The 251,656-nt window shown below is 56.9% G+C and overlaps 7 protein-coding genes and 1 long non-coding RNA gene across 14 annotated transcripts; 3 read left to right on the top strand and 5 right to left on the bottom strand.

The window, feature by feature from the left end:
- Nucleotides 1–10,916: 10,916 nt before the first annotated feature.
- CDT1 (chromatin licensing and DNA replication factor 1) lies at nt 10,917–15,370 on the top strand. Its single transcript, XM_020911714.2, has 10 exons — nt 10,917–11,333; nt 11,811–11,936; nt 12,015–12,166; nt 12,640–12,837; nt 12,927–13,072; nt 13,218–13,318; nt 13,675–13,863; nt 14,144–14,284; nt 14,375–14,576; nt 14,815–15,370. Exons 1-10 carry the CDS (start codon nt 11,103–11,105, stop codon nt 14,976–14,978), a joined length of 1,650 nt encoding a protein of 549 aa, XP_020767373.2. The 5' UTR covers nt 10,917–11,102; the 3' UTR covers nt 14,979–15,370.
- A 159-nt stretch (nt 15,371–15,529) lies between these two features.
- APRT (adenine phosphoribosyltransferase) lies at nt 15,530–17,945 on the bottom strand. Its single transcript, XM_070451407.1, has 5 exons — nt 17,800–17,945; nt 17,587–17,693; nt 16,400–16,533; nt 16,069–16,147; nt 15,530–15,951 (listed from the first exon to the last, which is right to left on the bottom strand). Exons 1-5 carry the CDS (start codon nt 17,877–17,879, stop codon nt 15,809–15,811), a joined length of 543 nt encoding a protein of 180 aa, XP_070307508.1. The 5' UTR covers nt 17,880–17,945; the 3' UTR covers nt 15,530–15,808.
- Nucleotides 17,946–18,591: 646 nt separating this feature from the next.
- On the bottom strand, nt 18,592–34,606 carry GALNS (galactosamine (N-acetyl)-6-sulfatase). 3 transcript variants are annotated; one of them, XM_020911717.2, is made up of 15 exons: nt 34,386–34,474; nt 33,944–34,084; nt 31,073–31,196; nt 30,413–30,487; nt 30,033–30,135; nt 28,040–28,183; nt 27,353–27,419; nt 27,039–27,166; nt 26,617–26,756; nt 25,404–25,507; nt 25,027–25,163; nt 24,391–24,493; nt 22,700–22,821; nt 21,250–21,367; nt 18,592–19,453 (listed from the first exon to the last, which is right to left on the bottom strand). In XM_020911717.2, exons 3-15 carry the CDS (start codon nt 31,194–31,196, stop codon nt 19,367–19,369), a joined length of 1,452 nt encoding a protein of 483 aa, XP_020767376.2. In that variant the 5' UTR covers nt 33,944–34,084; nt 34,386–34,474; the 3' UTR covers nt 18,592–19,366. The 3 variants fall into 3 exon arrangements, with proteins under 3 accessions (XP_020767376.2, XP_020767375.2, XP_070307507.1); XM_020911716.2 differs by lacking the exon at nt 33,944–34,084 and having other exon boundaries at nt 34,386–34,606; XM_070451406.1 differs by lacking the exons at nt 30,033–30,135; nt 33,944–34,084; nt 34,386–34,474 and having other exon boundaries at nt 31,073–31,080.
- Nucleotides 34,607–34,748: 142 nt separating this feature from the next.
- TRAPPC2L (trafficking protein particle complex subunit 2L) lies at nt 34,749–40,003 on the top strand. Its single transcript, XM_020911723.2, has 5 exons — nt 34,749–34,857; nt 36,026–36,198; nt 37,130–37,217; nt 37,334–37,413; nt 38,214–40,003. The coding sequence occupies exons 1-5, from the start codon at nt 34,825–34,827 to the stop codon at nt 38,257–38,259; spliced, it is 420 nt and encodes a 139-aa protein (XP_020767382.1). The 5' UTR covers nt 34,749–34,824; the 3' UTR covers nt 38,260–40,003.
- Nucleotides 40,004–42,114: 2,111 nt separating this feature from the next.
- PABPN1L (PABPN1 like, cytoplasmic) lies at nt 42,115–45,158 on the bottom strand. Its single transcript, XM_020911730.2, has 7 exons — nt 44,888–45,158; nt 44,395–44,533; nt 44,013–44,065; nt 43,362–43,468; nt 43,167–43,254; nt 42,607–42,749; nt 42,115–42,485 (listed from the first exon to the last, which is right to left on the bottom strand). Exons 1-7 carry the CDS (start codon nt 45,134–45,136, stop codon nt 42,446–42,448), a joined length of 819 nt encoding a protein of 272 aa, XP_020767389.1. The 5' UTR covers nt 45,137–45,158; the 3' UTR covers nt 42,115–42,445.
- Nucleotides 45,159–45,401: 243 nt separating this feature from the next.
- Nucleotides 45,402–128,477, bottom strand: CBFA2T3 (CBFA2/RUNX1 partner transcriptional co-repressor 3). Of its 5 annotated transcripts, none has more exons than XM_070451405.1 (12): nt 128,151–128,477; nt 71,742–71,888; nt 68,691–68,768; nt 64,197–64,438; nt 64,013–64,102; nt 59,565–59,746; nt 58,728–58,951; nt 56,103–56,188; nt 55,327–55,525; nt 54,811–54,879; nt 54,373–54,563; nt 45,402–45,551 (listed from the first exon to the last, which is right to left on the bottom strand). In XM_070451405.1, exons 1-12 carry the CDS (start codon nt 128,236–128,238, stop codon nt 45,498–45,500), a joined length of 1,650 nt encoding a protein of 549 aa, XP_070307506.1. In that variant the 5' UTR covers nt 128,239–128,477; the 3' UTR covers nt 45,402–45,497. The 5 variants fall into 5 exon arrangements, with proteins under 5 accessions (XP_070307506.1, XP_070307504.1, XP_020767388.1 ...); XM_070451403.1 differs by lacking the exon at nt 45,402–45,551 and adding an exon at nt 52,494–53,144; XM_020911729.2 differs by lacking the exons at nt 45,402–45,551; nt 128,151–128,477 and adding exons at nt 52,494–53,144; nt 102,349–102,797.
- Nucleotides 128,478–170,344: 41,867 nt separating this feature from the next.
- LOC139029934 (uncharacterized) lies at nt 170,345–182,109 on the bottom strand. Its single transcript, XR_011482263.1, has 2 exons — nt 181,560–182,109; nt 170,345–175,111 (listed from the first exon to the last, which is right to left on the bottom strand). It is a non-coding gene; the product is annotated as an uncharacterized lncRNA (long non-coding RNA).
- A 22,653-nt stretch (nt 182,110–204,762) lies between these two features.
- On the top strand, nt 204,763–244,927 carry ACSF3 (acyl-CoA synthetase family member 3). Its single transcript, XM_070451402.1, has 10 exons — nt 204,763–204,867; nt 211,261–211,957; nt 213,060–213,215; nt 215,731–215,885; nt 216,701–216,846; nt 220,497–220,609; nt 234,692–234,818; nt 241,847–241,981; nt 242,316–242,427; nt 244,603–244,927. Exons 2-10 carry the CDS (start codon nt 211,289–211,291, stop codon nt 244,748–244,750), a joined length of 1,761 nt encoding a protein of 586 aa, XP_070307503.1. The 5' UTR covers nt 204,763–204,867; nt 211,261–211,288; the 3' UTR covers nt 244,751–244,927.
- The last annotated feature ends 6,729 nt before the right edge of the window (nt 244,928–251,656 follow it).

Here is a 251,656-nt window from a genome sequence, read left to right as displayed (position 1 = left end):
AGGTGGCAGGACTCAGGGCCTGAGGCCACCTGAGGAAGCCGGTGCTGCCTGACCAGCTCCAACACAGGCCCAGACTCTCCCACTCTTCAAGTCAGAAACTTTCAGTGGACTTGCATGAAATCTAGGATTTCAGTGCTGATCGCATTTCTCCCTGCCTCTCTGCTTGCTCCTTCCTAGAGTCATGTCTGACCCTGGACTCTTTCTGGACCCCTTGAGACTTTAGCCTCAGGGTTCCTCCCCAGGTCAGAACCCCAAGGAATTTGGGGACATGGTGCTGAGCTAACTGAGAGTGCCAGGCCTGCCTGTAAGTGCTACCTATTCCCAGCCTCTAGAGATGGCTGGAACCTGGCCACCAGAGCCGTCCCTTAGCAAGGAGGTGGCCAGCGTCTCTGAGCAGCACCAGCATCAACAGAGAAAACTGAAGGACAGCCCACAGCAGCTCCCCTGGGTGCCAGCCTTCTGCCCAGAAGGCCACCGGCCTCTCCAAGTCTCAGGGGACATCCGTGAGCTGGGGTGGGGGCTCAGCTGCAAAACTGTGAAGATTTCAGACAAGGCCACGTAAAAGTGATGTGAAGTGACACACACCCCTGAGGGGTCACCAACAGCCCCCAGGTGACCTTCCATCATCCTTCTTTCCTGGGGTATGGGGTGGAGAGAAGGGGGCAGAGGGAGTGGGGCTTGCCCAGAGAAATGGGCAGAACAGACTCAGCATCAGGGTCAGGGCTCCCCGAGCCCTGTCCTCTGCCTGGCCTGCCCTCAGCATGACCAGGGGCCGCAAAGGGCCCCTCTCAGGACCTGGGAAACAGGGCCTTGTCTGCATAAAGGGTTTAAATGCGAAAACAACAAAAAGTTTAAAAATCAATCCCTTAAGCTGAGTCCATCTAAGGCCTGGGGTACAAGGTTCTAGACTCTGTCCCAAGAGCAAAGCCTGAGAGAGAAGCAGGAGGACTCAGAAAATGAAGATAAGGGGAGGAGAGCCCTGGGCGAGCAGGCCCCCAGACCTACCACGGCTTCAGAGACCTGGCTCACAGCACTTCCCACCTTCCAGTCTGGCTCCAGAACAGAGCGATAACTCTCCCTGCAAAGGAGCACAAGGTATGCTTCCAAGAATTGTGAGCAGCAAGATTGGGAAAAAACTAACTGTTCTGGCCAAGTTAGGAGCCCTTAAAGAAATCACAGTGTATCCTGCAGTGGAGGCTTCAAAGCAGTTAAAGACCCAAGCGATTCTCTGTGTATCAACATGGAACAATCCCTAAGATACAGTGTTACAACTGGGGAAAGCAGCGGCCTTGGACCCAGCCTGCAGCAGATATTCCACTCTCCGGGAGGCATACAAGCCTTAACCAAGCTTGGGGGGTTGCTATCAGATAGGAGGAACAAAGATTGCTGAAATGCCCTTTTGTGTGTTTCTTTTTTTTTTTTTGCTGCACACATGTATCATCTATTCACACAATAAATTTTATATGAGCACAGTGGGGACAGATTCTCAGCAGAAGAACTTCCCCACCTGCCAACTTGCCAAGTATCAGGTGGGGGGAATACTGGCTGTTCAGTAACACAGGTTCTAATCTTTTGCAGAGGAGGACACAGGGGCCTGACAGGGGGACGTCAGCTGCTAAAGGCCATGCCGGGCCTTGAGGGTTCCTAATTCCAAGTCCAAAGCCATTTCTGCCCCACCACCCCATGGCTTGGGGTCCTACCACACTTGTTAATTAAAACAGAAATTTAACCACTATGGAGAAAATTATAAAGGTTCCTTAAAATCTAAAAATAGAGCTACCATATGATCTAGCAATCTCACTCCTGGGCGTATGTCCAGAGAAAACCACAATTCAAAAAGATACAGGCACCCCAATGTTCACTGCAGCACTATTCACAATAGCCAAGACATGGAAGCAACCTAAATGTCCATCAACAGAGAAATGGATAAAGAAGATGTGGTACATATATACAGTGGAATACTACTCAGCCATAAAAAGAGTGAGATAATGCCATTTGCAGCAACATGAATGGACCTAGAGATTATCATACCAAGACAGAGAAAGACAAATATCATATGGTATCACTTAAAAAATACAACTGAACTTATTTAAATTAAGTCACAACTTATTTACAAAGACTATTTGAAGAAACAGACTTACAGACTTTGAAAACAAACTCATGGTAACCAAAGGGGAAACACAGTAGGGGGGATAAATTTGAAGAGTTTGGGATTAACATATACACACTGCTATATGTAAAATAGATAAACAATAAGGACCGACTGTATAGGAGAGGGAACTCTACTCAAAATTCTGTAATAACCTATATGGGAAAAGAACATGGAAAAGAATGGGTATATGTAGGTATAACTGACAACTGTATACCTGAGACTAACACAACATTGTAAATCAACTACACTCCAATATAAAATAAAAATTAAACTTAAAAAATAGTACTTAAGTCGTGGAAGAGCAGGAACTGTCAGGTCCCCCATGGAGAGAGGAAGGTCCAGGGCAAGAGCGTCATCAGAGGGGATTTTATCATTCAGGCCTAACTTTTCCCCAAGGAGATCACAGTTATCCTTACCTGTCTCTATACTTACAAATTATTTCTGAAAGAACCCAGATACTCATGAACAGATGAATGAGTAAACCAAATGTGATCCCTCCACACAATGAAACATTATTTGGCCATAAAAAGGAAAGTCCTATTGCTACTACAACCTGGATAAACTCTGGGTTTATCCTCAGTGAGCAGTGGTTCTGCTCAGTGAAAGAAGTCAGATACAAATGGACAAGTATTACACAGTCCCACTTATATCTAAAATAGACAAATTCATAAAAGCAGGAGCTAGATTAAGGGTTCCTGGGGCTGAGGGGAGGAGGGAATGGGGAGTTATTACTTAACGGGTATGGTCCTTCCTTTTGGGATGATGAGGAAGTTCAGGAAATAGGGGTGGTAATTACACAACAATGTGAATGTACTTGACGCCACTCAATTGCATGCTTAAAAATGGTTAAAATAATACATCTTGTATTATGGATTTTTCGCACTTTAAACAACTAATGTGGGGGATTTGCATGTAGCTAAGAAGGTTTCCCTGTAGCCTACACCGAGGCTTCCTCCACCAGGAGCTTCTCTAGAGGCTACCAAGTTGTCTGTTTCTTCTGGATGTGGTTTTCCTGATTCCTGCCCAGAGACTTGATGAGATTGGGGATTATTTTTTAATTTCCCCAAGTACATTCCCACTGAATCTCCCCAGACCCCTTTCCTGGAAACAAGACCAGGAATTGATCAGCAGAAAATAAACCTTAGTCGTGCTCCTGTCAGTGGATCCCAGGCCAGGCTCCTTCTTCAGGACACGTCCCCCCAGAGCCCCCTCCCATCCACCTGCCCACCTGGAACTGGTCAAAACCCCATTTCCCTGCTCCCCAAAGGCCTAGCCCATGGCTCAGGACATGACTGGACCAGAGTCAGCACTGGTGCTTGGTTCTGAACTCAATGCTCCCAGCTGGTCTGGAATCTGCCTGCCGACCGCACGGGCCAGCTGAGTCCAGAGGCTGGAAATCGGCGCCTACAACACAGAAACGTGCCTATGGGGCCTGTGGCCACAAGCCCTTCACGAGCCACCACCAGGAATTGCGTGGGCACTAAACCCGCACTGTGGGAAAGGTGGCCTGGTGAGTAACTGCGTTTTCCATGTGAAGCCAACTTTCAGAAGTTGGTCAGTGGTTTCCCTACCCCCATCTCAGCAGCCAAACAAGACTCCAGCTGGACAGGATGACAGAGGGACCGGGCCAGAATGGCCTGGTGGTGCTGATGGCCCGGCCCCAGGAGGCAGATACTGCCCAGCTGCAGTGACAAACCGGGCCAGCGCCCAGCATCCTGTGGCTGACAGGCCAACAGGGACAGTAGGCTGAGGGGCCTCACAGAGGTGACAGGCACGGCTGAGACTCACGGCTCTGCCCAGACCCCTGCTCTGCCTGGGAGGGTGGTGGACGGGGACTATGCAGACAGCAGGGGACACTGGCAAAGGAGAGGGGGCGGCCAGGGGCAGAGGCGAGGCTGAAGCACAGCCCTTCACATGAACTGAGGTCATTTCCACCATCCCCATGAACTGGGGTCATTTCCACCATCAGATAGTTCTTGGGATTATGAGAATAAGGATGCTGTGAAAAATGTCCAGCATCAAACTTGCACAAAGCAGGTGACTGAGGAAACAGAGGAGGCAGGTGACTGTGGGGCAAGAGTGAGATGGCCTGTCACCCCTTCACTGATTAGCACCTGGGGGCCTGGGGTCAACATTGCACCTGTGGTTCTAAAGAAAACTGGGGACTCCCTGGTGGTCCAATGGCTGAGTCCACACTCCCAATGCAGGAGGGGCATGTTCAACTCTGGTCTGGGAACGCGATCCCACATGTCCCAACTAAAGATTACACAGGTCACAACTAAGACCTGGCACAGCTGAATAAATAAATCTTAAAAAAAAAAAATCAGTAACACAAGTGTTTCTAACACCTGAAGAAACTGAGCTCAGGTAAGGGGTTGCTGGGCCCCAGGACAGTCCACACTGACCTGCCCCCCACTGCCAGGTCCCAGATGCAGCAGAGGCTCGGGCTGGCTTTGAGGATTCCAGGGCCTCTCTGAGCAGAGGACTCTTGCCCCCTCAGGTCCCACTCAGGCTGTGCTGAGTAAGGCGTGAACAGGTAGAGGACAGTATCTCTCACTACTTCTGCGTCTTCTTCACCCTGGTTGTTCGGGAGATGGTGGTGTGTTCTGAGCTCTCATTGCCCCATCAACATGCTGAAGGGACCCAGGGCAGACCACCAGGGTGTCTCAGGGCAGCTCCCCCGCCCCTGGGCAAAGCAGCAGGCAGGGGCTGCCCAGGATGCGGCAGCCTCAGCGACCAGGCACTCCAACCCGAGCCTGGCAGGACGAGGTGGGCGTCACCAGGTGAGCAGGTCAGCTGGAGGTCCTGCTGGGTCACACTCACCCCTCCTCCCTTCCCACGCTGTCCAAGCTCAGTAGCCAGGCTGCCGCAGCCTCCTCCAGGCCTCTCACCCCACAACGTCCTCTGCACGGCAATGGAATGGTCTATTGTTAACATGGATCTGCCTGCTGCTTTCCTCCCCACCAGCCTTGGAAGAAGTTCAAACTTGTTCACAGTATTCTGCATCCTCTGTGGGCTGGTGGTCACACCTGCCCTGGCTACACTGTCTGTCCCGCCTTCAACTCCCGAAGTCGTGGGCCGGGCCCTCCTCATACAGTCTTTGGATGTGCCAGCTTTGTCCCGTGCTGGTGACCAACCAGTTCTCGCACCTGAGCACAGCCCTAGAGGCAGCACCCTGCCTGCCGGCCCCGCGGACACACAGGATGTCCTCCTGGGCAGTGCACTCAACCACCCGAGGGCACACAGCATCACGTGGGAGAGTCGGCCTGTGGCCTGATCTTGGGCTGCCCACTCCTCTAAGCCAGGGGCTTGTGCCCAGGTGCCTGCAGCAACCCCTGCCTGGCATCAGTCCACCCAGGCTTCCTGCCCAGCCAGGACAGTGTCTGAAAATCCTGCCAGCACGCGGTTTCCACTGCCCTCAGGAGAGACCAGATGCCCTCTGAAGCCAAGCCTGCCCCCTCCCACCAGCACCTCGCCCTCACTGCCTGAGCTCCGGGGGCCCCCAGCCCAGTCAGAGCCCATGGCGGCGGCACCCCCGGTGTCACTGCACCCAGTCCACCTCGGCTGGGTCCGCCTCTCCCAGGGGCCCCTTTATACACTTGTTCAAGGTATGTTTCTGCACTGGCGGCTCCCCAAGGTCCCCTGGGCTCGGTACCCCGAGCACAGTCGGCGCTCCGCGAATGCTGGACAGACGGTAGCCTCACTCCAGCCCCAGTTCTCAGCACCAGCTCACCTTCCACTCGGCCGGACTTGAGCTCTCAGAGTTAGGACAACCCCCTGCTCACCTGGGGGGCGGCGGGCGGCAGGCCTTCAAAGCGTCAGAGGAGGGACGTTTACAGCTCCTCGGGGGTAGTCCACGGGCCGCGGCTACCTCAGGAGGGGTGCCCACCACCACCCTCCGGGGGAGGGAAGGATCCACGCTGGGCAGACGCTGGGGTCATCTGGCTTCCGGAGACAAGCCCTTCGGTCTCAGGAACATCTCTGTTGTCTCAGGTTGTTCACGCAGGTTTAGGACGTCTTGCCACGTGGGGCCACCCTGGTGGGCAAACGGTGCACCGGGAGGGCAGCAGGTGACAGGACACGGGGTGGTCAGGGGAGGCAAGCCGGAGCGTGACAGGACCCTGGGGCTGCGGTGACCAGGTAGCCTGGCGCCCCCTGGCGGCCGGCGCCGCGGCTGAGGTACTCTGTCAGGCGGCAACTGGAAGCTCCTGGAACTGTCCCGCTTTGGCGCGCGGCCCCGCCCCTGGAGGCAGCCACGCCCCTGCGGGCTCGCCCCTCCCATCACGTGGTTCCCACCGCCTGGGTGGGCAACGCCACATGACGGACAACCAGGCCCCGCCCCTAGCCTAGCCCCCACTAGTCCCGCGCCTGCGAGATTGGCAGCTCCAGAGTGCGTACCTCTCCTGTCCCGGGTGGTGCGCGTCCACTCGAGGGCTGCACCCGGGATTGGCCCTCGCCTCCGGCCACCTCTTCTTGCGTCGCAGGGCCCTCGCACTGTCTCTTCCTTGTATCAGGCCCCTGGGCGTCCACACCGCTCTTGCCTGCTGCTGGCTCCCCAGGCCGGTGCGCAGTGGGGGGCCGCTGGCCTGCTCTTGCATTTGCTTTTAGCTAGGTTTTGACACTTTTTGCCCTTATTGGAAAAATTTAAGTCTACTTACAATAACTTGGGCACGTGATTCCACTCTTCCAGTTTCATGATTTCAAAATATAGAGTATTTCCATGATAATTTAGCATTCTCCAAATTGAGATGTGCTGTCAGTGTAAAATACAGGCTTCACTTTATATGATTGGTACTAGTGGTTAGTACTTCGTGATGATGATGATGGTAATAGTAAATTTTATATTGACTTGTTGAAATAACATCTTGGAAATACGGGCAAAGTAAAAATTTATCTCACAACTGTCACCTTATCTTTTATACTTTTTTAATGCAGCTACTAAAAAAGTTAGACTACACTTGTGGCTCCGGCTACATTTCTTTTGGACAGCACTGTGGTAGACAGTTGACATCTGAGCAAGAGTCCCCCACCCCCACCCCGACCTGCTCTGAAACCAAGTGTGCTGGTGACAGTATCTGTCCTCATCACGTGAGAGTCTCAGGCTCAGTTCCCTTTTCCATGATTCTCACGGTAGCCTTCTGACACCAGGTTCCCTTTAGGTCGCCCTGGTATGGATGAGGAGACCCAGGTCTGGGGAGGGGGGAAGGGGAGACTTCTTGGGTCACTCACCCTGGAGCCAGTGGCTCCCACTTTGTCCCATCCTGTTATGGAGCCCAAGGTTGCCTGGTGGACAGTGAGCCAAGTGCCAATGGATCCTGGCTGAGAGCCAAATGTCTTCACTGAAGGTGAAAACTGCCTCCATACTTGGCCACGGACCTTGGGTGGCAAGCCAAGACCACTAAAAGCACCCTGGTGGCTGCCAGTGGGGGCTTTTGGCCAGGTCCATGGGAGTCCCCAGAAGCCTGAATTCCACCACGAGTCTCTGACTGCAGAAGAAAGAGCAGCAGACTGAGAGGCAGAGGTAGGGATACATACACAGCTCCCCAGTGCACCTTCTGTGTGCTGGGAGAGTCAGTTTCTTCACCCAAAACGGGATTCCACTTGTAGGGTGAGACAGATAAGGCATTGCAGTCACAGGGACCAGGGCCTGCACACAGCACACCTCAGCAGATGCCAGCTAGTTTTCTTTTCTGAAACTGGTAAAATCCATAAGTGGCTACACACCCCAGGTAGTTGTTGTGATGTGTAAATGGTGCCAAGGCAGAGCACTGGGGATCCGAGACGCAGGTAGTGAGGCGGCAAGATTGGCAGGAGCAGCAGTGGGGCTGGGTGGATCCTAGGGAGGTCAGACATGGCCGTGGTCCAAACTCGGAACCTACTGCAACTCTTCGTATTTTGGTGTGTGGCTAAAGTGATGGTAGTGATGGTGATGATGGCAAGCCCCATCTGCTTGAACTGGCTGTGGTCCGAGCGCTGTGCTGAGCACTTCACTCACACTAATCCTCATGGGCCAAGTAGTATTACCATCCCTTGTTACAGATAAGAAGACTGAGGCTTGGGTGGTGCAGCCACTTGTGTGGAGTCACATAGCCAGATTCCACTTGGGCTGTTTGACTGCAGATCCTTCACCCATTCAGACCCCAGCTGTACACCTCTAAAAATTACTGAGGACCCCTAGGGGCTTTTGTCGATGTGGGTTATAGCTATCAATATTTGCCATATTAAAAATTAAAATAGAGGCTTTAAAAGCCTATGTATTAGATCATTAAAAATAACATGGACCCACACTTTAAAAAAATGAAAATGAGTTGTACTTTCCAAGACAAAAAATGTTAGTGGAAGAGTAGCATTCTTTTACTTTTTGCCAGTCACTTTAAAGTCTGGTTGAATAGGAGGTGGCTGGATTCTTACAGCTGCTCCACATCCAATTTGCTGTGATGAGCTGTTTTGGTCAGAGCATATGAAGAAAATCCAGCCTCACATTGGGGATGCTGTCTGAGACCAGGGCACAGTGACAGAGGGAGTGACAGCACCAGATTGCCCGAGTCTGTAAACTTCAGCTGTGGCATGATGAAACCAAACCCTGGGCTGAGGAATTCTTCAGGAAAAGCAAATTGGAGACCATGACAGTCCCCCTGGACAACCTCCAGGTTGAAAGTTTAGGTCAGCCCACAACTAGTGATGTTCCTGTATGTAGATCCAGAACAGGCCTGGCTGACAGAGCTTAAGTCCACAGGCCTCTTAAGGAGCTGGTGGAGGGACTAAACTAGGTCACTCCAGTCAGGGAATGGGGGTCACCTGGGTGGGCACGGGCTCTGGCTCACCTCAGATGGGTGGGCTGGCCAGCAGTGGGGGCATGGGTTTGAATTTCAGCTTGGTCTCTTGCAGGGTCTGTGACCTGAAACAAGTGGCTCAACCTCTCTGACCTCAGTCTTCATATCGATGAAATGGGCATATCTGTAGAATCTATGTCCTAGTTAGCTGTGTGCATCAGATGCAGCAGTATGTATAAAGCTCTCAGGACTAGACCCAGCACATGGTAAGCACACACACTTTGGTCATTAATATTCAATGCCTGAGTCTCTTCTCCTTGTGGTCCTTCTTCACTCAGTAAACACTGGTTGATCAAATGACTGAAGGCACAGTTCCAGATCTCCAAGTTTCTGCAGGGAAAACATCCACAGACAAGGACCCTGGCCCCTCTGCCATCTGGTTTCTCTCCTGTCCAAGCATTTCAGCCAGACTGTCCTCTCTGAGCATTCCACACCTACAAACTAACCTGACATGTCAGGTGGAAACTTGTCACAGAAGGGGATCTTCCTAACCCAGGGATTGAACCTGCATCTCCTACATTGGCAGGTGGATTCTTTACCACTGCATCACTTGGGAAGCCCCAAGATTCCTTGGGTGGGGAGAAACAGAAATCCACCCAGGCACTTTAAGCAAAAGAGGCAGATGTGTGGGACGGAATCAAGGCTACCTCATAAAAATGTGGGCCTCACAAGAGACCAAAATGGAAAGTATTAACAACAATCTGAATTAGCTCTTCTATGGGGTCACAAGGCCCTTACTCTGTCTCTATACACACGGTGAAGGCGGCGGTCCTCCTCCATCTCACTTTTTGTCATCAGAGGAGACAGAGGGGATTCCAACTACAGAGTCCTGGGTCCCAGAAGTTCTGATTGGCTCAGCTGCCCCTCAGACCAGAGGGCCATGTGGGGGAGGGCTGACACTCCATCACTGAGGGGGGTGGGCAGTTCTCTTGTGAAGGAGCTGGCCCCAGGGTTGAAGTCACCCCGAAATGCCTACTCTCCAGGGTGTGTATATATATATATGTGTGTGTGTGTGTGTGTGTGTGTGTAAAATATCACTGTGCTATACAGCAGACATTAACTCAACACTGTAAAGCAACTATATTTCAATAAAATAAATTTAGAAATTTTTACTGGGTGGCTCAAGCGTACACACACCAAAACAAAACTGTAGCAAAATGTAGCCTTATAGTCTCGGCCCACGAATAGCTTGCTCCTGTCTGTTAACAAAATATGGACCTAGTTGTGGACACCCTTTATTACATATGGGAAACGATGCTTCTATACCACCTGTCTCAGTGGCTCCCAACTTTCTCACTCTTGTCATTTTGCAAACAGCAGCCCGACAGCTGTTCCTGTTCCTTTAACTTTTCTAAAGGCACAATTCACACTCTTTATACAAAGCTTAGCAAAGATGGCAAAGTAAAACGCCAGTGTAGTCTGTTTTCACCCCCTCCCAAAGACAACCCTTGTGATTTAGTTTCCTCCAAGACCTGCGGTCAGACTTCAGGACCGGGCTAACTGCATTCTTCTGTGAAGGGAATTCCACAGACACTGAACCTGCCAAATAGCCCGATAATCACGTTCACCCTTAAAGAAGTGTGCAATTCAGTGGTTTCGGTCCGAGAGGCACACCCCCCTGCCTCAGTGTCCGGGTCCACACTGAGCCTCAGGCTTGGCCCAGGACGCGCCCCCCACGTGCACAGCGCCCTCCAGGTCCGAGCAGCCTGACGCCAGCTTTACTGCACCGTATTAGCACAAATTTCCGCTGGAAGCAGCGTACCATTTCCCTCTTTGCCAAGACAGCACTGGCTTGGCGCCCACCCGGATCTGCGCCGCCTAGCGCAGACCCCGCCAGGGCCTGGAAGATAGCGGAGGGACCGCCAATGTCCCCAGGTCCTCTCAGCGGCGCATGCGCGGCAGAGGCAGCCCGAGCCAGAGCGGCGCGAGAGGACCAGAGCGCACGCGCCCGGGAGCGTCCATTTCGCGCCAACTCCCCTGGACTAGGTGCCCATGGTCCCGCCCATGGCGGGGGCGGAGCCAGAGCGCGGCGCGAAAATCCGAGGGAAGCGCGGCTGCATTTCCGCCCGCCGGCCCACCAAGGTGCTCCTGCTGCTCCTGATCCCGCCGCTCCCGCCATGGCGCAGCGCCGCCTCACTGACTTCTTTGCGCGCCGCCGTCCCGGGGTCAGCGCCACGCTGCCGCGCGCCAAGCCGGCGTGGCGCACCCCGAGCCCTGCCAAATCCGCGCCCTGCGCCGCGGCTCCGGGTCCCGGCAGCAGCCGCAAGCGCGCCCGCCCGCCTGCCAAGCCCACGCGCGACGAGCCTGTGCCGCCCGCGCGCAAGAGACTGAGGCTGCCGGCTGACGCGGTGAGAGCGCGGGGCGCGGAGGGGAGGGGGAAACTGAGGCCGGGGTGACGGACAGACGGGAGGGAACCCGTGGAGAGGGGAGCGGTACCGGGCGAGGAGGAGGCGGGGCTGCTGGAGGGACCTGCCCTGGAGGAGGGCACCGAGAGGGGGTCTGGAAGCCCGGGGTGAACCTAAATCCACCCCCAGTGGGAGGAGGGGCTGGGCCAGGTCAAGTGCACCTGGTAGGCGGGGTCCTCCCTTCCAGAGGACCTCAGAGACGGCGGGGATGCCGGGTCTGACCGGTGTTGGAAGAGGGCCAGGGGGCTGGTTAACACCAGGCTCGTCTTCAAGACTGGGCGAGGCGTCGGGCCTGGATGACTCGACCTGGCTGTGAGTGGGCGTCTCCTAGTTAATCGAGGGGACTGGAGAGACGCTTTCTGGGAGACGGTGCACCCCAGGGTCTTGTGGTTTCATCACCTTTGGGGTCCTTCCCATCAGGTGTCTGGCCCCGGTTCCCCGGCTGCCCCTGGCTCCCCAGAGCACCCTTCTCTCCAGAGCAAGGAGACAAAGAAGGCTGCTGGCTCAGCTGGTGGGCGACCCTGCCTGGCAGCCCAGGAGAACAAGGTGAGGAGGCTGGACCAAGGGCAGGGTAGGTGGACTGGAGTGGGGTGACAGGTGGGCTGACGCACCCTGTGTCCACAGGTCCCTTCAAAGGTCACGCCATCTGAGCTCAAGTCGTGCCTGCAGCGGGCACAAGAGCTGGGGGCGCGGGTCCAGGAGCTGAAAGCAAGTGCGCAGAAGGATGCTGGGGAATCCAGCGCACCAGAGGATGAGGGACGCCTGGAGGGGCCGTGGTGAGGCCTGGGTGGCTAGGCTCCCCGGGAAAGGCTCAGTTGGTGGGAGGCCTGATGAGGCTGGGCTGAGCTGGGTGTAAGGGGACAGGATCGCTCCTTCCAAAGGGTCAGCATAGTCCACAGGTCTCAGCCTCTGTCTGTGAGAGGGGCCAGTTACTGGGTACCTTTTGCCCGGCTGCATATTGGTCTCCCACCCCCAGGTCATGTGGTTATCATATGCCTCTTAGAGGCAAGATAGCCAGGGCTGGAGGTGGTTGCAGACCCCCCTGGGTGACAGCTGGGTTTGAAGCCATGCTTTTGTCTCTGTCCCTTAGTCGTGCCAGGGAGGCATGTTGGGGCTTTGCAAACTGGAGTATAGTGTATCCTGGAGCAGAACTCCCAGCTCTGGGGTCTCCCCCGCCACTCTGCCCGCTGTTGAGTGCTGGAGGGGGTGGGTCTGGTGCTTCTCTCACAGCCCTGCTCCCTCCCTGCAGTGGAAAGCAGATGCCAGCCTACCAGCGCTTCCATGCCCTGGCCCAGCCGGGGCCCCCGGGCCTTGTGCTGCCCTACAAGTACCAGGTGCTGGCTGAGATGTTCCGCAGCATGGACACCATCGTGGGCATGCTCTACAACCGCTCCGAGACTGTGACCTTTGCCAAAGTCAAGCAGGGCGTCCAGGACATGATGCGCAAGTGAGCAGGAAGCCAGGGCCTCGCCCTGCCCTTGAAGTCTGTGTGCCCTCTGGCACCGGCTTTCTGACCCCTGCACCCTCGTCCCACAGACGCTTTGAGGAGCGCAACGTGGGCCAGATCAAAACCGTATACCCCGGCTCCTACCACTTCCGCCAGGAGCGCTTCATCCCCACTTTCAAGGATGGCATCAAAAGGTCCGATTACCAGCTCACCATTGAGCCACTGCTGGACCACCGTGAGTGTACCAGGCCTCGGGTTCCTGCCCAGTTTGAGCATGGGTGTGAGGCGGTGGGCAGTGGGCCTCATCTGAGACCTGCAGGTGTGGGCTGGGTGACTGGGTAGGCCTGGCCCCGGGGCTCAGGCCCTGACTCTTCCTGCAGAGGCTGGCAGTGCGGCCCCCCAGCTTACGGCATCATGCCTGCTGCAGCGGCGCCAGGTCTTCAGCCAGAACCTGGTGGCCCGAGTCCAGGAGCATCACAGGGTGAGCAGGTGCCCCAGCCTCAGTGCTTAGTTGTCCCTGCTATTGCAGTCCCATCGGATCCACAGGAAATGGGCTCCTCTTAAGGCTGAATCCTAGAGTTCTTTTAACTGCTTTCCCTGGTCGTCTTCTACACGTGGGTGGCTGTAGGGCTGGGCAAACTGGGAACTCAGGGCTGCAGCCTCTGGCCCCCGGAGGCTTAGGAGGAGTCCCATAGATGCTTCTGGGTGCTCTTTGCTTTGCCCCCAGCCTAGCTGAGCCCCTGCGGCTCAGAGGTGAAGTAACTTGCCCATTGCTTAACTGAGACAGGAACTGGGCAGATGTGCCCAGGGTCACTGGGTGCCCCCCTTCTCACATAGGCTTTCCTGGCCTCCCTGAACCCCCCCATGGAGGTGCCAGAGGACCAGCTAACACGCTGGCATCCCCGCTTCAACGTGGATGGGGTGCCTGACATCGAGCCGGCCGAGCTGCCCCAGCCGCCCGCTGTGGAGAAGCTGACCACCGCCCAGGAGGTCCTGGCCCGTGCCCGCAGCCTGATGTCACCCAGGGTAAGGCTGGGGTGGAATGGCCTGACCCCCATGTTGGTGTCTGACAGGCTCCCCCTTTGGCCATCGGCCTCAAGAGTGGGTGGACGTGCCCTTCCCACCGTGGAGCACCACCCACCAGCAGGCACTGCCCTGGGCAGGCAAGCATGGGCCCTGGATGTGCTGAAATGAACCTGGGCTGGATACAGGGCTCCTGGGGGCTCCATACAGATGGGATGAGGGGCCTCCCCTGCAGCTGGATGGGGGAGGCTTCTCCTGACCTCTCTCTTCTTACCTGTCCCAGATGGAGAAGGCCCTGAGTGACCTGGCCCAGCGCACAGCCGAGCCTAGCAGCCCCAGGTCCCCCAGCCTGGCACAGCCAGCCACTCCACCTGCTGCCCCGCCTTCTGCCCTGAAGGGGGTGTCCCAGGCCCTGCTGGAGCGAGTGAGTGTTCAGCGTCTCCATGGTGGGTGGGTGTGTGTGTGCGTGTGTGTAAGAGAGAGACAGGCCCCTGAGCACCCATGCCCACCGCAGATCCGGGCCAAGGAAGCGCAGAAGCAGCTAGCACAGATGACACGGCGCCCAGAGCAGGAGCAGCGGCTGCAGCGACTTGAGCGGCTGCCCGAGCTGGCTCGGGTGCTGCGCAGCGTGTTTGTGTCAGAGCGCAAGCCTGCACTCACCATGGAGGTGGCCTGTGCCAGGATGGTGGGCAGCTACCGAGCAGCCATGAGCCCTGGTGAGTGCAGAGTGAGGGTGGGCACCGCACCCTTGGGGTCACCACCTGAGGCCCCACGGGACTTGCCTGTTCTCTCAAGGCCTCTGGTCCCTTGAGGCAGGGCAGCCCATGGTGGGGTCTCTGTGGGAGTGGGAGCTGCTGGGCAAGGCTGCGAGGTCACTGCCAGCATCTTTTCCTGTCTTGTTATGGGAGGCTCGACAGGGTCCTGGTGCCCAGCCTCACACTCCCCTCTCTGCAGGGGAGATGGAGAAGCACCTGCAGCTCCTCTCTGAGCTACTGCCTGACTGGCTCAGCCTCCACCACATCCGCACAGACACCTACGTCAAGCTGGACAAGGCCGCCGACCTGGCAGGTGTCATGGAGCAGCTAGCCCGCCTGGCCCGTGCGGAGGAGACACTGTGAGCCCGGTGGACACGTGCCAGGCTTGTGTCTTACTCCCTTTTGGAAAATGATGCACTTTGATCTCCCTGTCCTGAGTCTCATGAGGGCCAGGCTGGCCTGGACTTGGGCTGCTGAGCTAGAGGGTCTCTGGTGGAAGGCCCCCTACCTTGTATATAGGATGCAGGGAAAAGGGGGGGGTGGGGGAGGGTAGTGTAGCAGCTAGAGTTAACCTCTCAGGGGCCCACAGGAGCTCCTGGAGGACCCAGTATCACACACGTTCCCCACAAAGGGAGGCCAATGCAGAATCTGAGATTGAGTCTCCCTAGAGCCTCCAGAAGGAAGCAGCTGTGCCCACCCACCCCCTGGATCTTGTATTTGGTCTCTAGACTGTCAGATAAAGTTGTTGGAAGTCAGCATGTTTGTGTGATGAGTTACAGCAACAGGGGAAGGCAAGTTGGGCTGCCCCTGTGTGTGCAGACAGCTCACGGGGCTTGAGAACCACAGACTACTAATGTCAGAAAGTGCTCAGCCTGCCTAGTGGGCCCTTTCACCCACTAGTGGGAAGAAGACTCTGCTCTAGAAAGTAATTTATTCTCATTCCATTATCAACCAGCTGGCAGCTCCTGGCCACAGGGCTTCCAGAGCCCCAGCAGGGCCTCAGGGGCAGCCCTACCCTGAAGAAAGTCACTCAGCCACAGACACAGAGCAAGTCCAGGTGGGCAGCCAGTGCCCCCTGGTAGCCAGTGGAGGTTGCTCCACCTGCCCACGCTGGTCCTCTCTTCCAGGTAGCCAGTGGGGGTTGCTCCATCTGCCCATGCTGGTCCTCTCTTCCAGGTGGCTTAGGGCTGGGGTCACTCGTACTGCAGGAGGGAGAAGAAGGGCACAGCCCCCAGCTTCTCCCTGCCCTTCAGTGAGGTCAGCTCCACCAGGCTTACACACTCCAGCACCTCAGCCCGCAGCTGGCCCAGCAGCTCACAGGCTGCGCACATGGTTCCTGGTGGGGGAAGAAAGGTACCATGGAGACGGCCCCTAGGAAACTAGAGCTGAAGCCTGTTCCCACCCCCACACCAGGCCCCGCACCAGGCCCACTCTGCTGGGGAAAGACCCTCACCACCAGTGGCGAGCAGATCGTCCACAACCACCACCTTCTGCCCTGGTTCCAAGGCATCTCTCTGGATCTCCAGTTCAGCCTGCAAAGGAAAGTGGACATGTAACCTCTAAGTGTCCCCAAAACGGCCTTAGGACACACAGCTGGGGAACTAACAAGGGCCACCTCCTAGGCCCAGTTCTGACCCACCCTGTCTCCTGGCTGTGTCAGCCTGGCCCGGCTCCTCAGCCTCTCTGAGCTCCCATGTCCACTCCAACCATGGCGGCTCCACTGGAGTCCATGGCTTTCCTTTTGGGAATGCACGGTCCACGGAGGCAGCCCCCAGCCTTCTCACCTTCCCATATTCCAATGCATAAGAGGCGCACACGGTGGGGCCCGGCAGCTTCCCTCGCTTGCGGATAAGAATGCAGCCCAAGCCCAGCTCCTGGGCCAGGGACGGACCAAACAGGAAACCACGTGAGTCTAGGCCTGTAGGCGAGACCTGGGGTGTTGGGGGAAGCCGTGTGCTACAGCAGCATTGGGGTCCCTATAGGTTAGGGCTGGACTGTGACATGTAACCATCCTGACACAGGACATATGGCCTTATTGGCTCCAGGCGAAAGCCCAACAATACCCATCAACTTCAGGGATGTTAACAGATTCCCCTATCACCCCAGGACTGCTCTTTGCTGGAGAGTAAGAAGTCAGGAGTTGGGCAGGTGCCACTCCACACAGCCGTGTAAATAGCCATGTGGCCTGGGGAAGTCACCTGACCTCTCTGCAAAGTTCAGCTGCTCACCACTGGTTGGTGGTACCTGAAAAGCCCTTTGCAGATGGCTCAGCATCTGCTCTGGGAACTTCAAGTCCAGAAGGAGAGGTTGTGACTGCACCGGCCACCTTGGGGATGGACTGAGCCCTTCTGGGGGAGCTCAGGGTCTCCTCCCCACCTGGGAGTTTTGGCTAGGGAGGGAGGCTTCTGGAGGAAAGACTCCACCTCTGCTAGCTGGAGCCCCTCCCAGTCCCAAGGCCCAGCAGTGGCCCCTTAGGGTGTTCAGGAGTCAAGAGAGGGTCAGGGATGGGGCTCTCAAGGAGACATGACCTGCCAGAGTCCTCTCGGATCTCCTGGGTTTTCCTAAAACCCTCCACTGGGTACAAGGCCTGGCACAGGGCAGGCGCTCTATACGCAGCAGTAAAAGAACAAGGAAGTTGGTCAGAAACCCCCTGGGGAAAGTCAGCCCGGGAGCCCCATCTGTCCAGGGCTGGGGCAGGAAACCGGGGTGCCTGTCCTCAGCCCGCCGCCGGCTGCCACCGAAGAAGCTGTTCCCAGGCCAATGAAGGGGCCTATTGCCCCACTTGGGATTGTGAAGTCGGGGTAGGGCAACGGGTCTGTTCTTAAAACTTCATTGGGGGCGTCCGGCAGGTCCCCCCCCCCGCCAAAACCCTCCCTAGAGTAAAGAGCCCTCGACACTGCGCCCTCGTGGCGGATGCGCGCAGCCTCGGGGAGGGTCCGGGAACCCAGCGGACACCCGCCGCTCCACTTGCCCGCAATGTAGTCGATCCTGCCGCCGTGGGTCTTTTTCAGGTGATCCGCCAAGAGGCTGATCGAGGCGCGGAAGGAGGCGGGGTCCTTCAGGATGGGCGAGATGTCCCTGGCACGCGAGGATAGGCCTGGTGACTGCCGGACCCACGCAGAGCCCACCGCGCCCCGACAGCCCTGGCCGCGAGGCCCCGTCAGTCCCTCCCGCCGCCCGTTACCTAAACAGCACGCCCGGGATGGGGAAGTCGGGGAAACTGCGGATGCGCCGCGCCACCAGCTGCAGCTCAGGATCCGCCATCGCCACTTCCGCGCGTGTCGCGGGCACGAGGGACTGGCTTGGTGGCTCCGCGCCTGCGCGGGGTCGGAGCCGAGTCCAGGGGGCGGGGTCGTACGCTAGGGGCTGGCTCAGCAGCTCCGCGTTGGCGCGGGAGGGGAGGGGCAGCGGGGCGGGGCCCCAAGGAGCTTGGCCGCCTCCGCCCGCAGGAGGTACCGTATTTCATCGAGTGTTAAGTACAGTCAGTTTTAAGACGCTCGCTTGTTTCTTGTGCCCAGAACACAGGCGTCCCCGCCTCAAGGACGTTCGCGCAGGGCCCAGATGTGAGTCCGGGTTGATGGAGTACACCGTCTACGCAGGCCCAACCAGAGTTTCGGGGAAATCCTTGCCCGGTTTCGGCCGAGCCGAGAGTGCCCGCAGGTCTTCGGCTCAGCTGTGGCCGCACCGACCGGCCTTGCCCACTCTCCTTTCCTCCCAGCGAGTCTCGGCTGAGCTCCGGCAGCACCATACAAGGGGGCCTTACCCCCAGGACCACCCCCCTCCCCCCGCCCCCGGTGCCTGGGGACCGGAGCAAGAAGGGGTTCGGATCAGGGCCTGAAGGGGAGCAGTTCAGAAGACTCAGGGCTGAGGGAGGGGCTAGCCAGAGGTGGAAGTCCAGGCATTTGGCCCATTCCAGCCTCGACCTTGGCACCCAGGGGGCAACCTTCTCTAAATAGAATTTGTTTTTTAAAAAAGCTAAATGCCTGTTACTTTATTCTAAACCCGTTTTCTTCACCATTCCCCAAGTCTTAACAGTAGAGTTGGCAGGGTAGTCTGCAGACCGGAAACCACCCATTGGGAGCAGCCCACAGGCCCTTAGGGCGGGAAGCTATGCACAGGCTGGCTCAGGCTCATCTTCAAGCTTTGCCACCCTGGACTCCACGAAGGGAGGGCGGGGAACCTCTGAGGCACAGACAAGCCCCAGAGTGTCTAAGATGTCTAAGGGAGGTGCTGGCATCAGCAGTCCCCACTGGACTAGGGAGGCTCTGGGTTAGAAAGGCCCTTGGCCGCTCCCATCGTGTTCACACCACATCTCTGCACCATGGGGATGGGGAACGCGGGGGAGGCACTGGGAAGGCCCTGTGCAGGAGCCAAGGGGCAACACAGGATGGGCAGGTGGCCTCAACACCAGGACCGCAGTCCTCGAGGGGCTGCATCGTGGCCTCCGGGTCCAGGGACAGAACTCAGGCCCTGGACGAGGCGGCCACAAGGTAGCTGGAGCAGGGTGGGAACATGAGGCGGGTAGCCTCCAGTTCAGGGGCTGCTGTGGGCCCCAGGCAGCAGTCAGGCGGGCCAGGCCGGCTGGCGAGAGACTCCAGGGCTGGGCTCGGGCAGGTCCTGCTGCCGGCTACAGGCGACGTCCGTCTGGCAGGCAGGCAGGGCAGAGGGAGTTGGTGCTCTTCCAGCCGAGGGCCCTGAGACCAGAGGCTTCCTAGCCCGGGGCTTGGGCCTGGCCTGAACACAGGCTGTCTCTAGTGGGGCCAGGAGCACTTCTCCGGGACAGACTCCGGGGGTGTCAGGCACTTCCCTAACTTTTCACAGCCTGGGGGCGCCCAGTTCTAGGTAATGAAAGTTCAGAAAGAGGACATACAGTTACTCCAAGCACTTCCAGACTCAGGTACTGTCTAGACTCATGCCCTGCCCAGGTCTATGACCTGCCCTACCCTGACAGATGGACGCCACAGTGTGGAACCACCTGTCTCATCTCTACCTGGCCTGGAAGCAGCTCTGTGCCCGAGGCTGGCACAGGAGACACTGCCCTGCGGCAACCCAGTATTAACAGGGCCCGCTTGTCACTGAAGGGGACAGTCTGCTAACTGCCTGGCACCATGGCCTCTGTAGGCCCCCGGGTGGTGGCGGCGTGGCTGGGACAGACTCCTCCCTCCCCATAAGCTATGTAGGCGGTGGCCTTGGTGCCTCTGCAGGCTTGCCTGGCTGCACCTTCGTGTGCAGACTTGCTTTGTGCAGCCATGATTTCCTGGCAACAGGACACTCACATCCCTGAGAGGGAGCCTTCGTGGCTTTGCCGGGTCCCCTGACACAGGAAGTGTGCCCTCCCTAGAGTCACTCCACCCACTCTCGCCCCCCTCAGACCCTGAGTCTGAATTGGAGCATCAGTGCCAGTGAGAACCGCAGCTCAAGCCTCCCCTGCCCTGAACACCTTCAGGTAGCCCCTCTGGATGCACGGTCACCTGGCAGGGCCAGGTTTAGGAAAGGGAGCAGTTCCCAACCTTTGAGGAAGGGCAGAGAAAGGGGTCGGGTGCACGCAAAAGCAGATTCTGGCCCCGGCCTGTGTGCTTGGGGGTCAGGGAGAGTGTCTGATGAGGCCCTAGGGAGATAGGCTGCGAGCTGCTTGTCCTGAAAGCAGAGGACACATCCAGAGTCTACTCGCTGGTCCAGAGGAGCTTGGTGGAGCAAAGCGTGGAGGGTGGGGAGTGCTTTGCACACGGGTGCGCACATGCACGTGCCCACGTGTGTAAGCCGCTGAACCCCTCGTGGCAGTGCAGGCTTCAGAGTCCGAGCCCAACCCCCACTGTTCACTCACTTGGGAGCCATGGCAGTTCTGGCCGCGCCCGGGAGGTGGCGGCAGCGCCCCTCAGGTTGGCCCCTCCCCATCTCCGGTACTGTCACCAAGAACCCTTAGTCTCTGAGCCACCTGGCAACTGCCGCTACCTGGAGACCTGGCCCACAGGAGACGGTGTGCTGGGGTGGGGACAGCACCATGTGCAAGACGACGAGACGGGCTTGGAGGGGGCACCAGGGGCTCCACCCCGGGTAGGGGTCTCTGAGCCACTGGGACCTGAGGGATCTCGGTGGTCCTGAGACGAGGCTCTTCTGCTCCATTGCTGAGTCCAGGGACTAGGATGCCAGCCTGGTGTCCTTCCAAGGGACGGGGAGGCCCTGCTGGCCCCTGCACTGAATCTTTCCCTGTGAGCCCTGGATGTTGGACCACAGTGACCAGGCCACCGCCAAGGCCAGCTGCCCCAGGTACTCCTCACCACTAGGGAATATATTCAACATCCTTTAGCTCTCGTCCCCCTCCCCAACCCAGCTCAAGGCAGTAGCTTGAGCTGCACATCCATCCTCACAACTCCAGCAGGGTTTGGTGGGGGTGGGCGAGGAGTGGGGCTCACAGCCTGGCCGCACCCCAGGCCATCCACTCAGCCTGTCCACACCCACATCCCACACGGGTTTGGCTCGTCTTGCACCTGCAGAGAGGCCAAGAGACCCCATGCCGCTCCTGTGAGGTTGGGGCCAGAGCAGCAGGAGGGAAGCGGGGCTCATGTCTGAGGCAGACAGCACAGCACGCATGCGGCCCTGGGCCGCCCCCACAGTCAATGTACAGACCACTCACCATGACTGCCCGGTTGCACACATTGAGCTGGGGCTGTCCAGGGACCAAGGCCTCCTGGTGCTGCTGGACGACCGGGGTGATCCTGCGAAGGGCATCCAGGTACTCGATGCTGGCAATGCTGCAGGCAAGAGGCACCAGGTCACGAGGTGGGGGAAGGGCAGAGCGAGCTTTGTAGCCCACTCAGGTAGATCAGGGTGTGGGGAGACCAAGGGGACAGCCCTGCTCCAGGTGCCACCATCCGGCAACCTGCCAGGAAGACAGGCTGGGGCTGTGGCCCCACCTTGTCCTGCCTGCCCTCCCTGAGAGGTGGGCATCCAGGGAACCGCCCCACAAATGAGGGTTCGGGCAGAGCCAGGGGCCCAGGACAGTGGCCGCAACTCTTCAACCTGCTCCTCAGTTGGAAGCCCGGGAGTGCTGCCCAGAATCGGGGGGCTCTTTCCTCTCTCAGGGTCTCTTTTAATCCTCTGGCCCAAACTCCTTTTTCTTGGGGCAACTGGTCCTGCCTGACAGGACCGAGCCCACATGGCTCCTGGGCCCTCGGAGTCCTGCTCTGCTGGCTGCACTCGTCCCGCCAGCTCGTCTCCCCAGGATCCTGTGTGACAGCATCGGGGGCAATGCCTGGGAGACCACGCGCTCAGCCCTGCACACTTTCCGGCCAGGCGGCAGCTCCAAGGGCTTCTTGCCCAGAGCTCTGTCCCCCAAGTCACCCCATGCAAGTCATGTGGTCTCCCCACTGGGGGAGCCTGGTATCCATGCTGGGCCCTCTGCTTGGGCCAGTGACCCTGACAGTGATGGTGGGGTCTCCTGGGGGCACAGTGGCAGGTGTGTTCCCTGGGACCTCAAATTTCAGGGGACACCATCTGGCCAGCTCAGAGCCAGGAAGGGGCAGGGCTCGCTGCTGCTGCCACCATCTAATAGGCACTTGTATTGGAAGTCACGTATCTCCCTCTCTCTCTCTCACACACACACACAGACACACACACAGACACACACACACACACACGTCTGCCATCCAGGGCGGGGCTCAGATGATGTCTCTCCTTATATCCCACCTGGAGACCTGGAGGCCCACACTACTCATCTGTGAGGCGGGCTAAAGGCCTGGGGGCTGCCGGGGGTGGGATCGTGTGCCCCACCCCTGCCATGGCCTGGCTGGAACAAACATCGGGAACAACAAGTGGGTGCTGGGATGTGACTCAGGGGAAAGCCCAGTGGATGGAAAACTATGGGGTGCAAGAGAGCAGGGCCAGTGACTCACTGACCTTGACCTCTGGGTGGCCCCAGAGGGCAGTCAGGCTGCCGGAGGCCCCGTAGGCACAGGGCTTGCCGTCTGCTCTTGCCGGGTCTCAGCTCCATACTGACTCCGAGGCCACCTCAGCCTGGTTTTAACCTCCAGCCTTGGTCTCCCTACCTGTGCGAGCGTCCTGGGCCCCACAAGCCCCTGGCTTACCTGAGGGGGAACCTCTCTCCGGGGTCTCGGCCCAGGTGGAAGATGAGGGGCAGCTTTGTGTGCTCCTCTTGTGAGTGGGTGGTGACCCCTGAGACGTTCTGCCCGGGACAGAAATCAATGCCCTGAAACGAGAGGTTGGGGGGAGCATGCAGGTGAGTGCTCTGTCTATGGGGCTCCTTGAAGTGGAGCAGGTCACAGGATAGCAGCAGCCAGTGAGAACCGCAGACAGAGCCTTCCCACACCCGGCCCAGAGGTGCACCACCTGCCCCGGGCACCGTCCCTTGGGACCTTGGTACTTTTCTGTGGGGAGGGATGAGTCTCTTAAAAATATTTTAGTCCACATTCTAATTTCTAGAGCAAAGAATCTCATGTCCACCCTATGGGCCTTGTAGCGATGAGGTACATGGCAGCCACAAGACCCCTTGGCTGGCTGAGGAGGAGGGACTATAGACCTGAAGCCAGAGGAAACACAGGTGATCCCGACGCCTGCCTTTAACAGGAGTTGGAGCATCTGCTCCACCAGGCTTAGGGTCCAGCCCTGCTCCACACCCTCCAGGTGGCCTCTGCCCTTGGGTTCAGCCTTTGATGCTCGTGTGAGATGGAGTTCCTATGCCAGCGAGTCCCCCAGGCTGGAAGGCTGCCCCCCGGGGCTCCCTGACTTGGGAGCCACCTGCTGCTATCCTGGGTGAGTCAGGTGAGGCCAGGGCAACCCTCCAGAAGGACTGGGGACCCCGGGGCCCCGTAAGCAGCTGGACAGTGGTCTCCAGCCACTGTTGGACATCGTTTACAGATCTGGAGTAGAGTCCTGACTGGGCATGTTAATCCTGAAACAGGGCTGGGGACACAGTGGTGCTCCCTGCTGCTTCTGACAGGTGATCCTCCCAGCACCCATGTGTCTCTCCTGGCCAGCCAGTCAGCAAGTATTCTGCGGTTCAGTAAAGCAGGAGCCCAGGAGCCTAAGAAATTCCACTGTCTGTACCAAGCCATAGACCCGAGTCTGTCTAAGCTGCTGACGGCGGTGGGCATGGACACCCAGGTGGGTCCTGAATGGGTGACCCTCTGACCTTCCGGGAGCAGATCAGCTGGAAAACAAAAATGGATTTAATGGTGGGAGAAACAACCACGTTCAGCGTAAAAAAGCTGAGCAGTTAATGGAGAAGAATCCAAGTCTAGACAGAAAACACAAATTATAATTTGGATGCAAATCAAATAAGCTATTTAATTAAGAGCCCACTAATTAGCATTGGATTTTTCTCTTACGACTGCTCATGGGAGGGAGGCCTTGCCCAGGGGCCATTGCAGCTGAGCACTGCCACCACCGAAGCCCAGCCAGGCAGAGAGGGGTGTGGGGAGACCCACCCAGCACAGCACTGGCTTCTGGACGGCAGGGTGGAGGGAGGGAGGGATAGAGCAGAACTTTGCCCTTGAGCTGACCTTGTGGGTTTAGTCCATAAATGCAGAAGATCCTGTGAATACACAGACCCTCCCTCCTGCCTCAACCCCCAGGCATCAAACACCCTAGGAGGGGAGGTCACGGGCTTGGTGGGGACTGGCTTGGCACAGCCCGTCTCCTCCTCCATCAGCCCGGCACCCAGTACCTGACCCAGGATACCCTCAGGTGGCTCCCAGGACACCATGCCAGGGGTACGGAGCCCTCCCCAAGATGGCTCCATGGGGCCGAGACCTCTCACCTGTTTGAACTCCTCCCAGGAATTAGTCCAGGTCCAGAAGTGGGCCTTGTACTGGCCAAGCGTCACCGCCATCAGTGTGTTGCCGCGGTAATAGAATATCGGTCTGAAAAAAAAAACAAAAACAACAACAACAACAAAAAAAGAATATCAGTCTGTTGGGGGACCGGCAGGGTCAGGAGAAATGGTCCCTGGGCTTCGGGGGAGGTCCCCCGGGCAGGCCCATGATCCTTGGTTCTGGGGAGGCCAGCAGCGGAGCGAGGGGGTGGTGCCTGGGCTTGGCAGGTAGCCTGGCCAGGAGGACCATTGCGGCTGGCACCCCCACCCCCTGCTCCTGCGGTAACAAGCTCTCATGGCAGGTTTTTAAGACAGAGAAAAGGCAGCAAGCTGTCCACTCCGGGCCGTAAACCTGCTCCAACTATGCTTGTTCACAGCAGCCAGGAGAACTGATTTTGTTTGAGCACAACAGTAGCTGGTCTTGAGCTGGAGAAAATGACTTTGGACAGTGCCCAGGAGGAGGTGGACATGAGCAGAGGGTGGTGAGGGATACCGCGGGGAGGAGCAAGGCCTCTCGGCCCCACCACACATTGCATGCCCAAGTCCCCTGGATCTCACCTCCCTCTGGGCAAGGATACCTACCTATCTGTCAGGTGGCCCTGTAGCATGGCGGGGAGGAGGTCCAGGCCGTCAATGGCCCTGTCCCTGGGCGGCTCTAGGCCTGCGAGGGACAGGCTGGTGGTGAAGAGGTCCATGATGCTGCCCAGCTGGTGGCTCACCTGCAAAGCACACGGCCCTATGCTGCCCGGATGTGCACAATGAGATGCACACATACGTGTGCACACACACAGACCCATGTGGTCACATCCTGCATCGTGTCCACACATGGAGAACAGAGGCAGTCCCTGCCCGATGACATGGATGTGTGGCCTGGTGAGCACAAGGAGCAGGCCAGGAGGCGACAGAGCCTTCTTGCCCAGGATGACCGCAGGCCTGGCACGAGGCCTGCTCTGACTCACCTGGCCGGCAGGGATGTGTCCAGGCCACCAGGCGATCGCAGGCTCCCGCATCCCACCTTCAAACGTGGTCTGCTTCCCACACAGGAAGGGCCCGTTGCTGCCACCTTGGGAGACAGCTGCCCATCAGCCCATGTGCCTGAGTCCCCAGGGCCACACACACCCTTCCAGGCACTTGACCTTGGGATTTGACTGTGTCCATCTGGTTCCCTGTCTGGCCTTCAGAGGTAACACAGCTGAAGCACCAATGTCACCTTGGAGATACAGGACCAGCCCTGGGGTTCAGGCCTCAAGTTCAAGGTCAGAATGCCTGGAGATGGCTGTGACCTAGAGCTGTGGTTGTAAGGTTGTGCCCCTGTGGACAGCAACCATGGATGCACAGAGCATGTAGACTGTTGGTGAGAGGTGAAATGTGAAACAGTCAGACCCCCAAGCCTGGCAGGTGCTGGATCCTTAAACGCCAGTGTGTACAAGCAGCTCCTGTGCTCTGGGCTCTAGGGGTACAGACCCCATGTTTCTGACATACCCCACTCTGAGCAGGTGGTCCTTGAACCTCTGGGCAGAGGGCAGTCAGCCCAGCCCTGGCTAACAGTGCCCGTGACAGAGGGAGGCTCCTGCCTCCCCAGGGATGGGGAGATGAAGGCAGTAGTGCAGCATCTTCCAGCAGCGAGCCCGTGGTTCAGCCCTTCCCTGCAGCCCAAAGCCCACCTCACTGGTTGGCACAGGGCCAGCAAGGGTCACTGGCCAGTGGCTGATGAGGGCCGTTCCTCGTGTTTCTCTAGCTGCGGGTGGGTACATGGGTTGTCACTGTATTGTCCTCCCTCCGCAGTTCCTTCTCGGCCAGTTGCTCTGGTGCCATCCCTGAAGATCCCCAGACCCCTCTCTGCCCAGGACTCACAGCTGCAGGGTCTCCCAGGGCCTCCCCACGCAGGCCCAGCCCTGGAGGGTTTCCTGCTGTCTGGGGCCTTCCTTACAGAGCTGAATGACTCAGGTCCTCCTGGGGCCTCCAGTGTTTTTTAAAAAAAGGACAGAGAGACACGTCACCACGGGGGTGTGAAACCCTCATGGGACTGTGAAAAGCCAGGTGTAACAACCTCCCTCCACGATGTGGAAAAGCCTCAGACTTGAGCGGCCTGGAAGGCAGGTGTCTGAGCAGGCCTGCAGTGGGCCAGGAGCTGAGGGGCCCCAAGTGGACCCCGTCTGCTGGGGCACCTGCCTTGTCTGGGTGCAGAAATGAGGGCAGCACCATTGTCAGATGTGAAGAAAACAAAGGTGTTCTCTGCGATGCCCAGGTCCCGGAGGAGATGCAGGATTCTCCCAACACTGTCGTCCAACTCACGGATGGCATCCCCATACCTGCGGGAAGGATGGGGCGGTCAGTGGGGGCTAGCGGCATCGGGAACATAGGGCGGTCGGAGCCTAACCTCAGGGGTGGAGGGGAAGGGGCACACAGGTCAGTCTCAGGTGGAATCGGGGTAGCGCCAAGCCCTCCGTCCACCCCCTGGAAGAGGCACAGATGCTTCACCATCCACAGCTGATGGTCACTTGTGACAGTGACTCTGCCCTGCAGGTGATCAGACATGGCTAACCCTCCCCACTCCCGCCCTGGAGGTCCAGGTCTCTGGGGCAAGGGCTCACCGCCCTCGCTGGCTGGTGCCCAGGAAAGGCTTGGAGGCATAAACGGGTGCATGTGTAGCATCGACAGCCCAGTAGAGAAAGAAGGGGCGGTGGGCTGCCTGCTGCCTCTGAATGAACTCCAGCGCCTCCTGAGGAGAAGGACGATGGTCATCCCCATCCGAGACCACCCTGCTCCCTGGCCCGGAGCCCACCCAGCCCTGTCGTCCCTGCCCAAGACCACCCCTATCCCCAGCCCAGAGCCCACCCAGTCCCGTCATCCCGCCCAAGACCACCCCTCCTGGGCCCAGAGCCCGTGCAGCACTGGCGGCCATCACCTGCAGATAGATCTGGGTGAGGTTGGCTTCTCCGGTCTTCAGGTTAATTGGAAATTCTTCATAAAATCTGAAAACAGTACAGACCCAGACAGAGATCAGCCTTCAGTGCAGGGAAGCCCCATCCCTGATCTCCTGGAGGAAGTCAGAGCCTGGAAGGTCCCAGATCCTGGAAGGTCCCAGATCCTGGGGTACCAGGTCCAGGCGGGGCTGAGGCTGCACCTCTGCCTGGCAGACAGGCAGGACTGGGAGAGGAAGGGGTGGGGGGGTTGTGGAGGGCGCAGGGCCTCTCTCTGGGGTGCAGGGGGGCGGTGCTGGGTGAGCTGCCCAGTTGTGTGGTGCACTGACGTGTACTGAGCTCCAACAAGATACAAATAATAAAAAGGAACAAAGAAAGGGAAGTTAACCCAAACCCCGCCCCGTAGCCGCCCGATGGTCAGAACAGGTGGTCCTGCAGCTGATGGCCCCTGGACAGTGGCTTGGAACGAGGCTGACCATCTGGAACGCAGCCCCCTGGCCACTTCAGGGGTTGGGCCTGAACTCTAGAAGCCGAGTAAAGTGTCTGGGGCTCCCAACACATTTCCTGAGACTGTTAGAAGCCCTCTGAGGTGGCGAGCTTATCAGTCAAAGCTCACAGGACAAGTCTGTGCGTGTGGAGGAGCTGGTGGAGTGGAGACCAGGGCTCGATACCTGCCAACCATCTCCTGATCCCGGTACACAGGGATGTTGGGCCTCGCCTTGTCGTCGTAAGGTCCGAAGTGACAGTTGGGGGATCCAAACCACTCGTCGAATCCGTGCCTCAGGGGGTGGAACTGAGGCCGGTGGCCCAGGTGCCTGGAGACAGTAACCCAGGGCACTTCAGGGAGCTCCACAGAGCAACCACCCTGGCCTTCGGAGAACAGCTCAGCAGACAAGGTCCAGCCAGCCCAGGGCGAACTGAGCCTGGCGTCCTGAGGCCGCAGCCCCTCCCTGCTTGGCCACCCAGGAACAGCAGAGGGGAGCACACCCTGGGGCTGCCTGGACCAGGTCTGGTGATTGTGCTCGATGCCGGGGCAGGAGCCAGTGGGGACAACAAGAGAACATGGCGAGATGCCTGCAGGGCGACGGCCCAGCTGTTTCCTGAGGCTGTGCTCAGACCCACCCCCTGCTCCCACCCAGGGGCCCCTTCCCACGTCAGGTCCTTCTGCCAGAGAAACGTTACGGCTTAGGGAAGCAGTGTCGGGGCAAGGTGCCCCCACCCTGGGAAGTGGACAGGTCTCCTAGAGTCATGTCTGCAGGGTCGCTGGCACAGGCCGACCCCAGGTGACCATGAGCTCACCGCACTGCTTGGTCACTCGGCCAGGATGGATGTGGCTGGGGCACCAGGGCAGGACAGGGCCAGAGCTGAGTTGGCTGGCAGCGGAATCTGCGTGCCTATAAGCAAACCTCTCGGTCCCCCACTGTGGGTCCTGACCCGCTCTGCCTCCAAGAGACGGCTGCCAGCCTCTGCAGCCCTTGTGCGGGGTGGGGTGGGGGACACTCACACTGGCTCCGCCCTGAGCTCTCTGCAGAGGTGTTTCCTCTCTGGGCCGCAGCTACTCAGCAGGGCTGGGCCTGAGTCCTTCAGCCCAAATGGACTTCACAGAACAGAAACAACCCTGAAGGTCCAGCTCATGTGAAGCTGTTGATTCAAAGAGCTGGTCCCGAAGCAGCTGTGGGGTCAGCACTGTCTGCAGAGCCCATCCTCACACTGGCCAGGGCCATCCTGACCCCAGCCTGTCCACCTCCCCAAGTCCATGCCAGCTGCTTCTCCAGGCCCTGCCTCCTCCAGAGTCCGCCTGCCTCCAGAGCTCATGGGGACAGGTTCCCCCTCCAGCTGGGGCGGCCCAGAGTCACTGACCATGAGCGGAAGACTGCTGGACCAGGGTGGAGCTGCCGGGCTGTGCAGGGAGCAGCAGTCATCACAGGGACTCCCCTACTGTGGGTTCAGCCCTGGCACGGCCCAGCCACCATTGCCCCAGGCCTTCCCGTCTCTGCCAGGGCTATGCAGGCTCCTACAACCCTTGTGCCCTCTTCAGCTCCGCGCTGCAGCCACCACCCTCTCCCAGCTCGTCAGCTCAGCAGGATGGCTTCCACCTGGTCTCAGGAGTGAGGAAGTGCTCCTGCAGCTTCCAGACTCCCCGACTCGCTGAGTCTCCTTTCCTGGCTTTTGCAGACTCCCCCGCCACCATAACAACTGGGTGGAGCAGGGGCCCCCAAGAGGGGCAGATGAGGTGCTTGAGAAGGTGCGTGCCAGGGGGCTGAAGGGGAGAGGGTCTGAAGCACAGCAGCAGGAAAGGAGACAGTTAGGTCTGGAAAATCAAGGGAGGCTTCCTGTAGGAAGGCAGGCCTGGTCTCTGAGGGGTCCAACAATCAGGGGAGGGTAGAGAGGACATCCGACCTCTGCACCAACCTCCAGGGCCACGCATGGGGGCGTCCCTGGGGAGCAGGAGAGGAGACACCTCACAGCCACTTAATCATCACCCAATGACCCAACCACATGACCCTCCACCCCTGCCTGCTTCCTGGTTTCACCACGAGACGGAGCCTCCTGACGTGTCCTCCGTGATGGCATGTGTGTGCAACGATGGGGCTGCTTCGGTGGTGCTGTGCAGCTGACACCGCAGCCTTGCCACGGAGCTGGCTGTTGGGGCCTGGGACTCACCACTTGCCCACGATCTTGCTGACATAGCCGGCCCCCTTCAGCAGCGCTGGCAGCAGGAGCTCTGAGTCCGGGATGCCCCCCACTATCTCCTGCGGAGTGTAGGCTGTGGAGCAACGTAGCCCTTGAGCCGTGCACAAGGGAGGCCATGCACTGAGAGGATCGAGGGGCAGAGCCCTGGTGGGGGTGGCACCGCCCAGGCACTTTTCAGGTCCTCCAGCTACGCCTTACTGTCAGCACTGTTACCAGGGTGGAATGGGCAAACGTCTGGGGGTGGGGTCCGGACCTCAGGAGAGGACCCACCCCTGGGGTCTCTGGAACACACCCTCCTCCAAGGACCAGGTGAAACCCCAATGGGTAAGGGAGCCTGCCCTGGAGCCTACCGTTCCTGGCGTGCCCGTTGGTGGTATAGAAGCCGCTGCGGATGGGCAGACGTCCGGTGAGCAGAGCTGCCCTGGCTACGCAGAAGGGACACAAGAGAAACATGTGTTACACGTCCAGCCTGAGGCTGGCCCTGCAGTGCCTGAGTCCCAGAAGCCCCTGGAGAGCCAGGTGGGCACACAGCCTCCCGCCTTGTGCTCTCCAGCTCCTGAGACAGCCTGTGGGTCATGGCCAACACCCCCAGGATTACTTCTCATCCTGAGATCAGAGATTCTCCTCACCTATAGGGCCCCCACACCTCTGGCTGACAACCACTTCCCCAGCCCAGTGCCTCCTCTGAACGAGCCACTGAACTCAGCTTCATGAATGAACAGCCACTGCCAAGGTCCCCACAGGTTCCAAACCCTTGGTGACCTCTGACAGCTCCAGTGGCCCCGTGTCCCCCATGGGGTGGATCCTGGGAGCTCCCCAGTGCCAGGATCTGATGGACGCCTGAGTCAAGGCTGCCCCTCTACACCCCTGCCCCATCCCCATGCCTGCCCGCTGTGTCCCGTCTCCTGGTCTGCGGGTCCCCCTGCCCTGCCTCACCTCACTGCTGTCTCCCTGCTCCATGCGTGCCCCCTGCCCCCACGCCCCAGTGGCCTGAGCCAGCCCTGACTTACACGGGGAGCACAGGGGGTTGGCTGTGTAGAAGTTCGGGAAGAGCATTCCCTCCGCAGCCATCCGGTCCAAATTCGGGGTCTCTCTGGAAGGTTCTCCATACACCCCCAGGTCGCCCCACCCCATCTGCAGGAAGGAGCATGTGGAGGTCAGGTGAGAACACAGCCAAAGCTGCAGCCCCTGGTGTCCCGAGTGTGGCCAGGACACGGTCTGATGCTTCCCTGGTGCAGATGTCAGCCCACACACTCACGGGGCACTAGCATCAAGACTCCCCTGCCCTCCACAGAGACACGGAGGCCGTCCTACTCCATGGGGCAAACAGATTTGAAAACAGCGGTGAGGGCCCACAATGCCAACCCAGTGAGGCCCTGAGACCCGCAGTCCCTCCTGAGCTTGCCACCCAGAGAACCGAGCCGGCCTGCACCTAGACACGGGGCAGATGTCCACAGCAGCAGGACTCCCGACAGCCCTAAGGAAACGCCCGAGTCCATCACTGATCAACAGTGGACAGAACATGGTCTGTCCACCCAGTACTGGGGTGAACAGAGGCCCCCCTCAAGTTTCTTTCCATTGAGAACCTGTGAACATAATCATATCTGGAACACAGATGTATCAGCCTGCCTACACCTGTGCAGAAGTCAACCAGACTCCGGCCCTGCGGTTCCCTTCCTGCCCTCCACCTTGTTTTCCTTAGCGGGACGTTCAGGGCTTCTGGGCAGGGGCCACACGCGGCTATGAGGAATGATCATGCGTGTACATGTGTGTGTCCACATCAACACACATGGGAGGAGGCCCTGGAGATTCAGGATACTGTGGGGACGCAGAGCCGGTGTTTGTACAGCCCAGCCTCACACTTTCCAGGAGTCATGGGGGCCTCCTTAATCCTGTTTTACAAGTAAAGAACAGACACACACACAGCGCTAGGGTCCAGGTGGGCAAGAGGGAGCTCTGTGCCCCCATGCCCCGCCCCGGCCCACCAGCCACAGAGAACAGAGGTGAGCCAGCACCACTGAAAAAAGCTACTCAGCATCTTCTGAGGGCTTCCACGAGCTGACGCCTACTGGGCCTGCGCCGAGTCTGAGGACCTGCTGGGGGGCACCCCCAGGCCTGATGACTGGAGGGGTGAGGCCGGGTGAGGATACAGGACTGCGAGGGGCCTGAAGCCTGTCTGGTCTGGAGAGCCGTGTTCCCCACTAATGCTCAAGTTGCTTTGAATGTGTTTTCTAACATTCGCTGACCAGGACAGAGATCTCCCCAACTTCTCCAGGCTTCAGCTGCCAGAGTCACAGGAGATGACACAGGAGAGGTGGGGGTCACCAGGGTCTTTTGGCCTGCTGTTCCTGGTTCCTGGGGCCCACCCTGGGCACCCAGGTTGATAGTCCCCCGGTCAGCCCCCTTGAGTTAAGACGTGCCCAGCATCGGTCCCCCTCCACCACTCAAGGAATGCAAGAGAGACCAGGAAGCCACCCGCTAGGCCTGTCACCCAGCAGCCCCGGTAACAAGCAAAGAGAAACAGTCGGTGTGGGCGCAGGTTCTGTTTGGTTGTTTTAGCTGAGCGGGGCCTTAGTTGCTGTACATGGGATCTTCCATCTTTGTTGCATAATTTGAAATCTTTAAAAAAAAACAGACTTTATTTGGCTGTGCCGAGTCTTAGTTGCAGCACACAGGGTCTTCATTCTTTGTTGTGGCATGTGAACTCTTAGTTGCGGCATATGAGATCTAGTTCTCTGACCAGAGAATGAACCCCGGGCCCCCTGCATTGGGAGTGCAGAATCTTAGCCACTGGACCACCAGGGAAGTTTCTAGGTTCTTTTTTTAGCCCCATAAATCCAGGAAACGACCATCTCAACAAGCCTGCAGTGTCAGTCTTCACTAATGAAAGTTGGGGAAGGAAGAGGCAGAAGTGGGAGAGACTAAGGGCTCAGCTTGGTTCAGCCTCGATGACTTAAGTACTTAAACAGCCTTCCTGCCTGGGAACCTGAGCTCTGAGAAGGCTGACCGCAACACAGCAAGCATTTCCAAGATCCACGGATCGGTTATGAAGCAAAGTTTCCTAACCAGTCATCAAACGGGCTCCCAAGGAGAGGAGCTTTGGGGCCCCTTCGGGAGCCAAGGTGTCTGAACACCTGTGACTAAACCGAAACACATTCTACCTCACCTCTGAGAGGAGCCACTACATATTGGTGGCTCTGCAATCTTTTCTAGCTTATCTGAATGTTGTTAGCTTTTTGTAATAAAGAATTAGGGTAGTGGCTCTGCAATCTTTTCTAGCTTATCTGAATGTTGTTAGCTTTTTGTAATAAAGAATTAGGGATCCCCTGATAGCTCAGCTGGTAAAGGATCCGCCTGCAATGCAGGAGATCCTGGTTTGATTCCTGGGTTGGGAAGATCCACAGTGGAAGGGATAAGCTACACACTCCAAAGAATTACTTTGATAATAAAAAATGTTGCATGATATATATTTTATGTCTTTTTCTTGTACTAGATGTTTGAAATCTGAGCATTTCACACACACAGCACCTTGCAAATCCCACAAACCAGGCGCGGGCGTCCAGCAGCAATGTGAGGCTCGTGGCCTCAGCCCGGACTACTAGGAGTGTCTTTGCTGGCCTTTTGGGGGAACTTTGAGATATTTTTACTCGTGACTCTTCTGACACTAAATATGTGTGGGAACCTCCATTTCACTCACCCAAAATACATTCCTGGCTTTCCTGGAAAGGAGGACAGGGACCGAGTCATAAAGAAGCTGGGAACGGCTCGGTTTAACCCCAGAGTTGGCTCACCAGAGTGACCAGGGTGACCTGGGGCCACACACATGCTCAACGGGGGACATTCCTCTGGTTCAGTTCTTTACCACCCTACAAAGACCTGACCTTTGGCCAGAAATCCCAGCAGAGGCAGGGCAGCCAGACCAAGCAACGCTGGTCCAGTAAGGCAAAGACAGCAGAAGGGACTTTCAGGGCAGTCAGGACAGGATCTCAGTCAGCTCTGCACTCTTTTTCTGCCACCAACGCCTGGAGAATTGGAGGGCAACAGGTGAGCATAGGTCCTGGAGACCTGGTCCTCACGTGGCCAGCATCACAGTTGGTCTGGGCTGCCGCTCAGAACTTCCAGCGCGGTGTGGGGCAGGGATGGGGCAGTGGAGGCGCAGGGCAGAAAGGTCTTCTGGTTCGGCCCGCAAACGATCACCTCACTTCAGTTTCACTCATGAAGAGCCAGGCATGACCACCACACCGCTGGCCGCCCTTCCCCTGCCTCCTACCCCGCGCCGAGCGCAGCAGCCCTCCCCGGAGCCCGGCTCGCGCGGACACTCACGTCGTCCATGAGCAAGAGCAGGATGTTGGGGGGCTGAGGGGCGCCCTTGACCCGCAGCTCCGCGGCGCTTAGCACCAGAAGCAGCCACCACCTGGTCGCCACAGCAACCGCCGCCATAGCAACCAGGCCAAGTGCCACAGACCCGGGAAGCTGCAGGAGCCAGACCCACTAAGCGAGAGGTCCTTCCGGCCTGGCGATGGGGCGAGGCCACGCTATCTGAGTGACAGGAGGGGCGGGGTCAAGACTCTTGGACTAGAGGCGGGGGGGGGGGGTAGGGCGGGGTCCGGCCCACTGAATACCAGAAGAGGCGGGGCAAGGTCGGCTGAGTGACAGGAAAGGCGGGGTCACGGCTGACCGAAAGACAGGCGAGCGGGGCGGGGCCTGGCCGGCTTCGTGACCGTCGTCGTCGTCACGTGACGCGGCCGGTCGGGCTCCCAAGATGGCGGTGTGCGTAGCGGTGATCGCCAAGGAGGTGCGTACGCGGGCTGCAAGGCCCGCTCCAGCGTCACCTTCTTTCTCCGCCTTCCCTCCTTCCCTGCCTCGGGGACTCCAGAGGGTGGGCTCTGGGACTTTGCCGAGCCTAAGTGGCCGGGGCGGGCCCGGGGTAGGCGCCGCGCAGACCTACACCTGCTGCTGCCGGAGCGTCACAAACCGCTTCCGTTCCGGGCCCCGCTCCGCCCAACCATCGTCGGCGGCTCTGTGGTTTCCTGCTCCGGAGTCTAGCCGTCCACTTCGGTCCGTCGTGCTCCGCCGCGCGCTTCCACCGGCCGGGCCATCGCTCACCCTCCACCCCAGACGACTGACTCGGGTTTTCTCCGCTCGGCAGCCACAAATGTACCGTGGCACACCCCTGCCTAAAATCTCAACAGTGGTTTCTCATTAGGATCACGTCTGAATAACCTTCCTCCCATACCAGTGACATCCTTCACTCCAAGCAACGGAATTACTTGCAGCTCCCCTGGCAGGCTGTGCTCTCTCACTGGGTCTTTACACGTGGGACCCCTCCCTCCCTCTCTTCCACTCCCGTTCTCTCCACTGGCCACCATAGATTTCACTTTGTGTATAAAGCTCTTTCTAAATCCTACGATTGAGCTGCGTGGCCATTCACCCGCCCCTACTACAGGGAACCTTGGTAGCCTCACAACCTTTTGTTAAGACCAGGCTTCTACGAAAAAAAAAAAAAAAAAAAAAGACCAGGCTTCTGAGGCTGGTCTCCCGTGAAGCTCCTGTTACGCTGGGTTCTGTGTTAGCACGTGCTGCATTATTTGTTGGTGGGTCTGTGGACTGTCTCCTTCACCCGATGTCATCCCTATCAATCAGGGTAGAGGCAGTGTTGTGCACACTGTATCTGTGTAGCACCAGGCCTGTGGCAGCCTGGGAAGATGCTGTTTAAACTCCAGGGTTAGGTTGCTCCAAAATGGCTCTGCAGAGATGGAGGTCTGAGCTGAGCCTTAAAGGGTCGAGAATGAGTCTGCCAGCGCCTCTGCCCAGGTGACATTTGCAGGAGTTGGCATTTTGGGAAACAGCCAGTATCATGGGATTAGGAGAAAGGCACCTGCTAGGGTGGGGCCTTGTTTTCTGGGCCTGTGCACCCAGGGTGGATCTTCGTCATTTCAGCCACCATCATCCTTTTCTTGCAGAATTATCCTCTTTACATCCGCAGCGTCCCCACGGAGAATGAGCTCAAGTTCCACTACATGGTGCACACATCCCTGGACGTGGTGGATGAGAAGATCTCTGCCATGGGGAAGGCCTTGGTGGACCAGAGGGAGCTCTACCTGGGCCTGCTCTATCCTACAGAAGACTACAAGGTGTATCCTTGTGTCTGTCAGCGATTTCCAAGTCTGGGGATTTCCTGCAGTCACGGGGTGCACTGTAGCATCAGGTTCCCTTGAAAAGTATCTTATAACATCACTTGGAAAGGAAAAAAGATGTGGGCTTTTGACCAATGGAGAATTAGAGCAGCTTGAGACCAATTAGGACTTCATACCCTTTTTTCTTTAGTTAAGAGGATGATGTGGGAACAGCCAGGCTTGAGTTGCCTGGAGAATTGTGACAGTCCTCACTTGTCCCTGGAGTTTGTGGAGGGACTGGGGACTCTCTAGCGTCATGCCTGCAAGGACGCCTTCCTGTGCCGTCCCAGCAGGACCACCGCCTCCTGAGCCAGGGGTCATTGTTCACTCATCTCTTTTTCAGGCTCAGCCCCACCTGTCTCTCTAAGATCTTGACCAGGACAAATTACTCCAAAACCCATGGAGTTCAAAGACATTCCAACAAGTATTTAATAGTAATGAGTTTTCCCAGTGTCACTGCCTGGGAGCCACTGGTCCACAAGACAAAGTGGCCTTTAGAGGTGTGGGTACCTTAGGCAGTCTGCACCTTGTTTGTGCAACCTCTGGTTTTGCAGTTAACTCTCTGGGGCTGGGAATTGATGCACAGAGAGGGCGTGGTGCCCCAGGGTTTGGGCAGGACTTGAGTTGTGACAGGCCTTAGTTGCCTGCCCTCTGCTCCTCCATCAAACACTGAAAACTGTATAAGGAAGTGTCCGGTCACACCCGGCGTGGCCCTGTGTCCTCCTGGCACTGCGAGACAGGCCCAGCCCAGGGCTGGTATTGTGATGCAGGTTGTCATGCACCTCCAGAGCAGCTGAGGAGCTGGGGGACATGTGCAGATGGCCCTGCGCTCACAGACTCTGCAGTTATGAGTCCCTGTGTTATGAGCAAATTCCCTAACCAGCTGTGCAGATACGGCTATGTGACCAACTCCAAGGTGAAGTTTGTCATGGTAGTGGATTCCTCCAACACAGCACTCAGAGACAACGAGATCCGCAGTGTGAGTGTGGGGACTGGTGACTTGATTTTCCGTGTTTCTTTAGAAATGCTGAAAAGCCCCCAGCGTGGTGGCAGCTGTGCGTCTGTGTGAAGTAAACATGTTGTTGCTTGTTTCAGATGTTCCGGAAGCTGCACAACTCCTACACAGATGTAATGTGCAACCCCTTCTATAACCCTGGGGACCGCATTCAGTCCAGGTGGGCGTGGCGCCTTCTCTGGTAACCCCTGCCCTGCTGAGAGGCAGCAATTCTGAGAGGGATGGAGAGAGGGAAGGTCTTTTTAAGCAACAGGCACTGTGCCTCTAAGGCAGCTGTTCTGAAATGGCATAACCCTGTTTTCCCAAACAAACGCTTACATGGATCTCCAACATGTGAAACAGAAGGGGAGTTCGGGAGCAGGGCGGGGGCAGAGCTCATCCATCTGGTCTTCCAGGTGCGCCCAGCAGGTACTGGGGCGCCTCCCCAGATCCCAGTGAGGGCCCAGGCATGTGGACAGGAGCCTTCTGCGAGAAAATGTTCTCTTGCCAGTGCTGATTTTGTCTTTGACATTGAACTTGGATGATTAGAAAATTAAATTACAGATATCTTCCAAATAGCCTTCAGGTAAACACAGACAAAACACTGGAACGTCAAAAAAGATGTTTCCCAAAGAAGCATTCATGTGTATGTGCTCCAGAACTGCTCCTGGGAATTCCCTGCATTCCCAACAGGTGACTCTAGCCAGACCCTTCCTGTGGCACCTCCCCTCAGTGGTGACACTGTGTCTTGGGTCATCCGGGGTCCCACCCCTGACTGGAGACCCAGCCAGGGCAGCTCTGTGGAAAGTCACGCAGGAGTGAGGCAGGAGACTCAGATTCTCACCACCCAGTGTGGGAGGATGCACATTCGGGCTTCAGCCAGCTTCACTTACCTGGACCTGGGAGACTGACGTCTCTGCCAGCCAGGGATGGAGGGCGGGTGTAGGTCTGCCTCTTTGATTGGTCTATTTCTTTCTACAGGGCCTTCGATGGCATGGTGACTTCCATGATGATCCAGGTCTGCTGAGCAGAGCTCTGCAGCCCCTGGCTGGAAGGAATGGTTCTGTACATAACCGCATTATCCAGTTGTCTGTTCATCTCACTTGCCTCTCCTGGGGGTCGCTGGGGGCAGGGCCTCATGCTTGGGGCATGTTGACTAAAGGTCTTGTGGGATCAGCTTTGGGTTTTTTCTTCTGAGACAGCAGAGGCTTTAATTAAAGAGAGTTTAGGGACTCCCCTAGTGGTCCAGTGATTAGGACTCTGAGCATCCACTGCAGGGAGCCCAGGTTTGATCCCTGGTGGGGAAACTAAGATCCTGCAATTTGTGTACTACACCCCAAAAAAAGAGTTTATGTGGGACTTTACAGGGGACAGAGCTGATCAGGGACCAGATGGAACAGGAACTCTTGTTCCCACCAGGGACGAAGGGGCAGGGAGAGCCTGGTGGCAAGAGCTCCTGGAGCTTGGAGCCCTGTAGAGGCTTCAAAGGGAGGGCAGAAGACCTGTAGACCAGCCACCCTGCTGCGTCTATGCCCTGGCTGCACACCCCCCCCCAGTGACTGAGAAGGTGGGCTTGTCTGGAGGGGTCAGCCTCCTGTGCCCAGAGCCCAGAGCCTAGTTAGAGGGGCACGTGGGATGGCCTGCACACCTTCCCCTAGGGGTGGGGCTTCCCCTTTCTGGTCTTGCTCCACCCTGGAAGGCTGCCTTCTTGAGACCATGTAGCTATCATCTTATCAACTGCTGGTGGACATCAAATGAGCAAACTCTTTGAGAGTCCCCTTCTGCCTCCTCAGTTACTCTGGAGGGGGTCTCTGGCCAGGAGAAAGGTGGCTTAGACTCATTGGGAGTGCGGAAGCTGTGATCTGTGTGTTGGCAGCCCAGGGCTAGATCTGGGGTGTATTCTGCTCCACTTATGAAATTTTTTTTATAATTACAGAAATTAAAAAAAAAAAGCTCAGAGTGTATGTGAAAGGCACAAGTCCCAGGTTCCCCACCACCACCAGCCTACACACACACACACACACACACACACACACACACACACACACACGGAATCACAAGACCTAGACGAGGACCAACACACACACACACACACACACACACACACACACAGAATCACAGGACCTAGACGAGGGCCAACACACACACACACACACACACAGAATCACAGGACCTAGACGAGGGCCAACACACACACACACACACACACACACACGGAATCACAGGACCTAGACGAGGGCCAGGAAGTGTGATCAGCAGATATGGGGCTGATGCAGCCATCTTCACATGGGCTTTCTCCCCAGTCCATCCTCAGATCTCTGGTTGAGCTGTTACTAGTAATCTCTCCTGCCTGAGAAAATGACTGAAGCAGGGATTGCAGTTTGCTAAGCTGACATCCATTCTGCCTTGTTTCTTTACTAATAGATCCCCAGTGTTATTGGAGACAGTTGGCCAGACAAAATATACTTCCTTATCCTCACATGGGTAGGTCATTGTGGCATATAAGTGGATGATGTTGGGAAACACTTGCAGGAAAGAGACTTAAAAGAGGGATTTAGCTGGCAGTACCTTCACCTTTTCCCTTCTTCTGTCCTGGAACTTGGATGTGATGGCTGGAGCTTAGGAAGCTATCTTGACAGCATGCAGACAAGATTCATCCTCTAAGGATGGGGAGCAGAAAACTAGGCTAAGTCTGGGTCTTTGCTGACATACCAGTCCTGAATGTTCAGCATTTTTTTAAAATGAAAAAATAAAACCCTTATCTTGTTGAAGCCACTGTTGTTTGGGTTTTCCTGTAGGTGGAGCCAGACCAACCCATAAATGGCTTTACATTTAAGGGTTTTCACATGCATTTCCATTTTCAGCCTGAGAAAATAAGGGTTAGAAGTAATATGCTTGCCTTTGCCAACAGAACTCTCAGATAGCACTTTCACCTTAACTTCTATTTTCTTCATACCATGAGGCTGGCCTCAATGAAGGCCACCTGCCTGTGTCCCCTGCCACCTCAGGCCCATCCTCCCTCCAGGGCTGAGCCCTATCAGATGCAGCTCCTACTCAGCCCTTGGCTGTTGCACCAGTGATTTCTGTTGAAGTTGGTCTTCCCTCCCCATCAGCATTCCTTCTCCCTTCTGTGTCAGGCCAGATGGGCCAAGAGGATGCTGCGTGTCTTGGCTTCCTCTGGGTACAGCTAAGGAAGTGTGGGTCGGAGCTCTGGCTGCCCATGTGGGCTGCTCAGACCTGAAATCCAAGGGAAAGGAGTGCCTCCCAGGTCCATTCTCCTTGAAGTGGCCATACAGAAGGGATTAAGAAGGTACTTCTGAAAAGGGACCAGTTCCTTGGGGTAGATGCCTGTCAGCAGGTTACTTACAGAAAAGCAACTTGCAGGGACTTCCCTGGTGGTCCCAGTGGCTAAGGTTCCGCACTCCCAGTGCAGGGGGCTGAGGTTCAATACCTGGTCAGGGAACTAGATCCCACACACTGCAACTGAGAGTTCACATGCCATAACTAAAGATCCTGCAAGTTGCAACTAACAGATCCCACATGCCACAACTGAGACCCAGCACAGCCAAAGAAATACACGTTTTCTAAAAAGAAAAGCAATGTGCACAGTGACAGTGTGTAGCCTGCTTGCCAAGGAGGGCACTGACCTGAAGCGTGGAGCCGCAGGAGATGGTGCTTCATGAAATTCAGCTCCAGGGTGTGGTGCAGGCAGCCTGTCTCTTCTGCAGCCCCATAAATGCACAGGGTCCTGGCAAGGGCCCTGCCACTCAGCCCCTCACACCCATCTCCAGGGGTGAGGAGTGGTGTGTATGTGTGAGCGTGCTGGTGCATGTGTAGAAATAGAATCTATTCTCTCACATGGTTCTGGGGGCCAGAGTCGGAGACCGAGGGGTTGGCAGGGCTGGTTCATCCTGGAGGCTCTGAGGGAGGGTCTTTTCAGCCTCTCCAGCTTCCAATGATGGCCACAGCCATCGTGGCTCCTTGGTTTATGGACACATCACTGCAACTTCTACTGTCTCCACATTGCTTTCTCCATGTGTCTCATACCCAGTTTGTGTCACTGGGTTTAGGGCCACGAAGCTGATGCTTAGTTGCATCTGCAACGACCTCTTTTCCAAATAAGATCACATCTATAAGCACTGGAGATTATGATGCAGACATAATTTTGGGGGGTTGTCATTCATGCCTCTGTAAGGACCACTGTGATCCCAGATCAGTAGGGGAATGTGAACCTGGCCTGATGGACACGTGGATGGAGAGCAGAGGCCTACTTGCCCTGCCGAGAGAATGCTGCCTTTACTGGTGCTGTAAAGGGGACACTGGGGACTGGGGACCTTTGGGGCTTGGAGCCCCAGAGCAGCTGTGTTTGAAACTTGAGTAGATGGTAACTGAAAGGTTACAAGGCAAAGAGGGTTTCTTTAGAGAAGCCCAGGGAGAGGTTTTTTTAGTTACTTAAGGCCGTGACCGAGTGTGTCTGCAGCCCAGACCCACAGCTTCCTTCCTCAGCTCTGAGCTGAGCATAATCAGTGCACACTGCCCCTTTAGGGAGAGAGTGGGGCATCTGTCTTGGCGGGGAGGTTCAGGGCACAGGCAAGGGACCCGGCATGGAAACCTCTGCATTCAGGTCTCACCAGGGCCGGGCCTGTGCCAGGTGCACCCTCCCTCTGTCACTCGTCATGGGCCGAGCATGTGTCCCGGAGGCCACCAGACCTGGGGTGAAGACACAGCAACAGCTTGCCCCTACGGTGTGAGGGGGCTGCCCATTGGCTGTTAGCGTGCGTCTCAGATTGAGTCACCCATCAACTGCTTTCTCTGCACCTGAGGAAACAGCGTCCAAGTGAGGCGAATAAAGGGGACACTGTTGCCATGTGCCTTTAAAAAATATTCAAGTTTAATAATTTATACTTTACCAATAAGACACATATTTCTACTTTTCTATAAAAGGCGTTAGTGGAACATCCCTGAGTAAGTCGAGCCGGCGCTGACCCCGTGGTGCCCGGACCTCACCTGCCCACAGCTTCGTCCCATGCCCTCCACAGCCCTGACTGGTGTCCGCGCCAGACCCACCCTGTGCCCCGCTCCGTGCACGGTGGCCTCGGTGGGGTCCGGCAGTCTTCCAGCGGAATGAAGGGGGCGGGGAAGTTATTCTTAGGAGCACCGCTGTTGATTCCTGACCAAGTGGCAAACTCCACTCTCAAAATCCGGTTCTCGCTTCAATACGGAGAAAACCACGGTGAGAATCTTCCGCGTCCCCTGCGGGAAGGAGAATGGGAGATAAGCGGCCTCCAGAGTTCTGCCCACAGGGCCCCGCCCCCGCCCACAGGGCCCCCGCCCCCGCCCCAATAGGATCCCGCCCTCCCAGGGCCCCGCCCACCGGCTCCGCCCTCGTGGTCTGAAACGGGCCCCGCCTTGGAGGCCGCTGTGGGGGAAGGATCCCACTCTGGCTCCTGGGTGTCCTCGAAGGCCTCCGCGGTCCGTGGAACTGATCCCTGGTAAATTGGTCCTTTTGGGCAGCACCTGGAAACAAAGGCCAAGTCCGCCTGAGACTCTGTTCTCATATCCTCCTCCCCACCCCTAGCCAAGACGAAGACTAAAGCTGCCTTCTGGGGTTTCCCTGCTGAAGGCTCTTAAGCAGGTGACCATTGGCCCCAGCACCCAACAGGCCCTGGCGGCCCCAGGGCATGAGACTGCCTGAGACATCAGACCCTAGCCTGGTCCCAGTCATCTCAAGATCCCCACTTAGGCCACAACAGTCCAGCCACAGCCTCAGTCAAGCCAGCATCTCCCCCTGCAGGTGGAGTCTGGGTCAGGAAGGAAGCCGCAGTTCAGCAGATGTGCCCAAACACCAGAGACTGGCAAAGGGCCAGGCTGGGGCAGCTGTGTGTCCTTGCCACTTGCCCCACCCCCACCCCCTCGTCTTGCAGTGACACACACCTTGATGACCCGGCCTCGAAAGATGCTCTTGTCCAGCTCCACAGCGGCCTGGGCCGAACTCTCGGTGGCAAACTCTATGTAGGCATAGCTGGGATGGAGCAGGGGCCAGTGAGGGCAATGCTTACCCAGGCATAGCTGTCCTCCCCGGGCACCGGACCCTTCTTCGAGGTCACCTCCCCAAGGCCCCACACTGACCCCTTGGGGTGTCCAGAGAACTTGTCGCACAGGATGGTGACCCGGTGGATCTCCCCGCAGTGGTTGAAATAGGCCTCCAGCTCCTGGGCCGTGCCCCCATAGTCCACCTGCCAGGCACGGGCAATGGTGGGAGGCCTTGTGCACCGGCCTCCCCATCCCAGGGGCTCCTGCAGCACGTTTGCTTGGTAGAGAGGGGTTGATTGGGCCCCGGGGTGGGGGGTAGAAGCTTGGGCCTCTGTCTCCCACCCCTTTTGGAGGAGGGGACTGGCTACCCAGAGGAACGTTCCCCAAGTTCACTGGCCTAGGCAGGGGTTGTGGTTTTTCTGAGTGGAATTTGTTGCCAGTGATCTGCTCACCCGGAGACTGCACGTAGAAACCCTGAATCCCAGGCTACAGTGGGTCTGACCACAAAGAGTCCGCACTCCCTCTTGGGGATGCCCCTTCATTGGACTCCCAACCCAGGCCACAGTGGGTCTGACCACAGAGGGTCTCCGTTCCCTCTTGGAGATGCCCCTTCATCAGACGCCCCTCCTGTTTCTCCTTTTCAGGCCTGTGTGGCTTTGGAGTCTGCCCCTGAAACATGGCCCTTCGCCCTTCCTTTAATCCTCTCAGCCAGGAGGGGGCTGCAGTTGCCCTTCTCCCCTCACTCACATTGCCCACATAGACGGATCTGTGGTCAGCCGCTGCCTTCTCCAGGGGGCTGTCTGTGGAGAGAGGGGCTTCAGGACCAGGGGCTTGTCCTGGGCAGGGGGCTCCCGGCAGCTGCTAAGGGCAGGCACCCCACCTGGGTGGCTCAGTCCTCATTCCTCCGGGAAGAGGTGTGCCCGTATCTCTCAGGGACTCTTGGGGAAGGCCACCCCTTGGGGCTTATCCAGAAGGCCCCACTGCCAGGCTGGGCCTCATGGAAACCCCAGCCTCTCCCTGGGAGTTTGCAGTCATCCCAATTTACCAGGAAAGGGGGCTCAGAGCCATGCAACTGAGGACTCAGGCCCGCGGCCCAGGACAGTGGTCGGCCTGGTCTGCTGGCTCCTACCTGTCTCGGGACTCAGTAACTGCCTGGCCAGCAAGGCCCCAGCAGCTTCCTCTTCTTCATCCAGTTCCTGCACCCTGGGCGGCTCCGGCCCCTGGGCCTGCTCCATGGCCCACAGCTTCAGTTTGATGGCCTCCAGCTCCTGCCAGCACATGGCCCAGGCTGAGCCTCGAGGTGGGACGGCCCCAGGCTTCCCTGGAGTGAGGACAGAGGGGATGGGCCTGCCTGTCCTCAGGTCATGCTGGTGGCTCCCCAGAGGGGTGAGGGAAGTGGTAAGGACCCAGGCCTGCAGGAAGCCCCTTTTATCCACCCCAACACACAGAGGTCTCTCCAGCCTGTGTGTGGCGGGTGTCCATCCCTACACTCTCCTCCAGGCGGGGGACAGTGGCCCTCTGACCCCTGGAGGCAGAGCTACAGCAGTCTATCCTCTGGCCCCAGGTTCTTCCGGTTCCCAAGATCCCACTGGCTTCCCCCAGGTGTTCTGCTCAGTGGTTACCTGGTCAGGCACTGGGCACTCAGCCAGGCCCTCCCTCTCCAAGAGAGACAGCAGGAAGCCGGCATCTTCCTCATCGTCTTCCTCAGCTTCCCCCGTCTCCTCCTCCTCCCCGCCAGCCCCCAGGCCCAGACGGGCCTTCTCAGCCGGGCTCCAGGCCCCCCAGCCCTGGGCCTCGGGGTCTGAGGAAGCCCTCTGGAGCCAGGCCTCAGTAGGGGGAGGGAAGAGGGCGCGGCTGAGGAAGGGCCACATGGCAGCAGGGGTATGGGGCAGGCCAGGCTTCCGGGCTCACTCCACGCCAGCACCTGCCTGCGCCCTCCTGGGTTTTAAGCCCGCCCTCCCAGGCCAGGTGTTCCCACTAGAGGCTTCAGCAGTCTCCTGTCTGGGGCCAAGCCTCCACTCTGGCTTCTGGGCCCTGAGGGATCAGAGGCCAGACCCCCACCCTGGGCCCTTCTTCCTTGCAGGGTGGCCCCTCCATGACACTCAAGATGGAGAGGGTGCAGCTGAGGTGGGGCTCAGAGGTCTAGTCCCCCACAGCTCAGCCTCACCCGCCAGGATGCAGGAGTTGTCCACGGGGTTGTCTATGGGGTTGTTGTCCACACGCCTTGCTATGTCATGCTTCCAGTGGTCGACCACCGTTAGGATGACACCGGCACGAGCAAGTTACCTGAGTATGCAGAAGCGAAAGTGGGGCATGGGGGTCAGAGCAGGCTTCCCGGAGGAGGTGGCGTTTGAGCCAGCCTTCACAGATTGGGTCAGGCAGAGCCGAGGTGAGCGTGGCCTGGGTGGAGGGAACAGCTTGAACAAAGGTCTGGAGGTGGGGGTTGGGTACCACGGGGTCAGAGGTCTTGCAGAGTGGGGTACTGGGCCAGAGGAGAGATGTCCCTCCTCTTGACCCCCGTGGATCCCCCACAGACCCTCCCCCCTCAACCCTAGCTCTTAGGTTGGAACCCTTGAGGAAACCGCAGGCCTGTGCAGATCAGGCCTGGATACCGGGGGCTTGACGGCAGCTTGTCAAATCTTGGCCTCTTCCCCTCATTCTCCTCAAGGGCGGCTGCAGGCCTGTGTCCGTGGGTGCCTTGGTTTCCGGTCTCCCCTCCCAGCAGCTGCTCTGGCCTTTTTGCGCCCTGGTATGGCATCCTCCTGAGTGTTTGCTCACCCAGCACGTATCGCACCCTCCAGGCTGTAGCTGGTAGGTGCCCATTGGACCTCTTGGGGTCTCTTTCCTGGGATGTGGAGCTGGGTGATGGGAGAGCTGAAGCCTGTGGACCTTGGGGGCCAGGGGTGGGAGGACGAGGCATGTGCTGTAGGGCCCGCAGTGGCTGCCTTTTTCCTCTTGGCTCTGTTCTTACCTCTGGAGAAGCTGAACTAAGCCTGTGTTGTCCCCCCTTCACCCCCCGGGCCCTGGAGGGAAAGGAGCGGGCCTGAGCTGGCTGTCAGCCTATAGGCATGGCCTCCTAGCTCCCAGCCCTCCTGCTTGTGACAGCACTTCTCCCCTTGGCTGCACATGACTTCATGCACCTGCATGTCTGAGGCCCCCGGGGCACTACTGCCAGTGTGCTGCTGCTTCCAGGAAGCCCTCCTGATTGCTCCCTCTTGTGGCCGCAGTGCCCAGGTCTCTGTTGGTCCTGTGTAAGGCACATGTCCCCAGGTTCCCCCCACCGCGGCTGGCCAGAGTGTCTCAAGGGCAGCACTGAGGACATGGCCCCGGCCCAAGGCTGGTGGATGAGGACAGAAGTGTGGCTGCCGCAGGTCTCTCATAGCTCAGGTCAGTCAGCTCCCCTCACTTGAGGGCCAAGACTCCATGAAGGGGCTCTGGCCCGGGCGCCTCCTTCTACCTCCACATGGGTGAGGGACAGCATGGCGGCTGTGTCCAAGCCAAGGGCCGGCTGGACTCTGGCCTGGCTCGGCAGGCTCCTCTGAGCTCAGACCTCTGCAATGGAAAATTGCTGTCATCCCCTCTGTGCCGGCACTGCTGACACACCAGGCCTGCTGGGGCTCCCGCCAGCCGCCTGGCGTGGGGACAGGCTCGCCCCCACGCTGGCCTTTCCAGTGACGCCGTTCAGAATACACCATGTTCCAGGCTGGGCTGGAGTATTAATAACAGCCTCCTCCCAGGACCGCCCCCAATCCCAGAGCCCTAGCCTGGGACACCCACTCTGGGCAGGACCTGCCCTGTGAGCCGGGATACTATGGCAGGGACACCCCGGCTCTTTGGGGTCAAGGTGTCCCTTCCCTCGGCGTCCACCCTCAGAGCTTGTGGATGGTGCCTACACGGCCACAGGGAGGGGTGCTCGGGCCCTTGAAGCCTTGAAGTTGAGGTTGTCCCAACCAACTCGAGGACACACCTTTGAGCGTTCACCATCCCTCACCACCACCACCTCCGCGCCCCTTGGCCAGAACTCAGGAGGCAAGTCATCTGCCCCATCTGGCTGACACTCCCACCCTGCGTCACATGTTCGTCCACCCTCATGGGGCAGGGTCTTGTCCTCTTGCCTGGCCCTGAGAAGGCCCCCACACGAATCTGTGTGAAGTGGGGGTAGACGGAGTCGCCGGACACTCAAGGAGACATGGAACCCGTGTTGGCGAACGGCGGCTTTATTCCATGACACAGAACCCACGGGGCCTCGAACAGAGAGATGGGGGGTGTGGGAGGGTGGCTGCCAGGACCCCGCCCAGCACGGAGGAAGACGGCCCAGCCCCTTTGGGAGAATTAAAACATAGCGTGAGATATAAAGAAGAGGACATGGACAGTCAGTCTGTCCCCACCAAGCTGTGTGTGGCTGTGCCCGGCCCGGCTCCCACTGCCCGAGCCCCTCACCCACGGAGGCCGGCCTGGTTGGGCCCCTAGCCCTACATTCAGACGTTTAAGGTCGGGCTCCCATTGAGCCCGCTATGTTGCGAAACTGCTGTAGGGGGTCTCTGGTGAGGCGCCCCAGGGGCCAACTTAATTGAAATGAAAAGGAAAGGAAGCAGGCAGACAAGAGTTTTCTGAACACTTCAGACCATATGGGTTGCTCCAGACAGCCCGCTCCCCAGGCCTCCTCCGTGTGGGCTGTCCAGGCCCCTCAACTCTGCCACCTCCTACTTGGCCAGCAGGATGAATCTGGTGGGGGGAGGGGGGACTGGAAGATACCTGTGGGCCGTGGGGGCCTGGAGGCAGTTGTGCGGCCACAGGGGCCAGGGAGAGATGAGGTGGGGGCTGCACTAGGCCTCCAGGATCCTGGGAATGCCGGCCTCATCAGCCTGGGTGGGGCTCCTTCTCTGCTCTCCAGCTCTGAGGGGCTGACACCCAGCTCTGGGACCCCCAGATGGAAGACAGGCGAGGAGGGAAGGTAGAGCCAACAATGAGTACCCGGAGAAGGGGCTCTGGGAGCCCTGGTGTCTGGTGCCAGCCAGCTTGGGGCTCTGTCTCCCTCCCTTCCTGGGAACGCCTCTGGGCAGTGACCCCTGGTGACAAGGAAAGCAGCAGGCATTGCGCCCGACTCCCCCAGTCCGCCCTCAGCAGTGTCCAAGTCTTGCCAGGGAATGTGCCTCCCTGACGGATGGCCCTGGTCACAGGGCCCCTGAGCAGCTGTGTGGGCCGCCTCCAGCACCTCTCCTGGCCCAAGGCCACCACACTTGCCAGGCGGGCCCAGACTGGCCAGAGCTGTTGCTACAGTGTAGGTCCAATCTGCCTACAATGCCTATAGTGGAACTTGCTCTGTCCCTGGAGCAGGCCTGGATTCAAGGGAGGGGCACTGGGAGGGGATGGCCAAGGTGGCTTTGGGTCACTGAGGGTGTTGGTGCTACACTGGGTCCTGGCTGGGGATGGGCTGAGGCATGGTTGTGTGGGTTAGATGGAGACACATGCATGGCGTGCAGACAGGCAGATGGTGGAAGGATGAATGGGGGACCAGGTGACAAAGAGTAATGGACAGACAGACAGATGGATGGACGGATAAGTGAGAGACTGGATGGCCAGAGAGGTGACCAGATTGGTCAGAAGGATGAACTGATAAAAGAATCAATAGATAATTTACAGATAGCCTGAAGAGATGGGCAAAACAATGGGCAGACACATGTGCTATAGAACTGGGTCAGGCAAGGTGGGTGGACTCTGGTGTCCTTTTGAAGATGTATCTGGAAGAACTGGTGAACAGGAGGGAGTCAGGGCTGGTCCTGACCTCTCTCCACAGTGTCATTGGGATGAAACCAGGAGGAAGGCCCCGCTCCTGGCCCCTTCCCAGAAGGCCGGCTCCTCCGTCTTACAGCCTGTACCCTCCTGGCCCTGAGGCTTTCTCCAGCTCTCCTCTCTGCCCTGTAGTACCCAAGGCTTTCCTTTGGTCCTGGTGGGCCATAGGGATAGGAAGCCTCCTAATTCCGACAGGGTCTGGGGTGTGCCAGCCTGTCCACACAGGGAATGGGGGGCACTGGTCTTTGCCAACAGAATACCCCCAGACACCACGTGGGGACAGTGACACATCCTAGGAGAACAGCCAGAGAGCACAGTGGGTGGGCAAGGTCGAAGGGCCTCACACCAGGGGCTTTCCACGGGAGTCAGGGGGCCCGGGCCAGCATCTGCCACCCTAGTCTTTCCATCCTCCCTGGTGTGGTCTGGTGGGCTGGCAGCTGTGGCTGCCACCCACCTCTCTCTGTCCTCCTATCCTTACTTTGGCCTCAGAATGGGGGTAAAGCTGCTGTTTCGGCCTGACTTGTGGGGAGGGAGGCTCTGCCAGCAGCCACATCTAACAGAGCTTTGGGGTCACCAGCATGTCGAAGATGGGCCTCCTGGGAGGAGATCCCCACACATGCACCAACTGCCACAGAGCCCAAGGGCAGGACAGCCTCGGGGCAGAGAGAAGAGGCGGGAACCCTTCTGTCCAGACATCCTCTTTGCTTAAGGAAGGCAGCTGCCGCAGATGCAAACTGTGGGAAAACACGGACCCCCAGTCCCCTTCCCACCAGGGCTACTCATTCTGAGTTTGCCTCTTCAAGCAGGGCCTGAATGCAGTGACTAACAGAAACAGGCTCCAAGGGCACGGAGGAGGCCTGCCTAGTGTGACCCGGCTCGCACCTTTGGGATCTGCTGACACGGCGCCTGCGGGGACGCCCCCTCCCTCCCATTCTGGGCCTCAGCCTTCGACTGTGCTGCCCACCCGGCCACCACCCTCTGACCCTGTGGACACTCTCTGGCGGCAGGGGCTCTGTCTGTTGGTCTGTGGCCGGCCCCTCACGTGAGGCTTCGGCAGCCCTGGCCAGCGGCAGGTCTTGGTGTATGAGATACAGGTGTGGAGGGTCACACCAGGAAGACAGCTTTTCCTGAGGGGCTTGCAGCAACCTCTTCCCAACAACTGGGGTGGGAGGGACTGCCCCACCTCAGACCCTCAGCCTGTGGTCTGGCCCTGCAGGCTGGTCTGGACTGACGCCACCAGCTGGCCAATATGCTACCACCCCTGGTGTGCCCACCTGTCCTTGAAGAGGAGCAGAGGCCAGCCAAGCCCACCCGTGGGGCTGCAGTAGTCCTGACATCAGGGCCTTGGACCACCCCCTTGCCCCACCAGACCCCGGGCTGCCCTGGGCACCACCCGCGCCCGCCTACCAGCAACCTCATAGGAACAGAGGCCAAGGGGAGGTGGGCCTACATCACAGCATGTGCAAAACTGCCATTCCAACAGGTTCAGCGCTTGTAAGAGAACAGACTGCACGTGCGACAGGTGCCTCATGAAAGCCTGAATCCCACGTGGCCCCTGCTCTTCTGAAACCCACAGAAGTGAGCCTCTGAGAGGCTGGCAGCCCTGTGCAGCCCACAGGCTTTCTGGAGGGTGAGAGGTCTAGCTGGACGGTCAGAGTTAGGACTCCTGCCAGGTGGGGTTTGAACAGCACCTCGTCTGTGGCGACCAGATGGAGTCCTTCCTCTCAGTACTCAAAGGATAAGTTCTCACAACTCTGGAAAGTAACAGTGATCAACACACACATTGCTGCCTGGAAGACCACAGTTCGGATTTCTCTGAAAACCTAGTTCCTATGCTTTACATACCTCCATGGTTTCTCTTAATTTTTTATTTGGCAAACATCTCTTCTTTATTATCATCATCATGAATATCATCATTTGGACCTCTGCAAGGACTATATACATTCACATTATCATATACCATTGACTTCTTGCCTCTTGGCAGGCCCCTGGGCTCTCGGTTTCAGTAGCTGGTCACTATTGCACTCCAGTCCTGGAACTTCTTACAGCCATGCAGTAAAACCCCGATCAGAGACCGTGTCTGCTGTTTGTTCTCCCACTGAGTACAGATCAGAATTTCCTTATTCCTTTATTTCCTCCTTGAGATCGCTGGGGGAGCGAGTGGGATGGGGGGTCAGGGTGAGGCGTGGGGCGGGGACTTCAGAGAGACCATCCCCTGAGGAAGAGCTGGACAAAAATGCAGGGTTATATACAGCTGGTCAAGTCTCCAGAAGGTGCAGGGAGGGCAAATTGCTTTTCTTTGTGGGTTTTTTTTTTTCCTTTTTCTGCAAAAGTGTGACGACAGGAGAGGGGCTGCAGGAAACACAGGGGCTGGGATGGAGAGACGAGCTGGGCGGCAGGCTCGTGTAGCGGGCGGCAGAGGTAGAGGAGGACGAGGAGAAGCAGCAGTGGAAGGCGTGGTGGCTGTCTCCTCGAGCTCGGAAAAGCAGTCGAGAATCAACCCGAAAGATTGTCACAGTTTTGTCTCGGAATTATATTCTCTCTCGGAAGGACACATTAGCACTTTTTTTTACAAGTGGAAAGGATGAAATGTGATGGAAATTCACAGAGGGTGTGAGGACGGACAAGATTACCCTTCCTGCGCGTGTGCAGATGCATGCTGGGTGTGTCCCAGCACACATGCACACACACACTTGCACACACGTGTGGGTGCCAAGGGCCTCACTGCCCACCCCACCCAGCCACAGTGGAGGCGCTGCCATGGAGTTGAAAAGAAAGAAGTTGCTTCCTGTTGGACAAAACACTCCAAACCCCAATACCCCATTGCCCCCCAAACAGAATCAAAGCAAGAGAAAAGACGGACATTGGAACAAGCCCAGGTGTGGAGGGAAAACAGTGAAAAACATCCTTTGGCAGTGACAAAAAAATTTTGGATTTTGACTTCTTGTGTATGTTTTTTGGATTTCCTTTGGAGCAGAGGTGTGTCCGGCGTCCTTGGCTAGCTAGCTGGCAAGGTAGTTTACAGGTATGCTTCCTTTCAGTTCAGTTCATTTCCGTCGCTCAGTCGTACCCGACTCTTTGCGACCCCATGGACTGCAGCATGCTTCCTTTACCTTTTTTTTTTCTTTTTTTTTAAAAACTTTTTGGATTTCTACTTAAAGCCAAAGAATTTGACATTAAAGGAGAAAAAATTCTGAAATGAAAAATTACAACTTGAGTCTGACATCTTTCTCACCAGCCTCACCACATTGGCCACACACCCCTGGGGCGGTTTCCGTGAACTGGCGGCTCGGATCTCTGGCTATGAAAGAACAGTTTTCCTTTTCCCTTTTGAATCAGGCAAGGGGAGAAAACCTCAGTTTTCTTTGTCCATTTCTGAGTAGCTCTCTTGCCACAAAGTCCCCCAAAATTCTTCAATGAAAATATAAGCCACCAAACAATTCTATTTTTTCATTGAAGAGAAAGTATGTGAAAGTCATAAAGAGAGAAAAACAAGACAGAGAGCAAGACAGGGAGGGAGAGGTGGGTGTGGACGAGCCGATCACCTCTGGCCGGCGTCCACCTGCCGCCTCAAGTTCAGCGGGCGGTTTCTGAGGATTCGGAAGAGGTCGAGGCGTGATCATCAGGTAGCTGAGGAAGTCGTGTGGATGCAGTCTTGTTGGTTCTGTTTTCTTTTGGAGAGAAGCAGTAGCAGCGGTGACTCCCATGGTCGGCTCCCAGGGCTGGGTGTGCGTCCTGTGAGCCGGGCGGGGCTGGGCAGTTCGATGGGCATCAGGTCCTGGCGGGTCAGCGGGGCGCTGCGTCCAGGGGGCCGGGTGGGCCAGGAGAGCCAGGGCGGGAAGGCCCAGTGGAGCCTGCCTCGCTGGGGCTGGCAGCGGCTGGGGGCAGGCAGGGGCCCAGGCCTGTGGCAGTGTCGGACTGTCCGGGCACAGGCTCGGCTACGGCAGCCGTGGGACCCTGCAGGCTCTGTCCGCACACGTGGTGGTGCTTCTCCCAGTCCTTGTGCTGGCAGAAGGAGCCGCAATAGCGGGCCGCGTTGCAACCGCTGCATGTCTCGCTGGCCTTGCGCCCACAATTCCAGCAGCTCTGGAGGTGAGGGGGGACGATCAGGGTGGCCCAGATTCGCCCCCTGTTTCCCCCGAGCACCCACCCAGCTGCAGACCAGGCACGCGCTCCAAACATACGGGCTCAAACCCAGCCACAGCATCACAGAGCAAAAAGAGAAGAAAACTCAATGCTCCCAGGTTTGCAGGTGACCCTCTGCAGACATGGCCCCTTGCCTGGGCCACTCTGGGGGGACAGGCTCCCACCACCCCAGCCCACTCCAGACAGGTTCATGGTGTGCCATGGCCCCTTCCCTCTTTTTCAGGAATCCCTCCTGGCACTGCCAGGGCTTTGATACCAGAATGTCACAGCCTGGGCAGAGTAAAGGGGTGGTGAGTGCCCACAGCTGCTGAAGTCCTTTCCCTACCTCTGGGCCTCTGCTCCTTTTTTGTGGAACAGGCAATGACCCCAGCCACCCACGTGAGCAGAAGGTAGGCAGGGATTCTACCTTCCAAAGGCTGGAGGCAGCAGCGTGGGCTGTGGGGTGGGGAAGCCAAGCCTCCCTGGCAGGAAGGCCCACCTGCCCAGGTAGCCTCCCCGCCATGTGCATCCATGGCCTGAAGCTGCACAGGCCATCCTCCTGCGTCCCCGCTCCCTTGGTCCCTCAGACCGTCAGGTCTGTCTGCTCCAGCTGACAGCGCAGTGGAAAAGAGATGCACATGGGCATCACCTGACCGGGAGTCATCTCCTCATTCCCTCCCAGGGCCGGCCCAGCACAGACAGGCCCAGGGGATTTTGGAGAAGTGCCCTCCTTAAAGACAGTCTAGGGGCTCCTGGAGAGGGCTGCACCCTCCTCTTCACCTCTCTGCTGTCTGAGCCATTCTCAGACAAGGAGAGAATGTATGTGGTCACCCAGGGTTCCCACCTGCCCCACCAGACCGGTCCAGCCCCCAGACACACGGGTGCCAGCATGGTGACTTGCACACCCTTCTGCTTTCAGGGGTCAGAGAGGTCGTGGGCTTTGGTGTCAGCCAGCCTGGGTTTGAACAACAGTCCCACCACTTCCTGGGGAGTGACCTGGGGTGAGCCAGCCACTCTCTGGAGGCCTCAGTTTCCATATCTGTACAGTCGGGACACCCACAGGATCCAGCTCACCAGGCCACGTGGGGTCAAGAGGCCCCGGGCGGGGCTGCACAAGGTCACGTGGCTGGGAGGTGGTAGAGCCAGGGTGGCGCCCTGGACTGGGGGCGGGGGAGGGGGGCGGCCCTACCTCGCTGGAGTCCTCCTGCTGGTTGACCACAGTGAGGGCGTCCTCGGAGGCCTGCCGCCGTGCCTCGGCCAGGGCCCGCTCCATCTTGGCCCGCTCTGTGCTGATGAGCTCATGGGCCTTGCGCTCAGCGTCAGACACGGCTTTCTGCAGCTCTGACATTGCCTGCCGCTTCACCTCGTTCACCGCCTCCTCTGAAAAGGACACCTCGGGCTGTTCATCTCGTGGGCCATCCCAGCTGGATCTCCCCTGCCCACAACCCCGGAGCAGGCAGCCAGGCATGGTTGTGGGGGGATCTCCAAAGCCTACCCTCTACTGTGTGCAGAGTGCCACACCCTGGAGGGTGGAGGGTGGGTCAGCAGGCCTGGGAAGGCCCTGCTGGGCCCCTTCAGCATACGGGGAGGGTGGGAGAGTCTGGGGCCCCAGGCCGTCCCCACTCACCCGCCTTTCTCCAGATCTCCTCGGGCATGTAGCCAGACAGGGTCCGAGGCATGAACTCCCGGTGGACGTCTGAAACACAGGGACACCAGCGTCACACACAAGATGGGGCCTCGCCTGGTTGGGCCCTGGGGGCAGGGCGTGGGGGTGACCTTGGGGGTCCCTGAGGTGCACAAGGGGGAAACCCTGTCTCTGCAGCTGGTGGAGGGGGGAACAGTGCAGTGTCATGAAGGGAGACTGTCGGGGGCAATGGGCCTTGGATTTGACTGGGAGCTGGGCCAAAGTGGCCTCTCTCAGGTTCCACGGTCATCAGGCCCCCGGGGGCCTCCCAGTGCCGAGCCCCTGTCCCATCGGAACCAAGAACTGGGCCTCCCCGCAGGTCAGGCAGTGTCTGTGCAGCAGCAGACCCTTCTTTTCCAGGTGGGGCGGTTTGGGTGCTATTTCCTTGCAGGGTCATGATCAGTGATGGCTTGGCCCCTGGTCCCCCTGCATTGGCCCCACACGTGCCCCCCAGCACACCTAGCTGAGCGCCCTCTGTGCCTGTGGAGCTGCCGAGGGGCCGGGCGGTCGGCCCAGGGCCCTTCTTGCTGTCCTCTGCCACGTCGCTGCAGCGCCGGATCCAGTGGTTGAGCTCCTCGCGGTCAGCCTCCTGGCAGCGGCGCAGCACAGTCAGCGACCGCCGCGTCTTCTCGGCCATGTCCATGATGCAGTTTAGGAGCTGTGGGCACCCAGGGTGGGTGAGTCGCGCGCAGAGGAGGACAGCTGGGACACTGTCCCACACTCCTGCCCCGTCTACCCGACCGTGTGGCCTGCCCTCAGCTCTTGAGGCGTTGGCTAGAAAACCCATTTCTGCTGCTGCGAAAGATCCTCAAGCACCTGCGCAAGGACTGGGGAGGCACCCAGGGCTCCCACTGGTGGGGAGACTGTCCAGGACCCAGAGCTGGAGCTCTCCTTGCAGTCCTGGAGTTGTGGTCTGCCCCGTGGAGCAGAGGGGTCAGCGCTGCTCTGTGGACCACCCTTCTCTTGGGCTCCCCTCCCCAAAAGGACATGGGGTGGGCATGACCTGAAAATGGTGTTGAAGGGGTCCAACCTTCATGGCCAAGGGACCTTCCTCAGGGAGACCGTCCATGGCGGCCCAGGGGGGAGTGTTCTGAGGGTTGGCCAGGAGTGCAGAAGCAGAGGCTTCGGCACAGGGCTGAGGGAGGGCACAGCGGCCGGCCCCGGCAGCCTCTGCAGGTTGGGCAGCGCGCCTGGCAGTGGCTGCGGCACCCCGTGGCCTGAGCCTGGACACTCACGTTATTGAGGTGCTTCCACTCTTCCGCCCACTCGCGCTCCGTGAGCCTGTGGTCAATCACTTCCTCATTCCGGGATCCATGCATTGCTGCGGAGGGAGCGTAAGCTCAGGCCCCGCCCCTGTCAATCAAGCCTCACCCCTGCTCATGCCCCCACCCAGGCCCCGCCCATAGGCTGTGCCCTCTTAGGGTAAGTGGGGAGGTGAGGAAGGGAACCCAGGGCTCTGACCCTCTCTTTGCCCACCGCCCTGGGTGGAGTGGGTCAGGAACAGGCCTCTCCTCTACTCATGCTTGAGAGGAAGAAACCAGTGTCCCCATTCCTCGCTTTGACTACTCCTTCTCCTCCCCCAAATTCAGCCACTCTCTCTTTCTGCCCCCTGCTGCCAGAGAAATGGCACTGGACCTCACTTAAGGGGCGTCTCCACTGCTCAGGGTCTCCTTGTGGCTGCCTGGCTTCAACTCACACTTTACTGCCTTTCTTGAGCTAGCTGAACTCCTATGCACCCTCCAAAGCCCAGGTGGCAGACTCCTTACTCCTCAGCAGCCTTGGGCTCCCAGATTCCCTTAAGCCCTGTATATCTCTGGTTGTTTAGTAATCACAGGTGCTTCCTTGCTTATTCTCAATCACCCAGCAGACTGTGTCAGTCCACAGGGCAAGGCTGGCAAGGCCTGTTCCCCTCTGTGGGCTGAGCTCCCAGGCTGAGCTCCCGCTTGGTAAGAGGGGTGCATGGCTTAATCTGCTGGGTCTCAAATAAGCAGCTCCAAGTGTGGTCTCCTGGGAAACAGTGGGGCTTGAAAAGGTCAAAAGCCCTGGCACTCATTCCCCATGGAGCCTGGGCCCCTTGTCTTACCTGTGGCCTCAGTTTCCCAGCCTCTCTGCCTCCCAAGTGGGAGGGGAGAGCCCCTGGTGTAGATGGAGGAGGGCTCTGTACTTAGTGCTTTACCCATTCACCCCTGCTTCATCCTCTAGGGGAGGGGGTCATGTCGTTATTTCCATTTTACAGATGAGGAAACTGAGGCTGGTTAAGGGGACAGGTTGACCAAGGTCAAGCAAGGTCATCTGGTGCTGGGGCTGTGCTCTCAGCCACTGGCTGGTACAGCTCCAGGGACTGAAACAATGGGATGCCCCCACCCCCTAAACAGAAGCAAAACAACCATGAGCTGAGAAATTCATGCCAGAGGGGCAGCATCTGGCGTTCTCATAGCTTCTCCTCTTATACTGCTTGAAATACCGAACACGATCACCCTCACTGTGACCCAGCATGTTCCATGCTTCCTGGGCTGGGGTCTACCTAGGCCTTTCTTGGTCCCCAAACCTGAAACACCTCCTCAAATTGCAGCCAAGGTGGGAGGTGGTAGCCACAGCCCGCTGTCCACCCACCGCCCTGCCCTGCTGCTCGTGGAGCTGGGGCCCGCGCCAACGCCCCAACCAAAATAGTGGCTGAGATCTGCCTGACAGCTGGCGTTTATTTTTGCGTTAGCAGAAGCGGATGGGAATTAGCACCTGCCTGACCCGGCTGTGGGGAGCCAGACGCTGTCACCTGCTGCCTGGGCCCAGGCCCTGGCAGCTCCCGTAGGGAGGAGGTGGGGAGATGGCCTGATAAGGGGCAAGGTCTCTGCTGACCCTGCCTCTGGGCCCCCGGTTGGTGTCCTGGGCCTCCGTCTCAGGGGTAGCCTTTGCAGGCTGGTCTTATTCATCTCTTTGACCAGCACAGAAGAGGCTCAGAAGGCCGGTTGTCATTGCTAGACGACTTTGGGCATGTCCATTACCCCTCTGGGCCTCAGTCTGCCCATCTGTGATATGGGTGGGCTAACACATCACACAGGTGTATCAGAACACAGTGGGGGTGCCGCATTCTGGAGCCCAGTAAAGCATACAGTGCCAACCAGACTTCCACCAAGAGCTGTCACCCTGCCACCAGCAAAGCTGGGCCTGATGGCACCCACTCTGGACCCAGCCCTCTATTAACCCCTCATGCCCCAAGGGCAGGACTGCTCATAGACCAATCAGCAGAGAGGCTGCAGGTGTGCGGGAGCCGGGGGGGGGGCCGTGACTTGCCCAGGGGTACACCTGAGGAATCTCAGAGTTCAGGCAGTCCTGCCCCCAGGGGTATGGCTCCAGCACCCAGTCTCTCTCATCTCCTGCCTCTGCTCAGGGACCACCTCCTAAGGATCTGGCATTTTGGTGTTGATGCCCGTTCCGTTAGAGGGCAGAACTGGCCATGTGTGATCAGCGGTGCATTCCGCTGATCCCTTGGGGCACCCCAGGTCTTAGAGGCGAGGCCACAGGTCCTATGACTTGGGGACCCCCACGTGCCAGGTGTTTCCTGGCTACCATGCACCCCAAGAGGCTCTAAGTCCCCCAGGACAGGTACCTCTGCAGCCATGGTGCCCCTCCCTCCATGGGGAGGGGTCTTTCTGGGCCTGGGGGATGTCGGGTTGCCCCCCAGGACAGAGTCTCAAAAGATGACTGTCCCTCAGGCTTCCGGCACAGCCCAGCTGGGGTGGGGTGCAGATCCTTCCTCTGCATCGTGTTCTCAGGTCCATCCTTCCAGATAGTTGTGTCCAGGCGGTACCTGCCTGCAGGTACACACAGCTGCCCTGGCCAACCCTGCCCACACCACTCACCCAGCTGCCGATGGCGCTCCCGTAGCTCCCGAGGGTCAAGGTGGCGGTAGGAGTCCCGGAAGTGGTGGGCCATGGCCATGTCCTCCAGGCGGTAGTGTGGGGGTGGTGGCGGGTGGGGCAGCCCGTTGCTGGGGCTGTAGCGCTGGGCGGGGCTCAGGGTGCATGGCCGTTTGCTGAGGTGGTCTGGGTGCAGTGGGTCCCGGTCTGACCCATTCTCTTTGGTCCTGGTCCAGAGAGCAGGTGGGGACAGTGGTCAAGGGACCACGAGCCATGGACCAAGGGGAGAGAGGGAGGCAGGGGCGTGGACAGAGTGAGCGAGTGGGAGACAGACCTGCCCGCTGGGGGTCTGGCGCCCCCTTTCCCCTCCTTCTCAGGGGTGCGGGCTCCTGGGGCTTGGAGGTCAGGGTGCTTGGGTCTTTTTGGAGAGAGTGGGGAGAGACAGCCTTCCCTGGCAGCAGGACACACACCCGCACTGTGACCCAGCAGTGGGCGTCAGCCCAGCACCTGGGGACCTCGGGCCACTGGACACTCAGGCACACCTGTGGGGAACTCCTGTCGGGCAGACTCTCTCCTGCCTCCTCCCTTGTCCTCCTGGGGTGGGGTGATGGGCATCTGAGTCCTCAAGAGGCCTTGCCACGGCCAGAGAGGGTGGCCTCCCAGTGATCAGCCTGTGTGGTTAAGGCTGAACTTGACCAGCCCAGTGGAGGCAGCCACGGAACACAACACGGTTTCCACCTGAATTCTCAGCCCTGGCACTGGGTGCCTGCTGAGCCTCAGCAGGAGGGCAGCTCTCAGGAATCAGAAGGGGAGGGCGCTGCCTGTTGCGCCCTTAGGTACCTGTCGGGGGTCCTCCTCTTGCCGTTGTCGTTAACCTCCAGCAGGAGCTCCGAGGAGTCGACAGGGGAAGAGGCATCAGCATCCAGCAGGGCTTGCTCGTGCTGGGCCAGGTACTGTGCAGGGCTCTGCTTGGCCAGGCGGGCGCAGTGCAGGAGCTCCCGCTGCAGCAGGGGCAGGTTAGCCTGCGGGGAGGGCGGGAAGGGCTTGGACTGTCTGCCGCCTGAGGTCAGGGCACAAGGGTGCTCAGATGTGAGGCAGGGAGGCTAATGGCCAGCATTGCTCTGTGACTTTGGGCAAGATGCACAACTTCTCTGGGCCTCGAATTCCTCTGCTACAGCTTGGGAATGAGGGCAAGACCATGCCCCCAGGGGATTTGGGGTTTTTTCCCATCACTAAACTCCCTTCTGCTCTGGCATCAGGAGAAGGCGAGGAGGGTTCCTCCTCAGGACCCACTGCCTGCATCCATGGGAGCAGGCCTTGGGTGAACCCCTCTCAGAAGAGAGGGTGAGGCTCAGAGCAGAGGGGCGGTCCCTACACTCAGCTTGCACCATGGAGGAGCAGGACCCCAGCACACCTGCCCTGGATGGCTGGCCCCTGCCTTCCCACGTCCTGTGGGTCCCCAGCCCGGCCTGGAAGGAAGGCTCTGTGTGCCCACATCACTGAGCTGACACGTGGTCACCTCCCGGGGGAGGGGGGTGGTCTGGACACGACCACTCGGCTCCACATTTGTGGGTTAGGGCACCACAGCACAGGAGGGTGTGGTGTGTGTGGGGTGGGTACAGGATTCGAATGCAGATCTGGCCTACAACAACCGGACGTGACCGCTGTGTCCTCCAGCCTCCGCCCTCACCAGGCTCTGGGCCTGCCAGCTGGGCTGCAGGGGGCTCTGTGGTCTTCCCAGAACCACCGCTGGGCAAGGGGTGCAGGCTGGATGGGGGCCCAGCGGCAGGCCACTCGGGACAGCCAGAGTTCTGAGTATTTGTAAATAAATGCAGTTCCTCAACTTTCTCATGGTGTTTCCAAGCTGCCTCGCAGCCCCTCCCACCTCCGCCTCCCCAGCCCCCGCCTGCCATCCACCCGGATGGATCAAGCAGCCGATGCATTTTTGTGAAGCAGCACCGGCTGCCAGGCCTGTTTTTCTATTTGGATAGCTGAACAAGGGCCAGCCCGCCATCTGTTGAACACGTTAGGAGCATGAGCTGGGAAAGGAGGTCCCGGGAGATCGGAAGACGCCAAACATCCTCCCTCCCCCTCCTCTCTCGGCACAGCAGGGCGGGGACAGCACGGCTGGCCGCTGTCCGCCCGCCACCCATGGAAACATCTGGATTCCTGGCCAGCTGGGGCCAGCTGGGAGCGGGGCCCCTGGGCAGAGGGCCGGCCGGGTGGGTGGCATGTCCCAGCTCCTGGAAAGCCCACCACACAGCCACGCACAGTGTTGGGCTCAGGAGAGGATGCAGGGCTGTTGCGGCCCTGGGCTGGGGGAATGGGGACCCCCAGGCTGGAAGAAATGGGTAGAAACTGGGGGGGCCTCATGTCCCTCCAAGACAGCAGCCTGAGTGCTGTCTCCAGGACTCAGGGTGCCTGGGATGCCTCACCACTGAGATGTGAACCCTGCTCTGCTGCTTGATCAAAGGCTCCACCCTGCCCTCTTCCCAGAGGGGAACTGAGGCTGGAGGGTGACGGTGTCAGTGGAGCAGGTGTCTCTCATGTAATGAGGGTTTATGATGTTTCTATCATCTCCACTGCACACACAGCCTGCATGACAGGGGGCCCTGTGTCAGCCCACGCTGGCTATGCTGTGTGACTGTGGGCAGGTCACCTAACTTCTCTGACTCCTGCCTCACCTGCAGCTGGAGCTGCAAGAAGCTGTGGCTCCTCCCATTCCTCCTGTGAGTTTACTGGTCCAGTCCCACCTGGGGAGGTGGTGGTCACACCCCAAGGACCCGAGAGGGGACTGGGAAATGGGGGTTTCAATTACCCGAGGGCAGAGCTGGGTGTGAGCCTGGTGGACCGGATGCAGCTCCTGCCTCTTTCATAGGAGATGGCCCAGGGGGCCACCACGCAGGTGCACCATGGTGGGCCTGGGGGGGGGCCATCAATTCACTGGAAGGCACTGTCCTTGTGGCTCCCAGGTCACAGGTGGGAAAACCGAGCCCCTCCCCCGCCACCAGCAGGCCGGCACACCCTGCAGGCTCCCCGCAGTGCTCTGCATTCTGAAGAGGCCAGGGTCCTACAGTGAACGGGGGGGGGGGGTGGGGGGGGGTGGGGGGGGGGGGGGTGGGGGGGGGTGGGGGGTGGGGGGTGGGGGGTGGGGGGGGCAGGGGAGGGGCACTCCCCGGGCAGGGCTCTGGCCGGTACCTTGTCCACAAGACCGGGGAATAGGCCTGACCTGCCCAGAAGCCCCATGTCAGGCAGGCGAATGGACTCTATCCCTGACAGCACCTCGGTCTAGGGCCCTGGGCAGGGCCATGGGCATTCAGTGTGGCCAGCACGTCCCTCACCCCAGCTGCCTGCTACCGGGAGGGCAGTCAGGGCACCAGAGTCCTGACAGCACCATGGCCGTGCTGAGGGCAGATGGGACACCAAGGCAGGCGGTGCCAGGTTGGGTGTGCCCCTGAGAGGAGGCAGGGGGTGGCCGAGCTCAAGGGGCAGGGGGCTGCAGGCCTGGTTGGGTGAAAGCAGGGATGTGTCGTGTTTTCCCTACTCCTGGGTAAACATGGGCAGCTGACACGGGGAGCGGCGTCTGCTGTAAATATCTGATCTGACAGAAGAAGCAGGCGCACGGTGTCCCCAAAGATGGGGAGCGAGGAGTCAGCAGTAAGTTGAAAGGAGGAGCGGGAAGGGCTCCTGATGAATGCAAACAACTGCCAGATGGGGAAGCCTGGGCCCAGCTCAGCGTGAGCTCAGCAGAGTGTGGGCGGAGGGCAGGAAGGCAAGAAGAGGCAGCGGATGTGGGGGCGTGATGTGGGGTCCCCTCGGAGGAAGGTGCGGGCCTGGGGCACACCCTGTGCGGGCCGGGGGGCTTGGAGTCAATGGATTCTGGTACCCCTCCACGGGTGGGGTCCACAGTTTCCCTGCCCGTTAACTGGACACAGTGGCAGTGTCTGTGCCGCCCCCTGAGGGCTGCTGGGTGCTCGGTGGGGACAGCTGCAGAAGAGCTTTTCAGGGGATACCTGTCTGTGGAACCCCTGAAATCCCCAGATGAATGGAGCACATGCCAAATTCTTTGCCTGATCACTCCCTGCAACCTTCCCAACAGCCCGAGAATGGCTCCCAAGTTACAGCTGCAGACATGGAGGCATTCTGTAAGTGGGACTCTCCTGGCCCAGGACCACAGGGGCTAAGTAGCAAAGTCAGGGCTTGAACCTGAGCACATTTGCTCTGGCCTGTCCCCTGGAAGGCAGGCCCCACTGGCACACAGCACGCATGGAGGGATGAACCCACAGCTGTGAGCATCACTGTGGCCCAGAAAACAAGAGCCCGAGTGGGGGATGTCAGCCACATTCAGGGTGGGGGCTTCCCAAGTGCACTGTGGAACCTGACCTGGGGAGGTGAGAGAGCAGAGGTGCCTGTGGTCAAATACGTTTGGGGAGCACCTTGTCTCCACCCGCTCTGGGAGATGTGCGGTGCTCACAGGGGAGCGAAGGCCCTGAGAAGTCCTGCAGGGCAGACTCGGGTCTGAGGCTGTCTGCACCTACACTCCTCCCGGTTTTGTGCCGAAGCTTTGCTCGGTGCTTTGTTCAATGCAGATTCTGACTCCGGGGGTCTGGGTGGGGGGCCCGGAAGCCTGCATTGCTCACACGCCCTGGTGTAGCTGCCACCAACCCAACATCAACTGCTCCTGCCGAGAGGCCCTGGTCCACTGTTCATCTTCCATGATGACCACATGAGGTGGCTTCCCAACTGACACCCACTCACCCATCTGTCTGCTCACTTACGAATCGGTGGTCTGTCCACTGTCCCAATCCCCTCACTCTGTTCCAGGCACAGGGCCGCAACACAGCAGGCACACACACACCCCACAGCCCCCACCTCAGTGCCTCTGCAGGCCCACCCCTGCCTCAGGGCCTTTGCAGGCATGCTCCCTGCTGCCTGGAAGGTTCTGCTCCTCGCTCTCCTTTTTCATTGAAATGCCCCCTGCCCGCAGCTCCACAAAATCTATGACAGGTCGGCTGGCACATAGCAGGGGCTCAGAACATAGCTGTTAAAGGGCTGAGTGTCCTGGCCACTAACCACAGGACTGGTCCTGGGAGCTGCATGTCAGAGCCTGGGGTCAGGAGAGGACGGCTCTGGCCCAGCAGAGGGTTTGTAGCAATCAGCCGATGGGTCAGCACTGCTCTCCCAGGGGGTGGGAGATTACAGTTTTGAGGATGGGGCTGATCTAAGCTGGCAGAGGATAGACTCAGGCCTCCTGGGGCCTCAGGGTAGGGAAGGGGGTTGGTCCGTACCTTCAGGAAAGGGATGACAAATGGCCGCAGTGGGAAGTTGGTGGCCTCCTGGAGCTTGGAGTGAAACTCCTCGATGGTCAGCGTGGAGTTCTGGGGAAGAAGACACTTGGCTTCAGCCTGGGGAGGGGAGGGCAGAGGCCGAGGCTGGCCCGGCCTGGGGTCACCGCGTCCCCACCCGACTCACCACGAGCCCCAGCACCAGCGTGCGCACACGCTCCCCGATCTCTGGGGAGATGTCGCTGCCGAACTGCTGCAGGGTGGCCAGGAAGCGCTTGAGCTTGCTGAGCTGCCGGGCCCCACAGGCTGGGGGCAGCTGCTGTGTGGACAGTGCGGCCGTGCATGAGGTGGCCGGGCCATTGCTGAAGCCGTTGGGCGTGGACGGAGCGCCGCCGATGGCCGTGGGCGAGTGGCTGCTGCCGTTCATCACTGCGGGGGGAGGGGTGAGGATGCAGCAGAGCACCATGGGCCCCACAGACACCCTTTACATACATGCAGACTGAGGCCCCGGTGCAGGGAGGAGCTGAGCGTGGCCACCCTCCAGATGTGCCCCCGCTCAGCTGTCCTTCGGCCTTGCTCTGGGTTGTGCAGTCAGGCCCTCCACACCCAGAGACACCTGGGCCCTCCAGCTGCCTGGCACCCATGCATCTCCTGTGAACAGGTGGAGGGGCTTCCCTTCCATCGGGATCTGCTGGCCCATCTTCTCATTCCCCTGAAGGTCAGTGACCCTCACACCCGTCATGATGGCCCCAGGCTGTGTCGCAATGCCTACACAGACCCCACTGCCTGCATGAGGGCCCCAGTGCCAGGCTGACGGGGCTCAGGGTGGGCCAAGGGAGCCTGGACCCCAGGACAAGCTGGGCTGGATGCTGGCAGGGTCTGCTGCACGGCGGACATGTGTGCCCATGGGGCCTGCTGTGTGTAGAGGATAGGCTGGTGACCCAAGGGGTCTTAGATGAGCTTGTGCAGGGCCTCAGGAGCAGCACAGTGGGTCCCAGGGTGACAGACACTGGGGTGCTGTGAAGTGGTCCTGGGACAGGACCTTAACCTCAGGGGAGCCCATCCCCAGGGGCAGGGAGTCCTCCCATGCCTGGCCACCTGCAACCTGCCTCCTGGCCTCAGAGCCTGCACAGAGGTCAGGGGTAGAGGGCTTCCAGGGTCCTTGATGACAGGCGAGGGGGCTCTGGACATGGACACCTCTGGGAGTCCCGCAGCGCAGCCCCAAAACCCAGCAGTCATTCACACCTCCGCAACCTGCTCCTTCAAGTTCGCATACTCGGCCTGTGTGTGCTTGCCTGCCAGCTCCTCCCTACATGACCCTCCCCCTTACACACGCCCTTCATTCCCCACGCCTTCCCTCCCTTAGCATCTTTGCACGCACACTCATACAACATACCAAATACATGTGCACTCATGCTCATATACATATGAATACATGTACACACAACACACACATGCTTGCACACAGGCCCATATGCATCACACACATGCACACAGGTAAGTGCACGTGGACAGACTGCACACCCCACGTGCACAAAGATGTATGTATGTTCCCACACATGCACACAGACACCACAAACATACTCCCCCATACATACCTGCACATGTGTACACCCGTGTGTGCACACAGACACGATGCAGTGCAGCCCCACAGCACACACGCGTGCTCTCCCACCCATAGCACACACCTGGGCACACCCGCACAGTGAACATGTGCAGGTCAGCATGGTGCACACATACACGTACCAACACGGTGTACACGCACCCACATGGTGCACACACAGGCACCAACACCGTATACACGCACCCGCACGGTGCACACGCACATACATGCCCACAGAGCGCACATGTGTGCGTGCCTACACAGCACACATGTATGTGCACACACATACCTCTCACTCACTCTGCTGTGGTTCCCAGGCCTGGCCCTGCCCCCATTCCCCTCCACCCCGCCAGGCCTTGTCTGGCTGGGTCTGTGCAGAGGCTGTGAGCTCACATCTCGTGGTGGGGATTCTGAGGGTGCTCAGAGCCACTGCTCCCTCAGGGCTGCATTTCTCTGAGGCTCCAGCATCCCCTGGTTATGAGGGAGCAGGAACCCTTTTCTCCATGATTGGGACGTTGCCGGGCTGGGCTCTGGGAAGTGGCCCCTACAGAATAGCTTCCTATAATCACTGTTTACTTGGCCACCTTGGACAGCGGGCGTTCAGTTTGCCCCTGCAGACCACACAGACCTGTCATCCTGCCCTGGCTCTGGGGGTGACCTCTGCGGACTGTCTTGGCCTTGCCAGCATGGAAGGGCAGGAGCACGTGAGGTGGGACCACACGCCTGCCCCTCTGCCCTGGGCCTCGGCTCTCTCAGGGCTTAGCTTTCCAGGTCCCGGTTACCGGCTCTGTCTGCCCCTGCAGGCCCAGGGGACACAGCTCCTGCTGTCTCTAGCCCCATTCCCTGGGCTCTGGAACTGGCCCACCCTGTTAACCCCAAGTCCGCTGTCTGGTTGGCTCTGCCCACATCTCCAGCTTCCATAACCCCTCGCCTGCAGCGACACCTGCAAACACTCTCTTCCCCTCACTGAGCAGCAGGTCAGGGACCACCCCCCTAATCCACGGACGGTGGGCCTCACAGTCCCTGCGCCCTGCATGCAGTGTTCAAGGTTGCCTTCTGCCCCTAGATGCCCTGGCACCATGACGCTCCTCAGTGGCAGGCTGACACAGCCCTGCCCCCCAAGTGCCCTGGTCAGGAGTGGACGTCCCAAACCAGCCAGACGTGCTGTGGGGGTGAGACTTGGTCCTGGCCTCAGTTTCTTCATCTGCAAATGGCCCTTGGCCTGAGCCAGAGGTGGGGTCTCAGGGCCGGGAGGACAGTTCCTGGCTCCCTGCGTCTCACGCCCCTGCTTGTAGAACACAGGTCATGCTTCTCCTACCAGAAGGGGCTGAAAATGCTTGACCTGACTGCTTTCACGCGCTGGGTGATCGCTTGTCCAGAACTGGCCCCCACTTGACAGACGTCTGGGAACCACTGATTGAAGGCCAGGGTCAGCACCAAAGCAGACGTGCCCCCTGCGTGTCCTGAGGAGGGCCGGCTGCAGGCGGGGGGCCTGCTGGGCCCCTCGCCCCGTCCTCCATTGGGCCCTTGGCGCTGCCGCTCCCTCCCCTGGAGACGCGGTGCAGGTTGAACTCTGTTTGCTCCCTCTGGGCTGAGGGACCCTAGGAACTCTTTCTAGAACCCACAGGTGACGCCCTGGCTCGGGGACAACCCTGAGGACAATGTGCCTCATTCTGGGGACTCCCTCTTTCCCGGGGAGGGGTAAGCTCCAGACACAGACAAGAAGGGCCCTGTCCCTCCGATCTGTGTCCCAGGATTCGGGGACCAGAAGACCCCACAGTTGTGCTACTTTTCTCTGTCACTGCGGAGCTCCACTGATCCCTCGGTGGACACCAACACACACACACACACACCCCGACTGGGACTGATGACAGCCACTGGCGGTCACCCAGACAGGCTGGAGGTGGCCTGCTGCATGGGGACCTCACCACAGCAGGGCCTCCTGGCCAGCTGCAGCAGAGCTGGGCCATCACTTGGGGTCTGGCCTTCCAGGGGCTTCAAAGACCTGTGGCTGTCCCTGCTGCCTGGGCCCCCGCCCGGCGGCCCCTGGCCCGGCCTCCCTGTGGCGCCCTTACCCGCTGGCCCTCGGTGCCTGGTCCTCCCGCGGCTGGCCTGCCCTCGCTCGCAGAGTTCCCTCCCGGGCTGCCGGGCAGTCTCAGCAGCTTGCTAAAGTGACGCCGAAAATAACCCCCGGCCACAAGTGCTTTCATTCCCACAACAGGTGTGTTACTAAGATAGACCACACGTGTCCCAGCCGAGGTTTTTGGGGGCACGGAGCAGCACCCCCACGGCTCCCCCAGGCCCGGAGCCTGGGCGGGGTGGGGGGAGCTTAGGATGAGGCATCGAAAACAGCCCCTCCTGCCAGCCCCCAGCCCGCCCTCGGGCACCATCCTCCTGGCCACACAAAGCACCCAGGCCTGGCAGTACCGCAGCTCCATGGACACACGGGGCCCCAGACGAGGCCACACACCTGGGCTTACATTGCTGCGCGTGCAGGCTGACATACTCCCAGCATCGCCCTGCAAGAGCCTCCCCTATGGCACCAGCTGCAGCCCGAGCACTGTGCTGGGAATGTCCACTGGTGACCAATGCCTGTGGAGCACCCTGCATGTGCCGGGGACTCCCATGACGTGACCAGCAGCACCCTGGGGCTCCGTGTCGTTGCCTTCAGCGCTGGGCCCGTGACTGCTTTTCTACAGGTGGGGTTCCCTGCCTGAGGAGAGAGTGCCTGCAAGGGTAAGAGCAGGGTCTGCCCTGGGAGAGGCTGCGGACTTGCTACTGGCATTCTACCATCCTGCAACTCTGGGACCTGCCTGCTTTGCCCAGTTCTGAGGTGGGGAGATGGAGGCTCAGAGAGGCCATCCACCTGCCCAAGGTCACAGTGTGTGGGCGGCAGGGCTGGGTATGAACCCGGTCTGTGGGCTGGGGACCCCACCGCTCAGTCCTCCTGGTCAGCCCCTGGGCCCTTGTTCCCTAAGGGAGGCCGGCCTAGCATGGCAGATGCAGGGGGCGCAGACAGGGCAGTAGGCACTGGGCCAGGACCTCTGGGAGAACAGTGGTTTTTGTTATTTTACTTACAGAGACAGACCATAGACCATTTTAAGCAGCCATGAAAACGGCCATGGGGCAGAGACATCGCAGGCCCGTCCTCTCGATCTGTAAGCAAAATAAGAAAAACACGCTGTGAGGAAGGAGGCTGGGCTCCGGACCCCACCCGGGGGGGTGTCTGCAGCCGGCCCCTCCCCTGCCTCTCGACAGCGTTTTGGGGGTTGGGCCTCTGTCACCATCTAGGCCCAGTCCACTCCCTTCTCTGGGCCTTGGCTTCCTCGTCTGTGAAATGGGCGGGTCAGGGATCTCTTGGGGCCACTTCTGGTGGGAACTTCTGGGGCTCAACCGGAATTCTGGCTCCTCGTGGGCATGAGTGGGACACCTTGGCTCTTAAACAGCTGTTTCTGGAAGGTGCCTGGTGATCCCACTTGGCACCATCCTCAGGGCCCAAGCTGAGGGGCTGGGGATTTTCATCGACAGACAAGCCAATGATGGTTCCAAAACAAAGGCCAGGTCTGAGCTGCCGTGATGGGTGGAAGCACCAAACAGGAGGAGAGCTTTGATTTGTCTGAGCTGAGGTCAGTGGACAAAAGCCACAAGGAGAAAAGCCGTACCACCGAAAACAGAGTGTGTGCCCCCTGTCGCAGGGGGTAAGAGCAAGATGGAGTGTTTGCTCCTTAAGGGTCCTCCCAGCTGCAGAACAGCTCCTCACATCCCTCCCCAGAGTTCTCCTGGCACTCCTGTCACCTTCCTGTGGCCACGCCACAGCTTCAACTCCAAAATAAATTTGTGCCCAGGGCAGTCACCGGGCAAGAAAAAAACCACAGCCCTCAAGCCGTGGCTCCCAGTCAGTCCCTGGTCAGCTTGGCTCGCAGGTCGGTCCTGGGGCAGCGGGGGAGGTTCCTGGCAGGAATCCATGGGCACTGCAGAGGATCCGTCTACTCTGGGCACCACCAGCCAGGTGCACAGATGAGATGAGATGTTAACCTCATGTTAACACCCTGCTTTCAGGGAATTCCGAGGGTTAGTGAACAAACCTGAGGCCACCCCAGAGGCAGCCTGACACTCAGACAAAAGCTCCCAGCGGCCAGAGGGAACTAGGTGTCGGCTTAGAGAAGAAAGACCCATTCTCTCATAACTTCCATGCTCTGAATAGAGCTGGGACCCTGGCCAGAGGGAATGGACCCCACACCACACATGGCCCTGCCACCACACATCTGTTCACCAGGCCCGGTGGCATCTGACCCCAGCCTCATCCACAACCTGGAACATCTGTTTCCCAGACCAGTGCCTTCCGGAACACGGGCTCCTGGACTGAGAAGAAAGGCAGGCCACGGAGCCACGCCCACGAGAATCAGAGACCCTGGCTCGGAGCCTTGGCCAGGTCCTCCGAGGGTCCACTGGTCTCTCCTGCTTGGAACTGCTTGGACAACAGAGTGGGGGCGTCATCATCCCAGGGGGACCTGCTGCTGCCCCGTCAGGAAAATTCTTTTTCCCACGTGGGCAGCACGGACACCCTGGGCTGCACGGACACCCAGGGCTGCACGGATGTGGGTGAAACTCAGCTAGGCCGGAGCCTTCCCTCTCTACTGGTGAGGATGGATGGGGCAGCTGCAGTCAGTGGACAGAGATCGGCCTGCAGTTCAGCCCGAGGTGAGGGCTGACTCTTCCGGAGAAGAGGGAGGGGTAACCGGCTGGCCAGAGTCCCCAGGAGAACAGTGAGTGAGCAAACGGGCCACCTCTGGCCCCTCCTGTGTGGCAAGTGCAGGCCGGGCACTCAGGAGTGGACGGCAGGGCCCCGTCTTGAGGCAGGAGGCAAGTGTGGGGACACGGGCTCATCCCAGTGTCCATCATGTGTGGGGACCCTGGCTCAGACTGACCCCGCTGGGGAGAGGTACTGGAACTGTTTGTGCCAGACAGTCCTGTGTTCAGGTGGCCGCACCTGGGAGCAGGTGACATTTCCCTGTTTACCAGCAGAGACCAGCATCCTGCAGAAAGGGACCTAGCTGGACCCCTCCTCCAGATGGGGGCCAGTGCCTAGCCTCTGATGGCAGCACCAGCATCATTTACAACCAGGAACAGACAGAGCCAGGCTGGGGCCTGGGCTCTGGGAAGAGACATGGACCCCGGTGAGCAGGGTGGGGCCTGAGGAACTTGGGGGCGGCCAGGGGCTGCCAGGCTGAGGAACTAAGGTTCCTGCTCCACAGAGGGCCTTCATTTGGGTCCGAAGCCTGGGGAAGGGAGCCCTAGTGTGGGGCTTTCTGACCTCTGAATGTGCGGATGGTGAGGCACGTGGATCGCCCAGAAACACTTAGGACACATTGCTGAGCCCCTGGTCTTAGGGACAGGGAATACTGTCTCCCACACAAGCACAAGCTGGGGGTCTCCTTCCCAACTGCTCCGACTCAAAGGCCCAGGGCTCCAGGGGTGGCTGTGGACTCCGCAAGCCTACCTACACTCGCTGTGTGCACCAAGATGCTCAACTGTGGCCCAGTGCCCGTGAGGCACCACCTTGGGGTATGGTCTGCCTACCTTGTTGCTGGCAGCTAAGGGCCTGTGGACCCAGTTCCTGGCCCACCCACACACCTGGCTCAGGACTGGCCGCAGGGCTCTTCCAAGGGCAGAAACGCCTCCAACTGCCCCTTCATGGGGTTCAGGCCAAACAGGATTTGCCCACATGCAAGTAGCCTGCTGTGTGACCATGCAGAAGTCCTCGTCCCTCTCTGAGCTCCAGTATAGCACCTGACCTTGATGGAAGGCTCACCATGTGCTCGCCCCGCTGAGAATTATTAACTCATTCGTCCTCACAGCAGCTCTGTGAGGCAGGGCCATGGCCAGCCCCGCTTTCCCAGTGAGAAACGCCAGGCCCAGAGAGGTTAAGAACTTTCCCCAAAGTCACACAGCTACCAAGTAGAAGAGCTGGGGTCTGAACCATAATGAGATCCTCCCTCTCAAAGGCCCAATGCGGGGTCGTTTACAGGTCCAGGTGAAAGTTCGGACCTCAAACGGCTTGAGGGACACCCCCACCCAGAGGTGACTCTTCCCACCGCCCCCTTGAGACCCAGCCCTGGGGTTACTCACTTGTGTGGGGTGTGAAGGAGGGGTGTCGTGTGGCCCCCTGGGATGCGGCAGGTGGTGGGGGTGGCATGCTGGGGGGCGTGGCCCGGGGCTGCGTCTTCACCTCAGCTGGGGAGTCGGGCATCGCGGTGGCCTTCTCCTTTCTGTCTGCTGTGGACACCACCGGGGTGGGGAACGGGAGAAAGAGACAGAGAGCAGGTGAGTCAGGCCAAGGGGTAGAGGGATTGGCACTGCCCAGGCCCACTTGCTTCCTGGGCGAGGCCCCAAGCAGCTGGAGCCCAGGTGGGGGACACAGCCCACAGCCCGCCACGGAGAAGCCCCAGGTTTGCTCACAGGTGGCTGGCATCCCACCCACCTGGGATCAGACAGCAGGATGGGTCAGCCCATTTCCGGTACACTGGAGGGCGTAGCTTTGAGAACCTGGGCCGCCAGAACAGGCCTGGGGTTCTCATTGTGGGGGTGACCCTGGGGAGCTTGGGTTTTCTCAACTGCAGACCAGGGAGTCAGGGAGCACCCCCTGAGGCTGTGGTGCCCCCACTTCCTTAATCAGCAGCTTCTGGAGGGCCTGTATGGATGACCTCCCCACCCCCATTTCTTATTCTGCAGGTGCGGGGCTGGCCTGAGACTCTGCATTTCTAATGGGATCCCAGGGGAAGCTCTCGCTCAGAGACACCCTAGCATTATCCATCCTAGAGCAGATGCTAAAAGGCACATCTGGGGGTGTTCCCCAGGGAAACTGGGAGGCGAGAACCTGTATTTTCACCGTTTCCTGGCCCAGGCGACACCTGGGACCAGCCAGGCCAAGGACACATTCGATTTCAGGCCATTTTAGGCCTGGCCATCCAAGTGTGATCCACAGAGCAGCAGGTCCTGCCCCGGATTCTATGTCAAAGATTCCACAGAATCCCGCTGTGTCAAGGATTCTGATGCTCTGCTAGGAGCCAGGGTGTGGAGACAGGGTGGAGATGGGAAGGAGAGACCCCAGCCTGACATGCACCAGAGCCCCTGGGCCCACAGAGCAGGCCCTGGGAAAAGGTCTCTGGGTGACTGACTGTCCACGTGAACCTGAGGCAGCAGCTGCCCAGGTATTCAGCTGGGGGAGGGAGTGAGCCTCTGGGCCACCCCTGACCCCTACCCACTTGGCCCCAGCTCAGCGTCAGCCAGCATCCAGCGACCGCAGAGACCTGGGAGGGCGGCTGCGACTACAGGTGGGCGTCCCCGCCTGTTACAAACTGGCCCAGCCTGTGCTGCCTGCCCGCTCCCCACCCCCACCACTGCCCATCCTGTTAACCCTGATGGGGTCTCACCGGGGGCCAGGGGGTGATGGGGCTGGGCTGGACACCTGTCAACACATTCACTTCTTCCCCTCCTCCTCCCAGGGGCCCCACGTGATCTGGGCCACCTGCCTCCATGGACCATGACAGCGACAATAAAGTGTTTGTGTCCCAGACTGAGCAGACCTCCTTCCTTGCCCCCACGGCCTCCATACTGGGAGGAGACGCCTGCAGCACCCCAGGGCCCCTGAGGTGGGAGCAGAAAGCCCCCTCCTCACTGTCCCCACGGAGGGGGAAGCAGCCAGTCTCCGGCAGCCACCGGGCCGCACAGCACCTGCTGTGCCCTCAGCTGTGGCCGCCCCCGCCCCCCCTCGCCGGGCGCCCTGCCCCCTGCCGCCGCCTGTCAGGAGCTGACGGCCGGGCACACGTGCACTGCAGCTGTGGGGGCCTGTCAACACCATGCCTGGCTGCAGGGCCGGTGGCCAGTCCCCACTGACAACCAAAGAAGGCAAACGTGGCCAGCGCCACGGGCCCTGGGCCACCCCTGTGGGGTGCAGTCCTGCCTGTCCTGGCCAGCCCTTCATCTGACCAGGCCACCCTAGGGCAGGCGGTCCCGCCAGCAGGCTGTCCAGGGAGGGTACTCAGGACGCCAGGCTGGGACGCTGGGGACATGGCCTGTTTTGACCTTTCCAAGTCCTTCCATGCAGGGGCTTTGCTGGAGTGTCACAGGTGGAGCAGACCAGAGACCCCGGCTAAGGGGGCATAGGGGAGGGGTGGACCAAGTGTGCCTGCATCGCATGGAGCCTCTCACCCATCCCTCGGGTGTCTACAGGCCCTGAGGGCAGAGCTCCAGGCTGCCCACCTATGGAGGAGACATGCATGCACTTGGTAGATGAGTCATGGCTCCTGTTATCGTCAGGAAACCCAGCACAGGGAATGCTGCTTCCAGCCCCGTTTTACAGGCACAGAGAGGTGCAGCCATCTGCCAAGGGCACGCAGCACGTATGGATGCGTCCCCACAGGGCACACGAGTCCACAGGGTTTCAAGGACTGGTTTGCATCAATGAGAACTCTCCTTGCAGGAGAGGAATCAGACCCAGGTGGATGGAGGCTGCGGGTTAGTGGGGGTGCATCCCCACCTCCTACGCTGGGTCTTGGGTCCCTGGGCTGCACATGGTGGGGCCACGGGTGCAGGAAGCCTCACATATGTTGAATCTTGTTTGAGTCTGGCTCTATTGCCTGATGGCTGTGTGACGTAGGGCAAGTCACTTCACCTCTCTGAGCCTTTCTACTCCTCTGTAATGGGTGATGGTGAGCTCTCAGTGCAATCAGGAACGGTTTATGAAGCAATGTGAGGGCTGGGACCCTGCTCTTGAGGTTGCCCTCAGCCCAGATCCAAAGCAGAGCATGACGGAGGCCCTCAGGAAAGAGCAAGGGTGGTGTGAAGATGGCCAGGAACAGCACAAACGCCAGCAGGAGCGCATGGGCCTCTCTCTAGTCATGCAAAGAATCCGGACAAAGCTGGCAGGCAGTAGGGAGCCCATCAGGGTGTGCACAGGCATCACCTCTGCTGCCTGAAACCCTCAGCAGTTTCCACTGCACATGGGGCTCCCCGGGGCCTCCCCCCAACTCCCCTTCCCTCCTGGGGCTTCAGCTCTGACCTCACGTCCTCAGGAGAGGTGCCCCATGTGAGGGTCTTTGGCTCCCCTGGCATGTGATCCCCTCTGAGACGACCCTGCTTCCTGACTGCCACCACCTCCCCCACCTCAGGGTCTCTGGCTGGGCTGGCACTTCCCGAAGGCCACCTGTGCACATGCTGGAGGCCAGGGCAGGACCCAAGAGTGAGGTCACTGCTGGGCAGCCCTCTGAGAGGAGGGGGCTCCATGCTCAGTGCCTGGAGGGGGCAGGTCAAGGGTCCTGGCTGCCCCAGCCCCAAGGTGGGCAGACCCAGGGGGCTGTGGATGCAACCACAGCTCACCCTGGACACTTGCCCTCCTCAGGGCTGGCCAAGCGAGGACAGTAGGGTGTGAGGGGGCTAGAGGCCCACCCTCCAGATAAGTGGCCACCTCTAAGCCGGGCTCCCTGTGTCTACATGGGCACACTTGTCACCCACCTCCCGGGGTGCAGCATGGGTCAAAGGAGACGGAAAAGAGTGCTTAGCGGAGGGCAGGGCACCCACCATGGTCGTACCATCATGGTGGCAGCTGTTAATTGCTGTTATTAATTACTGCTCTCTCTCTCCACCTCTGCAGCCCTGAGCTGTGTGTGGAGGGGCCAAGCCTGCCCGTCTGCTGGCCTGCATGGTCTGAGGGCACATGGCTAACAAGCTGCCAGATGGGCAGCCTCAGTCTCTTGAGTGCTGGACTCCTGACCTGCCCCTAGCCCCTTCCAAGGCCCAAGACCCCCAAGGGCTCTGGCACAACCTGAGTGCCTGTCTGGCCGCCCCATAGGGCCACCCAGGGGGGACCCTGAGCCCACAAACCAGCGTGAGCAGGAGCTGGCCAGGTCGTGAGGGCTGGGTAGGGGTCCACTGCGGGGTGCTGAGGGCCAGGAGGGCGGCAGCTCCCACTGCCGTGAAGACTCCTGAGGGTGCCAACGTGGTTGGCAGGGCACAGCTCCCAGTGAGGTCCAGACTCCACCCAGAAGCCTGAGCCGGCCGCGTGGCCGCTCTTTCCCCTCCCCCACTCTCAGGTCCTCCACCCTCTGGGGTCCACTCCCAAGAGTCCCAGCCCCGGGGGAGCCGGGTCCTGTGCCCTGCACGTCCATGCAGCCTCTCGTTGCACCCTCATGCCCTCCCCAGAAAGTGCCATCAGTCCCTGTGCCTGCCTGTGAGAGACACTGGACATGTCCGTGGGACACCCTCCCGGCTTGAACTGTCCCCCCATACCCACTCTGGGTCTGTTTCCCCACTTCTGACTCTGAAGTCGTTGGGGACCCTCAGCCCCACAGACACCCCCACCCAAAGTCAGGATATCCCCTGCACAAGCCCCCTTTAAGGGAGCTCTGACTTAGCAGGTCAGTGAGGGGCCCTGGCAGCTGGACCTATGTCTAGCTTTAAGTTCCTTCACTTTTATAAGATTAACATATAAATAACAGCTCCCCAGGCAAGGGCTTGGCACGTGTCCCATGCACATCAGCGTGACCAGTGAGAGTCCCAGGGACGACTGTGACCCGGAATGCCACACCCTGCAGGAGGACTCAATGCGTCTCCACAGGGGCCCCCATCAGGCCCACTTGTGGATGGGGAAACTGAGGCTCGGGGAGGGCAAGTGTCTTGTTCAGGGTCTCAGAGCCTGACAGACAGCAGGGCCTGAGCCTGGGGCTCTCCAGGGGTGGCTCAAGCCCCAGGTTCCACCACTGCCTGGGAGATCAGAAAGTTCTGCAGCCACCTCGTGCTCCCTGGGGAACATCATGTGGGCCGACCAGACACAGAAAGGCTGGCTGCCTGGGTTTGGGGCTGGGGTGGGTTTGCTGCTCCAAGTCAGTGGGTGACACCCCAGGTGCCCCAGCTTTGTGGCAGGTTAAGTGCGAGGACCATCTTCCCAACTCTCTTAGGCTCTTCCTAGGTGTCAGAGCTCCGGGAAGGAAGAATAGGGGCGGCCTCAGCATCCCTGGGCCTGCACTGGCCCCATCAGCAGTCAGGGGCCATGGCGGCCACAGGACCCCATAGAGAAAAAAGTGGGAGGTGGGGTGGAATTGGAGAAGACACGTCTGGGCTTCTCCCTGACCAGGGTCCCTGTCAGCTCCCCAGGAGCCCGGAACAGCGGCCCTTATGCTGGTGTGTGTTGGGGGGAACTCTTGGGGTGCCGGCCCCTCCTCCAGGGTCCCCTCCCCGTGTGCTCAGGGGGCAGGGATGCGCCAGGGGTCCAGCCAGGAGTCTGACCCTCGCACAATGTGGGAGGCAGCCTAGCTCTGCTCCATCTGACAGACAGGAAACTGAGGCACAGAGAGGGTGGGTGACCTGCCGAGTTCACACAGCCGACATGGGCTGGAGGTGGCCCCAGAGTCCTACCCACCCGAGACCTGCTGCTCCCTCTTTCACTCCTCTTTGAACTGTCCGTCCCTCAATCCCGGAGGGTGGGGGCCCCCCTGGTGTCCTGATGTCCTGATGTCCGGCTGCGGTGCAGGAGTCAGAGGGTGAGAGGGGACGGCCTACTTGGTTGCAGCCCCACCCACGGCCCCGGCTCTGAGCCCTCGAGAACATTCCCAGACCCGGGCGGTGCTCCCCAGGCCCCTGGGGACCCTGTGTGTTTCCCAGACAGTGGCTCCAGTTCCCACTAAATGTCACCAACCCGTCGACAGAGGAAGCCGCTCTCCAGGGCCGAGCGGAGCTGGTGGGAAAGAACACAGAATGTGCCGGAACAAGCCACCCCATCCATCATTTTCCCTGTTCGCCTGTGTTCCCAGCCCGCCCTGCCCGGCTGAGAACTGGCCACAGCCCCGCGCTCCCAGCCCTGGGGTTCTAGAACCCTCCACGGGAGGGGGCCCTTAGCATCAGCACAGCCCAACCCCCACAGGTCCTGTTGCAGAAGCAGGGCTCGCTTTGGCCTCTCGTGGTCTGACTCTGCCATCACCTCATCTGACCCTCACAGAAGCGGCAGGAAGTGGGCAGGTGGGCCCAGTACCGACAGGTAACTCCGCTCCGGGGGCAGGGCCCTGACTGTGAGCCCGGCCTCAACCTGAGCACTCCACGCAGCCCCCAGCCTGCGAGGCGGCCGATGAGGAAGCCCAGGGCCCAGAGGCCACTCTCTGCGGAGTCTTGGGCTATGACCTGTGACGTGCCCAGACCCCGTTCCAGGCACCGACCCACAGGCAGGCAGGGTTCCCCAGGCCCATGGAGGCTTGGCGGGGAGCCCTGTACCCTGAGGAGGGGTCCTGCTCCCCGGCCCCAGTGTGCCCCTCGGCAAATTGCCCGGCCGCAGCCTCCACCGCTGCAGGAGGGGACAGGGACAGAACACCAGCGGTCCAAGCCCTGAAATCCTGGCCTCCGCCCTGCGCTGGGGAGCAGGCCGAGGTCCGGACACTCCTGCCAAGGTGTGCTGAACGCTGGACTTTGCTGGAGGCAGAGGGGTGAGTTGACCCCTAAGACACGTCACCTGAGACCATTACCAGGTAGCCCCTGCCTCTTGGCGGGCATCCTGAGTGCCCTCATGGACCTTTGTGACTGGCCGTTTCCTCTCTGCCCTCACCTCCCATGTCTTTGCCTGAATGTGACTATCTTCCTCAGTGAACCAGTGTGCAGGGCAGGGCCAGGCACACAGCAGGTGCTGCATAAATGCTCTGGAGTCAGGACCAAGAAGGGAGATGGCCCATGGACAGCAGGACGTTCCCGCCTCCCAGCCCCACAGGCGCTCTTTCACCGAGGACAGCCCCAATTCCTCTGCCCAGCGCATCAGCCAGGGACTGGAGGGAACCTCCCCGCTCAGGTCAGGTGTCCCCTGGAGCCCCGTCCCTGTCCTCCAAAGGTCCGGAGGCGGGACAGCAGCGGGCTGGTGTCAGGTGTCCCGAGCGAGGGCAGGCGGCCACCTGTCCCCGGCGCCTCCGGGTACACTCTGTCCTGCTCAGGCCAGACTCCTGGGAGGATCGTGGCGTCCCGGCCCGCAGACACTCTGCCCGGGGCAGGGTACAGCTGCCCGTGGGAGGTGCCCCTCCGTGAAGGCGGCACCTGGGCTTCCGGGATCCTGACCATGATCAGGGACTCCTCTGGCAGCCCTCGCCGGTCCTGGAGGAAGACGCCGCTATCACCGGGCTTACAGACGGGGACCCCGACACCCAGAGTTGCAGAGAGCAAGGGGCCTCCAGGGTCCAGAGACCACCGTGGCTCCCACAGTGTTCCAGCTCCTTGTGTGGCACTCGGGGCCTCACACAGCCCCACCTCGTGTCCTCCACGATGGCCTCCAGTGCCAGCACCTTCCCAGGCTCCTCCGTGGGCCCAAGCCCCAGGCCAGGTGGGCATCACCACCCGTTGAAGCAGTGAGGAGATCGAGGGGGCAGGGGGCAGAGGTCAGGCTTCCTTCAAGACCACAGCTCAGTGAGGCTGCAAAGCCCTGACTACAGATTTCCTCCTTTCTCCCTCTCTTTCTTCCTAGACCTTCTATTATAGCACCACCGTGAGCCCCAGAGCCCCGTCCTAACTATGACAGCCCCCGTACCTCCAGAAGCCCGATGCCACACTCATGGAAGAGGCAGAAGGTGGGTGTGTCTGAGGGGACGCAAGCCTCACAGCGCTCGGGGAGGGTGTAGCTTCAGGGCATCCCTGCTGGGCAGGACCCACTGGGAGACAGCCCCACGAGTCAGGGGTGGACCCCGTGAGGCCCTCGGACCCCAGCGCAGTGCGCTCCAGCACAGGCGTAGTCCCCCGGCAGTGATGGCGCGTGGAGGCAGGAGCCGGCTCCCCTGGCTCGCGGGTGGCCCTCCTGAGCTCTGAGCGTCAATGGGATCCTCCTGCATCCACATGAGGGGTGGACACTGTAATCGCACGTGGACCCAGGCAGGTTTCTGGCCGTGTAACTGTCGGGCCAACCTTGGAAGTCATGAGCAACACGGCGGATGTGGGTGGTGCTGCAAGTCTTTCCTGAAGGCCAGCCCAGCCCAAGTACCTCCCTACACTGCCTCCACCCCTACCCCCGGTGACAGATTCACCTCCTCTGAGCCACTGACCACTGCACACCAGCCATTGAGGGGCCTGGGCAAGGTGGGACAGGTCCACTGCCACCACACACAGGGGCTAGCAGAAGGGTGAGGGCAGATATTTCTGGGGGGTACCTGAGCCTCCACACCACTGCTTGGGGAGGACCTGCCCCCAGAACACCCTCCGTCACCCTCAAGGCTTCCTGGAGGGTGGATGGGGGCATGTACTCCTGGACCTTGGGGGTTCTGGAGCAAGCCAGGCAATCTCCCAACTGAGGGCCAACTTCCTGGGACAAAGAGGGGCATGGACTCTCCTGGAGCCTCCCAGTGGGTGTGTTGGGGATGGAGGGAAAAGCCAGGCATGCAACCCCAGGAAGCAGCCATTTCTCAGAAGGGACGGACAGGGCTCCCAGGCTGAAGCAGAGGACATGGGGCTGACCCCCACATCGAGATGGGTGGGTCTGACCAGGAGGCTGACCCCTCCCTCTCCCTCCAAGGCCAAGGTCAGGGATGGCTTGTCTTTGATCCCCAGTGCTCTGCAAAGCAATGAGAATTTTCAGGGGGGCCGCAGCCCTAACGAGTTCCAGGCGCTGGAACTTGGGCCGCTGCCCACATCTGGTTTCAATCACAGCCTCCACCGCCTGATGAATCAGTGATAATACACACAAGGATTAGTGTTTCCCTCCCTTGGTCCGGGCGGCTCTTCCACCCCCACGAGTGCCCCAGCCACATCCACTGGATCCTCTGCCCAGCCCTTTCCAGTCCTGGGGTCTGACCGGGCTGCTGTTCCTCTGCCCGTTAACGCTGTGACCCTTCCTGCTACACAGTGCTAGGCCACCCTGGCCCTCCTGCCCCCAGGGACCCCGTGATCCCCTGGGCCTGTGGGTGACAACACCAAGGATGTCAGTCGCCGTGGCAACAGCACTGGACCAAAAGCCAGGAAACCTGCTCTGTGACAGATTGTGAACTGGGGAAATCACCCCAGCATGGCCCCAAGCCTCAGTTTACCCACTGATAAAATGGGCTCGTAACTCCTGCATCTCAAGGTCAGGGGGAGGTGACAGGGGTAGTCTTAGACAATGGACCAGAAGGGGAAAGGCCACCATGGTGTCTACGACAGAGAGGTTCTGACTGGCCTCCCTCCACCCTGTCTCAGCCTCTTGGCCTGAATGTCACTGACTTTTCTACCCAGGATTCAGTTTTCTCACCTGTGAGATGGGGACAAGAGCAGAGCCCCTGCAGAGGCACAGAGGGATGGGACGAGCCAGCGAGAGGCTCCTCCGAAAGACCTGGGTGCTGAGCAGGGCTCAGCTCTGATTGAGATGGGCTGCCTTCTGCTGGGAGCGGTGTATATGCCTGGGTGCTAAGACCCCTCATCCTGACAAAGCCCAGATGTGTCCAGTGCTCCAGCTGATGACGCTGCTAGGCTCAGGCACGGTCATCACTGTGGACCCTCAGAGCCTCCCCAGAGGGGTGGCCAAGAAGGTCCATAAGATGATGTCCCACTTCACAGGGAAGACCCTCGCAGCCCCAGAGGGGACACCATGGTGGCTAGGCTGCCCCCTGCATCAGCAGGGGATCGAGAATCCCGCCAGTGCTGGGAGGGAGCCACACCCCTGGACAGGAAGGTCCCTTCTACCACCGAGATGCCACCGAGGTGCAGTGAAAGCGAGCCAGACCCAGTCTCACCACCGTCCTCCAGTCCAGGGTTCCCTCAGGAGGGGCCCATTCTCTCCTGACCTGACTGTGCCTCCAGGCTGGGAGACCCAGCTAGACTTTCCCGGGCGGCCGCAGGGCGTTTCCACCTGGTGGGATGCTCCCCTGCTCTCCACAAGGCTGTTCCCTCCTCACTCAGGGTCGAGCTCAAATGTTCCCCCTCACAGGACCCCTGCCCTTCCCACTGCATCACCCACTTAATTTCTTGGGGAGCACTTGTCAGCACCCGCGATCGTGGTCTGTGCGGGTCCTGTCTCCACGAGGACACAGCCTTGTCTTTCTGTGCATTGCGAACCCCAGACCAGCGCCAACACCTGGTGGTCAGCAAGATGCTGCAGGCAAGTGTGCTGACCAGCCTGTGAGAAACCCAGAGAGGCCCTGCCTGCCCTTGTGCCATCTGGGACCCCGGCCTGTCAGCTTGGAGGCTGTGGCGGGGAGCCTGGGCGGAGCTTGGGTCAGGACTGCTCCCTGCCCGGTGGCCTCAGTGGGCAGCTCCCCCATGTGTAAGGGGTGGGGACCAAGGGGCTATTCTGAGCCTACCCATCAGCAGTAAAGTTCAGTTATGGCAACTTAAGATGCCCTCCACCTGGGGGTGGATGCATCAGAAAATGTCCTCAATTCTCCCCCCTAGAAGTTCTTCACACCCATTCCAATGTGACTGCAGCTCCTCCCACCCAGACATGGGCTCAATTCCCTGCCCTTGGATCTGGGCTGGCCAGGGACTTGCTCTGGCCATTAGGATGAGGCGGGAGTGATGGCAGTCAGCTCTGAGCTGGACATGAGGCAGTCAGTACCTCTGGCTGTCCTGCTGAACCTGCTGGAGGGGAAGGCTCACTTGGGTGAGTTGGCCCAGCTGCCTCAGCTGGGGATCCAGGCGTGTGAGGGCCTGGCCACACTCAGCAGAACTGCCGACCTCAACCCAAGAGCAAGCCCTGCTGGGACTGCCCAGATGAGCCACACAGTGGGACCCTACGGAGCCTGAAATCACATGGTGAGTACCTTCGCTTTGGAAACCGTTTTTCAGCACCCACCAGCCTGAAATATCGCACACCCGTGGCTCAGCGGTTTGCTCTCAGGCAGGGAATCAACAGAAGAGCAAAGAGCCAAGCGTCGGCAGCAAAGGATAAGAATACTCACTGGTCACTGTCACAGAGGTCCACTGGGAGGTCGAGGGGCAGATCCACACAGCAGAATACTACACATCAAGGAAAAAGCACACACACAACCCCACGCACCAGTCAAATGTCACCAACACGTGGCTGAGTGAATGACACCAGACCCCAAAAAGGATGGGCCAAGTGTCTCCACTTACAGGAAGTTCAGAACCTGGCATTACAGTCAGGGTGGCGGGCCCGCGACAGGCAGTGACCGGGGAGGGGGGCTCAGGGCCTGGGGCAGGTCAGGGAACGTTGTCTGTTACCTGCACACTCTGAACGTTCATGCACACAACACTTTTCTGTGTGTGTGTTGTACTTCAAATAAAAACCAAAAGAAGTAGAAACACATGTAACTCCATCTTGTAAACAAACATACATGCAGAAAAATGACAAGAAACAAAAGGTGACCACAGCTCCTGGTAGAAGGCCGGTCAGAGCCATTATGTCTGTGTCTGTGTTTGCAGAAGGGGTCTGAGGGTTTGGTTAGGTGAAGAAGCCCAGAGCTGCAGCCACGTACAGACGCTCCAAACAAGTGGGGCAGGGGTGGGACTTCCTTCTCAGACAAGCTGGGATGGTCGTGGAGCTGGGTCCAGGATGCCCTGGCGCTGAGCAGAGTTCCGAGGTGGGGAGGGTGGAGCGTGCTTAGCGGCTGGAATGGAAACCCTCCCTGCTCTCCGCCGGCCGCAAACGTGATCCAGATGTCCCCTGCTTGCCCCGCGGCTGGCGCACGGAGGGAGCACATTCCTCACCCAGCTGCTGGGGCTGTGCTGCCAAGAGCGGCTCCTGAGAGCTGGGGGGGCATCCACCATCTGGGCTGCCCGCCGTGTGTGTGTGTGGGGGGGATGCCAGTGGAGGGGAGGGCCCCCCTCTCCCAGCACCTGGGCCCGGCACTCTGGGGTCCTCTCCTGCCCACCATGCACACCTGCCACCAAGGGGGTGTGGCTCAACTGCAGGCTGGCACACCCAGTGAGTGTGAATGGGCTGTGGCGAGAAACACAGTGGAGCCTGGGTGGGCTTGAGGGGTGTGGGCATGTGGACAGAGAGTGTCACGGGTGGCTGAGCGGGAAGAGGGTGGACGGTGGATGGGTAGGTGGATGAGTTGGAGGGCGGTGACGTCCTGACCAGAGCTCATGGCAGTGGGGGTGGTGGACACACAGGCCAGCCCATGAGGTCGAGCAGTAGTGGGGAGAGCCCAGCTTTGGGGTCAGGCAGGCCTGAGTCCAGCCGTGGCCTCATCACTGGGATGGCCTTGGCCAGGCTTCCTCCTCTGAGTCTCTTCAACTGTACACGCGGGCCTATGTCATAGTCAGGATCAGGCTGGAGCCTGTTAAGCCAGCTCACATACACACCTGGCAGGGATGTGAGGGGTGGGGGACCCTGAGACCCCAGGAGGCACCCCGGTGCTTGGGGGAAAGTCCTCCTAGAGCCAAGGACCACCTACACTTAGTCTGAACAGAAGACGTGTCCCCCAAGGGGTTGTGGCAACACGGGGCAGAATGTGGGCACATGCATTTCCTAGGGGAGGGATGCGACCCCAAAAAAGACTGCAGGAGCCCCTGGAATACAAGATGATCCAATATGTACAGAGTGTCTCTAGAAGGAAACAGAAGCTGCCCCTGGGGAGTGGCAGCAGGACCCTCTCCTCTCTGCCTGCCTCTTGTACCAGCGACACTTAAAGTAATTCCTGATTTATTCTTAAACTGCCTGCTGCCCACCAGCACTGTGCCCACCCCAACTCTGACCAAGATAGACAACTACAAAGTTTCACTTAACAGATACACTCATCCAGATCACTTGTTTTCAAGAAGGAATTGACAAAACTCAAGGAACTGCTCAGCCAGGACACCTCTGAGGCCAATCGGTGCTCAGATTTGCATGAAGCGCAAAGTCCTGCGTCGGCGCTCACACATCTGGATCGGGTGCTTGGGAGTCAGGGAGGCTCCTGAGAGGAGAACCTGCACCTGTGTGCACGCCTGAAGCCAGGAAGGGCGTCTGGCAGAGGCACAGCTTGGGGAAGTCGGGGCAGTGGGAACTCCGTGCACGAAGGTGGGCAGCGGTCGGGGAGGCTGGGGGCTCTGGAGACCCAGGCTGCACGGTTAGGGGTTCCCCTGCTGGCATCGAGGCACCACAGAAGGCTGACCTGAGTCCCAGAGCATTTTCATTGTTGGAAAGCATGTAGACTGGCTGCACGTCACCTTGAACTCCCCAGAGGAATGTTGCCAAAATATAAACTTCCTGCCCACAAGCCAGAGGGACCCCAAGTGGTGACAGGCACCAGCTGGAGCAGGTTTGAAGTGGGAGCTGAGGAGGTGGTCTGGGCAGGCTTTGCTCAGGGGACCAGGGGAGTCTCCGACTCTCACGCCCCGCTTTCATAAGGATGACCTGAGAGCTGGTGCGGCTCAGCTGTGATGAGTGTCAGCCCGACGGGGTGCGTCTCGGTGCCCACTGCAGAGCCCCCGTGGATCTGGCGCGATGCCCAGAGACACCTAACCCCTCTTCTGTGCTCTCCGTTCCCGGACATGGAAGGCCCTGCCCAGAGCCCTCCCAACCCGCACACCCAGGGACCAAGGCTGGCCCAGCAAAGACTTCATCACTGCAGGGCCCCAGACCCTCCCATCCTCCTGCCTCTGTCTTCATGGGCGAGACTGGGGCCCCTGAAAAATGTGCGCTTCTTTTGGCAGAGAACTCGGTAAAGGCGGGAGGGGAGGCTGCAGGGGTGCTTACATTTATGTCATTGTCATAATTGTGGTCAAAGCTCACAACACTGGGGAGACCATCACTGCCTCCCTTCCCGGATGCTCAGAGAGGCTGAGGTCTGCACCTGAGGTCACACAGCACTAGTACAGGCCGGAGCTCCTGAGAATACCACCGGCACCTCTGGCTGCAACAACTCTGTCTACTGCTCACCTCAGATACCTGCGGTTACTCTTATGACTGAACCACAGCAATGCCGGAGAGGCCTGGCAACGCGGAAGGAGAATACTGAGCCTCAGCCTCTCTGGAGTCCTGGGTGTGGAGCTCTGGGCGCCAAACTCTGGGCACCCGTCTTCCCAGGGCCCTTCTCCTTGAAGGATTCCAAACAAATCCATATTCTTGCCCCCAGGAACCGTCAAAATGTTCCAGAAATTCCAATCGTATGTCACCCCAACGGCATGGCCCAGACCCTCCCCTGCAGAGGGGGCCAGGAGCCTCTGGGGCCCCATGCAGCCCGTTTTCACTGCAGAGAGTTTCTGTATGTTTGTTCAGTTCCACAGGCCACGTGTTTCACCCCATCACCTCACACAGCTCCTGGAACCCCACTATTTCCTACTTTCAGAGTCAGCGACGTGCCCTCTGGTGAGCGTGGCAGCTGGCTCAGCTTGGGGTTTTAGTCACGCGGGCAAGGCCTACTCCCACCCCCCCAGCCCCCACCCACGGTAACCACTGTTGACGGGTCTGTGGACCCCTCTAGATATTTCCGTGTGGATATAACCCTTGGTGTGTGTACTCGCAAGGAAGGGGCAGCCACAGCGCCTACACATCAGCTCCACAAGCTGCGAGTTCTTCTGACGAGACCTGGAGGCTGTGTGCTCAGTCCAGCCTCAGGCTCCTCACCTGTGAAATGGGGAGATGAGCCCTGCCCCCAGAGTTAACAGGAGCCAGAGAGTAATAACCAGCATAGACAGCAGTCAGGCATACAGCAAGTGCCAAATTAGTGCCAATCTATAGACAGGAGTCACCCTGAGCACTCGCTTCTTGGAGGTCCTCCTTGGAGCCCTCTATGAGGCTGACTCTGCTCTTCCACCTGGGGACCCCACCTCGCAATGGCCAAAGGGTTGGACTCCAGGAAGACAGGGCCTGCTGGCCGACACCACAGTCCCCAGGCTGGCCATGTGATGGAGGAACACGGAACTGCCACAAATGCAGGTGGAAAGGAAGCCCCCCTCCCTGCCCAGAGGAGCCCCCGGCTTGGCTGGACGGGGTCCCCTGCTATTTCCCAGCCCTGCCTCCCATCCTGCTGGGTGGTCTCCCCAGCCTTGGCCCACCCACCCAGGAGGTCAGAGCCCCCTTGGGCCCTGGGGATGACACCACAGCGACCCCCTGGAGAGGCATCCCTCTGAGCTGGTGTCCTTACAACCTGGGAACAACCTCCTTCCTCTGGATATAAGGCAAACAGAGTCCTCTGGAAGCAAACCTTTTAAGCAGATGTTTCCTCTTGGCACGCACCTCCCGGGCGGGGCCTACCGCTCTCACACGGAGGCGCAGGGGAGACCGAGTGATTTCAATTCTTCTTTTTAGGAAGGGGGAGGAAAATATTTTAAAAAATGTGTTTTACAAGCCTGCTTTTGCCATTGTTTATGTAAACAGGTAAATTGTTTCCTGCCTCAATTAAAAACATCTGCCACATAAATGAATACCAATTAACTCATCCTGTTTTTAATTACTCTGTTAATTACACGCAGGCAGCAGAAAGGATGGCTGGGAGTAGGCAAAGCTGAGTGCATGCCCTCCCCCCAGTTGGCAAGGATCCGGGCTGTGTCTGGCTCCTGGTGGATGAGGGTGGCAGGGAGGTGGTGGCACAGTGCCAGCCGGGATTCCCTGATCTGGGGCTGCCGGGTGGGCACCTCCTCCCAGGGCCCTGGATGGGGGTCGGCTGGGGCTCCCAGCTCACTCCAGGGAGTGAGAAGCCCCCTCCTGCAGGCCCTTCTGCCCTCCCCTTCCCACTCTCACCTCCTCCAGCCACTCCCCGCCCCCCATCACTGGAGAGGAAGGAGGGGCCTTAAGGGGGTCCATCATGTCTTGGCCATATCTTGCTAGGGGAGGGGGGCAGGTGGAGATGGAGGCCTGCACCCCCTCCAGGAAGGCCTGCCTGGGGTTAGGGGAGGGGAATACTGCTCCAACAGATGCTGCATGGCGGCACCCTGAGCACCAGGACCGGGAATCACCCCCGGAGTACTCCTCGCCCACCTGTCACCCGGCGGCTCGTCCACAGCCTTCACTATGGGTTGTAATTTCTCTGCCCTCTCCTGCTTGCTTCCCTGAACCCGGCCTGGAGCAGGCAGGCAGGAGGCACCCGAACAAGTCTCCGAGTGAACCTTATCCAGGGATGCTCACAGAGGAGGTGTCACTATTCCCACGCACAGGGTTCACTTGGGAGAGGACCCTCTGAGGTGTCATATGGTCACACCAGCCCTCGTGAGGGGCTGGACTTGAACCCAGAAGGAGCCCCACTTCCAGGATGTGTTTACTGCACTGTCTGCATCACCAAGGCCAAGCTAGGGAGTCATGCCGTCTCCAGGGGCTGGAGCTGCTGGGCGCTGGGGTGCCCCCTCCACCTCCCACAGATGCTCTCCCCACCCCCTCCCAGGTTACACGGCTTAAGAAGCAGAGGTGATCAGAGCTGGCTGGCCCTCACAGCTGCCCAGCTGGTGTGGTTGGTGGGCTTCTCCTTGGCCCACCAGAGGTAGGCAGCAGAGCATCTCGGTGAGAATGATGCCACTGCCTCAGGTGGGCTGAAAGGGAAAGGTGTGCCTGACGTTGATTGGTGATGTCTGCCACAGCCACTGGAGTGTGCAGATTGATTCGCCATGTCTGCCAGTCGCAGCACATATGGAGTAATGGGGAGGTACCAGGATCCAGTCCACGTTCACAAACAGTGCTCCAGAACAGAGAACAGTCTGCCTCTCCTACTCCCTGTGGGCACCTGCTCAGGGGGCTGCCTGCACCAGCCTTCTCTGAGACATGGGTCAACAGTCCACAGATGGACAGGCCAGAGTTCAGGGGCCAACCCCTTCTAAGGCCGGGTCCCAGCTCATAGTCCCCACCTCGGAATCCTGTCCCAACCTCGGAGCAGGGCTGGGGAACAGCAAGTACCAAGAGATCCAAAGTTTATTAGCTCATTTAATCCTTCCAACAGCCCCATGAAGCTCTTCTGTTATTTAATAGTAACAGTGAAAGGTAAAACATGTTATTACACCCAAGTTACAGGTGGGAAAACTCACAAGTTCAGTAACCACGGGGCACACAGCTGGAAAGGGCAGGGCTGTGGGTCCGACTCCACCATGCAGATGTGCACAGGCCTGGCTTGAACTCACCCTGCTGCCCGGACCCAACTCACTCCCTCCAGATTTCCAGTCTCCCAGACAAGAGACCAGGGGCAGGCATAGCCTCCAGGTTTGAGTTGGGTGTTGTTCAGTTTCTGGCCATAGGCTGTGAGCGAGTCCCTCCACTTGGCTTGGTCTCAGCATTTTCCCCGGGAAGAGCAGGGACGCTCACCCTGCCTCGCAGCACTGGCATAAGCATACTGGGGCTTTCCTGCCAGCCTCTCTGCCCACTGCTCCCCTCCTGCCTCCCCTTCCAGGCAGGCCACCTGGCTGAACACCAGCATGTAGCTGGGAAGTTTCCTGAGCTGCTGGAGGCCTGAGCTGTGTGGGTCAGGGCCTGCCCTGCAGGCTGTTGGGGAGCCTGCACCTCAGCCTTGCCCAGTGGGGGTCCCTTTCAACATCCATTGGTCATCCAGATTCTGGGCCATTCTCTCTGGGGCCTTTTCGCCACTTTGAGCCATAAGGGAAGTGAAGTGAAGTCGCTCGGTTGTGTCTGACTCTTTGCGACCCCATGGACTGTAGCCTACCACGCTCCTCTGTCCATGGGATTTTCCAGGCAAGAGTACTGGAGTGGGTTGCCATTTCCTTCTCCAGAGGATCTTCCCAACCCAGGGATCAAACTCGGGTCTCCTGCGTTGTAGGCAGACGCTTTACCATCTGAGCCACAAAACATGTCTAATAGCAGCTCCTGCAGCGTGCTGGGCAGCTGGGCCTGGTGTGGGGAGCCCCATGCTGGCCCACCTGACCACGTCTCCACACCTGGGGCTCGCTGAGGAGCAGCCAGGAGCAAAGCCAGCTGCAGAGATCCTTGGCAGCCCCATGTGGTGCAGAGGGCCCGCCAGGCTGTGGGGAGGAGCCCAGACTCACTGGTCAGGACTTTAGAAGGGTGGTGGCCACAGGGAAAGGGCCACAGGAACCCTCAGGCACAGCCCCCACCCCAGGTCTGTGGCAAGGGCACACAATGACCAGAGTCAAGGGCAGGGACCCTGCACCCCGGAGGCCATATCTGCCCAGGGAGGGCTGCACCTCAGAGTTTAAACCTCACGGACCTCCTCTCTGTGCAAACGGAGGACCCACCCCCTCAGAGGTGACACAGGCCATGAGCAGCAGTTATCCCCTTGTTAGGGGCAGTCCTGCAGAAACCAGAAACCACCGGCTAGCTCACTGGTCAATCAAGTCCAAGGTTCAGAGTGTCCACATGCAACACCAGCCCCAAGGGGGAATCACTGTGCTGCTTCTAAGGGGCGCAGAGAGGGCAGGAGCCTGCCCGGGGTCACACAGCAGTGGAGTCACACAGTGTCAGCCTCGCCTGCCAGCCCTCAGCCCTGACCCCGGGAATGTGCTGTGTCCCTGGTGAACAGAGGGTCTGCTTCCAGCCCCTCCTCCCCGCCTTGGACGGCCTCAGGCAGGCAGATGGGCCGGCGCTGGTACAGCCGCGGTGGCAGCTGCTCTGGGGGAGGCGAGCGGGAAGCCGGCTCCATGCTTCCCTCCCCGGCGGAACCTTCTGGATGTTTTGACTCATTCCACCACATGGTCTCACAGAACCCCAAGGAGATCTGGGGGTGGGGCCCTGCTGAGTCAAAACAGCCCTGGGGGTTTTCAGCAGAGGGGCGTGGCGTCCGCCTGCTCTGCCCGGAGGCTCCCGTCCTGTCTGTGAGAAGGCTGCAAGGCATCTCCCCATTTGACGGCAGGGAAAACCGAGGCCACTGCTGGCCCCTGGGATTTCCCCTCTGACCCAGGGAGGCTCGATCAGGCCTGTCCTGAGCCCTGGGGCACACATGGAGTCCACAGCACTTCATCCAGGGCTGTGCCCTCATCTCCTGTGTTCCCCTCGGGGGACCTTCCTGAGGCGGAGAAGTGGGGAGACCGTGGTGGCCTCAGAGGCTGTGGGGAGTGCCCAAAGTCACATGACACCTTCTGCCTGTGCAGTGTGAACATTTTCACGAGGACATTTATTTCAAAACAGAGAGACTAAGGAGGCCCTGGTGCCTTGGATGGAAAACCTCTCCATGTCCACAGGCCTCACCCCAACCACACCCTCAAGCTGTGGGCGGCCTCTGTGTGCCCGGCGCTGGGCACACGAGTGTGCGGGACTCGCTCGCTCCTCTTTGACTGGGGACACCCCACGGCGGTGCAGGTGCGTGAGCTCGGGCAGTTCAGACCTGCAACTCTCCAGCACAGCAAGCTTCCAGGGAGCCAGCAGACTTGACCCGAGTGGCAACCAAGCTCAGTTCTGGGCTATTCTGGCTCCACCCCCTTGGTTGCCAAACCCCTCAGGATGCCCACGGGGCTTCCTGGTCTCGGAAATGTCCATCTTCTGACCCTCTCTGGGTAGCACAGGGTTCAGGGGACAAGCAACTCTCCTTCCTCTCCTTCCACATGATGGACCCCCAAGGTCTCGGGACAGATGGAGCTGGAGCGCCGGCGGTCAGCTTGATCAGGAGGATGGAGCGAGCGCCAAGCCCACCAGTGGTGGGACCACAGAATAGCAGGCAAAACGGGAGGACCGGTTTTGGGTCCCTCACCCTGGGCTCCCACATGAAGGCTTTGGCTACTGGCTACAAAGTCACAGCTCTGGGCAGGGATCTCCCCCAGGGACAAACTGGCCACTGCCGTGCAGTCATGAGGGGGCATCAGGCAGACCCCGGGGGAAGCCAGGATGCCTGTTGGATCAGCTGTACGAGTCTTCAGTGCAAACCTCCGGTGCACAGGAAATGTTCGACTTTTTCATGCCTTAGTATTTATGTCACCACCTCCACCAGCTGAAGCCCTCAAGGCCCACAGGCGGCTCCCAGGCCATCCTCCATCCCCTTGCCCTCCTCCCTTGTGCTTCTCCTCTCCAGCTGCAAGGCCACCTTGCTGACCCGCAAATGTGCCAGGCATGCTCCTGCCCCAGGGCCTTTGCACTGGCTGTCCCCTATACTAGAGGGCTGTGCCCTGGTGGCCCCCTGGCTGCCTCCCTTCCAGGCCTCAGCTCAATGTCACCTACTCAGAAAAGCTGCATCTGGCAAGGACAGACACCACCTCCCAGCCCCAGGCCCTGCCCATTCCTTGTTCCCTTCGTTTATTGTCCATCTCTCCCCAAAGAGAGTAGCAGCCACACCAGGGCGGGTCCATCTGCTGGATTCTGGAATACGGGCCGACACATGGCAGGCCCTCAGTCGCTATTTGTCAAAGGAACAAGCGCCTAAACCAACTGTGTTCTCATCAACAGCTTATCTCATTTAAGTGTCACCCAGCTCTGAGCTGGTGCCTCACAGCCGCTGGGCGTGCACTGTGCCAGGCAGCAATGACCCTTACTCTGGGGTCAGCCTCCTGGGCTTTATCCAGGAAGGAAACAAAGTTGGAAAGGAGGGTCATCCTGGAAGGGGCGCCCGTGGGCAGATGTGAGCCGGGTGGGGAGTGGCCGGTGCCTCTGGAGTCTGAAGGCAGGCCCCCTAGCCCCTTTGCAGCTGGGGGTCGTGTGCCTTCCATTAGTCCCACCCCAGCAGGGAGCTCAGAGGAAGAGAGGAACTGAATTTCTGCCATACATCGAGAGATACATGGTCTTCTGATGTGCAGAAAAATGGAATATAATTATTTCACATATCCTCACCAGCACCTGGGTATTCGAATTCTGCCCTGTGTCCAGACAGGCTGGGGGAGAGGTGGGTCTACCTATCCTTCTCCAGGGACCTCCCTACCTGGTCCCCTGCCCCCCTGTGAGGTGACAGCTGAGATGCCCAGGGGGACAGCAGCTGTGTCAGCTGATGGGGGATGGGCACACCACCAGGTGTTAACCTGTTCCCGTTCAGGTTCAGCGGTGACCCCAAAGCCTCAGCTTCCCTGGCATGCTGGGAAAGAAACACTTAATTTCTTAGTGGCTCCACGGGGGTGGGGAGGAACGTCTCAACTGGGGAGACTGAAGCAAAGGTGACCCAGGGTGACCTCCACTGCCCTCCCCTCCTCTGCCCCAGGCCCAGTTCTGTGGGGGTCTCCGTTCCCAGGGGCCTCCTGACCCCTCCACCCTGAAGCCTTCCATAATTCTTCCTGCAGGACCGGGGTTCCGGACCTGCCACACAGGCTCCTTATGCATGAGGAGTCCCCAGCCCTGGGCAGCCAGATGGAGGGGCAGAATCTGAGAGCTGGCACCTGGCAGGCTGTGCCGTGGAGTCTGGGGTGTCCTGGCCAGAGCAGTAGGGGCTATGTCCTCTCCTGTCTCTGAGCTGCCCCTGGAGTGGGCCCTCAAGGAGCCTTTGTTTGGGAGTGAGTGGGGTCAGGTTTCAGCAAACGGCCCTGCAGAACCCTGGCTGCCTCCTCTGTGCTCCCATGCGGGCATGACCCTGGCTGCCTCCCTACACACCCCCACATAGGCAGGACCCTGGCTGTCCATTCCTCTGTGCCCTGACGAAGGCAGGACGCATGACCTGACTCCAGCGCTGGAAAGCAGATGAAATAGCTGTTTGTGGAACCAAATACAGCGACAGCTTGCAGGCAGGCGGGCCCTGCTGTTCAAACAGCACTCTCCCAGCACCCAGCGAGGGCGTCCCTGCAGCCGTGACCCTGGCATCACTGCCTGGAGATGGGGCAGTCACAGGTGACACATGTTCCTGCCCCCCTGGGCCTCCTGTGCATCAGATGCCCACCTGGGCTCTGAGGCAGCAGGGCCAACAGACGGAAGTCCTGCCCTCACAGAGCTGACCTCCTGGGGAGGAAACGTGGTGATGTGCAAAGAAGAGGGGGCGCTGAGGGCTGGGGGACACGGGGGGGTGGGGATGGGGGGCACTCAGGGCAGAGGGGACTGCTAGGTGGGTTGAAGAAGGATGGCGGAAGCCATGTGGATGTGGAGTGGGACACACAGGCAGAGGGACCCTCCAGTCCCTGGGGTGCTGGCGACACAGCAAAGCAGGTGGGTCGGGGTGAACATTTAGGGGGAGGGCTGTGTGGTCTCAAAGCCACTGGCAATCTGGCTCTGTCCCTGGAGGGGGCCTCTCTGGTTGACACATGGTGGCCCCAAACTACTTCCCCTGAGTTTGGGGGAGTGGGGAGAATGAAGCCAGAGAACAGGTGCAGAATCTTGTTCATGCCAAGGACCTGGGACACAGGTGCCAGGGAGATTCAGTGAGTGTTTGTAGAACCAAACACAAGGACAGCTTGTGGGCAGAGGAGCCCTGCTGTCCCAACCACCCTCAGGCTCCTGGTGGGGCGTCCTGCCAGACAGTGACTTGGACAACTGCGTGCTCCCCACCCCACCTCCAGGCCAGGGTGTGGTCACCTGTGGAAGGGGTGAGCTGACCCAGGGGCGTGATGCAGGGAAGCCAGGTGACCAGGGCAGAAGGCTTTCCATGTGAATTCATTCCTTGAAATCTGGAGGACAGTGACTTAAACTGATGACCGCTCAGCACAGCAGATGCTGTCCCAGGAGTGACCCCAGGAGAACTAAAAACACACACCCACCCAAGAAGGTGCTAGGGAAGGTTCACTCCAGATTATCCACTCTCACCAAGGGTGAAGCGGCCCAGCGGCCCTTTACTGATGATGGGCACACACAATGTGCAGATCTGAGTCACTGAATCTCAGTCATTAAAAAGAAGGAAAGCAGTGACACATGTGACAACATGGATGGATCTCAGAAACAAGGGGCCAGCCTGAGGCAGTACTAACTAGAAGGGTCCTGCCCCTCTTCCCAGGTGTGGTGATCTGTTCACCTGGGGGCCCCAGCCCGACAAGCGGGCAGGACAGCTACTCCCTTGCTGACCCCAACCCAGCTGGGCTGGCAGGCCCGGGAGGGAAGATGGTGAGGCTGGGCCCTACCAGGTCAGTGACCCGCTACCTTCCAAGGCACACCCCACATCCGGAGGTGCACCCTTCAGAGGCCAAGAGGGGCCTCAGGATGGTCTCCCCTAATGACCTCCTGAATCAGGAGCCTAACTGGGCTGATGTTCTGTGTGACATGAGAATTATCAGCCAGAAAGGGGTCCAGGTGGCAATGAAGGGACCTCAGCCACTTTGAGACAGAGAAAAGCCTCCTGAATGCGGGGTCAGGCCCAGGACCTCATGACCACCCCGACCTATCCCCTCCACTCTGAAGCCCCCAGGGCCATGCTGATCAGCGGGGCCAGGAGCTGTGCTGGTCCCTTACCAGGGATTGAATGATCACAGTTGTGGAGATTTCAGAAAGGAGTTTTCACATTAACAGAGAGGGAACCGAGGCTCCAAGAAACCACACAATGTACCACAGCTGAGGGTGAGCCTGTGGGCTGAGATTCCACCTGGGTGCCTGACACCCCGAACTAGGCTCTCCTATGACAAAGCTATGCAGGTGTGAAGTGACAGGCATCCTGGGACAGTCCATGCAGATGGTGACAAGTGTCCTGGGACAGTCCTTGTCTGTGTGCAGTGACAGGCTTCCTGGGGTAGTCTGTGCAGATGGTGGTGACAAGTGTCCTGGGACAGTCCATGCAGGTGGTGGTGACAAGTGCCCAGGGACAGTCCTTGTCTGTGTGTAGTGACAGGTGGCCAGGGACAGTCCTTGTCTGTGTGTAGAGACAGGTGACTAGGGACAGTCCTTGTCTGTGGGTAGTGACAGGTGGCCAGGGACAGTCCTTGTCTGTGTGCAGAGACGGGTGACCAGGGACAGTCCTTGTCTGTGGGTAGTGACAGGTGGCCAGGGACAGTCCTTGTCTGTGTGTAGAGACGGGTGACCAGGGACAGTCCTTGTCTGTGGGTAGTGACAGGTGGCCAGGGACAGTCCTTGTCTGTGTGCAGAGACGGGTGACCAGGGACAGTCCTTGTCTGTGGGTAGTGACAGGTGACTAGGGACAGTCCCTGTCTGTGGGTAGTGACAGGTGACTAGGGACAGTCCTTGTCTGTGTGTAGTGAGAGGTGGCCAAGGACAGTCCTTGTCTGTGTGTAGTGAGAGGTGGCCAGGGACAGTCCTTGTCTGTGTGTAGTGAGAGGTGGCCAGGGACAGTCCTTGTCTGTGGGTAGTGACAGGTGGCCAGGGACAGTCCTTGTCTGTGTGTAGAGACACGTGACTAGGGACAGTCCTTGTCCATGTGTAGTGACAGGCATTCAGGGATAGTCTTTGTCTATGTATGTGTGAGCTGGGTCACCCTTCACAAGTGCTCACGGGGTCACCGTGCAGCTGGGCTGGGACACGTAGGTGGGATCCAGTACAACACGCACTGCTGCAGCCGTCAGAGTGTAGACTTCTAGATGGATCACATGGCTCCTCTACGTCCTGGGCAGCTGCCCTAGGGACAGTCAGGGAAATCACACATCCTCCTTCTGCCTGGTTTTCACAGCCTTGCACACATACTTACCTTCCCCGTGTGCACCCCCTCATGTGCACACTCACACACAGGGCTCCCATGGCAGGTGATGTCCACTGCGGTCCCTGGAGCGAGCTGCTCCCTTCCTCCCAGGGACCTCCCTGCAGCTGCTCTGCCCCCATCTCCACCACCAAGCAGAGGGAAGGGCAGGGCACTGGGAAGAACAGCTTTTCATGAGCAAGCGCCCTTGCCTCAGACCATTCTACCAACACCCAGACCTTTGGACATGGTGGCGGGGGGGGCTTCTCCACCCGTCCCGGGGGCTCAGGCTCAGTCCACAGAGCTGGGGGGTGCCTGCTTCTCCTGGACATGGCCTTGCCCTCCGAGGTGCCTGTGTCTGGATGTCACCTCTTCCTGGCCATGTCCCCCTTTCACCTGTCCCCCAGGACCATCTTCTCAAAATGCAAACCTGATCAGCTCCCACCACTCAGCTCCACTCAGGGGGCTTCCCTGGGCCCTGGAGACTCCAGGGACAAAGGCCAGAGTCCTGCCCAGGTCCATCAGCCCCACGGTCCTCCTGTTTGTGGTTTGTCACCTCTGCACGGTCGTCCCCAACTACACATCTCAGAGCCGCACGCCTGCGCCTCCAGGGACACCACAGTGCCCCTTGGCAGAGCCACCACTGGGAAACCCTCTGTGCCCGCGCCTCGCCCTGTCTGACACGGTGGTCACCAGCTGACCAGCAAGGCTGTTTGGAACTCAGACTCAAAGCAAATGTAAAACACACATGGAATTTCAAAGTGTTTTTGAAAAAGATCTCAATACTTAAAAAAAAAAATCAACTACATGCTGAGATAACAACATTTTGGAGACAGCAGGTTAAATAACACATATCACTAAAATCATGTGGGTTTCCTTCTCCTTTTCTCCTTTTTCTCCACATGGCCACAACCCTAACTGGCAAATGTCTGCACTGCATGGGCATGGCTCACTGGGCCATGTAGGTTGATGCATCCTGGAACAAGCTGCCCTTCAGAGCATCTCCTGTGGTCACAGTCTTGGGGGTCCCAGGGTGCACATGGCAAGTCCCACCCAGTAATAGCTACTTGGATCACAAGCCAAGCAAACAAGCTCCAAACTGCAGAAAGCCCCTGAATGGTCCAAGTAGACGCCAAGCATAGAGAGTCTGTCTCAGGGCACGGGGACTCCCTGTCCACACACAGTTAGACTCCAGGGAGATATCTGGGCAAAGACCACATGGGAGGGACAAGATCAGCAGTCAGTGGGCCATATGGAGAGGGTCTCAGACCCCCAACCTGAGCCTTCACAAGTGGGGATCTGCCCCGGATAAAAGGAATACCTGCAAGGCTGCCCGGTCCAGTGCGGGCTCTGCAGACAGGGTCACTGCAGGGCAGTGTCGTCCTGTCCCCTGCCTGGAGACGGGCGCCTTGGTGGGACAAGGCAGGACCGCTCTTCGTGGGAGTGGAAGGGACCCCGTGCCCTTAGCTCTCCTGCCCCGAAGTTCTCCACAGCGGCAGAAGGGCCTCTCTTGCACAGGTGTGCAAGTGTCAGCACACGAACAGCCGTCCTCCCCACCACCCTGCACGCAGCCAGCTCGGCCGTGGAATGCTGACCTCCGGCACGCTGACTCCTCAGAGGCAGGGAGGTGGGGAGAAAAGGCCCCGGGTTCACTGTGCTCATGAGTCCAGGCAGGGCTGGGTGAGGCTGGGGAAGCCCAAGGCTCCCGGGAGAAGTCACAACAGCCACCTGGGGACCCAGGTGTGGGGGGAAGACGGAGGCTCCGGAGTTGGAATCCCACCTCTGCCACCAAGTAACCATGGGACCCGGTTTCCCACTGGGCCCCAGTTTCTCCCATGAACTGGGGCGGGGGGGGGCAGGTGGTGGAGCGTGGTCCCTGGGGACACTCAGGTCCTGTGCTTGGCTCTGAGCTGTGTCCCCAGCATGGGGACTGGGTCAGCAGGCACAGGGGTCTGGGCTCCACTGAGGACACAGCCCATCTCTCACAGGACCTGGGGCAGGAGGACACGGGTGTGGACTGCAATCAGAGCAACAGGGTGTGACATGGAGCTGCCCGACACTCACACCCACCAGTGAAACCCAGGACGCACTGCATGTCCCCCAGAGAGGGCCTGTGACAACCACGCCTAGAGCCACCTGTCAGCGAGATACACAGGACCATCCACCCTCCTCACAATCCCAAGAGGGAGGAGCCAGTGAGACTGTGTTTAGCATCGAAATAGACTCAGAGAGGGTGAGTGGTATGCTGAGGGTCACACAGCCACCACCAGGAGGGGAATCAGCCTTCAAATCCCAGCAGCTCAGAGAAGCTGGGTGGTGTCCCTCTCCCTCCCCCTCCCCACAGCCTGGATACACAGGGCAGAAGCTCCCCAAACTGGGTGGGGGTTGCAGCCTCCTCTGGTCCTGAACACCCCCACTTCTCCAGCCTCTCAACATACTCCTTGCCTGCCTGTCAGAGGGGCCACTGCAGCTGGAAGCCTCTCCTTTCCTCCCTGACTTCACTCTGGCTTTTCTGGGTCCTCCCGGGTCGGGACCACCAGGTGAGCACTTCCTGTGGGTCCCACATGTGGCCCGGGGCCGTCATGTACACAGGGAGCTCTACCGACCTGTCCCAGCAGCTGTGACTCCTGCCCTACCCCCGCTGTGGACTTTTCTCTGCCCAAGTAAACAGAAGGCGCCCAGGGCCAGACATCCTCCCAAAACTCCTCCCGCCACGTCCACCATGCTCCAGCCTCAGGGGCAGCAGGGGGTCTGAGCACCCAGGCCCCGGGGAGCCTAGAAGCATGCGTGGACAGGGAGTGGGATGGACAGCGGTGGCCAGGAGCCTGCGGGTGGACAGTCGATCAGGGCTGCGGGCGCCCCGGCCCCAGGAGGCAGCTTCCTTATCACAGCCAAATGCATCTTTGCTTTCCTTCCTGCCGACATCTGGCCCCTGGCGCGTCCCCGGTTACAGCGAGCAGAAGTCCCAACTTCTGTTTTATTGCCAAAGGTCGTTGGAGGCCCCACTCAGCCATCACCCCACGCCCCATGTGTGCCGTGAACTCAGAAGCAAGGGCTGGGAACCCACGACTCATTTTCCTTGTCCCGAGTTTCCATCCTGAGCACCAGTCCTCTGCCTGGGTCTTCCCACGAGGCTACAAAGGTGACGCCAGCCCAGAGTTTGCTTCCAGAAACAAAGCTCTTGCTGCCATTGTGGTCCTGGAACAGGGCCAGGCCATCTTCCGAACGCAGCAGAAAGCTCCAGGGGCCTGTCCACTCCCTGTGCCACGGGAGCAGCACCCACCTCTCGTGAGCCTCTCCTGGCTTCAGTGTTCCCATGTGGAGAAAGGCATGTCAAGGGTGCCCACCTTCAGGGTTGTCCCGAGGTCAAATGAGGGGCAAAGCCTACAGCCAGTCTGCGAGCTGTTGTTGAGACTGCGTGGCAATGACTCTACCCCCTGCCTGGGTGACCCTGTGACCAGTGACACACCCATGGGTGACAAGCACCTTCCAGGTCAGTCCTGTCCAGTAAGTCCGATCGTGGCCACATTCCTGCATTTACCAGTTTCAGAGTTCAGGCTCCTCCTCCACCACCCCCCCCACCCCCACCAGGTCTGGGAAGTGACACTAGCTGCCCAACAGAATGCTATGCCTGGATACCCTGTTATAACAGCCAGAAAATGGCCAATGCTGTCCAGAGGGCCTTGAAAGGACACCGACCACCTCAGCTCCTACCCTGGGTGGTGGGAAGGGGAGGGGGCTGGCCTCAGGCCTCTGCAACCCAGACAAGGCAGAAGGTACTCATCCTCCTGGCCCTGATTCCCATGGCCCCTACCCCCAGGGAATGCCCTGGGTGTCAGTTGTTACTGTGCCCACGTGCCAGAGTCTGTGTCCAGGTGACAGTGCTGACATCTGGGGCACTAACCCCTTGTCAGTGCCCAGCAGGTGTGGGAGGAATCCTTGCAGGCAGGCAGGGGGCCAGGCCCACAGACATGGATGCTAGGAGGCTGCTGTCTGGAGGGAGGACCGGGGCTCCTCTCGTGGGATCAACAGCCTGGGCATCTGTGAAACAGGGAAAGTCCCCCCATGGGCTGTCCCACAGACTCGAGGTGGTGAGTTTGAGTGCAGAGCCTGGCTAGGCAATGCCCCGGGGTGACTTGTGCTGCTGGGGGCTGGAGAGGAACCATGTGTCTGAGAGCCACGCCACAGGCAGGATGGAGCTGCCCCATGGAAGCGCCTGCTCCCTCCTCAGAACAGCACTCATTTAGCACCTACTGTGTGCAAGCTCTTCAGCACACCCCTGTTTTGGATTCTGAGCACACACGTGCGTGCACACACACACACACACACACACACACACACACACTGTTTGGCGAGGAAACTCAGATGAGCTGAATTCAACCACTACCCTGCAAGCCCGGGAGGAATCAGACAACCCAAACACAACTGGACAGAGGAGGGAGGCCGCCGAGAGTGCCAGGGCACTTCCGGATAGTAGGGAAATGCCTCCTTGGATGCCAGCTGCCCTCCCTGACTGCCCAGGAACTAGCAGCACTCAGAGCCAGCCCCCCCTGCCCCCAGGGCAGCCTCGCAGGCTTGGATCCTGCGGATTACTGACCCAGCCTGCCGGCGTCTCCAGATCCTTGCGTAGGAAGGAAAATTAATTTCTTCCAGTCATGCAGAAATGAAAATATGTGCAGCCAAATCAGAGAGATTTCCTGGAGGTGGTAACTCAGTTACGTGGATCACCTGGTGACAGAGGGAGGGCTGGCGGGTGGCCTGGGCACCCCTGGGGGTCTCAGAGAAGGACCTCCGCCCCACATCTGCCAGCTCGCTGGCCCGGCGGGGGGGGGGGGGGCCTGTGAGACACGTCCCCTCCCCCAGTCACACACGGATCAAGGCGGCTCCAGAGAGAGCCGGATTCTGCCAGAAAACTGGTCCTAATGTGACATTCCCTCCCACCCGAGTCCGCCTAGTTCTCGGGAGCCCTGAGTGCCACATCTGTTTCTGTGCTCAGCGCCCCTCCCCTCCTTGTCCCTCGCACGTACGAGGGTGGCTCAGCCACACAAGCCCCACGCACCCGGGCTCTTTAGGGACCGGGCTGTTGGCTGCACACAGCAGAACCCTCTGCCTCCTGGGGGTCCCCAAGCAGAGGACAGAGGTGGGGGTTGGGTGACACAAAAGACACTAGTGTCCATCACAGTGCCAGCCCTCTGTGAATGTGCCCCGCTCCAGAAAGGATGCCCCACCTTGGGCCCAACCTGAAGAAGTTTCTCAAACCTTGTGGCAACTTGGGAGAGCAACGCAGGGACCCAGAACAGCTGCCCATCCTCTGCCCCCGGCCAACCCCTGTCATTTGAGGGTGGCCGCCCTGGGAACCTCCTGTTTCTGGGTCCAGGGAGGAAACACACGCCCAGTTAGACATAATGATTTGGCATCCTGGCTGCCGGTCAAAGTGGGGGCCTGACTGTTGCTCAGATCACCCCTCACAGTAACACAAGATCTCTGTTCTCAAAGGAAATATTTTTCTCCCCAGCCTCTAGAACAGGCCAGAGGTCAGCCAGCCTCAGCCCCAATGCTGGGGAATACAGTTATCCTGGTGGGGAGGTCGCGGGGGTCTGGTACTCCTCTGAGCACACACACAGTTTCCGGGGGGCCGGAAGGAGGGACAGCCTGAGGCTGTGTGTTCAGAGCCGGCGGCTCAGAGTGTGGCTTGCCACCAGCCCTGCTGCCTTCTGCTCCACGTAAGCCCGTCTAGGGCTGAATTTCCAGCCATCTGTCCCTCCACGTCGGCTCACACCTCCCTCCCCGCCGTTCCCACAGCCTGGCTCTGGGCCTGCCCAACATGCAGATGGACGGTTCCCAAAGCCTGTGAGTGGGACCGCTGCCACCGGGCTTTGCCCGAGGCCCCGGAGCTGACAGGATCCAGAGGCTTATTTAAGATCTCCTCCCCACCCTGGGAGCTGGGGCAGGACATCCCCCAGGGCAGTCTTCACCCCTAAAAATGTTCAATGCCTCTGAGCTGGGCGGCATGTCCAGGGATCAAAACAAGAAGGGGAGGGGCTAGAGGGAGCTCTGGCCCGCCTCCCCAGCCAGGCCACGGGCACGTCCATCTCTTACAGGGTCACCTACTGTCCCCCCCGACTAGTCCCCTGTCACCTGGCCCAGGCCCTCTTTGTCAGGAAGCGCAGGCAAAGCAGGGGAACCCACAAGACTCCTCACCTTCCACGCGCAGGTCCCACCTTAGGTCTGACCACACCCCCAGCAGGTCAAGCTCCGGCTCACCTCGGGGGTGGTCAGTGGGCGGGCGCTGAGTGGGTTGGCCCCACCCCGCTGTGGGCTCCAACTTTGCAAAGTGGGGAGGGGGTCCCTGGGAGACCTATGCACTCTGTGCTGCTTCAAGGAGACCCCCGGACAGCAGCCACGGACGGAGTCGAGTGACAACGGCGGCAGCGCGGACGGACGGACGAGGCACTTACAGTCCAGAGGTCCGGCGGACCGGAGGCGATTGCACTCTCGCGACCCGGTTCCAGAAGTGGCTTTTCCTTCGAACTCGGTCCCTGCCTCCGTAACTTGGGGGCAATCCGCGCGCTGTCTTCTGGCGCCGACCGCGCTCAGGCGCGAGGCGGGGCCGTGGCGCGCGGGGCGGCCGCCCGGGCCATCCCCAGGCCGGTCTCCGGCCGCTCGCTCCGCCCGCCGGCCGCCCGCGCGGGAACAAAGCGCGCACGCCGCCCCGGGCGGTCTCCGGCCTCCGCGGCCCGCGCCGGGTCCAGCCGCCGCGCCTTTGGCTCGCGGGCGCCGGCTCCGGCTGCCGCGCGCTCGCCCGAGCGTCTCACGGGGCTCCGCGGCCCCCGCCCCGCGCGCCCCGCCTCCGCCTCCTGTCCCCCGCCGCCGCCGCTGCGCCACCTGCCTCCCGCCCGGCGCCCATCGCGCTCAGCTCCGCCCCGGGGCGCCGGGCTCCGTGCGGGGCTGGCGCGGGAGAGTGGCTCCGCCCGCCGCCGCCCCAGCCACTCGGGCGGTCGCGGACCCCGGGGCGCGCCCTGAGAACTCGGCCGAGGGCGCGGGCCAGCCGCGGGGGCCGGAGGCTCTAGGGCGCAGCCGGCGGCCAGCAGCTCGGGTGCGAGTGTGAGGGCCGCGCGGGCGGGTGTGAGTCGGGAGAGCGCGGGTGCGCGGGGTGTCCGGGTGGGCGCGCTGTGCTGTGCGGAGAGAGACGCGCGCCGCTCGGTGGGGAGGGATGCCCGTGAAGGGAGCGTGGGGGCCGCGGAGCCGGGAGCGCAGAGGGTGCGGGAGCGCGGGGTGGCTTGCTGGGACGCACGGGGGCCGGGGGTGGGGTGGCGGGTGTTAGTGTGGGTGCCGTGGGCGGGGAGCGCGAGGTGCCGTGAGGAAATCCGTGAGGGTGCCTTGCAGGGAGCGCGGGAGGCGCGCCGGCGGGCCCCTCGCCCGTGCCCACCCCCGCCGGCTCTTCAGGCCGCGCCCTGGGCGGCTGGGTGGGGGCCCGGAGCGGAGCGCGCTGCCGCGCACACCCACCTCGGAGCAATCGGCGGCGCCCGCCTCGCAGCTTTACGGCCGCGATGTCTGGAGGCCGGGCGGGAGGAGAGCAGCAGGCGCCCCTCCTCCGGCCGCCGCCCCCCCTCCACCCCCGCAGCGTGGGCCGGGCCGGGGCCGCCTCCGCGCGCTGCCGGCAGGGGGCGTCCTCCCGCTGCGCCCCGCTCTCAGTGCCTGTGGCCTCGGGCCCACGCTGACCCAGATACCCGCGGGAGTGCGGGGACACCGGACCCGGGCTCGCAGCCTCTGGCCTGAGGCGTTTGCATGTGCTCTGCGTTATCTGCATCCCATTCGTTTAATTTCAGTCTGCAGAACTGCCGAGCCGCTGCCCTGGCCTCTGTGCGCCCCCTTCTCCCTGCCTTGCAGCCCTCACCCTACCTCACCCCCCGCACCTATTTGCCTCTTTCTCTAAAGTGCTTTGCAGCATATCTGATGCATCTGCCTGGTTAGTATATTTTGGTTAAATCGGTGCCATTCCCCCTTTCGGCCTCCCCCAACCCACAGAGACTGTTTCCTCGAGACAAGCTGGGGGTCCCAGAGTCTCTGTCTTAGGAGACAGAGGGTCCAGAACTCGGAACAGCAGAGCCATGATCTACATCTCGTTTGGCATAAATCTGAATGTGAAGGTCCAAGGTCCCCAGTTCCCAAGTTTAAAAATACAGCAGTATGTCAAAAAACACCCTTCTCCTTGAGTGAGCCCCACCCCCACCCCCACCCCCGTCACTGGGGCAAGTTGGGCAAAGGAAGCCAGCGGAAACACAATGCAAGGCTCTGGGCAGGGGGTCATCCCTGCCTCATCCTCATGGCCACTCCCAGGGGCACTGGACATAGTCTCTGGGTTACCAACTAGCTGTGTGGCCCCTGCCAGTCCCTGACCTCCTGCATCTCTATCCTTGTGGAAATAAGAGAAATGCGGTGAAGGATTACTTGGAACACAAGTTTCTGGCATCTCCCTTCCCCTGACTTTCAGAATGTGATCAGGTGTGGACCCCTCCTGTCCCAGGGGAGAGCAGATGGTCCTGAACTTGTGTGTGGAGATGACGAATAGATTCAAGAGATTAGATCTGGTAGACAGAATGCCTGAAGAACTATGGACGGAGGTTCATAACACTGTACAGGAGGCAGTGACCAAAACCATCTCCCCAAAAATGAAATGCAAGAAGGCAAAGTAGTTGTCTGAGGAGGCCTTACAAATAGATGAGAAAAGAAGAGAAGGGAAAGGCAAAGGAGAAAAGGATGCAGAGTTCCAGAGAATATCGAGGAAAGATAAAGCCTTCTCGAGTGAACAGTGCAAAGTAACAGAGGAAAACAATAGAATGGGAAAGACTAGAGATCTCTTCAAGAAGATTGGAGATACCAAGGGAACATTTCATGCAAAGATGGGTCACAGAAGAACGTGGATCTAAAAGTAAGCATCTCAGACTTCCCACACCAGAGTTCACTGATACCAGCTCCCTTACTTCATGAACTTTGAAGCACCACTGATATTAAGATACTCCTCATTTCATGCATCACTAAGAAAAGAGAATGCTCTCCCAGTTATAATCCTAAGACGCCTCTACATTTCAGAGATATTAACAAGCCACCAGTGGGCCAGGTGGGGCATTGAGCAGCAAGCAGACAGCCTGAAGCCCACCTTGGTGCTCCCAACTGGGCAGGGAGGTGGACCGACGGACAAGCACTGAATTCTCACAGAGCGTTAGCAGAAGCCGGGCCCAGCCTGGGGTCTGCTGCATCTCATCCCCTGCAAACAGCACATGGTTGTCAGTTCTTTGTGTTAAATTACCAGTCGCAACATCACTGATTTAAGCAGGGTATTGAACACCACTGGAGATGTGGCAGATCTCAAAACACCAGGAATAAAACAGCAATCATCAGAGACCACACGCTCAGGACCCGAGCCAGCCCGAAGTCTCCTGAGTCCCCGCCTGGGGGGACTGAGGCCTGCGCTGAGTGGTCAGAGGGATGGCCAGGCCAGTTTGACCTCGTCAACAGTCACGGTGAGTCATGGCAGGAGCTGTCACACTGAGGAGGGTTTGCCGATGGTAGGCACAGAGCTGAGCACCTAACTCTCCGTCAGCTGTTAGGCAGATGCTCCTGGAGCCACCACGTTACAGGTGGAGGGACAGAGGCTCCAAGCGGCTGCATGGGTGGAAGCTGAATGCTTCACAGCCTCTACCCTTCGGGCTCCCTGTTGCCTCCCCTGGGCTGGTTTCTCAGCCTAGAAGTGGCCTCAGCACAACCCCTGGGTCTTTGGCAAAGCTGGAGTCCCACCATGCCAGTTCAACCTGGGCATCTAGCCACTGCAGACCACTTGTCTATAAAATTAATTCTGGGACTTCCCTGGTAGTCCAGTGGCTAAAACTCCACACTCCCAATGCAGGGGGCCCGTGTTCCATCCCTGGTTAGGGAACTAGGTCCTACAGGCTGCAGCTAAAGATCCTGAATGCCACAAGGAGGAGAGAAAATCCCACGTGTGGCAACCGAGACCCAGCACAGCAGGATAAATAAATATTAGAACAAGACAAAATAATTCGGAGTGATGACGGACTTCCTCAAATACATTTCTGTTGTACATAGAAATCTTCATCAGAAGTTTAAATAGTTGCCAAGAGGATAAAATCTGCCGCAGCGTTAAGTATGGATATTTCAAAATAAGAGAATCTGCTGGTCTAGTAGTGATAGCGTTTTGATAGCCATCCTTGTCCACTTAAAAATCCACAAACTAATTCTTCTTTAACATCTGAATTTTCACCAACTTCCAAGCTGACACAATGAGCTTTTAGATACAGTATCAAAAGCATGATCCAGGAAAGAAAAATTGGGTCAGTTTGACTTCATTAAAATTTAAAACTTCTGTGAAAGATACTATTAAGAGAATAAAAAGACAAGCCACAGAATGGGAGAAGATATTTGCAAGACACACACCAAATAAAGAACTATTTTCCAAAATATACAAAGACTCTGCTTCTCTGAGGCCTGACTTTTCACATAGCCCCTTTCCTCCCTCACTGTATGTTTCTATTCTGCCCAACAGAATTTTGCCCTAGTTTCAGTTTGAAATTATTTAGATTCCTGTATCACACAAAAGTATGTAAAGACATTGGGATCTCAAGATTTAAACATTCTCTTGTGTTCAAGTTTGTCTTCTAGATTGGGTTATTGTTTTAATTACAAGTGGTGTGTAGCTGATAAAAATAATATGAATTTATTACACATTTTGAGAATTACTAAACATAAAAGGTAAATTTTTTATTAGAAATGCCTAATAAATGGGCAGGTTTTTTGAAGCAGTGTGTATCCACCCATACATATTCCTTATTTCCAAGAAAAGGAGTACAACACGAATCCCATCCCTATACGGATTTTTACTGTGAAACTGTAAGAAGCCCCAGTTACACAAGTAAACAGATCAGCAGAGGATGCGATGGTTAGATAGCATCATTGACACAGTGGACATGAATCTGAGCAAACTCTGGGAGATAGTGAAGGACAGGGAAGCCTGGCGTACTGCAGTCCTTGGGGGTCACAAAGAATCAGACACGACTGAGCCACTGAACAATACGAGAGGCTCATGTGCTCTAGTGACACCACCGTGGCCTCCTTCCATTAGTTTTCTGCCCCGGACCTCAGGGTGACCAGTCACAAGAATGATTTTTAAAGACTGTCAGCTGAAAAATTCATGGGCCTCCGTCAATTTTGTTGCAAAGACTGGAAACGGTCTGAATTGCAAGAAGCTTTGTTTGCTGCAAGCAGGGAGACAGAGAGGCATCATGGGTAAGCCCAGCAGGGGGTACTGACCATTTCTGGGGACGTGAGAGAGGGGTGACTGTGCAAAGGAAGCTGGGAAGAGGGACTGCACCAGGGCCCAGGTGGGCGGCATCCTGCCCTGGCCATCAGCTGAGCTGGTGTGGGCACCAGATTCTGTGGCTTTAAGTCAACCACAAAGGCAGGGAAAGAGCCTAAGCAGAAAGAGTCTTGGGCTCCAGCAGGAAGGTACCTGGATCCAGGGGCATTTCTCAGTTCCCCAACCCACCTGGATCCAGGGGTGGCTCCTCCTGCAGAAGGGGAGGCTCACTTAGAGCCCCACACAGACACAGCAGGGGGGGCAAGCAGGAGGGCCGTGGAGCTCATCCTGTGTGCCTGGCATCAGGTCTGCAGAGCACAGCTGTGCAGGGTCCCAGCAGACAGGCAGGGAAGGCAGGTGTGGCTGTATCGGGGGGCAGAGGTGCTTGCCTTCACGACCCCAAGGACAGCTCTGCCTGTCACCAAGGGGCTCTGTCAACCATGTCTGAAATACCTTCTTGGGGTGTCCATGGAGAACGCTGTCACTCACCTCCTCTTCCACCTTCCAGGTACGACACCAACTCCCCCGCTCCCACTTTAGGTCTCCGTCCTGACATGCCCACAGTCCCTCCAGGACTCCAGGATACTGCCCAGCACTGGACCCAACCTGGCCAGCCCCAGCCTTTCTACAGGTTAAGAAAGAAGCTCATTCTTGGCTCAGACGTGAGCCTATGGGCTCCAGTCAATGGGATGTGCAGTCAATGGGATGCACTCCAGTCAATGGGATGTTCAGAGAGGGGGTTCTGGGGACTGTCCTGTCTCTCATGTGCCAAGAGGAACCTGCTGTATCCTTGCTTCTGGTACTGCTGTGTCTGGAGGGGGCCAATGGCCAGCACTGAGGGTGATGCTGATGCAGGAGTGGGGCAGACAGATAGAGGGGATAGGGCCAGTCAGAGCATTGTTCAGCTGCCGAATCAACCAGCCACCTGTTTTGTCCCTGAAACCCACCCTGCTTCTGGAACTCTAGTGCAATAATACACTTCTTTATTGTTCAAGCTGGATTTACTGAGTCTGCTTCTTACAATGAAACACACCTGACTTTATGCCTTACTTTTTAGGCAGTCTTGATCTCAGCCATCTGAGGGCTGCTTTGGCTTATTATCACCCTTGATGCAGAGGGTCTCTAATGTACTTTAGGATCACCTGGAGTGACTGTGAAAATGAAGTCTCCTGGGATGGGGACCTGAGAGGCAGAATTTAAGGGGCATCAAAAGACCCCACTCAGTGGTTGCGATAAGTCATATTCTAACCCAATATTTTAAAATATTAGAAATAATGACAAAATCTGTGTGAGCAAAGTATCAAAACTTTAAATAAAGATGAGATCACCATTACTCATGTCTCCCTTTGGGTCAGGCTCCAGAGCCCCTGTAGCTGGCTCCTTCCCCAAGGTGGGATTAGAAGGGCCGGCAGGCCCCAGCCTTCATTAATCAACTACCAACCTGCCCTTTCTACCACATGACACTGGGGTCTGGGGGTGGGCTAAGGCCACACTGTGGGAAACAGGACCCCAAAGCAGTCTCAAGTCATGCACAGGCAGGCTTCCCATGGATCAGGCCTTCCCTTTAGGTGGGGTCAGCTTGGCAGGTGGGCTGCCTAAACCAACTCCTCCCTGGATTCTGGGAATGAGACAGGCTTTGGGAAATGGGGCACTGTCTTATTTGGTAACCCCAGAGGGTGTCTGGTCAAGGCCAGGAATCAGTGCAGGGGAGTGGGAGGGAAGGAACCAGCAGTAAACAGCTGTCCACCCAGGGTCAGAGAGGTGGGAGAACACGGATTTATGCGGCAGCTCCTGCCCCTTTCTGCGGGGGTGCTCCAGGGACCCTCGCCCCGCCTGCGTCCTCCCCGTCGGGCGCAGAGGGAACACAGATGAGGGTGGTGAGAGCGCATGGTCGCCAGCCAGTTGGTGTGGCAGAAGCGGGGACAAGGGGATGTGGGCATGGCTGGGAGTGGGCGTGGGCGGGGCCGAGCAGGGACAGAGGATGTGGGTGGGGCGCAAGGACAGCTGCCTGCTGGGCAGAGAGGCTGGATGGAACCCCGCTGCCAAGCTGGACTCCATACTCTTCCATGGGGCACCCTCCACTTGGCCCAGGGTTCCTCAGAGTCCTGGAGTCCTGGGAGATGCCTTTGGGGACTCACAAGCACTGACTCCAGGTCACTGTTTTTACCTATGCCAACCCTTGTCAGAAATCAGGATGGTGGCCACCTTGTGAGAATTGGAAAGGCAAGTTCTCCAGGCAAAGCCATTAATTATCCTGTGTGCAGAGCCAGGCAGCTAAAACCCTAGTTCCTGGCTGGGCCAAGTGCAGCCTGGGCCAGGTGGCCCCAGAGGTGCTCTCCTGTGGCGGGGTAGCAGCCACCTGGCATCCCACCTGTGCAGGGCGGTACTGGGCACTTCAAACGCACTCTCCTCCAAACCCTGGAACAACCCCTGTGGCAGCTTTCTGCAGAGGAGGAGACCCAGGGAGACTGAGAACCCACAAAGGGTGGTGGTGGGGCTGGGGTAGAACAGTCCTCCCAACTCCAGCCTGGGCCCTTCTTCGATGCACCGCCCTACCTTGCTCACTTCTGCCCTGTTATCTGGCCGGTCACACCCTGCCACCTCCTGGCCTGCCCATCTAGCATCCTGGCCATGCCATGGGCGATGGCCACAGGAAAGGAGGCTATAGAAGGGCGGTCCACGGGCCTCCAGATTGTGGGGAGGAACCAAGACCGAGGTGGCTCTTGAGGGCTGGGCACCGAGGGAGGCCCAGGAAGACCCAGATGTGGATCCTGCCCCGGGGCGCGGCATCAGTCACACAGCTGCAAGGCAGGCTCTTGCTGTGGGGGTCAGACCCAGTCACGGCAGCAGTTTGTTTCCTGCACCCAGTTCTCTGAGGGATTCTCAATGAAGTCAGAAAAGGAAGGTTTTCACAGACTTTCTCTTAAGTGCTCCAGACTCCAGGGCTGTAGGAAAACGTGGACCCTCACTGGTGACCTCAGGACTGCTGGCTAAAGAGCCAGATAAGCTCCCACCCGGAGAAATAGCCACATTGAAAAATGAAGATGTCCAGGGACTCCACAGTGGCCCAGTGGCCCAGTGACTAAGACTCCATCCTCCCAATGCAGGGGGCCCGGTTCAATCCCTTGTCAGAGAACTAGATCACACATGAGGTTACTAAGACCCGGTACAGCCAAATAAATAAATTTTTAAAAAATATTTTTAAAAAAATGAACATGTTCAGTGTGGGTGAGGGTGCTGGTAAACAGGCCATGTGACATTTCGGCCATAATGGCCCAGAGCCGTAAACAGACCAGCAATCCCTACACACATTGGTGTACCAGAGGATGTTTCCTACATGAACGTCACAGTGCAACAGTGAAAGTCAGAAGTGGTTACCAACCCCACCAGAAAAAAGCATAGTAATAATTTTCTCCACTTTCAGGGTTTTCTTGCTAAACCTCCCCAAGCACCAGATTCCATCGCCCAGGGTCTGACCACAGTAAAACACGAATAGCGGTCAGATTGTGGGGCGCGCACCCTGCACTGGGCACACCTGCGTCTCAGCACCCCTGCTGCCCACTCTCAGGCCTGTGCCCAGGCCCAGCCTCTGTCAGGAGCACATGGACCTCCTGTGAACTCACGAGGCACCTGTCCTTCCATCACTGCAGTCCAGCATGTTTACCTGTGTTTTATCTGTTCCCTGGTCTCTCTCCCCTGGGGCAGGGAGTGTCTGTCTGTTCACCATCAAGTCGCCAGGGCCTCGAAAGGCCCACACCCTCAAAGAGTATTTGTTGAACGACTCTGTGTGACCTTGTTTAACCTTCATGCCACTCTCTGAGAGATTTCATTATTCTCGTTTCATCTTCACCTTCCTTTCTCTTATCTGCATGTTTGGATTTATCATTTATCTTAGCATTTTAAGTCGGGGAAAATAGCAAGTTAGGTCTGACAGTACACTTGGGTATGATTAGGATGGCTGCCCCATGCCAGGCCTGTGGCTTCTCAGCCAACCCCCAGCTCTGGTCACAAGCCCCAGGGCCATACCCAGCTCAGAAGGCCCATGGGCAGCACAGACTGGGCCACAAGGAAGGCATGTGACCTGGCCGGGCCAGTCGCGATCCTTGTCTGGGATGTTTTGAACTGGGGACTTTCTCTTTGCTCTGCTCAGGAGGCTCTCTCAGAGCTGCCCAGGGCCATCTGCTCTGAGAGGCGAGAGGGCCTGCCCTGAGTGTGTGCTGGCTGACCCAGGGCCCCTGAGGCCAGTCCCACCCCGTCCTTCCTGAAGCCCGTTATTGAGCCAACACACCTGGGTCCTACCTGAGCTCCTGGGTGGGGTCTCTGTCATCTGCAACCTGGCACCCTTACTGCACGCCCTGGCCTCCACTGGCCCTGGCCCCTGGCCGTACACACGGGGAGTTGTGTTGGGAGCAGCTGGCGGCAGCCGCGCTCTGTGCCTGACAGGGTGAGAACAGCCCGCCCACGGCGGCTCCACACCCGGGACAGGCCCAGCTGGGCCATCTCAAGCCCACACACATCTCCCACTGAAACGGGTGTTTATTATCCCTGGAACAGGGGCATCCACAGGCCTTTTCCTGCAGGGGTCTGGTGGCATCACTCCCGACGGAGACAAAGTCTGCCTCCTGCGCGGCCACTCAGACACCCGTAGCTCCCTCCACGTGGCCCCTCCTGCCTGAAGCTCCTCTCCGCCTGAGAATTTGCCGAGAAGCCTTCCCAAGTAGGGGGGACACCCTCTGGCACACCCATGACAGTCCCATCGCAGCTGCTCACGTGTTCCAGGAGGCAGGCGCCCCTTGACTCATGGCTGTGGCTTCCTGCGCCCACTTGTCCTGGGGTACAAGTGTGTAGGACCCACGCACAGGCTCTGCCAACACTGCTTTTCTGTGTTGCCCTTGAATGAGCAGCTGACGGAGGACCACCCTCACCCGCAGAGAAAACCATACCGGTTCCCCATTTGTGCCTCAAACATCCCTTGAATGCTCCCTCCTTCCCCCAGGGGCACTAACAGAGGATGAGGCAGGAGGCAAGGAGGGTGTGCCTGGAGACGGGGTTCCCCCCACCAGGCTCCCTGGATCCCCCTTTGTCCTCTCTGTCCTTCAGTCTGTCCAGAGTGCGTCCTGGGGCACCCCCCATTGTCTTCTGTGACCCTCAACAGAGGGCGCAGAGAAGGCCCTTGCTGCCCCGTTTCTGGGGGGGCGGCTCCCCATGCAGATGACAGACCTTGGAGCTGATTTCACAGAGAGGCAGAACCATGCCCAGGCCAGGCCCTTGGCTGTTTCTGTTCAGGCCATCTCATTTCTGGGACTGCAGGAGTCTGAAGGGGGATGTGACCCCGAAAGGCCTTTTCCTGCCAAGAGGCTGGCCCAGCAGGGGTCTGACAGGAGCGGTGTGTGGCTGCCTTCCCTCCTGCCCATGGTGCTGCTCTGGGAACAGCTCTGAGGCTGGATGGAACTGGAGCCAGGTCTGCCTAGCGCTGTGGGAGAGCTGGGCTTTCTTGACAGGGATGAGGGGATGCTGCCTCCTCCCTGGTCTGCCCTGGGGAAGCCGGAAGACAAAGGTAGCCATGCCTCGTCCCCCAGTCAGCCCTACGCCCTCCTCTTGTGTAAGAGGCAAAACCTCAGCTCCCGAAGGGGACAAACCCATGCCCAGGCCCAGGGACGCGCCACTGTTCCCACATTCCTGTGTGGGCCCAGGCCGGCTGGGGATTGATGAGTCCCTGGAGCTAGCGTGTGGAGTGCTGACCAGTGCTCCCTGTCCTTCACAGACCTCTCCCCCCAGCCCCAGCCACGGTCTACTTGACACCCCTGCTCAGGATGGGCCAAGCTCTCAAGATGGCCCCTCTCCCACCCACACCCTGGAGTCTGGACACAGTTGGGTGTTGGGGGAGGGGAGGGTGTGGGCAGGATCCGAATGCAGTGGGTGGAACACAGATGCTTACTGCAGGGCAGGCTGGTCATTTCTCACCCGCGTGGGGCACTTCACCTGTGACCCCCACGGAATCCTCACACCAGGCCCAGGCAGCGGACCTAATCTGAGCTGAGGCCCAGAGAGGGGCAGCCTCTCCCTGCCCGAGACACACAGCGTGTAGGCGTGGGCTGGATTCTCTCCAGGCTGCCACCCACTCCGAACAACGGAATAGGATTCTCCGGAAAGAGGAATGACGAGCCCTGAAAGCATCGCGCTCAGTGAAGGAGCTAGACACAAAGGCAGCGCATCACAGCATCCCATTGATGTGAATCGTCCAGAGCGGGCGGATGGAGAGACAGGAGGAGACAGGGGTCGGTGAGGGTGACTGCTGAGGGGCACAGGGGTTCTCTTAGGGGAGATGAAAATGTTCTAAAATTAGACGGCAGTGACGGTTGCACAGCTCTGTGACCAGACTAAAAGCCACTGCAGTTGGGCACCTTGCTTGGGTGAACTGTATACTATGTGAGTTATCTCAAGAAAGCTGTTTTTAAATCAAAGCAGACCCAGAACTAAGGCACCTTCTGAACCACAGTCACCCCTGGCTCCCAGGAGAGGGGGCAGGTGAGGCCTGGGGTCCAGTCTCTCCCCACCACGGCAGGTGGGACAGACAGCTGTGGGTCTGGAGGCTTGAGGAAGGGAGTTCCATGTGGCCAGTCCATGCAGAGAGGCAGGGCCGGGGTGCAGGCGGGTGGGAGGAAGACCTGAAATAGCTCTCAGAACCTGAAACTTCGGGGAGAAGCTGAGGGCAGTGTGGTGGCCGCGAATGGGGAACTGGGCTGCTCCGAGGAAAAGGAGAAGTTCTATTTGGGGGGCGTCGGAGTAAAGCAGGAGGGGAGGGTGGCAGAGGTGGACAAGCAAGGATTCTCACATGGGAACACTCACATTTCCAGAGCCCCTGGCCACTACTCACTAGTTTGTTTGTGGAAGGATCCCGAGAGAGTAGGGGGGAGTTCCATTCCTCAGATCTGAGACCAGGGTGGGGGCAGGGGGAGAGACCAGTGCAGCCCCAGAGGACACACGGGAGCCCACCCTTTCCCATCCGTAAAGGGGCAGGCTCTGCACCCAGGCTCCAAGGGCACACAGCAGGTGCTGTGAACTCAGACGAGCTGTGAGAGGGTGGAGCCTTGAGTGCGGAGACTGTTTGAAAACTGCAGAGAAGGTGTGAAATGAGAAGTCAGAAAGCCCTGGTTTGGGAAGGCGCGTCAGACTGGGGATTGGACCCCTGTCCTGGGTGAAACCAAAAGTCTGTTGCCTGGAGCTTCTGCAGAAGCCAGCTTTTCCTTATATGAAGGGGCTGGTCCAGTTTTGTCCTGTGCATCTTCTCTCTTCCTCTTTCTTCCTGCTTGGGAGGCAGACGTGATGCCTGGAGGTGGTACAGCCACTTTGCAGCTAGGAAGCCGCTAGTAAGTGGAGGTGGAATGGTGGAATAGAAAGAGCAAAGCAGTCTGTGTCCTAGATGGCCGCACCAGCATCAACCACCTGCTTCTGAGCTTCTGTTACATGGCCAAAGACAAACAAACCCTGTTTCTACTGCTGTTGGCTTTTCTGCTATTTGTAGTTGAATGCAATCCTGTTGGAGATAGGGTTGAAATCCTTCGTGGGAAGGGTTGCCAGATTTAGGAAATAAAAATACAGATGCTCAGTTAAATTTGAATTTTAGATAAACAGTGGATAGTTTTCAGTATAAGTGTCTCCCAGGAATTATTTGGGACATACTTATATGAAAATATTGTTTATCTGAAATTTGACTTTTCATGGATGAAGTAACGGATCCCAGAGAGCTTTCACATCTTGTCTGAGAGTTTGTCCTGGGCAGTGTGGGAGCGGGGACATAGCTATATCCTCGTCCTCTGGGGATGCTGCTGCTGCTACTGCTAAGTCGCTTCGGCTGTGTCCGACCCTGTGTGACCCCATAGACGCTAGGGCTTCCTAATTCTGTTGTTGTTCAGTCGCTCAGTTGTGTCCAACTCTTTGCGAGCCCATGAACTGCAGCACGCCAGGCTTCCCTGTCCCTTACTACCTCCTGGCATTTGCTCAAGTTCAGGTCCACTGAGTCGATGATGTCATCCAACCATCTCATCCTCTGCTGCCCTCTTCTCCTTTTGCCCTCAATCTTCCCCAGCATCAGGGTCTTTTCCAAGGAAGGGCTTCCTAAAACCTGCCATAAAACCATGCACAAAGGAGACCCATCGTCCAGGACAGAACGATCCAAACCAAGTGTGGTCCGAAGACAAGACTCAAAGAGAAAGCGGTGGTTGGTGGAGGACGCCTCTGCCCCAGTTTTACATGGTCATGACATTTTCATCCCATTTGACTAAAGTACCAGCTGTGGATGAGGGGACAGTCGTTCCCCATGGACAGTGTGTGACCACCAACCAGGACTGGCCCTGGGAGCATTCTGTTTGAGCGAAGCTGAGGCCTCATCCACGCTCCACAGAAAGCTACTGGGATGGATGAGCCACGCCTGCCTCTAGCTGAGAGAGGGGTGCAGGCTCCCAGGTGACCTGCAACCAGGTCAGCCGGGGGCCAAGCTCCTGAAGGTCGAGACATCAGGACTGAAACATGTCCAGGTTCCAGAACCCACCTTTCAGGGGTGACATTAACTGGGCCCCGCAGAGCATGGTTGCCCTCAGCATCCCCTTCAGTCCTGGGGGCGCCCGACAGAGCCTGATGTCACAACAGCAGGCAGTCTGGTCTGGTCTGTGGCTGGGGTCTTCCCAACTGGCATGCATCTAAGATTCTCCAGAGGCCTGGCCAAAGGAGCGTGAGGGAGGCTTGGGGTCCTCGACTTCCAGGCCTGTGGTCTGCCCCCTCCTCTTGCCTCTCCTCTCCTGAGCTCCTCCTCCGGGGAACAGTCAGTCTCTTCTGCAGGCTGGACCCCTCCTGAGGCTCTGCCTCAGGGCATAATGACCCAGCCAGACTCCTCTCCTCCTCACCTTCCTGTGACAGAAACGCCAGTCTCATTCCCTGTGTCTAGTCAGGCTTCCACGGTCAGTGGGCATCCTGCGACGGGCCTGGATGTATTTCTATTGACACCGATTGGGCCCCAGATGCTGTAAGTTGGGTGTTAACTTGCAGGAAACCGACAAGTTACAAACCATTTGTGCTCATAGCAAAGACTGTGCTTCACTGACTGTGTTTAGGGGTCTCAGGGCGGCATTCTCTCTTCTCAGGATGGAATATCACCCACATCCTCCCTTGAGTCGCCTTTGCCTCCCAGCCGGCTACCTCAGCAATGACACAGACACAGACACCCTATTCACAGAAGAGTGGTGTTTTTAACTTTTCAAGAGTTTCCTTTCACCTGCCTTCCAGCTTCCTTCATTTTCTCTCCATCTACCCACCCGTCTGCCATCCATCCACACACATTAGCAGTGGAATTCCAAAGTGAGACGAGCTGAGTCATTTAATAATATGCTTATTTGAATTAAAGCTGACAAATGTCAGTCTTGTTGTTCAGTCGCTAAGTCGTGTCTGACCCTTTGTGACCCCATGGACTGCAGCACGCCAGGCTTCCCTGTCTGGGCCTGGACCGTTTGATTTTGGGGCAACGTTTCCACTAATCAAGGTGCTAAACCTGCAGCCACAGCCTCAGGGTTTCCATGAAAATAAGCGCCAAGCACATGTGCAGCATAAAACATATGACACGCTACACCACATGACCTGTTAGATGTTAAACACAATGTTAGATGTTGCAAACCGGCCTGTCGGCACCATCGCCCAGTCTTAGGAAGATGCTGGTGAAATCACAAACAGGCCCCAAGATCGCTGCTCTTTGAAATAAACGGCTTTTGCTTTAGTCTCCCAGGCCACCATGAGTCTCAAAAGCCTGACTCAAGAGTGAATGATCACGAAATATGAAGATGTAGAGAAAAATAATTCTTGTTGGGCTTGCAAACTGGTTACAATTTAGACTATAAACCAGCCACGGAGCAGAGTCACTGAACTCCCACTTCCCTGAAAGATCTGGATAAAGGTCTGACACACATGGGCTTCACCGGTGGCTCAGCGGTAAAGAACCCACCTGCCAATTCAGAAGACACACATTCGATCCCTGGGTCGGGAAGATCCCCTGGAGAAGAAAATGGCAACCCACTCCAATATTCTTGCCTGGGAAATCCCACGGACAGAGAAGTTGGGTGGGCTAAAGTCCATAGGGTCACAAAAAGTCAAACACGACTGAGCACACATGCACACACGCATGCACGCTGACACACATTCTGAAGTTGTTTTCAAGACCTCCCGATACAAGTGCGTAGATCCCAGACCAGGTGGAAACCAGAAGACTGATGATGCTCGAAACTTCACCTTGATACCAACCAATCTGAGAACTGCACACCAGCCGTGCAGACACCCTGCAGTCCCTCCCTCACCTGGCCTCTGAAACCCCTTCCCTGAAAGCCATCAGCGAGTCTGGGTCTTTTGAGCTTGAGCTGCTTGCTCTCCTTGCTCACCACCTGTAATAAACAGGGTACTTTCCTTCATCACAACGTGGCATCAGGGAACGGGCTCTGCAGCCTGTGGGCGAGGGGACCTGAGTTTGGTTCAGTAATAGTGGCAGTGAGATGCCCACCCGGAGGCCCCAGTTGGGCCCCTGCAACCTCGTCTTTGCTTCCTCCCGAGGCGGGGGGTGGGGGGCACCTGCTCGCTACCACATATCTCACACGCATTAGCCAGCAGGAGTGTTAAGGTCACTCTTTCGCGGCCAGCGTGTGGGCTGAAGCCAGCTGTCACCTTCCAAAGCTTCTGTAGCGGGTCACAGCCCCTGTTCATACCCAACACAAAAACAGCCGCCCAGGGCTGGTGTGACTGAGCTGGGTGAGGCCGCTTTGTAAGAAACAGCACCTTACAGGGGACTTGATTGCTCAAAAACGTTTTAGGGAACATGCCAGCCAAAAGTCATGGAGCCAGCCTCGGAGCTCCTGGCTTAGAAGCCAGATCCTGGCATCCAGTACATGGCAGGGCCATGGGAGTGAAGTGGGGTGCTCACACGTTTCCTTTGTGGGAACAGGGAGAGCTCGCAATGTGCCACTATTATTACAAATGCCCCCCCGCCTGGGCCCCGTCCTGACTGCAACAGCCCATTTGCACACCCTCCGCAGCGGGGGCTGTCCCACCAGGCCTGGGCTCCAGCACGGCCTGTCATGTATTCCTGGCCTCACTGAGGAGTGCACGGGTGTGTCTGCTCAGCAGTGCAGTCTCCTGACTCACCTAGGACTGGCCACGGCCACCTCTGTGCGGTGCTGTCTGGGGAAGGCCCGGGGGTGGTGCTCAGGCGGCCAACGGGCAGATACCAAAGTCCCCTCAGCCACCTCTTCCTTCTAGCGTCATTGAGGGGCTGTTCAGAGTGCCCTTTCTGGCTTCCTGGAGTGGGGTTTCCCAGTTCGGAGACCTCAAGCCTGCTGCTTGGCGGCCACACCAGGACTTTCCACCACCCAAGCCTCACACTGAAGGTCTGGAGCAGAGCTTGAGCTGGGGAGGGGATGGTGCAGAGCGAGGGAGACCACACCAGCCTCTCCTCTGTTCATCACAGCCAGACTCCCTGCCACAGTCTCACGCAGATGACCGCTGAGCCCATGTTCAGATGTAGAGAAAATACATCCAAGAAGGTCAGATCAGGTGGGCCGAGGCCCCCACTGGCTAGATGCTCAGGTCCCGCCCCTGCCTCCCACCTCTGCCCACGCTAGTTTCCGTGGGTGGGGCCTCCCTAGCAGCCACAAGGTTTCATGACCTACTGAAATGCCCAACATTGCACTGGACATGTGACTGTACAAAAGGCCTTTCTCAACAGGAGCTGCAAGGGGTCACCTTGCAGCCCCACCCTCTGGCTGCCAGGCTCAGGGGGCCACCAGGCAACGCGGCCACGACTGCACTGATGCCTTGTTTTCTATCATCGTGGGGAGAAAAAGGAATATTGCAGAAGATGCACAAAGCTCAATACTTCTATATAGCAATTTAAAACACAGATAATTACAACCTATCTGGGAAAGACACACACAGATAAAACAGTTCTTTGGACGGTTCCACAGGTGGGCAACTCCGGTGCTGACATGCGACACGAGCCCCATTTTACATTGAAGATTCGGAGCCGAGTTTGGGGGACTGACCTCGCATGGCACCCTGAACTGGGTCCGGGACCTGTAGCCTGGCTTTCAGTGTTCCCAGGGTGGGGGCAGAGGGGCAGCCTCCGGTGCAGGGGGCACTGGATCTATAAGCAACTCCTTTTTATGAAGAAGTGTGGTGAGCGAGCAGCTTTGGGATGAAGTGACAGTTTGCTTCCCCTGCTTGGGATGGGGCTTTCCTGATGTGGGCAGATTATTTCATAATTTAAACGAAAGGTGGGCCGATGGCAGGAGCAGGCAGCATGGCAGGGGCCGCCCGCGGATGCCTACCAGGCCGGTCCCTCTGTCTCCCAGGTCCTGCAGCCTCAGCAGCCTGTGCAGTAGAAACTGTACGTGGCCTGCGTGTGAAATGTTTCATATTCTGGCAGACAGAGAAATCGACTTTAAATCTGTTAAATCTGATCTACCTGAAACGTTATCATTCTCACTTGTATTCAAGTTAGAGATTATTCAGGTATCTGTTGCATCCTGCTTTTGCCCAAAGACTTTGAAATCCCATGCCAGGTTGTCTCCAGCTGGACGGGCAGCCCCAGGGGATAGCAGAGCCTCAGGGCCGCCTGGTCTCATCCGTGCTGAGGGTCGGGTCAGGGGCTCAGGGAAGTGCGTCGCTGTAGTGACGGGTGAGAAGCAGAGTCTGGACCGTGGATATTTGCCTGAAAGGGAGGTGGCTGGGCAGGGCAGGGCTGCAGGACCTCGTCCAGCTGTCTCTGGTCCCCGCGGGAGGGAGGGAAGCACCTGGCAGTTTCGGTTTCCACAGGAAGCTGCCTGCTCCCGTCTCCTCTCCCTCCAGCCAGCTGTGCTCTCTGCCCTGCAGCTTCGAGTGGCAGCCCCCGCCTGGAGAGCCCCCCAGGTGGGGACAGCCCCTCGAACTGCAGACGAGGAAGCCCGGGTCGAGGGGCCAGGGCCAAGCAGAGTCCCTTGTCCGGCCTCCTGGGCCTCAGAGGATAGAGCAGGGTGCAACGCACCTGGGGGCTGCGAACTAGAACGATACTGTTATGACTTGCAGTTTTTTGTCACCTGCTTTAGAATATCGGGTCCCGACCCTGGGTCTAGAAAACGCTGTGGTGGTGGAGGGGTGGAACAGCGTCTGTCCGTGCATCTGTCTGTCCAGGCCTCCTGAGAAACAGGAGGGGAGAGGCGAGGGCTGTGTGCATGGAGCCTCTCGGGGAGGCTCCTAGCCCAGAGGCCGAGGCGCTGCCTGGCAGGAGTGGGTGTGCAGTCAGCAGTGGGGCTGGGGTGGCGGGCAGTGTCCTGGGGAGATAGGCCCTGGGACCCCTCAGTGAAGTGTGATCTGAGGTCTAGAGTCTGGGTGTTGGGGTTCCTGCGTCTGTGCTATTGCTCTGCTCACAGTGAGGCTGGAACCCTAGACCTTTTGTCTTAAAAAGAGGACCCGGCTGTGGGAAGACCCCTACAGCCCCAGCCCCTGAACTTTCTGAGGGGCCCTGTCGGCCTTGGAAGCAAATGTCCCAGTGCCCCTCCTGCTTGGCCTCCCTCCCACCACGCTGCTCCCTCCCAGGTCCTGTGAGGTCGGGACTTTCCACGCACTCAAAATGCACCCCGATTTGGGAGGAAAGGAGGAAGCACTGGGAGCCCCAGGGCGGGTGAATCCCCACTTCCTTCCACAGGGCCCCTATTCACTCCCGCCAGGTGCCTTGGCTGGGGAGAGGGTACAGATAGGGGGTCATAGCCAGGATCCTGCAAGGGGTGAGAAAAGTGGGCTGGGCCGGGTGGGTGCCGGGGTCCTCCCCCTCCATCCCCAGCTTTTCGGGGACAGGCTGCCACCCCCACATCATAGACGAGAAGATAGGCCTGTGGGATCCTGGGCAAGTGATGGAGCTGGTTTCCAGCCCGGCCCTCCCCTCCTGGTTCTGACCTGGTCCAACCTGAGCAGACAGATCTGGAGGGCACATCTTCAGGGTGGCCTCCCTGACCCCTGGCCAGCATGAGGGCCAGGCCTTGGTTCCCCGTCCACCGGGCCAAGGGTACTGGGAACACTGGTCACGTCTCTAGGGCAACGACAGTCCATCAGTGTGGCTCCTGCAACCGTGAGCAGGTGGGGCCCAACCGTCTGCCGTCTGACATGTGCCCCTTCGTCCACCACCCCCTAGGCCGTAACCCCCCCAAGCTTGAGCCCCCTGGAGCTTTCTCTCAGGAAGGGAACCCTTGCTGCACCTGCAGGGTGAAAGCCATAGTCAGAGTCCCCCTTGCCCCATGAGCCCTCAGTTGCATGGAGTGGCCCTCAGAAAACCCGATCTTACTTCAAGGGCAGGCATGAACCTGGGGCAGGCCTGCCCACTTTTCTGAAAGTTGCAGAAGAAGGAGCACAGGACCTCGCCCCGTGGCCAGGGGTGGGCTGCTCTCAGGCATCAGCGGTGGCGGTGCTCTGTCCAGCTGTCAGCTGGGGTGCCAGCAATATCTGCCCCGGGCTCCCTGGAATGGAGCCAGCAGACCCCACCGTGGGCTCTCAGAGGGCTCAGCCCAGGGTCTGGGCTGCCAGGTGTGGCTCCCACGCTCGAGTGCTGGGTGCCAGGGGAGTCCCTTTCCTGAGGCCCCACCCAAGTGCATTTCTCCCCAGGGAGGGTGCTGGGCAGACAGGGAGGCTCCAGCCCTGCTGGGGACTGCTGTGTGACCTTGGGTAGGTTTCTTGGCCCCTCTGATTTGTCTCCATGTATGCAGCCAGGTCAATAATGCCTTTGAAGGGTTACTGGGCAGAAGCCATGCCCAGGGCCAGGAAGGGCTCTGGAATGGAGCAGCCCTCTCCTCTGCCCCCATCCTGCCTCCTCCTCCAGGGAGCAGTGTCCTTGGGGAACAACCTCGGCGGTCCCTCCTCTGTCCCTGCAGTCATGGCCCCGAGCCTCTGCTGTCTGAGGAGCAGGCCTGCGTTGTCACAGAAGGATCGCCCAGCCCCCAGCAATGACACCCAAGTGCTCCCACCCAGAGCAGAGGTGGCCATGTCTGAGGGATTCCCTCTCAGACACTGGCCCGGGCGTGTGAGTCCACATCTGACCCACTCCCCTCCCGCTTAGGAACTGGGGGAGGAGTGTGTGCACCCTGGGTGTCTGACACAGGCCTCCAGGGCCAGATAGGTGAGGTTCGAATGGGCCTGGGTGGGCTCTGTGGCTGAGCAAGTGCTGGGATGGGGGTCAACAAAAAGGTTCCTCCATCCCTAGGACGGAGGATAGTTAGCAGGTCAGTGTTTCCAAGGCAACAGAACCCACCAGGATGGCAGGAGATGCCTGCCCTCCCTGCAGTCGGCATCCCCCTCTGGCCGCTGGGCCTTTCCCAGCCCTCCCTGGGCCTTTCCTGGAAGCGCTGCTTGGTGGTGGTGGGGCACAGTGGACCAGAGAGATCTTATCACTCATCAAACCTGCCAGCACGTGATCTCGGACTGCCAGTCTCCTCATCTGCGTTTATAAGCCACCTGCCTGGGTGTTCTGTGGCTTGGCAGTCCCTTTCCCTTTCTGGGCCCTGTGCCCCCCTGTAGAGGACATGGGGAGAGAAGATGGGAGGGCAGGTGGTCCAGTCCCGTCCACGCCTCCAGCTGCGGGGGAGGGAACGCTGGTGCCCGTGGGGAGGGGCTGGGATGGGCTGCCTCGGTCTCGTCCCCAGTCCTGGGTCTAACTCAGCCCTGGGGCCACATACTGTCTGACCCCTGGCAGGTCACTCCAGTCTTTGGGCTCCTGTCTGACAGCAGCTGTGATCTAGCATCTAGAGACCAACACAAGCCACTCACCAGGGCCCCTGTGCTGATTAGCGCACTTGCTGTCTGTGGGTGGTCGAGTCGCCTGGCCACGGGATGCATTCACCACCCAGTGCTGGGCATCCCGGCAGCACCACTCCGGGTGCTGAGAGTGCCATGGCAAGCAGAAAGCAGAGCCAGCACACCAGGGAGACAGGATAAATAGACACGGAACCGCCTCCTTCATCAGATAGAGTAATAAGTGAAGGGGGAACAGCAAGAAAGGGGGACTGGGCACACGTGTTGGGGGTGAGGGGAGGGTAACCAGAGCAAAGACGAAGAGGGGGTGCGAGGGGGCCGAATGGAGGAGGAGCCCGTGGGGCGGGAACAGTGCCAGGGCGGGAGGGTGTCTGGGGTGTTGGTGGGGTGGCCATGCACCAGCTGGATAAAGGGAGAGGGGTGGGCACGGGATGGGGGGCAGGGGAAGCCCCCAGAGGGCGTGAACACAGAGGAGAGGTGATCCGGCCTGACTTTTCTGGAGTTCACTCTTGTAAACAATGCAATGGCAAATTGACTCCCCAAAGCCTCATGAGAAGCGCCTGTGAACACCCCACTCCCAGAAGACCCCTGGATGGGGTTCCCATGGATGCCACCTCCATTCTGGGCCACTTTGCCAGTCACTGCCTGCCCCAGGATGTCTGCCTGCCCTGGCTGTGCCAGTGGGACTGTACGAAGGGTTTTAATGCTGAGATTTTGATTAGTTCCATTGCAGCCCTACCTCTGGCCCCATTACCTGTGTGAATAAGCCCAAGTCCAGTAGTGGCCCCTCTTTTCCCTCCCTTGGCCTCTCCTCCACCACTGCAGTTGTGGAAGTGAAGATGTGAGAGGTTAACACCAATGCCTTTCTTTTCAGTCAAGACACTTTGAGAAGTGAAAGTCTTTGCCTCCTCTAGCTACCCGCCAAGGGACCACTTCCTTCAGGAAGTTGGCCTGGATTGCACCCTGTCCCCTGGGCATCACTCCTGTCCCCAGCTCTGTCTTCTGAAGTTTTAATTTGTTGTCTAATGGGTGGGGAGGACATGGGTCGCTGGAGTCCTCCTGCTGGCTGCCCCCCAGAAGTCTTGCCCCCAGGCTTGTGGGATGGGACAGCGTGGAAACTGCAGGTCTCAGGGAAAGAGTGCTCCACATTTAAACTAGGGGTAATGCACTCCTCCCAGGACCTGGGGTGGAGTGCAGCCCTCCCTCCCCAGACTTACGCTGGGTCTTGACACAGGGCATGAGGGAATGGGGGCAAGCTGCACCCCTGCTCCTCTGCTCTGGAGGCTGGCCTGGGGCAGGTCAGGAGGCCCTAGGAGATGGGCATGGAGGGAACACACGGGTGTTTGTCCTGCTGTCCTCTCTCCAGGGCTCTCCTACTCCATTCCTCTCCTGGCCCCTCTCTCAGCTCATTCCCCTCCTCCCTTCCCACCCCTCAGGTCAAGGAGTGTCCCCCAGAGTTCTGGGCTGGCCAGGCGACTCTGTTTGATCTGTGTCAGTAGTTTCTCTTCAAACTGTCCACACTGTTGCCCAGTGGTCATGCAAGCAGTTTCCTGCCAGGACCAACTGATCTGGCAGGTGTCCAGGGCTCCTTCCACCGTAATGGGTCCCCACTCCCATCTGGCCCTGCATCCATCCTGTAGGGTCAGTAGAGCCGGGTCCAAGCCTGCCTCTGCTCTTGCCTGCTGCGTGCCCCTCGGAACCTTGGTATCTTCTTCTGTGATGGCAATCACAACCTCACATGGGGCTTGGCAGCCCTGAGCCGATATCCTGACACGGGAGCCCCCAGCACCATGTGGTCAACAAGAAGTGGAGACGGGCCTGGGGAAGGGAAGGAAGCCCTGCAGGATGTGAACAGAGCAGGCATAGGACAGCCGTCCCACGTGAGGCAATGGTACAGAAGTCAAAGGACAAATCGCTCGCAGTACTTTGCGCAGAGACGCAGATGGATGTGGGGCTTGGTCCTCAGTCCCACATTGCACAGAGGGGCTGTGGATTCTGCTGTCCACCCAGGCACATGCCAATCCCAGATGCCCTGGGCCCTCCCAGTGTGAACTCCCCAGTGTCCATAGCTGTCTGTCTCCTGACAGCCCTGAAAGTGTGGCCAAGGGCCTCGGCTGATTGGAAAGTGGGGTGGCGGGCGGGCAGTGGGGCAGAGAACACGTGGGATTCTGATAATCTGGCTCCCCTTTTGCAGGGTGAAGCCCTCAAGGCTCCCTGACCCCCTTGGCAGCTGGAGGCCACAAGCCCAAGCCCTGGGCCTGGCTGTGCCAGAGGCGGCCCTGCAGGCCCTGGGCTCCTTTGCCCCAGTCCTGCCGCCTGGAGCACAGACAGGATGGTTGGAGCTCGGTCACCTGGAATGGGGTGGCCCTAGATTCAAAAACCACTGTCCTTTTCAGAAGAGGAGTAGAGGCCACATTAAGATGGGGGCAGAGAAGGGAGGGAGGTGGCCACAAGCCAAGGATGCCTGGAGCCCCCAAGAGCTGGAAGAGACAGGTAGAACCCTCCCTTGGAGCCTCTGGAGGGAGCTCGGCCCTGTGACCCTCCTGGTTTCAGACTCTGGCCTCCAGAATCGGAAGGAGGAGATTTCTGTTGTAATTCACCCATATGTGGTGATTTGTTACAGCCTTCCCAGGAAATGAATACAGCAGAGAGGGTGATTCCTGATAGCGAATGTTTCAAAGAAGTGCTTGTGGTTGGGGGTGGGGGGTGGCGGGGTCAGGAGGAGGGGAACAGGGGAGGGAGGGCAAGACACTTGGTGACAGTGGTGACCTCTGAACCCCACTCCTGTGACCAGGTGACACAAGGCTTGCAGGATGGCGCCCTCCACGAAGCTGCCTCACTTGGACGCTCTGGTGACGGTACACTCCCTGCCTCCCTGCAGATCTTCCACCTGGGTCCCACCTGTCCCTCTCAGGTGACATGAACAAGCCTGACTCAGTTTCCCCTTCAGGCACCGTCCCTGAGCCTCCTTTGCCCGAGGCACCACTGCCAATGTGCTGACTCCACCTCTCTTTTTGGGGTTCAGCTCCTAGCACAAACAACTGGCTCTTTTTTTGCCCGCACCTTGTGGCATGTGCAAGTCTTAGCCCCCACAGTGGAATATGGAGTCTTACCACTGGACTGCCAGGGAAGTCGGGCACCTAATAAGCCTGAGTGCAGTGAACACCCCCCCCCCCCCCCCAACCAGCACTGTTCCTTTCTGTCTGCTGCTGTAACCGCACACACCTCGGGGACGCACTGGCAGAGGTGGGTCTGTCCCTGGGTCTCTCCACCCCCTCACCCCCCGCCCTTGGCCCCGCCCCCGCTTCCTACCAGCAGGAGGGCAGCGCAGGGTTCGTGCATGTTCTCAGACAGACAGACTCAGCTTCAGAAGATATTACTCAGTATTCTTTTAATTGTTTAGGTGCTACTTGACATTTGGAATCTCAAAACTTTCCACAGACTCTTGGGAAGCCTGGAAGATGGACCCACTGACCCATGGCCTGTCCTGGACCCCCCGGCTCCCATGGACTCCAGCCTAGCCCACCTGCCACTTCCCGTGGTAGAGGTGTCCGGCACCTGGGGGCCCAGCATCTGCCCCTTTAGGGGGCATGGGGAGCTGGATGTCTCCCTGCGTGTCTGTGTCTGTCCCATGGGGCCAGGTGATTTAGAGAAGTGGGCCACAAGTTCCTAAAAGCCGGAGTCCCAGGACGGGGACCCCATGCCCAGGCAAGCCCCCAGCTCGACGCATGAGCCAAACACCCACTGCTTTCCCTCATCCCCCTGAAGCCCCCTAGGTGAGATGCGCTGAGGATGGGGTGGCTGGGGCTCTGCTTCAGAGGCCTGTAGCCCAACACCTGACGTGACATTGTGAGCTCAGCAAGTGCATCACATTTCCCGGCCTCAGACCCCTTCCACGCGGACACACTGCCATCCATCTGAACACAGCCACGATGCTACCCCCTCCCCACTCCGGCTTTGCGAAGCTGCTTCTTGATCCTTTCATGGAGCCGAAGGATGGGGCCTGACACACAAGGAAACTGAGACCCAGGTGAAGAGGGACTGGTCCCAGGTGAGGAGCGACGAGTGGTCCCAGGACAGTGGGGGTCAGGCAGGGCCACCCCAGGGAGGGAGGGGCAGCTGTGTGGTCGCAGCTAGAACTGGACGGGACCAGAGGCTGTGGTCAGCCCAAGGGCAGGGTGGCCATATTCCAGGATGGTGACTGGCACCTCCCTGGTAACATCTTTGAATCACCCGCAGCAAGCTAGTGACTATGTGGAGAGGCGGGCCTTGCGCACCCCGTGGCCCCAGTCCTGGATGTGCTCAGTGCCCAGTGGAGCTGGCCCTCAGGTCCCTGGCTGGGGCAGGTGGGGACCCGCTTAGGGCAGGTGGTCCCTCTGCAGGGGAGATGGGCTGTCTGGGGTTGGGGTGCTGGGGTGACTCAGGCCTGCTTGCGCTCTGCAGGCGACTGCAATGAGACTTGCGGATCTGTGTTTATAATCCGTGGCCACGTGGCTATGGCTGGTGAGCAGGGCCTCCTGTGTGCAGCTCCGTGGGCCCCTGAGTCCCAAGAGAGCCAGGCAGGTGATCCCGCAGCTTGGGCCCACAGCCTCCTAGACCCCCCAGTCAGCAGCCCCTGGAGGTCCTCCCTGTGCGACCACCTCTCCCTGGCTCCGCTGGTGGGAGCCCTGGCAGGTTGCTCCTCAGTAGGGGCGGAGCAGGTCCTGGACCACCACTCGCTCCTGGGGCCCTGGACCAGCCCCCTTCCATCTGGCCTCGGTTTCTTCCTCTGACCTTCAAGTCTCTGACCCCCAGCACTCTGCACACCACTTTTCTCGCCGACTCCTGGGGCCCTGCTCACTGAACAGCCTCCACCTCCAGCGTGTGCCTCGGGGTGGGGCCTACTGGGGCCCACCCATAGGCCTGGCACCTGCTGGTCCTCCCTGGCCACCTGCCCCAGCTGCACAGGTCTGTGCCTGGCGGGAGGCTGTGCTGATGTCGGACATGAGTCAACAGGCCGGGAAGCACAGCAAGGAGATGTCGCTGCCTCATGCCACCTGCTCAGCGCCACCCCTGACCCCCAAACTGGTCCCATCCCCTTACCTGGACCGCCCTTCCTGGGACCCCGGGGTGTTGAACAGCTGGTGGATGCCGAGGGCCCACTGTCCAGCACGGGGGACGCCCGGGACATGGAGCCAGAGGGTGGGTTCAGGAATCTGAATCCTGCTGAGGTGGGAGGTGGGCAGCCCTGTGGTGGGCAGCGGTGTGGAGCCTGGTGAGCCTCACGCTCAATGCCCCTCTCAACCTCGTGGGCCCTCGAGGGAAAGACGCAGGCCTCGGCCAGCCTGGGCTCCTCTGAACTGGAGGTCTCTGTCCCCCAGACTGCTTCAGGCCTTCTTGCAGCCGCCTGGGGAAGGGGCGGGCGGCCGCAGGGGCTCATGTGATGCAGGGCGGGCCTGGGGAGGCGCCGGTGGGGGAGGTCGCCTGCAGCCTGCGGCGAGGCAGCCAGCTGTGTCACCGTGATAGTGCGGCCGGCCAGGGAGCAGTCGTGCAGCTGTGCCCACTGCTTCCTCAACAGGAACCATCTGGGCCCGGCCCTGCCTGGCCTCCCCTCACGGCAATTCCGTTCTGACTTCCCAACAACTTCCTCCTCCAGCCCAGCCGGTGACACTCCACCCACCCTGAGCCTGGCCCGCTGGGCGTGCTTCCTTGACCTGGGTTGGTACAGGGGGGCGTGAGGGTGCCGATCAACAACAGAAGGGCAATGTCCACCCTGGCCAAGCCTCCCAGCCCAGTCCGGCCTGCCTATCTCCCCTCTGGCCTGGCCCAGCCTGCAGCCTGCGGCGGTCCAGGGGTCTCCACCCTCTCCTGACCTCAGCCAGACTTCCCCCAGGGCCCTCTTCCCAGTGCCAGCTGTTCGTGGGCCTCACTCGTAACCTTGAACCTGACTTCTGGGTCAGCCCTGGTCTGATCCTGGTCCTGCCACTCTGGCCAGCCCCCTGCACTCAGGCTTTCCCCTGCAGCCTGGAGGTCCTGGCTCCCACCCACCCTGAAAGTGCTGCCCACTGGGCTGGGCAAGGAACCCCCCTCTCTGAGTTTGTCCTCCTGGCTGGGGTCTCTTTGGAGACCCTCACCCCATTTCCTGATGGACACCTTGGGGAACAGTCAATTCAGACTCACAGGTGGAATTTGCTGAGAGCATGAGGCTGCTCCCCAGTCTGAGGGATGACAGAAAGCACGCCAGGGCCCTCACTCACCTCTCAGACTAGACGCAGATGTCTCAGACCCCTCACCCAGCACAGAGGAGGTGCAGCTGTGCACAGGCATGCAGTCACTTGGTGAAGGTGGTGACCACCATGGGAAGACCCCTTGAAGGAGACAGCGTGCCCCTTGCCCTCCACTGGCCTGTCAATCAGTCCCTGGGGACCCAAACTTTGTGTAGGCTCAGGGTCTCCGACTGGCCAGAGGTGTGCAGCCCTCAACCCCAGAGCTCATGAATTTTGATAAGCTGAATTGAATTTCTAGGTAATTCCTGCCCATGGGGAGCATTCCAAGCAGTGCAGAGGGCGCAGGGCAGCCAATGAGAACCCCATCCATGCCCCTAATGCTGTCTTTCCCCAGAGGCACTGTCTCCCCAGGTGGGTATCCTTCTAGAGCCTGTGCAGCACAGACCCTGTCTGTTCCTGGAAGGGGCCGCCACGTGCACATCCCCTGCAGGCCGGGCTGCCCTGAGTCCCCAGGGTTCAGATCGAGAGGACGGTCCTGGGAGCCAGGGCCCAGTCCCCGACGTCTCTGCCGTCGTCACGGCCCCTCCTGGTCTGCCCTGCTCCAAGTCAGGGTGGGATCTAGGGTCACACTGGCCACCACCTCTCCCACCCCCAACCCAGTTTCCTCTGTGTGCATGGCGCCCTGATCACGGTGGTCCCAGCTCCCAGGCCGCTCAGGGTGGAGGCTGTGGAAGATGCCGGGCACAGCCTGCCTCGTGGTCCACGGTGCAGCTGTGACCCCTCACTGCTACTGGAGCCCTGTGTCACCCCATTTTCCAGGCTGCAGATGGTGGGACCTCTCCAAGCTGGGGAGTGAGAGGGTTTTAGGGAGACGCAGGCCCCTCCCGTGTGAAGGCAGTCCCCACCCTGGCTCTGGGCAGATGTTCAGGGCACCTTGCACCTGTGGGGCACCCCAGATGGGACACTTCCACTTTCATGAGGGGCCTCTCATCCTGCCTGGTTTTCTGATCAGCGGGGCTGACAGAGGTTGAGTTGAAATAGAAGAAAGTTGTCCACGAATGGGGAGCGGGTGCCACACCACCCTTGGTGGCCATCTCTGGAGTATTCGCCTGCTCCCCACTCCCCCTGGGCCGGGCAGTTGGGTCTTGTGGGGAAGCAGACGTTGGTTGCGGCTTTTGGAGCTGGGCGGCCCGGGAGATAAGGCGCCCAGGAGGAAGCGGCTGCAGTAAGGGGGGTGGGGCTGCTCCCTCCGGAGGCCACGGCTGCCAGCACCCGGTGTGGCGGGGAGGGGGCAAGGGGCCTTCTCCCCCTCGGGAGGCAGACATTCAACCAATAAGCCCCTAAGAGATGTGGCCCATGGGGCAATCAGGGGAGGTGATTTGGAAGCTGTGTCTCAGGGATCAGAGCTGCCCCTGGAGAGTGAAAGGAAATGCATTCCAGATAGAAGGGCCCTGAGGTGGTCACAGCTCCAGGCTTTCAGGATTCTGTAGGATGGTCAGCGTGCTGGAGGGAGGTCAGGAGAGGCCAGTGGTGAGAGGCCACTGGGCAGAGGGGGCAGGGAAGTCACTAGGATGGGTGTCTTATTTCTGTCTCCTTTCCTGTCCTGTAGGAGCCCCATGACTTCTGGGTGAATGAATGACTCAATGGGAGGTGGATGGATGGATTTATGGATGGATGGATGAATGGGTGTGTAGATAAGTGATGGATGGATGGATAGTTGGGTAGATGAATGGATCACAGGAGGATGGTTGGGTGGATGGAGGAATGTGTGGGTGGTGCATGGATGGCTCGCAGGAGGACGGTTGGAGGGAAAGATGGGTGACTGGTGGATGGACCAGTGGAAACACAATTCTATGCAAATCTTAGGTAAGCTGTGCTTTAGAGAGCAGGGACTGCGACTCACAGGGGTGACATTCCCAACCACAAAGCCCCCCAGAGAGGGATATGAGACACAGGACAGCCCCGGAGAAGGCCCAATGGGGAGATGTGAGCTACAGGGGAGCCAGGACAGCCCAGCACTCTTCAACCCAGGGCCTGGCAGGTGGCCAACCTCTGCTTCCAGGTCTGGAATGAAATGTGGCCTGATGGTGGTGGTGCGCTCACACAGGACAGACAGGTGAAGCCAGTCCAGGGCTGGACCCCTGGCCCACCACTCCCCAGTCAGAGTGTCATAGAGCAAACTCAGGGCCACAGGAAAGGGCCACTTGCATCCTGGGTTGATAAGTGGGAATCCCGCACACGAGGCCAGGTTCCGGGGCTCCTGGAGGCAGTCAGCACTTATTGGCAGGAGGAGCTCTGTCTTTGGGGGCCAGAGGCTGGAACCCATGCAGAGACCAGTGAGAGGAGACTGAGCTGGCATCCGGACCCTCTGGTGCTGTGGGCACCTGTGGTGTCTGGTGAGACCCATGAGCCTCATCTCCAAGCAATGTTGTTGGGAACACGGATACATTCACAGAAGTACAAAGGAAACTCCTTTCATCCAAATACAGATGCCAAACTGTTAAGATCTTTCTGATGCAGTAATACACATGCTTCTCTATTTACCGTAGCTGTGAGTGAGAACTGTGACATCAGATGTCACAGCAGCCAAAATACAAGACGCTAGGTTGAACCCCGTGAAATTCCTGCTACTTGGCTGCTGCTGACCTACAAACGTGACAAACGCAGCTGAGTCTGTCCATGCCGAGCTCACAGGAATGGCTGACACACCTGTGTTCATGGTAAAAGGAAATGCTACACTTTGGTTAGAGGTTAGTGAAGTATAGGTGTAATCTCTTTTTTTATACATGTTTATTTATTTGGCTGTGCTGGGTCTTAGCTGCAGCATGCAGGATCTTCATTGCATCATGTGGGGTTTTTTGATGTAGAGCATAGGCTTACTTGATCTATGGCAGGTAGGTGGGATCTTAGTTTCCTGAACAGGGATTGAACACACATCCCATTCAGTGAAGATGGATTCTTAACCACTGAACAACCAGGGAAAACCCTGTAATTTTTTCCTTAGCCAAGTTCATGGACCCCTCTTCCTTAATAAAGAACCACTGTTCTAGCTTATGTTGAGGACCCCTCCCATCCAGTGCTTCAGTCAGAGCCTTCTAGCCCCAGTGAACCTGCCACATGGAGGCTTCCAGAGTCAGAGACCCCCAGGGTCACACTCCCATGTTAGCTGTCTTTGCTGGATGCTCTTGGGCCAGCTACTGAACCTCTCTAGGCCTCAGTTTCCTCAACTAGAAAATAAGAGGACCACAGGGCCCACCTCACAGGCTGCGGTGCGGGTTCACTGAAACCACTCCATGGAGATCCTGCTCCGTCAAGGTTGGCTGAAGTCCCTGTGGGTGTGCTGTCACCAGAAAGCTCATCCTGAACAGAGCTCCAGTCAGATTCCCTGAGAATTCTGCTTGTCCAGCTCAGGACCCTGCCCAGGGAAGCCCTTCGGGAGTGGGGGCTTCCCTCCCCTACTCACCCTCCCTCTGTCCCCCGCTTTCACTGTCTGCAGAGACCTCCTCCCTCCTCTCAGCCTCCTGGCTCCTGCCCCCCACCCCCACACCGCAGTAGGAAGGTCTGCCCAAATCGCATGGTTGTCATTCAAGTCCTCTTCATTCTTCATTCTCTTCATTCCTCTTCATAAACCTTCAGTGGCTGCCCAAGGCCCCAGGATGAACCCCAAAGTGACCCTGGATACCACCTTGTTCTACTCCTTTCCCCTCGACAGCTATCTCTCTCATAGGACCTGCTTTTCTCCCCAAAGTGCTTTCATTATCTCTGATCTTCCCCAGCTCCTCCCACAGACCGGTCCTCCCCTGGCAAACTCCTACACATCCCTCAGAGCCCTCAGGAAGCGCCCCTCCTGTGCCTCCACAGTCCTGGATGCCCCATCACAGCATTAGCACCTTGGATTGTGGTTGCTGTGAGCCAGCCTCCGTGGACAGCAGGAGAGCAGCCCCAGGGTGGAGACCTCACCCTTCTTGGTGATGGCTGTGTCCTTGGCGTGCAGCCCAGGATCCACTTAAGTGTGATGGAAGGCTGAGTGTGTGCGCACATGCCATCTCTGGATGCCCCCCATCCTTCTATAACCTCCCAGGCATGAATTCCATCGGCCCTCAGGACTCCACTCCCCACCTGCATGAAGAAGACAGAAGGAATGACCACCTCTCCTCAACCTCCAACCCCAGTGGTCCAACCAGTTCAGGAGAAGTGGGTCCAGAGGCCCAAGAACCTTAGTGGGTTGCCTTTGGAGACCTGGCCCCTAGAGGGGTGCTGCAGGCTCAGGTGCCAGGAGGTAGAGGCATGGTGTAGCATCCTCTGAGTTTGGGGACCAGGGCTCGGTAGTCTGTGCTGGGTCAGCGTGGGCCTCCTGAGCCCGGAGGTGGTGTGGAGTGGGGGAAGCCATGCTGCTCCTCTTGCCCTGAACATTGCCTGCTCAACAAGCAGGACGGGGGCTTTGGGCTGAGGCCGGTGAGGACAGAGTCTGAGGATGGAAACAAGAGTGCTAGCAGTGACAGTCCAGTCGCTCTGACTCAGTGCTGAGATGGTTCCCTGGTGTGCATTGCACCTGACCCAAACACCCTCACCATCACTGTCACCCAGAGACTCAGCAGCCTGGTGCACGGGTCTGGGGTCTGGTACCAGGCTGGGTCCAGTCAGACCTGGAGAGTGGCTGGGGAAGCTGGGCAGGCTGGGTAAGGACCCTGCTGCACTGAGGACCCCAGCCTTCCCTGTCCCACCCCTGGTCTCTGCTCCTCGCCAGCCCCCACCCTTCCCAACAGGGTCAAGCTTGGGCAAGGCTGTCCATCTCTGGGGATGGGAAACTGAGGCTCAGAAGGAAAGACTGTCACCTCTGCGTGACCCCAACTCTCCCAGGGACCCGCCCACCCGCCTGCAGAGCTCATCCTCTGAGTCGTGGGGAGCTGCCCACTCTGCTCCCTTGAGCAGCCAAGCTGCAAAGGGGAAGGCCCCTCCCTGAGGCCACTTTCCCTTTGAGGAGCCCCAGGTGGAGGGTGGGGTCGGCCCTGTCCGGTCTTGGTTTCTCTCTGACTGTGGGCTGAGGTTTCCCGTGTCAGGGCACCACTCATCCCCACGCCCCAGGCTGCCTGCCTGCAGAGAAGCCGTGTCCACCCCCATCTCAGCACTCAGCTCTCACTGCATTTCCTCTGAGCCCACCAGACATGAGGCAGCAAATCTGGTGCTGTGTTTGATCCAGAAAGAATTAAAGTCGTGGGCAGCTCCCCATGACTCAGGGGATGCGCTCTGTAGGAAGGTGGGTGGGTGGGTCCCCGGGAGGGTTAGGGTCACGCAGAGGTGACAGTCTTCCCTTCTGAGCCTCAGTTTCTCATCCCCAGAGATGAACAACCTTGTCCAGGCTCGACCCCGTTGAGAAGGGTGGGGGCTGGCGAGGAGCAGAGACCAGGTGTGGGGAAGGGAGGGCTGGGGTCCTCGGTGAAGTGGGGTCCTAACTCCACTGGGACCAAACTTACTCCACTGGGCACAGATGTCATTGTTCCTCCCTTTGCCCCCTTTTCTCCTCTCCCTCCAGCCTTGGGGTTGGCACCACCTCCAGGTGAGATTTTCTCACTCATGTTGTTTATTGCCTGTCCCTCCACTAGAAGGCCATCTCTGTGGGGCTGGGTCTTTTTCTCTTAAATAGACTACTTTTTAGAGTCATTTTCGGTTCACAGAAAAATCAAGCACCTGTCCCTCCACACTCACAGCCTCTCCCATTATCAGTCCCACCAGGTGGTACTTTGATTACAACAGATGGACTTGCACCACAATCACCCAGAGCCCACAGTCTACACCAGGGTCCCTCCCGGTACTGTACATTCCATGGGTTTGGACAAGTGGATAATGACCTGTACCCACCATTATAGTCACATGTAGAGCAGCTTCACTGCCCTAGAAGTCCTCTGTGCTCCACCTGTTCATCCCCACTTCCCCCAAATCCTAGCCACCACTGATCCTTTCACAGTCTCATAATTCTGCCTTGTCCATAATGTCTTAGAGTTGGAATCACACAGTCTGTAGCCTTTTCATATTGGCTTCTTCACTTAGTAACTTGCATTTAAGGCTCCTCCCTATCTTTTCATGGCTTGACAGATCATTTATTTTTAGTGTTGAGTAATATTGCACTGTCTGGATGAAGCACAGACTTTTTATCCATTCACCTTGAAGGACATCTTGGTTGCTTCCAAGTTTTGGGGACTGAATAAAGCTGCTGTAACCATCCAGCTGCATGTTTGTGTGTCTGCAGGCCCCACATCTCTCTGTGCATCCAAGTCCCCTCTTCTTAAAAGGACACTGGTCAGACTGGATCAGCACCATCCCAGCAGCCTCATCTTCAAATACAGTCACATTCTGAAACACTGGGGCTCAGGGCTTCAACCTACCAATATGCGGGGGGGACACAGTGTGGCCCAGAAGCCTCTTGGAGCCTCTAGGTGAAGCGCAACCTGTGGACACCTTGATTCTGGCCTCCCTGCCTCCAGCACTCAGAGGAGACAGCGTTCTGCTGCTCTCAGTCTGCTGCACAGCCCAGAAGGCATGGCCGTCTCACTGGTCATCCCGGCAGCCGAGGGTCTGCAGGAGCTTGCACCACACTCGGTGGTCCACGCGTTGCACATGCACCTGCCGAGCACCTACTGCAGCTGGATGCTGCTCTCTGTGCTGGGGCGAATGAGGCCAGGTCCTGCCCTTACAGGTCTGAGGACACCTCGAGAGGAAGGACAGCAAAACAAGAAACCACAGTAAAAGTAACACATCGCATGCAGTGAGGCGCGGAGGACAGTCTTGCTTCGAGGATGCGAAGTCTCGAGGTTGGCAAATCTCCTGGGAGGAAGTCAAGAGCCTTGCGGACCCTCGAATCCACACAGGCTCTTCCCACCTTTTCTGCGGGGAGCCCCTCGAGCAGAGCCAGCTGCTTCTAAAGACCCCGAGGTCAGGGCACTTGGCAGGTCATCCTTTCAGAACCCCGAGGTCGTTTCTGGGGCCCCTCTCAGGTCCCTGTTCCTTAATGCCGGCCTCTGGTAAGACACATCAGCTCCCCTGAAAGGCAAGACCCTTCCTCAGCAGGCCTCACAGCCTCCCAGGTGGTAGGGACAGACTCCCAGACTGGCTTGAGGCAAAAATATGACGCACTGGGACGTATTTGGATGTAAATATTTTCAGCTGCGAGAGTAGCTGAGAGATGAGGTCTTGTTCCCGGCGTCTCTGCAGAAGCCGGGAATCCGGGCCATCTGGCGCCTCTTCAGCTGCCCCCCTCCCTCACTCGGCGGGGAGGGAGGCTCCACCTGGCTCCGGAGCGTCTGAGCCTCCCCAGCCTCACTTTCCCCATCTGTCCAGTGGGGGCCTGAGGGTGAGATGGGGCAGCAGCCTGGTTACCTTTCCTCACTCATGGCTCTGACCTAGTCCAGGGGAACGGCCAGGTGTGGCCCTGTGGGTAAACCAGATGGCCTGTCATGGGAACAGGCGGGTTTGGCTGCCTCTTTGGCTGCAGGGAGGACCTCAGGATTCATGCTCCTCCCCACCACCAGACCAGACTCCTCCAGCAAAGCTCGAGGGCAGCCTGGGAGTCAGGGAACTCCCAGGATTCATCCTGGACTAGGGGTGGGGGTGTCCACTCATGACTCATCCCTGACTCCCCCTCCCATCTCGGCCCTGATCAAGCTGCCTAGTGCTCATCTCCAGGCTGGCTCTTGGCAGTCTTTAGGAAGTCCACACCCCTAGAGGGGCCATCACCTGCCTCTCTATGGCCAACTCAGCTCTCCTCTGCTACAGTTGTGGGGTCATGGCTGATTCAAGCTGGCAAAGCCCTTGGAGCTGGCAAAGCTCAGGGCAGTTGTTCCAGACTGGGGTATGCTGGAGGGGGCTTGGGGTCAGCAGGGGTCGGTGCTGGCCCCCCTCCAATTTCACTGGTGGTGCAGTGGTTAAGAATCTGCCTGCCAGTGCAGGGGACACAGGTTCAATCCCTGGTCCAGGAAGATCCCACATGACACAAAGCAGTTAAGCACGTGTGCCACAACTACTGAGCCTGAGCATCACAACTGCTGAAGCCTATGTAGCTAGAGCTTGTGCTCTGCAACAAGAGAAGCCACCATAATGAGAAGCTTGTGCACCACAGCTAGAGAGTAGCCCCCACTCACCACAACTAGAGAAAGCCCTCATGGATCAGTGAAGACCCAACACAGCCAAAAATAATTTTTTTTAATAATAATTTTTTTTAATGGGTAAGCAGAGGCCCAGTGGGGGTGGTTTCAGTACTGGCCCAAGGTCACCAGGCAGTGAGTGGTGGGGCTGTTCTGTCCTCATCTCCAGGTTCTATCTCTTCTCCACTGGCCTCCAAGCAGGGCTGGCAGAGGACCAGGTCGAGCCTGGGAATTCACAGTTTCTATGCTTTGCATTTCCTGGAGATGCTTTCAGCTTCAAGTAACAGGATGTTCAGCTAACAGTGGTTTAACAGACGCACGCACTAGTTCTCTGGAAACTTGGAGAAAGTGGTGCTGGATTAGGTGCAGTAAGTTGATGTTATCATCAGGGACCCCGGCTCTCCCAGTCCTCATGCTCTGCCATCCTGAGTGTTCGCTTGTTTGTTGGCCCCTGGCTTGTTGCCTCATGGTTCCACAATGGTGGTTGTAGCTCCAACCATCACAGCTTGTGACCACTTCATTCAAAGAAGAAAAGGAGCCAGGGAGAAAAATCTTTCTCAGAAATTTTTCAGAGAGTTCCTCCCTTCCAGCTTATTGGTTAAACTGTGGCTGTGCCTAGATGCAAAGGAGGCTGAGAACATCCCATGAGGTCCCTGCCTTTGGGAGGGGAAGAGCTGGCCATGTGCACTTGAGAGGGAGGGGATAGCAGCCAGGGCCCAGAGGAGGCAGGGCTTGCAGGACCAGGAGGAGAGGAGGAGCTTCCCTGAGGGTGGGGCAGAGGTGGGTTTAGGAGGGCAGGGAGGAGGACTGGTCTTGCTGGTGCTCAGCACTCAGGCCTGTGTGGGGCCCAGGGTGTGTTGAGGGGTACTTCAACAACAGTGTGTGGTCCCTTCTCTGGACCTTGACATGAACAAGACAGCTAAACTGACGAGGGCCCTGTCCTGGCAAGTGGCTCAGGACAGCTCCGCTGGGATGTAGACAAAGTGTGAGTTGTTTCTTGTATCCAGGGGCTGAGGAGCAAACTCACAGCTGCAAAGCAGACATGTTCTTCTTATCCTGGCCAAGAGGCCAGAGGAGGTGCACCCCCTGACCGATGCCCAGGGGTGTTTCCTTCTCTCCAGCTGGACACTGCCTGCTGCTGGGCACCCTCGGGAGACCCTACTTCTCAGTACAACGAGGACCCTCAGACCAACAGAAGGATACTTTCCTCCTATTGCCTGCCACCTACTAAGAGCCCCCCAAAAAAGATTAGCTTTCATTATTTTCCCTGAAAATCTCAATTCTTCCTTTTCAAATGAAGAGTCCTCTGATTTCATTAGCTATTAATTCACACACCACATAGGGACTTTGTGTTTATGGAGGGCAGGCGTCTGTCTCTTCACTGATGTCCCATGCCCCTGGAGCCAGGTCTGGCATACAGCAGGTGATCGATAAGTGCTCGCTGAATGAATGAAGGAAGGAAAATGTGAACTACAGCCTCCCCTGTACCAGGTCTGGGAGGCCTGCGTGCACTCATTCTCGTTACGTGTGTGTGTGTGTGTATGTGTACAACGTGTCAGTCTTCCTTCCCAGCTGGACAGAGCCCGAGGGCAGGGAGTCCTCTCTGAGCGCCACCTCTTGAGGACCTCACACCTAGCTGCAGTCTCGGGGGCCCTGGGATGCCTATGGACAAGGGGATCTGCACAGAGTGAGCTGGTTTTTGTAAGACCATCGGGCCTGCGAGGAACACAACACCACAAGCCAGTGAAGCACACAGCTTTGCTCTCAACTCATGGGGTCTGCAGCCCTGGCCTGCTCGGCTGTGGTTTGGGCAGCCTCCCTGGCTGCCCTGAGCCTCAGTTTCCCCAGGGTCAGCCGAGAGAACAGGTGCTGTCAGAGGAAGCAAGTTGTTCTCTGCAGGAAGAGCTCAGGCGGGGCAGTCGGGTGGCTGCTACCTGGCTCAGGACTTCATCCACAGGATGGACATCTTCCTGCCAGGGTCCCCCAGGACCCGGGACAGCACTGTCTCTCCATGGCAACGATCACATTGCCATGGGGTCACTGTCTGCAGGGTCCCGGTTGGAGCTCCAAGTCCAAGGCTGCATCTGGCAGCCTTATCTAGGTCCCTGGGAACTTCCCCCGGGGCCAGCCCAAAGGTGGCCCCAGAGATACTCTGCATGGTGGGTGGGTGCTTTCCTCCCTGTGACATGATTAAGTAACAAAAGCAGTTGCTGGTGGGAACATGAGCCACCACACTGCCATCTGGCCCTGCCTGGCCTCTCTCTGCCTGCTGACCACCCGCTCTCACTCCCAGGATGGACAGGGGAATTACTGCATCCTGCAGTTTGCAAGAAGCTTATAACAAAATCCGCGATCAAACCCAAGGTGCAGAGTGAGGCTCTTCGCCCACAGGCACCTGGAGTGTCTCCAGCCAGGCTCCGGGGTCTTGCCCTGAGCGAGTCCCCATCCCCCGCCTCAGGACAATCTCCTCCCACCCCGCCCGCTGCAGGACGCTGTTTTGCTCGCACACCTGCACTCTGTATGGTTCATATCAGCCCCTCAGTGTAACCGAATCCAAAAATATTAAACCGGGACCCATCTGTTGGCCAACTGATGAGCGCAGATGTGCTCTGGATTTCAGAGGCGACTGGCAGCCCGTCAAGGCTGTTAGAAGTGGCACCTGCTGCCTGCTTCCCCCCTTCCGCTGCCCCTCCCGGGCACAGGAGCCTGTGCCCAAAACAACCCCTTGCAGAAGGGGCTGGCTCCCCCCACCGAGCAGGAGGAGCATCCCAGGGCAGAACCCACAAAGAGCCTCACCCACCAGCGGGAGCAAGGACCCCCAGGTGCAGCTGGGCCTCTTTGCCCTGAGTCCCCGCAAGCCCGACCGCGGGGTTAAAGCAGGGACAGGCCCAGGGCTCCTCTGAGAGGGGGCTGCAGCCGAGCGCCAGGCAGGCTACCTCGGGGTGTGTGCACCTGCAGGGCCTCTGCCCGGAGCTCTCCCCAGGGGCTGCATGCCCTCTCCCCACCTCCCGCAGGTCTTTGCTCAGACAGGACTGAGACAGATGAGTATGACTGCTTCTGTCTTACTTTGAAACTCACATCAAGACTGTCTGCCTCACGTTGTGAACATCTCTACTGGTCTTATTTCAAGAGGGGATGAGAATAGGAAAGGCACAGGTCTCCTCCCCAGGACAGTGGCAGACACAGGAGGGTGCAGCACAAAGGCTATGATTCAGAAGTTGGAGGATGGGGCTTGACCAGGAGGCAGAGGTGTCAGAGGTGGAGAAGGCGCTGGAGTTGGAATGTAGACAGAGGAAGAAGCAACAAGACTGCCCAGGGAGAAAGCTGAGGAATGAAATGTGGTGCTCCCATCCCAAGTGCCCCTGTGGTCCACACCTGCTGAGCGACGGCCAGCTGAGCAGCAGCCCCAGGCCCAGGGGTCTGAATGGCTGGTCAGAGCCAGGGCCTGCCCAGAGAGATATGGGCCATTGAGGCCAAGTCCTGGCCATCTGTCCCCCACTGCAAAGGCGGGAGACCTAGGTCTAGGCAGGGGAGAGCATGGCAGGCCATCTGCCGTCCACCATCCCTCCTCTGTGGGCTGGCAGGAGGGCCATCTTTTAAGGCTCTTTCCTCTGTCCCTGAGGGCCATGATCTCCTAGGCCAGAGAAGACAGAGCTGGAATTCAAACCCAGTGCCTCCTCCAAGCTCCAGACATCCACACCCTCTGGTCCCCAGATGGCCGAGATGTGGGACACAGGCCAGCCCTGCCTCACTGAGCAGGGGGACCAGGCATCAGAGCTGCAAGCCAGAGGCCCTGCCTTCACAGCCGGTCATGCACTTCCCTTGGCTGGACCCCAGAGCAAGGACTCTCCACCCAGGGACCCAGGAGCCCCATCTGTCCCCAACCCCTCAGAAGCCTAGGTTTCCTCACCTGTCAAATGGGAATCAGAACGATGGTCCTGGTGTTTTACTGAGAATTGCCCAGATCTGTGTCTTTCAAGCTTTTTTTTTTTTTTTTTGGTAAGTAGCATGGAGATCTTAGTTCCCTGACTAGAATGGAACCTGGGCCCTCTGCATTGGGAACATGGAGTCTTAACCACTGGACCACCAGAGAAGTCCTGGTTTTCAAGCCTTTTTGAGTATGATCTATAGTGAGAAATACAGTTTATATCCTGCCCAATGTTAACTTGCTCCTGTGTGTTACATGCATTTGCTGGTACCTCTGATGTTCTATGGTTCACTGTGTGCATGTCTGTCTCTGTGTCCAGATTTCCCCTTCTTTATAAGGACACCAGTCAGACTGGGTGAGGACCCATCATGAGGATCTCATGTTAACTGACTGCACCTGCAGGGACCCTGTTTCACAGGTGCCAGGAGGACTCAGTTCAGCCCAGAGTTGTCAAGTTCCTTGAATTTTCTGCAAACCAACCCGACTTCCCAGAGTCGATGGTGCGGGGATACAGCAGGATCGTGAGGGGTGAGGGGCTTGGGCTCTCGGGTGGTGGGACTGCTCCTCGGGTGCCCTGAGGCCCCTGCCCCCACCCCCTGCCATGGCTTCCTGCTTGCAACTTTCTTGTGAGTCTCACTCAGCTGGCTTGGATGGACGCTGAAGGAGCTGGTCACACTACACTGGGCCAGTAATATGGGCTCTGAGACTGAGTCAGCGGAGCTCTGATTGCTTCCACCCCACTGGTGCCCCGCACAGGCTACTCATCCGGGCTGCCCAGTTCACACGGTCCCCGATAGCAGTGTCTATTCCTGGCAGACTCCAGCCCCAAGCCACCATGATTCTCCTCCTGTGTGAGCGTGGGAAGGGCCAGAGGCCCAGCTTCCTGTGGGATCCACCTGGGCTGTGTGGGGATGAATTTTCTCTTTGTTACTGGGGCTGCTTGCACTCAGTTTAAGGACCAATTTCCAAGTCCTTCTGGGGTCTGAGATGGAGCTCAGCCAGGCAGGATTTGAGAGGGTGTCAGTCAGGTTCCCCTGACCAGCCGAGGCTGCCCAGGAGGCTCCACAGTTGGCAGAGCCGTGGATGGACTGCTGCGGGACGGACCTCCAGCCTGAGTTTATGCCCTTGATCAAGAATTGGGAGGGCAGGCTGGCCTCCCTACCTCTGAGTCCCTCTGAAGGCCTCGCAGGGGTGTTGAGACCCCTGTCCACAAGCAGGAGGGGACTGGAGTCCCTGTGAGCTGTGGCCCAGCTCTCCCACCCTCTGTCACTTCCTCCGTCTCCCCCTTCATCTCTGTCTCTCTCTGTCTCTCTCCCTCTCTCTGTCTCTCCCTCTCTCCCTCTGTCTCTCTCTCTCTCTCTCCCTCTCCCTGTCCCCACACTCTCCCGCTCCCAGCTTCCCTACAGTACCTTCTCAGTGTTATTCCTCGTCACTCAGGCAGGCCATCATTCCTCCGCCAACTCTCTCTCATGATTATAAGAGAAATCTCCCCTCAAAAGCCTCCGAGAGCTTGTGCATCTTCAGGGTCCGTGGGCGGCACCATCATGGTTGTGCACAGTTAACAGTGAGGAGACTGGGGCCCGGACAGTGGAGGCAGCTGCCCAGGGCCCATGTAGCTTGGTCTCAGAGCTGGGACTGACTCTCAGCTTTGTCACCTACGCTCACACACTCCATGCTGTGCGAGTGTCGACAGGAACATCCCCCCAAGAGGACGCGTGTGTCACCCCTGAGGATGGGCTTTGAGGATGCACAGAGCTTCCATCCCGTGAGTTGCTGAGTCCACTTGCTTCTTACAGGAAGTCTGCCCTGATTGAGTTGCAGTTGGTTGTGTTTTTGAGGGAAATTTTAAGAGAAGTGAAGACTGCGTCCGTCACAGGACACCACTCACTCTGGATCCCTCACCATCACGAGTCTTCCTGGGGGACTGGGCCCGCGGTTGCCAGGCTCTTCCTGGCAAGGCTGCTCATCACCTCTGTGAAAACTGGACATAGGAGGGGTACAACGTGAAGCAGAGACAGGGCTCATCACACAAAAAGTTTAAAATAACAGTGATCAATACATTAAGGGATCTAATGGGAAAGGCAGACCGTGTGAAGGACAGATGGGTGATGTGAGCAGAGAGACGTGAACTTCCTGAAAGAAGAAAAAGGAAATGTGAGAAACGAACATGTGACACAGATGAAAATGCCCTTCTGCAGGCAGGGTAGTCAGCCCAACGTGGTCGAGGAGAATCTGTCAACTTGAAGGCAGGTCAACAGAAAATTCCTAAACTGAAACAAAAAGAGGAAAAAAAGGAGAAAACCAACCTCAGAACATCCAAGAACCATGGTACAGTGTGGAAAGGTATAGAGCACGCATGATTGAACCAGGAGGAAGAGCAAGGGAGAACGGAGCTGCAGAGCCATGTGAAGTAATCATGGTGAAGAACTGTCAAGAATTAATGCCCAACACCAGACCAGAGGTCCTGGAAGTTCAGAGAACACCCAGCAGGATAACAGCAACAACAACGTGGCAAACCCCAGGCCTGGGCACATTCTATTCCAACTGCAGGGAGCCAAGGACAAAGAGGAAATCTTGAAAGGAGCGAAGGGGAGACCTTACCTACAGAAGAGCAGTATCGAGCATCACAGAGATTTCTTGTCAGACACCAAACAAGCGCGAGGGGCGTGGAGAGAATGTTTCAGGAGTTAAAACAAGAAGACCCTCACCTAGAAATCAGCAAATTATCCTTCCAGGTGAAGGAAAAGCAAAGACTTCTTTGCAGAAACAGGGAGTTCATCTCAGCAGACCTGCCTTGTGGGAAACTAAGAGGAAGTGACCCCCTTGGTCTGCGTGACGGTGACTCATCCACCCCACAAATGCTCACTGAGCACCTTCTGTGTCAGCATTTTTCCAGGCCCTGGGGACATCCCTGAAGTGAGACCTGCACTGTGGCAGCTGAGGAAATTCAGCCAGGAATGGGCTGGGGGTGCAGGGGCGCTTGGTGGGGACTCCTCAGAGCAGACTTGAAGGAAGAGAGGGAACAGGGGCCCAGGCAGGGGCATGGCAGGTGCAAAGGCCTTGATGTTCAAGGCCAGTCTGGCCAGAGCCCTGGGGGGGCAGGGTCAGAGGTCACATGGGGTCTCAGGGCTGGCCAGGGTGAAACCATTGGTGCCAGGCAGTGGGGAGAGGCTGATTCTGCTGACAGAAGGGAGGGAGCTGGGGTAGGATGATGCCAACTGTGAGGGAGGGTGGGCTTCTCAGAGGAGAGACAGGCGACCAACCAGGAAGGAGACGAAGGAGTTCACTCTGCAGGTTTGGAACCAGAGGGGAGATGGGATCCACAGAGGGAGTGGCCACGAGTGAGAGATAAAGACCCAGAGCTGTGGGGGCAGCAGAGGGGCTGGGGGAAGGCCAGGTGGCCAAGCATCTCCAGAGAAAGAAGTAGGAGCTAGGGTGGGGGAGGCACAGAGGAGGGTGCTTGGTGGAAAGAGGGGGACAGCAGTCTCACAGGCGCCTGGCACAGCCCTACTGGCTCTCCTCCTCCAAGAGCCAGCCCCAGCCCAGCGGCCCATCCTCGCCAGCCTGCTGGCCTTTTGGCCGGGCGGCCCTGGCCTGCTCCGCTGTGGCGGGCTCCCCGAAGCGAGCCCACTCCACCGCTCCAAAGCCTTGCTTACATCCCGGCTGCAAAGCCTTGGCTCTAAAAATAGGTGCCACCTGGGAGCGGAGACAGATGGGAAGCGGTGGCCCTGCCATCAGCATCCTGGCACACAGCTGGCTGGCTTGGCAGCTCCCTCGGCTGGCAGCAGGCCGGGCAGGCCCCAGTGGCTCCCGCGTGGTCCGGTGCGTCCCCAAGTGGCAGGGGAGGCTGGCAGCGTGGTGTGTGGGCTCCCAGGGTGGCTCCGGCTCACCTCTGCCTTCCACACCCCAAGCCCCTGTCGTGGAGTGTGTCCCGTGCTGGCAGGCCCTGGGCCTCATGCTGGCCCTTCTGCTCAATGTACACTTTAGACAGGTCCTGGGGCCTGTCTGGTCTGTGCTTCCTGCTCTTTCCCCTGGCAGCGCCCACCCCAAGGGCCTGGCAAGGGTCTGGGGAGTTAAAACATGCTGAACGCCCAGGGCAAGAGGTGCTGTGACCATCACTGTCCCCAACCCGAGGCCCCTCACCCCTTGGCTTCACTTGGAGGACCTCCCTTACCCACTGTCTGGTCCCCGCCTTCCCTGGCCTCCCAGGTCCAGCCTGGAGTCCCGGGGTGTGGCAGGTGATGTGTCTCTGACGATCCCCTCCCTGGCCTTCCTCTGTCGGGATTATCCCTCAGTGTGTACACTTGGGGCATCACTCAGCAACCAGAGGGAGCCCAACACACACACACACACACACACACACACACACAGTGCGTCCCTAAACTGGTAAGGGCCCAGGAAGGCAGGTACAAAGAGTATGCTCTATTTAGACAAAGTTCCACAAGCAGCCAAACCAATCTTATAACAACAGGAGGGGGTCAGTGATTGAATTGGGGATGGGGGGTGTTGATTTTAAGGAGGGGCAACATGATGGAAGTATATCCTCATTGGATAAACTGTTTACCTGTTGGTTCACACTCAAAAAACTGAAAATATCAGATGTTGGTGGGGCTATGAAGCAACCAGCAATGCCCCAACTGTAGACACACCACATCACGACTGTCCACCACCTACACTGTGTGGTCACTACTGTGAATGAATGGAGCTGCTGAGGGCACCTGTGTTTTGGTTTATCAAAAATGTTAGTCTTTCTAGTAAGCAAGCAGTGATGGCCTGTGAGTCCACTGGACACTTTCTCTGGTGACCAGTGGTGTTGAGCATCTTTTCATGTGCTTATTGGCCATTTTTGTGTGTCTTCTTTTACTGACGTGTCTAAGTATCAGGGCCACATTTTGTTGGGTTGTTTGTATTTTTATTATGGAGCTGTTGAGTTCTTTTTTAATATTCATTTTTATTTGCTTTATGTCTTTGTGCTGGGTCTTAGCTGCAGCACACGGATCATCAATCTTTGTTGCAGTGTGCAGGATCTTTAGTTGTGGCATGTGGGATCTAGTTCCCTGACCAGGGATTGAACCCAAGGCCTCCTGCATTGAGAGCACAGAGTCTTAGCCATTGGACCACCAGGGCAGTCCCGGAGCTCTCAGGTTTCTTTGTAAACATCCATAGGAGCCAACTCCTGAGGATTGGGAGAGAGGTCGCTGCACTCATGCCCCGAGGAGCTCTTGTTCAGGTGGGGACAGTGTGTGTGTCCTGGGGGGTGGGGGGCCTGAAGGCCTCATGCTCCAAGGGGCTCTCGTGCAGGTGAAGATGGTGTGTGTCCTGGAGGGAGGGAGGGAGGGGGTCCTGATGCCTTGATGCCCCAAGGGGCTCAAGGTGGGGATGGTGTGTGTGTCCTGGTGGGCAGAGAGTGGGGCCTGAGACAACACAGATCTACTCCCTCCCTCTTCTGGGGGCCAGCATCTGAAGCTCAGGTCCACCTCTCTCTCTGTTGGCTCTGGGGAAAGTCCCTCCTGCCTCTTCTGGTTCCTGGGGCTCCAGGCGTCCTCGGCTGGTGGCCGCCTCCCTCCCATCTCAGTCTGTCCCCACGTGGTCTCCGTCTGTGTGTCTGAATCTGTCTTGTGAAGACTTCAGTCTTTGGGTGCAGAACCCCCTCAGCCCAGGCTAGTTTCATCCTGAGAGTCTTCACTTAGTCCACCTGAGAAGGCTCTTGATCCAGACGTGTTGCGTTCCCAGGCTTCGGATGTGGATGTGCCTTTTTGGGAGACGCTTCTATCCAGACAGAGGCATCTGTGAGACTAAAGCAGGGACGGGAGGGAGCTCAGCTCCCCTGCCCTCCCGCTGCCGGCTCTTTCCCTGAGCTGCTCCACACGCCGTCTTGGTGAGTTGTGCTGACAGGGGTACGATCACACACGCCACGGATACAGAGAGGCCGCAAGTGGGCATCCCCCGCGCCTCCCTGTCCTGCTCAGATGCTCTGGCCCCGGCTCTGCACTTCCTGTCTCTGTCATGCGTCGCCAGCACGGAGCCAGGTGACGGCCAGTGATAACCTCTCGGAACCTCTGCTTCCTCATCTGGGAGAGGGAGACAATGTCCCTCCAGATCAGTGGAGACGTGAAGGGAGGGAGTCTTGAACTGCCAGCTCCTCAACTGTGATGACCGTGTCTCAGATGGTGCTCCCACCAACGCCTGGGGTCCCCAGGAGCTGTGGGTGGAGTTCCTCATTAGGGACCCCTCATCAAGCTGGGTTGTGTGAGGCATGAGGACTTGGAGCTAGAGGGTGCAGATCACTGGGGAAGGACCCCATGGCAGGAGGAGAGGGTGGGAGAGAGGACGGTGGTGCACGGGTGGAGAGTGGGGGTCAGGAGCCCCTCACCCCATCCTCAGCCCTCCTCTCCACTCAGCCAATGGGCAGCAGAAAGATGTCAGCCACCAACAGCCCTGCCTCCCTCATTGCAGAGAAAATATTCCCTGAAAGACATTAAAATGAAGTAAATAAAAGAGATAAAAATGGAAATATCAAGGCAGCAACTTCTTCTCTTCTGATTACAAAGCAGGCGGCGGGCGGCGCGGGCCCTTGAAGACGCAGCTGCACAGCCGGGCCGGCCTGATAAGGGCCCGCCGCCTGTGCCCATGAGATAAAGCCACGGTGCTGCCTGGCTCAATCCCGCCCGGCCATCAGTATTCACACGCGGCCGCTGGCACTCAGATAGCGCGGAGACGGCTGCCTGCCGCCAAGCCCCTATTAATCCGCTCTCAGGCATTTAGACTCGGTGGAGAGCGCCTGAGTCCATCTCGTCCCTCCTCCCACCCTCCTTCGTGTCGCCTCTGAGTCTGCAGTTCACTGGGAAGTGAAGTTTTCAGCTGCAGGGGAGGAACCAAGAGGGGCGGGGAAGGGGGTCCCTGCACCTGCACACCTTCAGGGAGCAGGCAAGGGTAGCCCCCCACCTGGCCCAGACTTGGGGGGCTGCAGTGATTCCGGAAGGAAATGACTCCTGTTGGTTCCGCAGAGCAAGCCGGTGGCGGGGCTCCGCACCTCCTGGTCTTTTGTGTGCTGGAGCCACCCTTTCCTCCCGAGTTGTCAGCTGCCGGCAGGGACCCAGGCCAGCAGAGGAACACACACAGCATGATGACAATGACGGGAAAGGGGCACTCGGGTGTGACAGGAGCCGGGAGGACGCCCGGCCAGGCTTGTGCTCATACCGTTCGGGCTCCCAGAGGCCTGGCTTCTTCCTGGTCTTCAGCGTGCTGGGCTCACTGAGCTCAGGCTTTCTGCTCGTGCACCTGCCTCCCTGAGATGTCCACCGGACCCCTCCTCACAGAGGCCCTCCGGGCCACCCTGAGCCTCCCTGCCCCTCCCACACTGCACTCACAACGCAGGGGTCGCAGGCACGGGTGTTTGTGCCATTGTGCCCACCACTGACCCTGGAGCTAGAGCAGTGCTGGCATGTAGTGGGTGTCCAGTGGTGCTTACTGAGAGAAGGAAGGAGATCAAGTGGGGCACCTGGTTCAGACGCTGGGAGGGAGATGGGCGTCGGAATGTGGGTGGATGTGTCCAGTGGGCGGACGAATGGAGAGTAGAAGGAAAGACCTCCAGGCAGAAGGACTGCCCTGTGCAAAGACCATGAGGTAGAATCTGATGCTGTTGAGGGGTCGGTGAGGCAGAGGATGCAGGTGGGCCAGGAGACACACCTCAGGCTGAGAAGACTCAGTGAGGGGTGAGGGGGTTCTTCCCAACATCAACAAGAAAGCTTGTCCAGCTCCTCTGGGCACCCTGCACCCCTGCACCCACATCCAGCACACACACAGCGCCTCCACACCTGGCCAGGTACTGCGGCATCTCTGAATCAGTGATGCTGGTGGAATCCCAGTCCTATTGACTAACCTCAGGAGAGGCCTCAAGCTGCCCTGCACGCCCCCCCCCCCCCCAGGCTGCCCATCTGGGGCTGCAGCCCCACCTCAGTGCCCTCTTCCCCGCCCACGCAGGGAAGAATCTAGATGGATTCTTCCATCAAGTCTTATCATAAACAGGTTTCCATGGGAGTGGACCAAGGCAGGAGGGAGCACCCTTCCCCCAAATGAAGCAGGACCCTGGAGGGAGGCTGTGTCCCTGCACAGTCTTCTTCTAGGAGGGGTCCTGCTCACGTCAGCTGCAGCGTTTCCTGGAGCCGAGGTCTGTGGGTTACCTCTGTGGGCGAAGACCACTATTCTAAATATAATTAGGACACACCGCTCACGGAAACAGCAAACACTGTGAGAGCTGGTTTAAGGGACATGTGCCCAAGTGTGGGGATGCCCAGGACTGCTCGCATCCACCCTGGACCCTCCTGTTTTGCACATGTGCACTGGCCCAGGCTCATAGCCTGCCCTCACTACCCCTGATCCACAGCTGAGGAAACTGAGGTGCGGAGTGGCTAGCCTGCATGAGGGAAGCTCAATTTCACAGTGGACAGATGAGGCAGATGTGCTGGGTTCATGCTTCTGGTGCGATGACCCTAGATCAGTCTCCTCTCCTCTCTGAGCATCCATTTCCTCATCTGTAAATAGGCACTGCTGCTGTCACACTGCCCACAGCTCATCCCCACTCCCCCTGCCTCCTCTGGTGCCAGAGGCAGAAGGGACGAAGCCTTACCTCCTGGATGAGGTCATAGCAGCCAGCACATCCAAAGGAAAATGTACAAAATGCAGAGAGGAAATATTTTAGAAAGTCCAAGGGCACAAAAATAGCCAAACTCCTAATTTTTCTAGTCAACAAGGTGTATATTTAGTCTTGCGAGCCTCCAGGTCTGGGAAGCATCAGTCCTGCATGTGAGGACAGTTATCCTCTGGGCTGAGGAACTGCCTCCTCCAGCGCCTGTGCTCAGAGCTGCCCTTCACCTCCTGGACGCCAGTGCCATTGCTTCCCCTCCCTCAAGGCCAGGCTGCTTCTGCATCTGGCTTCATTCATGAGCAAATGCCAAGTCACCCAGATCTAGAGCTCCTAGTCAGCTGGAAAGCTCTGTGCAAATTTCAGCATTATTAATAATCACTGATGAGAACTATAAATAAATGAGAATTATAATAGGAAGGTCTCTCTCAATAGTGAGTACCCAGGGAGGCACAGGGAGCCTTGGCTGATGCACCTGGCTCTCCCTGACTCCCCGTCACCAGCTGACTCTTGCACCCAGGCCAAGCTGTGGGCTGCTTCTGGGGGTTGCAGCTGTCCATGGTGATCTGAGACAGACTGACCTCTTCTGTAGCTCCTCTTTCTGGCGCCAATGCACAATTAACCTCAGTGTTCCCACATGTAAGGTGAGCGTGGTGGTCAACTGCTACCTAGCATCAGTCGGCATCCCATCAGTCTTGCAAGGAGAGTGCATGAAATTGTGGGTCCTATGTCTGGGTCTAACTCCTGACTCCTCTTCTTTCAAGCTGTGGGACTCAGGGTAAATCACTTCCTGCTCTGAATCTGAGGTTCCTCATCTGTAAAGTGAACATGACAGGGCTGCCCTCACAGGCAGTTGTGGAGATTAAAAGAGTTGACACAGGGGGTGCACACTGCACACCCAGGCACGAATGGAGCCAGAGCTTTTGGTGTTGTGGCCACAGCCCCAGCTCCCCCGGATGAGCCTGCACCCGTCCTTCTGGAAGTGTCACTCTGTCCGTGGTCCTGAACCACAGTCTTGTGGGAAAAGTTGCTTCCTCCATCCCAAGATCCAGGCACCCTGTCCAACTCCGCCATGCAGTCTGTGCCAGGTGAGGGGCAAGAAAGTGTCAGGAGAAGTGAGTTAGCAGAGTAAGTAGAGAGAGGAGAGGAAGAAAGACACAGACAGTGGCAGACAGACAGACAGAGAGGGTCAGTCAGAGGATGCCACCTCCTCTGCAGCAATACATCTTGTGCTAGAAAGTTACCCAGTTTGGGAAGCCAAGCCTCTACTTTGTTCTCATGGATCTCCAGCCACCCACCTACCCTCACACCCACCCATCCAGACATCCAGCCTTTCACCCACCTACCCACCAACCCACCCACTCACTCACTCACTCACTCACCCACCCACATTCACCCGGGTGGACCATGTGCTCAGGTGCTGTGCCAGCCATTGGGAAGCACAGTAATGACACTACTAGGTACCAACCATCAAGCTCCCAATCTAAGTTAGGGTTCCAGACAGGGGTGCACACACCCTGGGGGCTGCAAGGAAGGAGATATAGGCACCTCTATTTGCATGCATCTGATCTCATCCCATTATTATTATTTTACAAAACACTTTCTTTTTTTATTTTTGGTTGTGCTGGGTCTTTGTTGCTGCATGTGGGCCTTCTCTAATTGTGGAGCTCGGGCTCAGTAGTCGTGGCACAGGGGTTTAGTTGTCCTGTGGCACATGGAATCTTCCTGGACCAGGGATCAAACCAGTGTCTCCTGCATAGGCAGGTGGATTCTTTACCACTGAACCACCTGAGAAGTCCCCATCCATTATTTAAACAACTCCATCTCTGCCTCTGTTTGCAGGGAGGGTGGTGCTCAGCACGTATCTCCTCCAGGGACTGCAGTCAAGGGAGGAGCAACTCAGCCAGATAAGCATGAACTCAGCAGCTCAGACTGGAAGAGCCTCTAGAGAGGGCTGTGAAACTGCAGGACATGCAGTGTCAAGAGACGTAGGAGGTCTCCTAGGAGGAGGTGAGGACATGTGGGTCTTGGAGGAGGAGTCTGTGGGGTAGAGAAGTTGGTGAAGAACATTGCACAGGCAGAACCATCACAGCAGGGACTGGACACTGGCAGGCACTGCAGAACTGCAGAGTGGGCAGCTGCTCGGGCTACTGAGTGTGGGGCTGGGGAGCGGTAGGGGGCAGGGCAGGGTCAGTTCAGCCTTTGATGCTGGTTGGCCAGGCAACTTGAACTCCACCCTAGTGGGTGACAGAAGCTGCTGATGAGGACCCTGGAATCAGTTCTCCCATGTCAGCATGTGCGTGAAGCTCTGTGGGGCCCCAAGAGGACAGCGAGGCTGGCACTGCTGGGGGAGATGGGGGATCGGGCCATGTCTGGGGAGTCAGGTCTGCTTGTTGTGTGGTGTATCAGCTGATTCTTTATTTTAAAAACTATTTATTTGGTTGTGCGGGGTCTTAGTTGTGGCATGTGAGGACTTCATTGCATCATGCAGGATCTTTTGTTGCAGTGCATGCCTTCTAGTTATGGTGTGTGGGCTTATTTGCTCCCCTGCATGTGGGATCTTAGTTCCCTGGCTAGGGGGTCAAACCCATGTCTCCTGCATTGCAAGATGGAATCTCAACCATTGGACCAGCAGGGAAGTTGCTATCAGCAGAATCTTGCTGTGTAGCAAAGCACCCCTCATCTAAGTGGCTTCTGACAACAGTGATTGACTATTCCTTGTGACTGTGGGTTGGTGGCTTCTGCCTGGGTTTATGCTGCAGTCTCTTCAAGTAAAGGATCTCTGGGCTTGACAGGCCATGACAGTATTGCTTACATGCTGGCAGGCAGAGTCAGCTGTCCAGGGCCTCAGCCCCCACGAGCTGCCCAGCCTCCTCCCATGTGGGCACAGGGTAGCATTCCAAGAGGGTGAAGTGGAGGCCGTGTGACCTCTTAGGGCCAAGGCTCCAAACTCACACGACATCACTTTTGCTACGATCTATTGACTAAAGCAAGTCAGAGGCCCACCCAGGCCCCAGGGTGGGGGAGATGCATCACTTCATGGGAGTTTCTACACATCCTTTGCAGGCACATTTCATCATCAGGTATCTCCGTGCCGAGGTCTGTGTGTGCTAAGTGCTCTCAGGTGTTTGTCGAGTACCTGGCTCTGGGATGTTTCAGGAAGGGAGAGAGGAGAGGCGCAAACCTGCATAGGTGCAGAGGTGTGAAAGGACAGGTCAAGGGAACCTGGAGGGGCTCTGTGAGCTGGAGCTGCAGATGGAGGTGGATTTGGGGAGGTGGTCAGTTAGGAGCTGGCCAGGTGAGCAATGGGGGAAGCCTAATGTGGGAGGGGTAGTGAGGTTGGGGAGAGTCACGGACGGAGAGTGAGGGGCCATAGGGAAGGCTGACATCCACCCAGCTGGACGAGGGAGGGACGCAGGATAGCTCCTGGCTCTGGTCTCCTACTGTGGTTCCAACTCCCTCTGCTCCTGGCCCACGGGCTCTTCCCAGGTCCTGAGGGAGCCCCGGTTCTGTCTCTTCACTCCCACATGAGCCAAGCATCCAGCCCAGAGAGGAAAAATCCTCAGATCCAGAAACCACCAGGGAGAGCTTTAAAAAATGCAATTAAATGGAAAATAATTAAATCCAATTAAAAATGAACCTTGGGGGGACACCTGCCACTGCTGTTGGCTGTTTTCCGAGTGAAGGCCCAGACCGCCTCCACCCTGTCTTGGCAGGCTTCCCGGTGCTCACTCGGCTGGGTTTTTAAGGTGGAGGGAAGAAGCTGAGATCCCACATGCCAAGGAGCAAGTAAGCCCCTGCCCCCAACACTCGCTGGGGCCCAGGATGCACCTGGTCCTTCCCTGCCTCTCTGGCTCCCCAAAGCCCACCCCACCTCTTGCTGGCCACCTAGTGAGCCTGTTTCTCCTGAATCAGGTGCCCACCAAGGATGTGCCAGAAGTGTATTTGTTCAGCGCTGCCCCCAGCCTCTCTGAGTTTGTGATCCTCAGAGCCACCCAGCGTGGTGAAATGCAGATTCACTGGCCCCACCCCACCCAGGTTGGTGAATCTCAGGGCTCTGAGTTTACACCAAGCCTCAGGGATTGTGATGGCCTGTGGCCCGAGTCCAGGGCCTTCCCTTCAGAGCAGATTTGTTGGTGGAGCAGAGAGGGGGCCTGGCTGAGGCTCTCAGGGAGCATGTGGGTCTGGGAGGACGCACTTGGAGAGATCGAAGGCATTGGCCAGTGGGGGCAGGTGAGGAGGGCAAGGGTGCCCTTATATCTGTACACCCCACCTAGGAAGCAGCCAGCTGTGATGGGCTGTCTCAGGAATCTGATGAATCCCTCCCCTGCTTCATGCATTCCAAGCAGGGCCACAGCTGTTTGCCAGGTGGGGGCTGAGTCCCAGGCCAAGAGTCCACGAGGCTGTCTCCCCAGGGCCTAGCAGTGTGTGAGACTGAACTGCTCAGAGTCATCAGCAGGACAGGCTGTGGAGGGGACATCTGGAACCTCTGTCCCCAGAGACCTGGGGGCCAAGGTGGAAATCCCATAGAGGGTGGCTGAGGAGGCCTCTCTTCCCCAAATAATGCTCCAAGGCCATCACTGACCAGAAATCCAGGCTTGGAGGGAGGGCAGAGTCTGAAGAAAGTATCCTTCTTGTTAAAAAATGTAATGACAAATGGAGAACACTTATATGCCAAAAGCAACACGTGTGTGTGTGCTGTCGTTTCAGTCGTGTCTGACTCTTTGTGACCCTATGGACTATAGCCCATCAGACTCCTCTCTCCATGGGATTCTCCAGGCAAGAAACCTGGAGAGGGTTGCCATGCCCTTCTCCAGGGCATCTTCCCAACCAGGGATCTCTTACGTCTCCTGCATTGGCAGGTGGGTTCTTTACCGCTAGTGCCACAACAAAAGCAAATGACCAGCACAGTCAGGCAGCCCCCAAGGCGTCCCTTGTCCATAACTCTCCAGGAGACCTCCAGAGAAGACTGATCCAGTGGAGGAAGGGAGCTCCAGAGCCAAGGGCAGAATGGCCAGTGAACGGGGTCACTGAAGATGGGGCTCATGACCTGTTCCTCCAGCCAAAGGGCTGACCGTGGAGGAGAAGACAGTCTCGATGGTACCCCTGCCACGTGTCGGAAGAATGCTCAGACCCCCGCCCACCATTATGCAGGCAGCTCACACCCCGGCGGTTAAAGGAACTGGGGCCTGGCTCTGGGTCTCCAGACAGCCAGGGTACCAGTGCTGAGGGTCTCTGGGTTCTGGGTCCTTTTCCCCACCTGACTCTTCCTTCCTCTCGCCACCTGGGGTCCCACTAGCACCCCCGGTGGACCCCGATGTCCCAAACGTCCTGCCTTCCAACCCCGCCTGCAGGCCTTCCTTCCCAACACAGTGCAGGCATCTTGCTAGAGTACAAGGGAGGGCCCTCCAGAGGCAGATCTGTGGCCACATGGCTGCTTGCTCTGGATTTCCCTCCTCCACCTGCGCAACAATTTCCAGCAAGGTGTGAAGGCAACTCCTGCGCAGGCGCAGTGCCTTCTGATGCTCATTGGGTCCAGCACATGTCAATCATCTACATGGTGGAGGAGCTTAAGCCGACCGGAAGTTGGGCTGGCTGCCATTGGCTGACGGGTCTGATGGAGCCCATCTCCTCAGGTTGTCGAGGCAGGTGAGGCCAGTGGCCAGAGCAAGGTCAGGACCCAGAGGGACTGGCCTCGCTGGTCTGGGCCACGTGAGGGGCTGGTCCTTCAGCCACTCCTCACCTCACCCTACTCCTTCCCCCACAGGAGCTTCGTGGGGGAAGGGCTCAGATGGACTCCGGGAGGCTACTGGGGGTCCAGCTGCTGTGCCAGTGCTGCCTGACAGGGATGTCCACGGTGGTGCAGGGCGCGTCCTGGCAAGGGGGCCACGGAGGAGGGCTCTAGTGCTGCCGGCTGGTGACAGCTGGAAAGACAGGGACAGGAAGATCAGGCCCTGCTGGCAGGGGCGCCCAGCCCCAGCGGCTCCTCAGCGCAGGGGCAGTACCTGAGTCAGGGCTGACTGCTTCCCTGGGGAGATGGTCCCCCGAGTTAGACGCCTTCTGTCTCCAGAAAGCAGAAATGGCCTGGGGGTTCCCGCCTTCTTGGGGCCGGGCCACTGGCTTCATGACGTTCCGGGGGCTGCTTGAGGCTCCCTCAAGAGGGAAGGTCTGGCTGCCAGGACACAGTGGTGAAGTGAGGTGGCAGAGCCAACAAAGAGGACTTTCACGGGCTGGAGTGCGAGCTGCTGCCTTGTCCCGCGGGGCTCACGGGCCCTCCGGATGGACGTCTTCGACGGCAGGTTCAGAAATGGGCATGAGACCCCGCAGAAGGAGATTCCTGGGAAACGTGCTTCTGGCTTTTCAGGGAGGTCCTGGGAGGACCACCACCTTTCTGTCTATGTGAGTCACCCCATGTCTGCATGTGATGCCCTGATCGCCAGGGCTTCTCAGACCAGCCCCAACCACCGTGGGGACCTGCAATGAGTCCGAGGGTCATCAGTTACTCCACCCTGGTTTCGAAGATCCTGGCAGGACACTAGCATCCTGGACCAGAACCAGAGGGCTGTGTCATCCACAGCATGGTGGGAGCTCGAGTTTCCTCATGGCCCTGATTTCCCTCCCCGGATGTGGTCCAGGTAGGTGTTGTGCATGCAGGGTGCCTGAGGAACGGTGAGCCGAGGAAACCTGAGAGTATCATGTAGGCTGTAGGCAAATGGGCCTGTTCTTACCTCAGAGAACAAATCACCCTGCCCTCCACTTGGAGGGGCGATTTCCCTGTCAAGGCTGCTTGACGGGCCAAACAGGCATCCTTGAAAAGAGCCTGAGCACAAGGTGCCGATGACTGTGCTGGTGAGATGTGCAGATGTGTGTGGGGACAAGGCAGAGGGGGAATGGGGACTCTGCTGAATCAGCCCACGTAGGACCCAGCCCATGTGTGGGCTTCCATTTGGGAGGACACTTTTCCCTATTGTCTCAAAAGGTTTCCAAAACCATCAGCATTGGCAGGGATCCACTTTTCTCTCCATTCACATAGTCTTACCTGCTCTTGACACTGTGACCTGGGCAGGTAGTGAGAACTCTGCTCACCATGCTAGGGGGTGCTTAGAGTCCAGTGGAATTTTGTTGGCAAAAATGTTTAGAAAACTACAGGTTTTGTCAGGAGACACATGAGTGTCTCCATTTGTTCTCTTCCTTCTGGTCAGAGATTGGAATCTGGATTCATTTCCTGGGTGCTCTGTTCCAACAGCTGAGATAAGTGTGCAATCAGAGGGAGGAGCCATTCCTTTCCCGCTGTCCCCCTGCCCTTGGTAGATGTCTGTCAGAGTGGCCCTCAGCCCAGCCAAGGCAGGGGCTGAATCTGGCTGTGCAGGTGGAGAATGTGCTGCCAGAGACTGAACACTGTCTTCCCAGATTCATGTGTTGAGACCCAACCCCTGGTGTGATGGCATTAAGGGGGGCCTCTGGGGTGATGAGGTCATGGGGGTGGAGCCCCATATGGCTCCCTCTCCACTTCTTGCAAGTGAGGGCACCGTGGGAGGGTACTGTCCGCAAGCTGGGAAGGGGCTCTCACCAGACCCCGAGTATGTGGGCATCTTGACCTTGGACTTCCAGCCTACAGAACTGGGGGACCTCCGTGGTGGTTGTTTGAGGCCCCCAGCCTGCCGTATTCTTGTCATAGTGGCTAAAACGGGAAATGGGGTGGGGGTGCAGGGTAGAAGAGAAGTGAAGACTGTCCTGGGCACATTTGTGTTCACCACTGGCAGGTGATACCTGGGTTTTGCTGAGTGGTGGCAAGAGGGTGAGCAACCTTGGGGCTAACTAGAGCTATCTTGGTGGGCATGGCGGCATCCCCAAGGCTTCTGTTTGAGTGTCGCCCATTTGCAGATCTTCTGTGGGTAGAGTCTGTCTGTTCTGTTGCCTCTCTTCCTACTGACTTGTCAGGGTTCTTCATACATCTGAGGAGACAGCTTATCTCACAGCAATGGGACAGGAGGCAACACAGGCTACTGTGCACCAGCCCCTCCTACATACACAGTGAGCAGGGGACCACACGAAGCTCTTGACCACAAAAGGGGCTCCAACATGTCCTGGAGGAACAGACTGGCTCAGCTGTGCTCCACCCGGTGCTCCACACACTCACTGACCAGCTGTGGGGAATCTGTGACCGTTCTCAGAAGACTATGAGGCGTGTTCTGAGAAATGAGTGGGAAATGCTGACCCAGCCTGGTCCTACCTGGAGCAGGACTCATGGACAGGCTCATGCATACACCGCCCACCACACACACAAATACACATGCAGACACCACAGACACATACAGCACGCACACACGCACACACAACGCCCACACATACACCCACACTGAGCCCTCCCTGGTGGCTGCCCTCCAGCGAGCGTCCTGGGGCCTCTCCCCAGGGGCTCAGGGCTCCCCTCCTCCTCAGCTCCTCCCCCCTGCCTGAGGCTGGCTCTGCCACGCGTCACGTCCCCTGAGCTCCATGACAGCTGGCTGAGCTTAATGAAGCCCCACAGCGCGCCAGGGTCCACCTGGCGAGGAATTACCAACAACAACAACATAGCAGACACTCGAGGTAGGGTGAGGAGGCCAGGGCTGGGGCCTCCTGAGTAGCCCTCAGGTCCTGGCTGCACTGACCCACTCAGATACCACTTGCCGGCCAGGGTGGTGGGCCTGGGTCTGCAGGCCTCCCATCCTTCACTGTGCAGGAGGCCGCAGACAGCCCCACTCCACAGGGGTGGAGGCTGTGGTGTCCATACCTGGGTGCTGCCCAGGGCACAGGCACGTCCCCAGCTCACAGGGTCCAGGCAGGATGACACAAGAGGACTGGGGCCTATTTCTGGAGTGGGTAGAAGAGGCTCTAGATTTGTCATGAAAGCGAAGGTCTCCCTCCATGAAGTCTTGGCTTTCCACGGGGGGATCAGGGAAAGGTGGTGCCAGCAGAAAGGGCCCAGAGTTGGGGGCTGGGAGGAGCAGTGGGGTCCCCTGGATGGCTCACGGCCCTGGACGCCCAGGATCATTTAGCTGACAGAGCCTGGGCTCAGCAGAGGGCCTCCAGTGGAGGGTGTGGGGATCCTGAGTGCAGCCTGCAAGGCTGGAGCTCTGTTTACTGCCCCTGATGCACCCACCAGCCCCCCACAATGGAGAGGAGTCTCTTCCTGGCTCCAGGCACTGTATTGACTTGAGAGAGAAGGGCACCGGGGGGACCCACCTGGGAAGGCACTTTGCAGGAGCCTCAGTGCTGGGCAGGGCTGGGCAGTGGGGCACAAGGGCCACCTGTGCACCCAGGTTGGTTCCTTTAGAAACCATGTTTATGACCTGCACCCCATCTGCTTCTGAAAGGGTTTTGAGGAAACAAGAAAGTGAGAGACTGTGGAGGCAGAAGTGGCGGGTCAATACTCGATCAACTTGGGGTCCTGGCATCTAAGGAGAAAGGGCAGCAAGGATGTGGCAGCTACAGATTCATGTTTGCAATTCAGATTTCCCAAGAAACTGTATGAGATGGAGTCGCTTTCAAGGGAAAGCCCTGTAAGGCCTGGAGTGGGAATGACACCGTCCACCTGCTCCCCAGGTGGTGGGCGGGCACAGGGCTGATGGCCAGAAGCTCAGTGACAGCAGTGACACGGCTGTCACTGCCGTGGTTATTGTGTCATGTCGGATCCTTGGAGAGCAAGGCCCTGTCACACCTCCTGCTCAGGCGGGTCCTGGTCTGTGCCCATTGTCCTGAGGTGACCACCAGTGGTGCCCCTTTCACTCTCCAGGAGTCTTGGTCTGGTGGATAAATGATAGGGTTACCATACGTGTGTAGGGTATTTATGTTTCTGCTTTATTACTAATGCAGTAATAAAACGGAGTCCCTCACCTCCAGGGGCACGTGCTACCAAAGAATTGACAGGACACAAAGTCCAGAGAGCAAGAAGGGATGTCGCTGTCGGAGGGGCCACTGTCCTTGGTCTGGAAGTTGAAGGTGAAAAGGAAAGATGCAGGAGCCCCGCTTCGGCAGCTCCACGTGGCCTCCTTGCCATGGGCACCGGGAGAGCTCTGCCCACGCTGTGTGATTTTCACAAGAAATGAAATCTCTCTGAGCCTCTTACCTTCTCATTGTGAACCCAGGTTGCCGTGAGGGCGAGTGGTGGTGTGTGAATCCCCAGGTGGTGCCCATGGCAGATGCAAGGGGAAAGTCAGTCACTGGGCTCACACCGCCGTCACTGTGTGTATCAACCCTTCCCCTGTGCCTTCCTCAGCAAAACCCAATGACTCACCTTCCTAGCTCCAAACAGCCTCCAATTAAGAAAAAAAAAAAAAGTTTTATTTATTGTTTTTTGGCTGCATTGGTCTTGGTTGCTTCTCGGGCTTTTTTCTCCAGTTGTGGCAAATGGGGTGCTACTCTCCAGTTATGGTTCACGGGCTTCTCATTGTGGCTTCTCTTGTTGCAGAGCACAGACTCTAGAGCACACAGGCTTTGGTAGTTGCAGCATGTGGCCTCAGTAGTTGCGGCTCCTAGGCTCTAGAGCACAGATTCAATAGTTGTGGCACAAAGGCCGAGTTACTTTGTGGCATGTGGGATCTTCTCAGACCAAGGATCAAACCCGTGTCCTCTACATTGGCAGGCGGATACTTCACCACTGAGTCACCAGGGAAGCCCCAGCCTCCAGTTTTTGCCATGTGGCGAGGGGTTCAGTCATGAATTCATTTAAAAAAATCAGATGTACATCTCTTCAGAGTTACTGTTTTCTTCTTGTATCAGTTTCAGTAATTTGTGTTTTTCAAGGGGTTTGTCCATTTTCTCTGTGTGTCAAATTTATTGGCACAAAGTTGTTTATAATATTCCTTTGTTTTATTTTAATGTCTATAGGATCTGTGATGATATCCTATCTTTAATTCCTAATATTCATAGTTTGTTTCTCTTCTCTCTGTCTCTGTTCCTCTTCCCTTGAGTAATATAACTAAAGTAAAAGTGAAAGTTGTTCAGTCGTGTCCAGCTCTTGCGACCCCATGGACTATACAGTCTATGAAATTCTCCAAGCCAGAATACTGGAGTGGGTGGCCTTTCCCTTCTCCAGGGCATCTTCCCAATCCAGGGATCGAACCCAGGTCTCCCACAATCCAGGCGGATTCTTTACCAGCTGAGCCACCAGGGGAACTACCAGAGAACCGTACCTTAGATCACTTATTATAAATCATTTGTCTTTTCCAACACAAGCATTTAAAGCTATCAGTTCAGTTCAGTCGCTCAGTCATGTCCGACTCTTTGCAGCCCCATGGATTACAACACGCCAGGCCTCCCTGTCCATCACCAACTCCCGGAGCTTGCTCAAACTCATGTCCATGTAGTCAGTGATGCCATCCAACCATCTCATCCTTTGTCATCCCCTTCTCCTCCTGCCATCAATTTTTCCCAGCATTATGGTCTTTTCCAATGAGTCAGTTCTTTGCATCAGGTCACCAAAGTATTGGAGTTTCAGCTTCAGCATCAGTCCTTCTAATGAATATTCAGGACTGATTTCCTTTAGGATTGACTGGTTTGATCTCCTTGCAGCTCAAGGGACTCTCAAGAATCTTCTCCAACACCAAAGTTCAAAAGCATTAATAGTTTTCACTTTAACCACTGCTTCGGCTATGGCCTACAAATTTTGATATGTCATGTTTTCATTGTTATTTAACCCAACATATTTTCCAGTGTCCTTTGTGATGTTTTATTCATGGACTATTTAGAAGTTTTTAGTTTAATTTCCAAGCATTTGAGGGCATTTTATAAATATCTTTATCTAATTGATTTCCTGCTGTACTAGGCTAGAGAATATATTTCATATGATTTTAGTGGGGTTTTTTTTTGCAATTATTGAGACATATTTTATGGTGAATAATCCATGTTCATTTGGGGAAAAAAGTGTTTGTTCTGCTCTTGCTTGGTGGAGTGCCCTACAAATGTCACGTAGATCATTTGGTTGATGCTGTTGTTGAAGTCTTTAAACCCCTTGCTGATTTTCTGTATCCATGGCTGATCACTTACTGAGAGAGGAATGTTAAAATCCCCAACTGGAGTTGTGGATTTGTCTCCCTTTAGTCTGTTAGTTTTTGCTTCACAAATTTTGAGGCTTCTAAGTGCATACTCACTTATGATTATGATGAATTGAAAATATACTCTATTTCACCTGCAGTTGTAAGGACTTTTTTGTGCAAAATATAGACTACCAGGTTCACAGATGTCATTTTTTGTACTATGGACTGCGTTATTTTGATGAGGAGTCAACTGTATTTCTCATCCTTGTCTCCTTGTGATATGCTGCTTTTTTAAGTGATTGCCGTATATTTGGCTTTAGCATATTCTTGGGTATGAGTAGTTGGGTTTTTGTTTTTGTTTTAGTTTATTTTTCTTGGTTTTATTGATTTGTGGGTTGATATTTTTCATCAAATTTGGGAAATTTTCAGTTATTATTTCTTCAAGTTTTTTTTTTTTTTTTTCCCTGCCCCACTCTCTTTCCTCTCTTCCTGGCACTTAACTTGTTTATATATTGGACTGCTTGATATTGTCCCATGGGTCACTGGGGGTCTTTGTTGTGTTTTTTTTTTTTCAGCAAACAAACGAAAAAACCTACTCTTTTTATTTGGAAATAATTTCAACGTATACAAAGATACAAGAATACTACAGAAGAAACCCAACACTCACTTTACTCAGATTCACCTACTGTTACTGTTTTACTCCAGCGCTGTTTTTGCTTCCTTTCTATCTGTCCCTCTATCCATCCATCCATCTTGTGTATATACATATATATGTATGGATGTGTGTGTATATATATATAATATTTTCATCATCAACTTGAGGGTAACATGTAACCATCACCTTCTTTATCCCTAAATACTTTAGCATATTAATATGTTTCACAATATTAGGGACATTCTTTTATATAAATAACCACAATAGTTTCCAACTTCAGTAAATATACAAAGAAACAACATTTAAACAAATTTACCATCCACTTATCAATTTTACCTATTAACAAAATAAAACCTTCATAGCATTTTTTTTCCCCTCCAGCATGGGATCCAGTACAGAAACAAACATTGCATATGTATCAGCCTTTCAATGGAATGTTGAAACAGGCTTTGTCTTTCATGTTATTGATTTTTTTTGAAGTATATAAGAATATACAACAATATCTCTCATTTAGGGTTATCTGATATTTCCTCTGATTTAATTCAGGTTATACATTATTGACCAGAATATCACATAAGCAATGTTGTGTCCTTTTCAATGTATTGTATCTAGAAGGGTATGATGTCTATTTGCCTTGGTGATGTTAATTTTGATTATGTGGAAAAGGTATACTATTTGTTTACTAGAGAGTCATTATTTTTTACCTTGTAACTATTAAGCAACCTATGAGGATTTCTTGAAGACCATGCAAATATCCTGCTCCCCATCAAAATTATCCCTTATTCAGCATCTATTGGTGACTCTATCCTGGGACAATCTTTGGGACTAAAATTGATCCAGCTTCAGTTCCCCTCCATGTTTGCCACTCTATACTCAGCGCTCTACTATAAGCAAGAGCCCTCCTTATCCCCTATCAATTTATCTACCTATTATCAGTATGAACGCATGTATTTCTATCTCATAATTGGTTTATAATTCATCACTGTACTCAGTTATACTGGCACTAAAATTGTATCACTTTTGTCTGGTGTTACCACCCTCAAACTGATCTGTTATTTTTAAAATCACTTCCTTTACTTCTGGCATGACAAAATATTATAGGTTCATCTTGCTCCTATTCTGCTTCCGTCCTGTAAACAGCTCTTTCTCTAAGAAGCCCTTGATCCTTACATTAAGGGATGCTATTGATGTGAAACTTTCCCCCCGCTTCAGTGTAGTTGCGGCATACGTTTGAAACACAATTATTTGTTTACGGCAGGTGGTTTTCCATTGTAGTCTTTTCCCGCTTTTCATCTTGGTGAGATAATTTTATTTCCAATTGGTGGAACACTAATATGCTTCCAAAAGTTGGAACTATGCTAAAAGGTATAGAGAGAGACATGGAACTCCTTTCGTCCCTTTCCTACCCTACTTACTGTCCCCGTTGTAAGGAACCAGGTTCACTGTTCTCTGGTTCATCCTTCTGCTTTGGTTGGGAGAGTTCCCATAACAAGACACCACAGGCTGTTTGGCTTCAGTCACAGGAATTTCTCTCCTCACAGTGCTGGAGGGTGGCAGTCCAAGGCCAAGGAGCCAGCGATGCTGCCTCCTCTTGGGCCTCCAGGCTTGGCTATGTTTGCCGCTTCTTTGTTCGGACAGCTGGGGCGCCTGGAGTCCCTGTGTGTGCTAACGCCCTCCTCTAAGGACGCGTCAGACTCGGTTATTTGCTGTTGCTGTTTAGTCGCTAAGTCATATCTGACTCTTTGTGACCCAGTGCACTGTAGCCTGCCAGGCTCCTCCATCCACGGGATTCTCCAGGCAAGAACACTGGAGTGGGTTGCCATTTCCTTTTCCAGGGGATCTTCCTGACCCAGGATCGCACCTGCATCTCCTTCTCAGAAGTTTATTGTTACTTGACTCATCCCTTCTTTCCACTTCCTTCCATGGCAGGAAAGGCACAGGGAGGTGGAGTTATGCCAATAATGCTGAGACTCTTAGGTAGGTGAGTAGTTTCAGGACATGTGAAGAGACTGGAGCCTGCTACTGTCTCATGGATGCCAAGAGAAAACAGAATATGCCTGTCGGGGAGCTCCTGCCCTCAGGTTTGACCAGGAGTCAGGGAGGCAACGGAGGCAAGGCTGAGTCTAAGCACAACGCGCAGCCCCCTTCTCCTCACGAGTTTCTGCTCATGGTCCCTCATGCCTGGGCCTCGAGGTCAAGAGACCGGGACGACGAAAGGGAGGTGGGCAGAGAGCGCGGCGGAGCCGGGGCTCGGCTTCGGTCCTCCCGCGAGGCCGCCCTCCCGCCGCTGCGTTCCTGAGGCCTGCTCGGGCAGCTGTTGTTTTTTTAAAAAGGCTTTATTTCTCTCTCAGCTTAAATGTGGATTGTTATTGGACCTGTCTTCAAGTTCACATGGCATTTCTTCTGTAGTCCAATCTGCTATTAGAGTCATCCAGTGAATTTTTCATTTCAGACTTTGTTTTTCAGTTCTACATTTTCCATTAAATTCCCACCATTATCGTTTCCATCCTGTTGAGAATCTCCCTCTCCACACTCACGTCTTTCTTTTGTTTGAAATCTTTCTTTTGTAATTCCAACATCTGTGTTATCTCTGGATCTGTTCTACTGACTGCTTTTTCTTTTTTCTTTTCTGGTTACATTTTCTTGCTTCTTTGCATATCTAGTAATTTCTTATTGTGTGCTGGACATTGTGAATCCTATATTGTTGAGGATCTGGGTCACACTGTGTTCTTTAAAGAGTGTTAAATTTGTTCTGGCAGAGTTATTTTACTCGCAGCTTGGCCTGATCTGTCAGGGGTTGGCCTGAGGCTTTTTTAGGGCAGGAGCTCAAGCAACCTTTACCCTCAGGCTGGAATAGTCCTGCTCCTAAGAACTGTCATTTTTTTCTGGGATGGTCAGCGCACTCCCTCCACTCAGCTGTCTGGACTGCTCCGTGCCGGCACCACATCAACTCTAGACTCTCCAGTCAACTTGCAGTGTAGTGATTCTCTGCTGGGTCTTGTGCATCCCCACCCTGCACATCTATGGCTGACTATTTGGAGACTCAGGGAGCCTGTGCAGGCTCCTGGGCCTTCTTTGCACAGCTTCCTCGTCTCTGTGTTCTGCATGTTGCAGACAGCTCAGCAGCCCCAATTTTACCTCTCTCTCCTCACTTGTTGAGACATTGAAGTACGTTGGGGCTGTGCTTCAGGAAGCTGGGGTGAATGTGGAGCTATCTGTTGTGCAATATCTGGAGACAGTTTCTGCTTGTATTTTGTGCAGTTCAACAGTTGCTTATAGCAGGAGTGTAAGCCTGTGCCCGTTACATGTATCACAACCAGAAACAAGAGCCCACTCTCTACTTTTGCAGCCTGTTGCCTTCCTCCTGCACTTCCCAGAGACACCCCCACCCCAGGCCCAACCAAGCCCTTCTTTCCTCTGGACACTATTCAGATGCTATGTCATCAGTCGCACTTCCCTGAGCCTCAACACATCCTCACAGGCTTCTTGTTGGCTGTTTGCCTACCTTCTGGACTGTGAGCACCTTGAAGGGACCGTACACTGTACTCTGTAGAAACCATTTGCAGATTCTGGCACAGCACAGCTTCAGTAAATGTGGGGGTTGAATTATTGCTAAAGTAGGGGCCTGTCTGCCTCTGCTGCTGGCCTCTTATCTGGGCTAGAGTAGATGTGGAAGAGACCAAGGTGACAGTCCTCAAGTGCAAAGGACCTGTGTCTTCAATTTCTCTATGAGATATAGGCCCAGAGAAGATTTGTGATGTGTTTCAATGATGTCATTCATTTATTCACCCTTTAATAAAAAGTCATGGAGCACCAACCATACATGAGGGAGGAGTTCATGGAGGGGCCAGGGGCTTGGCGGGTGGTGTCCAGGGTGCAAGGTGGGCCTACCTGGGATTTGGGGTAAGGGCTTTGTGGCCAGTATGAGGAGGGTGGATATAATCTGGGTGACACTGAGGAGCTGTGGGGAGAGGGTGGGCTCAAGGGGGACTGGGAGGTGGATGGGAGGTGCTCACCAAATGCCGGCTGGCTGTCCCCAAGCTGTACCCTGCAGGGTGCCCTGTGCGGACAGATGGGCTCATGGACAGGCGGTGTCGGACCCAGGTCCACACAGCTGGCCTCCTAATTCCAGGCAAGGGCTTTCCGCACACGCTTTCTGGACATCCATCCCGCACTGCAGGGCTGTGCATCCACGACTGCTCACATATGCTCACAGGTGCACACCCATGTGAGTGCACACACATTCACTCTGAGTGCAGGTGGAGGGGCATCAGGGGGTTGCCTGGCCCTAACCCTAACCCGTAAGGTGTGGCCCCTTGTGCTCGTTTCAGCCAGCCCTCCTGTCAGGTGCCGGCGGGTAAAGGTGCCAGGGCACCGGGCCAGTCCTGTACAAAGGTTGGTGAGATGGGGGTCCCACAGCTGTGCTCCTGGGATAACTAACAACTGTTGTGACTGTGCTCCTCAGTCTTTGGGGACTGGGGCCGCATGGCTTATCCACCAGAGAGGGCCAGGCAGAGCCAGCACGCCCCCTCAGCACATCCTGGTCACAGGGTGGCTGCGTTCCTGGGGTGCAGGGTGTATCCCCAACCGTACACCTTGGCAGGCCCTGCCTCTCCCTCACCCCCAAGTTCTTTCTCTTCCTCCCTTACCTTCTTCTTCCCTGTCTCCCTCCCTGCAGACCCTCCCTCTCCTCCTGCAGCAACAAAGAAATCAACTGTCAGCCACCCCCCACCCCACAGTTCACTCCCTCCTGAGATGCTGATGCACAGACCTGGTCATTAACCTGCCATCTCCCTCCCCTCGTGTGGACAGTCCTCTCTCTCTTTCTCTTTCTGTCTCTCTTTCCTTCCACCTCTCTCCTCATCCCCCTTCCCCACCTCCCCTCTTGAAAAGCAAGAGCAATGGGAGTCAAGATCTTCTCTTGGCGATAATTATTGAAAAGTTCAGTGTAGACAGAAGCGATGCTGTGAGGAGGAGAGGAGGGGAGAATATTAAAATGCATGTGCACAGCTTGGCTTTGCAGCAGATGTTGGCATAATTAGAGAGGAAAAAATTATGAAATTAATTTGTGGTTCAATGTAAATTTCAGCGATGGGGGAAAGCTGGGCTCTAGTCACCTCATGTGAACGGATAGACACGCACACGCATGCACACACACACACACACACGCATGCAGCACACCCCAGCTGCCAGGGAAGTGGTAATTTTCAGAACCCATCCAGGGGGAGAAACTGGCATGAAAGCCAGGGAGGGGGCCGAGGGTGGGATTCGTCCTCTTAAAGGCACAGTGGCTCACCGCAGGGGGAGACTGGAACTGGGCCGGAACCTTTTGGCTAGTCAGGGTCAGAGCTCAGGCCCCCGATATCACAACAGCCCAAGGATGACCCTGTGGCCTCAGCTTAGGACAGATACACCACGGGGTGCTGGGCCCTCACCCTATGGGTGTCACTGCTCTCCACATCCTCCAGCCGTGGGAGGCGAGGGTGGGTGGTATGGTGACATAGGGCCATCGCCAGATCAGAACAGAGGGTCCCTGCTGGGGGGTAGCAGTCTACCTGGTTCTGTGAGCTCAGGCAGGCAGACTCAGGGACCCCTGAGCGGAGGCAGGGGTGCCAGCTGAGACATTGCTGGGGTGGCACTAGGGAGCCATGGAGAGTTGCTGAGCAGGGAGGGGCGTGGGAAGTGTGCGGCCCCTCTAGCCAAGCCATCCAGCCTCTCTGTCTCGTATTCTTTGTCCGCCACCACCCCAGTTCCCTCTCACTTGTCATCTCATCTCTGGGGGCACCCCCTTTCAAGGAGTCAGGGGGGGCCCTGGGGCAGGTGGCGAGGCAGAGACTCACCTCTCGCTGTACCGTGGCCAGGCCGGACCAGCCCTCCCCCTCTACCCCCTACTGTGCTAGACCAGCTGAGAGACCCTCTGGGCCTTGGTGTCCATATCTGCCCCGGAAGGACTGGCCTGAGCTCTCTATCTGTGTCCTGGGTGCCGCTGCCCTCTGCCTGGCTGCCACCGTGCTCCCACCCCCCACCGTGAAGCCTGCCAGTAATGACAAACGATTGTGAAAGAGGCCCCTGCCGCCTGCTCACCACACCCCCGTGCTGAGGAAGCACCTCCAGCCCAACCTGGGGGCTCCAGCCAGAGCCTCAGACCGCCCCCCCCAGGCCTACATCCCCACCTGCTTGGACCCTGAGCCCTCCTGTTGCCCCCCTTAGCTGGGCACATCCCTTCCAGGTGTTCTGGTGCTTGTCCCCAAGGACATCATGCCCTGTGGCCCTCATGAGCCATTCCTGCCTGCAGCGGGCCTCCCCCTGGGTCATCATCACCCCCACCCCTCGCCACCTCATCCTCTGCCACCTCATACACTGACCTGGGCCATTTTGGCCCCTTTGTTCCCCTGGTGAGCCCTCCTCCAGGAAGCCCTCCCTGACCACCCTCTGGAGGCATTGTCAGAGATGTCTGTGCCCCTCCCCTCAGGACCACAAGCCTCTTCAAACAACTTTAGGTGCACTACAGGCCCAGAGTGCCTGCCCTGCCCACAGGCCCCTAGGGGTGCCCCCATCCTCCTGGGAGCTGTGTCCACACGTCCTAGATTCATCATCAACGTCACTGATTCTCCTCTGACCCTCTTGGGACCCGAGGAGAAGGTTGGCCTCCCTAAGCCTCAAGCATTGGTGTTGATGAGGACTTGCCTGCAGGTGTCTGAGCTGTTTCTGTGGGGCATCCAGCAGTGGCTCCAGCCCAGTGCCATGGGTGGTCACTGGTCGCAGAGTTGCCCAGTGGCAGCTCCGTAACAGTGCAGGGCAGAGGGAGCCGCCAGCCCCAGACAGGTGCAGAGGAGACAGTTGGGTGGCCTAGGGGCCCCGTGGCTTGTCCAGAGCCATCATGGCTGGAACCCATATCCATGTGGACCCAGCACCCGTGTGTCTGCTGCCTCCTCTGGACGGGGACAGACCTTGTGCAGGACTCTGGTCAGAGGCCAGAGCCTCTCCTGAGAACCCTGGTGAGTCTAGCCCTGCCTGGACCAGAGCTCAAAGCCCGGGGACCAGACAGGTCTCTTGCCTTCCTCTCATGTCTGGTCAGCTGGTCAGCGTCAGGCTGATGCCACCTCTACACTCAGAGCATGAGGAGAGAGAGGCAGACAGACCAACGCCTGTGCTGTCCTCACAGGACTGAGCCATGTGGCCCGAGCCGACTGTGCCCTGGGACAGTCTGAGGCCCCCTCGGATCCCGGGAGACAAAGGGATGATGATGGAGTTGGGCCCCCAGGGCCCAGGTGGAGGGGGTGTCTCCCCCTGCCCAACCCCAGCGGGGCTGCCTGCAGTCACAGGCAGGGAGTGCCCAGCCTTCTTGTTGCTCTGATTCTGTTTCTTTGTTTCACCCTCTAAACTTACATCTTTATTAATAAGTAAGAAGAGGCAGGGAGGCTGGGGCTTGGTGAGAAATGTCTGTGTCCATTCTGGTGGGATCCTGTAACGTGTGCAAGTGGCCATGGTGGGGGCTGCGTGTGGTGGGTGCTTGTGCAGCGGCCACGGTCTGCGCACCCGTCCTGTGCATCTGTGTCGCGTGTGGACTTGCCTGCTCTGGGGTTACTCCCAGCAGCCCCCACCCGCTCCACCCCCCAGCTCATTAAGGCTCTCCCATTATTCTGACATTTGTGCGCGTCACGTACCGGCAAGAAGTAATTTACTTAGAAGAAATTAAAAGTTCATTTTAATTGAGCGCACACTGCAGTATGCAAATGAGTGCATTATGCACCCCAAGCAGAAGTAGAAGCAGCGCTTAACCCTCCGCTTACCGGGCTCCTCAGCTCAAGGCTGGGGTGCTCCCAGCCTTTCCGAGGCCTCCCGTCCCCAGGTCCCCAGGTGGGAGGGGGCCAGCCACACAGGGAGCCATGTGTCCCTCCTGAGCCATCCGAGAACTTTTTCCAGATGCAGCAGTCACGTGAGCACCGGCGCCCAGGGGTCATGTGAGTGCCAGCACCCTGGGGAGACACCCTAGCTCTGAGCCGATGTGGGCTCAGCCAGGCCCCAGGCTCTCTGGGGCACGGGCTAGTGTCACCCCAGCTCCAAGAGGCCCCCAAAGCAGGCTGAATGCCGCAGAGAATCCCCGAGGCCAGAGTGCAGGGGGGCCCCAGCGTGGTTGGCGATCCTGGCCTCCCCAGATGTGTGACCGGGACTGGTGTCCAGCATGTGCTCTGACCCTGTGAGCTGAGACCCTGAGAGCTGGCACGTCACCACAGCCCAGGGCCTGGTCAGACAGGGCGAGTGTCAGGCTCCCCACGCAGACCCTTCCCTGTGCCCAGGCCGGATGCACACACCCACCTCCTGCCATTTACAGTTGTGGCCCCCGAGGTTCAGAAGGGATGAGCAGCTTGTCCAAATGATGAAGGAGCCTCAAGAAACAGGGCTAGTGTCCAGGCTTGGGGCCTGCTAGAGTGCCGTTGCGGCCACGTCACCCAGTTGGGGCACCGGGGCAGCCTCTTGTGCCCACAGAAGGACACATTGGCTCCTTCCTTGGGCCCTGGGGCACCCCCAGGGGTGCCTCACTGCCACCCAGAAGGGCAGCAGGCTTCGTCTCCAGCAGAGGCCTCTACCAGAAGGTCGGAGGTGGGTGTCGAGTTCCAGCTGGGTGCCTGTGGCATGGGTCACCTCGTTTGTCAATGGGGTGTGTCAGGCTACCCACCATGGTGTCCAGCGTCCTGCAAGGCCTGCAAGTGTGGCCTGGGGCTGGTCTCTGCCCCATTCACGTGCTTTCCTCCTCCATCCCTCCCTCTGCCTTGCTGTCCCCTGTTGTCCAACCCTAAGGTGGGGCTGGCAGGTCAACACCTACACAGAAGAGCAGGGGAGGGCAGACCTCCCACACCCCGGCTTCCAGAGGGGCCTGGCCCCTGCACCAGGAGCCGGGCTTCTGCTCGAGCTGTGGTTGGTCCCTAGGCGGTTGTTTTTATGTTGGATTTTCCCTACCTGTCAGACCTGGGATTTTTAATGACAGTGAGAGTGAAGCTGGCTCCCGGGTGTGCGCTGATAGCAGCTGCAGGAGGCAGAGCATCTCCCAACCAGCCCACAGAACCCACAGACGCAAACAAAGTGCCATCCTGGCGCCCGTGGACACATGGGCACAGCAGGGCTGAGCAGGCTGTTCCTGCCGTCCCCGGGTGTCCGGCCAACTGGGCACGGTCCCTCAGGGCCACTGTCCGCCTGGCTGCAGCCCCCTCCTGCCCTGCCGCTCGGTCTGCACCCGCCCACACGTGGGAGTCTGTGCCCCCCCTCCCCCCGCCGCCGCGACGGGCCCCTCACCTCCGCCCCGCCTCCCAGTCCAGAGCTGTTTCATCTCACAGGTTCCCTGAAGGGGGCGATGCACGAGTGGGAGGCCGCCACCCCACGTGAGGCTCTCGGGCCCTGGGTGGCCAGTGACACTGGGACAACCCCACCAATCAGGCAGTGGGGCCCTGGAGGGTGGGTTGGCTTCACAGGGCCTGGGAGTCTGCTTTCCGAACAGGTGCCTAAGGAGCAGGTGAGACTCGGCAGGACCACCTGAGAAGCCCTGTGAGCTGCTGGCCTGGGGTCCATGGCGAGCTCTCCACCAGCTCACCCCTCTTGGTCACCCTGAGGGGTACCCTGGTGGGGGCACAATCAGGAACCCATCAGCACCTTTTCCTGGAGGCTGAGGGAGGGGCACAGTGATCACAGGCCCAGGAGAGATGGGGGCCAGCCTTGGGGCACCTTCCTTCTTGTTCTGCAGACACAGTGCTGAGTCCCAGACCCTCCCGAGTTCTCTGGGCCGCTAGTTGGGAGGGTGGCTGGTTTCTCTATGGCTGTCGGGTTCCTGGTTGTGCTCCCCGCCAGGGTACCCCTCAGGGTGACCCAGAGGGGTTGGGGGCAGGCAGGCCCGCTGCTCGGGCAGTTCCTGTGCCCCAAAGTGCCCATGTCTCCCACCCCAGAGTGGGGAGCTTGGCCCATGGGGGCCCATCGTGAGGGGCCAACCCTGGGGCCTGTTTGTAGGAGACTGGGGACTTGTCGGGACCACGCTGTGTGTGGCCAGCTCTCCCCCTCTTACTGCAACTGCAGCTCCCAGGCTCCCGCGGCCTCCGGCCCACTGGTGCACACCCACCACCCGTCTCCCTGTCCGCAGCCGTGTCCTGTGTCCTCGGGCCCCCCAAGCTGGGCAGCGCACACCCTGTGTGCATCACTGTGGCCCTTGCACTGCAGCGCCTGGCACCACCACCTCCCCATGTGTGCGTGTTGAGCTGTCCTGAGCGTGTGCAGGGTGCCCCACGAAGGCATCTTATCTGTGGCCCTGAGGCCTGAGCCCTTGGTCACAGTGCGCAGCTCAGCGGGGATGGAAGGGGTGTGTGGCCGGGGAGCCCTCCCAGGGCAGAGTGCCAGGCAGACCTCGCACCCCTGCTGGTGCATCTGGCTGCTGTGAGGGAGCTTGGTGGGAGCAGGAAGTTTCTCTTCTGTGCTGGCAGCCACATGGGCTCCCTGATACCTGACGCGGGGCAGAGACTCACCCTGAGAGGGTCATCCAGGAGCTCATCCAGTCCAGGTGGCCAACAGCTGGTGGGCAGTGACTCCCTGGAATTCCCACGGTTTGTGGGAGAGGCTCTGTGATCGGTTGGTGATGTCTGCCCTGGCTCAGGAAGGGACCGGTCCTCTCGTCAGGGACAACATAGCCAGCCTGGCCCGAACTCTCCCTGTGAATGCCGGTCTCTGTCTCTGTGGCCAGCCCTCCGCCTGGGTCTCCCAGATCTCGTTGTTCACAGGCCTGTCCCGATTCTGAAGACGATGAAGTCCTGCATGGTCCTTCGTGGTTTGGGTGGTGTCTGAACCCGTCACGACGTACAGCCTGAGGCAGCTGGTTGCCACCAGGCGTGTGGTAGGGCCACTCTAGTCCTGCTCACCGTGTGGGTGGGCTGACTGGCCTGCAATGCACACTGGGCCTTGGGGGTGGCGGGGGGGGGGGGGATGTCCTTGGGCCTCTTGCTGTGCAAAGAACTGGCTTCTGTGAGATGTCACTCCCTGCATTAGTCGCCCCTGGGGAGCCGGAGCTGTTTGCGTGGCTCTGGTGCATTTTGCCCTTCTGAGCGGATGTGCTGCTGTCCACCTGAGTGGGAAGCGACCACAGCTCGGGGCAGGGTCACCTGAATATGCCAGCCATGCCAGCCATGCTGGTTGCACCCAGTGTCTCATTCTGTTCTGTTTGGAATATTACTGTCCCCCACAAAGAAGACGGGGCTCAGAGCAAAGCAGGTGAATCCAGGCCCTGCTTCTCTCGGTCCATCACTGGAGGCCTGCATAATCCCTTCTGGCTCTTGAGACCTGAGAACTCAGCTCCCCAAACATCTCCCTCCTATGTACCCCCTGCCCCAGCGCCCCTCCACTCACCAGTTCCCTCCTACAGGGCCCTAGGCAAATGCCACCTCGGCCTAGAAGCCCTCCCACCCCTCTGTGCATACCAGCTTCTTGCTCTAGTTTGGGGGCAGCTGTGGGTACCCTCCATGGTCCATCGCACTGGGCAAATAAACAGGTGAAGAGGGCGGGGTGGCTCAGGGGCCCTAGGAATCTCCGGTCCTGGAAAAGCATATGGGCAGGGTCAGTGGGGAGGGAGTTTGAGGTCAGTTCCTGTGTTGTCTGGCCCCTAAGGAGCCCACACAGGCCCTTCAAAGGGAGGAAGCTGCAGGGGCGCGTGCAGGGGCTGCCTGGGGCGGGACCCAGGGGAGGCTGGGGGGAGCGGGGGCCTTTAGGGAGCTGGTTGCACCCCAGGCATGCCCTCCTGGCAGGGCTCCAGACAACAAGCAGGAAAGAGTTAAGTCCTCTGTGAGCGACTGAGAGAAAGAAGTGGTAAACAATTTTTCTCTCCCTCGGCTAAATTAATATGCAAATTCCTAAACCCCCTCCACTCCCTTCCCCTGCCTTGAAATTAGCGAGGTAGGATGCTCAGGCTAATTACGCATTCAAACGAGCGGGCTGTTCGGGCGCTGAGAGGATGCTGAAATGATTGTGCGAAGATGGGCGATGTTCGAGCGGCCCTCCTGCTGCATCTGGAGCAGCTCTCCTGTGCTGTGCGGGCAGATGCCCCCTAGCAGGGGCCGAGCCCCCAGGAGGGGCCCGCTGGAGACCCCACACCCTGTCCCTGCTCTCCCCTCCCCCCACCCACAAGCAAAATGGCCCACAAGCCCTGTGGGGCTGGTGCCCAGGCTCAGCACCTGGGCTGAGGGGCTGCGGTGATGGCTGCCACACGGCGGCTGGTGTGGGCAGGGCAGTCCATTCTGCCGGCGGACAGGGCCTCCGAGCAGGGCGGGCAGGCGGCTGAGCCAGCAGGCCCCTCACTTGCAGCCCCTCTCAGCAGGGCTCTCACAAGCTGCTTACATAAAGCAGCTTGGCTGCTGGGTTCTGGGCTGAGTACTGTGGCTCTGGGTTCACCTTCATCCCCAAAAGGTGTTTCTCTGCCAGGTGGGCATCTAGACAACGGGAGAGAAGAGGGAACAGGCATCAGAGGTGGGTAGTGTGAGCAGGAAGCAGGAAAGCCCAGGAGCTGACAAGGGCCAGAGCCGGGCCCCTCTCCTGGTCCTTCCTCTGCCTGCGAGGCTCAGCTCGCTGTCCACCAGCCCAGGCCATCCGCCCCATCCCTGCAGCCTCCTCTTCCAAACACTGCCCCTCCCTCTCGGGTGTTCACATGAGACCCCTTCTTTCTGCCTCCTCCCCACCTCCATTTCAGTCACTGCCACCCTCCAGGGCCCAGCTCCAGAGCTGGTGCCTGAGCCCCCTACGCCCTGGGCCACTTCTCCTGAGAAGCCTCTCAGAGTCTGAGACGGTCCCCCAAGCCCTGCAGGACAGCGCCCCGTGCTGGACTCTGTGGCTCTCCTGGTCCTTGGCCCCTGGCTCAGGGCTTGTAGATCTGCCCCGGGGTAAGCCGGGTTGAACAGGCTGACCAGGTGCCCTGCTCTGCAGGACCCCAGGAGTCACAGAGGGGAGGGGGCACCCATGCGGGGGTTTAACAACTGCAGCAGGTTAGAAGGAGGCTAGGTGTGGGCAGATGGGTGGGTGGGCACCAGCATCCTTGCCAGGCAGGCAGGACAAGGATCCCCAGGGCCCGGGGGCTGCCTTAGGCTGGACAGGGTTGCAGACCCCTACTTTCCCCACCTGGACGTAGAGGCCGGGCCTGGTTCTGAAGAGCACCGGGAAGGGTAGTGGACAGAGCCTGTGCGTCATAGGCTGGTCAGGTCATGCCCTCCATTGGCCTGTCTCCCCATCTGGGCTGGATTAGATCCTCTCCGGATACCCTTCCTGGTGTACAGTTCCAGGCCCAGGATCTGTTATCCCACTCATTAAGCCCATGCTGAAGGCCTCAGGGCACCCAACACCAACCTCAGCAGAAAACGCACAATTTCAGGGCAACCCTTCTCCCCACAGAGGAGAGGCGGGAGGCAGAGGGAACCAGCAGGCAGGCAGACACCCCGGCCCTGCATATTTGCCCTCTCTCTGCCCATGCCGAGAGCAGCCAGGTTTCCAGAGTTGTTGAAGGGTGGGGGTGGGGGGGGGGTCAGGAAAGAAGGAGCAGGGCCGCAGGGATGCATGGATGGATAGAAGGGTGACTTCAAACACTCAGTGGGGGTGGCAAGGATGTGGAGTGCGGTCCGGCCTTTCTTGACCCCAGAGGTGGTACTCACTGGGTCAGAGGGCTGGACGGGTGAGGGAGGCAGATCACCCGGGGGTGGCAGAGCGTCTCAATGTGGCTACCTCAGCTGGGACCTGCAGCTCTGAGCTGCAGCGGTGATACTGCAAGTGGATGGGGACTAATTAGGAGAGAACCCAGGGGGAGGAGAACCCGGAGGTGGGGTGTCCTCGAGGCCTGAGAACACAGGTCCAAGGCAGCGCCGGCCATCCGCCCCACCAGGTGTGACCTGGGTTCCTGGAGGAGGGGTTAGGGTTAGGTAAGATGGCCGGCCACACCTGATCCCACCGTGGACCCCACTCCTGACGCAGTGCTGGGCACTGGCTGCCCTGGGCAGGGATCTTCGGGAAGGGGGGAGGGGCCGAAAAGCCGATCCTCCGGCTTCCTGGAGCCGGCCTCCTCCTGGAGGTGAGGGCTACCCTGTCAGGCCCGGGGGCTTTGTCCCTCTGACGGTGATGCATGGCCCCAGTAGCTCCCCGAGCGAGTTCGTGGCTGAGAGTTCTGGCGCAGCTGCTGCCCCCCCCCCCGCCACCCCCAGGCGCTCGGCGATGCCAGGCTGCGGTGCAAATTAACACCATTTGTTCTGCAGAATGTGCTTCATTTCTGTGTTCCACACAGAGCTCATTACCTCGCGGCAGCTCCTCCATCCCCAGCCCACCGCCTGCACTGCATGGGGGAGGGTGCTGGGCTGGGTCCTTGGACCGTGAACTGGAATGCTGGTGGGCTCTGGGAATCGTTTCTGGGGGGCTCCTGGCCTGACACTCCAGCAGCGTCATTTCTGCACCTCCCAGCCCTGTGGCCTTCGGCTAGTGGGAGTGGGAGGTGGGAGTGATTTGACCTCTGAGTCCCTGCACTGGCCTCCCAGACAATCAGACCACTTGGCCAAACTGGAGCTCAGCTCTCAGGAAAAGGCATCAAGTCTTATTTTGTCACTGTGGGTGACAGTTGTCAAGGTCAGAGCTGGCAGTTAGACAAAGACTCCACCCAGAGGCCAGGCCAGGCAGGCGAGGCCCCGGGTGGTTTGGGGGAGGCTGGCAGCCCTGGAGCCCCTGTGTGTGGCACAGTGGGTCCAGGAACTGGCTACCCACTTCTGATCCTGGGCAAAGTTTCCAGGATGGGACCCTGAGGGCACTGGAGGGGGCTGGGGGTGAGCACCTGATGCCCAGGGAAGGCCTGGGGGCAGGACTCAGGCCCAAGGGGCACAGCCAGCCTTTGGTCACCACCTGCTGTGGGAGCCTGGGGTCTTATGGACCCCCTCACATGGCAACTCTCACCATGGTCCCCTGTTTCCAGGGGGTCTTGGGGCAGCCACTTGCCCCACAAACTGTCCCTCCAGAGCTAGGAGACTGGGCTAAGCAGAGGGACCCAGCGCAGAACGGCAGCTGGACCCCATGGAGGATCTCGTTAAAGACCTGCCCTTCACTGGCTTCCCCGGCTTAGAACAGGGCCCACAGGACCGCCTCCCACAGGCCCCATGTGCTGGCCTCCCCCTTCCCCCACTGGGCTTCCTCACCCACCTGCCCTGCCCCCACTTGGGGGCTGGGGTCCCAGGGAGGTGCACCTGGGGAGCTCACACTGTTTGTAGAAGCTGCTTGTCCCCAGAGCATCCCCCAACCAGGGCAAATCTCCCTGGGGGCTCCAGAGTTCTGGAGTTCTTTCCCTGATAGTGGCGACATGGAGGCCACTGGGCCGAAGGTTCCACAGGGTTCCCAGGGCTTCTGCAATACACCTTGAGGATGGTCCGGGGAGAGAGGTGGCAGGGGTTTGTGTAGACCCAGGGTGGCTAATGGCAGTGGCTGGCCTTGGCCGACCAGAGCCTCGTCCCTGATCGCTGGCTTTTCCTGGGGGCAGTTGGGGTACAGCACCACCCTTCCATGAACTCAGATTTACAAATGAGAAAGTGGAGGCTCAGAGAGGGCAAAGGTCACACAGCAAGCTGGGAGCTGGACTCAGCATCGAGCACTTTGCACCCCCACCCTCCTCCACTCCACCCCTGGCCCCTGATGAACCGAGGCCAGGCAGTACAGGCATCGGTGTGGGGGAGCCACCTGAGCCCCAGGCCCGAGCCCCACCCACCTCACCCTCCTCTCCTGTCTGTCCAGCCCCCGCCCCGTCACCCAACAACCCAGCCTCCAGCACCAACAGAACCTCGGCTTCAAGCTTAGACACACACCCTTATATCTGAGAGGTGGGAGGAGTGCTGTCCCACCCAGGAGCCGGCCTTGGATCAGGGAGTAGAGGAGGGGCGCCTGGAGGCCATCACTGCCCACGGAGCTGCAGAGATGCTGGCTGCGGGGCTGGGCAGGTGGGGGCAGTGACAGGGATGGGGAGCATCCGAGGATGCGCCTGGCACCGTGGGAGGACACCTGCCCAGGGCGCTGCCATCAGGAGGCTCTCGGCAGCTGCCCACAGGTGCTGACAGTTGGGCAGTCAACACCTGTCCTGAGGGATTTGGTTGGGTTGTTTGATTCTCCCACTTTGTAGAATGCTAAACTGGGACTTGGGGGACAAGGATCCATGCATGTGGAGCACTTGGCCGATCTGTGAGCAGTGGCTGAGGCCACTCAGGGCCAAGCCCCAGCTCGTGAACCCCCAGTCATCCTGTCCTTGGTTCCATCAGACATGGCTAGGGCAGGGTGCAGTGACCATGACCCTGTCCGTTGAGACTCAGGGACATGGTGGGGAGACCTGGGGGCTCCCTCACAAGCTGCAGATGGCAGTTGGGGTTCTGTGTGGACTTTGCAAAGGTCTGGGGATGCCCAGTGTGACCAGCATGGGGTAATGTCAGTGTGCATGGCCCAGAGCATGGGGTCGGGTCCATTCTGCTCCATTATGAAGCCCCATCTCCATGCATGGAAGCCAGCACCTAGGTGTTCGACTGATACAGAATAAGCAAGTGGATGGACGGATGGACAGATGGATGGGTGGATGGCAGGTGACCAGTGTGGCCACCACACAGCAGGTGGGACTTTATTGGCTGTGCACTGGTCTTGGTGTGAGGCAGGGGGCCATCAGACACCAGAGCAAATCATCGAGGGGAGCTATAGATGCCTTTCTAGCTGGGGCTGCAGAGCAGACGGCTTGTCCACATGGGGCAGCTGGTGCTCACGTGAGGTGGCCAGGGTTTGACGCAGTGGGCGGGGGGGTCTGCCCAGCAGACGCCCGCTCGTTCCCAGGACCTTTCTGTGAGGCTCACTTTCTGTGGTGTGGGAAACTGCAGAGGCTGTTCTGTCAAGAAACAGAAAGACTCCATGAATATTTCATTAGGGGGTGCTGTGCCGGCCTCCAGGAATGTCTGGCAGGGTCTCCAGGGAGCTGGGAGCCCTGTGCAGGAAGCAGGACTGTGAGATGCTGGGGGTGGGGTGGGGCTTGGAGACAGTAGGGGGGCACCAGCCTCTGCCCCTGCAGGTGCCTCTCGTGTCCAGCCGACTGTGGTCCTTCATGCTCTGCCTGTCACCGTGCTGGCTTGAGCTCCACCCCATTTCTGTGGACAAAGACTTGCTGACATGAGGGCAGAGGCCCTGGGCCAGCTTCCTCATTGCCCCCAGCACAGCTCCCATGGCCCACACCCTGCCCCACCCAGGACTGTGGCCAGGTCAGAGCTGCTTAGGGGGCAGGGGACCCCAGAGAGCGGTGAGACCTGGTGAGGCCATGGAGCTGGAGCAGCAATGGGACCGGGGTACCCAGAAAGGTTTGATGGGGAGGTGGGCTGTGGTTGGGGGGGTCCCTGCACCCATCGCTGGGGGCACAGTGGATGGCCACAGTTGCCCAAAGACCCTGGCGTTCCGAAATCCCCTACTGGGTGTTCAGACTAGGGCTCACCTGGGCCTGATCAGCACCTGCCCTGCTGGCGGGAGTGTCAGGGAGGGCGATGGAGAGACCTGGGGCTAGACAGGTGACCCCTCAGCCTCAAAGACCTGGCCAACCCACAGAGCGGGGAAGGCTCTCCACAGGGCCCAGCTGTCCCATGGGCCACTCACCCAGGGGGCTGCCCACTGAGGCCGGGAGACCTTGCTCTCCTGCTGCTTCCAGGAGCCCCCAGAGTGCTACCCACCCAGTGCACTGAGGCTGCTGGCCCAGTTCCCAGAGAAGGCGGCTGGACTGGGTGCCTCCTTCCGACCTCCATTACCCGCCCCATTACCCACCCAGCGAGGGGGACAGCCTGTCGCTGGGAACCCCTTTCCTCTGCCCAAGTGACTGGCCGGAGCCCAGACCCCTCTCTGCCCCCCAAAGCCAGGCCCCTCCAGCCCCACCAGACTCTGCGCTTGGCTTTTCAGGCTCCTCCTGGCTTGGCAACACTGGGACCAGCCTCTGCCCCGGGTGCAGGCACCAAGGGGGAACCACCACACCCCGCCCTACCACGCCCCCCCATGCACCTTCTGTCTTGGATCTATACTGGGTACTCTGAGTGTCAAGGAGAACAGCGTCCAGCCCAGGGTCCCTGGGGTGGCAGAGGTGTCTTGTCTGCTCCTGTGCCCCTGGCCAAGACCTGCATCCCTGTGCCCCTCAACCGCCACCACAGGTCCTGACTGGGGAGGGGTGGCCAGGCGCCTGCAGGGCTTTGTCCAGGGAGCCTCTGACATGAGTCCTCCCCATCCAGGCGGCTCGCCCCCACCCCGTGCCCTCGACAGCTGGGCTCCTTGGCACCGCCATCCAAGCTCCTGTGACAGGCACGCTTGGCCGTGGTCCCGCGGGTCTGCACACAGCCCTGCTGCGCCAGGCAGGTGGTGGGGCTTGGGGCAGAAGGGAGGAGGGAGGGGAGTCTCGGGATCTCCCAGCCCATCCAGGTGTCGCCCTCCAACCACCTTTCCCAACCCTGCCTGATTTCCCCAGGTTGGTCTCCAGGAAGAAACAGACATTCAAGGACGGTTTGGGGACATTCCAAAATGGGGGACCGAGAGGACCTGGCCCTGAGAGCCGCAGGGCTTCTCGGAGTGGAGATGATGCAGCCACAGGACCCTGGAGGGAGGCCCGAGCACCAGAGCTGGAGGTGCTGCCATGCGGAGCGGAGGACCCGGGCGTGGCTACTGGCCGCTTCATTCCCTGCTGCAGGGGCGACTGATCCACTCCTGCACCCAGGACAGCGCTTGGGGAGCCTGGGGCTGATAGAGCCAGCTGTGCTGGCCCGGACATGGAGGGCCTAGACCCCCACTGATCCCGAAAGCTGGTGCCATGTCGTCCGCACCCAGGCCAAGACCCGGCCACCTGCCGGATGAGCCCCACGCGGCTATTACCTGTGCTGCGCTGGCCGCCTGCTCCCAGCCGGTCCTCCGTGGCTCCTCTGCCAAGCGGCTGCCGCCTTCAGGATGGGCTGCCAGCAATTTGCCGCGGGTTTTGTTTGTGAGTATCGGCCCCGCGTGCCCGCTGGCACCCAAGAGGCCCCGGCCCTGCCGCTCTTCATGGCAAGTGTCCATCCTCCCCTCCTCGGCGGCCCCTCACCTCGCCCTCCTCCTGTCCCCGCCGCACCAGCCCGGACGGAGCCGGCCAGCCTCTTGCAGCTGAGTGCAGCCACGCTTCCTTTTTCCGTATTTTAAACGCACACACATACTCTGGCACACGCACACGCGCACACGCGCACACGCCAGGCCCCCGCCCCTGACGACACGCATCCCGTCTGTCGGGAGCAGCTCCAGCCAAGACAGCCCGGCAGTGGGCGGTGGAGACCCAGCTTCTGCACGCCTCCTCTCGCCATCGCCTCCCTCTTCTGCCAACCACTGGGAAGGAGACAGGCCTGAGTCACGCCACCTTTCAGAGACCCCACGCAGGTCCACCTGGTCAGCAGCCTGGTCCCTCTGCACCCCGCCTGGCCCCAGTGTCCCACCGTCCATGCTGTCCCAATGATCACGCCCACTCCCCATCCTTCCCTGAGGGGTGCTTGTTTGTGGCGGGCCGACCGCGGGGCTCGTGCTGGGCAGCCAGCTGGGCAAGCGTGGGGCCAGCCTCCTGGAGCCGACAGTGTAGCAGACATGGTGAAGCGTGGCTCTGGGGACACGCGTGGGCTGCATGGGGGTGACTGAGTCTGCCTGAGGGGCCAGGGCGGGGCCCCAAGTGGGCGTGAGTGTCCAGACCAACCTCACACCAGGACCAGGGAGGCAGGAAGAGGGGCCTTACTCCAGGTAGAGGACGGCAGGGTAGATACCCTGCTGCCGGCTCTGAGCCCGCCCTGGGTCACTCCTGGAACCTGATGTGGTCGGCACTTAGCTACTTCTGACCCAGGAGTCGGCCGCGGCCACCAGGGGGCAGGGGATATGGGTAGGTGCAGCTCCCGTCCCAACCTCAGGATGCAGAGCGAGGACCTGGGCCTTAGTGACCCCCAGCAGCTCTTTCCCCCTGGACCTCCTGCCTCCCTCCTCCCACCACTGAGAAAACGACCTCTTCTGGACCAAGCCCCCTGCCATGGTCTCAGGGAGACTGCAGGACCGCCGCCCCCACAGGCACAGGTGGGAGGTAGGCGGCTCTTCAGACTGTTCCTGCCTGTCTCTGGCTAGGGGGTCTGTTTGGGTCAAGCAATCACCGGCCCTCCCTAAGCACCTGGCATTGCCAGGAACCTCTCTGATCTTCTGTCTCCAGGCCTCGCTTTGCCCTTCTTTCTGAATTCTTTTCCTACCAGTTATTCTAAGCACTAGAAAACTGTAATTGGCTTCAAAACTCCTTGAAGAGCCCCAAGTGGTCAAGAAGGAAAAGTTGCTGCCAGATGGTCCTTCTCTGTGGGGCTGAGGCCCAGCGGCCCCTCTGCTCCGCCTGGGCCCCGCCCTCCACTACATCCAGGTGGCTCCGAGGTGACCTCCAGGGCCACCTCTGACCTTGAGGTCACTGGGTCCCCCTCTATGTAGGGTGGGCCCAGGCCCCACTCCCCACCCTCGTTCTCTGGAACATTCCAGCAGCTCCTACTGAGGTAGCTCTCTTCCTCCCTCCTCAGAGCCCCGTTTTAAACTGTGTTCAAACACTCATACAAGTCACCATTGAAAGCACCTGGGAGAGCAGAGGTCAATGGCGTCCAACTGGTCCCCAGGCTGTGCAGCCACCAGCTCTGTCCAGTTCTAGAAAGTTCCGTCTCTGACCCCAGCCCAGCCATGTCGGCTTCCTGCCTGGGGTTCCCCACACAGGGTACCACCCACACATGGCTCCCCTCTGGGGTGCTTCGAGGCTGCTCCGCACCGTGGCCTGCAGCGAGCCGCCTTCCTGTGGGGCTGACTTGGCTCCTCCTTCAGTGACCCTGCTTCCTCCTGTGCAGCCGGTGACCCTTTCCACAGTGACCACAGGCTATGGCCCAGTGGGGCTGTGACGAGAATGAAGGTTTTTAGTGACTCAGGATGGCTCCTAGCCTGGCTGGATAGGAGGAGGCACGATTCCCTGAAAACAAGCCCAGTCTGTCTCAGTCAGGTTGAGAGTCACCCTGCCCCGGCCCCCCTGCCCCTTGGATGAGGTCATGCGACTGACTGTGTTCTATGTCCGGCTGAGTGCACCCAGCCCCAGGGCCCGAGGCCCACGGCCACCCTAGCGTTCGCCCCTGTGGGGTGAAACAGCTGCCATCTGTGCGTGGTTGTGGGAGCCAGGTCCCATGGAAGTGAAGAAGCAAAGGCTCTAGACGTCCTGGCTGACCACTGGACAGGGAGACTGGCGTGCTCAGGGCAAGGTCAACAGGAGGGCAGCCCATCAGGAAGGTGGACCAGCAGCCTTGATCTGACCACCGAACTGCACCAGCAGAATGGCCCCAAGCCCAGCGTCCTGGGGATGCCTGTGTGTGCAGCTCCCAGAGGCCCAGCCTCCCCCCCAAGGCCCACCCCCAACTTGCCGGGGCTCCATCTGTCATGCTGATGGATGGGCTGAGTTGGGGGACCCCCAGCTGGGGTCAGCGCCCTGCTGCCTGTGGGACTCATGCCTCACCCATCACCAGGGGCTTCTGGCCGGCTGGGCGGGGCAGCTGCAAGAGTGCCCAGCACGTGCCTTCAGAGGCCACCAGGTGGGCGCTAAGTGCCTCTCCCCGCAGCGCCCCCTTTCCAGCCAGGGTGGGTGGGTGCATGGCCAGACTACACCTGCCTCCCTCAGCCTCCAGAACCCTGGCCAGGCACCATGTGGTGCTGCCTGCCATGGCAGAGAGGTTTCTGGTGGCCTGGCTACAGGAGGGGTGAACCCCGGGGTCTATGCAGTGGGCTGAGCCTGGCTCTGGGTTAGGCTGCCTGCAGTCACACCTGGTGACTGCACATGCGAGATGCAACCAGCAGCCTCAGTCCAGGTCCAGCTCTCCAGGTGTGGCCTTGCAGCGTCGCACATTCTGTGACCTCTGGGCCTCGGCCTCCAGGCAGCTCTGGCAGCGCTGCTCCTGAGGCCTCCTGAGGCTGAGGGGAGCTTGGACAGAAGGGGAACACGTGCAGGTGCGGTCTGCCTGCCTGAGTGCTGTGGGCACACGTGAGCACATGGGCTCCAGGTGTGCGTGAACGCACAGGCTGCATCTGTGGGTAGGTGAGTGGGACGGGTCCCACTTCCACGGCCCCCTTTCCACCACTGAGCTCCCCAGGGCTGGAAGCGATCTCAGGGTCAGCCCGTCCAGCCCTGCAGCCCATCTTGAGTCCTGGGTCCCCCACGGCCCTCCCAGCTCTGCAGGACTGACTAGAGGCACGCGATTAGATGCTGATGCCAGGGCCTTGATATGTCTCTCCCACCCTCGTTGGTTCAAGTTGGCCTGGCTGTGTGGTCTTGTGTCCGGTTCTGTCCTGATTTGCTCTTGGCCTAAGGAAACATCAAGCACAGTGAGTCCTGGAAGCAAATGGCAGGCGTTTCCTCTCCTTTCACACCTTTTCCTGCCGGCCCCTCCAACCTCCCTGCTCTTCCTGGAACTCACACTGGCTCCTGCCCCAGGACTTTTGCACTGTGGCACCATCAGCCTGGAAGTTGCTTCCTCACCAGGCTTCCTGGGGAGCCTCCCAGCACTTTTCACATGCCCACATCCCCTAGACTTTCTTTGAGGTGCTTCTGCTGAGAAACGCTATGTTACTGACCCCCAAGAGACTGGCAGCTCCATGAGGGCAGGTGCACGGCCACAGACCAAGCCACAGGTGGTAGCTGAATGAGGCAGTGGATGGGAGGGAGCTCCCTGCCCATCCATCGACTGTCCATCAGCTTCCCTCTGATGCTGGAGGCCTCTGGCTCCCACTGGGGCTGCCTTGGGACTTGTTGGGACGAGGCCCACAAGTTACCCCTTGGGGCCTGCACTAAGGCCTGGTCGGGCAGTGGCTCTTACTATCTGGGGGCTCCCTGTGTGCCAGGCCCCACAGGTGAGCATCACCTGCCGTCACTTCCCCAACAGCCTGGGATGCCCACACAGCCTTCTCCACTTAGACAAGGAAACCCAGGCTTAGACATGAAGTGCCCACAACTCAAACTCCAGGGACTTGATTGCGACATGCGCAGCCCCCTGCCCTGCCTTTGTGGGTGAGTGGGTGGGACCTGCTGCACCCTGTACCCCAGCTAGGGTGGGTGGGTGTCTGTGCACATGTGCTGGGCCATGTGAGTTGTGCTGGGGAGTGTGCAAGTAGTCAGTCTGCCAAGGACCACCAGGTGTTGCTTGGTGGTCCTGCCAGTTTCTAAGACATCTGTCCTACCTGGCAGACATCCAGCCTGCTTGTGAGATCACTGGACTCAGGGTGGGGAGATAGTCAAGTGGTACTGGGAGTTTAAGTTGATTTTCATTAAGGAAGGAGGTGACATTTGAGGGGTAAGAAAGCATTGTGTCTGCAACTTCATGATAATGTAGAGAAAATGGTAAAGAAACATCAAATATTAATAATTGGGGGAACCAGGAAAAGGTGTGTGGTATTCTTCCTGTGATTCCCCCAAATTTTCTGTCAGTTTGAAATTGTTTCAAAATGAAAAGTTACAAAATAACAAACATGATAATGTTATCAAGTGGGATTTTCTCCTCTGATGTGTTGATGTGAGGAATTCCAAAAGCAGGTCTCACATGGAACTACCCTGGGGTTCCTGAACGAACCACACTTGGAAAAGTGCAGTGTTCTTTCAAATACCATGAGATTCAATCTCGAGAATTTGTTTTCAGCGTGTTGCTTTCAAAGCCATAGTCAGAGCAATCTGTATTTCCTCTTCTTTCTGTGTTATCTTTATTTGGTTTTGCTATCAGGGTTAAGCTATCCTCATAAAATAAATTGGGAATCAGTTTTCCTTGACTGTTTAGAAGAACTCACCTGTAAAACCTTCTGAGCCTAGGGCCCTCCTCAGAATAACCTTTAAATTATTTTTTCAGTTTCTTCTTTGGTTGTGTTTATTGGCTTATTTGGATTTTCTACTTCTTTACGTCAGTTTTGATCACATACATTTCTAAAAAGTTATGTATTTCAGTAATATTTAGAGTATATTGGTATAGGATCGTGCCTGTTCTCTTGTAATTTTCAAAGTTTTCTCATTGGTTATTTTGGCCCCTTTCCTAGGCTTCACTCTGTGTTCCAGTTTCTTGTTTTCTGGATCAGATTAAGTTAAGTTAAGATACTTTATTGTTTGCTTGTTTAATCAAGAAATATCTCTTAGTTGAATCTATCAGTATGCATTTTTCTGTCTCCTAATTTTTTTTCTGCCTTATCTTTCTTTTATTGAAACTTTCTTTGGGGTTATTTTTCTCTTTTCTAACTTTTGATCTGAATGCCTTATACCCCACGTGTAATAAGGAAAATATTTCATAGTAATGAAAATATTTCAGGTGATGCGCCTTTCTTGCCTGGAGAATTCCCATGGGCAGAGGAGCCTGGCGGGCTACAGTCCATGGAGTTGCAAAGAGTCGGACATGACTGAGCAACTAAGCATATATGCCTTTAAGTTCAGCTTGAACTGTATCCCACAGGTATAAAAATGTTAGAATTTCATTGTTATTTTCTAGATACCCTGTAATTATAGTTTTGCTTTTCTTTTTGTTAAAGTAGTCAATTAGGTTATACTTTAAATTCCAATAGGGAATTGTGACAGACATTTAATTATCAATCTTAATGTGTTGTGGTCTCTGGATTCCATCTGGATAGTATCTGGGTGTCCAGTCATCCTGGTTTTCTTGGGACTGAGGGGCTTCACAGGACTCAAGTCCTTTGATGCCAAGCAAACCAGGGTGAGCTGGTTTCCCTAGCCACTATGGCTTTCTTTGTTGCTGAAAATGTGACTCGTTTTAGTACTTGCTACAAAGGAACTTGTAAAGAACATGTTTCCGGATTGTAGGGTGCAAAATTTAAATTTAGATCTACTTAATTAACTTAATTAATAATATTTCTCAGTTCCCCAATATCTATTTTTTTTTGCTAATTTGATTAGTCAAAAATTGAGAGAAGTGCTTTAAACTATATCACCACTGCTGCTGTATCTGTCAATTTTTTCAAACATATTTTGCCTTATAGATTTCACTGTTGTTATTTTTCACATAAAAGTTTATTATTACAAAATTGATAAACCCCTAGCAAGACTGAGGAAACTAAAATGAAAGAAGACTCAAATCACCAGTATCAGGAATGAACCAGAGGACTTCCCTGGTGGTCCAGTGGCTAAGAATCCACCTGCCAATGCAGGGGACATGGGTTCAATCCCTGGTCCAGGAAGATTCCTCATGCTGCGTGGCGACTAAGCTCGTGCACCACAACTACTAAGTCTGTGCTCTAGAGCCTGCAAATGGCAACTACTGAAGCCTGAGCACCTAGAGCCCATGCTCTGCAAGAAGAGAAGCCACCGCAATGAGAAGCCACACACCACGGCTAGGGAAAGTCCACGCACAGCAACGAAGACACAGCACAACCAAAAATTAAAAATACAATAAATTTTAAAAAAAGAAAATGGGGGAAAGACATGAAGAGACATTTCCCCAAAGAGGAGATGGCAAATAAGCACCTGAGAAGATACTCAAATCTTTAGTCTTAGAGAAATTAACACTAGAATCACTACATGTGTACATATCCCATATCTATCAGAGTGATTACAATAAACAGTGACCACACCAAACGCTGGTGAGGATGCAGAGTATGTGGACCTTTCCAACGTGGCTGCTCTGGGAGCGGGACGTGGTACAGCCTCTCAGGAGGGCAGTGTGGCAGCCTCCCATGAAACAATACGAGCAGCTTCCACACAACCTGGCAGCCGCACTCTCCAGCATTTATTCCAGAAAAATGAAGACTTACATTCACGCTAAAAGCTGTCCATGCACATTCACAGCAGCTTTATTTGCAACAGGAGAAAACGGAGAACAACCCAGATGTCCCTTGACAGGTGAATGGTTAAACTAACTGTGGTACAGCCACACCAGGGAACACCCCTTGGCAAAGGAAGAAACAAACCATGTGTGCATGCAGCACCTTGGGTGGCTGCCAACGAAGTCCCGAAAGGTTGCGTACTGTGGGGTCCATTTGTGTCCCATCCCTGAAATGACTTGCCAGGGGTCATGGAGAAAGTGGGGCGGGAGGGGGGCTACCAAAGGCAACAGGAAGACTCCCCACCAGGGTGGGGATGTTCTGGGTCCTGAGTGCACTGAGCCAGCACCCCAGCAGTGACGTTTTTATGTAGTTTTGCACGAGGGGATAAAGGCCACACAGGGTCTCCATGTTATTCCTTACAGCTGCATACAACTCTCTAATTATCTAAAAAAATAATAATAATTTAGGCCAAAAAAAATGATCTTAAGGACTAGAAAACCTTGGGAACAAGCCATCTGTCATGGTTTGGGGACTCTGCCATTAGGACTTAGACACAGGTATGTGGTCTGTACAACTCATTTGTCCACTTGCTACCTATCGGCACCTTTGAAAGAATTACTGCTGTGGTTTATACACTTCATCAATAAGAAGTGGGCTTAGCTGCCCAAGGGCATGTGGGATCTTAGGTTCCTGACCAGGGATCAAACTGAGTTCCCTGCACTGGAAGGCAGATTTCTTAACCACTGGACCACCAGGGACATCCCAGCACTGAAACTTTTATCTCCTTTGCTCTGCACTTGCTGGCCTGTCTTGTCTCATGTAAATTTAACCTTTCTGATTTCCTTTATTTTACATATGCTCTTATAAAATTCAACTGTGTATAATTTTTTAAAACCAAATCTAAGCTCCTTTGTTTCCTTTGTTTACTGTCCCTCAGACAGTAAAGAATCTGCCTGCAATGCAGAAGACCCAGGGTCAATCGCTAGGTTGGGAAGATCCCCCGGAGATGGGAATGGCAACCCCACTCCAGTATTCTTGCCTGGAGAATTCCATGGACAGAGGAAACTGGCAGGCTACAGTTCATGGGGTCACAAAGAGTCAGACACAACTGAGCAACTAAAACACACACACGCACACACTCCTTTGTCTTTTTTAAAGAGCACCAAGTCTGTTTCTGGTTATTGATACACAAGCCAGTGACATGTTCGTCATTTCTCCTTCATCTCACCTGGGGGTACTTGTTCTGGTGTCCTTTTCGCCGTGTGCGAATATGAATGCAGATTGACTATATTTAATTTATTTTCAGTAGTTGCTTGGGAGATATTCCTCCTGTTCTTAATGTTCTTGCAGTTACTGTATTAAAAAAAAAAAAACACATTTGACCTCCTGTGTTTCTGTTCTCTGCATCAGTTATGAATCCTGTCTGGGTGGTTTGAGGAAATTCGCCCACGTCACTGCCCGCTCCTGCCCTCTTGCACTAACCCCACCCTTCCTTGTTTTTACTGGCACATTAGGCAAAGGAGGCCCCGATGGTGGACAGTATTTGTTTTAGCATGTTACATTTTCTTTTTGAGTCATTTCTGGTGATTTTATCCTGTTTGTTTTTTTAAACCACATTGTAATGGTGACTTGGATGTGCCTCTAAGTGTAGGTGTTTGTCGCTCAGTATTCCTTATTCCTGTGGGTGTCCCCACCTTCACCTCTCGTTGGACTGTGGTCACCTGGGGCATCATTTTGGAGCTTTTGCATGAGTGGAGAAGTCTTTCTTCTGCCACCACACTGGGGAACACCTCTATTTTACATAAAATCTTGGACTAGAATCATTTTCTCTGTGAGCTCTCACAGTGTACTGCCTATTCTCAGAATTTATTATTTTGAGGAAGTGATGAATTTAACATAATCTTTTTTTGCCTAGAAGTTAATAGAATTATTTCTTTAGTCTCAAGACTTAAATTTCTTTTTCTTTCTGAGAATCACCTAAGGCTTTTTCCTTTCATTAGTTTCACCAGCTGCAAGACTCAGGGCTCCACCTTGACAGGAGCTTTCCCCATCACGTGACACACGCCATTCTGCCCCCACTCTCAGCCCTTCCATGGATGGCAGCCCCACTGCCCACCCCTGGCATCCTCCACCCCTCCCTTACCGTCCTCCTGGTGCCCCAGCTGCCTCTCCTTGCTGTCCAGGCACTGACACCACTTTTTAAACAGCTTTATTGGGACATAACTGACATAGGATGAACTGTACACATTTAAAAGGTACGATTTAAGTTTTAGCATTTGCATCCAGTTGAGACTATCACCACAACCGAGATACTCAACACGCTCATCACCCACCAAGGTGCTCATGTGCACCTTGGGGACCCCGGGGGCCGGGGGAGAGGAAGCTGTGGAGGGGATGAGGAGAGGGTCCTGAAAGTCCAGGGCACAGTAAGTCCCAGACGTAGGCACCACGGGGGTGCTGTGGACACAGCCAGATGGGACCCTCAGGACAGAGGTCCCCGCCCCGTGTGTGGTCACTGGGGCCATGATGCCCAAGAAGCCCCAGAAGGTCCAGAATAGGAGCTAGATAGAGGAGGGTCTGGGGGGCTTCCTGGCACAAAGGCCTTAAGACACTTTGTGGGAGTCCGTCTGTCCTTTGGTGTCACAGTGCTCCTGGCCGCTCAGACCTAAGGACAGACCCAGAACCCCTACCATAAGGGTTAGCTCCCCACACCTGATGGGTCCCTTCTTGGCCAGCCCCCCTGGGTGGAGGGAGACCACTGGCCCAAAGGCTGGAGACGCTGGAGGCTCCCGGGATGCAAGAGTGAAGCCCAGCCTGCCAGGGAGCACAATGCGGAACTCGGAGGCCCAGCCCCTGGCCTGGCCCTTGGGCCTGGTGGTACCTCCTCTGTGGGTCGCTGGTGCCCTCAATAAGGCCACCCCAGGCCCCACGCTGAGCTGGGTCATTGTTGGGCCACTCACTTGCCATGTGGCTGGAGGCCAGCTCTGGGCTGATGAGGAGCCCGGGGGTCTCTGAGGCAGCCTCACCTCACACCCCCTCCTTATGGGAGGAGGCTGCTGGCTCTTGGGCCCTGGGGTGCGGGGGCGTCCACAGGAGGAGGCACAGTGGGCAGGGCCAGAGCCCAGGTGTCCGACCAGGCCAGGCCGGAGGAAAGAGGAAGGCAAGCAGGCGTGGGGAGTTTCCCAGCCACACAGCCAACCCCTTTAGACACTTCTGGGGACCCGGAAAAATGGGCTGGCCTTCAGTTGAGCCAGGCTCGTGACCCACCCCCACCAACCAGCCCTAGACCATGGGATGGCAGGACAGGCTGGGGCCACATGTCACCTAGGGAAGGGAGGCCACCCCAAAGCCCTCATGTGGAGCTGGGATGCCACAGTCTGCTCACAAGGGGCCTGGGGAAGGAAGGAACCCTGGGGCTCCCCTGAGACTTGGAGTCCAGTTGTTCACATCAGGCCCCAATGTGGGCCCTGGGCAGGGTGGCGGCTCAACTGGACAGATGATGGTTGGAGTCCAAGACCTGCCACCCGCTGGCTGCATGTATTCCTCTCTGAACTTCTGTCTCTTCGTCTGCTGGCTGGGAGTGGGGGTCCCTAACACAGCTAGTCTGTCTAGTTCCTGTTCCTTCCCTGACCCGCACAGCCTTCATTCCAGGGCATGAGAGCCGTCCTTTCTCACCCAAGAGTGAACTCCCTCCTGGGGTGCCATGTGGTGATTCTAGAAGACATTTATCGAGGAAGTGTCTCCTCTGCCTGTTACCTGTGACACTCGGAGTTTTACAAGCATTCAAGTATCAGGGCTGTGCAGTGTCACGGGTGTTATTTCTAAGACACCCACACAGAGCCCTTTCAGTGGCCTCCCATTTGCTAAGACTCCTCTGGCTTCTGCAGGATCAGAGTCCCAAAGCCTGGGTGAGTTGACCGCTGGGTGGACACTCAATTCTGAGGATCCTTGATCCTTTGGGAACAGCAGAAGCACAGACTGGCCCCAGGGGGTCAACCGCTGCCCCCAGGGCCTCCAGGACTGATTGAGGCAGCCATGCCATAGGGAGTCAGGCCCCTGCTGCCCTCTGCCATCGTCCTGGCAACCCAGAGAGGTGAGTGCTTGTCCTTGTCCCAGCAGGTATGCGGCCACGTCTGACTGGGACCAGGCTTGCCTTTCACATAAAGGTTTCCTTCTGTCTGGCGCGGTAGGCCCTTCCAGCAGCCAGGAGGACACAGAGGCTGCAAGAGTCTGCAGGGATTACCCTGAAGAGCCCAAGATAGCAAAGTCCTGTGGGAGGGTTCAGCTCTGGCCACGTTGCTTGGCTGCTGCTTCTGGAAGTTTCCATGAACTGAGGCATGTTAAAATGAACCATTTTCCTGTCAGATCACATACTGATCCTGCTCCAAGGAGGGTGTCCCAGGCCTAGGGCCTGGCTTGGAGGCCCCAGCCGCCCCTCCCCCAGCACAGCCGTTCTGCAGCTGGTCCTGGCCCTGGGGAGTGACCATCTATGCGGCTGCAGCCGCATAGACCTGTGAGAGTGGAGGGCAGTCTGGCCAGCCCACGTGCTGGCAGCCGTTCCATCAGGCGCCTTGGGCTCCGAGGCCCGCGCCCCAGCTGCACCTGCGCGGATGCGGGCGCTGCGTGGGCGCAGGGATGTTCCGCCCGCTGCGCCCCGCCCACCCACACTGGGAAGTGAAATTGCTGGGCGGGCGGTCGAGGGGCCAGCCAGGGGCAGGAGGGTCCACAGGCGAGCCTGGCAAGGAGGAGTGGGGGCTGGTCTTCTGCCCAGACATGGGGGTGGACCCCAGTGTCCTCCGCATAGGCTCTGCAGACGATGGACCGCTAGGAGAGTGGGAAAGAGACCCCGCCCTGCCGACATGCCTCTGACCACCAGCTTGCCCACCCACAGGGAGAAGAGGCGATTGTGCAGCCAGATCCGCAGCACCCATGCACATGGGTGGCCTGTGGGACTGGCGTCCCACGTGGCCGGTCTGGGGGAGAAGGTCCACCTGGCCTTGTCACTCATCACAGCCGGGAAGTGGTGGTTATCCACCCCCTCCCCTTGTGTAGACGAGTAGTCCGGACCAGAGCCAGGGCTGGCTACCTCGTCCTTGCAGCCCACGGAAAATGAAAATTCGGGCCCTTATCTAAAAAGTATGAAGTGTTTCAAGACATTGACAGCTGAGTCTTAACCAAGTGCAGGCGCTCCTGACCCTTGCAGAGGGCCGCGGGCATGCTCCTGCACAGCCCCCAGGGGCAAGTTCCACCTCCAGGTGTTCCCAGGTCAAGCTGGGGGGTCTGAAGCAGCCTAGTCCAGGCACTCTCAAACTGGGTTTCCTAGAGAATCAGTTCCCATGGGCCTCCCAGAGGTTGCCCTGGGGGGTGGCCAAGCAAAACCTCCAGCTTCCACCACCAGAGTCCCAGGAACTCCAATTCTAGCTTAGGTATTTGTGGTCAATTTTGTTTGGAGGAAAAATGGTTCAGAGTTATATGTGTTAAAAATGTAAAACATGGATTTTATCCAAGCCCTTATTTCAATGTGAAGAAAATTGGGGCCCCAAGAGTGAGTGGGAGCTCCTTCAGGGCTGACCCAGGGTCCAGGTCCCCTGCCTGGTCACTCAGAGCTGCTTGGTTGGGCTGGGAGCCAGTCCCCTGACTCGGGTCTGGGGGGCTCCTTGCTGGCTGGAGGGCTTCCCTTGTGGCTCAGCTGGTAAAGAGTCCACCTACAATTCAGGAGACCTGGGTTTGATCCCTGGGTTGGGAAGATCCCCTGGAGCAGGGAAAGGCTACCCACTCCAGTATTCTGCCCTGGAGAATTCCATGGACTGTAATAGCCCATGGGGTCGCAAAGAGTCGGACAGGACTGAGCGACTTTCACTTTTACTTACTGGGCGGATGTGCTTCAGGACTCCTGACACCATTTGCAGCACGTCTACATCCACACATGTGACTGCCGATCAAGGTCCCCTCTTGCGGGACTGTGTCACTCTATCTCGAGATGCCTGTCCCCGGTCGGGGAGTAGGACCCATGTGTGGAATCACCTCGGTTGCAGAGGGGCAGGTGATAGGAGGCCAGCCTGTTCTCACAGCTAGCTGCTGTCCCCATCCCCACCAGCCAAGGACCGGGAGCAGTGACAGTGAAGGGAGGCACAGCAGGTGCGGGCCAGAGGATGAGTGGGGGCAGAGGCACCGGGAGGGCACACCCTGCCAAAGAGACCAAACTTCCCAGACGTCAGTGTGTGCTGGCCAGGCAGCAGGTGTGGCCAGGTCTGCGGTTCAGGCTCCCACCCAGTGCCTTGCAGGCCCTCCTTCCACTGCGTGGGGATGTGGGCACACCCCACCCGCTTCATCACTGCCAGCAGCAAGTACCAGCTGTGCAGCTGTGGGCCCCTGCCCTGGGGGTCAGAGCTTGGATCCCACTCTGTGAGGGGCCTGCTGCGTGGCCCTGGCAAGCTGCTGGGCCTCTCTGAGCTTCAGTGTCCCCACCTGTAAAATGGGCACTATGCTCAGAGTGAATGAGTGGATCACACATGTGAAAGGCTGGCCCAGAGGAGGCTCATTCAAGAGGCATTTTGCTTGTTTTTTTTTTTTTAGGAGTTTCTCCTGTGGGCCTTGCAGCTAAAGCAAGATGAGGGGTGGGCAGGGGATAGCCTCTGGGGGAACTGGGGGTGCTGACCAGGTCATGTCAGTGGTACCAAAGCAGTACCCAGGCTCTGGACTCTAGCTGCTGTGGAGGCTGTCTGTCATCTGGTGTGCACCCCCAGTGCTGAGGCCTGGTCTTGCTGCTGTGGCAGGGGCCCTGGGTGCCCAGGCAGACATGTGGTAGGCCGCCACCCAGCCCTGCCCCATCACTGTGGCTCTTGTCTGCAGACTGTGTTGCCCAGAGTGGCCAGGCCTCCCTGTGGCAGCCCTGCCCCAATTGTGATGCCCAGGGCTGCAGGCCAAGCTTTAGTGGGCAGCTGTAGCCCATACCTGTTCTGTCCTCTACTGGGACTGCCAGGTCCCCTCCCATGCAGGAACTGCCTGCCACTTATGCAGCCCAATGTGCTGACCAATGAGGGGTGATCACTAAGTCCCAGCTACCATGGGAGACCCAGGGGCAGGGGGTTGGCTCAGTCCCAACACTGAGCTTGTGCAGGGCTCTCAGCTGGAGCACTTAAGTCCCAATGCCCAGGCTCAGCCACACCAACCCATCAAAACCCTCATCAGCCAGTGCCTGGCATCACTGACATGCACTCAGAACTGAGACTCAGCGATGAGAAGACAGTTAGGAAGGGATGTGAGTCCAGCCCTGGCCAGTCACAGGGTGGTCTTCCAGGTCCACCACCCACCAGCTCCAAGGCCTTGGCAGATCCCTGCCTTCCGTAGTCCTCAGTTTCCCCATCTGTAAAACAGATGGGAGTACTTTCACCCTCCTGGGTTCTTGGGAAGATCAGATGAGAAGTCAGCCACCCGATATGTGCTGTGGTGTCATCCACAGAGGGCAGAGGCTTTGATCCTCACAGGTACCTAAGAACAGAGGCATTGTTACTGCCACTTACAGGAAAGGGGACAGCACAGAGGCTCAGCAGTTCACAGTTCATGAAGCCATGCAGCCAGTAGAGAAGGGAGCTGGAGATTCAACCAGGATGATGATGGTGATGGCAGTGACGATGGTAGTGGTCGTGATATGTAACACATGTGTGCATGTTAAGTCTTTGAGTAGTGTCCAACTCTTTGTAACCCTGTGCACTATAGCCCGCCAGGGTCCTCTGTCCACGGGATTCTCCAGCAAGAATACTGGAGTGAGTTGCCATGCCCTCCTTCAGGAGATCTTCCCGTCCCAGGGATGAAACCTGCATCTCTTATGTTTCCTGCATTGCAAGTGGGTTCCTTACCACTAGTGCCACCTGGGAAGCCCATTAACACTTCCATAGCATTTACTCCACACCTGTCATTGTTCTTAGCCATTTATACATGTTAACTCCTTTAATTCTCACAACTAACCAGTGATCATCTCCAATTTACAGGTGAGGACAGGGAGGCATGAAGAGGGGGAGTAAATCACCTGCTTAAAGTTACACAGCCAGGAAATGACAGAGCAGGGATTCAGAGCAACAGAATTTGTAGTCTGTGTCAGGAGCTCCCCTGTGAAGATGTCCTGCCTCCCACAAAGGTACCCAGTGAGAAGAGCACAGGGCTGAGCCTGGAGTTGAGAGTGAGAACCCCGTGGAAGGGCCAGGGTTGTGCAGGAGATAAGGTTTGAGCTGTGTTTTGAAGGATGCATATAGGGGCTGGATGGGAGGGTCTGCCTGGTATGGGCGGGGCTCTCTAATGGAGCCTCACAGAGGGAGTCCAGTTCCAGGGAGCCACAGCTCCCTGAGTCACTCATCCCACTGACCAGGAGGTTCCCTCCTGGGCTTGGGGCTTAGAGCCTCTCCGCCTCAACCCTCCCACCCACCTGGAGTCTTGCCTTCAGACCTGATCGGGGCCACACCTGGTGCCAGATGCGCTGGAAGTTACTGGACTCGGGCAGGGACAGCGGGCTCCTGAGGAGGCACCACCAACAGGCCCAGGCCTTGGAGCCCCTGCCTCGCCAGAGCCCTCACTTCCCACCTCCTCCCCGCGTCTCACTGCTCCCTCGGCCACACCGCAGGACACAGCCAGAAAACTCCAGACTTGGGGAGAAACCTGGACTCCCCGCCCCCCACCTCAGTTCCTTTTCCTGGATATACAACTGCATTTGGCAAACACCACTGGCTGTCTCGTTCTCCCTCAGCAACCCGGCCCAGATCTGCCCCCTGGAGTGACCACCCTGGGTCAGGTGGCAGTGTGGCCACCAGCCCACCTGGCTGTTTGCAGGACTGTTTGGCAGCAAGGCCTGGGGTGTCCACCTCTACTTCTGCCAGGGAGCACTCTGGGGAGATCAGTTGCTCTGGGTGAGGGGCAGAACAGGTTCCCAACTCTTGGCTCTTAGGCTGGTTAGTCAGGCTTTCGGCTGCTTGCACCCATGGCCATCCCATCACCTTCTTGTCCCGAAGATCAGTGGGACAGGGGTGGGACATCTGTGTTAGCTGGGAGGCTGGGCCCTCGGGCTTCTTCCCGTGTTCCTCTTTGCCAGTGGGACTCTACCTGAGAGACAGAAGGAAAGACATAAGCGACATCTGTCAGCAAAGCCTGCCTCCTCAATGTTCTCATTCAATTCCCCCACCCCTCTGGAGGTCAGTGCCTCTGCTCAACCCATTTTACAGATGGACACATTGAGGCTCAGGGAGGCTTGGTGGTGAGTGATGGAGCCTGGACCCGCATGCCTGTCTCTCCTCTGCTGCCCCTCCCAGTTCCTAAGGCTGCTTTCCCTTCTCTTGGGGCCCCAGCTGCAGCTATTTCTGTCCAGCATTCCCTTCCCTCACCCAATGGGGCCTGTCTGTGCTCGAATGCAGTGGTACCAATGTGTCTATCCATACCTCCATAAGGAGGATAGTCTCCACTACCTGTCACTCACCTCATGTGGCACCCCCACCCCTGCTCGGCTTCCTGGGCTTATCTGCACTGGGCAGTTTTGTGGCCTGTGCTTGGCCTGTGCTGGCCCTGAGGAGAGCTTGGTGAGTTACTCTTGTCACCACTGCCACCCTCACCATTGGTATCACCCTGCCTTGTTTCTGTAGGCCCCCAAGGGCACAGTCCATAGTGCTCTGGACCGTCAGATGATGGCCTCCTATGCCAAGAATCAGTCTGACCCCGTGGCCTCTCCCGAGCCCAGGTACCCAGGGAGCAGCTCCTGTCTGAGGAGACAGGACAGGATCCTGCACAGGAACCGTCTGGTCCAGTATCTGGCTCTCCGGGCGGGGGACAGAGGCACCAAAGGGCGGTGGCGCGGCAGGAAGGGGTGAGGACAGGACAGCTGTGCTGCAGGCTGGCTCCCACGGAGCCCACTCTGGAACGGCCTGGGGCGGGCCCAGGGCACTCAGCTGTCATTCTGATTCCATCAAACGCCCCTCCCACCGGTGCAGACGTGTCCTGGGAGCGTTTAAATGAAAAGCACAAGGATGGAGAAGTGTTTCCAGGAACCGCGTGGCGCTGGGGGAGAGGCGAGCAGGCTGTGGGGTCTCCAATGCTCACCCCTGGCCAGTAGTCCTGAGCAGGGAGGTCTTCCCGCCTCTGCCCACTGCTTCCAGCCCACACCTGCTGGGGCAGGAGCTGGGCAGGTGTTGAGCATGGGCCCGGGGCCACCTGGCTCCCCTAAGGCTGCCCAGGGCGATGCCTGGGTGGAGCATGGCCCGCGTATTCTGAAGACCCTGCCCTGGGTCTGAAAATGGGGTGTTGAGCCCGAAGTAACCTGAATTCAAATATCATTCCGACAGAGAAGAGCAGAGGAGACCAGGAGCGGAGGCTGAGTCCAGGCCCCAGGATAGGGAACTTGAGGCCAGGCCCCAGCAGGTGCGGCTTGTCGGTGGCAGCTCAGAGCCTGCGCTTGCTGAAGGGTGGGGCGGGGCCAGGCCCGGTGGGAGGGGAGGGGCCTCGTGGGGGAGGGTCCTCATCGGAGGGGAGGGTCCTCATCGGAGGGGAGGAGCCTCGTGGGAGGGGTGGGGCGGGCTGGGCTAAGGCTGTGATCTGCACTCAGCGGACCTCCTGCTCCAGGCTCGTCCTGTCATGCGATTTGGATGTAAGCCGGGCAGGACCCCGATCCAGAGCCACCTGCTGGGTCCAGACTACGGCAGAGTTGGGCCCTGGACTGGTCTGGACGTGGTTTTCTCAACATTAAACTGCTCTGATGAGCTGGGGTGACCCTGGAGCCCAAGTGACCACTCATCCTCTCATCCCCATGGCTCTGCCCTGGGAAACCCAACATCTTGCTGGAGCTGGGGACACTGGACGAATCCCTCAGCTGCTGGCCTCGGGGGTAACTCTGAGGTTGTGGTTGATGGAAAAAGACCCATGGAGGAGTCCAGATGCATTGTCTGGTTCATTACTGCCTCTCCGCCTCACTCTTCCTCCCCACTCCATCCTCCACAGGCTTCTAGCACCGTTCACCTTGCTGACACCTGCCACCTCCATCCCTGCAGCTGCCCAGACTTCACTTTCTTATTCTCGAGCGAGAAGCTGAGACTCAGACTAATTTACCCGCTATCACTATAACTAGTGGAAGCAGGGTAGTGGCTTTCTGTTACTATGTTGAAATCACCCCACACTTAGCAGCCGCCATGGCACACACTTATCATCTCACCGTTTCTGTGGGTCCAGAGCCCAGAAGTGGCTCGGCCTCGAGTGAGGCTGTGTCTCACCTGGAGGCTCGACCAGGGCTGGAGGCCCGACCAGGGATGGAGGCCCGATTCCTGGGAAGCTCCTCCCCCGGCTGTGGGTGGGGCCTCAGTTCCTCCCACATGGATTCTCCCTGGGGCTGCCTGAGCGCCCTCACTAAGTGGCTCCCCCGTGTAAGCAATCAGAGTCAGGAGGAAGCTCAGGGCCTGTCATGACTGTGCCCAGAGCCACTCACATTCCTGCCCAGCTAGGACAGAACGTACGCGGCAGGGACACCAGAAGGCGGGTCCAGTGGGGCTGGACCTCCTGTCTTGGTGGCTGATGGCCACAGACAGGGTGGAAACCCAGGCCTTGGCTGCCTCTAACCCCAGCTGCTGACCAATCTGTCCTCTGTGTGTCCAGGGCCCACTTGGTGCCCTTGAACCTGTTCCCCACATGACAGCCATCCCTCTGCAGCGGGAGGCTCCATGCTCACAATCTGCAAATGTTCCCCTCCTGAGAACGCTGCTGCCAACACATCTGTGTTTTGCTTTAATCAAGTGAAAAGGTGTGACCCAGACGCCCCCAGCAGTTTGGGCTTATTAAGCTGGAGGTGTGAACAGAACCAGTGGAGGAAAGGCCTGCTGCCTGGTCTCCTGGGCCCCCGGCTGCTCCAGCTGGAAGGGTTTCCCCAGGGGAAAGCTGGAGGTCAAGAATGGAGGGGACCTCAGGGCAAGCTGCCAGGAGGGAAGGCTCTGGTCTCAGTTGCCCTCTGTGGAAGCATCCCATTCATTCCACTCCCGCTGACTGAGCACCTGCTCGGGGTCCCTGTTGAGGGGCAGGTGATAAAGATGCTGGTGACGCCAGTAGCAGAGAGTGTCCACAGTTAGCATTGATGAACAGCTTTAAGTGTCCTGGCTCCTGGATCCTCCCAGCAGGATTGAACCAGGAACGGAGGTGGGAGCTGCCTTGGTCTGTTTTCACAGACTGGAGCATATGGATGCCAGCAGCACCGCCACACGTTCTTGGGGCTCTCAGTTGGAGGCAGGTGCGGACTGAGTGGCCAGTGCCCCACAGCCCTGCCGAGGCTGCCCCCCACCAGTCCTTTGCCAGGGGCACTTCTCCTTCCAGGGTCAGATCCAAGACCAGCTCAGGTCCAGAACAGCTGGACTCCTCCAGATGCCCCAGGAGCAGGGAGGCACTCATCTTCCATGGCCTCCCAGCTCCAAGGGGCTGCCATGCAAGGTGGCCCCCAGCACTGTACACACAGGGATGTCCCCCTCCTGACCACATAGGTGGCCATGGGGAGACCACAGCAGCCAAGATCCCAGCAGCCTGTCTCTTCTTCTTTCAAGCCATCCCATCCTTCAGGGCTTGTCCGCGTGCTCAGCGGGGCACCTAGCACACATGGTTTTGTGTTCCAGTTTTTAAGTGTTACTATCTAGGAGTTATTTTATGCTATTGGTATTCAGCCAGAGACGGCTGTGAGCAAGTCTAGCATTTCTCTGTAGCTTCACTGTTGTAGTTTATGTGGCCCTGTCGTCTTGCTGTTTTCCTCTCTCCTGACTCAGCATGCCCCAGGCAGTACTTAGGTTCTTTCCTGGTTGTGGAAGCAACAGCTTTGAGGACACAGCTGTGGAGACCACTCATTCTTGATGGAAGGAGCTGTCTGGTGCTGTGTGGGGAAGACTTTGGTTTTAAGCACAGCAACACATGCCTGCTCATTCATTCAAGAATCTCACAGCTACGAAAAGGCTAGAGGTCCAAGACAGGGAGCAGAGCTGTCACTTTGTCAGAGGGAGTGTGGACACTGGGAGCCTCAGTTTCCTCATTTGTAAACTAGGGGCGACACAGCCCTGGTGTCACATGGCCCTCAGACCCCCCGGCTGCTAGTGTACCCCTCCCAGGGATCTGGGACCTCCGTATCTGCAAGCCCCCATGGCCTTGCCTGGATTGATTTTGGTCCAGGTCACTGTCTGTCTTGGCTTGGACAGCCTGTATCTAACACTTCTGGAGGCTGGACATGTGAGACCCCGTGCCTGACGAGAACTCACTTCATGGCATCTTCTCACTGTGTCCTCACCGGCTGGACAGCAGAGGAAAGCAGGCTCTCTTGTGACTAATCCCATCCTGGGGGCTCCACCCTCATACCTCAAATAACCCCGTCTCCCAAAGACCCTGCTTCTTAGCACTGTCACATGAGGGATGGGGTTTCAACATGTGAATTGGGTGGAGATTCACTCTATAACATCATCAATGGCATATGACTTATTTGTCTAACTATTCCCTTTTCTTCTCCCCGTGATCATGTTAAGTGACAAAAGGGCAGGGGCTCTGTTTACATCCTTGGTAGCCAGACCACACCTGGGGACACAGCGGCACCGGCACAACCACCCACTGGCCTGTCGTGAGCTGTGGGAGGCCATGGGGTCCTGTGTTGCCTAGCTGAGGTGGTGGCGTGATGATAAGAATTTGCGATAGCTGCTGATCAGGCTCCTTTTCCGGTTGTGTGCCTGGTGGAAAGAAAACCCTGGGAATCCTAGAAGTGTTTTGAGGACTGGAAGTGAGAGTGCAGCCATGGAGACTCAATGATGGGCAGGGGCTGCCTGGAGACAGAGAGGAGCCACATCCTTGTGGGCATCCTTGAAGTGTTTCTTTGTCCCCTCTCCATTTAAAAGTTACTTTATAGTCTAGTTGAACTTTTATCTTTATCGCAGACACAGGCAGCTATCCCTCCACACAGTTTAAGAAACCACCCTTCCCTTCCCAATCACCAGAGGCACGACTTTTGGCTGATTCCTTGATATTTACCACCACATGTCCAAAGAGCCTCCAAGGTCACTCTGTTACAGTTTGCTTCTGCGATGGACATCTGGCTTCACTCTGTCCCTCCATCCCACACCCTTCCTACGTCCCCATCCCTCCAAGGCAGGCTGGGGGGGAACTGCCTAAACTCAGATAGATCAGTGTCAATGTTTGCATTATTTGTTGTCATTCAGTTGCTCAGTCATGTCTGACTCTTTGTGACCCCATGGACTGCAGCATGCCAGGCTTCCCTGTCCTTCACCATTTTCTGGAGACTGCTCAAAGTCGTCCATTGAGTTAATGATGCCATCCAACCATCTTGTCCTCCATCACACCTTCTCCTCCTACCTTCAATCTTTCCCAGCATCACAGTCTTTTCCAATGAATCAGCACTTCTTATCAGGTAGCCAAAGTATTGGAGCTTCAGCTTCAGCATCAGTCCTTCCAGTGAATATTCAGGATTGATTTCCTTTAGGGTTGATTGGTTTGATCTCCTTGCTGTCCAAGGGACTCTCAAGAGTCTTCTCCAGCACCACAGTTTGAAAGCATAAATTCTTCGGTGCTCAGCCTTTATTGCAGTTCTGCAAGTGCTGTCTGAACCAAGCCTCCTAGAGCCACAGGATACTTTGCCTTCACTGCTGTTTTCCCAGTATTTAATTACCACCTATTTTCTCTTGACCAGTTTTCTATGTATTTATCCTTCTTCTACCTCCAAACTCTCCCTTGATGCTTCAGATCTCTCAGTAGAGCAAACGCACCCATTATTCCCCCAGCTTCACTTTCCTGAGGATGACTGGTCTTGTCTGTCTGGTGGGAGACCCAGAGTCCAGGATGCTAGTATCTGACTCAAGTGGTCACTGGACCACTCCAGTTGCTGTGCTGGGAACAGACTGAGGGGGTTGGGTGTGCAAGCAGGAATAGCCAGGAGGAGGCTATTTTAGTAATTGGGGTATAGGACCAGGCTCCCCACTCCTCTGTGGTTGTAGTGGTGGTGGTGGGAAGTGGCTGGACTCTGAAAGATGGTGAAGGAAAAACCAGCAGGACTGCATGTGAGGCGGGAAGGAGAGGAGAGGAGAGGGAGAGGAGAGGGAGAGGAGAGGGAGAGGAGAGGGAGAGGAGAGGAGAGGAGAGGAGAGGAGAGGAGAGGAGAGGAGAGGAGAGGAGAGGAGTGTGCCTGACCCCACGAATGATGGATGAAACAGGAGCACTGATTAACATCCTCAGGCAGGGGCAAGTTCTAGTCCATCCACACTGTTGTAACAGATGCCGCAGGCTGGGGGGTGGGGCGGGGAAGCGCAGGTAGTTCTTCGAGTTATGGATGCTCGAAGTCCAAGCTCAAGGTGCCAGCAGACTCTGTGTCTGGTGAGAGCCCCTTCCAGGTTCATGGAACGGGTCCTTTCACTGTGCCCTCACCTGGAGAAGGGGTGAGGGAGCCCTGTGGGGTCTCTTTTCTAGGAACACTGATCCCATTCATGGAACCCCTGCCCTAAGGACCTAATCACTTCCCTGAAGGCCCCCTCCCCCTTCCTGACACCATCACATTGAGGGGTCCAGGCTTCAACACAAGAATTTGTCTGGGGCACAGACATTCAGATCATAGCAAGGAAGATCCCAAGTTCTGGTGGGGCCACGTCCACGTAGCTATCAGGTCAAGTGGGCAATTAGGATCGTCCCCACCCCCAGGCTTGGAAACAGACCCGTTGTTCGCCCAAGGGCTGTGGGTCTACTCCACTCACTCCCACCAGGAGGTTCTGCTGATTTTCTTGAATTTCTTCGGTGATTCCTCCTTTGTCTTGTCTGCGGTCCCTTCCTGAAACTATTACACTTTTCTTACTGGACTGCTCGGAGGCCCAGGGATCTTGTCATCTTTCCTCTCCATCGCAGTCATTCTGCTGCTCCTGGGAGATTCCCAACCTCTCTTCCCTCAGGATCCGCGTCTTCAGGGGTTCACGACCCCGAAGGTGCAGCGGTCCAGCCCTGGATCGGCCCGCCCCGGCCCGCAGCGCCGCGGGAGGAGGGAGGGAAGCCCGCTGGCTCTAACCGTGTGTCTGCGGCCCCACAGAGTGCGTGTTTATTAATTTGTTACTTAGGAGAAGTCTCACGTTTCGGTCAAGTGGACTTCGTGCCCAGCTCCGCCCCACAGGGAGTTAGCACACCTGCGGCGCCTGATTCCCAGCCCGCTTTGGGGCCAGGAGCGGCGCCGACCCCCTGAGGGGAACGTTCGCGCCCGGAACCCTCGGCGCCGCGCCTCGTCGCACCGGGGGAACGCGGCTGGGTGCCGGACGCGCTGTGCGCGGGTACTGCGGTTCCTGTTCCGGTGTTGACCCGGCTAGGAGGAGGCGCGCGATCCCGGCCTGCGGAGGTAGAGCCTGCCCCCTCACCCCTCACCCTTCACCCCCCCTCACCCCGCCCACCGCGTCCCGTCCCGCCCCGCCCCCTCCCACGCAAGGGCCGCGTCACGTGGGGACCCTGCCTGGCCTTCTGGGCGCTGAGGCGACGTCCAGGCCCCTAATGGTGTGGGAGGGAGTCGAGTTCAAGTTCAACCAGCGTTGGAGGGGAACTTGATCTGTCGTGACGGAAGCAAATCCATTTCCTTCCTCGTTGGCCGCTGGAATTCTCGTCAAAGCACCCCCACACAGTCTTTTATACTAAAGAAGAGGTGGTAGTGAGGGGGACTCTGAAGGATGATTAGGAGTTTACCGAAAAGGGGAAGGATGACAACGTAGAGGCGGGAAGAGGAATCGCGTGTTTGGGAAGTCTGTAGGTTTCCAGCCTGGGGAGGGGCGATGTTTGTCTGGAGGCCTAGGCAGGGACATTTGGGGGTAGGGGACACCGGTGCTGAGCCCAGGAGCACACAGGTCCACAATGGGCTTCCGAGGGCCCCTGGCGGTTCTGATGTGAAACGTGACAGACCAGCAAGTCTAGCGACCTTTCCTCTCAGCCCCTGCTGGGCTCCGGCTACGCGCAGAAGATCCACTCTTCAAGGCAGACAGATTATACCACGGGCCAGGGGTCATAAGCTTCTCCCTTCCAGCTGGCATTTTTTAAATGGTATTTTATGCCCAAATATGGATATGGGTTTAAGCATTTGTTTTCTTCCTTTTTTTTTTTTTTAAATACAGTGTGAATGTCTGTTACTTAAAAATGTCACTTTGAAAACAGCTCCCAAACCGCAGGTGGCATGATGAAACAAGTGTTCCACCCCAGAGGGAGAGTGTGATCCCCTCTCCTGCCCCACACCTCCACCCAGGCCTCAAGACAGCGGGCAGGAGGGTGGGGGGAAGGTGGTGCTGACCCATCAGGTGCCATTTTATTCATTTCGAAACCAGCCGCCTTCATTTGAATGCAAGTATCATTCTTATCGAGTAATTTTTGTCACACGGCTCCGTGGTGAGCAAGGTGCTGAGCATAGCTGGTCCACTTGCCTCCCCCCTCGTCAGTTCTCACAGGAACTGAAGGCTCAGACAGGTGAGGAAAACTCAGAAGAACCAGTGAATGTTTCAGTCTGGGTCTGTTTTGACTAAAATCTGTGCTGTCAACCAGCACCCTGGTTAGGACACGACAGATGTTATCATCTTCCAGGTGTCAGGCTTGTGTCCTGAGAGGGCTGTGCGCCTCATGCTCTGACCCAAGAACCTGATGGCCAGAGCACCGAGTGGCCTCTGCCCAGACTCTGCTGGGCTCCAGCCACCTGGCGGAATCTGAACGCAGGGTGGCCTTCCTAGGAGCAGGCATCTGGCTCACCACAACTCAGGTTTCCATGCTCTTGGCTGGGATCCTTTCCTGTTGCACACTGTGACAGTGGTCTCATGATGTTGGTTGAGACAGGGGAGATTCATGGCCATGTTGCACTTACTTGGTGGCAGCATCACTCCAGTCTGTACCATGGTGGGTGAGGGCAGCCCGTGACCAAGCGCACCTGTGATTAGGAGGCAGGGCTCTTCCTGAGGCAGCTGACACAGTCCTCTGCCCTGACCTGATGCTTTTTGCTGCTCCCCATGACCTTGGACATGTCTGTGACCGTGGACGGAAGAGTTTGGCAGGCTACAGTCCATGGAGTCACAAGAGTAGGGCACGACTTAGCAACTAAGCCACCACTATGACCTTGGAGGTTTTAGCTCTATTGAACGACTGGAAGATGAGTGGCTTCAGGAGCACATGAAAGCTGTTCTGAAGGGGTGACCCCTGTTCCCACACATTTGGCCGGAGAATAAGTTAGTGCAGCCTCTCTGGAGGCCACTTGGGCCATATTTACCCAGTTGAAAATCACTGTTGTTGTGAGGCTCAAGGGTGAGCAGGAGGGGCCCTTCTCAGCCTCTGCTTCACAGAAACCCCTGGGTGAGCACAGCTGAACATCCCCCCAGCTTTCTTCCCTGCAGGCTGATATGATAGCCCAGCCCCACTGTGCCATGGAACACCCATCTCCACATGGAGCTAGCCGATCTCGCCACCTCCCAGCTCTGGGACACTGGGGTCAGGTCACTGCTGTTGGATACCAGCCTGGCGGTGCTCTGAGCGCCAGTGTAGCAGGCCTTCCAACCAACTTGATAACTGAATTCTTCATTCTCCAGGTGAGACTTTTGTGAACTGCTAGCTTTAATTAAGAGAAGAAGGCCGTTGTCTCATTTTTACTTGCTTCTGTCATTTTGAGAAATTAATGAGTTAATAATTACAAACACCCTGTAGAAACACCATCCAGAACACATAATTTTAATATTTTCCTGTTTCTTTTCTGTATCAAAATGTTTATGCTGGGGTTGAAATATCTCCATTTTAAAATATAAGCATCATTTACTAAACTTTTATTTTCTTGGGCTCCAAAATCACTGCAGATATTGACTGCAACCATGAAATTAAAAAATGCTTGTTCCTTGGAAGAAAAGCTATGACAAACCTAGACAGTGTATTAAAAAGCAGAGACATTACTTTGCCACCAAAGGTGCATATAGTCAAACCTATGGTTTTTCCAGTAGTCACGTATGAATGTGAGAGTTGGACCATAAAGAAGGCTGAGTGCTGAAGAATTGATGCTTTTGAACTGTGGTGTTGGAGAAGACTCTTGAGAGTCCCTTGGACAGCAAGGAGATCCAACCAGTCCATCCTAAAGGAAATCAGTCCTGAATATTCATTGAAAGGACTGATGCTGAAGCTGAAGCTCCAATACTTTGGCCACCTGATGGGAAGAGCCGAAGCACCTGATGCTGGGAAAGATTGAAGGCAGGAGGAGAAGGGGATGACAGAGGACAAGATGGTTGGATGACATCACCAACTTGATAGATATGAGTTTGAGCAAGCTCCCAGAGATGGTGAAGGACAGAGAAGCCTGGAGTGTTGGAGTTCATGGGGTTGCAAAGAGTCGGACATGACTGAGAGACTGAACAACAGCTAGACTTTTAAAATCTGATCACAAAAGTCATACATGCTAATTACACAAAAACTGCAGAGTGGAGAAGCATGAAGAAGAAAACAAAAGCCACCTGCCACCTGGAGGCTCACCTTCCTGTCCCTGGGTGGAATGTCCCTCCCCTGGGACTTGCTGAAGGGGCTTGTGCAGTCAGGCTGTGGCCCAGCCCCACACATGTGTGTGCGCCCTGCTTCCCTCAGATCTTCCGGATCACCCAGGTCAGCCCCAGTTTTTCAGTATCAGAAATAATGCTGCAGTGAAGACCCATGGTGAACCTTCACATACCTCGCTGATTATTTCCTTAGGACGCATTTGAAAAACAGCCGTAGGAACAGAGGGCTTGCATTTCCTATTTTCATGTTTCATCTTGAAGGGACTACTGAATGTCCACTCAGATGGCTGAGCCAAGGCCCCAAGCCTCACTAGGCTGGGGGCACTGGCAAGTTAATGTGTGGTGTCTCTTGGGGCAACTCACAGCATGGTCTTGACCTTCCTTACCCAAGGCCTTTCTCACCACTCATGGTGTCACAGAGTGGTCAGGGCCTGTGGGCCAGCCAGGCCTGGGTCTGGGAGCTGCTTTTCCTGCTCCTCTGTGGCCCTTGGCAGGTGACTTCCCCTCTCTGTCTTCCTTGGAGGCACTACTCTGACTGCTGGCTCACTGCATCCGTTCCTGCCTGCCCCATGTGCAGTCAGAGGTCAGCTAGCCCTCCTGCCCTGGCTGGGGAGGGGTGGTGGGGGGGTGGGCAGGGAAAGTGGGGTTCAACCCTGTTTTTTCCAGTTCAAGTCCTAGAACCCCAGCTTTTCGCTGGGGTGGTGCAGCCCCTGATTCCCCAGAGGGAGCAGGCCGATGGCTCGCCCCTCCTTGGCCCTTGTGGTGTTAGAGGAAAGCTGCTCCAGTGGTCTCGCTGGCAGCAGTGTGACACTGCCCGTGACGCCCTGTGAGGCCTGGTGGGTAGATGAGTGGGAGCAGCAGCCACTCATGGCCATCCATCTCTCTGCTCCTCGGCACCCCAGAAAATGCTGCCACCTCAGCAGGCATCCCTGAACATTCTCTTGCCTGTCACCAGCAAAAGTCAGGCCTCAGGCCGTAACCCAGAAACAGGTGGTAGGTTTTCTGTTTACGGTTTCCCTTTGTTTTTGTTTCTCTGCCCTTAAAGCAAATAGAGAAGGATTTGCTAGAAGTGAGAACGGGAAGCACTGAACCCCTGGTTTGCTTTTCAGTGGCTCACTTTCTCTCTGAAACTGTCACATCCCACAGGTTCATCACATCTCTTGTTTCCTCTGGTCCAGCCGAGCTGTTTTCTTAGAACTTGTCAGGTTTCTTTATGGTAAAAAAATCCAGAGGTGTGAACGGCTATGAGCCCACCTCTGAACCCTGCATAGAGGGTAAGCCATAAGACACTCCAGCTTTTGGTCGCTGCCTCTGAAAGGGGTGTGGGCCACGTGCCCTGGAGGGTCTGTGGTGGTGGAGGCCTGGAGCCTTCCGGAGCAGCTGCTGGGCCAGGCAGGCTTCTCCCCCGTTCCAGCTTCTGCCTGCTGGGCCTGGAGGCTGGCAGACCTTGTGTCAGGAGCCCCTGCTGCGGGGAGCAGGTGGCCGACAGCCTTCACGAGGAGAGGCTCAGGACAGGCCTTCACTGCTGGGGGCTGTGTTTGTTTTGTTAGGTGATTATACAGTACTGTGTGTAATCTTTTTTTTTTTTTAATGAAAAACAGAGGACAAAACTGTTTGGTACATGATAACAAACACAACACATTCTCTTTCCCCTGGAGCAAGTTAGTGACAAAGTGAGGCTTGTCAGGAACAGGATGCCTGAATCCAGGGCAGGGTGGGGGGGCTGGGGTGGGGGGCAAGCCACCGAGCCATGGGTGAGGGGCCACCTGCTCATTTTAGCCCCTGACATCCAGAAGAGCCCTCTGGGGTCCCTGTGCCTGTCCTCTGCCCCTTGAACATAGAGAGGTGCTTCCCCCACAGCGCAGCCAGGATCAGGCCATTTCCTTGTGCTCTCGTGGGCAAGGCGGATGTGAGGTCTGGCATGGTGGCTGGTGGGGGACTATGGCTGGGGGTGAAAGGCTCTGGCTGGACTCTGGGCTCTGATTTAGGAGCAGACTGACTTGGAATTTTCTCCTGGGTGAGATAGGGTTAACAGATGTTGCCCTGTTTACTGAATACGGCAGTTGAAGATGAAAGCACATCATGATATGTTAAGTGAAGTATCACTGTCCAATAAGACTTGTTAAAAATCCTCTAGGAGGACTTCCCTCATGGTGCAGTGGCTAAGAGTCCACTCCCAGTGCAGGAAGCCTGGGTTCAATCCCTGATCAGGGAACTAGATCCTACATGCTGCAACTAACACCCACTGCAGCCAATTAAATAAATATTTTGAAAAGTCCTTTAGGAACAACTCGGAAAGCTGGTCCACCCATCTCCTGGTCAGGGATACTGCTCTGGCCAAGAGCACCAAGGTGGAGCAGAGGTGGGCCTTGGGACAGGGCAGGCAGTGGACTCTGGACCTCGCAGGACGCCCTGGTGCTGGGTGGGAACCATCTTCAGTGGTATTGGGTGGCAGGCGGTTCCTGACTGCTCCAGTTGGGGGGAGGCGTGGAGAGAGTGTGCCCAGGTCTCTGGCCACCCAGGGTGGGTGGGATCCTAGAGCAGGGCATAGAGTCGGACTGGCCCTTCCTCAGGCTTCCTCCTCTCAGACAGTCTGAAGAATTCCAGGTGCATGTGGCGGGTCATGGACCTCCTCCTTCTGTTGGTTGTTGTTTGTCATCAAGTTGTGGGGGAGAAGGAGGGAGTTCTCTTCTCACTTAAAGAACAGACACGCAGGCTGTGTGCATGCTGCCTCTGAGGGTCTGCTTTGCTTTAGACAAGTTCCTGGGTGACCACAGTGGGGTGAGTGTCTGGAGCAGAAGCGAGCCCTGTGTCTATATCCAGCTCGCTGGAGCCTCCAGGCCCCTGCTGAGGGCGAGGAAGCACAGTTCGGGGGGCTGGGGTGGGAGTTAAGACACCGACCCCACACAGCTGGAAATCCAGGTAACCTCAGAGTCAGCCCTCCTGTGCATCCCCAGTCTCCATGTTCATGTCATGGAAGGAGGTAAGTAGTTGAGTTCTGTTTGTCCTTGACTTACCTAGTTTAGTTCATTGTTTTAGAATCTTGTATGTATTTTTAAATCCTTAACATAATGAGATTAAACAAAAAGCCATTTGAGTTCCAAAGGCATGCATCGAGAGGGCATTAGTGTTTCCTGTCTTGGGACAACCCCCAACTGGAGGTGAGGCTGCCTCTCCTGGCTGCCGTGGGAGTCAGGCCAGGACAGGCTGTGACCTCAGCGCACTCTTTTCCCACCCAGGTACCGCCAGCTGGCATCTGCTGCCGTGATGCCGTCTCCACATGTGGGGATGGCCCTCCGGCACCTGGCCTGGGCCATGGCTTCCCGCCGGCTGACCCCCTGGACACGTGGAGTGAGTGGCCACCTGCACACAGCCCCGGCCGCACGCTCGGACTGCGGTGCCCCGGTCTTCAGCCGCGCCCCCGCCTTCGGGGACAGGCTCGCCCTTGTCGACCAGCATGGCCACCACACGTACAAGGACCTCTACTCGCGCAGCCTCCGCCTGTCCCGGGAGATCTGCCAGCTCCGTGCGTGTGCCGACGGGGACCTCCGGGAGGAGCGGGTCTCCCTCCTGTGCTCCAACGACGTCTCCTTCGTGGTGGCGCAGTGGGCCGCGTGGATGAGCGGCGGCGTGGCCGTCCCCCTCTACCGGAAGCACCCCCGGGCCCAGCTGGAGTACTTCATCCAGGACTCGCGCAGCTCCGTGGTCCTTGCCGGCCCGGAGCATGTGGAACTCCTAAGCCCAGTGGCCCGGAAGCTGGGAGTCCCGCTCCTACCTCTCCCGCCCACAGTCTACCAGGGGGTGGCCGAGGACCCCGAAGAGGGCCGGGTGCCAGAGCGGGACTGGAGAGACCGGGGCGCCATGATCATCTACACCAGCGGGACCACGGGGAGGCCCAAGGGCGTCCTGAGCACCCATGACAACATCAGGGCCGTGGTGAGTGACCGGGCTGCCACCTTCCAGAGGGGTGAGCTGTGTCCCTGCGGTCAGTCCCTGCAACAGCCATGGTCAGACAAATGCCTTCCTGGTGGCCTTCTCTTCACAGGACTGTGACAGCTCTCACCATCACCCCCACCCTGCTAGAAGCACCCAGAGATGTAGGGCCAGGGCCGTGGGACCGCCAGCCCCACTGGCCGTGTAGGGGTGCTGTGCCCAGGTGCCAGGGTTATGGGCCCCCCGGGCTTCTCCAGCTCAGGATGGGTCACTGTACATGGGGGGAGGTTTTCAAAGAAACCAGCTGCAAGTGAGTACCAGGACGGTGCCCTCAGCATCTTGAAGCGTGGCTTCTTTGGGAAACAAGAGAGCAGGAGGTGCGTGCCACGGCTCAGGTATTACTCTGCATACTCGGTTACTGTCTTTGTAAAGCTCTGCAGCTGCTTTATTCATCTGTAGTTTATACTCTTTTTGCTTCCAAAATGTATGTGCATGTACAGCAGGAGCAGGAAATAGAAGTTCAGACCCACCAGAGTGAGACCAGAGGTCTGGCTAATTCAGTCCAGCTAAGTCAGCGTGAACTGAGTCGGGCTGGCTGCAGGCCAAGCGAGATTACAGACTGTCTCTGTCTCCCAGGAGAGGCCGTCTCTGGCCCAATATTTCCGGGGGGGTGGCAGTCACCACGACACGCACAAGGATGAGCTCGGCAGTGACTCGGGAGTTTTTGGTGGAGCTGGGGAGAAAGATGCTGGAATCAGTATGGTCAGACTGGCAGCTGGATTCAAGCCTGGGCTTGAATCTTGGCGGAGAGCTGCCCAGAGTCTGCAGAGGCCTTAGGACCCCAAATCTAAGGTCCTTTTAAACTGGCTGAAGCCCCTGACTGCATGCAGCCCTGTTCTCCAACAGAAGGGTTGGTGGCTAGACAGACAGCCCTGGGTCAGACCCGAGGTCATTTCGTTATCAGCTCCCGGGGATGCGCCAAGGATGGGCCAACGGGTCTCCCCCCACCCCGCCCTTCCCCCTCTTCCTGCCACCCTCCCCCCTCTCCCCACCTTGGCCAGGGAGGCCAGCCCTCCTGCCCTGAGGCTGTGCTGTCATCCTGCAGGTGACGGGGCTGGTCCACAAGTGGGCCTGGACAAAGGACGACGTGATCCTCCACATCCTCCCGCTGCACCACGTCCACGGTGTGGTCAACAAGCTGCTATGCCCACTCTGGGTAGGGGCCACCTGTGTGATGCTGCCCGAGTTCAGTGCTCAGCTGGTAAGCTGGGGACAAGCTCTTAGCATTGCCGGCCGGGCCCACAGGGGGCACAGGCACCCAGTAGGGAGTTTCCTTCTGCTGCTGGAGCCAGGGATCCCAAGTTGGGGCTTGAGGCCGCACAAGTTATTCTGTCAGTTCAGGAAGTCCAAGTCCAGAAGGGTCTCACGGAGCTGGGGTCCAGGTGTCACGGGCCTGATTTTATCTGAAGCCCCAGCAGGATCTGCTCCAGCCTCTCTCAGCTTGTAGAGGCACCTACATCACTCCAGCCTCTGCTTCCGTGTCCTCGTGGCCACCATCCCGTCTGTGGTCAGACCTCCGCTGCCTCCCTCTCATAAGAACCTTGTGATTGCATCGGACCCACCCAGCGTCTGGTCTGGTGGAGTGTGTCCCCGTGGTGTTGTCTAGTGTGTCTCGCTGTCCCTTCTACTTCTAGAGGTGTGATGCCAAACTGTTTCCCAGAGTGGCGGTTGTGTTCACGTTCTCACCAACAAATGCACGAGGACACCAGCTCCCCCACATTCTCACCAGCATTCGTTATCTCACTGTGGTTTAAGTTTGCGTTTCCCTGATGACCGAGGATAGCATTTTTTCATGATCTTATTTGCATCTGTGTATCTTCTTTGGTGAACTGTCTATTCAGATGTTTTGCCCATTTTAAAGTCAGGTTGTTTGACTTCTTAAGTTTGTTTATTCTGGATGCTAGTCCCTCATCACATAGATGGTTTGCAGGTATTTTCACCCATTTTGGCTTATCTTCTCATTTTCTTAATGACATCTTTTGAAGCACACATGCTTTTAATTTTTTTTATGAAATCCATTTCATCAGTTTTTTTTTCATTTCTTAGATCATGTTTTTGTTGCCATACCTAAGAAATCTTCACCTAACCAAAAGTCATGAAGATTTTCTCCTATGGTTTTTCCTTGAAGTTTTATGGTTTTAACTGATACATTTAAGTCTCTGACCCACTTTGGATTACTTCTTAGGTATGGTGAGAAATGGGTCTAGAAGTCCTCTTTTTGGATGTGAATATTCAGTTGTCTCTGCACTGTTAGTTGGAAAGATTGTCCTACTGGAGTGATATGGTGCCCCTGTCACAGATCAATTGGCCATCATTGTATTGATTGTTTCTGGAGTCTCATCTGCTCCAATGGTCTGTGTATCTGACCTTACACCAGCATCACATGCTGTTGAATGTAGCGCTCTGGAGTCAGTTTGGGGGCATTCTCCACTTTCCTCCCTCCTTTTCGCATTTGTTTTGACTCCTCCGAGTCCTCTACCTTTTCCTGTTAATTGTAGGGTCAGCCTGTTGATTTCTGCAAAACAGAGCATGCTGGGGTTTGGGGAGAACTGTCTTAGCAACACTGGGTCTTCCACCCATGGACGTGGATGCATCTCTATTGACTGAGCACTCTGTCTCTCCTGACGTGTCATGTTGTGTCATCTCGTCCTACACACGGTGACACTCTTCTTTCTCCTCTTCTCTCCTGTGTGTATTTCTGTTGAGACCATCTCCATTGACTTGTGCCTGACTTCTGTCTCTTCTCCGCTGCGTCTAGTCTGTTAAGTGTTTGCAGTGAATTCCTAAGTTTGCATAATATACTTTCCAGCTTATAATGGTTCTCTTGTATTTCTACTTCTCTGATGAAGTCCTTGATCATCCCCCAATTCACTTATCTTCTCCAAATTTCTTAACCTGTCTATTGATTTATACTCCTTGCCATAATTTCAACATGTGTATTCTGAGGGTCTGCTCCTATTGACTTTTCTTCTTTTCATACAGGCTTTATAATGGGGTAGGGTTGTTTGTAAAAGAACGATAGTTTTCTCCCTCCAGAGGCACGCCTTTCCTGTGGAGTAGCTCAGGTGAGGAACTAGTTACTAGCGTCTGATTAGGAACTGGGGCTGGGGGGAGTTAGCCTCTGGGGGAGGCTATCTGTGTGAGGTGTGCTGAACCCCTGTCCTGCCCTGACCACATGGTGCAGTGGCTCCATGGAGATGAGGGTGAGCACACACGAGTACTTTGTCAGCGTGAGCTGAAAAATTTGAAGCATCTCTATATTAAAACAAGAAACATCTGTTAAAGAGAGTAAAATACAAAATTCATGAGACTTCTTCGGATACAACAGCCCCACTCTCTGCCCCCGTTGTGCGTGGTCTGTGCTGTGCTCCGGCCTGCATGGCCCCTTGCCCAGCTGCATCCATGCTCGTCTGCATGGCTGGAAAAGTCTGAGGTGCCACCTCTCCCCTGATGGCGGATCTGAGGCCAGTCCCTGAGCCAGGACCCATCCCCACCCCCTGACCCCCTTCTTCCTCAGACCAGACGCCAGGGTCCCCTGCACAGTGACTCCACGAGGGCCAGGAGCTTCTGTCACCCTGTGAAAGTGAGACCCTCTGACACTTGAGAAAAGGGGTCCTCTGTTGAGAGCACTATTCCTGGAACTGAAGGCCCACACAACTGTCTGTGCAGGTGTGTCTTCTAGTCTTTTTGCTGTCTGCATCCTCTTCTCTTTTTAGGTTTGGGAGAAGTTCTTAAGTACTGAAGCTCCCCAGATTAATGTATTTATGGCAGTGCCTACCATCTACAGCAAGTTGATGGATTATTACAACAAGCATTTTACCCAGCCTCACGTTCAGGATTTCGTGCGTGCAGTTTGTGAAGAAAAAATCAGGTTGGTGAACATAGTCCACCTTCCCATCTGGAAAGTTCTAAAGATTCGCAAATGTAGCTTACTTTTAGTGAGTCAGTTCTACTAAGTTTTAGGCAGCACCGTGTTCTGTTTACTTTAAAAATGTGTCTCTACATCTCTCTCTACACACCTGTGTTCTCAGCGCAGCTGCCTGGGTTCTGCATCCATGTCTGTTCTGTCTCTGGGTCCCTCTGTCTGTCTGTCTCTGTCTACCCACCCGTCTTCCAGTGGAGTCTGAAGGATGAGGGTAAATGTCCTGTCTGAGCCCATATCTGTAGGCTCTCAGCAGCCCCCAACCCCCACTCAGACACCCTTCCCAAAAGACATGCTGGCTCTTTGGCCCCATCTGTGGCGTGTTTGGTCTCCATGTTCCCACGAGTCTGCAGACCACGGCTCCCCTCCGTTTGTAGTTGGGCGGTTCACTTGAGAGTGCATGGAAGTGACTAGTTTGGCAGGTCTTTACAGACCTGATGACATGTGCACCGAGAGCCCAGACAGCCATGAACTTTGCACCCTCTGTGCATCTGATTCCTGGTCCTTGCGAGGAGCTCACGAAGGGTTTCCTGGAGAGAGTTCCCGACTGCCCAAGATGAATACATGATCTGGCCCTTCTGCTTCCATTTAGCCGCTCTCTGCTCCTCTTCTGTAAGATGCTTGGTGGAACTGGAGCCCTCTGTGAGGGTGCCACCCTCCCACGAGGCACTGCTCTGGGGCCCCCAGGACAAGGATGGTGTGCACTGTGCTGAAGCAGCCATGTGCTCGAGAGAGACTGAGGTGCCTGTGGTTGTGCTGGGCAGGTTGATGGTCTCGGGCTCTGCTGCGCTGCCCCTGCCGGTGCTGGAGAAGTGGAAAGGCATCACCGGCCACACTCTGCTGGAGAGGTACGGGATGACGGAGATTGGCATGGCCCTGTCCAACCCCCTGACCGCAGCTCGCATGCCAGGTATGAGCAGTGCCCGCCAGCTGTGTCCTCCCTCTGCTCTGGGTCCTCGGGTGGACCAGTCTACAGGCGATGCTGCCCTGCTGGGTTAGGGGAGCCTTCCCAGGTGACCCTGGATTCCAGGTGACCCAGAAGCCATGTGCTTGGTAGGGCACCCCCGGGCTGGATGCTGCTTCCTCCAGACCAGGTCACCTGTGGCCCAGAGCCTCCCATCCAGGTGCCCTGAGCCACACAAGGGCAATGGCAACAGAGGAGAAGGCGGGTGTGGGGGGCACGGGAGCAAGGCCCCCACCTGTGCTTGGTGACCTGTGTGCCTCTGGATGGCCTGCTGCTCTGGGAGGCCTCCTGCCCTTTGGTCTTCCTGTTCCTCCTTCTCTAGGGCATTCCACACAAACAGCCTTCAGGTCTCAGATCCCTGAGAGGAAACCTGAGGGCAGAGTCCGAGGCCTGAGATGTGAGCCTGTTCTGTTCTGTTCTGGGCTCTTTTCCAGCCCTCGTGGTCTGTCTCTTCCAGTTTGTCCAAAACACAGGAGTCTCAGAAATAAATCTAAGGTGATTCTGTGCCTGTACTTCTGTCTGTCCATTCACTTGTCTTGCGTGGACAGTAAAAGGTACCCTTCTTGGGGGGTGGTCTGTGAGTTCTCAGTATGTCCACCTTCACTGTCAGGTAGACGACTCTGAGTCACCTCAAGAGTCTCCCCATCTTGTGATCAGCACCTCCTCCCTGGCCAGCGAGCAGGTCCCTGGTTGCACTCCCTGTAGCTCTGCATCTCCTAGACAGTCACACAGACTCAGCCTCTGGTCCTGCCTTTGGGGTCTGTCTACTCTTACGTGGCAGGACGTGTCTGAGACACATCCTGTGCCAAGCAGCATCTATGGTGTGCATGGGCTGCCTTTTGCTAACCTGTCCACCACCAGCGGACACTGGGTTGTGTCCAGTCTTGGACAGTTTACTAGTCAGGCTGTTGTGAAGGTTTGTGTGCAGGCTGCCGTGTGAACATGTCCTCACATCTCGTGGGCAGATGCCTCAGAATGCAACTGCTAGGTCACGAGGTAGGTGTGAACTGTGCACAGAACAGCCCTGAAGTGGAGCTGATACCCTCCTGACAGATGAGGACCCTGAGGCTTGAGCAGGTGTTCATGCTCTGTTGCCACCAAAGACGGCCAGGTCTGGGGTAAGAGAGGGGCCAAGAGGTGGGCAGGGAATCTCCTGGTCAAGACCAAGAGCAAGCTCAGGCTGGGAGCCGGGACCAGGGCCGGGATAGGATTCAGCAGCACAAGGCCACTCGGGCATCTGCAGGAAGGTGTGGAGCGTGCTTGGGGTGGAGTCAGAGGCCAGGGAAAGAGGGACCTGCGCCAGCGCCCTCCTAGGGTGAGGCCCCGGGGGTGACCTGGAGACGCACTGACGGGAGGCTGCCAGCACATACTGGACCCGGCCGAACAGGCACCCTAGGACCCAGTGCAGGGCGACCTCCCGCCCCAGAAGCCAGGAGGGGCCAAAAGACAAAGTCACCCGGACACAGCTAACAACCATTCTAAAGGGAAGTGGAAGGATGGAGTGACCCTGACCACAGCCAGCATGCTCCTTGGTGGACAAAAGTCCATGCAGTGTGGGAGGGGCTGTGGCCCCGCGCTGTGGGAGGGGCTACGTCTCAAGGCGAAGAGAGGGGCTGCACCTCCATGTTGTGGGAGGGACCGCAACCCCGCTCTGTGGGAGGGGTTGTCATGCCGTGTGGGAGGGGTCACGCCCCACACTATGGGCAGGTCTGTGTGACGCAGTATGGGAGAGGACACATTCCGTGTTGTCGGAGGGGCGGTGTCCAAGCAGTGTGGGAGGAGTCACGTCCTATAGTATGAGAGGGGTTGTGTCACGCACTGTGGGCGGGGCCACACCCCCGCAGCGTGGGATGGCTTTGTCACAAGGTGTGGAAGGGGATGCGTCATGCAGCTTGGGAGGCGCTGTCACGCACTGTGGGCAGGCCGTCATGTTCACTCCATGGGGGAGGGACCATGTCAATATCGTGTGGGACAGGTTTCTTTTTGGACTGACAGAAAGTTCTGGAACTCGATAGAGGTGCTGCTTGCACAACGTTGTGAATGTACTAAATGCCACTGAGTTCTATGCCTTATACTAAATAACTGCATCATATATAGATTTTGCTTCAGCTTTAAAAACCTTTGGGAGCAAAAGAGGAGGAGGCCCCTAGAACCTTTAAAGACAGGCTGAAACGAACAAGACGGCACCATCTAGCAAACTGAGACCTGGTCATAGACTCTCCCAAGAGTGTGGATCCCAGAATACTGGGCGGCTCGTGGAGTTTGCCAGCTGGCTTTCCTGGGGGTTTTTCAGTTCAGTTCAGTCGCTCAATCATGTCTGACTCTTTGCAACCCCCTGATGAACCTCAGCACGCCAGGCCTCCCTGTCCATCACCAACTCCCGGAGTCCACCCAAACCCATGTCCATTGAGTCGGTGATGCCATCCAACCATCTCATCCTCTGTTGTCCCCTTCTCCTCCTGCCTTCAATCTTTCCCAGCATCAGGGTCTTTTCAAATGAATCAGCTCTTCGCATCAGGTGGCCAAAGTATTGGAGTTTCAGCTTCAGCATCAGTCCTACCAATGAATATTCAGGACTGATTTTCTTTAGGATGGACTGGTTGGATCTCCTTGCAGTCCAAGGGACTCTCAAGAGTCTTCTCCAACACCACAGTTCAAAAGCATCAATTCTTCAGTGCTCAGCTTTCTTTATAGTTCAACTCTCATATCCATACATGACCACTGGAAAAACCATAGCCTTGATTAGATGGACCTTTGTTGACAAAGTAATGTCTCTGTTTTTCAGTATGCTGTCTAGGTTGGTCATAACTTTCCTTCTAAGGAGTAAGTGTCTTTTAATTTCATGGCTGCAGTCACCATCTACAGTGATTTTGGAGCCCAGATAAATAAAGTCAGCCACTGTTTCCACTGTTTCCCCATCTATTTGCCATGAAGTGAGTTTTTATCCTGTGACAAATGTTAAAATAAAGGGCCTGAAACCTTGAAGGCTCAGACACCAGGCCTCTGGCCCTGGAGGCTCTGTCCCTCCTCAGCTGTTCATTACAGTGTCGTTGTGGCCACCACCTGCCCTCACTTTTCCAGGTTCAAAAGTTGATTGTAATTATGCAGGGGAATGCACTGAGCAAACTACAGGCATCTAATAAGTGAGCCAGGATGCTGGCTGCATTACCCCTGCCGTGAGGATGCCCGCCGCCCCTGCCCTGCACCCGTTCCACTCCTGCCCCTCACCAGCGACAAATTACAGTCACCAAGGTCCTGACTACCCAGACAGGTGCTCCAGTGAGGCAGACGTGCCCTGCATCTGGCTCTGGGTGCTGGGTGACCCCCGAGGTGACCTGAAGACCTTCTGGGGCATTCGGAGCCCCAGCTGCTCTGTGCAGCCTAAGGCTGTGCTCTTAGCTGCTGGTGCTTTGCCCCTCAGTGCACACCTGACCCCAGGCAGGATCCCCCTGTCTGTGCATGTGACGACCACGGGTCTCCCCCACCCCACCCCCGTGTGTGCTCGATGTCAGGCATCTCCCAGCGCCTCCACGTGCCAGCACTCTCCAGAATCCTACTGACCGCCTCTGTTGCTCATGCCTCCCCGCCCCTTGCAGGCTCTGTGGGGACCCCCCTGCCCGGCGTCGAGGTGCGCATTGTGTCAGAAAACCCGCAGAAGGATGGCTGCCCCTACGTTATCCATGCAGAGGGAAACGAGGAGGACACTAAGGTGAGTCTGTTCACACTGGTGGCACATGGGCATCGTGCCGGCCGCAGCCACCCAGAAGGCTGGCAGCAAAGGTGAAGTCCCCACCGTGCAGGGCAGCCCCTGGACCAGAGCGGCACTGGTGGGCCTTGATTACGGGCACTGATGTTTGGGGCGCTGTCTGCCATGTGGACAGTGCAGAGTAGAGTGAGGCCAGGCTTCACCCCAGCTGCTTCCTCCAAACCGCACTGAGATGAGTCAGGGGGGCCGCGGCTAGGACAGCCGGAGCTGACGGTGTGACTGGCCCCCCAGCCTAACCGTCACCTCTTTGGACAAATTCACTGGAAATGGAGGTACCCACTTGGGAAGCGACTGTTGTCCGCTTTCTGTGTTGTTCTAAGATCCAGAGGTGAAGGGAAACAAGGACTGTGGTCTCGTTTCAGTGAGGCCTGTCAACAGCCACAGGCCTGCTGGTCACAAGTGATCAGGGTCACAGAAGAAGTTGGGGTTGGTGGGAAGTAGAATTTTTAAGAGATGTTTTTTTCTACATCTGCTCTTTATACTGTGGACTTGTGTTAAATCTGAAAACAGCAGTGGTTCCTCATTTCAGAGTTTTTCTTCTTCCTGCACACATTCTGGCGTCACTCCCTGCACCCTCCCACCCCACCCCTCACCTGTTCCTGGAGGGGCCCAGGCAGCCCTGCCCTTGTGGACCTTGATCTCATCATGGGAGATGGCAGCATCCAGGAGATGGTTGTTGAATGTCTGAGCTCAAGCACCTGGGGGGGAACATGGGTGGTTTTTACTGTAATTTTATGAGAAATCACAGCAATGCCATGGTCTTTGCATGGGTTGAAAAGAATTTCCAGAAAAAAGGCAGAATGAGAGGAGAATGGAGTTTATTAGGATGGGAGACACTGAGCTGACACCTTTCATGGGCTAGGAGCCAGTTTTTACAGCCTCAAGACAAAAATCCTACTGGAAGGGTGGCATTAGAGAGTGGTTAGGGTGCTATAAGGTGGGTCTTTATAGCTAATGTGAGGTCAGGGAGCTGCTGGTTTAGATCCCAGGGACTCATGGCAGTGGCTGCTGTGGGACTGGGTTTTTCTGGAGATGACCTTGCTATAGGGCTCCACAATCAAGAAGTATGTGTTCCTTTAACTCAAGAACCTCTCATCTGGGTTGCTTTTGCTGGGCACATGCCCTCTTGGCCTCTCCTCCCAGGCGTAATGGGCCTTTAGACCAGCCTTGCTCACGTCCACAGTGTGTGGGCAGCTTTCAGGGTGGCCTAGAGGTCCCAGCCCTGGTCATCACTCCCTGACCACGCTCTGCCTGGGCGCTAACATCAGCCCAGCTGGTCCAGGGCCGACAGCCACACTCACGTCGCAGGACCCTTTTCTGGCTCTTGGCCTGCACCCTGAGGTCTCCTCCCTCCTCATGGACTCCTGCCCGCACCCAAGTCACCTGCCCCAAACTTCCAGCCCTCCCTGCAGTATCTGGCAGCATCCTCCCACTCCCCGCCACCCTCCAGACGCTCAGCCCGCCCCCATTTTTGGTGTGGTTCCAGGGACCCCGCACTGGAGGAGGTCTCCCCAGCAGAGGAACAGTGTGGGTAGCTGGGCCCATAGGTGCCAGTAGCACAGACGGTGTGGGGGCACCTGCACCACCCTCCTCTGGTTGCCTGAGCACCTTTCTGCGGGATGTCTCAGGGAACCTGCCAGAGAGAAGGTGGGCTGGGGAGCGGGTCCCTTCTCAGTCACAGCCAAGCCTAATGACTTTGTGCCTGTGGGGCGAGCAGCCCGCCCTCTCCAGCAGCTACTGCACCAGCCTGTAGGGCCTTCCTCACTGAAACATGCTCAGAATAGGAGGTTCTGAAGCGGCAGCCTGGGCCCTGAGCACCTTGACAGTCAGAGAAGGAAGCGAGTGGTCCACAGGGGTGGGGGCTCCAGGACCCTGGAGCAGAGGTGAGGAAGCTTGGGACTTGGAGCTCTAGGCGGTGTGCTCCAGAGTGTTTGCAGTTCAGTCGAAGGGCACATGGGAATGGAGCTGTCTGGATGGCTCACCAACAGGTCTTCTGCCTCCTCTGCCACGTGCCCCTTCCTCGTGCTTGTGCTCACGAGAGGGGTGGCAGCCCACCCCCACTCTGAGGCTGGGTGGGACTTGGGGTACTTCTCACCGCCCTGCCCCTGTAGGGAGAAGAAAGCAAGTCTCCGCACAAGGGCAAAACCTGCGTGGAGCCTCCGCCCGGCTCCCTGTGCTTAGCGAGACATAGCGGCCAGGGTGGGGCCCAGAGGCACAGCACCCAAGCTCAGGCCTTGCTGGGGGTAGCTGGACGCAGGTACTGCCCACTGCTGATGGCCGTAGAGGAGGACGCGGGCTCCCAGGTGCTCACCTGGTCTGAACACATTGCTGAGAAGTACTGGTTGTGTCCCTGACCCGGGACTCGCAGCAAAACCCTCCAGCTCCTATATGATGACTGCCCGCACTCCACACAGTCCAGACAGGAGGGACTATAATGTTCAGAAGTCAGGGGGTCTACTGCTGATGTGGTTCAGGGGTTTTGTTAACATCTAATTGGAAATCACTTCAAACTTACAGGAAAGTTGCAAAAATACCTGAGTCAGGAAAGCTCACTGGCCTGCGCCCAGTGCACCTGTCCTTCCCCACACATGCGGGCTCACCCTCCTGACAGTGGCCCCAGGTGGGCGTCCACTCCTGCCGGTCCTTGGCTCACTGCCTGCACAACCCGCCACCCCACCTCTGTGCAGTGACACCACGTGGCGACTTCCTCCCTGCAGGCTCATCAGGGGTCTTATTTTTTCCATATGGAAGTCCAGTTGTTCATACACTATTTGCTGAGACTACTTTTTCTTTTTTGTAAAGTATATACCTATTTGAATATATGTGTTGTTGTTTAGTTGCTCAGTCCTGTCTGACTCTTTTCTACCCCAAGGGTAGCCTACCAGGCTCATCTGTCCATGGAATTTCCCAGGCAAGAATACTGGAGTGGGTTGCCATTTCCTTTTCCAGCAGATCTTCCCCACCCAGGGACTGAACTGATGACTCCTGCATTCCAGGCAAATTCTTTACTGCTGAGCCCCCAGATATATTTTCTTCCATTGATGCATGTATCTGTTCTTCTGCAGTTCCACAGTCTTGACCACTGTGACTTTATAGTAAATCTCAAAATTGTATTGTTAATCTAGCAACTTTATTCTTATTCAGAGTTTTTTTGGTTGTTCTAGTTCTTTTGCTTGCCCATACCATTTTAGAAATAGTTTGCCTATATCTTCAAAAAATCCTTTTGGGAGCTTGATGAAAAATGCGTTCAATTACATATCAGTTTGGGGAGAGTTAACATCTCTACTCTGAGGATTCTTTCAATCTGTAAACGTGGTACACCTCCCTATTTACTTAGTTCTGCTTTGGCAGGGGTTGTGTGAGTGCGATCTTCAGCGTGCGGCTGCTGTACATGTTCTGTTAGATTCATACCTGAATATTTCCTCCTTTCTCCATCTCTTACTCCTTTTCCTCTTTTTCAATGATTGTAAGTGCAGAATTTTTGGTTTTTGTTTCTAATTATTTATCACTAGTATATAGAAATATGATTGATTCAAGCTATTGACTTTGTATCTTGGTAAATTCATTTTTTAACTTTCAGTTCAGTTCAGTCTCTCAGTTGTGTCAGACTCTTTGTGACCCCATGGACTGCAGCACACCAGGCCTCCCTGTCCATCACCAACTCCCAGAGTTTACTCAGACTCATGTCCGTTGAGTCGGTGATGCCATCCAACCATCTCATCTCTGTCGTCCCCTTCTCCTTCCTCCTTCAATCTTCCCAGCATCAGGGTCTTTTCCAGTGAGTCCGATCTTTGCATCAGGTGGCCAAAGTATTGGAGTTTTAACTTCAGCATCAGTCCTTCCAATGAATATTCAGGACTGATTTCCCTTAGGTTGGACTGGTTGGATCTCCTTGCTGTCCAAGGAATTCTCGAGAGTCTTCTCCAGCACCACACTTCAAAAGTATCAATTCTTCAGCGCTCAGTTTTCTTTATGGTCTAACTCTCACATCCATACACGACTACTGGAAAAATCATAGCTTTGACTAGACAGACCTTTTTTGGCAAAGTAATGTCTCTACTTTTTAATATGCTGTCTAGGTTGGTCATAACTTTTCTTCCAAGGAGCAAGCTTCTTAATTTCATGGCTACAGTCACCATCTGCAGTGATTTGGGAGCCCAAAAAAGTAAAGTCTGTCACTGTTTCCATTGTTTCCCCATCTATTTGCCATGAAGTGATAGAACCGGATGCCATGATCTTAGTTTTCTGAATGCTGAGTTTTAAGCCAACTTTTTTACTCTCCTCTTTCACTTTCATCAAGAGGCTCTTTAGTTCTTCTCTTTCTGCCATAAGGGTGGTGTCATCTGCATATCTGAGGTTATTGATACTGCTCCCTGCAGTCTTGATTCCAGCTTGTGCTTCATCCAATCCAGTATTTCGCATGATGTACTCTGCACATAAGTTAAATAAGCAGGGTGACAATATACAGCCTTGACATACTCCTTTCCCGATTAGGAACCAGTCTGTTGTTCCATATCCAGTTCCAACTTTTGCTTTTTGACCTGCATGCAGCTTTCTTAGGAGACAGGTCAGGTGGTCTGGTATTCCCATCCCTTTAAAAATTTTCCGGTTTGTTGTGATCCACACAGTCAAAGTCTTTGGCATAGTCAATAAAGCAGAAGTAGATGTTTTTCTGGAAATCTCTTGCTTTTTTGATGATCCAGCAGATGTTGGCCATTTGATCTCTGGTTTCTCTGCCTTTTCTAAATCCAGCTTGAACATCTGGAAATTCATGGCTCATGTATTGTTGAAGCCTGGCTTGGAGAATTTTGAGCAATACTTTGCTAGTATGTGAGATGAGTGCAGTTGTGTGGTAGTTTGAGCATTCTTTGGCATTCCTTTCTTTGGGATTGGAATGAAAACTGACCTTTTCCAGTCCTGAGGTCACTGCTGAGTTTTCCAAATTTGTCGGCATATTGAGTGCAGCACTTTCACAGCATCATCTTTTAGGATTTGAAATAACTCATCTGGAATTCCATCACCTCCACTAGCTTTGTTCATAGTGATGCTTCCAAAGGCCCACTTGACTTTGTATTACCGGATGTCTGGCTCTAGGTGAGTGATCACACCATAGTGATTATCTGGGTCATGAATATCATTTTTGTATAGTTCTATGTATTCTAGTCACCCCTTCTTAATATCTTCTGCTTCTGTTAGGTCCGTACCATTTCTGTCCTTTATTGTGCCCATCTTTGCATGAAATGTTCCCTTTGTATCTCTGAGTTTCTTGAAGAGATCTCTAGTCTTTCCCATTCTGTTGTTTTCCTCTATTTCTTTACATTGATCACTTAGGAAGACTTTCTTATCTCTCCTTGCTATTCTTTGGCACTCTGCTTTCAAGTGGGAATATCTTTTCTTTTCTCCTTTGCCTTTTGCTTCTCTTCTTTTCACAGCTATTTGTAAGGCCTCCTCATACAACCATTTTGCCTTTTTGCATTTCTTTTTCTTGGTTATAGTCTTGATCACTGCCTCCTGTACAATGTCACGAACCTCCATCCATAGCTCTTCAGGCACTCTGTCAATCAGATCTAATCCCTTGAATCTATTTCTCACTTCCACTGTATAATTGTAAGGGATTTGATTTAGATCATACCTGAATGGTCTGGTGATTTTCCCTACTTTCTTCAATTTAAGTCTGAATTTGACAATAAGGAGTTCATGATCTGAGCCATAGTCAGCTCCCAGTCTTGTTTTTGCTGACTGTATAGAGCTTCTCCATCTTTGGCTGCGAAGAATATAATCAATCTGATTTCAGTGTTGCCCATCTGGTGATGTCCTTGTGAAGTCTTCTCTTGTGTTGTTGGAAGAGGGTATTCACTATGACCAGTGTGTTCTCTTGGCAAAACTCTATTAGCCTTTGTCCTGATTCATTCTGTACTCCAAGGCCAAATTTGCTTGTTACTCCAGGTATTTCTTGACTTCCTACTTCTTAGCTTTAGGACTTTTTTTTTAATGCCTTGAGATTTTCTACATAAGCAGTTGTTTTCTGCAGATAGAACAGCTTTAATTCTTCTTTTCCAGTCTGTATCCCTCATTTCTTTTTCTTGCCTTATTGCCCTGATTAGGATTTCCTGTATGATGTCAAACAGGTGTAGTGAGAGTGAATGTCCTTATCCTATTTCTGATCTTATGGGGAAGGTATTTGGTCTTTCACTGGTAAGCATGACAGTAGCTAGACTTTTTGTAGAGCCCATTCCATTTTTGATATGCTGAGAGTTTTTTCTCATGGATGGATATTTTCAAATGTCTTTTCTGCATTAATTTCTTCTTCCTTATTTGGCTGCTAATATGATGGATTATGGCCTTCCCTAGTGGCTCAGACAGTAAGAGTCTCCCTGCAATGCAGGAAACCCAAGTTCAACCCCTGGGAAGGGAATGGCAGCCCACCCCAGTATTTTTGCCTGGAGAATCCCCTGGACAGAGGAGCCTGGTGGGCTGCAGTCCACGGGGTCGGACACGACTGAGCGACTAACTCACATGATGATTGCACTGAATGATTTTTCTTTTTTTACCATTTACTTATTTATTTGGCTGTATCAGGTCTTAGTTGTGGCACTCGGGATCTTGGTTGCCTCATGCAACAGTCTCTCACTGTGCTGCACGGGCTGTCTAGCTGTGACCCCATGAACTGTAGCCCGCATGTGGGACCTTAGCTCCCTGACCAGGGATCAAACCCCTGTCCCTTGCATTGTACAGTGGGTTCTTAACCACTGGACTACCAGCGAAGTCCCTGCATGGTTTTTCTAATAATGAACCAGCCTTGCATTTCCAGGACACACCCCACTTGGTTATGGTATATCATTCTTTCTATATAGTATTGGATTTGGTTTACTGACATTTGTTGAGTATTTTTACATCTATGTTCATGAGGGGTTTTAGTCTGTAGTTTTCTTGTACTTTTTTCTGTCTTGCATATGAAGACATATGCTGGCATCATAAAATTACTGGCATCATAAAATTACTTGAGAGGTGCTCCCTCTTTTATTTTCTAGAGAAGATTGCATATAATTGGTATTATATAGAATTTCTACTGAACCGTCAGCCCTAGTGGTTTCTTTTTTTTTTTTTTTTTGGAAGGTTTTAACGATGAATTAATTTCTCTAAAATTATAGACTATTCAGGTCATCTCTTGCATTTGGGGTGAGCTTTGGTAGATTGTGGTTTTTGAGATATTGAATACTTTATGCATGGAGTTTTTCACAGTATTCCCTTATTGACCTTTTAATGTCTGCTTAGTATAAAGTGATATCCTTCTCACAACACATATTGACAGTTTGTCTCTTCTATTTATTTTTTTCTTTGTTACTCTTGCTAGAATTTTATCCATTTTTAAAATGTCTTTTTAAAAAATTCACTTCAGGATTCCTTATTTCTTTTTTCTTTTCTCTTTTCAATTTTAATTTATTTCAGTTTTAATTTATATTGTTTCTTTTCTTCTGCTTGCTTTTGGCTTACTTTTCTCTTTTTCTAGTTTCTTAAGGTAAAACTTTAGGTTATTGATTTGAGACTCCCTTTTTTCTAATATATGCATTTAATGATATGAACTTCCCTCTAAACGTTGCTTTACCTTTGGTGGTTTAGTTGCTAAGTCGTGTCTGACTCTTGCAACCCCATGAACTGTAACCCGCCAGGCTCCTCTGTCCATGGAATTTTCCAGGCAAGAATGCTGGAATGGGTTGCCATTTCCCTCTTCAGGGGATCTTCCCAACCCAGGGATCGAATCCGTTGACTCCTGCATTGCAGGTGAATTCTTTACCACTGAGCCACCACGGAAGCCTTACCTCTGAAATTTTGATATGTTGTATTTTAATTTTCATTATGTTCAAAATATTTTCTAATTTCCCTTAAAATTTTTTCTTTGACTGATAGATAAGTTAGAAGTATGTTGTTTCTTTTCCAAGTTTAAAAAATTTTTCCTTTATTGATTTCCAATTTAATTCCACTGCAGTCAGAAAACATAGTATTATTTCGGTTTTTATAAATTTGTTGAGATGTGTTTTATGTCTCAGAATGTGGTCTTTCTTGGTGACTGTTCTGGTGCACTTGAACAGTGTGTATTCTGCTTATTTTGGTTGGGGTGTAAATGTCCCTTAGATGAAAATGGTTGATGGTGTTGTTCAGGTTTCTCTCGTATCTGTGCTGGTTTTCTGACGACGAGTTCTAATATCACGTGGCAAGTGTTGAATTCCCCAGCCACAGTTGTCTGTTTCTCCTGTCGGTCATGTGCAGCTTGTCGGATTTTAGTTCCTTGACCACGCATCGAACGCAGGCCCGCAGGAGTGAGAGTGCAGAACTTCAGCCCCTTTACCCCCAGGGATTCCCTCCTATCGGTCTTTTGTTTTATGCACTTTGAAAGTCTGTTGCTCGGTGAATACACATTTATAATTGCTCTGCCTTCTTGGTGAATTGACTTTTATCATCATGTAAGGCCTTCTTCAATAAACAATGCAAAGAAATAGAGGAAAACAATAGAATGGGAAAGACTAGAGGCTCTTCAAGAAAACTGGAGATGCCAAGGGAACATTTCGCGCAAGGATGGGAACAATAAAGAATAGAAACGGTACGGACCTAAGAAAGCAGAAGAGATTAAGAAGAGGTGGCGAGAATACATAGAAGAGCTATACAAAAAAAGGTCTTAATGACCTGGATAACCACGATGGTATGATCACTCACCTAGAGCCAGACATCCTGGAATGTGAAGTCAGTGGACCTTAGGAAGCATTTTTACAAACAAAGCTAGTGGTGGTGATGGAGTTCCACCTGAACTATTTAAAATCCTAAAAGATGATGCTGTTAAAAGTGCTGTGCTCAATATGTCAGAAAATTTGGAAATCTCAGCAGTGGCCACAGGACTGGAAAAGTTCACTTTTCGTTCTAATCCAAAGAAGAGCACTGCCAAGGAATGTTTAAACTACTGTACAGTTATACTCATTTCACATGCTAGTAAGGTAGTGCTCAGAATCCTTCCAGTTAGGCTTAAGCAGTACATGAATTGAGAATTTCCAAGTGTACAAGCTGGGTTTAGACAAGACAGAAGAACCAGAGATCAAATTGTCAACATTTGTTGGATCATAGAGAAGACAAGAGAATGCACAGAAACATCTACTTCTGCTTCACTGACTGCACAAAAGCTTTTGACTGTGTGGATCACAACAAACTGTGAACATTTTTTAGAGATAGGAATACCAGACCACCTTACCTGGTTCCTGAGAATCCTGTATGTGGGTCAAGAAGCAACAGTTAGAACCAGACCTGGAACAACTGACTGGTTCAAAACTGGGAAAGGATTATGACAAGGCTGTATGCTGTCACCCTGCTTATTTAGTTTATATGCAGAGTACATCATATGAAATGCCAGGCTGGATGAATCACAAGCTGGAATCAAAACTGCCGGGAGAAATACCAGTAGTCTCATATGTGCATATGATACCCCTCTAGTGGCAGAAAGTGAAGAGGAACTAAAGAGCCTCTTGATGAGGGTGAAAGAGGGGAGTGAAAAAGCTGGCTTAAAACTCAGCATTCAAAAACTGAGGACATGGCATCTGATCCCATCACTTCATGGCAAATATAAGGGGGGAAATTCGAAGCAGTGACAGGTTTTCTTTCCTTGGGCTCCAAAATCACTGCAGGTGGTGATTGCAGCCATGAAATTCAAAGACACTTGCTCCTTGGAGGGAAAGCTGTGACAAACCTAGACAGGGTATTAGAAAGCAGAGACATCACTTTGCCAACAAAGGTCCATTTAGTCAAAGCTTTGGTTTTTCCAGCAGTCAGGTATGGATGTGAGAAGTGGGCCATAAAGAAGGCTGAGTGCTGAAGAACTGATGCTTTCAAATTGTGGTGCTGGAGAAGACTCTTGAGAGTCCCTTGGACTGCAAGGAGATCAAACCAGTCAATCCTAAGGGAAATCAATCCTGAAGATTCACTGGAAGGACTAATGCTAAAGCTCAAGCTCCAATGCTTTGGCCACATGATGCAAAGAGTTGAATTACTGGAAAAGACCCTGATGCTGGAAAAGATTGAAGGCAAAAGGAAGAGGGGGCAGCAGAAGATGAGATGGTTAGATATTATCACTGACTTAATGGACATGAATTTGCACAAACTCCTGAAGGTAGTGGAGGACAGAGGAGCCTGGCATTCTGTAGTCCATAGGGTCACAAGAGTTGGACACGACTTAGTGACTCTACAACCACGAAGCTGCTGGTAACATTCTGCTGTTAAGTTCATTTTGTTTGTATTAATATAGACGACTCCTGATACATGGCTTGGTTTCTTCTGATTGGTGTTTGCATGGCATATATTGTTCCATCTCTTTGCTCCTAACCTGCCATGTAACTGTATTTGAAGTGGGTTTCTTATAGATAGCACTTGTTTGTGTTAGTCGCTCAGTCATGTCCGTCTCTTTGCAACCCCATAGACTGTAACCCACCAGTCTCCTTTGTACATGGAATTCTCCAGGCAAGAATACTGGAGTGGGTTGCCATGCCCTCCTCCAGGGGATCTTCCTGACCCAGGGATTGAACCAGGTTCTCCCGCACTGCAGGCAGATTCTTTACCTTCTGAGCCACCAAGGAAGCCCTGCAGATAGCACATAGTTGGGTCATGTATGTCTTTTAATCTGATTTGAAGTTTGTCTTCTAATTGTTATGTTTAGACCATGTGTAGACCATGTACATTTAATGTGACTGTTAATATGTTTGAATTTAAGTCTCTCGTTTGTTATTTGATTTGTCTGCCGAGTTTTTGGACATACATCTTACAGTTTTTAGTATTTGGTCTAAGGACTACAAAATACATGCTTCACTGTTTGAGATCTACTTAGACTCAACATTGTGACACTTCCAGCAGGACACTGAACTACTACTGCCAGAGAAAAGATAATCATCGCTCTTGTTAAGTGCTGAGGTGGACGAGGACCCACATGATGGGCGTAGGGACCTCTCATGGGAAATGCAGAAGGGAGAGAGACTGGGCTCAGCCCTGAAAAGAGCATCAGCAAGAGAGGGTGACAGCCAAGGAGCAGTGGGGGTCACAGGATGGAAGTTTACAAAGAGGAAACCTCATGGGTCAGGGGGATCCTGGCTAAACAGGAACCTAACAGGATTTGTGCTGAAGGCCAGCTGGATGGGTGGTCGGCCATCACCACCGAGGTGGCAGGGGACAAGGAACCGGAGAGATAGGAGGGTGAGCAGATATCCGAGTGGAGGGGGCCTCTCACTAAACTGACTTAGCTGAGTTCTTGCTAAAACTGGCTTTCATAGGAAGTACACTTTAGCTCAGTTGGTAAAGAATCCGCCTGCAATGCAGGAGACCCTGGTTCGATTCCTGGGTCCAGAAGATCTGCTGGAAAAGGGTTAAGCTTCCCACTCCAGTATTCTTGGGCTGCCCTTGTGGCTCAGCTGGTAAAGAATCTGCCTGCAATGCAGGAGACCTAGGTTTGATCCCTGGGTTGGGAAGATCCCCTGGAGAAGGGAAAGGTTACCCACTCCAGTATTCTGCCCTGGAGAATTCCATGTACTGTATAGTCCACGGGGTCGCAAAGAGTCGGACACGACTGAGCCACTTTCACTTTCACACTGATGGGCCTAGGAGGGGTTTAGGAGGCTGACCACAGTTGAGTGGAGCAGAGGGTCTTTGTCACACCACATGGGTCACTGTACCCTCTCCCTTTTAGGTTGTCGTTGTCATATGTAATGGCCCCATATGTGGCAAGCTTCCTTAGACAGTGGTACAATTTTTGAAAAGTGGTCAAAAATTCATAAGGAAAAGAAGAGTCAGTTTTATTCAACCAAATATTTACCAGTTCTGTTGCTTTTTCTTTACTTCTGATCTTCCAGGTTCATTCTGACTGAGGAATTTTGTAGTAACTTTTCTAGGTCAGATCTGCTAATGACAGATTCTTTTATTTCTTCCTTCATCTAAGACTGTCTTTACTTTATCTTCATTCTTGAAAGTTATTTTCACTGGATTTGGAATTCTGGGTTGACAATTATTTCAATGCCTAAAACACATTATTCTGGTTGTTTTTTTTTTTTTTTTTTTCTGGTCTCCATTGTTTCCACAGAGAAGTCAGTAGTTGTTTGAATGCCTCAAAGTTATTCCCTGATGTCAAGAGTTTTGTCTTTCTTTTTAGTTTTCAGTGATTGGATTATGATATGTCTTGGTTTGTATTTCTTTGGGCTTATTTGGGGCTCATGTAGCTTCTTGAGTCTTGAATCTTGAGCTTCTTGAATACATTTATGTATTTCACCAAACTTGAGGGATTTTATGCCAAATTTTATCAAATATCTTTGTGTCCCTAGCAGTCACTTAGTCGTGTCCAACTCTTTGTGACCCCATGTACTGTAGCCCACCAGACTCCTCTGTCGTGGGATTTCCCAGGCAAGAATACTGGAGTGGGTTGCCATTTCCTTCTCCAAGGGATTTTCCTGACCCAGGGATTGAACCTGGGTCTCCAACATTGCAGGCAGCTTCTTTGCCATCTGAGCCACCAGGGAGCCCATTCAGTAAGTTTTCCTTATTTCTGTTGTTGTAGTTTTAGTTCTAAAATTTCCGTTTGGTTCTGCCCTGTGTCTTATTTCTCTGCTGAGACTCTGTGTTCCCACGTATTTGCAGTGTTTGCCCTTACCTATCGGAGCATGTTGATAATCTGTGCTTTAGCATCTTTCTTAGGTGCTAAGCACCGCCTTCTGGTGCTTTCCCATACTGATGCCCTTTTCCCTTAAGAATTGGCACTTTCTTGGCATTTCACCTGCTGAGTTAATTTTGCATTGTGTCCTGGACACTCTGAGTATTGTGTTATGAGACTCTGGATCTTGTTCACGTCCAGTGGAGAGGTCGGTATTTTTCTGTTACTGTTATCTAGTTGATCTAAGTCTGCAGCCTGCCATCTCTGGGGTCAGTTTCCATGTCAGTTTCATTTTCACAGCCTCTGCTTTACTGTGCATACCTGCCCTGCAGATGTGGCACCCCGTGGCCAGGCCGACGTTAGCAGGGCAGCAGATGAAGGATGGCAGTGGGAAAAACGGTGAAATTCAAATAAAGTCTGTGGTGTAATTGATAAAACAAACACCTCCTCTGAGCAGGCTGGATGGCAGAAGCCCTGCTGGCCCGGAACACACAGCCCGTCCCCCTGAGTGACAGCACTCCTTGTGGGAGCCAGGCAGTGGGGAGGGTGCCCTCGCTGTCCACCCACTGTGTCGGTTCCAGGGGCACTCAGCTTTACATCCAGGCCTCAGACAGCTCAGACGATTTTACAGCACATTTCCAAGGGTGTCTTTTCTTTAAAATAGGGGGATGTTCTCCCCCACAAAAAGCTCATCCCAGGTGGGAGCTGATGAGCTGAGCAGAGTTGTCTGGGGGCACTTGGTCTCGTGGGTCATGGTTACGTTGCTGTCAGCCGAGCCGTGAGCGCAGAGCCAGCGAGGCCCCACTGAACGTGGTTCCGCCTTTGCTCTGTCCTTTCTCAGCATTTCAGACCCCGACTCCATGTCTTAGAACACCCAGCCCCCTTCCGCCCTCACTGTGCCCACAGCGAGGAGACTCTGGGGTTCCTGCTTATGACCACCTAGCTCTCTCTCCCAGGTGCCCGGCTCCTCCCCCCATAACTGGCTGCCCCGTGGGCCCCCTTCCCACCCTGCAAAGCCACTAACCCCAAGCTCTTGCCAGCAGCCATGGCGGGTGTGGGCAGCTGCCCACTTTTCCCGTGTCCGAGGTCAGTCTAAGAGACACCCTGAAGACAGTTTCACAGGAGCGTGGTCCTCAGAAGTGGACAGACAGGCCAACTGGGTTGGGCTGTGAGCTCTGGGATGGGGTGGGCACAGAGGCCTCGGGCGGCATTTCTGAGGTGGGGCGTGGAAAGCTGGTTGGTGCTTCCCACCAAAGTGTCTAATTTCAGGAGAGCGCGTGGGCCTCGGGAGGAGCCGGGGTGGTAGAGACCAGCCCGAAGGGGTGAAGTCTGACACCCACCTTTCTGTCTCACCACAGGTGACCCCAGGGTTCGAGGAGAAGGAGGGTGAACTCCTGGTCAGGGGGCCCTCCGTGTTCCGAGAATACTGGGACAAGCCAGAAGAAACGAAAGCTGCCTTCACCTCAGACGGCTGGTTCAAAACAGGTAGGCAGGTGGCTCCACAGACCAGTGTCACTTCACTGGGACACCCCCAGAATCCTCCCTGGAGAGGGGAAGGGGGCACTTTGCATCTCCTGTCTTTAAAGCTGCACCCCTGACACTGTACCCCAGCCCCCTGCAGCCTCTAGAAAGAAGGTCCTGAGGCTGTGAACCTCAGGGGCCAGCTTCCCCAAGCCCTGCGGCCAGACTCTGGCCCTGTCCCTCGCCCGGCCACCATGCACATGGTGGTCTGTCTGCCCTTTGAGGGTCAGGATTCCCCCTCCCGAGGGACCACTGCTCTCCACATCAGAGACCCTCTCCGCCTTCCCATCCCTACTCCCCCTGCTTCCTAACCCCGCCCCCATCCCCACAGAAGGAGTTTGCTTGTGGTTTGGTTCGGTCCCCCGAAGTCTGCTCTCTGTCACCTGCCTGCAGAGTGTGTAGCCAGAGTCCTGGGGCCCTGTGCAAGGGCAGGCAGGGGTCCCCCAGTGTCTGCCGGCCCAGAGACTTCTCGGAGGTGCCTCACGCCCCTGTCCGCTGTGCCCTTCTCCTTTGTCCCAGTGGTCCCGTCGAGTTTGAGGCCAGTTCAGCAGATCCTGGGAGTGTTCGAGTTTGTAGCTACGTGGATTCCCTGGTGTATGCTCACACAGGACACTCCCAGCAGTTCCTGACAGCCAGGAGAGGGGCTCCGGGCATTTCTCCTTTGCTTGTTGCCTGTCTGAATTTCTAAAACTTGCATGCTGAGCATGCATTATGTCACAATAATCTTAATAATCTTAAAGCAATATTTTCCAAAAAGAAAGGCCTGCCTCTCTGTCATCGTGAGACAGCCTTCTAATTAGAAATGCACCTCTTGGCAGTTCCTCTGTGGGCAGGAGAGCTGAGGAGAGAGTGATGGGCAGCCGTGAGGGCACACAGGTGCATCTGGGGGTAGGAGAGGCGGTGGGTGTGCCCTTGGCCTGGTGACCCCCTGGGAACCACTTCTGGCCAAGGCACACACGTGAGTCTTTGTGGGCTCAGGCAGCGTGGGTTCTCAGGGTAGAATTCACTCTCCAGTCTGCCGCCATCGTGGGCCTCAGGTCACCGGGTGACAGAGCAGGGCCATGCGCACACCCCCCAGGATTCCTGGGGTGCTGGGGGCCCGTCATGTGGGGTTCGAGGGAGAAGGGACAGATGAGAGTTCCCCAGAGCAGAGCAGAGGCCTGCGCCAGGGGCCCTGGATGGTGCCGGCAGAGGGCTCAGTGGTTGGGCCTCGGGGCCGGGGCAGCTGTTCAACGTACTCCAGCTTCCCTTTGTAAATGTTGAATTCGTACAGGCCAGCCTGGTGGCAACAAGATTACTGCTGCCCTTCAAATGCAGGGTTAAAGAAATACAACTTTGGGCTCATCCTGCTTTTGCGTGTCCCTTCTGGAGCCCTCTGAGCATCCTGACTTGGAAATCTGACTACTTTGTGGCCATCTTCCTTTAAACTCAGCAAAAGAGCTGCAGTCTTTTTCTTTAAAAGCACGGGAACCAAAGCCCTGTGGACTTTGCCAATAGCAGGGCTTGCGCACGCCGGGCCGGCAGCGTGCAAAGTGAGGGGCAGTCAGCATAACACGTCTCAGTCCCTGGTCGTGATGAATATTTCAGTTGAAAGGAATAGCATGCATTAATTATCGTAAAGAGATGTCTTTAGGAGAAAATGATTTTGAAATTCAGTTTAATTTCATTGTAATGCGCAGCAAACAGGAAGGGAGTCTGTGTGTTTAATTGGCTCTCGGGGGTGAGGCCTGGAAGCCGCGTGCCTTTGTCACAGGCCATTAGTGATACAGGCTGCATAATGTGCGCAGCAATCAGCTCACAGCTGCCGCTCCTGCGGGGCAAGCGAGCGGGATATTAAGTAGAAATCAGGATGAATTAAACTTAACCCTTTCCCCGACCAGCCCTCCTGCCACACACATTCTGGCCCAGGCTGCAGGGGGCTGCATCCATGGCTTCTCAGAGGCTGAGGGGAGAGAGGCTGCCCTCCCTGGCCTGCACAGAGCCCAGTTTCCATCGCCAGGAATTCTCTGCCAGCCCCTGGGGTCCTGGCTGCTGCTCAGGCAGGAAATCAGAGCCCTCCTTTCTGGAGCACCCCCAATGATGACCCTAACTGCATCCCACCTTCCACACGGGTGAGTGCACAGGCTCAGTGCTGGCCCCTGGGGTGGGGAAACGGTGATGCCAGAACTCCCTCCTCAGGGCTTTACACTGACCCTGCTGTCGAAGACGAGGATGCGGGATGGCAGGTGTAAGAAGGACCCAGGGTGGAGCTAAAGATGGAGATGTGGACACAGACAACCTGGGGCAGAGATGATGACCAGGACAGAGCTGAGGACACGGGACAGACATGGGGACACGGCATGTATATGGGGATGTAGAACTGAGCCGAGCCTGCGCTGCAATCCTCCTGCCCTCTGGGTGTGGTAGAGCGACTGGCAACTGAACAAGGAAACAGAAATGGCACCTCTGCCTTATTCTAAAGAAGATCTCCTGGGGCTTCTCTGGTGGCCCAGGGGTAAAGAACCTGCCTGCCAATGGAGACGCAGGTCCATCCCTGACCCAGGAGGACCGCACATGCCATGGAGGAACTGAAGCCATGTGCCCTAGAGCCCAGGCTCTGCAGTAAGAGAGGCCACCACAGGGAGAGGTCCACTCGCTCGCCACAACTAGAGAAAGCCTGCCCGCCAGCGAAGACGCAGCACAGCCAGTTAAATTAAATGTGTGAAAAAAGAGACAAAGTCTCTACCCTTTAAAGGTCTCCTCACACAGTTTGCTGTTACAAAGTGACATAGGAGATGGAACATCCCTGATGATAAATCCACACATTTGTAGAAGCTCAGGTAACTGGGTGAAGGGTGCGTAAGAAGTCCACCAGAATGTAACAGGGTACCTTGGCACTGAGTTGCTGATCCCTTTTTCTCTGTTAAAGAGCACACAATGATATTACCAGAGGAAAACCTTAAAGGGTATTTATCTAAGAAAGAAGAAGATTCACCAGCAGAAAACAGAAGGGAGCTGTTCTGTGGCCCTGTGCACACTCGGTTGAGCACGGGGTCTGCTGAGAGGTTGGAGAGCCTGGGACATGAGGGCTGACCCAGGCCAAGAGCATGGCCTCCTGCACCCAGAGCCCAGGAGGAAAATAAAGCCATAGGCAGGTGGAGGGGAAGTGCAGTCAGCCATAAAAATGCGGAAACTGTTTCACTTCCCAGTGGTGAAAGGCAAGTATGGAGACAGACTGCATCCACCAAACTGGCAGGGACTCTTCCGGAGCCGATGCTCTGTGCTGCGAGGTGGGTGCTTGGCTCCCACGGGTGGGGTACGTGTGAGGAGGGCTCCTGGGAATCCATGCACAGGAGACAGAGGTGGAGGCTCCGATGTTTATAGACCCCTGGTTTGGTGCTGGGTTTGTGGGCACCTCAGGTGCGTCCAAACCACAGAGGATCGCACGACTTCTGCACCCACGGCCCGAGTGATCCCAGCCTCGGAGCCCTGCTGGCGTGTGCCACACACGCGTGTCCGTGGGCGTGCAAGGCCGTCACACATGGGTTTGCGCGCCATGCGCAGGACACTAGCTGCTGTCTCTGCATGACTCCCTCTAGTCCTGTTTTCTCTCAGCAGAATTTCCTGGGTGAGCTCTGTCCTCCACTGCCACAGGTGAGGGTGAGACGCTCTCAGTTGTCTGAGACAAAGGCACCCCCTGCCTGGCGCTCACCCTGTGCCAGGCTCCCCTGCCTTGTGCTCACCCGGTGCACTCTGAGCTCTGACATGTTTCTTCCATGACCCGTGCATCCATTGTGACCAACAACAGTCAGGAATCAGGCAGCGTATTGAAAAAGAGGCAGTTTCTCGTTAGGGTGTGACAGCACGTGTAGCTGGAGGATGTCGACCGCCTTTGCGTCTGCTGACCGTGAACAACTAGCACATCCCCGCCACCCAGCAGGGCCCAGCAAGTCCCCAGGATGCGCAGTGCGGGCAGGCTGCTGACCCCCTGGCCCCCGCCACCCCACAGGGCACAGTCTGTGTGGCGGGCTGTGGCGCTGCCTGGCGGCCGTCCCTTTGTGTGGGCTTTACTTTGTGTCTTGAGTGAAACCCTTTGTTCCCCGGTGGTGGCCAAGATCTGCTTCTCTGTGTCTTCTGGCACACCCCGCTTGGCTTCGCCTGGCACAGCTCCTGTGCAGACGACGGGTACCGTCCCGTCTCGCTCCTGCTGGGCCTCTGTGCTGCCCTTTGGCCTCCGTGTCTCTCCAGGCCGGCCCTGGCAGAGGGTCCCTGTTTTCATCAAGGTCCCATACAGGCAGCTGGGAGACTCCAGACCGTCTGTCAGGTTTGGGAAGGAGCCCTCGTACCCCAACTGTGTCCACACTGGCAGTTGGAGGGCGCCCAGGGACTGCCACATACTCGTGGACACACTGTTCCGGGCTTCCTGAGTTGGGGTGCTGGTCTGTCCAGTTCCCCCAAGAGACCCCCCAGTGCCCCCCTCCCTCGCACCAGCATACAGCTCCCACCTGCCTCCTCCTTCCTACAGGGTCACGTCTGTCCCTGCACCCCTGCGTCCTCCTCCTCGGCTCGGGCCATGTTCCCAGGAGCCTCTGAAGCCGGGCAGCAGCAGGTGCACTCCAGAGAGCTATGTCCACTGGCATGCTCGTCTGGCTGGGCCAGGCACAGAGCTCTAGTGTCTGGCTTTCAGGGGCCCTGCTGGCCGCAGCCGCCTTGCTCCTGGTGCGTCATGACCTTTCCCCTCTCTCGAGTCCCTTTGCCCTGGGAGCCCTCTGGTTGACAAGCCCCCTGCCTCCGGGGCTCTGACTGTCCTCATCTTGCCAGCGCACTTGATGGCTGAGTTCTCCTCGCCGATGTCAGTGGGGGTCAGGGGCTGAGAGCAGGAGGCAGGGTTGGGGAGGCCCCTGGGCTCCATACTGCTGTCCACCTCCTCTGTCCCCAGAGCATGAGTGGTGGCCGTGCACTGAGGGCCAGTGCCCCTGCCTCCTGCTCTCAGCTGTCCTCTGCGCCTCCCCCAGGGCACCTGCCAGTCCAGCCATAAACGACCCGCAGAGTCTGTCTACCTGCCTTCCAGCTGCCAGTTTTCTCACCAACACACCCTCTCCTGTTCCCTCTGCATAACTTTTGTGCCTTAAAAAAACGGTTGCTATTGACTTCATTCCAGGAGGAAGCAATCCGAGCTGTGTGTTGAGGCAGGCCCCGCTCAAGGGAGATGTCGTGTGTCTGTTTTCCTTCTCCTATCCTTCTTGGCCCCCTGCTCGGCCACGCTGAGGGGCACAGACCCACCGGGACCTTCTGCCTCCATCCTCATGTCCTGTGTCCGTCTGTCTGTCTCAAATCTCCGTCGTCTTCCCTCTTATGAGGACGTTGTGACCAATTTGAGGCCACCGAGTAATCAAGGGCTGCCATGACGTGTGTCCTTACTTCCTGCCTAACGGTGACCCCAGGGAGTAGCAGGGTCTCCCACCTGCCTTTCCTCACTCAGCACATAGACCCGGGACCTCCCCTGGTATGGCGTCCATGTGTCCTCTCACCAGCCCTGCCATCTCGGGGCTGGCTTTGCTCAAAGACCCTAGTCTCACTGCTCTTCATGTGGCTGGAGGAGGTCAGTAAGTGGACCACCTGGTGTGCAGGGCTTGGGGTGGGGGGAGGGTGGTGGGGAGGTGGGGAGCTGGGGAGGCAGCTGGTGAGGCCACAGGAGTGACATCTGAGTGGAGCAGTGGACAGGTGGAGAAGCAGACACTGCTAGTGGGCGGCGGGTGTGAGCACCCCTGGGCGAGGGACATGGCCGGCGGTCTGCCAGAGGGCGTGGGTGCGGCCATTGGGAGCTCTCGCCCTGGGTTAAACTGACATCAGAGCAAGGAGGGTGCAGGTGTTGTGGCCAGAGGCCCTGAGGCCACCTCAGCCTTGGTGTGGTCATTGGGTGTGTCCCTGGCAGGACCAGGTGTGGGATGTGGAGCCCAGGGCAGGGCAGTGACCCCCACACCCCTGGGTCCCTGGCAGGCAGAGGCCAGTGGGAGCTGGGTCTGGAAACCGCAGGAGGAACCACCTTGGGCCAGGGTTGGTATTTAGGGATGGAGAAGCCGTCCAGTGTGGAGAGGATGTGGCCAGAGCCAGAGACACACATCAGGGGCCCTGGTGGGCCTCGGGGGATGGGGCACCCTATGTCCTGTCCCTGCAACCTGCCTGTCACTCTTGTCACACGCGTCCTTCCCCGCCATCCACCTACCCATCACTCATCCAGGGACCGCGGTGGCTCCCAGGACCTCCCCTTCCTTCTGCTTAGTGTTGGGCAGGAGGGCCCCCACCTCAGGAGCCCAGCTCCCGCTGCGGCCAGCCGGGCACAGCCATCCATCTTGTTTAATAGGCTGGGGTGCCCCACGTGGCTGGGCTCCAGGAGAGCGAGCTGATGGATGGGCCTCCTGCGTTGGACGGCAATGTATCATGAAATATTGATTTATTCCAGCTAATCACCCGCGTGAAGTGTGTGAGAGCAGACGGTGGTGCGTCAGTGCAGCTCTCAGAGCACGGGCAGGCGTTCCCATGTGCACAGTCTCACACATGCGTGCACACTTGTGTGAGCGCATTCACCCTCAGCCCTGCTCCCCCTGTTCCCGCAATGCCCCAGCGGGCATGTGCCCCGTGCCCTTGCTGGGGTGGCAAGCACCCGCACTGAGCATGGCAGGGGGGGGCCTTTCCTCCTGCCAGATCCCCCACGTGACCCCACGTGTGTCCCACTCCCTGTCAGGAAGGGTCTGCCCTGATGTCCACGCCAGGCCCTTCTGTGGCTGGAACCCAGGGAGGCCCTGTGGGTTGTATCTCCTGCCTCCGTGGCCCTTGGAAGCTGTGGGCTATTCCCACGATGGTCCCTGTGGGATGTGGTCGCAGATGTGTCTGTGTGGGCATCACACAAGGCCCCAGCTGTTCACGTGGCACTGGCCAGCTTGTTCCAGAGAGATGTAGATGCCCCGAGACACAGGGCCACACCCAGCAAGCTGACCCAGGCCTCTCCCTAGGTGACACGGCAGTGTTCAAGGATGGCAGCTACTGGATCCGTGGCCGCACCTCTGTGGACATCATCAAGAGTGGCGGCTATAAGGTCAGCGCCCTGGAGGTGGAGCGGCTCCTGCTGGCCCATCCCAGCATCACTGGTGAGTGGCCCTGTGACCCTGCCCTTCAGCTGACACAGCTGCTCTCGGCTATCCGGGCCATCTTGGGACCGGTCCACAATGCGGCTTCCTATGTGTGTATTGGGGCATACCATCAGGTCCTCTGCTCCCCTCACCGGCCCCCTTGTAGGTCCAGGCTGGCCAGTGCAGGCCACTGACCCCGTGGTCAGGAGTGGTGGTGTCCCTGGCTCTCCTGACACCCCAGGGGTGCCCTGTGCCCCCGTTTCTGGCCACTTGGGCTTCTCTGGGTCCTTCCTGCAGCATTCTGTGCTCGTTCTTGTGTATCCTGAGATCCCTCCCTCTGCTTCCTCCACAGACGTTGCTGTGATTGGAGTTCCAGACATGACGTGGGGCCAGCGGGTCACTGCAGTGGTGACCCTTCAAGAGGGCCACTCACTGTCCCACCGGGAGCTCAAGGAGTGGGCCAGGTGAGGGCTGAGCTATGTGGCCTTTATGGGAGCTGCCCCCGCCATACACACGGACACTCGAGGTGTTAAGGACCCGAAGACAGCCATGCAGTGGTGGCTAGCAGGCAGCGTGTCCCTCACGGGAGCTGCCCCCGCACACACAGGCATGGGTGTGAAGGCAGTCCTTAAGCACCGGCCCCTCCCCCACACATACACACGCGAGGCCTGAAGGACCCGAGAAGGCTGCGTGGTGGTGGCAGGAGCAGAGGTAGGACCCTGACCCTTGACTCAGGTCTGAGCTTCCGAGGCAGGTTCTGAGGCAGACGGGGGCACACATGAGCACCTGCATCCTCTCCTGGGTATAGGAGGGACCTCGTCAGGGAAGGTCCATTTGCAGAGCCCAGCTCAGAGGACCCTGGGGCAGGCTGAACAGGCTAGGGGTGCCGCTGAGCTTGGGGCATCGCAGGGGCCTGTGGGTGCTCGCTGTTGGCCCGAGCTCAGAGAAAAGCTGTTAGTTCTGTCCCCAGGTTCTTTATCTTAGATGTAGGAGGTTCCTCCCTCTCCCCTCCCCACCCCCCCTTCTGCCGCCTCCTCAGCACTGAAGATACTTGTGGCTCTCCCAGCGGGGTCTCGGGAGCTGTCGGAGTCCTTTTTTATCGGGCAGCACAGCTGGGCCATTAGATTCCCCTGGATTTGCAGAATCACAGCTGGAACGTTATAGTTTCACAAAGGCGTGAGCAGGATTCTAGTTGGCTTTGCCGCTTTGCTTAAACAGTCGCTTTGTTAAAAGGCAGAGCTCGCCATCCTGTGCCAAGAGCCAGTCTCCCAACATTAGAGATGCTCCTTGTCACCCCAGGCTCCCGGCGTCCCTCTGCGGGGTCTGCTGCCTGCCGAGAGCTTGGGGTCCTGGGAGATGCTCCCCGCAGGGTGGGCCTGGGGTGGCTGGCACCCTGGGCTTTGTGTTCTCACACTGGGTGGCCACGGACAGTGACCCCGCGACTGCCCACCCTGTGGAGGGGAGGGCAAAGGTCCTCCTCTCAGAGGGCAGGGCCGGCTCCAGATCCGCCTGCACTCCCGGTGGGGGGAGTATGCAGGAGGGGCCTCACTCCAGTCCCTCTTGACACTGGCTCAGTGAAGCTGCTGTTTCTATGTCATGTTTGTTGCCATATAAGGGTCTTTTTTTTTTAAAGGTTATGTAAAAATAATGTTTTCCCTTCCACTGCTGTTTTTTCATTCCTGAAGATTCTTGCCTCACAGTCTGTCTGCCCCTCAGTAAAGGTCCATCCTGCCCCTTCCCCCAGACCACTGTGCTCCTAGCGGAGTGAGGGGAAGCTGGCAGCCACCTCCTCCCCAGCTCAGGCATTGGGACACTGTGGGTGAGCACGGATTGGGGCTGGGCAGCAGTGCCACATTCCCTGGTCTGGACATGGCCCGCCCACCACACTGTCCAGTTGCAGAGGCCCATGTGGGGCTTACACCTCAGGGGCAGGGATGGGGGGTGTAGTTCAGGAATCCCGTGCCCAGATGGAGCTCTGCGGGATCAGGTCTCGAGCAGGGACGCTGCTCCCAAGGGGCTGAGCGGTGGGAATTTCCCTGCAGGGAAGCTCTGGAACAAACAGCTCAGTTCTGCGGGGTTCCCGCTCAGGCGACATTTTGCCCTGACCGGTTCCTCCCAGCCCACTTGCTGAGCTGATGCTCTCCAGAGGAGAACGGGTCTGTTCTCAGAAATGGTGAACACACAGGCTTTTAGACTGCGCCCCTCCATGCCTGCAACTTCTCTTCCATTTTGGTGACTATGGGCTGGGGTTCGGGCTGCGCATCCTGCCTCTGTTGCCCCTCTGCCCCAGGCGGCACCTGTGCTTCTGCTGGTCTCTTATAAAGGGGCCACGTGCGGCCATGCTTCAGGGAGCTCTGCTCGGGATAGCCTCCGGTGCCTGCAGCCTCCACGTGCTGCCCGGGCTGGGCCACCAGGGGCCTGTCCACAGGAGGACGCCTCTTCCAACGGGGCCCCTCCCACTTTGTGGACATCGGCTCTGGTGTGGGAGGGGCGGTGCTGGCCGGTGTGCATGCATGGTCAGGACACCCAGGGGTGTGTGGGGTGCCAACCACTCCCCTCCAGTAACCTCCCACTGGAGAAAGGTGCCAACCCCCTCCCCCCACCCGCGTCCCCTGCACTCAGGCCCCATGTCTCTGCAGAGGCGTCCTGGCCCCATATGCGGTGCCCTCGGAGCTGCTGCTGGTGGAGGAGATCCCGCGGAACCAGATGGGGAAGGTCAACAAGCGAGACCTCGTCCGGCAGCTTTACCCACACGAGAAGGGCACCCCCGAGGATGGACACCAGTGAGCCAGCCTCCCGCGCAGCCAGAATGAAACCACCGTAAATCCTGCAATGGCATTGTGGCTGCAGCCAGACCCTACGGTTCCATGTGCTTGGCACCCTTGACACCTGGGTCCCTGCGTGTCCAGAGGTGTCTCGGGGAAGCCGGTCTCCCTGGAAACTCAATAAAGGCCTCGCAGAGAAGCCAGTGCCTGTCCAGCAATCCTGCCTGGGCCTGTGTGGTCCCTGCCCCCGCATGGGGAAGGCGCGGTCTGCACATGTGTGCACACTGCAGGGCAGGGTGGACGGCGGCCCTGGGCATCCAGGGGAGGGCATTTCCCGCAACAAGAGCAGGTGGCTGTGGGGTGTCCAGCACCTATGGCCCTGGCCGAGGCTCACTAGGCCTTCAAGGGCAGAGCCGTGGCTCAGGCGACCAGAGGGCAGAGACAGCCTGACTCTTGGCCCCAGAGTGGCCACCTAGACCAGGGACGGGCTAGGAGCCAGTATCTGGGACTCTGGGGCCACTTGTTCCTGGTCGTGGTTGCAGCCTGGATCCCACCGTCCTCAGGGTCCAGAGTGCTCAGTAGCCAGAGGTTGACCACGAATGGCCCCACTACTGCACCCCTGACCCTTGACCCCTCCCCTCCCCTATGCTGTCCCTCTGCAACACCCCCAGTCCCCTTCGGTCTTCATCTGGACATCTCCCTCTCCTTCCCAGACCCCCACCGGCCCCTGCTGCCCGGCCCCAGGCCCCCCTGCCCTCCCCAGCCAAAGGCAGGGGTGCCCTCAGAGGCCCAAGGGTCATGGGGAGGCTGAGTGGGAACCAGGACAGAGCCAAGGCCTAGGTGGGCAGCATGTGGGGCCAGGACCCCTGCCCCACCCATACGTGGCCCAAGACTGCCTGAGACCAGCCCCGGGCGCATCTACCTCAGCGCCCTCCCGCGAGAGGCCTGGCCATGCACGGTCACTGCCCATGCAGCAGGCTGGCCTCCCCGGCTGGGCGCTGACCAGCGGCCAGTCCTCTTGGGCAGCACTGTACCTATGGCTCCCGCTGTCCTCGTGTCGCCAGGTCTTTACCTGATCCCACTGGCTGACTCTGGGCTGAGGGGGCTGCAGGGGTAAGAGCTAGTCATTCTTTAACTTCTTAGTTCTTCATTTTTCTTTTTGTCCAGGAAAAGCATCAGCAGGTTGGACAAGGCATGGTGTCCACTCAGGAGAGTGTGAGTCAGGAGTCAGTTTCGGCTGCCTAGTGATGTCACCCCTGTAATTAGGTTCTTGTAAGGTTAGAGGGAGAGAGAGCTGCCTTCACTATGCCGAACCTGCCACAGATACCTGGAGATGGAGTCCCCACACACTGGCCAGGGGTCTCACTCAGGGCTCTGAGGGAGGATGAGACTGGCTGAGACCCCCAGGGCCAGCGGTCTCCTCAGTCAGGCTGGGCTGTCTTTGGTGACGGATTTGGGTTCTTTGGGGTTACTGGTTTATTCAGTTATAACTTCCATTTAATGACTTGAATCGTCTGTAAAGCCGTTCACTTCATCCAGGTTTCAGACTTACTGACACAAAGTCACTCACCAGTCTTGCTAGTGCTTCTGGCTGACTCTCCTTTTTGTTGGCTCATCCTCCTCCCGATTTCTTCTGTTTCTTTAGCATCTTTTCCTGGTGGCTGACCAGACCTGCCCTCACTGTCTTCACCTGGCTGTTCTCCTAACCCTCACCTGGGCACCTCCCTCCCCACCCAGCTCCAAACTCTGGGTCACTTCTGCTTTGATTTTTTTCCCTTAATTTTTAAAATTTGCTTTGTTTTTGGCTGCGCTGGGTCTTCGTTGCTGCGTGCAGGCTTTCTCTATTTTCGGGGAGCCAGGGCTACTCTCGAGTTGTGGTGCACAGGCTTCTCATTGTGGTGGCTTTCATTGCAGTGAGAACACAGACTCAGTAGTTGGGTCTCCCGGGCTTAGTTGCTCCACAGCACGTGGAATCCTCATTTAACCAGGGATTGAGCCGATTTTTAATCACTGGACCACCAAGGAAGTCCGTTGCTTTGATTTACTCTCTTAACCCGTAAGTGATGAGAGCACGTCCTGTGTCCACCGTTTCCCCACCAGTCTCTGCCGTGACCCCGAGAATGTGGGCCACGGGGCTCCAGTGCTTTGGAGTTCCTGGACTTCATGTGCTCCCTTCACAGCAGCAACTTCTGTCCCTTCGGGAGCCTGCTCTTCTGAGATGTTTCAGCACTAGGTGCTTAGCCCCTGGTCATACCCCATTATTACATATCAGTTCAATTCATTTACTCAGTCATGTGACTGACTCTTTGTGACCCCATGGACTGCAGCATGCCAGGCTTCCCTGTCTGTCACCTACTCGCGGAGCTTGCTGAAACTCATGTCCATCAAGTCAGTGATGCCATCCAACCATCTAACCCTCTGTCATCCCCTTCTCCTCCTGCCTTCAATCTTTCCCAGCATCAGGGTCTTTTCCAATGAGTCAGTTCTTTGCATCAGGTGGCCAAAGTATTGGAGCTTCAGTTTCAGCATCAGTCCTTCCAATGAATATTCAGTACTGATTTCCTTTAGGATTGACTGGTTTGATCTCCTTGCAGTTCTAGGGACTCACAAGAGTCTTCTCCAAAACCACATTTCAAATTACATTTAGAGTTTCTCTTTATCTCTATTTGAGCTTCCCTGTTAAGTCACAAACTGTCTGAGTTCAGTACTGCTGTCCAGCTTCTGGGGTTGGTGTTTGTTCCATCTCTGGGCTCCACACCCCGCCCCCATGTAGCTGTACTGTCTCGTGAGTAGCGCAACTAGGTCTGGTGTTTTTACTCCAGTCTCTCCTTTGGTGAGCAATGCAGTGCATTTATTGTGACTGCTGATGTCTTTGGACTTCTCTCCACAATCCCTAGTTGTGTTCTCTGCCATCAACTTAGGGATGTGGGGTTGCTGTTTTGCCTCCTCTTTCATTGTTGTAATAAACTTCTCTACTTTTTTCTCTTTGTTCGGAAATTATAAACTAAAGTTCTCTTTTTTGAGTACCCTTAAGATGTTTAAATACTGGCTAATATTAAAAAGCAGAGACATTACTTTGCCAACAAAGATCTGATAGTCAAAGCTATGGTTTTTCCAGTAGTCATGTATGGATGGAAGAGTTGGACTATAAAGAAAGCTGAGTGCCAAAGAATTGATGCTTTTGAACTGTGGTGTTGGAGAAAACTACTGAGAGTCCCTTGGGCTGCAAGGAGATCCAGCCAGTCAATCCTAAAGGAAGTCAGTCCTAAATATTCATTGGAAGGACTGATGCTTAAACTGAAACTCCAATACTTTGGCCATCTGATGTTGGGAAAGATTGAAGGCAGGAGGAGGAGGGGACGACAGAGGATGAGATGGTTAGATGACATCACCGACTCAATGGACATGAGTATGGGTGAACTTCAGGAGTTGGTGATGGACTGGGAGGCCTGGCATGCTGCAGTTCATGGGGTCACAAAGAGTTGGACATGACTGAGCAACTGAACTGAACTGATGCAAATAAGTGACTCATTGGAAAAGACTCTGATACTGGGAAAGATTGAAGGCAGGAGGAGAAGGGGACGACAGAGGGTGAGATGGTTGGATGGCATCACTGACACGATGGACATGAGTTTGAACAAGTTCCAAAAGTTGGTGATGGACAGGGAAGCCTGGCATGCTGCAGTCCATGGGGTTGCAGAGTCGGACACGACTGAGCGACTGAACTGATAAAGTCTTAATTCTTCACGGTTATGCAGCACAGGGCTCCCCCATGGCCAGGATGATGCCTGCCAGTACCTGCCCCGCTGCCATCTCAATAGGTTTCTGTAACATCTCAGTTTCGTTTTTGATACAAAAATTAATAGGCTTCTGGGCTTCCCTGGTGGTCCAGTGGTTAAGAGTCCACCTGCCAATGCAGGGGCATGGGTTTGATCCCTGGATCACCAGACTGAGAAGATCGCACAGGCCTAGAGGCAACTAAGGCCGTGTGCCACACTGCTGAGCTAGAGCTCTGGAGCCTGAGGGCTGCAGCTACTGAGGCTGCACACCACAACTGGAGAGTACCCCCCCCCCACCGTGACTAGAGAAAAGCCAGTGCAGCAACAAAGACCCAGCACAGCCAAAAATAAATAAAAATTTTAAAAATCACTATACTTTTCCATGGTCATTAAATTTACCGAAATTTTATCCACTTCTTGGCTCAATGGGATTTCATTTTAACCAGAAATTCTCTGCAACTGTTTCAGTAACGCGGCTGAGGGTGTATAAGAGTCTCTACTTTTCCTCACTCTCGAATGACGGGCTGTCTGCTCCTCTAGTGCCGAAAAGGTTTTCCTTGTCCTGGACACCAGTAAGTGTCTGCCTCAGTCACACCCAGGACGGAGCCCTGAGGGCCTGGGTGGGGGCAGGTCCAGAGGAGGACTGGCAGGAGGGAGCCACAGGGCACGACAGTCTGGGAGGTTCTGGTCCCCAGCAGTCGGGATGGAGAACGTGTGGGGAAAGGGGCGGAGGTGGGGCTAGGGTACCTGCCAGGTGCGCAAAGGCTCCCAGCTTTCAGGAGAGAGCGGGGCTTCAGGACCAAGGAGAGTGGCCGAAACGTATGACTCTTCCCTGAGAGAGGCCAGAAGGCTGCTAGCTGGGCGCTGCTCTGTGGGGCCCGGGTCTGCAGCTCCGACCAGTGCAGGTCTCTCCCTGGACGTTTTGCCTGGGTCCTGTGTCTGGAGGAGAAAGGCCAACAGGAAGGGCCCAGGTCCCCAAGCCCACTCAGCCCGCATCTTCCTCCTCAGGCGGGTCCCAGGAGAGCAAGTGAGCTCCCGCCCTCGCGGAGTGGGCGGGGCGACTCGTTTCCCCGCCCTCGGGGTGGGCGGGGCCGGGGCCTCAGAATGGCTGAATTACTCCGGTGGTTAATGTGGTTTATGTGCATTGGATCTTCTCCCTAGTTTTGCACTGGTCCTGTGTCATTGGAGGGCAGTAATGCAACCAGGGCGGGCGGGAGGGGGGAGTCCTGCCACTCAGACCGGCATCTACTCCTCTGGAGGTCCCCATGGCCAAGCAATGGTCCGCCCTCCGATGCCGCACCCTTCCCCATCCTCTGGCCCTCCTCAGATCTGAATTCGGGGTTAAGTGAATGCTGCAGTTTGGGATCCTTTACCCCAAGTGGACAGACCTAGGGATTGATGAAGACATGTCGCTGATGCCCAGTCCGTGCGTGCCTGGGATGGGCCCGGAGAGATCTGCCTCTCACGGACCTCCCTCTATCCCTCTCACCATCCCTCCCTCCAGCACCCACGCCCGCCTGATGAGGCCAAGGACGCTCCTGTGGGCCCTAGCCCATCATTGAAAGGATGTTCACCCCATAGAGAAAGCAGAAGAGGTATTCAGCCCATGAAAACAGGTATTCTGAAAACATTTCATTGACTACACAAAAATCTTTGTGTGGATCACAACAAACTGTGGAAAATTCTTAAAGACATGGGAATACCAGACCGCCTTACCTGCCTCCTGAGAAACCTGTATGCAGGTCAAGAAAGCCAGTTAGAGCCAGACATGGAACAATATACTGGTTCAAAATTGGGAAAGGGCTATGACAAGACTGTATGTTGTCACCCTGCTTATTTAACTTATGTGCAGAGTACATCCTGCAAAATGCTGGGCTGGGTGAATCATAGCCTGGAATCAAGATTGCCCGGAGAAATATCAGCGACCTCAGATTTGTAGATGATATCACTCTTATGGCAGAAATCGAAGAGGAACTAAAGAGCCTCTTGATGAAGGTGCAAGAAGAGAGGCCTCTGCTATGGCCCCAGGAGCTCCACATCAGAACCAAGAGCCCCAGGCAGCACCACGGTCTCTCCCTACATTTTCTTCATGTCCCACCAGGAACACAAAAAGAAAATGGAAAAGCTGGCTTAAAACCCAACATTCAAAAAACTAAGGTCATGGCATCTGATCCCATTACTTTGTGGCAAATAGAAGGGGGAAAAGTAGATGCAGTGACAGATTTTCTTTTCTTGGGCTCCAAAATCACTGTGGACAGTGACTGCAGTCACCAAATCAAAAGATGCTTGCTCATTGGAAGAAAAGCTGTGACAAACCTAGACCACGTATTAAAATCAGACACATCACTTGGCCAACAAAGGTCCATATAGTCAATGGTTTTTTCCATATGGTTTTTCCAGTAGCCATGTATGGATGTCAGAGTGGATTACAAAGACTACAAAGCGCTGAAGAATTGATGCTTTTGAGTAGTGGTGCTGGAGAAGACTCTTGAGAGTCCCTGGACTGCAAGGAGAGCAAACCTAAATCTTAAAGAAAATCAACCCTGAATATTCATTGTAAGGACTGATGGTGAAGCTCCAATACTTTGGCCATCTGATGCAAAGAGCTGACTCATTGGAAAAGACCCTGATGCTAGGAAAGATTGAATGCAAAAGAAGGGGGCGACAGAGGATGAGATGGTTAGATGGCATCACCAACTCAATGGACATGAATCTGAGCAAACTCCGGGAGATAGTGGAAGACAGGGAAGCTGGTGTGCCGCAGTCCATGGAGTCCCACAGATTCAGACAGGACTTAGGGACTAAACAACAACATCCCCCCAGTTTCTTCAAGACAAGGACCCTCTCCAGCCCAGGCTTGTACCAGGTGCACATGACATTCACATGATGTGGCTCACGAGGGCTGTGACATGACGTGTGTGCAGGACACAGGCTCACTGAGGCCTCTGAGTGAGCAGGACAGGGGCGTACACTCCTGCCCTGGGGTCTTAGGGTGCAGGGGTGCCCTGGCCCTGCCCACTTGGTCAAGGTTTTTCCTGGAGTGGGTTTTTCCTTGAGAACCACCCCTGTTATGTTTACAAATTGCTTTCAATCTGGACCATTTGAGCCCAGAGACCTCTGTTCTCTGGCCTGTCCTGCACCACATCAGT

The sequence above is a fragment of the Odocoileus virginianus genome, chromosome 20 (genome assembly GCF_023699985.2).
Source record: "Odocoileus virginianus isolate 20LAN1187 ecotype Illinois chromosome 20, Ovbor_1.2, whole genome shotgun sequence".
NCBI classification, from domain to species: Eukaryota; Metazoa; Chordata; class Mammalia; order Artiodactyla; family Cervidae; genus Odocoileus; species Odocoileus virginianus.
Note: the sequence above shows the minus strand (reverse complement) of the source record. Positions and strands in the feature narration are given on the sequence as shown.

What these genes read in the sequence shown, in the direction of transcription:
- CDT1 (XM_020911714.2), top strand. Translation starts at nt 11,103, where the DNA reads ATGGCGCAGCGCCGCCTCACTGACTTCTTTGCGCGCCGCCGTCCCGGG. An exon ending in TGAGGCTGCCGGCTGACGCG is followed by an intron (nt 11,334 to 11,810) that starts GTGAGAGCGCGG and finishes CCTTCCCATCAG; the next exon opens with GTGTCTGGCCCCGGTTCCCC. An exon ending in CCGAGCAGCCATGAGCCCTG is followed by an intron (nt 14,577 to 14,814) that starts GTGAGTGCAGAG and finishes CCCTCTCTGCAG; the next exon opens with GGGAGATGGAGAAGCACCTG.
- PABPN1L (XM_020911730.2), bottom strand. Translation starts at nt 45,136, where the DNA reads ATGTGGCCCTTCCTCAGCCGCGCCCTCTTCCCTCCCCCTACTGAGGCC. An exon ending in GTTACTGAGTCCCGAGACAG is followed by an intron (nt 44,066 to 44,394) that starts GTAGGAGCCAGC and finishes CTCTCTCCACAG; the next exon opens with ACAGCCCCCTGGAGAAGGCA. An exon ending in AGACCACGAGGGCGGAGCCG is followed by an intron (nt 42,486 to 42,606) that starts GTGGGCGGGGCC and finishes TCCTTCCCGCAG; the next exon opens with GGGACGCGGAAGATTCTCAC.
- GALNS (XM_020911716.2), bottom strand. Translation starts at nt 34,502, where the DNA reads ATGGCGGCGGTTGCTGTGGCGACCAGGTGGTGGCTGCTTCTGGTGCTA. An exon ending in CATTTCTGCACCCAGACAAG is followed by an intron (nt 25,508 to 26,616) that starts GCAGGTGCCCCA and finishes CTGTCTCCCAAG; the next exon opens with GTGGCAGCAACGGGCCCTTC. An exon ending in GACACATCCCTGCCGGCCAG is followed by an intron (nt 25,164 to 25,403) that starts GTGAGTCAGAGC and finishes TGTGCTTTGCAG; the next exon opens with GTGAGCCACCAGCTGGGCAG.
- APRT (XM_070451407.1), bottom strand. Translation starts at nt 17,879, where the DNA reads ATGGCGGATCCTGAGCTGCAGCTGGTGGCGCGGCGCATCCGCAGTTTC. An exon ending in CAGGATCGACTACATTGCGG is followed by an intron (nt 16,534 to 17,586) that starts GCAAGTGGAGCG and finishes TCTCGCCTACAG; the next exon opens with GCCTAGACTCACGTGGTTTC. An exon ending in ATGCATTGGAATATGGGAAG is followed by an intron (nt 16,148 to 16,399) that starts GTGAGAAGGCTG and finishes TTTCCTTTGCAG; the next exon opens with GCTGAACTGGAGATCCAGAG.
- CBFA2T3 (XM_070451403.1), bottom strand. Translation starts at nt 128,238, where the DNA reads ATGTCCCGGGCGTCCCCCGTGCTGGACAGTGGGCCCTCGGCATCCACC. An exon ending in TTGTCATCCCTTTCCTGAAG is followed by an intron (nt 59,747 to 64,012) that starts GTACGGACCAAC and finishes CCCTCCCCGCAG; the next exon opens with GCTAACCTGCCCCTGCTGCA. An exon ending in GGAGCGCCATCGGCAGCTGG is followed by an intron (nt 56,189 to 58,727) that starts GTGAGTGGTGTG and finishes CTCCCTCCGCAG; the next exon opens with CAATGCATGGATCCCGGAAT.
- TRAPPC2L (XM_020911723.2), top strand. Translation starts at nt 34,825, where the DNA reads ATGGCGGTGTGCGTAGCGGTGATCGCCAAGGAG. An exon ending in CCTACAGAAGACTACAAGGT is followed by an intron (nt 36,199 to 37,129) that starts GTATCCTTGTGT and finishes CCAGCTGTGCAG; the next exon opens with ATACGGCTATGTGACCAACT. An exon ending in GGGGACCGCATTCAGTCCAG is followed by an intron (nt 37,414 to 38,213) that starts GTGGGCGTGGCG and finishes TTCTTTCTACAG; the next exon opens with GGCCTTCGATGGCATGGTGA.
- ACSF3 (XM_070451402.1), top strand. Translation starts at nt 211,289, where the DNA reads ATGCCGTCTCCACATGTGGGGATGGCCCTCCGGCACCTGGCCTGGGCC. An exon ending in GTTTGTGAAGAAAAAATCAG is followed by an intron (nt 215,886 to 216,700) that starts GTTGGTGAACAT and finishes TGTGCTGGGCAG; the next exon opens with GTTGATGGTCTCGGGCTCTG. An exon ending in GAAACGAGGAGGACACTAAG is followed by an intron (nt 220,610 to 234,691) that starts GTGAGTCTGTTC and finishes GTCTCACCACAG; the next exon opens with GTGACCCCAGGGTTCGAGGA.